Source organism: Chionomys nivalis, chromosome 5, assembly GCF_950005125.1.
Source record: "Chionomys nivalis chromosome 5, mChiNiv1.1, whole genome shotgun sequence".
Classification (NCBI taxonomy): domain Eukaryota; kingdom Metazoa; phylum Chordata; class Mammalia; order Rodentia; family Cricetidae; genus Chionomys; species Chionomys nivalis.
Genome location: NC_080090.1, coordinates 30,631,915 through 30,916,996, shown reverse-complemented (window position 1 = coordinate 30,916,996; position 285,082 = coordinate 30,631,915). Strand labels below are relative to the sequence as shown.

The 285,082-nt window shown below is 51.2% G+C and overlaps 2 protein-coding genes across 9 annotated transcripts; both read left to right on the top strand.

Annotated features, from left to right (window-relative positions):
• The first annotated feature begins 49,205 nt into the window (after positions 1 to 49,205).
• On the top strand, positions 49,206 to 249,139 carry Zmiz1 (zinc finger MIZ-type containing 1). Of its 8 annotated transcripts, none has more exons than XM_057769310.1 (24): positions 49,206 to 49,262; positions 92,815 to 92,934; positions 122,996 to 123,069; positions 152,821 to 152,929; positions 157,015 to 157,128; positions 162,156 to 162,261; positions 216,911 to 217,055; positions 226,203 to 226,317; positions 227,189 to 227,406; positions 228,198 to 228,396; positions 229,253 to 229,543; positions 232,086 to 232,268; positions 232,984 to 233,061; positions 233,691 to 233,865; positions 234,308 to 234,449; positions 235,727 to 235,937; positions 236,990 to 237,095; positions 237,550 to 237,710; positions 238,454 to 238,521; positions 238,692 to 238,760; positions 239,194 to 239,438; positions 240,586 to 240,752; positions 243,665 to 243,919; positions 245,345 to 249,139. In XM_057769310.1, the coding sequence occupies exons 4-24, from the start codon at positions 152,870 to 152,872 to the stop codon at positions 245,450 to 245,452; spliced, it is 3,216 nt and encodes a 1,071-aa protein (XP_057625293.1). In that variant the 5' UTR covers positions 49,206 to 49,262; positions 92,815 to 92,934; positions 122,996 to 123,069; positions 152,821 to 152,869; the 3' UTR covers positions 245,453 to 249,139. The 8 variants fall into 8 exon arrangements, with proteins under 8 accessions (XP_057625293.1, XP_057625292.1, XP_057625295.1 ...); XM_057769309.1 differs by lacking the exon at positions 49,206 to 49,262 and adding an exon at positions 50,264 to 50,793; XM_057769313.1 differs by lacking the exon at positions 49,206 to 49,262 and adding an exon at positions 50,266 to 50,793 and having other exon boundaries at positions 229,271 to 229,543.
• A 19,717-nt stretch (positions 249,140 to 268,856) lies between these two features.
• Ppif (peptidylprolyl isomerase F) lies at positions 268,857 to 276,256 on the top strand. Its single transcript, XM_057770124.1, has 6 exons — positions 268,857 to 269,113; positions 270,409 to 270,439; positions 271,148 to 271,236; positions 272,735 to 272,831; positions 273,466 to 273,541; positions 275,371 to 276,256. Exons 1-6 carry the CDS (start codon positions 268,922 to 268,924, stop codon positions 275,504 to 275,506), a joined length of 621 nt encoding a protein of 206 aa, XP_057626107.1. The 5' UTR covers positions 268,857 to 268,921; the 3' UTR covers positions 275,507 to 276,256.
• Positions 276,257 to 285,082: the final 8,826 nt, after the last annotated feature.

The following is a 285,082-nucleotide window of genomic DNA, read 5'->3' as shown; positions in this document are numbered from 1 at the left end:
CTGAAAGCCAGCCCCTCTCCAGACAAAGGCAACTCCCCCACTCACATTTATCAGTTTTATTCCCTTAATGATTCAAACTTGTGCTGCGATGTGCTGCTCAGAGCAGAGGGTTTCATGGATTTAACAGTTTTATTAATTTAGGAGGTTTCCACTGAGCACCAGAATGGCTCAGTGTGACAAAGAAGGTATCATAAATGAATTGATTTGTCACGTATCAGAATGTGATCCAGCAGCGATTTCATTATTGGAGTTATTTTCCTCCAATTATCTGCAAACTTAAAATGCTAAAGAGCCCCCCCTCCGCCCCCACCCCCAGCAGCAGCCGGCCTGGATCATTTGAGCAGGAAATAAATGGAAATCAATGGCCCAAATTTGCTGCCACATGCAAAGGCTGCCCTGCCTTCCTCCTCCCCTCTGTGCAGCCACTTGGGGAAAACAAAGCCAGGGCACAGAGGCCACAGAGGCCACCTGCAGCCTTGAGGCATGCTGTGTCCCTGGGACTGAGTCTAATCCCAGGGCCCTGGCCACAGATGACCGAAAACTGGCACTGGGCTGCAGCCTGCCTGGCAGCACTGACTCTTGGGCACGGGTGGGAGGACTGGAGTGAATGAGTCCTGAGCAGGGAGCCCGGATCATCCCAGACACTCAAAAACTGCCGTACCATCCCAAGTGGGTTTCACTTGGACTTCCAGGCTGTGATGCTGCTTGCCTCAGCCTGGGGCAGTGATTCTCAACCTGTGGGTCGCGACCCCTCTGTGGGTTGCATATCAGATATTTACAGTACAGTTCATAACAGTCACAAAATTACAGTTATGAAATAGCAATGAAATAATTTTATGGTGGGGGGCTTCACAACAACCTGAAGAACTGTATTAAAAGGTCACAGCATCAGGAAGGTTGAGAACCGCTGGCCTAGGATTCCACTCACCCCACCCAGCCCTCTTTTGTGCCCTCCATCACCCAGACTTCTCACTACAGTCCCAGTGAGACTGGTCCCTCCCTTGGGCCCGTGCTCCCTCCCTGTCCCGGGTTCCAACCCAGTCCTCCCTATTCCTGTTCCCTGAGTCTCCTGTCTACCCCACTCATCACCCTACCACCAAGAGGAACGTGGGAATAAACTCTAGGTTTCCTCTCAGGACACGAGTACAGCATGCCAGGGTCCCTCCCTGCCACTGAATTTGGGATTGTGCCAGGCACCCATGAAGGTCAGGCAGAAAGGTAGCTTCCACTTGCCTTCAGAGAACCAGCCTCTCCTCATGCCCTCACAGAAATCAACATGGTATTCAAAGGCAAACATGGCCTGAGACCTAAACAATAGGACTCAAGGTTGAGGGGACCAGCTAGCAGCAAGGGGGAGCCATCAGGTCAGGCCACCTACCCCCTGGCAAAGACCCAAAGCCTCTGGTCATCCACTCATTCTCCAGGGGAAGGCAGCAAGAGACACTGTGTGTGACACCATTGCTAGATGCTGGGACAGGCCCCGGCCCTTCTCATTTCTTCCTGATGAGATTTTTGCAAGTGAAAGGAGAAAGGGCCAGGAAGATGACAGGGACTCTAAAAGGTCACACTGCTTAACCTAGCCCAGGTCTCTGTGTCTGCAGAACCTTTACGAAGGTCAAAGGTATCCCTCTGCCCCTCCCTACCACATGGGCGTATGTCCCAGTTAGGGACAACTAACATCTGTGGGATGGAGAATTCAAAGGCAGAGAGGGACCACAGCAGGGTCAGTCCCCAGGTGAGGGGCAGGACGGGTTGTAGGCCAGATCCCACTTGCTCATGGAATATCTTTATCTGTCCAGAGAGCAGAGGCTGTGGCCAAGTCTCCTCAGTACTACTCAGTGGGTGAAGGAGAAAGCATGTGGGAGACTGGAAAGTTCCCTGTCAAAATGCCCTGTGTGTGTGTATGTGTGTGTGTGTGTGTGTGTGTGTGTGTGTGAGAGAGAGAGAGAGAGAGAGAGAGAGAGAGAGAGAGAGAGAGAGAGAGAGAGAGAGAGAGAGAGCGCTTGGGGCTACATGTGTTGTGCATTTGGGAAGTGTTCTTGATGCTCTTCCCCCTTGAGTTGGGCTCTGCATCTAGGCCCTTCCAAATCACTTGCACCCTCAGATGGTAGAGGGGATGCTCACCCACTTGTTTGTCAGAAAACTGTGTTCTCAGCCTCAGTGTAGTGTGAAAGAGCCAAGAGGAAATCCGAGTGGCAAGCAGTGGCAGTGAGGACCAAATGGAGGTCTTCCTAAAGCATTGGTACCTAAGCCAAAAGCCGTCAGAGGCCAAAATCACCTTCAAATGATTTCTCTGGGCACTGATAGGCCCAGGCTAGCCCCTGGGACCAAGTCCTGTCCTGTCTTACCATGGCATCTGGGGGTCACACAAAAGCACGGGAGCTGAGATGCAGAGGAGAAGGCAGATTTTCTGGGGCCACAGATAGAAGCCGAGTTTCCTGGATCCCAGTCCAGAAATCAAGGGTGCTCAATTCTGGAAGGCTGAGCATACTCGGCTCCCTTACACTATGCCTTCTGCTCACAGAAGCCCCTCCAAAGAGCCAGGGGCCAGGTCTCAGTGACGAACAGCACCCTGCTCACCATTCCACCTCCCCCCAGCTCACTATACAGCTCCTTACACATAGAAACCCACTGATTCCTTAAGTGTACGTATACATCGGGTGTTTGACCATTGAATGTGCACCATGGAGCCCTAGATGCTATGGTCTGGCACAGCCGCTTGTACACATTGGTCAGGTCCAGTATCCACCCAATCAGATCTCTCCTCCCCATCTCTTTCTTTCTGCTTGTCATCCCAGCTCCAGAAAGCCCAAGACTTCCAAGGTCATGGGCACCACCCGATAGACGATGGGCAGCCACAGAAATCTAGGGGGAAATGAACAGGCTCCAGGTGTAGCAGGATGGCTCCCTTTGGCCTCTAGGACTTCATCACCTTCCTGACCTCCAACAGCAAATAAAGGTGTTTAATTCATATGATACTAACAATGGCCTCCTAAGGGATTCCAAGGCTATCTCTGAACATTAGCTGTATGACACAGGATACAGGTCTTCACATCTGCTAATCTCTGGGTACAGAAATTCTCATTGTTCCGGAGTGGGCTAATGTTTCTAAAAGCCCACCTTCAATAGGGACATACTGGAAGATACTAGAACATGCTACTAGACCACCACAGACACAAACAACTGCCAACCAGCAGCTCGGAACAATAGCTTTGCCCCACCAGCCCCATGGGAATGTGTGCATCCCGTGCTGGAGACTCAGAAGCAGCTATTCTGTATTGCGCTAAGCCAAGGCTGGCCACTGTGTGCACAAGGGAAGTCTCTGATGTCTCCTTTGACGTCTCATTCTCAATTCTTCTTAAACCAAGGATCATAAAGGGTATCGAGGCAGACACAAAGAACAATGTCTACCCTCAGGCCTGGCAGATGGGTCGAGGGCTGGACAAAGCAGACAGGGGTGGGAACTCAAGGCCTGCATAAGCTAAAGGAGGTGAGGTATCCAGATGTATCCAGGAAAGGGCTCCCAAAAGTGATAACTTATTCCTGTCAGGAAGCATTCAGGAAAGCGACTTGTAGTAGATGGTACTTCATCATGCTTATTCCATTCCGTGTTTGCATAAACAATAGAGTACATTTATTTGGAGAGCTGTGCTATAGGATTGAATGGGAGGCTAGTGCTCTACCACTGAGCTACATCCCCAGCCCTAAAGAGGCTCACCTCCAGTGCCGACTTCGGGAATTCTTACGGTGCATCACTGAATTTTCCAGGCAGAGCCTGCCCCTCTCCACCATTCCTGAATACATTCACTGTCAAGTTCCAGCTCTCACCAGCATAGACCAGATTCCCCAGTGATGTGGGATGGTCATTTGTCAATCTGTTGTTTCATTGGTTAATCAAAAAAGAAAACTGCTTGGCCTGATAGGTCAGAACATAGGTAGGTGGGGAAGACAGAACAGAATGCTGGGAGGAAGAAGGCAGTGAGGCAGACGCCATGCTTCTCCTCTCAGGGCAGATGTGATGAAGCTCCAGCCCAAGACAGACGTACACTAGAATCCTTTCCGGTAAGCCACCACTTTGTGGTGCTACACAGATTATTAGAAATGGGTTAGTCAAGATGTGAGAGTTAGCCAAGAAGAGGCTGAAACTAATGGGCCAGTGTTTAAATGAATACAATTTGTGTGTTGTTATTTCAGGACATAAGCTAGCCAGGCGACCGGGAGCTGGGTGACAGGAACACAGCCCACAGCTCCATCTACACTCCAGGGCAACATTTGAAAGATATTGGGCCAGTTAGAGCCGTTCAGGAGAACTTCCATCTCCTCCATGACCCCAGCCCTCAACATCACCTGCTCCGTTCCTCCCACGGGTCTCCACTGAAGCTACCTCCACCAGGAAGTCCTCCATGATGCAGTATTTCTACTGTGCCCCACTTGATGCCTGAACTGTATGCCCGCCCCTGTCAGAGATCTTTCCATGTGGGGTTTCCTAGTCTTGTTATCTGGTTACCTTCCTACCAGACCATGAGCTTCATGAGGACTGACGTCACACCCGCACTCCCATCACTGTGGCCAGCACATAACTCCTCACACACCACATACTTACACTTGCATGACCTCATTTGACACTTCAAATGCCTTAAGAACCAGAAGGTTGTTGCTACGATTCCCATTGCACAGATAGGAAGACTGAGGACCCAAAAAAGATGAAGCAATGTTTCATGTCCAGTGTCAGTTGTAACATGCATCTAAAGGACTAGGCCTCTCATACCCTCAAAGTGGACTCTGAGTTTGACACATATAGCCCTGAAGGGAAGTTAGCTCGTCTTGTACCACAGACAGACCCATCTTGTTTTCTGAATAACTCAGTTTAGGAGACATGGCACATCCTCTGCCTTTGCCACTGAAAGGTGAGTCGTCTAAGTTCAGAAAGATGACTTGAAAGAAAGAATAGAGACCCTTTTCTGCCTTCCTCATGTGAGTTCCCTGCCAGAGTCTCTGCGTGTCCACTGAGGAGGACACAGTGACTTCCCTGCCCTGCCCCCTGCTATCGAGCTTCGAAGAACTGCCTTCAACCTCTTGTGACCAAGCTATTGGTGCTGGCATCTATCTGGGCCTTGGGTGTGACCTTGGGTGTGACCTTGGCTGTGGACCCAGGAGGCTGCAAGCTCAGTGAGGACTTCCTTTTTGAACGTTCCTGGAGGCATTTTATCTGGGTTCAACAAATCCTGTTGGTTGCACCCCCTTCCTGTGTGGCTGTACCCACCTTTTGCCATACTGTGATACTTCCTAAAATGTCTTGTGCAAAGCCGGAAGCAAGGCCCCACCACTCTGCTTCCTCCCAGAAATCCCAAAGGCTTAGAGGACAGTAGGGGTGAGGCCTCTCAGGAAGGGCCTTAGCTACTGTTGTCCCACAGTGCTTTTCCTGTGAGTGCCTAGCATTACTCTCAATTGTCCTTCAACCTAGTTGTCACTTCCTCCAGGAAGTCTTCTCTGATTACCTCTGCCACCACCCACGGGGCCAAGTAGCCTGCTAATTCAAAGACAAGCTCAGAGAGTGGGACTTGACCGGAGAGACTATGGAGAAACCTTAAGCAAGAAAAGAGGACTCTCCTGTGCCTAGAAAGACCCCGTGGTTTATAAGGCGAAGGCAGAGGAGAAGCAATGAGAACCGTGTCCACAGTCTCCAGCAGACAAGAGGTGGTGGTGACATGTGGCCAGACTGCTATTGGCAATAGTGGCTACCCCACAGGAGACTGACACAGCAGCAGACTCTCAGGGCACTGGAGAGCAGCAGAGGTAACCTTGTTCCTCTAGAGCAGTGGTTCTCAACCTTCCTAATGCTGTGACCCTTTATAACACAGTTCCTCATGCTGTGGTGACCCCTAACCATAAAATTATTTCGTTGCTACTTCATAACTGTAATTTTGTTACTGTTAGGAATCGTGATGAAAATATCTGATATGCTATCCCCCTTTGGGGGTCGTGACCCACAAGCTGAGAACCACTGCAGCCCAGCACGTCCTTGAGGAAGCAAGCCAGCTTCCTCCCTAGCCTCAAGGCCCCACTGTTGACAGACGACACTGCCTACTGCCCCCAGTGATCCTCCCCAAGTCTAAGGTGCCTCGCCTGCTCGCTCGGCTGCCTGTGATGATGAAGAATGACATGCCTTCGTTAGGGGCACACTGGAGCCCTTATCACAGCAGAGTAACGGCTGAGCATTGATCCTGCTTGCCAGCTCAGCGCTCTGCAGCAAGAGACTGAGGGTGATCTTGCTAGTCCCCCCCCCCAGTAGCTCAGCATGCCAACTGAAGCCAAACAGAAGCAGAACCCAGAGAAACTGGCCAGCTTCAAGTGGACAGACAGACTGCGGAGGACGGAATAAGGCGGAGAAAACTGGTGGCCTGTTCATCATAAAGAGCACTGATTCCCTGGGGACCCATAACGACCACCGAGGTTGATGAAGCAGGCTTATCAGGCTTAGCTTCCTGAAGGGTAGATACCTTCAACATTGCAGCTCAGAAAGGTTCAGTGGGCTGGTAAAGACTGGGTTGAGAGGTCTTCAGTTATGAGCAAAAGAGAGGACATGAAAGACACAGAAAGCCTAAACCTAGAGGTGAGGAAGGGACTAAATAAGAGTGTTCCTTGGCTTCAGATTAAAGTGGAATTGAATAGGAATGGCCGCCGCTTCTAATAAGTCATGTTCTGTCTGTAAGACCATTTCCCACATGCCAAGTGGGCGTGGCAAGCACTTACCTGCGCCAGCCACCTGGGACCAACCTCCAGGACATTAGCACGTCACCTCAGCTCTAAGTAGCCCACAAGACAGATGCTGTTATTTAACCAACATTTTACAGTCATTTTTACGAGGGCCCAGAACCTCAAATGTTCTCAGGTCCCATTGTAAGATGCATGATAGAATTCAAATGCATGCAGCCAGGTTGTAGCCACACCCTTTGCCAGTCCACTCTTCTGCCTCTCCTTGGGCCACCAACATTCTGAGTCTGTTCCTGGGGTTTCTCAAAGTGGGCCACAGTCACTCATACAGGAATGAGTACAGTCACGGTGTGTTAATAAAACTCATTCACACTGTAAATCTGTGCGGGCTGACGGTTGCAAAGTTCTGTTTAGAGAGGAGAGAGCAGAGACCTCTCCACCCGCCTGTGCCACCACACTTGCAAGCAGTGAAACCGGAAGCTGAACACGCACCATCGTACTCCAGAGCCAGCATTTGCTTCCTGAAAAGGACCTGACTAGGCCTGCATACAGTGTACAGCGGGGTTCTGTGAGGGGACAGCCTCAGCACTGGCCACCTGCATCTGTCCTTCTCTCCAGACAAAGTTGCATGCTGCAGAAACTGAGGTGGAATCCCACAGGTCACCTGCTTGGTGGACTCTGGGAGATCAGAGCTGGGTGGCCCTGCTCCAGCCTTCTCTGCTAGCCTGGCCAGGAGCTAAGAGAACTCAAAACATGCCTTGGTCCAGGGAAATTGAAAGTCTGGAAGAGGGAGATTCTTCCAGCGTACCGGAGAAAGAAGAAGGTTAAGAGGTGGGTAACATGGGTGAGGAGACATGCCTAGAGTAAGTGAGCATTTCTGCTGAATAAGAGCGACAGGCAGGCTGGCAAGATGGCTCACTGGGTAAAAGACTTGTCCACTGTCCGAGTTCAGTCTCTAGAAACGTGCTAAGAGAGAACTGACTCCCGAAAGCCGTCCTGCGACTGCCACACATGCGCCCTGGGCATTCACATGCCCTCCCTCACATACACACACACAATCATAACAATTAATAAGGCTTAGAAATGTTTAATGAAAGAGTGAACGGGGGAGAGGCCCTAACCGACAGGTGACTATGGCAGCCAACAGATGGAAGGACTCTCGGGACTTCCTGTCCTAAAACATCCCTCCATATTAGGTCAGGACAGAATGACAGGGAACAGCCAGTGGTGACAGCAAGGCTGTCTCTGGCACACAAGTTTAGGAGAGTGACAGGAGCTGCCAGCTCCTCCCAGTCCTCAGGACCCAGGCCGGCCCTAGCCCTGTCTTGGCAGAAAGTCTGGGCCTTGTGCTCAGCTCACAACAGCTTCCACCCACCTGAGGCCACACCCTCAAGTCAGATTGGGAAGTCAGGAGTTCCGAAGCTGACCCTCCTTTGAGGTTGCTTTTCTACATCACAGCACGGTGCTCTGATGGTAATTAACTAATACAGGAGTTTGATCCTCAAGCCATGCTGGTGTGAGTCTGAGTGGGAGTCTGTCCTGAAGACCAAGGGCAGTACCTCCTCCCTCCCAGGAGCGGAGATGGTGGCAGACCATGCCCGTCCTTGAAGCAGAGCAATGTCATCAGTAAAGACCCCGTCCAGGGATGTAACCCCCTTACCAGGGCTCCCAAACCACCTTCCCAACAGAACTGCTCCAAATGACTTCTGATGTCTGCCACATCTACCTCTGAATGTCCTGGACCTCTCTCCTAAATGTCTATCCTCGTTCCCTACCCAGCCTGTCCCTTCGTGGAGTCTCCCTGACCCTTCTAAGGACAGAAGTCAATCATTGGTCAGACTCAAGCCCTTCCTGGTCTGTGGACGTCTCAGCGTACACAGTGTTCTTTTAGCCAGCTGCTCCAAAGGGCACCTCTTTACCTACACAGCACCTTGTTTTAAGCCTCATGTGGGGATAGGTAGGTGTCCTTGCGATAGTAGGAGAGGGTGACGGTGATCCGAGAACCTTCTGCTAAAGCTTTAACAAACTTATGGTTCATACAAAACCAAGGACAGTACCAGCCCATAAAAAGAGTGGAGAAAGGTGAATTCTTAGCTGCTGACGATGTTTGAGGTGACAGAGGCAGGCCTTGACCTAAGAAGATATTATAGCCTAACAAGTATGATGTCACCTGGAGGAGGCCAGGCAGGAAACCAGGGCCAGAGGTTGTGACCTGGCCCTATTACATCTCTCTAGGTACCCCCCACATACTCTGCCTTCCTGGGTATCAGTGCTCAGTAAAGCATAAATCTGCTGAGACATGGCCAAGCTCCCAATGGAGCAGCCAGGCCCAATGCCCACCCCCAACTGAAACTAGAAAGGGCCAACAGGTTTGACAAAGCCCCAAGGAAACCTGTGAAGCATCCTCTACACACACTGCCTACTCGGTGGACCATCCACAGGCTGCCATTGCCCATGGCCTCTCAGCAAGGACATGAGACCCAGCTTGGTGCTCTAGATTCCTGGTACCCTGGCAAAGGCCTCCACCCACCCAGGGCTCCCCAGACTAAGCAGTCTTGCAGGACAGTAGCCAGTTTGATCTGTAAGTCTCATTCATAGATAGTTATCTACTCCACCTATCCCAAGTCTCAGTCATAGATGGCTGTCTACTCCAACTATCCCAAGTCTCAGTCATAGATGGCTGTCTACTCCAACTATCCCATTGCTCTCTCTCTCAGAACATTTTCTGCTGTCCTTGGAATCACTCAGACCCAGGAAGGAAGGTATCCTGTCTGACCCCAGACTCCTGGGACACCTCCCCAAGCCACATTGAGGGAATGAACAAGACCAGATGTGCACAGAATCAGGCCTGAAGTACCTATTCTCTCAAGGTCTTAGACTTGTCCTCCAAGAGCTGTCAGCCTCTCCTAGGAGGAGAGTATATGGATAACTGCTGGTCAGCTTTCTGTTGCCATCATCAATACCTGAGGCAATCAGTTTACAAGGTTGAACGGTTCATTTGAGCTCACAGTTTCAGACTCCAATCCATCCATGGTAGCTTGGTCTTGTTATAGTCATAAAATAGCACATGATGTGTGATGGGGGCAAACTGCTCATTTCGTGCTAACTAGAAAGCAAAGAGAGAAAAGAATTCAGGATTTCCCATAGCCTCTTCAAAAATACATTACTAATGGCCTAATTTCTTCCATGTTACCCCTCCCAATAGCTCTATGAACTGGTAGGGCCCAAACCTTTAACAGGGGCCTTTAGAGAACATTCCAGACCCAAGCTATAGCAGGAATGCCTCAAGAGCAAAAAGAACAGATCAGGGACAGATACAAGACAGAGTAAGAGATGGGCATGTTCTGTGTGTCAGGCACTGTCATTGGAGAACAATGTAAACTCATTCATTTGGTCCCCAGAATAAGGGTGTGACATCATTGCCCAGGAAGCAGACATCCACAGAGATTGTCTAATATGGCCAAGGTCACAGGGTCAGTGAAGCAGGACTTGCTAGGTCTTCATGTCTCTATGGCACACCTTGTATGCTGCTGGCTCAGACCTCTTTACAAGCTTCCCAGGGCAGCCCAGCAAGCTACAGGGATAGAAGTGGTGTCCAGCCTAGAAACCAGCTCTTGCCTCTCCTGGAGCCTGCCCAGTTGCAGGGTCCTTGTACCTAAGGTAGAAAAGAGCAGATCTCTCTCTCTCTCTCTGGGGGAAGGCTTCTGAGGGCCCTGAACTGCTCTGTCAACCACAACCCAGTTATGTGTGGTCACTGGGCCGGAGATTTGTTCTGTCTGCTGCTACCTCTGGATTCTTTAGGCCCTGGGGCCTCCCCTGAAGCGCTGGCTCCTAGGCAGCAAGCGCTCATTGTGCTGAAAGTTTGTCATCTCTTGACACTAATATTATTTAAGGCCTAAAGTCTAATGTAAGGCTTCCTTTTAGCGAGATTGTCTCATTTAATAAAACTCCCTGTCTCTGTCCCCCAAGGTAATCATGTTGATGGTAGTGCACTCCCCGAGCTGTGATTTGATCTGGGAATAGAATTATCAGGAAGCCCAGCTTCACTGTCACAGATGCGCTGTTTGCTGTTTTTCCCTTGAAGTAAACAGAAAGCATCCCAGAGGAATCGGCTGTTCAGCAGGGACTATGGCAGCTGGCCTCTTCACTGACCACTCTGCCCTCAGCAGCCACCTCTGTGCTCTGGGTTGCTGGTGGTGCAGGTGAGTTACCTGATCTGCCTCTCTCTCTCTCTCTCTCTCTCTCTCTCTCTCTCTCTTTCTCTCTCTCTTCTTTCTTGTTTGTTTGCTTGTTTATTTGTCTGTTTTGCCGAGCGTGTTTTTGTTCTTTAAGATAGGATCTTACGTGTTTTTGTTCTTTAAGATAGGATCTTATGTAGCCTGGGCTGGCCTCAAATTCACTTTGTAGTGAGGGTAGCCATAAACTTCTGATCCTCCTGCCTCCACCTTTCGAAATCCAACTTATAGGCATGTTCCATGTCCCACGGTTCATGCAGCACTGGCACATCATGCATGCTAGGCATGCACTCTACTAATTTAACTCTGTCCCCGGCTCTCATTTGTGGCGGGCGAAAAGGACGCAGGCAGCACAGGAGCAGAAGAGTCTAACACAGTCAGCTTCAATCCTGGCTCTGTGGCCTGGAGGAAGTTATGTCACTTCTGCTGCCCAGTGTCACCTAAGACATGACCTTCACCACAAGGATATCAAGAACAGAGGATAAGCAAGCAGGGATCCCGTAACACGAATTAAAGAGGTCCTCTTCTTCCAAGGCTCTCTGTAAATGACCCAAAGAGAGAGACCCTCCAAAATCTTGTATATACTTAGAAAGAAGATTAATTAAGATAATGTATGCCAAGGATTTGGTATGTGGTAAATATTCCAGCAACTGTTGTTGTTACCACCACCACCACCACCATCATCACCAAAGCCATCACCTTTGTCATCATCTCATCTTCACCATTGCCGCCACCACGGTCATCATAACCACTATGATGGCCACTGCCATCATTATCACCAATATCATTATCACTCACCATCAACACTACCACCACTCCCATTCTCTCCACCATCGCCAGTGCCATCACCACCATCAGCACCATTACTCTTCACTAAGTGAGTAGCAAAGCCCTTTAGAGCTTGAAAGGTCACTCTGGTATGCAGGGTAGATGTAGGCTGGAAACTCTCCTCTCACTTCTGTGGCCATGAGCTAGACCTTGGTGTCTTCCCCTCTCTCTGTACTGTTGTCCCCTCTCTGTCCATCTATGCTCAGCATTGTTGAACTTGGAGACCCAAAGTCATTATGAACATATGTGGTGGTATGCCACTCACCTCGCTGTGCTGGCTCTCCCCGGGCTAGAGGACCCAGGAAAGACCAAGGGCTTGCTGTACCGCTAGGAGTTCCCAACCTATAAATGACACATACAAAGTCACATGTGACCAGAAAAGGGCACCTAGCAGAGAGGGTATTTGAGTATTTGAAAGTTTTAGGGGAACCAGTCCCAGGGCTTGCTAGGTTCTACTGGGCTGATGACTACAAACTGAGCCATGCGCTGGGAAAGGACACAGGGCATGCAGCTGTGGCCAGGTTTGCACTTACTACATGGTAATCCTGTCAGAGGAATGTTCACTTAAGAGATCAACAAAAGAGTTAAAGTAAAGACAGGGTTAAATGACACCAGGTGGGCCACCCTGGGGGCTCTTAGCAGTCAGAGCCACTACATCTCAACAGCCAAACATCAAAAGGTAAGGGTCGTTTCTAAAGCCCCAGGGGCCAACAAGTTGGGTACCACTGATGACCATGGAATGCTGGCCGAGACAGGGTGTGGGCTGATGGCAGTAAACCTGGGAGCAGGTGGCTAAGCTGGTAAAGGGTTTGCCATACAAATACGAGGCCTGAATTTGGATCCTCAGAATCCATGTTAAATAATTTTTTTAAAGGCATGGCAGCATGCACCCATAACACAAACCCTGGCTGGAGGGAGAGAAGTGAGTCCCTGGGGTTCACTGGTCAACCAGTCTAGACAAATTGGTATGTTCCAGATTCAATAAGAGTCTCTGTCTAAAAATCAGGTGCCATATGATTGAGGAAGACACCTAATGTCATCCTCTGGCCTCCATACATGTATACACACATATACATACGTAGATAAACACTGTAGCAGGTCACATTTGTCAAGTGTCTGTTTCATGTTTCTGGGCCCACACACTCTACTTTCAATGGGACTTTACCCCTTCGTGAATCTGGGTACATCTCTGGTTGGAACAGAACAGAAGTGACATAAACTAAGTTTAGACAGTAATTCGTAAAAAAATGCATCTTCTAGAGGAGGCACCATGCTGGAAGGAAGCCCAAGTCACATGGACACATGACATCCAAGCACTCAAATGTTACCTCACCTGGGCTGTAGAGTCAGCATCACGGCACATGGAAAGGCTAGAGTTGGAGCAGCCTTCAGATGAGGGCATCCCAGCCATAGTTGCTAGGGTCTATGGAACAGAGGCAAGCCATCTCTGCGGTGTGCCTGACCCGGCTTCCAAAAGTACAAACTTGCTTTGGTGGTTTCTGCCTGCCAAAGTTCGGGAGGCCGTTTTAGGCCACCACGTAGAGAGTAATGCAGAAGTCATATCTCTAACAGGTCACACCAGCTATACCCACCCAGGAGCCAGGGAATGAGTGAATCCACAGGGGACGACAGCTGGGGAAGTGGGGAGCAGGGAGAGTGCAGGTCATAGAAGAGAATGTCCGTTTCATATGGGAAAACTCGGGGTGCGATTTTAGAAGCCAGGAACTCCAGGTGTTCCACATAGTCTGCCTGAATCTTGAGAGCCATTCTTAGGTGGAAAGGAGGCTTCACCCCGCCAGCCTCTACGTGTGTCCCAGCTGCCTAAGTAGCCCGTAACACATTCTCTCATCTACTCCATTCTCATTCAGCCCAGTTCTGACACACTGCCAGCTTTGCCACACACACCTTGTCTGGAAACCCCAACTTTTGAGTCTGAGCTGCTTCTCCAGAGCATAAACTCCTTGTGTGGTGGGGAGTTCTATAACATGAACAAAAGGTAAGAGTTGATTGTTGGTTTGGGGAAGAACTTGCCCCCACTTGTCCTTTTCCCATCAGGCACATGCTGGCCACTGCGCTCCTCTGGCTGAATTTTCTCGAAATCCTTCATATACCCTGCCTATCCTAACACAGACCCTCTGAAGAACCCTCTGCCATCAGATTCCTGCTCCTTCCCTGAACCCCATCCGCAGATGGCCATGTCTGAATAAGAGAGTGAGCAAATGTGTCTCCACTGAGTCCCAGCAAGGACTTCTCTCAATCCCCTCTGCACCTTCCTTTGGCAGTACTAAGTACTTGGCAGAACTCACAATTATGTCAGAAGCCATAACCAGCAATAGGAAGTGTCCCTGTCACCATGTGCCCCAGAATCCCACCCTGACTTCTTTCCTGACCCTGAGGATCACCACTGAGCATTTACTGAACTATGACTACCACAGGAGCAAGCCCGTGGCTTTCTATGGTTGCTAATAAAACAATAACCACACTTTGTATCTCAGCCACTGTGACTTAACTCATTATATTTTCTCATCAGAAACCCTACATCACATGGGACAGCTCAGGCCCGTGAAGGAGATGACCTGGCCAAGGACATCTAAGTGATGAGCTGCAGAGCCAGGGCAACGCCAGAACTCCCTACATGATGCCTTAGGGCCTCTCCCACTCCACTGCCGCACACTGAGCCTCCAAGCAAGGAACAGGCACTAAATAAATATTTAGAGAAAGGCACAAGACCATAGCTGATCCTCCTGGTGTGACAGCAAGCAGAAACCAGCCCTCTGCAGAAATTTCCAATTCAAACGCCATCACTGCATGAGTGAATCCGGATACACTGAAGCCTTTTGTTTTTTGGAGGGATTTGTGCTTTCAACAACGAGAGGTAGCACAAGGAGATACGCAGAGAACCCCTGGGAATCACTTCTGTGCTGGGATTTCAGATGGGAGATGGAAACCATTTTATAGCAAACAGATTCTGCTTATCACAGAGGGAGGGAGGGAGGCAAGAACTCAGATCCCATTACTTAACAGGTGATAAAGCTCACGCTGTCAGAGTCAGGGGACAGGTTGGAGGCCACTCAAGCAGGGATGGCCACCAGCTGCCTTTATTCCCAGGCTAGGGATGGGGCTCTTGCACATCCTGTTACCTTAAGTCCTAATTGACCTGCTCTAGTTGACTTTGTGGCAAGGACAGAGGGCACAGTCCTGAATGCAGGCAGAGGCCATAAGGAGGTCTATCCCAGAAAGGTTCATTGTACGCTAAAGTGAGCATTTTGTGTGTATACTTAATTAAGTCTTACTTTGCTCAGCAATTTAGGGCATACTTCAATCCCTAAAGGACTCATAAGGGAATATAAAGCAATGATATATAAATTAGAAATCAGTAGTAACTTAAGAATTGAAAATCTGACTGATAAAGAAGACAAAGACTCCAAGTCTTAAATGTTATTCAAAGTGTCAGTCTTTAGACCTGAGTGTCCTGGTAGCAAGTGCAACAGGGGATATCCAATGGTTACACAATGTTCATGACATATAACAAATAACTTCATGAAGTCCCATGCTTAGGAAAGTCATAACTGCTTCTGGTTGTAAAGCAGACACTTTTCCTGGCAGTCTTCATTATGGAATGTCACAGAAAAGGCAAAAGACACATTTGGGACAATAACATCATACCAACAAACTGTTCAACAAAAGTGATCCCATTTGAGTGGCGGTGGCGCACGCCTTTAATCCCAGCACTCAGGAGGCAGAGGCAGGCGGATCTCTGTGAGTTTGAGGCCAGCATGGTCTACAGAGTGAGTTCCAGGACTGGCTCCAAAACTACATAGAGAAACCCTGTCGCAAAAACAAAACAAACAAAAACTACAAAAAGACAAAATAATCCCATAGAACCAAAATACTATTATTTGGAATACGTCCTTCCCTGGCTCAGAGAGATCCGCCTGCCTCTGCCTCCCAGGTGCTGGAATTAAAGACATATGGCGCCACCTCCCGGCTTCTGAGACCATCTCTTTTCTTGAGGACAGGGTAAAGTGGCAGCGTTGAAACTTTGCTCAGCATAGGAAGAGCATTTATGAGCATGGGTGGTCAGATCCGACCAGCAGAGATTCTGACTCAGGTGTCTGGGCAGACCTGAAACTTTGTTTCTAGCCAGTGCCTTGGTGCTCCGCTAGCCACACTGGGAGTCATTCTTGGATCCACGGGAAGAGCTGGCTTCCACCAGCTGCCCCACAGTCAGGATTTGGTGCCCTGGCTTGGGAAAGGCCATCCAGAGAGTGAGAAACCACCCTTCTAGCCCTGGAATAAGGACATGGCACTGCCCCACTCCCACCTCGGCTACTCTGCTATGCACCTCCAGACATGCTCTTGACAAATAAAAAGCTGGAGCCACTTGGCTGCATGGCAGCAGAACTCCAGTCTGGAAGGTGCCATTTCCCTGCAAGAATTCCAGCTATGCAGTAACCCTAGTAAGTAGGACAAGGCAATTAGCCCATGAAAGGTCTTTCATCAAAAAGAAGCCCTGGGAAGAGACCCTGTCTTCCTGAAACATGTATACATGTACACATCTATAAGCACACAAAGAAGGGCCCAAAACCTCCCCCAGAACTTCAGTGGAGATAGCAGAGCCTCACTTCATGGTTCAGCTTGGTCACAACTTACCATGTGCCCTAAACCCATCTGTTCTCTCTGGGCCTTGGTTTCCCCACCTGTAAAATAAACTCCCCCTTGACCTGGAAGGGACTGATATCACCTAGGCTGTGACAGCTTCATATTTTTCATTCTTTCACCTAACTGATGTTTCTTGAGCAAGTCCTGTGAGCCCGGACTAATCCATGGCAGAGGATTAGAACAGGGAGATGAACTAAGTTTGGCTCTCATGGAGTTGGGTCCCTTTCCCTCCCCCAAATCTTGCCCTTTTCCCATTTTGCTGTCCCTACCTTCACACAGCCACAGGAGTGGATTTCGTACTCACCATCCTTGCATCACAGATGAGGAAACTGAGAAAGCTGGAGCCAGGCCTCAGCCCATGCTGAGCTGAGAGCTCCATCGAACAAGCCCTAGTCCTCCAGCTCTTTGTTAGGGGCTATACCTTCTAAAGAGCCCGCCCCAGTCTCCCAAACTCTATGTACCTCAAGATCTTGAAAAGACCCCAGGCCATGAAGAGGATTGTTTTCTCCTACCCCACCCACAGAGGGGATCTAGGCTGGACGGGGATTTCTACCACCTTTTCCCAAGGCAAGCTGCCCGAAGCCTCTCTCATAGTGAGTACCTGTATATCGTGGGTGTTACAGGAATGCTGGGAGGCCCTTCATAGACACCTCATCTCCACTTACCCTGTCCATCACTCCCTCCAGGTACCCACACATGACCCAAGAGACAGAAGTGGCCAGGCATCAAGAGAGGAGGCGAGTGTAGCCTCTGTGAACTGGGGCACAATTCTGCAATCCTGAACTCAGAGGAACACAATTTCAACTCCCAACATGTAAGAACAGTTTAGGTCAAAAACCCCATTTTTAGCTATGTGGGGTAAGAGCTTGCAAGATCAACTTCAGCTTTAGCTTTGGCTGGGAACTCCCCCTTCCCCTTTGAAAAGGTGCTGAGGAAATAGCTCCTCTCCTTTCTGCCTCCGCAACCATGCTCAAGGCATGCTCACCATAGCTGTTCCCAGGCGCAGTAGTTGTGTATTCTCCTACCTGCAGGCCCAGGCTGCCAAGCTCCAGAACCCAAGTTTTGTTTGGGCTTTTTGTAAGCTTCCTATGGCATGGGTCAGATTAAGAGTGCTATGGGATCTACAAGGTCCGGCAACCGCCTTGGGCACCGCTAAGACATTGGCTCTCTCTGGGATCTGTAAAGATAGAAGGCCAATATCTATCTCTTTTCCTTTGTGACCTACATTGGACCTTTAGAGCTTTGTGACAAGTGATGTCAGAAGCATGAACGCAGAAGCAGGAGTGAGAAGTCAGCAGTCTCGGCTTCAGGGAATCACACAAGAGAACAGCAACAGCAAAGCAGCTGCGCCCCTCTGCTGAAGTTGTTCCATTCCCCAGTGCACTGCACATGCATGTGTGCATGTGGATATGCAGATGTGCTCACACATGTATGTGGAGGCCAGACGCTGACATCAAGGTGTCTTTCTCGATCACATCTCCACCTCACTTCTTGAGACAGGATCTCTCACGGAATCTTGTTTTGGCTCTCCCGGCTGGCCAACAAGGCCTTGGGATCCTCTCATCTCTATCCCCAAGAGCTGAGGTCACAAGCCCATGCCACCAAGCCTGGCTTTTACAAATGTGCTGGGAATTCGAATTCGGGTCCTCAGGTTTGCACAGCAAACAGTTTGCCCACTGATCATTTCCACAGCCCCAGAAAATTGGTGTTTGTTTGTTTGTTTACAAAAATATCAGCCAGGGGCTGTGACACACACCTTTAATGCCATCACTTGGGTGGAGGCAGAAGAAGATAGATCGCTGAGTCAGAGGCCAGTCTTGTTTACAGAATAAGTTCCTGGACAGCCAGGGCTACACAGAGAAACCCTGTCTAATAATCAAAACAAACAAACAAAACAAAACAAAAATCTAACATGAACACAGAGTAGCAAATTGTTTGTGCTCTACAGGAAATAATATTGTATAATTTCTAATATGATAAGTATCAAGAATCAAGAGCCATAACCCCTTGCAGCAGAAGCTCTGGGGTTCTCAATGGCTCTAAGAAAGAAACACAATTCAGAGAGGCCAGGTTTGGAAACTGCTGTTTGGAGGAAGTACCCTGGCCTTGACCACTGATTGGATAAAGGGTGGAGCCTGACCAACAGGCTACTAATTTAGAGGCAGAGGGTGATCTGGGAGACCCTGAGGGGACATTATGTGACCCTAGGCCAAGGACCTGGAATTGATCAGGCAGGCTGGAAAGAGGGTCTGCAACAAGGCAGAAGTGAAGCCAAGCCAAGGGGGCTCTCAAGGCCAAAGAAATGTCCTCTGTGTGGCAAGCAGAGCCTGAGCTCCAGGCCTTGCCCACGGGGGTGGGTGGGGGGGGGGAGATGCAGGGCTCAGTGCACAGACAGATACAGTGAGGTAGGAGAGGTATGCTCCGTGGCACATAACCGCAGCTGCAGGGACTTGCTAATGAACCAGGCATACTCTGTCTGGCTCTAGGAAGCTCCACAGCACACCCCCAACTTTTCCGGCAACCCATTGGTTTTGTCTATTCCAGTTCTCACCGTGGTGGGCCCTTTGGTCCCTGAAGTCATCTATGCTCCTCTGTCCCTTGCCTTCTTTGAAGCACAAGCCAAACAGCTTTCCCTCTGTCCTGCCTCTCAGACTCAGGCTGAGCAACTGCACATCAGGTCTCTCACCATCGCCATGAAGCTGGTGAGCACTGTTCGGGGAACAGTGGAAGAGCCCTTCCGAGACTTAGCAGTGTTGCTTACAGAAGGGACTGGCCCGGGGCTTGGCCCAGACAGATGCAGCTAGTCTAGGAATTTTTGTATCTGCCTCAGCTGCCTGTTATTAGTAGTTAAAAGTATTAATGTCATAGCAGAAACATGGTCTTTCCAAGGTCAAGTCCCTGAGCTCAGTTTTCTTGAGAAATCCAGAAGAAGTGCTGGAGTCCGAGTCCACTCTCCTGTCCCCACCCCATGTCCAATACCCCAACAGGTCTCAGTGAGACTGGAACCTCCCTGAGAGCAGGGGACATCCAGCAACATCCATGCCCAGGTCCATCTACTGTTTCAGTGGTCAAGTCTTTGACTTCATCCCATAGACCAGAACTATGCCCATTGCTAGCTACACAACAGCAAGGCCTGGCCCCCAAACTAGTTTCAGGCGGTGTTTGTAGACTGATTCTTGGCCTTTCCCATCTGGTTGGACAATGAGGATGATGTCCAGGGATGAGTGTTGGGAAGACTCGCATGAGTCAGCACCTGACCACTAGTAACCAAAACACAGCTGTTATTCACAGCAGCTCTTGTGCCTTGCATTTGCTCTGTCTTCCTCTGGGGTGAGTAAGGCTCTATTTCCTTCAACACAAGAGGATAGGAGGCACAGAGAGGTGTGGTATCTGTCTGCAGACACACAGCAGACACGCAGCTAGAGCTAGGAGCTCAGGCATGATGGTGCAAGACCCAGATTCCAGAATGTGACCAGCTCAGGCAAATAGAGATGTGTCAGAATGTGCCCAGGAGTTGGGAATTTGAGATCAGTCTCAAGGGTTAGCATCTAGCAGAGCATGAGAGGGGAGTCTCTGACAGAACAGGCAATGCCAAAACCAAACCCCAGCAGTGGCTATCCCTACCAGCCACAGATGTTTCATGTTCATCTATAGGGCATCTGTACCAGACAAAGACTGCTGTCTGAGTAAGAACGAAGGAATAATCTCCGTGCTTGCAAAGCTATTGGTCCCTAGGGAAGGACATAAAGTCTCAGAGCTCAGGGACAGGGCTGGGGGATAGCAGGGTGGAGAATGGGGCACAGAAGCAGAGACCTCCTACAGAGAGATCAGTTAAAGGCTCCAGTCACAAGGAGGACTCTAGCTAGTGTGATATGGGGGCCTTCCAATATGTTTCCCTGAACCCCAGTCCTAGGGGAGGCTCAGCATATCTCCCAACCAGCAGACAAGTTGTCTGAAGGCAGACCCATGTGGTCAACCCATGGTCTGGACAGAAGAGCTCAGAAAGCCAGCTCCACATATAAGAGGGTCCTTGTCCCTAGGCAGCCACAGGCTCCCTGGTGTGTCTTGCTGTTGTGATCTAGTGGGAAACGGGGTGCAGAGGAGAGGGACTGGAATCCAGGTGACCTGACAGCTGGAGAATCAGTGAGATACAGGCCGGGGGTCAGGCCTCAACTGTGTTGGCAGCTACCCAGACAGCTGAGACAGTTTGCAGCCAGGGGCATGGAACACCCCATTAGTGAGTAGAGCTACAAGGCTGAGCCTGTGCTCAGCCACTGAGCTCAGCCACCGTCTGGCCACCCAGGGCCACTTGGCCACAGGGCCGTTTGGGGACTGATGCTCGCCCCTGGCCTCAGGATGGATCCCTACTGCTGGGACCTGAATATGTGTGGAAGCCATCTTGGCTGTACTGCTCAAGGACCCCATGCCCAAGGTCCAGCCTTGTCCAACTCCCTAGATGTCCTCAGACAAGTCAGTAGACACTTGCCTCTGACTTCAGCGCCAAAGGATGAAGTTCACAACAGGGTCTTTGCCTCTCCAGTGCCATGTTTGCATATGCACACACACGTGCAGGTTTACACACACCCACACTAGTATGGTACCCCATGTAGGAGGGTGCCCTGCCTCAGAAAGGCAGGCAAGACAGTGAGGCAGCAGGCCCGCAGCAGGGCCCCTAACAAAGGCGGGGAGTTGGCAGCCAGCAGAATAGGGGCGGGCTGAGATGGATGTGGCTTGGAGCCTAACAGGCCACCAGCAGCCGCAGCATCTGCTTTTTCTCACCTCTAAAGGGAATCGATTTGTCTCTGACTGATTTCCCTGACGTCTAGTTTTCTTCTCCGCCCGGCTGTCAGGCCAGCCACTGTGCAGAGGGCGGGGGAGGCCCTGGCCGTCAGCCTGCCTGCCTGCCTGCCTGCTCCTACCTCCCCACGCGCCCACATGCTCACGGCATGCTGATCTCATACTCACAGCCACAAAAAGCCCACATCCCACAGACAACCTACCCACCACAGACACAAACCCCACAAGATATGTGCATCCCACACTCCCACACGCAGACAACCTGCCCACAACATACACACCCCACATAATACACACCACACATACACACAGGAGATAACAGCCTACCCACAACACATTCACAGCCGCACACAGGCAATCGGCTCGCAACAGGCTCACAACACACATGCACCACATAATAATACCCATAGTCACACAACTCACGCATAACATACCCACAACATGCACACCCCACACAATACATACCCATATCCACACAACCCACCCATAACATGCACCCCACACATAATATATACACCCCACACATATCCATATACAAATACAACCTGCCCATAGCAAGCCCGTAGTTTGCACACCCCATACAAAATGCACACCTCACATCCACCTACAGACAACTTGCCCAGAGTACACACACATTCCACACTATATGTATATATATGTGTGTGTGTACACCAGAAGCAGCTATCCCTTACATACATTACCTTACCTCTCTGACACAAATACTCCTACACTAAACATGTTCACAAGCTAACCAAGATAATGTCCTTGTTTACACAGACATCTATGGGACACACACACATGTCAAACCTCCCCAGCGCTCCATCTCACTCCCGAAACTCACATTGCTCACACACACACACACACACACACATACACACACACACACACTCCCCCACCGTATGTGCTTTTCTTCCATTCCCACAAAGCTATGCCATGCAGGTCCCTTTCCCATGACTGAGTCTCCTCAGGTTCTCCTGAGCCTCTGTGTGTGGTGCTGTCCTCCCTTGGACTGTCCACCCTTCTACTTGTTATGAAACCTGTCAGAAGGAAAGTAAAAATATCAGAACCCTACCATGTTTCCCACGTACCAAGAGCCTGGGGCGGAGCTCCTGGGTGTTAACAGAAAAGGCAGCCATAATCAAGCTGGGTTGTTCTTGAGGGCACAGTGGGACTTCTGGGGTAGCTTGCCTGACCTGTGTGAAGGGTTAGATTCTGGCAGGGTTCAAGTGACATGGAGCATGAATGGGGAGTTTCAAATGTCCATTACCAAGGGATGGAGGTAGGACTTCCTGCCACAGGTACCTGGACAGGGCTTCCAGGTAATTCTCTGTCAAGTCAGTCAATAGCAAAAACGGCAGCAAACGGAACACCATACATACACTGACTCTCCATCCGCAAAGCATGACCCTGAGAGTTAGTATGGACTAGGGTCTGAGAATGCCTAAGCTTGGCAGATCTCTCATCTCAGGAATGAAGAAGTGGAGGTACCAACTACAGACAGGACTTGCCCAGGGCCCCGTATGTATGGCTGGTGAGTTTAGATTGTGACTAGAAATTAGTTCTACTAACATCATAGTCAAAAACTCAGATCAAAGCAACCAACACCAGTAGACAGTGTGACATCTGCCCTTGGAAGCCTCCTAAGACCATTCTTTCTGGGCCATGCCCACCTCAGTCTGGACCAGCATGGTGTTGACATGTGCATGCTGTGCATGCCTATACAAAGTGTGGCCTGACTGTTAAGGCGTAGGACAGGGTGCTGGGGTGGATGGGTGGAACATCTCCACCGGTATGTGGCCCTGTGTGAGGCTGTCAGCAGCCAGAGGCATTCAGGTGTGATTGTGGTTTGTATGCCTAAGAAGGTACAGGTAGGAGACTGTGCAAGACGGAAGTAGTGCATGTGCCCCCAAGACGTACTTACTGGGTGCACGTAGAGATGCACACCAATTATGAGGTGCAGTTCTAGATAAAAGAACAAGCTTCCCTTTTGAGCCCATGTCCTTTTCCCCTCCCCCCGGACTTTATCTGGCCAGGCAGCCCTGTTCTCAGCTCAGGCAGTAGATAATTGATTAATAGAACTGGTTCTTGGCTCTTCGAGGTCTGACTGTAGATAAGAGGAGACGGGAGCACCAGCAGAGATGGGATGCCCTGGATTCCAGGACTGAGCTCTGAAATCACAGGTCATAGGTGTCCCTATTCCAATCCTCACTCTCCTCCTGGTGCTGCGGTAACATGTACAAGGAAGATGCCCCAGTTAGACCCTGGACACAGCTGGTTTGAGGCTCACTACCTTCAAGTTCCCACAAAGACTTTACAGAGTCATGTTCATGAATGTGTGCTCTCAGGGGAGTATTCACACATGCATACGTGTCCTCACATGATATTTCCTCACTCTGCTACCTAGGTAAGCTGAGACGGGCTCCCAGAGCCTTGAAAGCCAATAGGCATAGATAGATCCTGCCTCTATGAACTCCAATGACCCCTCAAATCATCAAACAGATGGGCAGACCTCAACATCAAACCCAATGGCATAGCCTAAGAAAATAATGAAGATGTACAGACAGATCTGCAGCATTCTGGGGACCTGGATCCCAGATGATGTCTGCATGGGATGGGTATGGAAAAATGAAGACTCATGGTATGACCAGGAACAACCCTGCTTGAAAGGACCCTTCACTTATTTTCTGTTGTGTGCCTCAGAGTGACTATCACACTACCTATTCATATCCTTGTGGGCCATTCCTGACGCCACCCACTCTAGGTTCCACATCTTCCAGATGTGAAGGAACAAGGCAGGTGGGTGGGTAAGGTTTGATAAAGACTTTTGTCCCTGAGAGTAGAAGAAAAACACCAGATACACCAATAGATGTCATCCAGATATCCATAGCCTCCTTCCAGGACCAGACATTGGTTGGGGCTCCCAGGGCTGAGGCAGGAGGCTGAGCTGGAGAAGGTGGTGCCCATCCCTGTCTCAGATTGGAATAGAACACACACTGGCCTCTGCAGGTCAGGGCAGGAATGTGCACCGTGCTCCCAGAACACATATTCTGATGCCTCCAGGGATGTGTGCATCCCACAGTCCCATTCCACCGCTTGCAGAGTTCTGGTGACTGACCTCAAGGCAAGGGGCTGCCTCTACACCCACCAGGAAGCGTTCTGGACCCCGCCCACCACCCTAGCCTAACCTTAGCTTCAGCATGGCCCACTCCCAAATGGTAGAGCTACCAAAGTCAGGGCTTCTGAGCCCGTAAAGTTCCTTTTCAAGCGGAGAAGCTGAGGCAAGAGCACATGAGCTACCAGTAGGCTAAAAGTCACACACAGGTGACTAGTCAGTCACAGGGCTGAATGTAAGCTCAGGTCTCCCAGTGCTTGATCAGCTCCCACTAAAGCACACCACGTGACCTGTGACATTGCTCAGCTTTCCATCTTCCCCCGAGCCTCTTGCCCCTTCTAGGTCTGCTTCCCTTTCCTCTGTCTCTCTTCTGCTCCCAAGCCCTTCTCTTTCCTTTCCTGTTCCCTCCTCCTTGTTCATCTTCTTGCTTAAGGGTAGCAGTACAATGTCCTCTGGTTCTAGATAGTGGATTTCTCAGGCCTTGCTATTCATTTGTGCTAGACAAGCCATGTCCTCTCTGTGCAATGGAACAGAATCCCCTGAGTTCTGGGAAGGGCCGCAGGTCACAGTGTATCTTGTTTTCAGTTATTCTCCCCCCCACCTCTGTGTTTGTGTGTGTGTGTGTGTGTGTGTGTGTGTGCTTGTGCCCGCCAGAGGTTGACATCAGGTGTCTTCCTGCTTCACTTTCCATTGCATTTTTTGAAACAGGGTCTCTTTGCTGAACCTGGGGCTCACTGATTGGCTGGATTGGTAGTCAGTGAGCTCTTAGATTCTCCTCACCCTCTCAGCACTGGGATTACAGGCGCCATGGCTGACTTTCTATACGGGCGTTGGGGATCTGAACTCAGACTGAGCCATCTCCTCAGTCCTCACTTATTCTTTTGTGAGCCCATTCTCAAGCACCTGCCTTCTCTCCAGACTGCCTGTCATTGGAAGAAAAGAACAGAGAGAAGAATGGAGGGGAAGGGAGAAGGAGAAGGGAGAAGAAAGAGAAGGGAGACATTCATCCCTACAGAGACTGTATGCGATGTTTTACTATGTGCTCTGGCTTGGGCAGCACCTTAGTTAATGGTGTGTCAGACTATGGTAGAAATTTATAGCTGAAGGTTTACATCACAGACAGCTGCAATGAATGACAATAAATTAATTTAAAGTGCTACCAAAGTATATGCGCTTATGAGCTCGGGACTAATAATTTATAAATGCATGTCTTTTAGAATCCTAGTCTTAAGTCTTGAAAGCAGCTAGTTAAAAAGCAGTCACATGACATAAATTATTTTTATTCTTGTCACTGTGTATGGTGATATGGAATGGAGAGGATGGTGACCACCAGCCCATGGCTTTTGTAGCTAGCCATCTCTCTCCTTAGTCCCTGTTCCCTACTTCTAAGGAACTTAGACCTATAGTTCCTGCCTCCATCCTATCACTAGCCAAGCATGTGCCCCCACATCCTGACCTCCTTTCCTAGGGTTCAGTGAAATTCTCCTCCATTAGAAGGTCTCCCCTTTAAGCAAAGTATTATAGGGACATCTCCTTGCTCCTTGAAAAGAAAGGAGCAAACATTTTTTTTTTATGTGCAGACAGTCAGCACAGGCATTCTCACAGGAGGTTAGGGAGAGACTCCCTGATCCTGCATGGCTTCACCTATAGAGCAAACTTCATAACAGACAGCCCTCTTCATCAGGAGACCTGATGAAGGCCACACATAAGCCCTCAGTAAAGTGTGATTTCCACTACCTGTCCTAGGGAAGGCAGGGACAAGTTCAAAGCTCTTGATGCCACTGGAAATATTGTGGCTAGTCAAGCTGCTCAGATCTTCTTCATAAATGGGAGCTAGCCCTTCCCTTCTGGAATGTCCCACACCTGTCTCTCCCTAAACTCAAGCCTCATCCGTGTGCCCTGAGCTCCTACACCACGGGCCCTGCACCGGCTGCTGCCTTGTTGGGCCCATCTGTTCGTCTCACGCTAGCTCACTCTCTCCTGCATTACCTGAAAGATCTCCCTAACCCTTGGCAGTTCCTCAAGACAAAAGGCAGATTCAATTCTTGCATCCTTTGACTGCATTGGCTGTCAACTTGCTTTGATGTTAGACTAGCTCAGCAGGGATACCAGAGAACTTCCAAGATTAGATCTCAAGGTATCTTGCATCCCAGGGGTCCCCAGGTCTGCAGGCCTAGCTTGATTTCCTTTCCAGACCCAAATGCACAGCTGTTTCCTGGGCTTTCCTTTTGAAGGTCTTTTAGACACAGGACTCTCCTAGCCCCACCTCTGCTTATTGTCTCCACCCCCCACTCCGGCCTCCTTACTTCTTCTTCCTCCCAAGACTGGAACTGCCATCTGGTCTATTGCCAAGTGCCAAGTCCGGTGACCCATCTCTGTTCACTGTTTCCACCTCACATAAGGTCAGCCCCATGGGCTAGGAAGATGTCTCTCTTAGTGGGTAAAGTGCTTATCTTCCTGTGTGAGGACCTGAGTTTGAACCCCAGCACCCACATATAAATGCCAGACATGGGAACTGGAGAGATGGCTCCGTAGTTAAGAGCACTTACTGTTCTTTCAGAAGACATGTGTTCAGTTCCTAGCACATACATGGTGGCTCACAATTGCCCATAACTCTTGTTCTGGGGCATCTGACATCCTCTTCTGGACTCTGTGGTCACTCATGTGGTACACATGCATACATGGAAACAAAGCACTCATCTATGTAAAGTAAAAGAAAAAATTCTTTTTATTCTTTAATGCCTGGCATGGTGGCACATATTTGTAATCCCAGAACCAGAGAGGCAAAGACAGAAAAACCTGGGACTCATGAATCAGTTAGCCCAATTGGTGAGTTCCAGGTCAAAGAGAGACACTATCTCAAAGGAGATGGACAGCAGCATTCCTGAAAATGACATACAAGGTTGTCCTCTGACAGCCATAGGCACATATGTGCACACACAGAGACACAGACACACACACATGACAGAGAGAGACACGGGGTATGGGGAGATGGAGAGAGAGAACAGTTTAGTCCCAGGTCTTAGTATGGCAGCCTCTCAACTGGCTTTGTTTATCTAATTGAAACTATTCTCTCCAAATCTAGGCTGCTTGGACCTCTCTGCACCTCAGACTTCACTCATTTATCTAGTCCCTTCTCCACTTAGCACATCTTAATTACATTGCTTTGCAGCTTAAATACCTTCAATGGTCCCACTTGTCTTCCTAATAAAAGTCACACTTGATATAACTCATTGGCTTTCCACATCTGCACCAGGTCTTCCCCATCTCATCTCTGACTGCTCCTGATACTCAAGCTGGCCTTGCTCCTCCTACTTGTTGCATGTTCCACCCAGGAGCCCTCACGTGACTGCTCCTCCTGCAGGGACACCATTTCAACCCCAGAAGCCAATAGATAGCCCCATGGCAGACCTTGGCTTCTCTACGAAGTCTGTCTGAGCCTGTACCTCTTGCTGAGGGACTACCTTGCTGGTCGCCATACTGTACCCACACCTTTCTTCTGTGTCCCACGCACAGTCTTCCCTTCTCTTCCGTCCTGTCCCACTTATCTGCCTGAATAGTCTCTGGAAAGTAGTTTGTACCTCAGCAAAACAGGCAGCTCAGGGTGGGTGGGCAGGAACCACTTGTCCCAACCCAGCACAAGAGTGGGCACAAAATAAGAATACTCTGAATTAATTGATGACAAGTGCCATCATCTTGTCCCTTCTGATTCACATCAACACCTGGTTCTGGTCATTTATAAAGGAGTGTCTACCTTCGGTCATCATTTATCAACTCAGTCACTTAATATCCATCTACTGGTTCACCATGTGCCAGCCCTGAACAGACACACAAATGACAAATGAATGGATTAACAGAATTATCTAGATATGAAAAAGACCAAGCTACTAAGACACACAGAAACACGGAGACTCTCACCAGCAATACACTAAGGGAAAAAAGCCAGACACCAGGACTGTATGCTGGTGGGTTCCATTTCCTTGACATCTGAGAAAAGGCAATCCCAGTTCCTCAGGAGAGAGTCAGGCAGAAGTTGAGTAGTCTTGTGGCTCAATGCCTAAGTGTACTTGCTGTACCAACATGAGGACCTGATTTCAAATCCCTAACACCCATGTAAAAATATACCTGGCCATGTGCACACTTGTAACACCAGTGTTTAGGGGTAGAAATACTGGGACTTGCTAGCCACCAGCCTATCTATCGGTTCAATTAGACACCCTGTCTCAAGGCAATGAGGTAGAAGGTGATAGAACATAGCAGTCAACATTAACCCATGGCCTCCGAAGGCTCATTAGAATGGGACACAGTAGAGAAAAGAATCTCTGAGCTTGAGGACAAAACTATACAAACTTCCAAAACTGGACTGCAAAGAAGAAACGGACTAGAAGAAATAAAACAGGCTATCCAGACGGCAGGGCTCCAGGCCAGGTGCTGGGTGCGAAACAGGAAGGGGAAGAAGAAAGAGCTGAAGAATTAATGACTGAGAACGCCCCAGAATTAATAATTAATGTCAGACATTACATGTAGACCCAGGAGGCCAAAACAACAATGATTAGAATGAATATTCTCTCTCTCTCTCTCTCTCTCTCTCTCTCTCTCTCTCTCTCTCTCTCTCCCTCTCCTTTCAAACTGCAGAAAACCAAAGACGAAGAAAAATTCCTGAAAATGATTGAATCAAGCTTCCAGACACTATTTCTGCAATAACAACAAAAAAGGAGTAAGATGAAATATTTAAAGAATTGAAAGAAAAGTGTTGCCAACTACAGATTCTATTTCCTGCCAAGTTATCCTTCAAAAGTGAATGGAAAGACAAGACTTCCTCAGATAAACAAAAACTGGGGGAATCTGTCTACACTAGACCAGCCTTACAAGATTTCTAAAATGAAGTTCTTTAGAGCTGAGACAGCCCAAGGACCTGAGTTCAAATTCCCAGCACCCTCATTAACGTCTGGCCACGGCTGCACACACCTGTAAGTCAATTATAGGACACTGAAGACACAGAGCTCGCTAACCTGCCAGCCAACCTGACCAAATGACAAATTTAGTGAGAGACCTTGCTTCGAGGCAATAAAATGGAGATGGATAGAGAAAGACACTTGACATCCTGTTCTGGCCTCTGCATGCCAGGGCATGGTTGTGCACCTGCACACACATGCACATGCACCACACACATATGCAAAAAGCAAATTCTTTAGAGAGAAAGGAAATTATTCAGCTGAAGCCTCAGAGCTAAAGAAAGGGCAAGTAACAAAGAAAGAATAAGAAAAGGTAAAAGAAACTTTTTCTTATTCACAATTGATACATCAGACAATTTGTTCAAAATAATAGCAATGATGTATTCAAGGATAGAAAGATAAATATAATCTGTGCCTTATTCAGCCATCATCAGAGGGGCTTCCTCCTGCAGCAGATGGGAAAGAATACAGAGACCCACAGTCAGACAGCAGAGAGAGAGACTGGGGAAACCCACAACTCTAAATGGGATGTCTCCATCAAATGCCGTCGGAGCTGGGGGAACCCTTAGGAAGGGGAGGCTGAAGGAATGTGAGAGCCAGAGGGGATGGAGAACACCAGGATAACAAGGCCCTCTAAATCAACGGAGCAAAGTTTATATATATATATATATATATATATATATATATATATAATATATGCATATGTATATACATACATATATACATATATATATATATATATATATATATACATACGTACATATATATATGAACTCACAGTGACTGCATGGGCCTGCACAGGTCCTCTATGTATACGATACAGCTTTTAGTTTAATATTTCTATGGGGCTCCTGAGTGTGTGGACGAGTGGGTCTCAGATTCCTGTGCCTTCTCTTGGGTTCTTTTCCTCCTTTTGGTTTGCCTTGTCCAACTTTGATGTGATGGTTTTTCTTACATAATATTACATTTTATTTTTGTTTTGTTGTTATCTCTTAGAAGCCTCTTCTTTTCTAATGAGAGAAAAGGGGTGAATCTGGAGGGAAGAGGAGGTGGGGAGAAACTGAGAGGAGCAGAGAGAGCAGAGACTGCAATCAGGATGTATTTTATGGGATAAGAACTATTCTTTAAAAAAGGGAAAATGTTAAAAAGAAAGAAAAAGGAAAAAGAGAAGTTTTAATGTGAAGCCCTATTCTATAAGTTAAAACCTGTTTGGAAGATCTTAAATCAGTAAGCAGAAGAAAATATTCTACAAGTAAAAGCATGTGGACCCAAGACCTATCAAACTTCCATTGTGCTGATATAAGAAAAAAAAAAAAAAACAATGAAAAGGAAAGAGAAGAGAAAAAAGCAAAATAGCTACGTCTAAACAACTAACTCAGAGACCTTCCCCTTCGCTTGACGGGCTCTTTTTATCCTGTTAGGCTTCCGAGTGAATACTATTGCCCCATTTTATATATGAGGGAACTGAGGTTCAGAGAGTCACTTGGCAATAATATGGAACTCAAATCAGAGCAAAATGGTCTCAAACCAAATGTCACTGGGGCTTTTTAAAAAATACTTTTCTAATAAATGTGGGTGTTAAAGCCAAAAAGAAAAAAAAGGAAGAAAGAAAGAAAAAGAAGATAGGGAGATAGATAGATAGATAGATAGATAGATAGATAGATAGATAGATAGATAGATAGATAGATCCTAGTACTCAGGAGGCAGAGGCAGGCAGATCTTTGGGTTCGAGGACAGCCTGGTCTAAAGAGTGAATTCCAGGACAGCCAGGACTATACAGAGAAACCCTGTTTGGGAAAACAACAATGAAAAACTCACAAACAAAACAAAAAGCCTTTTCTTATTCACAATTGATACAATAGACGATTTGCTCAAAATAATAGCAACAACGCTAGCTTGCTAAATTAGCAAATCAAGGCTCAAGTGAGAGATCTTGCTCCAATTAATGTAAGGCAGAGAACAGTGGAGGAAGATACCAGCATCAACACCCGCCCTTTCCAGAGGCAGTCATGAAGACAAAACAGGGACAAGCAATTATTGAGTACCTACTGTATTCCATACCTTACACACTGGGAGATTTGGTTACAATGTCCTCTTAAATCCCAAACTCATACTTCCTAGATTCCACCCTTGACTGATGATTGGGTGATGGTGTCCAAATTCCACAATTTGCCTCAGTTTACTCCTGGGGGCCTTGTCAGAGGAAGTCAGTGAGGTAGTTAGTACTGGAAAGTTACTTGGCAAGCTACAAGCACTGTGGTTGCCATGGTTACAATTCTGAAAGCCCCCATACCTGTGCATCTGCATTCAGTCAGTCAGAAAGCTGGGCTATGTAACCCCCGTCTTCATGCGCTGACTGTGAGACCTGAAAAAGGCTATTTAGCCTCATTGTTCAGCCGTTCAGCGCTGCCAGCTCTTTTAAACAAGCTTCCTTACCAAGTGGGTGGGGAGTAAATGAGCTGACAATCCAGGAAATGTGTTTTGTTTGTTTTGAGATAGGCCTCTCTATGTATTCGAGACCATGTTGGAACTCACTCTGTAGACCAGGTTGGCCTCCAACTCACAAAAATCTATCTGCCTCTGCTTCTTAGGGGCTAAGATTAAGGGCGTGCACCACCATGCCTGTCTTGGCCTTGAATTTTTGATGTTCCTGCCTCAGTCCTTCAAGTACTGGGATTAGAGGGAGACACCATACCTGGCTTTAGAAAAGTTAATTATCCAAAGACTTTGTACAACTGATGAATTTTAGCAAAGAAAACTGAAGCCCAGTGACAATAATCATCATCACACAATAAGTCAGCCAGCACAAGGACCCCATGTCCCAGCTCAGGAGAACATATCCGACCAAAGCCCAGAGAGTGCTCCATTTCCTCTCTCCACATCATAGCAGGGCCTCCAAAGTCCCTCTTCAAACACTAGAAGTAGATTGGGAAAGGAAGGCCTTCCCTGCACCTCCTGCCCTCCCCCAAGGGTGCCACCGAAGTGTGAGGAGGTCAGGTCAGAGGCAGTCAGTGATCTAGGGTCACAGGATCCTGAATGTGCCCAAACTCACCTGTTCTCAGATGATGGACAAGTTTAGCCTGCTTGGTTCTAGGGCTGAAGATGAAGCAGGTTGACCCTGGGGAACTGTCCCAATCCCAGTTTCCATGTGACCCTGCTTCAGGTTTATCTGAAGAAATGAGACCTACTACTCACACACACACACACGCACACATACACATGCACACGCACACACACACAGGCACACATATACAAACCCCTACCTCAGGGGGAGAACTGATAGAGTTGGAGTTTCTAGGTGGGTCAGATTGGAGGCAAGACATCCCAGGCCAGTTAAGACCCTATCTAGACAGCAAGCATGAGGGCCTCTGAGCACCTCCCAAGGGAACAAGCCATTCCCACGCCTCCAAGGGCTCTGTGCCTTGCAACAGAGTCATCTGCCTGAGACCAGCCTCTTTGCCCCTCATTCTAACAAAACATTTACGTACCCACTCTCATGCCAAATTACTTAAGCAACACTCGGGAGCCAAGCAAGGAGGCAGGAGAAGCACACACAATAATTCAAGATGTTCTAAGCATTTGTACATGGTCCTGCTCCATGGAAGTTCTATGGCCAAGAGAAAGAAGCTGGTTCGTGCTGTGGGTGTGTGACTGTCCCTTGTAGGGGATACAGGCATTAATGACAGTTAAAATCAGAACACGTTGGAGAAGCATTTTTATTATGAGACTCAGGAACAGAAAAGACCAACTTCCTTTCTCCTGTGCAGACCAGAAACCATGAAGGAAGTCTGAGTTCCTGCCCTAGGCCCTGGTTTGCCTCTCTGGGAAATGGGTGCAATGGCTCCAGGGGACTATGAAAGACAAAGATGCCTTTATCTAAAGGAATTTGCTGAGTGGGACTTTGAGTTAGTTCAGTGTATAAAGATGCTTGCCACCAAACTTGATGATGACATTCAATCCCTGGGACTCACACCGTGAAGGGATTCCTGCAGCTTGTCCTGTGGATTCCACACTGGGCAGTGGCTCATGTTGCCTTTCCATAAATAAATAAATAAATAAATAAATAAATAAATAAATAAGGCAATAATTAAAAAAAAAACAAAGCTTGCTGAAGAAAATGTGATCCCAGTCACATACCCCCATCAGCCAAGATTGAAAACCAGGAGACATAGTGGTTTTATTTCTGTCTCCTCAGCAACTCTAATGGAAGAGTCATGTCCAGAGCGGCACCCAGGCCGCGGAGGTCCATTTATCTGCAAGAATACTGGAGATAACAACCCTGCCTAAGGTCCAGAAGCACTATGCCAGGCCCTGCTCCAGGAGAGGGGCTGCAGGAAACAGAACCTGGAGCTGGGGGTCTCAAAACATGATGAAAAGTAGATGCTCAGGACTTGGGCAGCTGCTGTGCCAACCCTCCCCAGGGATGCCAGGGATGCCCCAAGCTAGAGGAAAGGAGAGCTGCCATTTCTTACCTGTCTGCTGGAGGAGGCCAAAGACTGGGAATTATGTCCCAAGTGGGCAGCAGTGGATAGTCTAGCCTCTATGATTCTTGCTCTTGGTGAAGAGTGAGTCACCTAATTTTTCTGTGGAGTTGAAATCCCCTCGGTGGCCTTCTGCCTTCCTTTGTCCCTCTGCTTTCGGAACCATTCTAGAATAAGATCGTAGCACTCATTCACTCACCCACCTTCAAAGCGCCCAATCACCTCTGTCATTTGTCCCGACCGACCTGGCTGACCACTAAAGCTTCCCCAGGCTCTTGTTAGGCACACATGGTCCCTGGACTCTTGTATCCTAGCTCCAAGCTCTCCTGGCTGCTAGAGTCTCTTCACGTTTCTCATTTACTAGTGAAGGCTTGCGATACTCAGAGAGGCCTAGCCATTTGGTGTAAGGCCACACAGAAAATGGACTTGAATTCTAATTCAGCTCCTAAAATTCACTAGAGCCTAGGAGCTTGACACAGAGCTCTGGGAAGCTGCACTGCTTGGTTCTGTTGCAGGCCTTGTGCTGGGGGGGGGGGGAACAGGTAAAGAAGGTGGAGTTAGGGTGGGAAGGTTTGCCATACCAGGTTCAGCAGCTTGGCCCTCAGCTGCTTTCTGGTTCAGCTCCCTGCAGTGGAAATCAACTGTCAACTTCGGACCAACAAGCTTTCTTGGGTACATGCACGGATTGTTGGACTCAAGCACCTGGACCAGTACATGGGATCCACAGGTGACAAAGTTGTGGATACAGCCCACAGTAGCCCAAATTCCATGTGGCCCGGCTGTCTGCCTACAGGTCACCAACACACAGCGGGACTCAGTTAGTAGTCCACCCCACCACCAAAAGGAAGCATTTTGAAAGCAGCAAGGTGCAAACATCCCCTGTGCTGCATGCTGCACGTGGGGGCGGCAGGAAAAGGCACAACACTTCAGAGAGGAAAAGGCAGTGGGGTGGGGCAGGGGCCAGGCTGAGGCTGCCAAAGAGAGATCTGATAAAAAGAAGCTGCATGCTGAGCAAGCCTCGGGTATAGCCAGGAGGCCGAGGTGCAGCAGCAAGGCTTGGAGGCTGGGGGCACAGCGATAACTCAGTCTGCTGCCCTCTCAGCTTCTGGGATAACCTCAGGGGCAGGTGCTGCCCACCCTGTAGCAAATCTAAATCCCAGGCTCCAGGTTCTAAAGGATCCCTGCCCAGAACTGGTGTCTGGAGTGCCTCCCTGGCCTGGGCTTGGCCTCCAGTGTACAGAAGGGAAACTGAGGCTGGACAAGCCTCCCAATTTCAGTCAGGGTCATCATCTATAGGATCTGGGTTTGCTCCTGCTCCTAGCCTGGGCCACTCAGAGGAGAGATGGGAATGGGCATGGGAACAACCAGGGACTCTGAAGTGGCTAGTCTCTTTGTTCAGTTCCTCGGCTGACCTTTCATGGCCTTGGGGACTATTGCTGCCCCTCTGAGTTCACTATCCCCCCAGTTTAGCGGGGGGCGGGGAAGTTACTTGCTATGCAGTCCCCAGCACAGTGACTTAAGTCAAAACCAGCCCGGCTCAGAACTGAACATTCTACATCTGCGGACAAACCAGGCTGAGGCCCCCTATGACTGGTAGTGTCTTTCTCACACTCGGGCCTTGAAATTCCTTTTACTGAGACTCTAGAGGCCCTTCCCAGCCATTGCCTGACCCTCTCCATGAAAGGACAGAACTGCCCTCCTGGACAGACTACAACTTGATTGGAGAGACAGCAAACCTCTCCCGGGACTGTAAAGCACGTACTGGGTGGTATGCAGCCTGACCCACAGAAAACAATAGCAACAGCAACCCAGTGGCAGGCATGGTGCAGAGTGAGCCTCAGATACCACAACTGAGTGTTTAGCTGGGTGGTAAACACCAGAGACCCCAATAGCATAAATTCAAAATCCGCTCTCTTCATTCTCTGAATTCCCTAGCTGTATCCATTGCCAAATGACTTGCACCAAAATATACAGAAACAATGAAAACTCAGTAAGTTGAATTTTGTTGCATTTATTTCAAGTGAAAAGCTTTTCGCAGAAACGAATCCCCGCCCCCATCCTGCCCTGGCAAAGGAGCTCTGAAAGTGAGCGTCTGCCCTGGTGCTCCCTGGTTTTCTGCACAGCTTCCTCCAACAGGAGCAGGTAGCCACAGATGAGTGGAGGGAACCCAGCCACTTCTGGGAGGCAATGCCATGTGGTACCTACCAATCCACTCTGATGGGCACTCGTGGGAGTTCACACCATGGTGCTGGGTACCTGTTCAAATAGTTTTGTTACTATGCTAAGGAAAGTCTTCATGTTCCCATGAACTGCTCTATATGGCAGACATTGAACTGGATCACAGCAATGAGCTGCATACCACTAGATTCATCAGTAAACAGAGGCTGGAAAAGGCAAAGCAATCCCCCCCCCCCTTTTTTTTGTTTTTTCGAGACAGGGTATCTCTGTGTAACAGTCCTAGCTGTCCTGGAACTAGGTCTTGTAGACCAGGCTGGCCTCAAACTCAAAGATCCACCAGTCTCTGCTTCCTGAGTGCTGGGAGCTGTGTGTATGTGTGTGTGTGCGCGCACGTGTGTGTGTGCGTGCGTGCGTGCGTGCGTGCGCGCGCGCGCATACGCGTGCATGCGTGCAAGTTTGTGCATGTGGGTGTGCACTCAGGCGTGCGTGTGCATGTGTGTAAGGGGCCAGAGGTGGGTTCTGACTCCCCCAAGACAAAGGAGCCCCAAGTCACCGTGAAGTGCCCTCTTCGTGCCCCTTCCCCCTTGAGGCTCTTGCACCCATTGCTTTTTTTCCCACCACAGATTCCTGAGCAGGATTGATGAACAACGTAATAACGGGGGCAATCACATTATTCCTGAATGCATTTTAATAAAAATCAAATAAAAGCAATTATGTGAATTTCCAAGAGGATCACCTCTCCTCCTTTCCCCGAGGTAGGAAATGGAATGAATTCAGGAAATCATTAAAATCAGAAACCAAGCCGGCTGCCGCTGGGGCTCCAGCGGTTACACAGAGGCGGCAGGGAAGCCTGCCACTGGCACGTGGCAGCCAGCGGCGTGGGCGCCTTTCTTCAGCTGAGTGGAAATTCCACCTATAGGTGACAGAGGGTAATTAAGGGCCAGAGGAGCCACTTTGAAAGCAGGGGGCCTTTTGCCTCTCTAGTGTAGACTAGGAGTTTCAAAGGGACCTCGCCTCCTCTCAAAGGAGCATTACTATCACCAGCAGCCAGGGTCCTGGGGGGCTCAAAAGAGATTCTCAAACTACTCAGTGTTCCTCTGTGGGCACATGCAGAACTTAGCTTCTGGATGTCAGAAGACTGGGTGTCTTGTCTGAAGCACAATTAGTAAAAACTCAGAGACAGATATTGGGGTTCAACCTGAAGAACAGAAAAGCAAAGCAGCCAGTCACTGGCTCTTACCTCAATCTCCATCTGAAAATGGCGATCCTGCCTCCAGGAAACCTCAGAATGAGCCTGAGAGCTGTCTCCTCCCATTTTATAATCCTCTCTAGTTCTGGGATTAAGGGTGTGTACTACTACCGCCTGGTTTCTATGGCAAACTAGTGTGGCTACTGGGATTAAAGGTGTGTGTCATTGCTGCCTGGTCTATAAGACTGACCAGTGTGGCTGTTTTACTTCTCTGATCCTCAGGCAAGCTTCATTTATTACAATACAAATGAAATGCCACCATACCTGTTCTCAGTCATTCCTCAGAGGGGCATGGGCTTGTAACTTGCATGACCCCTCTGATGAGCCATCAGCTGCTCTTATCGAACACTTGAGTTAGTAAGATCAGAAGGTAGTTGTAGCCAGAGGGGGCCAGTGACATCCTCAGGGCTCTCAGCTAGTAAGGCAATGCCAAGTCTAGATTCTGGCTTCTCACAAAGGCAAGCACATGTCCTGTGGTGTTGGTGGCCTGAACCCAGGGGCTTCCACCAGGCACAGGGTTTGCAAGATTAACTGAGTGCCTCAATTGTGTCCTGAACTGGTGTGTCTCTCTTCGGGCACTATTAAGGAAGCTAGTAGTCACTCTGTTTGTACAGGTGTGGAATTGGTTTTTTTCAGGGAGGCAAGGAGCTTGTCCAGAGCCCCACAGATGGAAGTGAGAAGTCATGGGTTCTTCCAGGCTGCCAGAGTTCTCAGGTAGACACTCTGCCTGCTAAATCCTAGGGCCACTGAGGGAGGAAGATGTGCAGAAGGTAAGGCAAGAACCTGCCAGCCCAATAATCACGCTGACTAATAACCCATGCCACCATGTTACATGAAAAGGAAAGTCCGGAAGGCCCCAGAATGGACTCCCTGATTATGACAAAGTTTATCTCCCTCAAACACAGCTTGAAACTCAGTTGCAGTGGGAACTACACCTGAAGGTCCCCTTTGAGGACAGCCTGAGTAAAAAGACAGGGTGAGAAGTCTGGAATAACCTTTGCATGTGTGTCCCGAGTTCCTATGGCCTCTGTGGGAACACATGCACGCGTGTAAATCCGTGTGTGTTTGTTTCTGTGCATGTTGCTTGTGTGAATACACTGGGGCAGGAATGACCTGGTTCCTGGTTCAGACATTTGGTGGTGCTATTCCACCCTGTCCACACTCTACTCCAGGCTGTCTTCAGTCTCTGCTGTTGCTTACGGCTGTGCGCCCTCCTATAGGACATTTGTGGAAATGACACTGGGGAAAATCACAGTTTACATTCCAGGAAGCAAGAGAGAAAGGGGAGATTTTAGACCTTCCTGCTGCCAGCTTCCTTGTGGTTCGGGCAGACCCTGCACTGATGTCACTCAGCATGAGAAGCAAGCACTGGCCACCTGGTTGCTGGTCTCACAGTTCCGGCCTCACTGGTGACCTACATGCTAGGGACTCTATCTGAGACGCTGAGGTCATGGTACTGGAGGCTGTTAGGGCTGGTAGGCAGTCTAGTAAGAAGTGTGAATAGTTATTCAGTCCTCTTAAGGGCCAGATGCTTGTCCACTGCTCTGCTCACACCAGCCCCTGTGGTCTAGTGCATGGTAGGTTCTCCACATACATGCCCTGTGTGATGCTTAGAGACCAAACAGACTTGTTCACAAAGAGAAGAAAGTCCTGCGTCCATACACATGTGGTTTGGAATTATACATGTATGTGAGCGTGTTTGTGTGAGTGCGCTCACTGTTAACACCCACACCTACATGCAGGCATATATATTGGCTTTACTCATCCATCCAGAGAGTGCATAGCAGAGCACCCCAAGTCCTAGGAGCCTCCCTGAGACTTTCTCCCAGTTCACAGGCCAGACTAGCTCACAGAACATTGGAAGAAATCCATATCCATGAAGTTCCTATATCCAGAGATGTGCACCTGCTCACATACACTCTCTTACTCTGAGTTACTCTAGGAATGTCTGCATTGGAGCCAATGCTCAGCTCCCCTGGCATCTGGGTACTAGATACCTAACATTGCTATCCTGTGAGAGAGATGGGTGCCCAAAAGTCACTGGTGGGTACAGAGATCAGATCTCCCAAGAAAGGCCTCCCTACCATGAAACCCTGAGGCCGGAGCTGGAAGGAGCCAGGTATCCTGAGTGGAAAGGAAAGGGTCCTACAGACAGAGAACACTGCCTAGGCAAGCACACAGCACACCGTGCTCAAGGAATGCCCAGCTGCATGCGCTGCACTACCCTGCTGGCTGCACCAGGAACATACGTCCATCTCAGAGCATTTGTTGCAGGAGGGCAAATGAGGTTCCACGTGGCCCTAAATGGGGCCATAAGAGTAAGGCAGATCCTCAAAGGCCCCCCTTTCCCTTAAAGAGGTCATGCCCTCTGGGGTTGACGAATCTAACGCCATGTCTCAGTAGTGCAGTCAGGACAGTGGTTCTGCACGTACTTACTGCAATGATTTGTTTAAAAGAGGAAGGGAATTATGGCCACATTTAGGGTGCTGGTTCCTTCTGAGAAGTAGGAGGCCAAGAGCCAGATCTTCCCCAGTACCCAAAGAATCCAGTTCTTAAGCAGAGTGGCTATGAGCTTCCATTGGGATGTGTTCATAACTCACAAATAGTCTTTTATATGTAGGAAATATAATGTAATAAAATTTTAATTGTGTATAAGTCCAGGTTTACAGGGCTGTTGCGAGGCTGGGTTGGCTGAGAGGCCTCTATGATACCCTGAGGCTGGCATCCTTAAAGGTACCCTATCCAGCTCTGCAGCAGTGTGGAGGCCCGAGCTCTCTTCATAATCCCACAAAAGGCATAGAAGATCCCAGTCATGACTAGAACAAGGCTGGGCATCAATAGGAAGACAGGCATAGAAGGTCAGCAGCCCATTCTTTGTAAGAACTGCACATATCGGCCTGAGCCTTGTTGACTTCTGTACAGTGACAGACTCTGATAAGCCGTGGTCCTAGGTCTGATTAGACTGCACCACTTAGGTCATATTCCTTAGAACACTCTGCCTCCCTACTAGTAAGCCTATTACAGGGCCTGTGAGGACTGTAACATGCGTGTTCTGTTACACCCCTGGCATTTAGGATCCCTCCACCAATGTTGGTATAAAACAAAGAAACAACAGAAAGAAAAAAAAAACCTACCTGAACAAAGTCCCTTCATACAGACAGGGCAGGCCTGGAGTCTAGAATAACTGAGCTCGAGGCCTAACTCCACTGCTTTTTGGCCAGAGCCTCTGGTCCTTTCCCCAGGGCACACTGGGCTTTGGTATGACTTGGGACTACCAGAGCCCCTCTGGAGAGGAGAAGGTCAGCCCAGGAGTGAGACAGTGAGAGTGAGAAAGTTCTAGCAAAGCAGAGTACAATGCCTATGCCAGGCAAGTATCTTGGGCTCTGATCTCCTTCCCATGGTGAAAACCCTTTGGCTTCATTATGGATATGCTGGACCTCCCCTGAGGCAGTGCTAATCCCTGCTCTAGTGTAGTACTAAGGCTTCAGCTCAACTGCTGGGTTGGGGGAGGGTCCCTTTTCATTCTAGGGCCCTGGCCATAAACCTGAGACCCAGTACTTACCGAAAGTCTGGGTAAGGACAGCGGTTTGGGCATACTGGCAGGGGAAAGTGGGTCTCAGTGTCCTTGAAGCACAGGCCTGATGTTCTTCAAGGACTCATTAGTATACTCTCCAATGCCTGCCTACAGGAGCCATGGTTGGGCTGTCCTAAGCTGGAGGGAAGAACAGGGCTCAGCATGGATCTGCCCCTATAGATACCAACAGAGCTGGCAAGCCTTCGGCAACAGAAAACAGGAGAGAAAGACTGAGCAGATCTGGTAGCTGTCACCCCAATCCAGGCATGCTGAGCTCCTCTGGCCCTACCATCTCCTCTCTCTCCAAATACTGCCGTCCACCTCCTGTCTCACAAGGTTCCAGCTCCCATCTCATGCCATGTTTCATCCTTCAATGGACTCCAAGGTCCACGCTTCACGCCTATTCTGCAGAAGAAACGAAGACTCTGAGAATTAGAAAGATGGGCCCAGTAAGAGGTGAGTGAATTCCGAGCTGAGGAGCTTCCAGAGAATCAGAGTATCAAGCCGGCCCAGGTGAGCCCAGCTCTCTTTGCGCTATACCGTCTTTCAAAGCGCATGAGCACTGCGTGGCCTCTGCTCCCCTGCCCAACAGCGTGTGCAGATATGTGAGCCTTACACGGACGGGCCTCTGATGCTCTCCCACTAACACACTTGGCCTTTGCTCCTCTGTCTACTTTTGTGAAGACCCATCACAAATGCCTCTCTCTCAGTGAGTTTCCTTCCACTTTAGGATGCTTTATCCATCAGTGACCTCCCCGTCCCCTAGTCAAGGGCCTGGAGATGTTCTGTTCTTGGGTACTAACCACTTTACCTGCTGAGAGGCCCAAAGGGAAGATCAGTGGCTTCTCCGCATTATTTCACCTCTATCTCTAGGCTGGGGTAAGGATGTGCAAAGGTGGGGAACATTATGGATACCCCAATTCCCAGCCTTTACAATCCACTGGCACACTCCTAGCACTGCTGTACAGCATCAAGTGTCACAGCCGTGGCTGGGAAACAGACTGTCCCAGGCTCATATCTCAGCTCTTTCACCCAGGACCCATGTGACCTTGGGCTTATGTAACCTGGCTGTGCCTTAAATTATCTTTTTATTTGGTTGGTTAGTGGATTCTCCAGGCTAGCATCATATTCTTGATGTTCTTCCTGCCTCAGCCTCTCCAACGCCGTGATTATGGGTGTGTTCCACTGCACCCGGTACACTATTGATAGAAATAGATTAGTCCCAGTGTTCCAAGCTTTGGAGGATGAAGGGCATCCACATATGCAAACTCTTGGATTAAGACCCTGTATCTCACATTGTTATATATGTGACCGCTGTTACTAGTATTAGAGTCTAATAACTAGACTAAGAAGAAGCATTGGCACAAGGTCTATCCAGAAGAGGATAGAAGTCCAGACAGGAATGGGAAAAGGGGGCTCCATTTTAATCCCACTGAATTGCCAAAACCATCTTGGAAGTGGTTATCACCAGGCCTGCCTTGAAGATAAGGAAACTGAAGCTCCCAGAGGTGGTGTGAGCTCCAGAGAACGCATATCCCTAGTGACAGAGCTGGGATGGAAGGCCAGGTCACATGGCTCCAAAGTCCACACTTTCAACAGCCCGAGCTGCCTCTCTGTCTGGCAGGAAGATAAGCCGTGTACACAAATAGCTGTAATCCGAGGTAGAAAGTGATAAGTGCCAAAAGGGATGATAAAGGCTCTGGGAGGATTTGAGAGGGAGACAAGCCTACCCAAGGCAGGAAGAGAAAGGGAGGCGTCAACATAAGCTTGGGAGAGTGGGTGTCAGTCAGTCTGAGTTGGGTCTGGGAGGTGGACAGGCAGGGTAGGTGGAGCCAGGGAATCTAAGACAGTACCTAGCACCATGGCGTCGCCAGGGCCCAATAAATATTTGTGAAAGGAAGGGAAGAAAGGAGGTAGGGAGAAGGGCAGAAAGGAAAGTGGCTGTACCATTTCTGCTAAGGCCAGAATCTACCCGTCTCATGGAACTGAGATCCAGACGTGAAGGGCTGCCTGCCTGAGAACAGCGAGGTATTTTGCTCAAAGAACTTTCCAGCAAGTCAAGTTGGACCAGGCTTCTTTTCGGGGTAACTCTGTGCTGTAACCTGCTTGTACTGGCTTAGGAAAGGCAGCAGTTAAACTTTCACCAACTGTGTGAACTGCTAAGCATGCAGCACCAGGCCACCATGGTAGGACTATTTACTCTAAGGGAATCAACAGATACTACGAATCAGGTTTTCCCCAGTCTGGAGAGCCAGATGTTAAACATTTACTAGCACACACACACCACTGGGCAGAGGTCTGCTCTGTAAAGGAGCAAGCACTCTATCTCCTCCGGAAAGGTATGGGGGTGGGGAGAGACTGTTACTTCCTGGGAAGAATGAGGCTAAGGTGTTCTTGCTTAGTGAGGGGGCTCAAGTCAGATGACCTGAGAAGTTCCTCTCTGGCTTCAAGTGCCCATGAAAAGTTGGGTTTAAGAAAACACTGTACCAGGCTAGTTACTCACGCCAGGAAATCATTAACCACTTGACCTAGAAGGTGGGAGTGAGGCAAGGACCTAGAAACCATGGGAGAAGCTATGTGCTCACAGACGTCAAGAGAGCCTTTCTCAGTCCACAGAGCCAGAAGAGAGCCTATGTCTCTAGACCCTGGGTCCAGGGCTCCTCCTGGGGTACACGGCTGGACCTCTGCGAACAGAAGTCTCTGCACAGGGCCTGTTTGGCTTGTTTCCTCCATCAGAATGTCAGATGGGCGGCAGCATGGGTTACATTTGCCTCCGCTTTTTTGGATCCCTAGCACTTATCTCTGTGCTTGACACACTGCTTAGAGTCAATGGCATTTGTTGAATGAATCGGAGTGTCTGAGATCCTGTCTCCTGGCATTTCTGGGGAAAGGAGTGGCATCTTTTGAAACATCACTACCTGGGTTAGTGACATGGAATTGAGTTATCAGGACCCAAATCCTGGCAAGAACACCCCCCCCCCACACACACACACACCTATGTATACCCCGTATGATACTGGCCAAACCATCAAGTGATTTTCTTCTTCCACAAAGTGGGTTGTGCAATCTGCCTGCCTCCTGAGAGTGTTGTGGTACTTATGTGGGACAGAAAATGCTCTCTACAAATTCACAAGTGTTATTCCCCAAGGAAGGAGGTAGCTTGAGAAGTCAGCCCTAGTAGACCCTGGCCAGTGACCATTGGAGTAACCTGGGTCAGAATGGCCCATGGCCTGGGAAGGTCAGAGTTCAGGTGCAAGAGGGATCTCTCAAAAGGGGTGAGAACAAAAGGAGATAGTCACAAAGTCTTGTGGAGCCCTTTCCAAAGAGCAAATAGTAATTGTCTCAGAAGAGAATTGTTTGATGTGCCTTTAGGTTCCCTATCCTTTACCCCTGCAGATGGCATACCTTCCTGGGAGTGGATAGGAAAGCCTACCATGCTCACCCTGGATTCAAACCAAAAAGTGATGTTCTAGAAGAGAGACGTTTGCAAGACCCCCAGACATGTACCTTCAGTCCTTTCTTGGTAGGGAAGGGGTCCAGCTCACCCAAGGCTGCAGTGAATGAGGAAGGAAAGCATGGTGGTGGCAGTGTCCTCCAGCCCTCCCAAATGACATCTGATACTCACAGAAGGGGTGAAGCCAGGCCTCTGGACACTGACTCCTGATCCAACCTGTAGTATGAGGGCCAGGCTTGTTGGGGTTTCTGTCCTTCCTGGTTCCCACAGCTGGTAACCCCCAAAGAAAATCACACAGAGAGTCTATATTAATAATAAACTGATTGGCCCATTAGCTCAGGCTTCTTATTAGCTCTTGTAGCTTATATCAACCCATTGTTCTTATTTATGTTAGCCACATGGCTTGATACCTTTTTCAGCAGGGCAGATCACATCTTGCTTCTTCTGTGATTGGGGCAGGACTGGTTAGAAATGGGCTTCCTCCTTCCCAGAATTCTCCTGTTCTCATCACCCCACCTCTACTTCCTGTCTGGTTGACCCACCTATACTTCCTGTCTGGCCAATCAGCATTTATTTAAAACATGATTGACAGAATACAGACAATTCTCCCACACCACCATCCTATGTATCAGGATTCTGGTTCTGGTTGGTACCAGCTGCAGTTAAAACAATGCCTCGGTTTCTCTTCTTTCTCCTTTCTCATTCTGATTGAGGGGAGGACCACAACCACGCACTAAATGGCTCAGCATCATCAAGGTGTATGTCCTCCAAAAAGAGCACAGTTTCAGGAGCTCCAAGGCAAGTTGCAACACAATGGCTGTTACTTTGGTGGGCTTGATACTATCCCACCCTTGCTCTGGGATCCTGTGCAGATTCATGACTTACTCTGGTCCTTTTTTCTACTACCTCCATGAGAGCTTACCTTCTAAGCACCTGTTCAACATCAGTTATTTTTCTTTCCTAAACCAGAAGAATGGCATCTAGGCGAGTCCTTAATGGAAGACTGGTCTATCAACGTGTGTCCCCCTATCTCTGCTGTACTTGACTGCTTGTCAGTTCACTGGGTGATAGTATAAAATCATTCTACCTCTAGAGGTAGGGGGACTGGGTAGTTTTCCACCATGATGTGTTACCCTGGCAACTGAGATTTCCTGTGCCTCAGTTTTCTTATCAGTAAAATGGAGCCATTAGGACTAATTCTCAGTTCAGGCGAGGACCAGAATACAAGTGCATGAGCTACTGAGGACCTGGCCCATAGCAGGGACTGGATAGGCAGTCGCTATGGTCACACTGATATGAAGGCAGTATGGCAAAATTTGGAGATGGAGATGATGTAGATAACCTGGCTTGTGGTATCACCAGAGTAGGCTCCTGAGCAGGTGGCTGCAGATATGGACTGAAAGGCTGGGATGGGTGTGTCCTAGGAGACAAAAGGAGTGTGCACAAAAGCAGGCAAGGAGTGGTGTGCATGCAATGGTGGTACTCCTGGAAGTCACCAAACATGAAGGACATGAAGACAGGTTAGGGCAAGAGGCTGTGAAAAGCATGCATATGTGAGATGTCAGGCCTGAGCTCCTCTGCAGGGGGAAGGTGCAGCAGGATGGAGGCAGGAAGCATCTTACTCCACCCTTGGCATGCTGCATTTTTATCTCCCCAGCTGTCCTTCACACACCAACCAGTCCCAGCCTGTTCTTTGGTGGAGCTCTGGTGTAAGGAGAGGGTGCTGCAGGAAGCGGCCCACCTTTCATGCCTCCCCTGTACTTCCCAGTCCTGTGGCCCAGGGGAAAGCCACTGCCTCCCTCTGTGCCATCTTAGTCACCCACAGAAGTGCCATTGTGAGGATCAGAGGATGGCAAAGCAAGATGATACGTCCTAGCTGGGTGTGGTAGCTCATAGCTGTAATCCCAGCATTCAGCCAATACAGAACTGAGTTCAAAGGCCAGCCTGAGCTACATAGCATGACCTTGTCTCAAAGTGCTCCTCCACCATGAAGAAACCAATACAAATAAGTCCTAGACGGTCATATACTGGAAATCTTCCTCTGATACATCCGTTTTCTAGTGTTCAGAAAAGGGAGGAGAATCTAGCTGGAACACAGAGACTCTGTGCTTGAGGGTACAGGTTTTCTGTGTTGGACCAACTATCTACTCCTAAGAGGTATAGGTACAGAACTGGGCAGGATCCAAAGGCTCCTGCTCCAACCACAGGGGAAGACTAATTATGCTGTCATTACTCACTGTCCAGGAAGGGCTCAGACAGAGATCAGCTTCTAGCAGGAGCTTATACTTCCCCCGAAGCACTTCGAAAGTCACTTCAGCTGTACCATACTTGGTCATGAGATGAGCTCAGGGGTGCAGCCTGAGCTGGAACCCCAGCAACCAGTCTGTTCTCTTCCATCAGCCTGGAGACACAGGAGGAGAGGGAACTCCAAAGCACCCGGCCCATGGTTGAATTTTCGCCTACCTTTTGGCTCCAGAAGTAGAGAGGCAGGAACTGTATGCTTGTTCCTACCTCAACCCACGAATGGCAGCCTGGTCCAGAGGCCGCTATACCCTACCTGCACAGATTCGCTGCACACTCACGGTGCTCACACCTCTCATCAATGCTTTCCTCCTGGCCCTTGGCCTTCCTGTTTCCTGGGACCCAGGGACAGCCTACACTCTGGTGGGTACCAACTTGGCTTTCTGAGCCAGAGGGAATACAGGAACCTTTCCCCATCCAGGCCTACTGCAGCTGAGGCTGAAATTGGGAACTCAGGGCATAGACAACAGCAAGGCTTAATCTCATTGTCATGAGACCTAGTCTTTGGTTTATAGAAGGCCTAGAAAAACAGAACAACTTGCCTAGGGCCACACAGAATTTCTGGCTAAGAATACAGACCTCAGGTTGTTGGCTAACAGGAAACTGTTAATGAGGGCCGGAGCAGCTTGGGAACGGTATTTACAGTCCACTTTTCTTTGGAGGGGATAGTAACCTACCTAACTACAGGCAATAAGTAAATACCTATTATGCCCTCACTCAGCACACATTAGGTAGTGAGTAAGTCATACCTTCGAAGATTCCAGAGGGAGCCAACAGGCCTAGTAACCTCCTGGGCAGATGAATAGAGGTAAGGGCCTGGGGTCCCCAAAGCTTGAGGCCTGGGGCCCTCACAAGAAGTCTGGGTGTGATTTCTCAGGTTTACTGCCCCCAAGGTGTCATGCTTGGTGGACTGGGAAGACTGAAAACCACCTGACTCTGTCTTGCTAGGCTCCTCTGCCCTCGGCAGCCACTTTCAGGTTTCCAGATGAGCATGTTGGCTAGAAATAAGGGGTGGGAGAGCCAGCAGGATGCCTCATCACTGGGTAAAGGCTTTTGCTGCTGAATCTGAGGATCCATCCCCAGGACCTACACTGATGGACAGAGAGAGATGACTCCCAAAAGTTGTACTCTGATCTTCATGTGCATCCCTCTCCTCAACTAAATAAATACAATGTAATTTTTAAGAAGGAAAGTGGGTAGAGCCTTCCGGACAAGAGCTTTTGAACATGAATGTTCACCTAAGGTCACCATTTTCTCCACTTCTGGAGGTGGCCAGCTCTGATTACTAACAGAAGGAGTTGGAGAGAGGTTGAGAGGGCTGGATGCCGTGACTTGTGTTCCGTCATCAAGGCAACAGGAACTGGCCCAGAGATTGGTTGGGGTTCTTGCATCCCAAATCTGACAGGGACTATTATGCAGGGGATGGAGGTGGCCAATGCTGTGTACGTCTGAGGGTGGGAGGGCTCTGGCTCCATTCAGCAAACCGAATTCTTACCTTTCAAGTCAAGCTTTCCAGCGTTTCTCAGTCTACCCTTCCAACCTGGGCCACCCACAGGCTGGTGTGTGTGTGTGTGCTGTTGCTGTTAATCTTCTTGGGAATGTGCTGGGACCAGGTCATTCCAGTGTCCCTAGAGGTCTGGAAATGATTTCATGCCACCTACTTTCCCCAGGGAAATTCAGCTGCCACCTGTGGGTAGTGGGCAAGTTGCTAAGAGGTCATCCTGTGTGACAGGTCCGAGAACTGGGGCCAAGGAGCACCGCCCGCTCTCAACCCCCCCCCCCCATCGCTCCTCCCTCCCGCACACCCAATGGCAGCAGGAGGCAGAATTTATCTCAGGAAAAGTAGTTTTCCGCACCCAGACAACCCCTGTCCCATGTCCCTGTGGACCTGAGCCGCAGTCTGCCCTCAGGAATTTCAGGCTGAGTTCACAGCTGCCAGACCGTCATTGCTTTGAGAATGAATTCAAAGCTAGCAAACGCATTTTGCCTCCTTGTCTTGGTGGTGGAAGGAGTGATCTCTCTGGCCCTGAAGGGGTTCAAGCCGAGGTCAGAGCAGCCAGCCCTCTGAAGGATATTCTAAAACGGGGGTCTGCAGTGGGGGGGGGCTCTCCGGCCTGCTCCTCCTGTTGGCCCGCGGTGCGCTATGATCACCGCCCAAGAGGCTCAGGAACCCGCGAGTCTGCGTGGCACGTCTGCGCTCCCATGCGGACCTCGTCAATCAAACTGAGGCCCCAGCGAGGCCAAGACTTCTTCCGCCCGCCCAAGGCCCTGAGGAAGACCCCCGCCCGGGCTGCCTGCCCGAGCCCGCCCCCAGCGGTGTCATTGTTCTCTGACGTCACGCGGCGGCCCCGCCCCTCTCCCCCCACCTTTCCTCCCCACCTCCGGTTCTCCGGGCTGGTGGCCAAGCAGCCTCCAACGACCCGGCAGCGCAGGGCTCCCCCCGCCGCCCGGCCGGGGCTGCGCCCCCTTGCGCTCTTCCCAACTTGCCTTTGTTATTCCAGCTCCCTTCCTCGCCTCGCCTCCGACACCGCGGCTGCCTGCAAAACGCGGAGCACGGAATACTAGCCACACCTGGATTGCCTAGCGGGCTCCGGCCCAAGCCTCCCCCGCCTGCCCTGGAGGGGAGTGCGTGCGTGCGAGCGTGTCCAACCCAGACGCTTGTTATCCTCAAGACTGGAGTACCTCGAATCAGGAGGGGGATTTGAGGAAAGGATGTGGAAGAGTAAGAGGAACATGTGTTTGTATGTGTACGTGAGCGTGAGATGAAGTGCACGGGGGAATGCTTTTTTTTTTTTTAAGTGTACCGGAGGTAGTGTACAGCGATGTTAATGTGTACAGTAGGAGTCAGAGTGCACGGGCATATTTAGGATGGAAAGTGTGTGTGCAAGTGTGTTGGGGTGCAGTGTGCGTGCTTTGCTGAGGGTAGGCGCAAACGTGTGTGCCGTTTGTGTAGGAGTTTCTGTGTGAGTGGCAACAGACTTGAGCCAAAGGTAGTGCGCACTTGGATACTTTCGGGGGCGGGTCTGCAAGGGAAACCCCCGCGAGTGGGCGCACCTAACTGTGCTTCGTGAGTGCCCTCCGCCCCCACAGTAGTGGTGCTCAGCCCTGGGCTAGAAGCTGGGCTGGGTTCTTTCCACTTTTGCAGCGCGAGAGCGCTCGGTTCGTGGAGCCCAGGAGCTCCTTGCATGGCACCTGGGCGTTCTTGCGTCTTTGAACTTCGAGTGGGGTGGAGACATACAGTTCGCTCTGCAACCGTCGCTCTTCCTCAGAGGTCAAGGGAGGAGCGCTTCAACCTCCCCTACGTCACTAGTGGTGGTGAAGGTTAAGGTCCTCTCACCCTCTCTCTACCATCCGGTTTTAGGAATAATCTAAAAGTCTCCGGGGAAGCTTTGCACATCTCTCGTTAGCAAGTCGGTCGCCCCAGTTGGAATAGCTGACAGCATCTGCGGTCCCAGTGTACTCCGGCAGGGGACCAGCATGAAGCGGGGGTACGCCTCCGGGCAGTAATCTTGTGTCTACCAATGCGGTCCCTTTCTAGGCACATCAGTCTCCCCACTCCAAATATAAGGGATTGAGAGGGTGATGAAGATCAGCGAAGGGAGGTGAGAGGAGGGATGTGAGTGAACCAGCGGCATAGGGGTGTGGAGGTAACGCGGAGCCTACCAGGGTCTGGAAGAGAAAAGCTTAGAACAGAGACCTGGAAACAGGAAGAAAGGGAGGGAAAGGAGAGATAGAGAGGCAGAAATGAAAGGGAAAAGGAGAGCGCAGCGAGCGCGCAGATGGAGAGCGAACCAAGGCAAGCGAAGCTGAGCGCTGGAGGCGCGGCGCTCCGCTCCTGCATTAACTCCGTGCCGGCTTTTGCGGGAGGCCGGCGGCGCGGGGCCCTTTGGAAATAGAATAGCCAATGTAATCTGACACTTCAACTTGCTCGGCTCCGGGCGAGTTGATTCACTTACTCACCCCCTAACGCCGAGTTCCTTTTCACTGTCTGTGGACATTAAAAAAGCAAGCGGCGGCGGCGGGCGCCCGGAGAGCGAGCGGCCGGGCGGGCGAGCAGCGATCGGGCCGCCGAGCAAGGGAGCAGCGCCGGCGCAGCGCGGTGACCCCAGCCCCGGCCAGCTGGAAGCCGGAGCCGGAGTCGGAGCCGAGCAGATCTCCGCGCTCTCCCTGCGCTCCTCCCGGCTCCAGCCGGCCCTACCCGGCGGTGGCGGCGGCGCGTCCTCCAGCGGTGGCAGCGGCGCTCGCAGCGCCCGGTAAGTTTGGGGACAGAGCCAGGCGCCCGTTAGTACCGAGGCTTCCTCTCGCTCCCCGCGGATCGTCGGGGTGCAAGTGCGGGGTACTGTACTAGGACTTTCCGCTTAAAGCCTTAGCTCCGGCCGGGCGAAAGGGGCCAGCCGTACGGGCTCGGTGCGCTGCTTTCGCCGTCGGGGGCGGAGGCCCTGGCCACCCGCGAGCGCCGAACTGGGTAGAGCTGCTCGGGATGAGCGTGGGGACCGGGGAATCGTAGGGTGTGCGGGGCGCCGGTGCGGTTTGTGTGCGCGCGGACTCGGTGCCCGCCTTCTGCCGGCGCGCCTCCAGCAGTCGCGCTGAACACTCGGGGGCCGGCCGGGATACTGATTCGGAGGAGGGAGGGAAGGATTCGGGAAGGCTTGGCTGAGTCTCCCTCGCCTCATTTGGAAAGATGTGAAGTTGTGCTCCTGTGTGCGTAGGAGAACCTCTGGGAAGGCACTGGATTCCAGGGTGTTCAGGGTTGGTGGTGTTAAGTGTGCTTTCTATGGAGAACACACTTTCGTACATGGGAGATGGGGGCGCGGTTAAGTTGTTCTGGGGGGGGGGGAGAATGGCCCAGGAAAACGCGGCGCGTGGCTGGAGCAGGGCACGCCGAGGGGAGTGAGTGTGTCAAGGCTTCCCGTTCGGGCTTCAGAAGCTGAAGGGGCTTTCAGGCCAACGCCTGGCTGGGGCTGCCCCATCCAGGAGGCGAGCCCAAGGGGAAGATGTGTCTGTGTAAGTGCGCGCGCGCGTTGCAAATACGAAAGTAATTTCCCCGTGTTCTTTCTTCCTCTATGTCTCCGGCGGCGGTGGCCCCGGGGGAGTGGTAGGCCGGCCCGGGCGGAGGTTGAGGGGCCGGACTGGAGCTGAAGCTGGGGTACGGATGGTGGGGGCAAGCTCTGAAAGCTTGTTTCACATTCCTGGTGTCAGGGCCGGGGAGAAAACAGTGGGGAGCATGGCCTCGATGTCGCGGTGCAGGCTGCGGGAGCGCGTCGCCCTCTGGCCGGGGACATCTGTCCAGGAAGCTGGCCAGCCAGGGAGAGGGCGCGGTGCAGAGGGCAGGCTCCCCGCCCTGGAGTGGTGGGGGCGCGGGCAAGGGGCAGCCGCCTCTCCCGGCCATTGTGCGCCAGCAGATTTTCACGGGAGACTGCCCCGAAGCCGCCGGAGAAGGCCAGGAGCCGGCCACAGCCCCGGGTTTAAAAGACACTCCAGGAATGTAAACAACTCGGGCGGGAGGGCTAGCGAACGGGAGCGCGCTCCTGGGCCCCCCACCCTCTCCCGGGGACAGCCGATAGACACGACCACTCTGCCCTTCCCTCTACCTGCTGCAAACTTTTCCCTCCTCTGCTTTACAGTTCCACCTTGTGCCTCCAGCCCAGAGCAGGGCGAGGGCCTCTCTCACCACCCGGGCTCAGGGATCCTAGCATCCCGCACCCGATCCGGAGACCCGGTGGCCAGATCTCTGTTTCAATGCCGGGAGCCCGAGAGACGTCTGCCTCGGGAGCTGCAGCTCCTTGGGCTGGCAGTGTTAAGAGTAACTGGGTCTAGGAGCCTGCCTCCCTGGATTGCTTGCTTGCTCTCTCCCGCCCTCCTTCCCGCGGCTCCCCCCCCCTTCTCCCCCTTCCCCTTTCCCCTGACTGCTTTTCCAATGCCCTGACATGAGGGAGGAAGATTTAACTTGGCAGCCCAAACAAATGTTCTCTCTGAGATCTCCAAGAAGCTGGCTGGCGGCTGGGTTGGCGGGGTGAGTGCACCGCTCGGCCAGCCTTCCCCTTCTCTCTGCACTGCCAGGGACATTTGGAGCCCCGTGGGTGGACAGCCCAGGGCATGAAGAGTGGGGACCAACCTCCGGGATTTGAAAGGGCAATCAGTGGGCTGCGCCTGTGGAAGCCCCTGCCTTGGCGTTTGTTACATAGAGAACCATTCGCTCCAGCAGCCTCCTGGTGCCAATGGTTTTCTGAAGGGTGTTCTTGAGCAACAGTTTGCCTCTGCTGCAACCTGGGACCTGGGCCTGGTAGACCAGAGGGTTAACTAGTTCGGTCTCCTCCCTCCCTCGTGGGTGTGAGGACAGGCTGGTTACACAGGGCAGGGCAGGAGGCCAGAGGCTGTTCCCAGAGGTGCCTGGTTTTGCTTATTGTTTTTTTTAAGGTACAGATAAAGAGATGGTGACTGGGGCTGGAGAAGCCGGCGACTTGGCTGCTGGTGAATTCCGACCTGCACTCCCTGTGCTTGCATGGTGACTAGAGTGTGGAAGGCCTGTGACCTATTTGGGAAGTTTGGATGAGGGAGCAAACCCATGGCCTTTCTTATCCGGGCTGGTTTTTGAGGAGGTCCAAAGCAGGGGGAATTCCTGGCACCTTGCTTGGGACCTCTGGCCGCCCAGTGGAGGCAGAGGGTTTATGAACACCCCCGGGAGCCTTGTGCTGACCTTTCCCTCTTCAAGAAGAGGATGTGGAAACACCAGCATCAAACAAAAGGCACATTGAAAGCCCTATCTGCCTAGGAGCGCCTGCGGCTTTGGGGCCAGGAGCGCCTTCAGAGGGAGATGGTGTTTTCCTCTGGCTTTTAGGATTTTGGTTGTTTTGTTTTTCCCCCCAAAGACAGAAGGTTCACTGGCCCCCAAGTCACACGGTTAGGAGACCTAGTTTTCTCCTATGAATCAGAAGTTGGGACTTGGGAACTTGGTGATTGAGGCTGGGGGCGGAGCTATAGACTTTCCAGGACTTGAGCTGTGGTTGTAAGACTTTCTGAGTACTGCTCACAAGCTCACAGAGGGACTGGACTAATGAAAAAACTTTGAATAAATAGCCTTGTCTGTGCAGAAACGGCTGCTGGCTTCTTTGTGGGGACAAAATGTTCTTTTTTTACTCCTGAGGAAAAGCCTGTGTGTGTGTGTGTGTGTGTGTTGGGGGGGGCTCCAGGGGCATATAAAGACCTAGAAGGTAGATTTTGGCTCCACCCCCCATTTGTGTGTGTGTGTGTGTGTGTGTGTGTGTGTGTGTGTACACATGTAACACTTAACCAGTTACATCAACCCCACATATTCATCCCTGGCCCCTTTTTAGATGTTGTCCACTCCTGCCAGCAAATGGAAGAGTCACACGCACGCACACACACACCACCTCTCGCTGGTGAGGGTGAATAAGAAGGAAGGCACTTTGAAGCCTGTATATGTCCTCCGAGTCTGGGTCCAAGAGGACCTGCGCCGGAAACTTGGATGCCCAGCTCCAGCCCAAGGTCCATGGTTTTTTGTTTTGTTTTGTTTTACCCAAAGTCTTGGGCTCAAATGTTGTAAGAAATGTGCAGCAACACATTTTGGGAATTGTCCGTGGACATGGTGGCATGAGAGCAGGCTGTAGAGCCTGCTGGATAGTGACTGGGTCCCATCCATTTTCCTTCATAACTGCTCCCGTGGGTCCTTGTCAGGCCCCAGCTTCTGTTGCATCTTTATGGGATTCCTTGGGTTTTGTGTAGACAACAAAGGACACTGCCCTAATTACCCCTGACCCTGACCCTGTGGCTGCAGTTTCTCCTGGTGATTGCTGGATCCTCTCAGCAGGACACAGTGGCCACCACCCAGGCCCTCTCTGGGGGCTATCTTTGTCCTGAGGAGACCTTGAGGCTGGGGTTGTGGCTGTCTGCCTGGGTGTATGGAGCCTGGCCTGGAAGTGCCAGTCATGAGTCTGACGTTAGGCTCTTCCTCAAGGGAGGCTACACACAAAAGTCCTACCACAGACACTAGACAGAGGGAGAGAAGAAGGTATCTTGTGGACCAGGAGGTTGACTCTGTCTCAGTCTCCTGACATGTAAAATGAGTTCAAGCACAGAACTGTCATCCGACATGGTTGCTGGGAGGATGAGGTAGGTCCAGACATTTGAGTCTTCAGCCTAAAGGCTAGGCAACTCTGATGTAGGAAAAAGGGCTGGATTGAGGTGACGGGATGCTGGAAATATTTTCCAGAAGTTGCTCCATTATCCTTCCTTACCTCCCTGACAGCTGACTGGTTAGCCTCAGCTTGTATGCCTCCTGGGACAAGGTACTCCCCACCTCTGGGCAGCAAGCCTCTGTACGCACTGGGCAGCTGTGAGTTACATGGATGGCCTCCTGGAAAGCCACACTGGCTGATCGATCCCCATTTCAGGCTTAAGGTGCTGGGGCCTCTCCCAACCACAGACTCATTTTCCTTAATGATCGTGAGGGCTAAATCTTATATCCAGGCTCTAGTGATATGGCTGCATGGGGCTGGGGAACTTCCTTTCAGTGGTTGTTTTCAAGATAGGGCACAAGCTCAGGGAAGAGTCTGCCCAAGGGGTGCTCTTCCATTGGCTTGCCTCTCGATACTTTCCTTGAATCGGGTATGACTTGGGATGGGTTGCATAAAGAGGGTAGGGTCAGGTCAGGGACCCAGGATTGACTCTTGATGTGTTTAATGATAGTCTACAGAGTGAAGACAGTGGCTAGTGAGTCCCAGAGCTGTTCAAGACACTCTTAGGCACTTTTGTCCAGCAAGGGCAGAAAGACCAGTCCCAATAAATAATTATCCACCCTCCTCTGGCTGCTTGCCATATGCACATGAGAGAGGGCGCGGCTATAGCCCTTTCCTTTGCCTGGCGTGGTCTATCTAGAATCACTTTTCAGATTTGTTTGATCCCATTAACAACAGTGTCAGCTGCTGTATGGAATTACTTCCATTTAACAGAGAAGAAAAGTAAAGCGCAGAGAGAGGCCAAGAGGCTGTGACTAAGCCAGGACTCAACTCCAGGCCTTACAGACCCCCACATCACAGTGCGTTGAGCAATAGCCCCAACTATGCTGGCATGTGGCACGGAAGCCTGTGTGGATCCCAGGAGTGGAGCAGTTGTTTCCAGGAAGGGTCACAGGTGGCCCTCCCTGCATCTGGCAATGCACGCCCCCAGCAGCTGTCCCTTCCTCCCTCCCTCTCTCCCTCCCTTTTCTCTCCCCCCTTCTTTTTTTTTTACCCTACCCCCCATATCCATCTAGAGCTTGCACTGAACCTAAGATGCTGCCTGCCTAGGCGGATGTATGCAGAAGCTTCAGCTCTGCCCGGCCCTGGAGGAGGAAGCAAGATTGTCCCTGAGCTGTTATGGTTTCTATGCATACAGAGGATGACTCAAACCGCCCCTCCTCTGGCTGAGTCAGTCCGCTACACTGTCGGGTGGCCGCCCTGTGGAGCCCCTGGGTTCTTTCCCCCATGGTCACCACTCTGGCACCTCATCGTCTGGAGCCTAGTTGAATGCCACCCTTTGACAAGACTTTGGCTGGTGGGGTGGTGGGCAGTGGGTAACTGGGCAGGCGGAGATGGCATCTCTCCAGAAGTCTGACCTGGCCTGGCCAGGCACACCTGTGCAGGTAATGACTCTAGCCCTGAGGGCCCAGAGCCTGCCCCTCCCATTAGACCCAGCTGCCAGGGTTACTACAGGATTGTGCTGGGGGAGGCCGGGGTGCCTGAGCTAATTAGATTTCTTAGATTTCAACGCTCCCCTAATCCTGTTAGCCTGGCTGTAATTGTAACCACTTCAAGGTTTTTGGCGGTGGCAGGCTGTTGAGGACAGACGGTGTGGAGACTCTGCTCTGCCCAGCCCTAACCCTAGACAGCCGGTTGGGGATAGGGACAGCTTTTCCAGGTCTCTTGGGTCGTGGTGGTGGGGGTGGGGGTGTTTTTTTGTATAACATGTCTGTATCCCAAACTGTCAGAAGTGGTATGTCCCTTTGAGGTCTCCTAACTTGAATCCTTGTCAGAACCTGTGGAGAAACTGAGGCTGAAAAATGACAGAAAATGGCAGATGGTTTCACTACCTAGGGTGGCTTGTTCCTGGAAACAACAGGGCAGGTTTGGAATTTCCACGGGCTGTGAACCTTCCTGAGACACCTGTTCCCAGAAACAGGATTTGGGAGGCCTTGTTCTTCTATTGATGGTTACCCACACTCTTCTCCTCTCCCCTCAAGCACAAATGCAGACACACACACATGCAGACGCACATACATGCTCATCTCTGCCTGTCTCCCTCCTTGCCCTTTGATTCTTCCTGTCCATAGTCTTTCCCACATTCTTGTCCAGTCCTGTGTTCACCAGGACATGGCCAGGCCTCTGATGGGGAAACAGTGTCAGTATGTAACTCTTTTGTGCTTTTAATGACTCCTTGTCCAAAAGTCTTCTTTTGGTGTCTGACTGGAGTGGAAACAGCTCCAAGAAAGGATTCCCCTGGGACCTGCAGAGCTCTTCCCTGCCGGGAGGCTCCCTTTAGGCCCCAGAAGGCTCACCCTGAATTCCATATCTGGACCATAGGAAGAAATGCCTGGAAGCCCCCTTTTACCTCAGAACTCACTTCTCTGGGCTTTAATATCCTAAGCCTATAGAATTGGGGTGGGGGTGTGCCTGTCTTTTTCTAGCCCATGAAACAGAACCTTAGAAAGCAGTGATTAGCCCACTCAAGGTTAGCAGTACACGGAGCGCACTCGGACCAGAACCTGGGCTCTGCCAGTTCATGAGTTTGTTACACATTTACTGAGCATCTACAGTTGGCCAGGCCCAGCTCCTTTTAGCTGGTCATTAGTTTGCCTAAAGAAAGGCTGTTTGTAACCTAGCTCAGGAGCCTCTTGCAGTACACAATCTGGAGTATATGCGTGCGTGTGTGATGTTCGCAGGTAGCGTGCAATACTGCTGCGAGAGAAGCCAAGCCCAGTTCCTCCTAAGGTCCAAGGTCTCACCTGCCAAGGCTTCCTCTTCCTTCCTCCCAAACACCCCTCCCGATCCGTTTCATGCTGACTTTGAGCTTGTATGGCGGATGGCTTGCTTACCTCCTGTCGTTTCCTCTGTAGACAAGGAAGCAGAGTTGGAACCTGCTTGCTCCACCCTGAGTCACCTATATCAGGTCCAGGTGACAGCTGCCGGAGGAAAAAGGGACCAGGCTCAGGACCGGGTCTGGACCTTGCCCTATCCCCAAGGCTCCTTCCTGCCCAGGCTCCCACCCTGTTCCCTGGGTGGACCTTGGTCCTGAACTGGGACAATTGAGAGGCTCAGAACACCATTCCAACAGCCAGCAAGCAGAAGAGCCAAGCAGCAGGCAGACCCGGGAGATCTTCGGAGTCTCGACTTTTTTCTTCTGGTGTTTAGAAGTACAAGGAGTCCTTCTGGGGTCTCTGTTTGCCATCTGGATGGCAGATGGGGAAAACCCAAGCCCAGAGTGGTTCGGGGACAGGTCCCAGGTCAAATAAGATGGCTTTCCTTCAGCGGGGCGTCACAGCAAGGAAACGGGAAGGGTTGGTCCAGGTGGAGAGGATCAGTGTATCTCTGAGGTTGCTACTGTTTACACACGAGAAATCATTTGCTGAAGGCCCCCCAGTCTGCTGCCACCCCCTTCTGTGTGTTTGTGTGTCTGTGTATCTGCATTTATGTGTATCTGTGTTTGTGTGCGTGTATGTGTGTCTATATTGTCTGTATGCATATCTGTCTCTGTCTGTGTGTGTATGTATGTGTGTCTGAGTCTGTGTGTATATGTGTCTGTATGTATGTATGGTCTGTGCCTGTGTGTGTGTGTGTGTGTGTGTGAAGCCAACCTTAGGCATTAATCCTCATCTTGTATTTTGAGACAGACAGGGTTTCTCACTGTGATTTTAGCTGATAAAGCTAAACTTGCTGATCAGTGAGTCTCAGGGACCTTCTTGTCTCTGCCACCACGCCCTGGGACTATAAGAGTACACCACTACACTTGACTTTTGACATGGGTACTGGAGACTGAACTAGGTCTTCTTCATAGTTGTATAGCAAGAGCTTCAGTGTTTGAGATGTTTACCTCCCTAGCCCAGTTTCAGGATTTTCTCTGGCTGCCTAGAGTCAGCTCTCAACTCCACCTTTTCTATGTGACACCTCTGACCTTGGCCTCCACATCTGTAAAAGAGTTATTCATGCTCTAACAATCACTAACACACTGCCCTCCCAATAGGTGAAGAAGCCAGAAGAGCACTCAGCGCCTGGCATGTGGCAAGTGTTTAAGGAATGGTAGTCTTAGTCACTGTCAAGAGTGTCCTCCCAAAGCCTTACCTCCAGTGTACTGCTTGCTCAAGGTCAAATTGACTGACCATCCAAAGCTTTCTGATTCATTGTCTGTAGGGTCTTCTGAAGCATGAGATGGGTGCCTGGCCACTCCTAGAGGTCATAATCCAAGGGCATTTTAACTCAACCCACCAGGGAGGTTTGTTTGTGCCTCCCCCCTCCCCCCAAGGAATGTTCTAAGTCATCTGGCTTTCTGTCTGAGATCTTTCCCTTCTGCAAACTGAGGCGGGAGATACCAAAAACTTCTTTTGGCCTCTGTCCATCTGATAAAACTCAGGGTGGACCAGGCCTCGATACCTGCTCGGCTCCATAGAAGGCAGCTATGAAGGACAGAGAACGGGACCTTTGAGTAGTCACAGACCACCACCCCCTGCCCCCGCCCCTCCTGGGAAACCCTCAGCCTAATTTACTAGGAACTTTTACAATAAAGAACACTTGGCCCCATTCTGGTATCCCCCATCTTCTAGAGAGACACTTCACAGTTTGCTTCAGTGTGGATAACTGGAAGCAGTGTCAGAGGTTGTCCTTGCCTACAAGGCTGGTGTCCCAGGCAATGAGAGGAATACCTGGATGTGTCTTGAAGCTCCTCCTGTCCATATTCCAACTCAGTGTATGACCTCTCCCTGCAGAGGACATTGTCTTTTGAAGCCTGCCTCTCATCGTAGTTTGATATTTTATTGGTGAGAAGACAGAGGTTGAAGGAAGAGAAGGGACTTGACTAAGGTCCCTAAAGTAGAAGTCTCCTGAGGCATATTACCTGTCCCAGGGGTTGGGTGGTCTCAGGGGGATGGTCCAATGGGTATGACCTTGTGGGGAAGGCTAATGTCCCTGGAAGCAGTCCTATTTCCGGCTGCAAAGGATTCAGCCCTAGGTCTTTCAGGAGATTATTTGGAGAAAGCTGCCCACCCCATCTTCTAGGAAGGTGGCAGACCAGGTCAGACCTGATGTGGGTCACCTCTTCCTTGCGCTTGGGAGCCCTGACACTACTGAGAAAGACACACAGCCCTAAGAAGAGCTGGCTGCCTTGATACTGTGAGGTGACATTTTCTGGGGGGCATGCTTTGCATGCAAGGAGGCAGTTTGGGTAGGGCCTTGAGAAGGCTTATGACCCCCACCTGCCACTGTAGGTAACACATCATTTCCCTGGCTCATGGTCTTTCTGCGACTTTCCTGGCTTTGGGAAATGTACTGTGGCTGGCAGGGAGAGGAGGAGGGTGTTGATTGGCCATCAGCCTCCCTCCTCATTGTTCATGGGCATGGGCTACTGGGGCCCCAGCGCCTCGTAGTACCTCAGCTCCTGGGGGAAGATCTGAAAGTTCGGGGGCAGATTTTAGTTTTGTTTGATGATGGGCTTGGAACTATGAGCTCAGCCGCTGCTGACCCCTTGCTGAAGGGGGGGGGGGGCACTTCAGTGCCCTGCAACCCTCCTGAGCTGACTTCAATTTTCTGCAGGTCCTTGTCATTCTAGCTGGTCCTTTTATGGAGGAGGAATGGGCCTGCTTGGAGGGTGGGGATCCTTTCAGCCCTCAGAATTCTCAGGGTTTCTGCCTTGAGTAGTCCCTACAGGTGCCTAGGCAGCATGACCTATGCCACCTATAAGTTCTATTTTCAGTATTCCTGGGACTTTGGGATCCCACATCATCAAGCTACTTTGGCAGCAGCATCCTCTGATGCCTGCCATCCAGATTTACACCCCATGTGTGACATGGCCACAACGTCATGTGTGCCTTTGTGCTCCCTACTCCCCAGTACTTCCTTCTGTCTGGAAAGTCCCATGTTCCGTGGAGCTTAGAAGGGATCCTGAGGTCCAGTTATCATCCCAGAACCGTGAAAAATCCAGGGCTCACCCCACCCCCCTTTCGCATAGCAGGCTAAGTCTAAAGCAGGGGAAAGCTGAGTGGACTCCCTAAGGATATGGCTTTCTTTCGGCTCCAAGTTTCTTAGTTAGGGTTTCTATTGCTGTGACAAAACACTGGGTAGTGGTGGCACACACCTTTAATCCCAACTTTCAGAGGCAGGTAGATTTATGAATTTGAGGCCAGCCTGGCCTATAGAGTGAGTTCCAGGACAGCCAGGGCTACATAGAGTAACCCTGTGCCAGAAAAATAAAACAAACAAACAACAACCAAATCCACCATGGCCGAAGCAACTTGGAGAAGAAGGGGTTTATTTCATTTTAGGGGTTGTCATCTACCATCCAGGAAAATCAGGGCAAGAGCTCAGTGCAGCAACTTGGAGGCAGGAGCTGATGGAGGAACGCCGTGTGCTGTTGGCTTGCTCTTTGTGACTTGCTTGCTTGACTTGTACTGCCCACAGTGGACTGGGCCCCTCTCATATCAGTCATTAACTAAGAAAATACACTACCGGACTTACCTACAAGTTAATCTTATGGAGCCATTTTCTCAATGGAGAGTCCCTCTTCCCAAATGGCTCTAGCTTGTACCAGGCTAAAATAAAACTAGCCAGTGCCCTGGGCCTTCTTATTTTCTTTGCATCTGTGCAGCTTGAAGACATCAGGCTGGATGGGGAAGTAATGCACTCAGGTTGTGGAATGTGGAAGTGGCTGGGGAGGCAGCAACGGCAGATTGCTGGCACACGGCAGGAAGAAAGTGGCTGGCATTTGTTGATCACGCAGGATTCTATGCTGGGTGGCTTGTCTTTGGGGCCCTTCCTGTCATATTCATTCACCACTAGAGGTGGAGCCTGTCCAGGGAGGTGTTGGAAGCATGGGTGTGAGAAGAGGTTCCTCTCTAGCCCACCTCCCACTGGCACTTGGTTGACCCCAGCTTATCTCCCACCTCCACAGCCATCTGTCCAAGTGTACCGTACCCAAGAACTCCCAGGCTCCAAAGCCCAGGGCTCTCTGCAAGAAGTCCTAGGTTTGGAATCCGAATTTTTGGCATTGTTTCCAGCTGTGGCATCTCTTGTGGCTGTTGGGAACATTAGATGGGAGGCCCTATCCTTGTCAGGTGTGGTGTATAGTGTCACTGTATCAGACAGCATAGAGTATTATTACCACATACATCAATAATAACAGCCCAGACCAGGCCAACCCCTTACTTAGCCACTGAGTCTAAACCCAGAAGGACAGGTCTCTAGTTGAACTGGGTTGGGAACTCAGGTATCTATCCCTACCATGTAGCATGTTGTTGGTCCTTTGACTGTTCCCACAAAAGTCATCCACTGGAGTGAATGAGGCCTAGGGACAGGGCCTTCTATGGCTTTTAAAGGTGGTGGTTGGGACTTCTGCCTTGTCTCCCAGAGGCAAGGTCCTATGCTTGCCTCTGCTCTGGAGCTACAGAGCCTGGGCCAAGTATCTAGGTTTTTATTCACTTTGTGGCCTCTGGAGGACTGTTGGTCTCTTGATCATGGCCTGTACATGGCCACCACCCTGTGACAAGATACTTCTCAGTGCATAAAGGGCTGTCTTATTTTGCCAGCTGTCACTTTGAGTAGAGTAGGCCCCAGAAACTGTTGTCCTGTGAGACTCCTTGCCCGCATGTCTGGCCTGTCTGGCCACAAAGTGTCGCTTTGTCCTAGACCACAGTTTGGATGTGTTGCTGCGACCCATCCCAGAACTCACAGATCCAAAGATGGCTAGAGAGTAGCTTTAGAAAGGAGTGAGGGAGCCTGTCCATCTCACCCTCCTTGTCCCCACTTTCCAGTTAGGGAATGGAGTCCCAGGGAGGAGAAGCAAAGCTAGCAGGATTCTGAGAGTTCCTGCCCTACCCAGCAGTCTGGCCTCCCTGTGCCTCCATCCTCTACTCTGAGACTGGCCTCATTCTTGCTGGACCATGTGTATGTATGATGAGGGACCACAGGCATAATAGCAGCCTCTGAGTGCTTCTTAAGGTGGCCAACCCTGCTTCCTGGTGAGGGTTAGGGAGCCATTTAAGGTTGTGGCTCTCACTAACCTGAGAACCAGGTCTTGGCCTGTGTCTAGTCCCTAGTACTCTTTCCCGGGAAGAGTAGTATCTGGAACCCTTCAGGGTTGTCACCTCGCCTATTACAATGCCTGCTCTGTCACTATGCCCCTTAAACACTTGGGAGTGGGATGTGTCATAGACACTGGTCTACAGTTTGCATGTGGTCTCTGTCTTCCTTTTTAGCCAGTGTTCAACCCTCCATCCCCTTTGTGTTCTGTACTGAGTACCAGTTACTCCCTAGGCCATTCTCCCATCCTTCTTTCCCTTTTTCCTTCCTAGTACTAAGGATTAAACCCAGGGCCTCACCCATGCTAGGCAAGCACTCTACCACGGAAGCCCCCTCTCTGACTTTTTGAGACTGATTTCTGGCCTGGAACGCACTATGTGTGTAGCTGAGTTATGATCTTGAATTCTTGATCCTTCAGCTGCTACTTTCCAAGTGTTGAGTCTGTAGGCATGGACTGCCACATGTGGATGCTCCAGGTGAGGTCAAACCCGTAGTATTGTGTATTAAGCTGCATCTCAACCCCTGCTATTCTCTTATTTGGAGACAGGATCTTACTAAGTTGCCCAAGCTGACTGTGAACTTACTCTACAGTGCAGGTGGGCCCAGAACTTACCATCCTCCTGCCTCAGCCTCCAAGCAGCTTAGCCCCCAGGCTTACACAGCACACCACAGTTTTCTAATGTGCAGTTACCTCTAGCCTCATCATTCAGCCTGGTGAACTCCTATTCATCCCTAAGAAGCCAATTCCAGAGGTGCCCCCCTGCCCCCTGAAATGCTGTCTCACGACATGTCCCCTGTCAGATGCTGGGGAGCTCTCTTCTGAGGATTCTCCTCCACTCTCTGGGTTGCTTGCCATCATGCTAGGCTAGGGCTGGGATTGTACCTCCCCCTACACCCCCTCTTTCCGTCCATGTCTTCACAGGCTGGCCCAGGGCCAGCACAGGCACAGAGGAGGTAACAAAAACATTTCAGTGTATTCCTGGAGCAGTAGCTGGTTACTATGGAAACAAGGAAGTGTTGCAACTTCCTGAACTTGAGGTTGAGGTCAGAGAAGACAGCTCTGTCTTGGTTCCATGAGATGAAGCCAGGATGACTGTCCTGGGCTTCTTCCTAACTCCAAGTTGTCTATGGCAGGAACTTTCCTGTCTCTAAGCCTCGGTTTACCCTTCAGGAAGATAGAGACATTGGGATGCTTGGCTCACTGCCTCATCTTAACAAATCTACTTTCCCGTGTGACAAACAGTCCCTTTGCCCTCTTCAGGCCTCAGTTTTCTCACTTTGCTCATCTATTTCCCTGACAAGGTACTCCATCGAGCGCCTAGACCCAAGTCTCCATAGCCTGACTGCCCTTGACTGCAGCCAGGTTGCTGTGACTGCAGAGGCACAAAGAGGGAAGTCCCCAGGGCTTGGGTGGCAGAGGGTAGAGCATGAGGTGGGTGGAGGGGCTGTGTGCAAACCAGGCCAGCTGACTCTGGTCTGAACTAGCACAGGTCCTAGGTCACTTTGCCTTACCCTGAGGGTGGCCTAAGCCAGTGTGGGTCAGGGTGGCCCTTGATTGTGCTGGACACTGCCAGCTTTGCCTTCTGGTGTCAAACTAGGGGGAGCCTGCCCTGCCCTTTGAGACCTAACATGTCTCAAATAGCCTCAGAGGATGTTCCCTGCCCACAGCAGCAGGTGGGCAGCGTGCTCTGTCTGTTTCCTCTCTCTCTGCCTCATTGCTTGGAGCCTCAAGTCAGCCAAGCTCCAGCTGCAGCCTGGCTGCTGCCTCCCCCGCAGCTCTGCAGCATAGGCAGGTGCTTCTGGGCTCAACCCTGTCCACACATGACAAAGAAGCCAGGCCGAGAGTCAGGCAACCTCACCCAGGTCCCATGGCCACGCATACTTACTGCCCACTTAGTAGGTAGCGGACTTTGACGACCCACACCCACTCTGCCTCCTTTAGGCCTCTAGAGGGAGACCAGCTCTCCCCAAGCCTCGTACCAGTAGGGCCTGGAGGAAAAGGTTTCACATCCTCTCCAGCTAAGATTGCTAATCTGTAAAGTAGGTGGGGAGCGAGGCTGAGTAGGCTGAGGCAAGCTGCCTGGGTTCTCTGGAGCCTAATCACAATCAGTCAGTGGCAGGCAGTCACAGGCTGTGCCAGTCATAGCCTGGAGGTTGCCAGGAATTTGGGGGGAAATCTAAGCTCAGGTGATGTGGTGTATGTAGCTCAATAGTAGAATGCTTACCCAGCACACCTGAGGCTCAGAGCTCCATTCCAGCACAGATGGAAGGGGAAAGGGAGTGAGGGAGAGAGGGAGATGGATGGATGAAGGAAGGAAGGAGCAAACAATCCTGAATTTTGTTTAATTTATTTGTTTTTTCCAGACAAGATTTCTCTGTGTAGCTCTGACTGTACTGGAACTTGCTCTGTAGACCAGGCTGACCGCAAACTCAGAGAACTGCCTGCCTCTGCCTCCCCAGTGCTGGGATTAAATACTTCTTCCTTGGTTTCTGATTTAGGGGATCATCAGACATCCAAACAGATCTTTTCTCCCTGATGTTACCAGCTGTGTTTTTAACCCCTGGGGCAATACTGGAGCCTAGAAGCAACTCTGGCCAGAGTCTACTGACCAGTTGTCCCCTCCTGCTACCTCTCAGCTTCCTGATCTGGAACAAGCCCTGTGATCTTCCTGCACTGTGGGACACTGAGTCCATGCCTGCATCTAGGATGCTTCTGGAAACTTGTTTGAGCCTTTTGTTTGCCCAGTAGGCAGAGTCTTCACACTAGACCCCCACTACCCTCAGGTTCCATATTGGGTCTAACTTCTAGGAGAGTCTTACTTTATAGGTGAATGTGGACCTGTGCATTTACACGTAGGAGGCCAGAAAACCCCACAGATACTGCTCACCTTTTTTCCCCAATTATTTATTATTAGTGAGTACATACATGTGTGTCTGCTGAGTGCTTGTGTAGTGGCCAGAGGGTCCAAGGACAGCTTTATGGAGTCTGGATCCTGGAATTGAACTCAGGTCCATAGGCTTGTATATCAAGAGCCTTTACCTGCTGAGCCGTCTTGCCAGACCCATCATTCTTTGAGTCACGGTCTCTTACTGGCCTAGACTGGCTGACCAGTGAGCCAGAGGTCTACCTGTCTGTCTGCCCAGCACTGGCATGAAGCAATCTAGCCTTTCTTTTCTTCCTTTTTTGCATGGGTTCTGGGGACTCAGACTCCAGTCCTAAGCTCTGAACCCACTGAGCTCTCAGTTTTGTGCACAGCCGCAGAAGCCCCGAAGCCTACTCTTCACAGTTTGGCAGCGAGAGATGAATCTCCTACTTCTCTGTTTACTGAGGTCCCTTCAGGTCCACCAGTGTTTTGCCTTCTTCCTGATTTGAGCTATGTCCCCAGACAGTGCCTGGAGCAGAGAAGCCCTGAGTCAAGCTGGGTGTAGCTGCGAGTCATCGGAAGAAGGCTGCCCACCATCGTCCAGATGACTCTGCTGCATGGAAAATTCAGATTCTCGGGTTTACCCACTATCACCCTGACCTGTTTACCCACTACCATTCTGCTTCTGAGGGTTTAAAAGAAAGTTTTGTTTTGTTTGTTTGTTTCTGAGGCCCCGAGACTAGCCCCATCCTGATTTCTTTGCCTGTGACTAGTATCTAGCTGTCAAACCGGTGCTTTCTGTTTCCTGCTTGAGCATTTCCTTTATTAGCCTTGTTTGAGCAGCTACTTCTCTTCTCTTTTGGATCCCACATAATAATAAATAGACATCCCATTTTATTTAGATTTCTCATGCCAAAAAAGCAGAGAGGGTTAATAAACGCTGCCTTGGTTGTTCCTCGCTTTGGTAAGAGGTTTGTTGTCATTGTTTGTTTTCGGTTTTTTACCTCCATGTCTAGGATTTTATCTGCTGTTTGTCTCCATGAGCTCCGGTCCTCCAAGCCTTCCCATTGTCTGCTTACCGGCAGTGTGTCTCCTAGGAGGCCTCTGTGCTGTAGCACGTGTTGCTCGCTGCAGATTGTATATTTATTAAATAGCATTCTGGGAAGCGGTGGTCAAGTGTTTTGGGGGAGGGAAGTCTTGATTCTGATTTACATAAAGTCACTGTAGGGAAGACTAGGGTCATCACCTTCTCAGTGTTCCAGCTGTGATCTGGAAGTCATCTTGATGTCACCCTAGGACTGCAACCATGAGAAGATGGGGTTTCTGTTCTAGGAGCTTTTCTTGTGGAAGAACACAGGGAGCTCTGGACTCAACCTTCAGATTTCCAGAGCCCTCTCTGGTTACCTCCATATAACCTCTGCCTGTCCTCTCTCTACTGGGCCACCTGGGTGGGTCTAAATAAAAGTTCCCTCGGCCATCGGCACCTGCCCCCTCTGCTTACCTTTCCTCTGTATCTTAACGCACCACAGCCTGGCCTCCGAGGCTGCCTGTTATCTGTCCCCAGCCATACTTTCCCCTGTATGTCCTTTCTTTTCCCTCTACTCTATCTGCCTGAGGAACTCCTAGGCATCCTGCAAAGTCTGCTCAGGCCTCAGACTGACCTAGTGCACCAACCAGACCGAGTGTGCAGCCTGCCCTTGCCCTAATTCCTCAGGCACTGCTCGATGACTTCTGTTGCAGCCTTTGTTGTCAGGATGGCTGCCGCTTTCAGCTCCGACTTGCCAACACCCTGCACCATGTCTGGCATCTCGCGAGCGTTCCAGAATGCTCTCTGCACAGTGGATAATAAGTGACGCCACCTTTGACACAGTGCTGGTGGGTTTTGTGGTTTGGAATACACATCTTCGCATTCAGGAGGAATGATCACCTCAGTGCCGGGACCACAGCTGGGCCCATGAGCCTGGCCCAGCCCCTCTGTGCTTCCTTAACCTTTACCCTCCCAGTTGGAGCAGACGGTCAACCCTGCCTCTCAGAGTACCTCTAGGACAAGGCTGTTTTGTGCAAAGCGGCCAGGTCTGTAGGCCCCTGTACTTCAGTCGCCCATGTTGCTGTCTGCCCTGGTTTTGCTGACTTAGAGAACTGTCTCCATTTTAGTGGCCTGGCCAAGCTGAAGGCCTCTTGGGCAAGATCCTGGGCAGATCTGGGGCCCAGGCCTCATAGGCAGCCTACACACCAGGCAAATCTATGGCAAATGGCCCTGGCTTGCCAGCCCTGGGGAGGGCAGAGGGAGGGCCACCTTCTGTCTGGTAAACATGGTGTCTAGGCCTGCCTGGGCATGTTCCTGGATCTGTCGGTTAAAGACACAGGACTACATTTTATTTCACCAAACCTGGAGTTACTGGGTGGCAATGAGAAGTGACAGGTAGGGACACGAGGTGATCTGTAGTCCTTGCTGGACTCAGCACTGCCGGTTCTTACTGTTGGAGTGGGGGTGGGGGGCATGGCCAGGCTCTGCCTGCAGCCCCTCCCATCACTGCTGCCTTTTCTCTGCTCACTGCTCTGGGCCCTAGGGGTAGTGGTGGGAGGGGGTGGGGGGCGGGATTTGAGCTGCTTGAGGGTTAAGCCAGGCTTGACACCAGAGCCACCTTTGCATCCCACTGCAGATGCGCTCAGGCCCACCCTTACCCAAGGTGGCTCTTTGTTCCCAAAGTCTGCTGGGCTTGTTCCTGGTGTGGCAGCCTCTGCAGTGGAGATCTCATCCACTTGCCTGACTTAGAAGTGGAGCTCAGCACCATGTTTCTGCATCTTTCTCCTGACAGCAGGCCTTCTGCTGAGTGTGTGTGTGTGTGTGTGTGTGTGTGTGTGCGCGCACATACGCAGGTACACACATACCACAACTTGTGTGTTGTGTGTAGAGGTCAGAGGACAACATTTAGGAGTCTCAGTTCTTTTCTTCTGCTAGACTCAGTGGCGTGTCTGTACCTGCTGAGCCATCTCTCTGGCCTGACTCTTTGTTTTGATCTGTCTGTTGGTGTGCCTGAGTAACATTCTGGGCATAGTGACCAGAGTGCCCACATGGAGAGCCCTAAGCGTTGCCTGGGCTGTTTGCCCTGGAGACTTGGAAGGGTGGCTGCCTCTTGGGAGAGCTTCTGTGGTCCATGACACAGGCAGAACTATTCCAGGCATTCTGTTCTCATCTACTAGAGCTGAGAGATCCTGCTCTATAGCCCTTGTCCCTTTCGTGAACAGATTCTAAGACACCTGTGCAGACAGAGAGCCAGGGCTGGCACTCCGGCACACTTGCCGTCTCTTCTTCTGCTGTGTAGGGCTTACGTGGCATCCTTGGCTTATGGCAGTGCAAGCGGTTGACCCTCCTGAAGGTCCTTCACTCCGTTAGACCCCATAGGAGGCAGGTAGAAATTGGAAGTCCTGGGTCCTGAAGGACACAGAAGTTTTGTGCTCTGTGTGCCAACGACACTCAGTTATGTCAGTCAGCATGACGCCTTACATCATAGATGTTGACTCGGAAGGCTAGAAGCTCACAATCCAGAGGGCAGGCACCCCACTCTGACCCCCTGCTGCACCTGGGACTTAGAACCAGTCCCTAAGTGTCTTTCTGTCCCACTACCCACTCGCAGGCCACCACTCTTTCCTCTCATGTCCCCTTCCTGATGTGGCCCCAAAGCTCTTGGCTTTCTAAAGGGAGGGGACAGGTTGCAAAAATCCGGGAAGAGCTGGAGTGTAATTTTATTTCTGTGGTTTTCCTTTCAAGCTGTCACGGTAAATCTATTTTACTTGTCACTTTGTAAGTCATTATGCAGAATTAAACCTTTTACTAGCTTTTAAGGCTTCTGCAGCCATGGACGGCCCACTTGGCCCCTGTGCTGCCTTCTTTTTTCTCCTGATTGCCTGAGGAACTTTGAAAGCTCCGGGCAAGTCCTACTGCTGTGTTCTTCAGGGACGGTCAGTTAGACTGCATATGGGATCCTGGGTACAGTGTGCCATCCCTCAGTTAGCTACATCATCTCACAACTGGGGAGACATGCTGGGAATTAGGGGCTCACATCCAGTTCCTTGAAGAGCCATTGTTCCCAATGCCCCTGACATGGTGGGGCAGCAGAGACTCTGAGAGCCAGGAGGTATGGGATGTTGAGATGGAGAGGCTGTCTCCAGCACCCAGGCAGATCAGGGTCTCTCCTGGGGCTGTGGCATGAGTACTCCAGACCTATGGGTAGTCTGTTTTAGAATGGGGGGCGGGATGTGCTAGGAGCAAGAGACGGCCCTTCTGTGCTCTCCAGGCGCAGGGGTAGGCAGGGGTAGGCAAGTGTTGTACAGCAGGCCTGGGAAGTACACTGGAGCACAGCTGAAGGGAGCAGCACGGTCAGAGAAGCTGCTCTGGCCTATAAGACCCCATTGATTTATTCCTCCAGAAGTCTGTGCCCGGCTCCACAGGAGTTCTTCAACATGAGCACAATGGAACCATTGGTGGAGCTACTGAGAGCTGCACAGACGGCCCGGCTGCTAGGCTGCCAGCCAGCAGAGTGCATCTCTCACAGCCAGTCCATCTGGGGAGCCCCACAGGAGAACAGGAGGCAAAAGGCCCCCAGTCCCATAGGCTGCCACTGTGATGGACGTGTATGAGGCTTCTGGGTACTACCTGGGTCAGGGACCCTGGTATCAGCCCTAGCCAGCCATCCAGCCTTCTGCTCTGCCTCCATGGGGATAGATGGTCTTGCTGGAGGCCATCCATGACTTATGATATCTCTGCCAGTCTGCTCAAACTGTCCCCCACCTTGGGGGACCAGCATATGCCCAGCTTTTTTGTCTTGAGTCCTGACAGAGTGTCAGTCCACTGGGAGTCCATGGGAAAACTCTTACTGACTCCCCCATTCCTGCGTTCCTCTCACTGCCATCGGCTTCTAGAATCGTCTTCCTTAGCACAAAACCATCAGGGCATAGCTGGAGTGATGTGCCTTCAGTGGAGGATGGGCAAATGAATCCCGAGACTTGTCCTTCAGTTCTGTAGTTTAATGGGATGGTGAACCTTGGCTACTGGGCAGAACCGAGAAGATAAATACTCAGAGCTCCCGAGGTGACAGTGAAGAGCTTCAAAGGAATGAGGAGAATGTGGGCGAGAGTGGTCAGGGAGGGCTACCCGGAGGAAGGGACATTTAAGGGAAACTTTAAAAATGGAGTGGCTGTGGCTAGAGCAAGGCAGGGTGCGTGGGAGGGCGTGAAGGAGGGGTCTTCAGGCAGTTCAGCCAGTGCCTATGGACTTTAAGGGAGTGAGTGGTCCTGCTTCATAGGTCTGCCCCAGACGGCATTGGGAAGGCCTCTTCCTCTTTCTAAACGGGAGTGTGAGGACTTTCTGTATTTAGGAGATAAAGAGCATTTTCTGGATGATTTTTATCAGTTCAAGCAGCCTGTTTGACTTACAGGAAGAAGGCCGTTCAGTTTGCATTTGGAGAGAGAAAGGCAGCGGTGAGCACTGGGTAGATTTATAAATAAACAGTCTGCCGAGGGCATTGTCTGTCCCCAGCTGGACAATGCTGGACTCATATTGACACCACAGCCTGTTCTGCACGTCAGAGCTGCCCTTTGGACAGAAAGACCTGCTTGAGTAAGAGCGCCACCAAAATGCCAAGGAACCCTTTCTCCGACTGGCTTCCCCAGACCTGCTGGGCGAGTCCAGCTGTGACGGGGCCTGTTTCGTGAGGCTGTAGCTTGGTGCCTTAGGTGTACAAGGAGCCAGCCTGTGCTGGTACTAACCTGGGTTGCGAGGGTTGGAATTAGGCGGCTTCTGCCCTTTTTGCAGCCTCAAGGGAGCACCTGAACTGGGGTCCCAGGACTCTGAAGTCCCAAGTTGCTCCAGAGGAGGCAGGCAGAACCAACTCTCCGCCACTACTCTCAGGCTCTTCTCTTTTGGGTGACTCCTGTCCTTGGCTGTGAAGCTATGTTGACTCCCTATTTCCCAGATTCTTTTGAAAATGGAAGCCCACAGTCGCTGCATCAGGTGGCCTTGCCCTGCCACCTGAGTGGGTGATTTGGTAAAAGTTTAGCACCTTCCTGGGCTTCCGTGTCCTCTTTAAGAAAGTGCCTGGGCTGGGAAATCATTCAGTTGGTGAAGCTTGTTGCACAGATGTGAGCACCTGAACCTAAATACAAAGCCGGGTATGGTGGCATGCAGAGGCAGAGATGGGAGGACCCCTGGAGTTTGATGACCAGCCAGTTTAATCTAATGGTTGAGCCTCAGGTTACACACACACATTCTCTCTCTCTCTCTCTCTCTCTCTCTCTCTCTCTCTCTCTCTCTCTCTCTCACACACACACACACACACACACACACACACACAGTGGTGGACTGGGCAGTTCACTCAGTGGGTGAAAGAACTTGCCGTTCGAGCCTGGCAACCTGGGTTTCAGCCCTGAAACCCACATAAAGTTAGAAAGATAGAATCCACTCCCAAAAGCTACCGTCTGACCTCCACACATGTGCTATGGCATGTGTCCTGTCTTAATAATAGTAATAATAATAATTCATAATAATCTTTAAAAAATCAGGGCTACTGGAGAATGACACCCAAGTTTAACTTCTGGTCACCAAAAGTGTGCTCACAGACATACGCTTACACATGCACCCATTCCTAGCTGCCCATATGCATAGACCGACAGACAGAAAAGTAGATCATGCTTGCTTAATGCTGGTGAGAGGCCTGGGGACCCGCATACATGTGCACCAACACCCGTTAACACACGTGCACTTGCTCATGCAGAAAGCAGCTAGGTTGGATGCTGGTGAGAGGTGTAGGGCCCTCGGGGCACAAGGCTCAGGGCCCTGCACCACTCTGGATTCACAGTGCACTTCTCAGCTGCAGGATCTTGGGCAGTCGGTGTGCTCATTTCATGGGGACCATGGAGTTGTTAGTGGGATGAAATACAATAGTGTATGCTTAGCGTTCAATGTTGAGCCAGTCCCATGGTGAATGCTCATACATAAATTATGTCAGTAATATTTATTTCAGGGGAAAACTCTATTTTCAAGTCAGAACACTATCTATTAAGCCAAATGTTTCCCTGATTTAATTCCAGAAAGCACTAAATAACAATAATAACCATAGTACTCCTAGTTTGGAGACTGTTCAAAGAAGTCCATGGCTGTGCTTCTGAGCTTGCTTCCTGATCAGGGCCCTTATGCAGAGACAACCTTGAGCATCTGCCTGGCCTATCCTTGCTGCCTGGGTACCTGGGCCTTCCTGCTGCCCAGCTGGTCTACAGGGTAGCTTCTGTCTGTCTGTCTGACATGTGCCGAGTGCAGGCTTCTGCCCTGAATCTCACTGTCTCTGAATCTTCATTTCTCTTACCGACGTAACTATGGCCATGAAGAGGACACCCCAATTATGTCTTCATCCAGAAATGCTGTGGGCTTCTATGCCTCTGAAGTGCAGTGAGTATTCCTTTCCCAGAAACCCCTTCTCATGGGCCCCAGCCATTCCGGGGCCTCTTCCTAGGTCCCCAGATCTCACCTTTCTTGGTTAGCTTGAAGCATCTATAGATGATAGTACCAAAGCTGCCATAAGTATGCACTGCTTGTGATAAGCTAGGGACTCATCATTCCTCTTGGGGAACCTGAAAGTCCCCAGAGATGACTGATCGTAGGCATAACATAATACGGTATTTGCTTCGCTTAATTGATGGTACCAGAATTTGAAATTAGCTCCTGAACTCAAGTCCTCACCTGCCTCCTGGCCCTGCTGTCCAGATTATTCCTGAAGGAAGCTGAGTGTAGAGAATGGTCAGGAGGGAAGGGAGGGACAGGTCCCCACAGTGAGCCAGATATGAAAATGTATGATGTAGCTTCTGGCCACTGGAAGGGGCAGTTCAGCTCTGAAGCAACTGATGTTTTTGCCAAATTTTTTAAAAATTGTTTTTTATTGAGCTATTTATTTTTCTCCATTCCCTTCCCTTCCTTGCTGAATTTTTTTTTTAATCCTAAATCACCACATTCAGGAATGGGGGTCTATTGAGGCTGAGACTCCGCTAGGCACTAAGGACAAGATGGTGACCCTAGAGTTGAGATTCCTGTCTGTGGAGAGCCAGAGAGAAAGAACAGGTTAAACAAGCCCAATTGTCTACATCTCTAGTAATCACAGTGAGTGCCGAGCAAGAAACAAGTGCGGGGTGGGAATTCTGGGAGGTGGGTTGCAGAGGCCTGGTCCAGCTTTGTGGGAATAAGGGTGGGGAGAAACACGGGAAAAGCCTGGGTAGCTGAAGGGGACCTGTGTGTCTGGGGACGGCGACCAAAGGACAGCGCAACTGCGGACAAAATAAACACCTTGCACATCTTCTGTCCTCCCATTTGTCTCCGGAGAGCCAGCAGCGTCTGGCTCAACCTATCACAGACTTGGGTCCAGTGGAGCTTGAGGCCCACCGATGGTGATGGGTTCTCCGTGGGACCAGCTTCCTGCCCCAGGCAAGGGGCGCATTAAGATGACATCCCTGTCTGTTGATGCTTCCTGAAGGTCACCTCCATCTTTGAAGCAGTATGGGAGGACTAACCTTGGCCCTCGATCCATTGTCCTGCTGAATACCACCTGCTGTACCTGAGCACCTTCAGCCATCACAGGGGCATGGGGAGGCCTAGTGTTCATTCTGTGTATAAGTTTGGGTTCTCGTGCCTGGGGTCACTTGGTTCTGCACCTTTGTTTCAGACTGGGGTAGGGAGCTGCATCAAATCAAATGTGGAGAACTGGGGATGATAATGAAATCAAACTGGACTGTTTCCCCGGTAATTCTAGAGACTGATGCATCATTAATGTTGGTAATACAGTGCCTGTCAGCTCACAAACTTCTCAATAAATGTGCAGCTGGCAAGCTCTGATAGAAATTGGAGGCAAGCAGAGAATGAGATTTGGGGCCTTTGATATATGGGGTGTCAGTGGCACTGTGAAGTTTTTATCAATTTCTGTCACTTTGGGCTTTTGTGCATGCTACATATGTGGTCTGTTTGGCCCCTCTCATGGGCTGCTTGAATGCTGACCGTGCCCCCACTTCAGTGTGAGGAAGAGGAGTTTTGCTGCAGGGGGGCCACCACATCCTCCTGAGACTTTCCCCGGGGAACTGTTATTCAGACCGATACAGACAGGCAGCACCAGAAGCCTCTGGACTGGTCTCATAGATCACTCAACCACTATGTCAGTTTTGAGTGAGACTCTGCTTAAAGTAGTAATCCTTGACCTGTGGGTCATGACCCCTTTGAATGAGGGGGTCAAATAACCCTTTCACAGGGGTTTCCCAAGACCATCGGAAAACACAGATTTACATTAAATTCATAACAGTAGCAAAATTACGGTTATGAAGTAGCAACAAAATGATTTTATGGTTGGGGGTTACCACATCTGTATTACAGGGTTGCAGCTTTATGAAGGTTGAAAACCACTGGTCTGAGAACTTAGGTTCTCAGATGGAATTCTGGGTTTGAGCTTTGAGGTGTGTGGACTTGAGCTAGAATGGAAGTGTATGGGTGGACTATTAGGGCACGTTAGATAGGAGAAGCTGTGTGGATCCAGGCTCGGACCTGCAGATAAACCCTGAGGTTTATGGGAGTGAGGAAATGGACCAGGCTGACCTGGATGCATGAGTAAGGGACTGTAGACTTTCAGATGCAGCGTAATGTGATGGTTGGGGTGTGCATTCTGGAGCCAGCTCTTGTGTTTGCCACCTGGGCAACCTTGTTCAGGTACTTCCGCCTTGGTGCCTTGGTTTCTTCCTTTTTTTAATCAGGGATAGGAATGGAAATGCCACATACCTCGTGTGACTGGACATGGATGGATATCTATAGGACATCCAAGTCCTACATCGGTCAGATACAGAGCTGAGATATGAGCTCAAGTAGCCGTCAAAGCCTGAAGGCTTCAGGATGCTGCAGAGGCTGAGCTTGGGGTTGCAGTAGGGTGGGGGAACTATGAGGACACCACACTCATGCATGCACATGCACAAACACACACAGAAATGTGGTCTCAACCCCCTTCAGAGCTCTGACCTCCGAGGTCAATGTCACCAACAAGGAGGTTAGTTATGAAAAGAGAGCATAAGGGGGTTCAGACTCTCAAGGAAGCTGGAGAAAAGACCAAGGACCAGAGTGTGATCGTATAAGAAACTTGCTGGGACCTCTGGGGTTTAGATGGAAATGGTGGTAGTGCCAGACAGATGAGCCAGAAGCCAAATAGAGCAGGGCAGGGCCTTGGATCTTTTTGACGTAGCCTATGCAGGAATTGGAAGAAGGCCCCCAGAGGCCAAGTGTCCCAAAAGCAGAGTGTAAGCACTCTTGAGCTGTAGGGAGGACTGGGCAGGAGGTCCCTTTGCCGCAACCATAGCACCTTCCCATTGGATGGGCAGTAGCTGAGACCCGACATGGGGGCATAGGCATTCACTGTGCTGGTGCTGGGAGGCCAGTGCTCCTGGGGGTCTTCTGGAAGAGGGACCTTTTGCCACACTGAGCAAGGTGCTCTTGGGCCTCCCTTAGGCTGCCTGTGAGGTGCTTCTCTCTCCCCAGTGTCTGAGAACCCCAAGAAATGTCTCTGGATGCTCAACCTGTGTCTGTTCTTCCAGGAGGGCAGCATGCGAGGCCTTGGGAATCTCAGGAAGAAGGGTCATGAGAGGGTCATGGAAGACAGAGGCCCTCCAACTGTACTTTAGCAGGGAACCTCTGTGCCCAGTCTGGAACCCTCGTTTGTTCCCATTTCACAATTCTGGGGAGATTCTTCTCCAAGGCCCTTGCAGCCTTAGCTTAAGGAAGTATCCCTTCACCTCAAAACCCCTGCTTCTGTGCTGTGGAAGGGGAGGTGGCTATAGGCGCATTGTAGGGGTCAGCTGACTTCCTCTTACTCTCAAGGGGCCAGTCATGGGAACAGCTGGAATAGCCCACCGATTTGATCCTACTACATTTGTCCCCAACTGCTGCCTTGACAACAGGTATCAGGTCGTGAAGGAGTGACCCAGCTCAGGAGCTCAGAGACTCATTGGGAACAAGACGGGTCAGGAACTTTCCACAACATGGGTGTCTAATGAACAAGGAAGGGAGCCGCCTGCAAGCCAGCCTGTTAGGGAAGGGCAATCAGGGAGGGCTTCCCAGAGAAGGAGGCCTCTATGCTACATCCCGAAGGATGACCTGTTTCTAGCAGAAAGAGGCTACAGAGGACACCAGCTTCGCATCTGCAGAACTAGCTAGGCCCTAAGTTCACATCATGGCGGCCTTGAACAGCAACCGTGCCTCAGAGGACTCGGGTAAAGAGCCATGCCCCCAGATCCTATCCGCAGAGCAGTTGTGGCAGTGGCTCCCAGAGGGCTATTCTTCCGGGCTCCAGAGCACTGCGGTGGTCCAGGAGGTATAGAGTGTAAGACCCATCACTCTGATCCTGGGACTTATTGACCAGACGATGAGCCACTCTCTGTATAGCCCGGCAGGTGCGTTGGGAGCTGGGCAGAAATCTGCAGGTCTGAGGAGCACAGAGTCTCTGCCTCCAGAGCATTCCAAGAAGATGGGAGTCGCTGGAGGGAAGAAGCTGACTTCATTATAGAAGGCTCTTGAGTGGGCCTTGAAGGGGGCTGCCGGGGGTACACTTGGCTGGGGCAGAGAGAAAAGAGAAGCTAGCTCTTCCCCTTCAGGGTGGTCCGGCACACACCTGCACACATCTTCCTGTATTTGTATCGAGGAGCGAAAGGACTCCGGCCAAGGGAGCTACTGTCCATCTAATGGGGACAGGTATGCAGTGCAGGCAGAGAGCTGAGCTCACTCTGATGGGAAAACGGGGAATAAGCGTTCTCCTGGGCCAAAACATGAGGGAAGGGACATGGGAGGCACCAGGAAGAGCAAACTAAGGGACAGACACAAGGGGAGGTGTCGAATGAGCCGTACACCCGCAATACCTTCAAGCAGGGGTCAGCCAGACCCTATCTGTGTTGTTGTCATGTTTTACATGGTGTAGCCAGCTTCGTGGAACTGTAGGTCAGAGACTAGGCCACCTGTGCATGGAGGGAGGGTTTCTAGACAGGGTCCACCACCTGCCCTTTGGATATTAAAGTCCAGGGTAAACCAGGTCAGGGAGGGAGGCACAGGGTCAGGTGACAGCTGTCCTGGCAGGTGTGTCATCATCTGGCATGAAGATGGCTGTGGGGCCCAGGGGTGGCCTCGTTTCTCATTCCTTAGCTCCCCGCTGCCAACTTGTACGTGGTACTATGGGTTCTCCCATCCATACTGAGCATGCCTCGTAAGGAACAGGTGTCCATCCTCCACTGGCAGTTGGCATAATGAATGAGATAACTGAGGACCAGAGACCTGCCCCAGCGACACAGCAAATAAGCCTTCCATCTGCCTCCCAGAGTACCATGCCACTGTGATCCTGGAGGCTTTGGCATAAACTGGTTGGACCAGGATCTGGCCAATTCCTCTGTCCCTCAAAACACACATGCAGGGCCATGTGCCTACTCAGCGTGCCTCTACCCCACCTTAAAAACAGAGGCAGTAACCAACCCAGAAGGCCTGGCCAAAGTTTGACTTTGGACCAGGCCTCCTGGGATGGCAGTAAAGCCCCTGAGCTTGCTGACTGAGAGGCAGAGTCCCAGCTCTGCAAGCATAAACATGGCTATTTTTAGCCCGCACAGGGCTGTGAGTGCAGCAATGTGACCTGAATTTGGCTCGGCCCCCTCATCCTGCCCCACCCCAGGACAACAGGCCTCCCCTGCCTCTGACTCTCCCCATCAGCTCAAGGCAGCTCTGGGAGTTACTGGACATGCTGAGGAAGGGAACTGGGATGGCCTAGACAGGGGTTCTTGAAATGATGGCTAGGAGCCAGCCAGGCACATGTGGAGACTAGCTTGGCTCCAAAGACAGGATGTGGTAGGCAGAGAGGTGGTATTTGAGTCTCAAAGGAGATGTGGAAGCCATCTATGTCCTGTTTTTTTTCTGTGGTGCTGGGTACCTCTCTGGTCTGGCTGGACCTCAGGAAGCCTAGGTTCTGCCTCTGCCTCTTCCTCACAGACTCCCAGGCAGTCATGGCTGTTCTCAGTTCTCAGCATCCTCATCCAGGGAGTAGGGGAGCTTGTGGATGGATGTTCACTCATTTTTCCTTTCAGCAAACTCTGGGCTGCCATTTTGAGCCAGCCGTTGGACATGAGCCCAGAGATTAGCCTGACTAGGTGTCTACCCTCCTGAGCTATTGTTATTGGGCAGAGACGGATGGGACCGTGGAGGGCAGATTAAATACATACATATGGAATCCGCTTTGGGGGCATACAGTATAGGAATGGCATTGGGTTGTTACAGGACGCCATGTGTTTTAGATGAGGTACCCACGGAAGGACCTCCTTGGGACACTCTAGAGCTGTGTGGGCAGGGAATTTGAGAGGGAAAGACAAGTGCAAAGGCCCTAGGGCAGGAGTTCATTTGGTGCATCTGAAGGTACTTATGGAGCAGACAGCAGTAGAGAGGAGTTTATAAAATGAGGTGAGCAGGCACCAGAAGCACACAGGGTGGAGACAGCAAACATGACAAGTTCTACCAGTGCAGGGAAGAGAGTTGGTTGAGCGAGGGAGCCAGTGAAGAGATGTTGTCCTCCTGCCAGCAAAGGAAATTGGGGGGGCACATAATATGGCAGGCTACTAGGGAGCTTGACTGAAAGCAACATCAGAGTCGAGGTTATTGCTTGGTTTCTGGGCTCAGCTTATGGGTGTTGGGCCCTGGGCTCTGTGGAGTGGGCATCAGTTGATCCAGAAGGAGCCGTGAAGGAGGAGGGGAACTGACTGAAGGAAAGCAGACAGTGGAAGGGTAGTGTCATGGTGGATGCACTGGTTTTCTGGGTCTGTTGACATCTCAGAGAGTGGCTTCATAGAGCCAGTCAAACCCAATGCTAGCAGGCCCCACTGCCTGGGGCACTGTGCCAGCCTCCTCAGGCAGTGTGGGTGGAACTGTCTTGGGCTTTGTTTCAGTGCTTCTGGGACCATGGCTCTCTGAAGCTTGGCTTGTAGGTTGCCTGGGCTCAGTGGAGCTGTGTGCAGGGGGTGGAGCCTGCAGCCTGGGTACAGAGGTTTAGAAACCCCACCTAGAAGAATAGACCTGGCATTGCTCAGAAGGTGCGTGCCTTGGGCATGGAACACTGTTTACTTTCTCCTGGACCTGGGCCCTGGGTGGCACTGCTGCTCCGTGTGCTCAGCTGGGAGATGCTGATTGTGACATAGCAACTGCCTCTGGTGTGTCCACTGGGATTCGAAGCCAGAAGGGGCAACTACAGACTCAGTTTCCCTGTGCTGTGTGCTGGCCACCATGAAGAACCTAGACATGTTCCTCTTCTTCTTGGGTCTTGGCTTTTCTACCTGAGACTCCAGAATGCAGTGGACGAGCCTCAGGGCTTTAGGACTGGAAAGGTCATTTTGTGAGTCATCCAGGGCCAGTAGGCTGAGTCTGACTGGAGCCCAAGGGAACTAGTTAGTATGGGATAGAGCAGGGAGGGCTGTGACAGTCTCCTACTGCAAGACCCCTGTGCAGGCTTTTGCCTCATTGACATTGACACCTTACTGTGGCTATGGGCATTGTGGAGGTCAATAAACTTCTGCAGGCCATCAGCAAGTGCCTGGTTAGTCCTGCTCCATCTGCCTTTCCCCAGTCCTGTACTGCAACTAGAATCTTTAATTTGGAGGGAGGGATCCTCCACTGTTGAAGTTCCCACAGGGCCATAATTCTAGCCTGTGACTCCTTCCAAACCTAACAAGGAGGCTGTGAGCCTCACTGGCCCTCGTGGTAGCTTTCAAACTGTCTGTGTCTGTGTGTATCCCAGGCAGCATGTGCGTGTTTGCTGCTCTGGGTTTGCACTGTGGTGGAAAGAGAGGCAAAGAGCAGACGTTGCTTCCAGTTGTCACCAAACTGTCTTGAAGTGCTGTAAATATTTTCTAAAAGATGAACTTCCAGGCCGATGCATTAGTACCTGCTCAGAAGCTGGCTCCTGAAAATTAAGACAAACAACCTCTTAAATCATAGCTGTTAACCTCGGGTGTAAAAGCTATTAGCACAGCCGTGGGTCAGGGTGACTCCACTCTGCCTCAGTGACTGTGTAGCATTGACATGGCAGTGCAGCAGCCAGTGAGGAACCTTTGCTTACTCAGAAGGCTTCAATAGCCAGTCTCAGCCACTCACTGCTGTGCGACCTCAAGTCAGTGAGTCCGTGTCTCCGACCCTCCCCTTTTGTCAAGATCCCGTATACCTTGCTGAGATGACCTCATGCTCCTAAAAGGTTGACAGAGATGACCAAGGAATCCTGTCTATTCCCAGACCACGCCGCCTCTCAGCCTGTGTCAAGGACAGCTTCCAATGGCCAAAACACTTACTTGGTGTTGTTTTCTTCTAACAGAGTGGTGCTGCTGGGGGCTCCAGTTTGTGGTGGGCGATAGCTCATAGTACCATCTCATTCATGAGTCTCCTCTCATCTTTAACTTGCGTTCATGGTGGTTAAAGCTAATTCCATATTAAGGAAGTGCTGTGAATTTTAAATGTATTTAAACATTTTTTAGAAGTGTATTTAAACCAAAGTTGTGAGTTGACTTCAAGTAGAACATTCTGAGGACTTTTATTGGGAGGGCCGGAGCAATGACAGTGAGCAGGAGGAGAATTGGAATGTTATTTGGGTTGCCCTTTCTCTGAGGGCTCATGGAGTTCTGTTTTAGGACTGTGGCTACAGAGAGCTACTGGAAGGACAGATTCTGGTGGCCTGTCACTGCCCTGTCAAACCGACAGAGAAATCCCAGACCCATTGTCCAGTCAGAGCGAAGCTGCTGGGCTCCTACTGGGTTTGTGCCAAGAGTCTGGAAGGGTCCAGCAACAAAACCATCTCCTGCCTTCACGCTCACTGGATGTTTCTCCTGAAGATCTCAGACTGGGGTCCCAAGCTTGCATCTGCCATCTGATATCTCCCAGGCCAGAACCAAGACTAGGCCTCACTTACGTTGGCTGTGATTTATCCCAGTGGAGTGTGACTGCCAGGGATGTCAAATACTTTGTGTTATGCCCTGTCTAGGAATGACAGCCCAGGGCACCATGTAGTGATAATTCAAAGGCCACAAGAGAGCACAGGGATTGATTAGTAATGCCTACCATAGGTGTGGGCAAGGACCTTGGGGGTACTTGTGCTGTCATTAGTCACCCCAGGATCTTGTCGTTGGATTTCATTGCTTCTCTAGAGCTAAACACGGGGGTTAGCTAGCCAGTATAGAACCTAGAAGCTCCTGATATGACTTGGGGCTGGCCTGTGACTGGATTCAGTGTGGGTGACCAGAGTCTAGAAGGATCACCACATTCGGGAAAGTTACAGAGGCTTGCATGGGGAGCACTGCAGAGAGGTCATCCACTTTGCACGCTCACGAGGCTCCACACACAACACACACACACACACACACACACACACACACACCGTGCTTTTCCAGGCCATACCTGGCTTCAGATTCCTGAACCGTGTTCTTTAGTGGCTTCACCAGCATTTGAACTGTGGTTTGGGGAACCCAGCTGCCTTTCAGTCATTTCCAGAGCGTTTGACTCTGCCATTACCTTCATGCCTGCAGTGGGAGAGCAACCCCATTCATCCCATTTAACAGCTGACAAAACAAGGCCCAGACTTGGCAAAGGACTTGCTTGAGATCACACAAAAGGTGAACGCAGAAACCTGGCCTGAAGCTATAGCCCTCATCTCCTGACCACTTCACCGTCTACTCACACTGATAGCTCAGAAGGTGGTGGTTCAGTCCCCAGTACCCTTTTCCAGCCCACAAATGGTGTTTAATCTGGACTGGCTTGTCGTTTCTTAAAGTCTCTGTGGCCTGGGAAGTGAGTTTCTTGATCTATTAGATGGGTCACCAATAGCACACAAGCCGTTGTGCTAGCCCGCAGTTCATAGTGTGTATCCATTTAGGGTCGGGTTTGGAGGCCCCTGTGCCATCCATTTGCCTACAGTCAGAGTGACAGGGTGCTCAGCAGGACAGCTCGTGGTCTGACCAATGGGAAGCCGTATGAGCATCTAGAGTGCATTCTTGTTCACAGCAAGGCCAGAGGGCCTAAACCCCTAGGACAGAGGGATGGCGGCTGCACCCACTGTCCGACTATAGGGGAGGGAGGTGTGTCAGAAAGGCTTGTACTGTGCAGGGAGATAACTTGGTTCAGGGCTGGGGGTGGGGAACCAAGGAGGACACCAGACAGAGGTGTAAGATGATGTGGCCAGAATCTGTCACCGTGCTTACCCCGTCTTGCAGCCCACAGCTTATGAGGCGTCTTCAGTTGAAGCTCAGGGCTCTAGGCAACAACAGGGCAAAGCTGAGAAGAGCTAGCGCCTAGCAAGCTTTTCTCCCTAGGGGCAGGCGCAGAGAATCCTTCCCTGAGGCTTGGCCTCAGGGACTGTCTGGTGTTCACTGTCTGATGAACAGGTCCCCATCGTCTGTCTGTCTGCCTGCCTGTCTGCCTTCCTGGCTGTCTCTGCTCTCCTCATCTGTCTGAGCAGCACAAACAGCTCCTCCCCAGTGCTCCATCACCATGCATCCACTCTCAGGCTGGTGGTGACACCAGTGGCCCATTCAGAGACCTATTTATTCTGCCGCCGGGGCACAGGGCCCGGTTTTAATCATATGTGCTGTACCACGAGCTACAGATGGCTGTATTATTAATAGTCATAATTAATCAGCATCCACGAGATCTTTTCCCCAGCAGCAGATCCTCAGCTTGAGCAGCTCTGGAGGCCCTGAGCCCATCCCCACTTTACAGACGGGAAGTGATGTGGGCCAAGGGAGGGAACTCCTGGGTGGAACTGACAGTAGATTCATGCTTAAATGTCTGGTCTGGTGACATCCCACAGTGTTCCTTTTGAGGAATAGACTGTCTACCTCTCCTCCCCCACCCCCATGTACCCATAGGATACTAGTCACTGGCAGAAGCTGTCAGTGCTAGGCCTGGAGGCCAGTGCCCAATCTGTGAATGTGCTCTGAGGCTTGGCTGAACAAGGTGGAGGAAAGGTTAAAGCAAGAAGGGCCTAGTAGCCAGCAGGGCAAGGGGGTCTAGCTCGGTGCAGTTGGGGAGGCAGTCCTGGGTGAGGGATGCAAAATGCCAACATCTTTCTTCTTTTCTCCTCCCAGCTGCTGGCGTTTCGTCCTGAGCACCAAGTCCAGCAGCAGTGATTTAAGCAGCTGCAGCAAGTGGCTTCCTGATTTATGGTGCTGCTCTGAGCAGTCACAGCCAAGCAGCACAGCAGCAGTCAGGGTTCTTCAGCTGGTCCTGTAGATGGCTGCCTGCCACCTGCTCTCTTTGCTCGTCTCCCTGTCCTGGCCTCCGGAACTACTGTGCACGAGTGTGTGCACATGTGTCTTGAGCCTTATCTGGGGCCACACGCGCATGCACCAGAGGCTGTTCACATCCTTGCTCTTGATTCAAGTGCAAATGGACATGGTGTGCCATACGGGTGCACCTGCCAGCACTCAGGGCAGTACTCGGTCTTGTGGGTTGGATGTCTGCTTATTAACTAGTGTACATGCTTGCGTTTGACATGCATGATCATCAGGAACGTAATGGGGGTATGTCTATATATACACACATGTGCATACAACCTCTGACTTACCTTGTATGCATGCGTATACAGACATGGGGTATATAAGGAGGCTGTTTCTGCATGCATGTGTATGTGTGTAAACACACAAAATAGTGTGTTTCAGGCATTTGGCCTGATTATAGGTTCATGAATAAGACTTTCTGCCCTTATCATCAGGAAAGAGTGGCCATGCCAGGAACCCTGCAGGCAGTATGGAGATAGCCTTATCTCCTCAGAACCTTTTGCCTACCTTTCTGACCCCCACCCCCAGATCCCTATACAGTCTCTGTTTCTCCCCCACTATGTCCACCAGCTGCGAACCAGACCATAGGAAGAAGACTGTGTCACAGAAACCCATTCCCAAAGCACAACCCGGGTTCTGTCAAGAACACATGGCTGTGGGCAGTTCCTTCTACCTCTCCGTCCTGTCTTTTCCTTTTTGCTAATGGCTTCAAGGATAGCTATTTTGGAGTTAGGTTCAGATGGATCGTGCTAGCTAGAATAATGGGTAATTCAGGCTTTTTCCCAGTCAGGCTTGGGGTTCTCTGTGTGTCACGTGGTAATAATGACCTTCACCTGCTGCCTCGAGGAGTCATTCACTGTGTCCTGTTTGTAGTGCTAGAGATGGAACCCAGGGCCTCATCATGCAAAGCAGGCACTCTACCTTGAAACAGAATCTTAATAATGTACCAAGACTGACATCAGATTTGAAATCCTCCTGCCCCAGCCTCCTGAGTGCTAAATTTACAGTCCTGAGCCAGCATACCTAACTTCACAGGGCCATTTTGAGGACCAGATGAACAAAGGCTCTGAGAGGAAGGCAGGATGATGGCTGAGATAATGCCCACAGCACTTGTCAAAGCTCTGAGCTTGGGCAGGAGGGACTGTGAGGGCATTAGTGACTGATAGAAGCTGGGATCTCAGACAATGACTTCAGCACCGTCCAGCTCCCTGTGGAACCTGGAGTCTACCTTTCATGCTGCTGTCGCAGTCTTTATCCCTCTCCATGTGGTGGAGGAAGGATAAGGGTGCGGCATGGTCGCATATACTGGACATGGTCGCATATACAAGGCGGCAGCACCCGTCACTCTGCTTAGTGGTCTGTTACTGTATGGGTGGCCCTGAATCTGGAAAGCCAGGCGACTTCATGGTGAATGGCATTGCACCAGGGTAGGATGCATATTTGTGAGGTTCTGTCTGTGCTTCTGGACTTCTGTCTGCTATATTCGGCTGTGTGGCAGCGAGGCCTCTGTAGGGTGGCACACTGAGGAATGAGGCTGTTGTTTCTGGTCTCTGCTGGCTACAAGGGAACTGGCATTTGGCACCACCCAACTCCCCTACTCTAGACTTGAGGTCACCTTGATCCACTACCTTTGGTTCACCAGGCCCTGAAAAGAAGCCTGAGGATTCCTTCCTACCTGAACCCAGTGAGAGCTGCAGGCCTGTACCAACCCAACAAGCCACAGTCCTGGATTTAGAGCTGTGGGGTTCAGACAGAGCCTTGTGTCCGCTGGGGTGCAGAAGAGTAGACAGAGTCCCTAGTAGAAATGAGTCCCAGGTGCTCAGGCCAGTTCAGACAGACCTCACAGAGACGTGTGCATGGCTGAGAGGACTTGGGGGTCATGGGGCTTAGATAGAAGGCAGACAGGAATGCATCCAGATCTCGAAGGACAGAAAGGATTTGGCCAGCTTGAGACAGGGCAGTGTGATGGGAGGGCGTGGATATTGAGGACAGAGGTTTGAAGTGGCTCTTGGGGGAAAGGCAAATCCGCTCCCATCAGACATCAGGGCTTCTCCAGCTCAAATGGTCTTGCTTCTTGGTGAACAGAGGCCACGGGGTAAAGCAGGTGGCCGGTGGGGGCGGGGACAGGGGTGGGGGTGCCCTCAGGCCTGAGCCAGGCGAAGCCAAGTGGCCCACATAGGCCAGAGTCAAAGACCTTGGCACAAGCACTTGAGCTCTCAACTTGAAAGTTAATGATTCATTTGTGGCCAATTTCTGTTGGCATTTGCCTGGAAATTCCCAAGCCTACCCCTTCCTTTGGCTTAGGAACTCCTAGAGTACGTACGGTCTCATTACATCTGGCTATGAGCAGCTCACCCTTCCTCTGGAGAATGGTTTCTCACACTGCCATCAGACCTGTACAGGTTATCCACTAGGAAGCACTGGTTATGGGTGTAGACCGAGAGCTGGGGTGGGTAGTTTTGAGTGCAGTCAAGCTAGAGGCTCCCTCTTACCCTTTGTGCCAAGGGCTGAAGAAAGGAACCCTGTTTGTATTCATGATGTCCCCTATTTAGCTCAGAACAGATGTGACCAGAATTCAGTCTAGGGTAATGTATAAAGTGTGCAGCGGTTGCAGATGGAGAGAGCAGAATTTGACTGGATAGAGAAAGCACCGGCATAGGCAAAGGCCCTGGGGCATGGCAGTCAGGGTGGTGGAGTACCTGTGGTATGACTTCGGTGAATGCCAGCGAGGGAAAAACTGGAAGACTGGAGATTTGACAGCGACACGGGCTAGTAAGACGAAGTCAGCTGGAGCCAGGTGTGTTGGTTTTGGATTATGGAGTCATTTGCCCATTTGGGTCTTGCTTTTGCTGGCCAGCAGAACTTTCTAGATAGCCTGCTCCCAAGCTCCTCCCAGGGCCCTGCACCTTTCTGAAACCTGTACTAGAGAGAAGTGGATATGTAACAGCCCAGCTAAGTGATAACAAGAAGATGCAGGGGCCCTGAGACAACGCTGTTAGTACCACAAATGAGGGAGGGACCAAAGCATGATGTCACTCTGAATCTGAGGGTCAACAGTGCAGTGTTGGTTGGGGTCAGCATCTGGAATTCCATGTTTCTGGCAGGCTGCAGCCAGCTACTCAGGAGGCTAATGGGAGCCGTGTAGCTTTTCTGTCTCGATTGTGTCTTTGTCACTGTGTGTACAGGCAGAGCCCAGGAGGGGACAGTTATGGCAGAGCAAGGACTGGATTCAGGTCCTACCTCTGCATTAGCTTTATGTATTCCTACTCCCTAGGCCCCTTCAGCCCAAAGGATGTTTCCTGAATCCCAGGCCACTTTTCCCAAGCAGCTGAGAAAGGGACCCTTTGACTTTGCAGACTGAAATTCTCCTGGTGAAGCCTTGTCAGTCCCTGGTGTGACGGTAAACATCTCTTCTCTATAAAACATCTCCCTGAGACAGCAGCTTGCTCTGATGAGGGTGTGAGCCACACTTGGCAGGGCCTCTGCCACAACTGACAGCTCGGAAAAACATTCAGAAAGACCAATATGTGCTGGGCATGGCTGGAGGAGCTAGGCAGGGTCAGGCGAAGCAACACAGCTGGGCTTGGGATCCTCACATGGCCTCTGACTGTGGCTGGTCCCTGTGCTGTGAGGTGGGGCAGTATCAGGTGTCTGCTGGCTCCCATAGCCCTGGTATCTGGGTCCTTGGCACAGGTAGGCAGCAGTGGGGATCCTGTCTCCTGAGGGTAGCATTGCCAGGCCTGTCTGTGGCTGAACGCAGCAGGACCTTGAACCTACAGCCTCGGGGCCTGCGTCATACTGGCTTAGGTGTCCTGAATCAGAGCCAGGAAATGGATCTGCCATACCAGTGTGGTGGGGATACTGGCCTGGCAGCTGGAGTGAACCTCAAGCTTCTGCCTGTGTACACTGAGACTGCTAGCCTCCTACCTGTTAAGCCTTCTGGTCCCTGTGCCCAAATTCCCATCCCACGTATCCAGAACCTGCCACTCAAGCAGTCCTGGCAGTGTTCGGCCTTTCCCTGGGCTACTTATCCCCTTTGTGCCACTCCCTGCTTCCCCTCAGGACAATTTTCTGTTCCCATCTAAGAACGTCCCTGGGAATTACTTCAGTGAATCCTTTCTTGGCAGCCTCTTGCAGCCACATCTGACCCCTCTTCTCTGCATCACCTCCGCATGGACTTCTAGTGTTGGCTCCATTATTGTGCAGCACAGTTACACTTTCTTGCACTGGGCTCTCTGCCACCACCTTTACCCCCCCCCCTCCCCGAGGGCCTTGGGGCTTGTTTATTTGTGCATCCTGCAGGTCTGATATATAGTAGTTGCCCAATAAAAGCAGGCTGGATTTAATTACGAGCCTCCTGAAGGCGGTGCTGGAGTCTCCCTTTGTTGATAAAGTCAGGAAGAGCAGAGGATGGCACATTAGCAAGCGCGAAGCCTCACCTCCCTGCCCCCACATACCCCTATCCAAGGTGACTGTTGGGGCTGGGGCCAGCCTCCTGCTGGCCTCTCTCCAGCCACTGCCTTCCTTGCTGGCAGAAGCCAGCTCCCCGGGCTGCCCGAGTGATCGCTCCAGAAAACACCCCAGTGGAAACTGCATGAATGATTGATAAGGGCTGAGAGCTGTTTAATATTTTCCTCCTGTTTAATGGCTATCAATAATTTAATACGCTCTCTGTATGTTTTTAAGAAATAGCACCCATTTTGCCGTCTCCGGTTTAGCGGGCTAAATGATTTAAGTGTTGGAAGTGTGCTCGAAGGATGGAGGTAGTGCAAGTCAGAAATCTGGAGTCTGGAGGGGGTGGTAATGAGGCCTACCACAGCATCTTGGCCTGGGTGAGTGTGTGTGTGTGTGTGTGTGTGTGTGTGTATTGGGGGGGCGTGGTTAAAGGACCAGTGCTTTTCTGCTAAGAGCAAGATAATTGCTTTTTTCGGGAGCCTCACTGGGCAGCAGCTGTTGCTCCCCCAACCCTGCCCCATGCTAAGCTTGCGTCTCTGGGGGCTGAGGGGCTAGGAAGGAGCTGGGCTAGTACCACCACTGTGGGACGAATTGCCCCAATCTTACCTCTCTCCCCTCCTAAAGCTTTTAAATTGTTATTATTCATGATGTGTTCAGGTCACTGCCCGGGAGGGCTGGCATCTCTAGAAGGGTTTGGGGAAATGGAGAGGGATATTCAAAGCTGATAATCTCTAGGCCCAAGAAAGACCTGGAAGGTCACCTGTCAGTGTTCTCCATCTTTCGAGATGTCGAGGATCACCTGGGAGATCTGGTTAACTATTTAAATTTCTGGGCTGTCTTCCAGATCCACATTCTGTCCAGGGAGAGGACAAGACGCTGTAGGCGTAGCAGTCATCTGAGTGATTTGGTCCTCAGGGGAGTCTGAGAAGTCGAAGTCCAGCTTGTTTCTGATGTACCTGTGACACGGGGCCCTCCCTCTGCTTGCACACCTTTAGGGATGGCGTCCTCACCCATCCTACACCCACTTCTACGTGTACAAGCAACTGCCTCTACAACTGCTCTTGTATGGCTGTCTTCTCCCATAGGGTGGACCTGGTGACCTTCCCTCACCCAGCCTGTGAGTTTTGGCTCAGCTATGCCCTCCTCTGCTCAGTAGGGCCTTCCTTTCTTAGCAAAGGGGGTCTGCGGCTAGAAGTAGGTGCTGTGGCCTGTGTGGAGTGGGGTGGCTGCATCAGACTGCTGCAACAGGAATTGGTGCTGGCACTGTGGGGACAGAAAAAGACCCGAGACCCATAATGACCTTGTCTTGTTGAGGCTCAGACCTTCCACTGAAGAGGGAACAGGGTCCCATCAGAGATGGTTGAATTAGCCTGTCTTTCAGATGGGTGGTGGGCTAAACGGTAGTGGTCACACATTAGAACAGAACTGGAATTGGAAGGACGAAGATAAGAGACCCACACAGAGGGTTTATGTGCGTAGACCCTAGCAGTGGGGGTCAACTGAGACCCTGCCTGTCCTATTTACCCATGGCAAGGTGGGGAGGCTGCTGTGCAAGCTGGGTCTGCAGGGCCACACTGCAGTAGTACAGAGGAGTCAGTGTCCTTGTCTGGCCCCATGCCTCTTCCTTTGCTCCTTAGGGTTCTTGTGGTCTTACTTTAATAGGTAATTATGGGGGAATGGTATACATTTATGGTGTCATCTACAACAGAGAACCCGTTAAGCCTTCCGACTGGGGAACCCTCTTTGCACCCCCAAGTTCAGCTTCACCTTCAGTCCTTACTGGAGATGAAGATGGTGGTAAAGGACTGATGCGTGGTTTGATGCTGGCCTCTGAAAGGTGTTGCCAGGAGACTGATCGCCACAGGATCATTGTCGGGGGTCTCTTCCCTCAGGATGACCGGCCTCTGCTTGAAGAGCCTTCAGATTCAGAAGAAAAAGACACAATCCTGCCTGAGATAGGCTTTGTCCCTTCCCATCCAGAACCGTGCACATGCGGGCCTAGGAAAGGGTGGGAGGGAGAGAAGGCTTCCTGGAGGAAGCACCCTCTGGTATGGTGGAGAGGGATGGGGCATCTCAGTTGCAGAGGTGAGGCAGCTAAGGGGTATGAAGAGTAGGAAGGTTGGGCAGCAGGGCAGTCCAAGGAGGGGCTGGACCTGTCACTTAGGCCAGGGCCTCAGGATTTGTTTGGGTTCAGCTGCTATTGAGGTGCTACAACTACTTAGAAAAGTCTGCTACCCTGCTCATGTATCTGGATAGATTGTCTCAGCGAGAACATGCTTTTGTCACCACTGAGCCACCCAGAAACACATCATCCCAGACCCCCTAGAAGGGCTGGGGTTCCTCTCAGACACTACTCCCTTCATGCAAAGGACCCTGACTTTTGACGCCTGCTCTCAGCTGTCTGTTGCACCTTAAAAGGCATGGTCTGCAAGGGCCCCCCTCCCACTTGTCTGGGGAGTCCCTTGGGCCCATGTGACCCCTCCAATCACCTGAGACCTCTTCCCCACCTGGTAGTGGGCTGAACTACTGGCTGTCCCTCACTTCTCCACTGCCCAGTGAAGTAGAATGCTTTCTTCTGTAGTCCTAAGGCTTTCTGAGAGTCAAGGTCAGAAGCAGAGCCTCCTGTAGCCATGTCTCTCCACCCCAGGAAATGCCACTTGCACTGAATCCTGTTCCTCAAAGCAAGTATGAAGGCTCACACAGGATCACAGGTGAAGAACAGACTTCCAGAGCGCATGCCGTGGTTATGCTACAGCCCCGAGTCCCCTTGTCTCTTCTTGACCTTGGTCTGAGTGATCTCCAAGGGTACACTCACCCAAGTTTGGCTTCCAGGTCCGTGCTCTGTTGGTAGGATTTTTGTGTTGTTGCTGTGGGGTTCACCTCCTCTCAATGAGGGAGTGTGTGCGATGCTGCGGTTTGTCCGTTCTGTGCTGGTGTTTAATCTGGGGCTGCCATGCCTGACACTGAGAAACCACTGATGAACAGTGTGCATTGCTGTAGAAATGGACTTGCTAGGTGACGGGATAGCCCACCGGACTGCTGTTTCCACGCCCTACTCCAAGATGGCAATACTAGTGTATGCTGCGCCAGCAGTGTTTAGGGTCCAGAAGGGAGTTTTAGAAAGGCCTATTCACTGTGGATAGGCTTGCGGGGGGGGGGGGGGGGGGAGAGGGGGGGAGTTTCCTTATTGGCAGCTGTGGAGATGCTGCAAGAGGTTGGTTCCCTGTGCTGCCTTCCCTGAACTCTGGCCTCAGGGCTCCAGGCTGGAGGAAGAAGGGCTAGCGGGCTGGGCAGTTTGTCCTGAGAAAGCCTTCTTCCCCGTGGCACTTTTTCCAGCCCTAGGGACTTCCTGTCTTCCATATCTCATCCCCCCCCCTCCACCCCCACAGTCAGGTGTCTGGAGACATAGCTGAGAGGAGCCTGTCGCCTATCAAAGCAGGCTTCATACCTGAGTCTGCCGGCAGTGGGCAAAGTGAGGAGACATGGTATACTTCAGGCCTTGCCCCCTCACTCACTAAGGAATTCTGGGAAGAGTGTGCCCCTATAAGGGCCCCAGTTTCCTCAGTTGTAGGACAGCAGAGAAAATCTCTCTCTCTCTCTCTCTCTCTCTCTCTCTCTCTCTCTCTCTCTCTCTCTCTCTCTCTCACACACACACACACACACACACACACACACACCCCTTCCATTGCCACCACATGTTTGGAACTAGACAGCAGGAAACCTTTAGGGAGCTCTGGAGGCCTCCTAACTGAAGGCACATGGAAGCTGACCCACAGGTTCGGCCTGTCTAGTGCACCTCACTGCACCCAGACTGTGCTGTCCTTGTTACTTTCTCCCTCCCTCTCTTCTCTGTCCAACACCAAATGAAACCTGTGTCCCTTGATAACAATATCAGATGACATACATTAGACCGACTTTCTGATAAGGCATGGAAATCTGGGAGAGACTTGGTCAATCTGTTTCAAATCTACAGAAAAAGGGGGCGTGGTCAGAGAGGGCCTCCCAGAGGACCCGAATATGGGCTCCAAGGTCACTCTGGCTTGGGGCTTGGAATGATAAGGACAGGCCTGTTAGTGGGGTATTGTGATGGTATGCGTGGGGGTGTAGCTGCTCCTGGCTGTTTTCAGGCTATTGAACTCACTGAGGCTTAGTGTAGGGTCGCAGGTATGACTCTGAGTAGCCTGTGTCTCTTCCAAGAGGAACTACAGCACCCAGGAGGTGGTTTGAGGGACCCAGGCATGCTAGATCTAGAGGACAGCTGGAAAACTCAGGGGTTGCTTGCTGGCCCGAAGCTAGAACTCATCGTCCCCTCTGCTCTTCCTTGCAGAACTTGTGGCCACTGTGCTTGGACCGCATAGAACCCACTCAGCACCTCTTTCACGGCAGCCTCCCTTCCCCAACATTGCCACAGCCTGGAGTTGTGATCGACTGGCAGAAGCCTTAGCAGGTGAGTTGATGAGCCAGCTATATTGGTACTGGGAATCTGCTACTGAGGGCTGGTAAGTGTGTGTGGCTACCTGGAGAAGGCGATGTCAGGAGCTTGAGGAGCTTGGGCGGGGACGTGGCTCGTTTCCCAGTTTCCCCTTTGTTCCTGGGCTTCTAAACCAGAGCAGAGAGGGCTTGGGCCTAGCCTGGGCATTGGACACGTGGTTTTATTCTGTTGTCAGTGTCCTGTGTAGGCTTGGTAGCTCTCACCCTCCTGCTAAGGGATTTTTGTCTTCTAATCTAGATCGTGGAGATAATAGCAGTTGTCATAGTAATGTCCTCTGCTCCTGTGGGCATTTAACTGTACCTTGTCAAGATTTTTCCCTCCATAATTGTCCTTGAGGGAGTGGTTGTCACCAATCCTGTTGTGCAGGTGAGGAAACTGATCCTTGGTTAGGAAGACCTTGCCCAGTGCCACATACCTAATCAGACCTGGGTTCAAGTTCATATCTGTACATCCTTGAACCCTGTCCTGGTCCTCCTCATCCTGTAGCCCCTTCTTGGGGGTGGGTCTGAGTGTCCTCAGAAGAACCAACTCAAGACAAAAGGAGAGGCCTTGTACGAAGTGACAGTGGCTGATGGTTGCTATGATCAAGCTTCCTCGGATCCTCCAGGAATGGGCTATTTCACACTGGATGGGGTAACTGAGGCCTAGAGAAAGGTGAGTTGCAGGGCAGGAAATGACAGGGCCAGAATTGGTATTGCTTAACCACACTGCACCCAAGCCCTCCTTTCTACTAACCTGCCTCCCTGACATGGGGCAGCATCTACATCAGGGTAGAAAGCCAAGGAATGAACCCTCTCTGGGAAGAGGCCATTGGGCTGACTTGGGGAAGGTGAGAAGTTACCATGCTCATAGAGAGGGGAAAAGAAGAGAAGCAGAGGGCCTAGCTCCTGCGGAGTCTCAGGGAAGCAAAAGTTAACTCCCAGCCTGCACCTGAGGGCCCATGTAGTCTGTGCACTTCTAGGGTTAAGAACAGTGTGGGCTGCCTGAAAGACCATGGGTGCCAAGGCCAGCACGCAGAGAATTGGCTGGGCCTAGCCTGAGGTCCTGCAGACTGGACTTCGAGGGCCTCCTGTGGCATGCCTGTCAGTCTTCAGTCCAGCTGAGAATGCACGCCCCAGCCCCTGCCTGGAATTTGTGGCCTCCGGGCTACCCCTCCACCAGCAGCCTCTACAGCCTGCCCTGCGCCCCCCCCCCCCTTCTGCTACTTCAGTCGGGAGCTGGAAATACTCTACTGCTTGCTACCTTAGTCCTGCCCCTGTGGTTTGGCAGGGTGGGGCTGCTTTACCAATAGACCTGCTGTGTGATCTTGGATAAGTCCCTGCCCTTCTCTGCTGCTGTTCCTTAGTCTCAATGACCGGAGGAAGGTGAAGCTTTTAAAGGCATTAACAACCCAGAGAAACTTGTCCTATTATACAGATGAAGAAACTCAAAACACAGAGACTAGGAAACCTACCTAGAGTCAACACAGTTCTTGGCGGAACTGGGATCAAGCCCAGTTTCCTCTGGAACCATATGTTCCCCGTGCTGTCAGACTGGCTCTCACCAACACTGGCGCCATGCTGGGCCCTCCTGCTAAATGCAAATGGTGGTTGAACAGCTGGGTGAGCATGGGTTCAAGGCAGCAGACACAGAACTGCGCTGCACAGGCATGGAAGTGTCCACTCAGTGGGGGCGAAGACCAAGGAGGCAGCCAAGCAGTCTGCCTGGAGGAGGGAGAAGCGGTGCGGGGTGCTTCACAGTTCACAGCCGGCCAGGAAGATGGATTCAGCAGCAGATGCAAGCAGGTGCCTCAGCAGCTTCAGGGAGCCCCTAGGCCCATACCCAGTTTGTCCTGGCTTCTTTACTCTATAGTGGGAGTAAGGGCAGCTCTCTGGTGATGTCGGATCCCGTCTCAGCCTCCACACTAAAGTCAGAACCTTGGCTCCCAGGCTGGGGGAAACGGGGATGGAGTGGCTTCTTCCTGTAGCTGGACAGTTGGGCCCCACCAGGTCTTGAAGCTCCCAGTACCTACTCTGGGAGGGAAAAGCCCACCTACCCAAAGGCAGGAAGAGGTTCATCTAAAAGGGGAGCCAAGTGCCACTCTCTTCTGCCATCCTCTGCACATCGGTTGGTCCAACACTCTTCAATAGCCTGAACTCAGCTCAGGAACTTGGGGTGGACATTGCTGAGGGACAGAGGATTACAGAAGCCCTGAAACTAGCCTGGGGACACACAGCTTCATTATGGTAGATACAAGAGGCTATGACTTAAGTAGGTGGCATCCTTCCCAAGGTGGGCAAGGCTGGGTTGCTCTCCAACTCTACTACCTACCTAGTTATGTAGGAATGAGGGCCCATAAAGAGCTCTGTGAACGTCATATGGGCAATTCTTCCTCCCACTGAGGTTTGTTCACCCAGCGCCTGCCTGGAGTTCATCTTGTTCTTGTCCATGAGACACATACCCAGGCCCCAGTTGTCGGGATGAACAGTGTCTGTTTCCAAAGCCCCCACATACCTCACAGCAAAGGAGAAGACCCTGAGCTGGCTGCTGTCTGGAATCATCAAAATGTCACACACTGTCCCAGAGAAGGCGTGCACTTCAGGAATCACCTGGCCAGGTTCCCAATGCCACAAGGAGACCCGAGGCCCAGCAGTAGAAATATACCAGTAACCGCATGGCACGCTAGCCTTACGGCCATGCACACTGCCCTCTGAAACTACACTGGCTGTATGGAAGGCGGTGACACAGACAATGGGGACCAGCAATAGCGACAACAAAGTCAGCTGAGGAGCTGTGGGTGCAGAGAGCAGTACCAGGGAAGCTCAGTTGTTTGTGGGAACTCACGTGAAACCCATCACTGCCTTCTGCCACGGCCCTCTCATAGTGAAATCTCCTCTACCCTGACCCATGTAGTTGGTGTCAAAATGCTGTGGATGAAGACATAAAGTAGACTGGTGACCGGGAGCTGCCCATAGTCCTCATCGGCTCCGTTTGCAGAGGGATGCCGAGTGCTTAGCTACCCTGCAGTCTGGGAGGCTATGACATTCCCTTTCCTGGAGTAGAGGTCTGCAGCCAGTCCTGGAGAGCGAACCCGAAATGGACCTGCCAGCATCCAAGCCACAGGAAAAGCTGGGCAGAGAGGCTGCTCCAAGGTCTGTGTCGAGGGCCAAGGAGGTGATAAAGGAAAGAGGGGCGAGGTGGGTACCCTTGAGTTCAGATGCCAGAAAATGGAGTGGGTACTTTTCTTCTAACTCCCCAATGTCCCACTTCTGTGCCTCAGTTTTCCTTGGATCTTCTCTGGGCTTCAGGCATCAAGGAGTGTACCTTCAGGCTTCAGAGCAACCTCCAGGCTTTGGTGGGATCACCTGCCTTTGGTCAGCACAAGTTGTGCTTGGGTTTTTGCTGAGGGAGGGACAGAACTGTCAAGATCCTTGGTGGGCAACTGGCTGAGGAAACAGCAACGGGACTCTCCCTAGCTGATGAAGACCAGTTTAAGGCTCCCAGAATTCCAGAGAAGGCAGGGGCTGGCCTTGTGTAATTCTACCTGTAGACTAAGAATCTAGTTCTCACAGAAGGTTTGGGAGAATGTTCTGATTTGGGCATCCCCATCTTTCCTATAGCCAACTGCCTCCTGGGAGAGGCTGGCAGCAGGGAGAGGGTCGTTCTCCCAAGGCCGTGCCAGATGAGCCAGGCTGTGTGGCAGGAGACCTCCCTGGCTGCTACCAGTCTCCAGTCTGTAGCAATGCTGGGACCCTGTGGGCTCCTCTCTGATCACGTCACACTGTGTGTGTCGAGCAGCGCTGACCACAGTGGTCTTGTTTTCACCTCTTTCCTGTCACTAGCTACAGTCACGGGCCCATTGGACTCCAGGTCCTGGACTTGCATAAACCTCCTGCACGAATAATGTGCACAGCTTCCAGCTCTAGCTCCGTCAACCTAGGGATGGCCCAGGAACCTGTTTAGGAAGCCCACAGTTCTTTCTGGAATGCTGCAACAGTTATCCTACAGCATGGAGTGGCAAAATTCTTTGAACTCAAAGCCTCTCCATGACCCCTGACTCATGTTATTCTCACATATAAACTGGGTAGGAGCCTGACTCCAATGGGGGAAAACTAGAGTCAGGGAGGGCAGGACATTTGGCCAAGGTCACACAGCCAATCCAAAATCAAGCTGAGGATCCGGGGCCCTGCTTATACTCCTCTGGGGACCAAGCAAATGTTGCTTGTTTGTTAGGGGAAGGCACTGGCTAGAGATGCTGGAGGCCCACAGGAGGCAAAACCTTGCTCTCTTCCCTCCTGGACTTCGCCTGCTCTAATTGGCCACAAGTGCTGTTGCTGCTGACATTTACCTGGTAGGGAGAAGGACCTCTCCCTCTTACATCAAGATACTAAAAATAGCTACGGCCAGCTTCCTTCAGCCCCTGCCCAGCCACGCTTGCTCCCCGCCTCAGTGACCTTTTTCCTGGGGTGGCACAGCCCTAGGCTCTGCCTTGCAGTCTCTGTCAGGTCCCCATGTCCTTAGGCTGTCAGGAGTGGCCCTGCAGAAAAACACCTCCCTTTTCTTGCCTCCCTGTGGGCACTCCTTGTCTCCAGTGACCACCTCATTCCTGCGCTCCAGCAGGGGGCTTGCTCCATCCCCCAGTGATCTGATGCTCAATTCTCACCCTCCTCTTTGCTGAACCCAGACATTCTGTGGCCTTTATCCCAGGACTTTTCTATCCTTGCCACTCCAGCAGTGAAGACAAACAAGCCAGGCTTTGGCATGGATATTGTGAAGCTGCGTACATCCCGATCTCTGAAATGGGCAGGAGCATGGGGGCGCAACTATAGAATATTGCAAGTATGTACTAAGGCAATGTACAGGAAAGAGTGAGTCAGTAGCCGAGCCCCTCTTGGGGGTTTTCTCATGCAGCTACTCTGGGTTCCTAATAAATGAGATTGATATGCTGGAACAGGAAAAGAACGTTCCAGAACAGGCTCAGGACTGGCAACTTGACTTCCTCCAGATCAGGGCCTTTTGCCCATTCCTCATGCACTTCCAGTTTGGCCTGCCATGCCTGCCTAGCCAGTGTTTGTCTGGTTCGTGTCCTGGGTCAGTATGACCAGAAGTTGTGTGGACACTGGCCTTTATCCAGTAGCTGGCTGGCTTTGGACTCAGCCCAGTGGAAACAGGAGTGGTTTTCCAGGTCTGGACTTGGGCCTGGCACATGGGCTATTCCAGTGTGGCTCGGTTTCCTCAGCTGAAAAAGTATGATAATGCTCTAACTTACCCCATGCTATATGGGGGCTCAGTCGTCAGCACATGTGTACACAGAAGAGTGCATGGCTGGATCATCATGCTGGCCGCCTCAGCTGGGCCTCCCGCAAGTGAGGCTAGTCGCACAGTTGGTGGTAATGCCAGTGACCACCTGCTGTGTTGAGTGACTGGTGTCAGCTGCTGAGCACAGCACATGAGATGCTGAATTCAGTCTCCAGACCCCTCACACAAGGTCCTATTATACACTGCATTCCAGATGAGGAGACTGAGGCACACAGAGGCCACCCACAGAATCCAGAATCAGCCCGGCTAGAGTGATCATCAGCTATGCAGGCCTAGGACTGTCCCAGTGTTAGAAATGCAAGTTCCAAATCTTGGAGATTCGCCTCTCTTCTGAGGGACGCAGTGTGTGTGACAGGGCTGTCTCTGGCTGGACACAGTGCCTCCCCCTGCTCCCTGCTGGTTGCTGGTCACCACCGTTTCCACTCCTAGGGCTGTGTCCTCACCCACGGGTCTTCTCCACCCTGTTCTCAGGAGGCTTCCAGAACATACCAGTCAAGTCTTAGACCAGGTTGCACCAGTAGCTGGCTGATGGATCATGGGCTGTTGCCTGTCAGACCTCAGTTTTCCCGTTTGCACAAAGGGCTTGTGCAGCTCTCCTTCCATCCTTCCAAAGATTTCTGGAACCTCTCTTTTATTGTTATCATGTGTGTGATGTGTGCACGTGGTGCTTAAGGGCCATGGTCACATGTAGAGGTCTTTAACCCCTGAAGGGGCTCAAGGGGTTGCCTTCCTTCCAGAGGCAGGTTCTCATGCTTGCCCTTGTGTACACTAGGCTTGGGGCTTCCGGGGATTCTCCTTCCATCTAGGAGCACTGGGTACCGATGTACACTACTGCCTCACTCTGCATGGGCTTCGGATCCTTACCGTTGTACAGTAAATGCTTTACCTGCTGAGTCGTTCTTCTCCTCAGCCCTGGAATGTCTTAAGAGGGGAGGCAGAAGGAATCCCCGAAGGAGTAGGGACAGAGACAGCAAAGGCGCAGAGCAGGGACAGAGACAGCTACTGGCCTATGTTGCCCCTCCGTGGCCCAGGACTTCGTGGGTGAGAAGCCAGTGCTCCTTAGGGTCCTGGGTCGTTCTTACTGATGTAGAAGGTAGTGCATGTTGAGGCCAGGTCTCTCACAGAAGCAGCCTGGGTATCATTGACACTCCCTCTCCCTCATCCCTGGTACTTCTTTCTCTTCCCTGAGTCTGTTTCTCTCACTGTCTTGCTCCTGCCAGCAGTCAGGCCTTACCATGTTCCTGCCTCCACATTATCCTCTCCAGCCCTCTCTGTCTCTCCAGCCCATTACAAAATGGCATCAAGGCCGTCTTCTGGGCTCAGTGAGGTCTGAGAGCTGTCTGTACCTCTCGGCCCACCCGAGCCTTCCACGTCTTCTGTCTTTAGTGGTATGGGGTGTAGTACTTTTGTACAAGCCCGACTTTGTGCCCAATCTCTAGTCTCGTGGATTCAGTGTGCTCGGGACCAGAACAACACTCTTCTCAGACACTACCTAGAACTACTGCCCCCAGCTACCCAGTGTGGCTCAGACCCAGATTCCTGATGTAGGAGCTACCTGTCTCCTGCCATGGGTGTTCAGTCCCAGTGAGGACAAAGTGTGCCATAGGGAGTGAGCAGGCTTGCGTGGTAAATACAGGCGTGTGCTCCCAGCTCCACAGCTATGTGACTTAGGGCAGCCTAGATAAGCCTTGGTAGTATAACCTATGACACGTGCTTAACGAATGCCTTCATCACCGGCTGCTGGAATTAAATGAAGTGCCACAGAATTAGAGTGTAAAGGGTCGTAGGATATTGTAAAGATGATAGGCACACTGCTTATCCATTTTTTGTCACATCAGGGAAGTATTTAAACCTTGAGTCGTCAGCCACCTTCCAGAGGTTCTTACTCATTCTTTGATGTAACTTTCATCTCTGCCCACCCCCACCTTTGTTCTACCCTAGCGCTCCTTCCCAGGGCTCCTGACACCCCAAGATTACCAACCAGTGCTTGCTGGCCTATGTTGTCATTTTATCACCCTATCTCCACTGAGCCCCTTCTGATCTGACCCCCCACAGGTGTCTGGACCCCAAGGTTGGAGGCTAATAAAACTGTTTTGGGTGAACCCGTGTTCAAGCCAAATCATCTCCAAGAGCAACATAGGTGTGGCCAGCCAGGATTCTAGGTCCACCCACAGGCTGCTTGAGGACATATCTGGGCCACCTGCAGTCAGGGACAACACCCATTCCTAGCTTCATGGGCTAGGCACCATGGAAGTTGATCTGCAGCTGGCTTCCCCGGAGTCCAGAGCCTCTCTCTTAGCTATGTGTCTGTGTTTTGTTTGCTGAGGTCCCGCCCCACCCCCACAGTCTTCTGTTAAATTGTGTTATTATATTTAAACAAATCAATTCCATTGCAGAGTTTTCCCGTCCTAATGATGAGTTTGCAGTGCAGATGCCATTGATTTCTCACAGTCCTGAAAACCAGCTGATGAATGGCGCCCGGTGCTTCTTCGGAGAGGCACTTAGGCAGCCTGCGTTTGCCTCAAGCTTCCCAGGGACACTGCCCCACCCTGCCCTCAGCTGCTGCCTGCAGTTGGGACTGAGCTCATGGGCCAGAGGAGACCCCAAGTCGTTGCCCCCTCCCACCCTCACCCCCATCCCCATCATGGAAGAAATGTCATGGCAGGGCCTTGGCCCGCTCTGGTGACACAGGGTGAAGAATTTTATTGATTTTAGCCCCAGGCAGGACTTACAGAGGGGAGAAGCCTTGAGGTGTGATCTTGATCTTCTAGAAATGCAAAGCGCCTTCCTAGGAGTTGGCATCTCGTCCTTAAATCTGGTGGGGTTGCCGGTAAAAGCCACTTGAACGCTTTTGGGAAGAGAGGTAAGGGAGGGTCAAGAGCTGCCCCTGCTGGAGAGGTGAAAGGGCTTCCCTTTGGGAAATCCGTCAGAACCCAGTGTTCAAAGGCACAGGTTAGCACCACCCAGGGCTTTGACTCTCGGATACCTGTTTTTCCTGTTCCTCCTAGTTCCTCTGAGCAGGAACTACTACTGTTCCCAGTGTAGAGGGACCTCCAGGAAGGGAGGGAAGGGACAGAGTGGATTCTGAGAGCCAATCCTGATTATGCTTCTGTGAGTGTCACAGTGGCAGGGACGCTGCCCTCACTGCCAGGCTTTCTCTTAATCCACCCGGGGTTTCTGTCTGTGTGAGCCCAGACCCCCTGCAGGTTTGAGGCTTGGCTGCCCACATCAGCACTCCCAGGAGCTTGTCACCTGGACTGGAGGGCAGACAAGAGGAAGTGACAGGGTCTGCAGTGGACCTCAGAGGGCGTGCCTGGCCTCAGTTCCTCCGAACGCTAATAATGGCAGCACCACACTCTCAGGGGTAGGAGCAGAGGCCAATTGGCTGCCCTCTCCCCTGCTAGTTCACTCTTTTTTTGGGGGGGGGGGGCAGAGTAGGACGCTGTTCTTCAGGGTTACAACCAGCACCTCTTAGGCTGTGGTGGCGTTGGAGTTGGGGTAGGGGCTTGTGCATGGCTGTCTTGTGTTTCCCAGGCGTCTTGAGACCACCCCTCACTGAGGACCCCGGGCTGGCCCAGCGTGCATCTTCCTGTGCATTCCCAGTGGCCACAGCAGCCAGCCACCCCTCTTCCTACAGACTGACAGCTCCTATAATCAGGTTAGCCTCCCTCTGCTCAGTGCTTGCTCTGCTGAGCCAGACCAGCTGCCTCTGATGGTCAGTCCACCTGGCCCTCTCTGTGGCGCTGGGATGGGGGAGGAGAACTGAGGAAGAACTGACAAGGGGGAGGCTTAGCCTCCCTCCATGTAGACCTCTTCAGGAATCCAAATCCTTATTCTGGCATCAGGACCCTGTTCCCTTCTCCCACCTCCATGCCCCTGGGGTCCTCATGAGTGTAGCGACTGCTCCTCTTCACATGTGGGTCCCTTTGTTACACTTCTTAGAAAACTATGCACCCTTGGAAACCCAATTCGCGTCTTTTCCTCTGGACTACTTCCCTGGCTCCCACCTGCACTGGGCACTCCTCTGACCTGGAACTTATCAGTGCCAATGTATTGAGAGCCTTATTCCTGGATGTAGTCCAGGAAGAAGAAAAAATATTCCCTTTCTTCATATTGGAGGTGGCAGCTTGAGAAATATCCAGTAAATGGCCTGAGCTAGCCAAGGGAAAATAAGCAACCACAGCAGAGAAAAAAACAGACAGGAGGGCCAAGATGACCGCTTCCATCCCCTCACACACTGCAGCCCACTTCCTGCTGAGGAGCTTCATTCCCAGCTTCTCATGACACACGTCAGGCCTGAAATAGACCCATGGAACCCTGGTAGTATCTTTACTACTTCTCCTCCCCCCTGCTGGGCACATTGGCCTCTCCCCTTCTGGGCCCTGCTCAGTGCCAGGACCCTTGCCAGCCAGCAGAGCCAGGCCATGTTCTCCGTCCCTGTTACTTTGTTTTTATAAATGCAGTGTGTAAGATGGGGGTTGGAGAAGTAAGGATTGTGGCATACACCTTTAATCCCAGCGCTTAGGAAGCAGAGGCAGGCGGATCTCAGTGACTTTGAGGCCAGCATGGTCTACAGAGTTCAAGACTAGCCAGAACTGTTACACAGAGAAACCCTGTCTCGAGAAACGTATAAATAAATAAATACAGTGTGTAAATAGGGCCTGCTGCTTCCCAGGAGCGACGTGTTTAAGGACTAGGGCACTGCCGCAGGCGTGATTGTGCTACCAAACCCACAGGCTGCCTAATCACCATTCAGTTTGCATGTATTTCCGCTAATTCAAAAGAGAGGTACTCCTAACGACTTTTACATAAATACTATATTTGTTCCATGTAAAGACGGGATTCAAATGTGCTGGGACTCAGATTAGCTGATTGTCCAGTCCTGTGTCTGTCACACATGAAGTGTTGGGAGACTGTGGTCAGAGGGCCATTCTGGGGACCAAGAGGTCACCCGGAATATCAGAGATCACGAGTGCTTGGGCTGCAGTCTGACTAATGGAACTGGGGGGGGGGGGGCTGATTCATGCCTTTAAACATATGGGGAATTTGAAACCCACATCCCCTAGCAAGAGGCAGAGAGTGGACTCTTATTCCAGTACCCATCCGGTGTGCTGTGCATTCTGTGGGCAGTGGACTTAAGAACTTGGGGCCCAGACTGTCCCACCGACGGGAGAAAAGGGCCTGGCCAAACCTTTGTGCTCCTGTAGAGATCTCTGCCTCCTCTCGCTTCCCATTTGTGTTCTAAGCTCCCCAGCAGCCCTTATGCTTTTGGGAGCACTCTCCTCACCTGGATGGAGGCACCCCCTCCCCATGACAAGCCTGCACCCTCCCAGGCCTTGCAGACTGATGTGTCAGGAAACAGGTGTGGGGTTGATTTCACAGTTTTAATATGATGTATTTATTTTCATGCGGATCAGAAAATATGTATAATTAGTATATAAGACCCATGATTTGGCAGATGATAGCACTTTAGATGAGGCTAAGTAAAAAGGTGATTGGTTTAAAATGATTAAAATAATGATACATAGATTATTAAGGTGGAACACAGATGGGCTTGTGGAACCAGATGATGGGGGAAGGGACACGCTAAAAGAGCCCTGGTGTTGGGGGGGTCCAGAGACATGAGTCCTGCACACTATTCCCTGGCCTATAGATACCCTGCCTCATCCTGGGGACAGATGGCACTCCTGAATCACTCCAGAGTTTCCCTAACTATTGACCATAAGCAGGAACCCCCAAAGAGGAAGGACCTGTATGTAAAGTGGCTTCCTGCCCAGGGTCACTTGACACAGGGCACAGACCCATGTTCTGGCCTCCTGGTATCGTAGGTTGTAGATAGGAGGCCAGTGTGGCTCTGGACGGCTCGCTACTATCTAGCTGTCTTCCAGGCCAGTCTCAAGTCACTAGGACTGGACAGCTCTAAGGCTCCGGTGGTGTCTAGCCAAGGTTTCCATCCTGTCTGCTGATCTCCTCTGTTCAGTAGGAGATGGGGGCTGAGACGTTTGAGAACCATGAGCAGAGTGCTCCTTGAATAGTGCTCGGCTCAGTTGTAGTATACAGTGGGAGGGGACCACAGTGCTGCCCGATATTCTCAGCTCATCAACCCTTTGGTGTTCTGCAAGTCTTAGGGGCAAATGGGCAATAGAGGGGAGAACAAAGGCCTACCTAGCCTGAGTGGCAGAAGACACCTGCCACTGTCTCCTCCTTTGCCTCCCCCACCAGCTACCAGCTAGCCTGTTCCACCGTCATTTGGCCTCATGACACCAGACTTCCAATAACTCTCCCTGCCCTCCAAAAGACTAGCTGCAAACTTCTCAGGAGGTCACGGCTACTGTAGGCTGGCCCCCATGGACACTACTCTCCAGCCGCCTCCTCTTCTCTGGAATATGGGGCAGTCTGATAGCATGCTGGATGACCTTGAGCAGTCCCCTCCTGCACCCTACTAAGATCTTTATGGCGCCAGCCCGGTCCATCTCTAAGGCTTCTCTCTGTCTACCTGCCAAACCCTGTCTACCTGCCCTGGCAAATGAAGGCAGTGTCCATGTCTGTCTAGGCAGGAGACCCAGCATGGTGAGGCGAGCAGGGAGCCTGTTCACTTGCTGAGGTGTTGGTGCCAGGTGGGATGAGTAAGTGATTTCATTCATGAATGAATGCATAAATAAGTGGGTATGCTTGACATCCACCCTTGGTTGCTGCTGCTGCTGCTGCTGTTGGAGTCTCTCCAGCTTCTCAGAGCAGTGGCCGAGAGGACTGGCCAGAGACAGGCTACGGCACAGTGCCAGCCTGTCTGGGTTCATATCCCGGCTGTGACCTTGAACTGTTTTTCTTCTTCTCTTTCTTATGTTTCCTCATCTTTTAAAATGAGTACAGTATGTACTTCCTAGGGTGCCATGAGACTAAACCAATCAATCAGTTGGCAAAAAGTGCTTAGACGGGTGCAGCTAAAGGCCCTTTAAAGAAGTTAGCCGTTGTGAACAGTCTCATTACCACTACGATGATTAGCAAAGAATGGGGAGATGCTGGATGAAGTCTTGGAGTCTCTAGGAGCTTTGGAATGTAATAGGTAGAGAAGTGTGCAGCAAGTTGTAATTGGGAGCTTTCATTATAAGCATTTCTGATAAATTGTTTTTAAGAAGCTTCATCAGAAACAGGAGTTGGATGGATGCCTTAGGACCCAGGAGTTTGTTATGGTTTTCCTAACTCTATAGACTTTACAATTCAACGTATTTTTCACAAGGGCCTCCAAGATTGCATAAATGTAAGCCTCTATAGATCCGATTTTTATCAGTGTGCCTGTTCCTATGCTCCCCCTTCTGTGGTCCCAGCAGGAGATGGCACTGTCCACGTTTAGAAGCACCTAACTTCTTAGCCTTAGACACCATGTTGTATGCAAGCTGGCCTCTTACATGCAGTTTCCAAACCTGAGAATGGCCTGAAGGATTCTGGGCAGTTCCCAGAGAGAAAGGACTGTCTTTCTCTTCCCTTCCAGAATATCCCTGGCAAAGGGCCTGCTTCACACAAAGGTCTTGGTGCTGGGCCCTGTTGCTTCTGTGCTTCTGAGCTGAGGGCTTTTGCGTGCAGGATAAGATCCGCCTACTCTCTCCTCCCCTGTGTATGCCCTGCTGTGTGGGCACTAGAAGGCAGTTAGGCTGTGGGAAGCAGGTTGCTGAATTGTACGGTTGTCACTGGACTGTTTGGCTGTGTGCCAAGTCAAAGATTTAGTGCCAGGGTAGGGTCCAGGACTGGCCTTGCCCTCACAGATCTCTTTGGTCACCAAAACCACAGGATTCTCACCTGAAGGGTGAGGAGCAGACAGGCAAAGATGGGGTCACCCCTCTTATCAGTAATCTCGGAGTAAGTAGTACAGAGAGCCCATAGCTCATGAGAGCCCAACAGGTGCAGCTAGCTCCAGAGGACAGACCGTTAGCTGGGGACGACCCCTGGGTGGCCACTGTGGACACTTGCTGCCTCCACTGGCAGCAGGGCCTCTAGACCCTGCTCTGAGAGGAACATTTATAACTCACAGCTGTGCGGTCCTGAGCCCAACTGACTGTGGTAAACCGATCTGGCTTCAGGAAGTCCCAACCCAAGGCCACTCCCAACTCGACCCCACATTCTCCTCACCTCCTGACACCCACATCCTGTTCTCAACAGGAGGGCAGGCCGTGGGGCCCAGCCAGGGTCTCCAGCTGCAAAGCGCCAGGATGGCTCTAGAACTGTGAGGACACCAGCATCACCGGGACCTGTCTCAAAGACAAATATATAGGAACACTAAGGTCATCAGAGGGTTAGTAACTGTCCAGAGTCCACAGGATCAAGGATCAGGAGTGCTGATTGGAGGATCAGGAACATGCTTGGAGCTCCCAACATGATCCAAAGAGGGGTTGATGCTTCTAGCCCCCACCCACCACTGTAGCACAGGGAAGCCCGTTGAAAGAGAAGAGAGCTCCAGGGAATGCTGGGGAAAGACACACCATCTTGGATCCCAGGTTTCTGCATTGCCACCTTCATTTTGTTGCTTCATTCTCTGGAAGCCCCGTACCACCCCCCTGAGATTGTGTGGGACTAGGCGTGGGCTGGGAAAAAGAGGGAGGATGCTGTTGCAAGCTTCCAGCCCTCTGTGGCCTTGGCTCTGCCACCTGTCTTGGCCCCAATGCTTGGACCAAGCACTCACTTCTCTGCTGTGTTTTCCCTGCAAACAGAACTAATTCCCTATAGTGAGTTTGCAGGATCTTGGCCCAGGAAACTCTAGAAGTTTGTGACAATATTCTAAACTCAGAACCAGAAAGAACATGTATTTTTGTTTTATTGGTTACATATTTATTAAAGTATATTAGAAATGCCAACCTATGTATACTCTTGACTTTGTGGCTCTCCTCTGCTTTAAACTGGTTCTGGAGGGTAGGGAGTCTAGCTGAGCTGGTGGGTTCCAGGTTCAGTAAGAGACCCTGTCTCAAAGACACAATGTGAAACACCAGGTATAGTAGCACACACCTTTACTCCCACCCCTAGAGATACAGAAACAGGCTGATCTTAGTGAATTTAAGCTAGCCTGGTCTTCATCGTAAGTTCCAGGCCAGACAGAGCCTCATGGTAAGACCATGTCTCAAAAACAAACAAAAAAGATGGAGCATGGATATAGAAGGTACTCAGTGTTGGCCTTTAGCTTCTCCTTGTGTGACAATGTACACATATAAAAATTAAACAGATGTGGGCTATAGAAATGGCTCAGTGACTAGAGCATATACTGCTAGTCCAGAGGACTGGACTTTGCTTTCCAGCACCCACAGCAGATGGCTCACAACTACCTATCGTACTAGCTCAATTACTCTGGCCTCCAACCTCCATGGGCACTTGGACTCATGTGCACGTGTCCACACAGAGACATACACGGTGGCTTACGGAAGAGCAGCTCTGCACAGCGTGCATTAACAGCATCTGGATCTCAGAGCCATTCTAAGGTTATCGTCAAGGCTCTGTGCAGTGGCTGGACTAGGAGGTAAGGAGGGCTGGGCAGTAGTTCTGTGGGCTGATACACTAGAGATGGGGACAGCGTAAATGGGAGTAAAACTGTCTAGCTGTCCCTTGGTGAGAATTCTGTTCTCGAGGAGTCAGGGACAGTGAGTGTCTTAAGACATGAGGATACCATGCGGTGGGTGATAGTGTTTTGTTTTAGCATTTATTAGTTTGTTTGTTTGAAATTAGGGAGCATTTTCTCATCATGCGTGTGGACTGAACTCAGGTAGTCACAGCAGGCACCTTTACACTCTAAGCTTGAGACTGAGTTCTAAGAAGTGAAATGCAGGCAGAAAAGAGAACCCAGGCAACATGGCGCGGGGGCTCTGATGGACAGTTAAGGGAGGCTTCTCGAGGAGGGTGGTCTCAACTGGGGATAACAGAGGAGCACGGAATTGTTGACGGCCTGTTGCCAGGAGCTAAGAGAGCTCTGGTAGCTTGGGACCGGGGGTACTGGGGAAGAGATGAGTTGAAACCCTGCATCAGGCTTGCTGCGGACTCAGATGGGGGATCCTATGTGGATCAAGGGTGGTCAGGAGAGACTGGCAGGTTTGGAGCAGATTCAGAGGAGATTGTCATTTTCTCTGTCCTTGGACTGCTGGGAGTACAGAGTGGGACCCCAGAAGGCAGTCTGCTCTGGATGGTTGGAGGTGCTGCACCTCTGAGCCACAAAGGACGAGCCAGGAAGCTGCTAGACCGGAGTCTGGAAAGAGGCTGTGACTGGAGATGCATGGTCGGGAATTGTTTGTGGCCGGTGTTGCAAGCTAGGCAGCCAGTGAGGTCACCCTGAGAGAGAGCTTGTTGAGAGTGTGCAGGCCAGGAGTCTGGGTCTGAGTCACAGCCATCTGGCCTGGCCCTGGGGAGGGGACAGGAATGGATGTCAGGAGGGCGCAACCAGAGAGAGAGAGAAAGAGAGAGGAGAGCAGAGCCAGCTCTAAGTGGGCAGAAGATGTCATCAGGGAACTTGGGAAGGGCAGTGCAGTGCAGAGGGAACAGAGGGAACATACACAAAGGCTCAGAGGCCTTAATAAGGAGGCCGTATCCAGAGAGGGCTGATAGAGACTAGAGGCTTTCTTCTGCCACACAAGTGGAGAGGACCCTAGGTGTCCCATTGGGCTGCTAGTGAACCCATGTCCTGGTCTTTTGTTCATCTGGCAAAGCCCCAGCAGCCCTCTAACCCTAAGGTCTGTCTGTTTCTCTTTGAGAAGTCCTGTTGGGCCCATGATTGTGCCCCTTCCAGAGTACAGGGCTCAAAGAGGCAGTTCAAGGGGAAGACAAGAGCAGCCCCCTATTGCATTCCTGGGCAGGAATGGGTCTCTGTTCTTAAAGAGAGAACCACCGTCCAGGGCTGCCGGAGGATTGGACTGCTGACCACTCTGCCACAGGCAGGGGACTGTGATTCTATCCTGTGATTATTTTCTCTCCTTACCTAAGCTGTCTGTCTCAGTGTGTCCCCCCCAAAAAAAGAGCATTTGTATCCTCCTGGGTCCTCTCTCAGCTCCTGGGCACTCCCTTTTGGTGTTCAGGACTGGGGTTGGGGGTTCCCACCTTGCTACCGTGCAGGGCTTTGGAACTGCACCTGCTCCATACTGGACCCAGCACCCTGAGAGTCCTTGAGCCATCTCTTTTCTTTCTAAGGACCCTGACCCTGAAGCTCCCTCACGTGCCTCGGAGCAGGTGGGCAGAGGGAATAACAGTGGGTTCCCATTTCCCAAGAGCTTTCGGAAGTGCAGTTGAGGCTGTGGGGTTGAGGGAAAAACCTGTAACATGCTATGCGGCCCGAGCAATGTGGAACTCCTTAGAGAGAAGCCCAGCCCTGCCTGGGGGCTCAGCAGGACAGCGGCTTTGGACATTAGACACGCGGCCACTGGAGCAAGGCCAGCCCTCTGCAGGCGCTGACACTGGCAGGGGTGGTAGGACACTTGCTGGCTTCTGACATTTCTCAGTCTGAGAATTGCATGGAACCTAGGTGAGGACTTGGGAAAGCGTGAGAGGAGGGGCCCCATGATTCTGCATTAGGATTAGGGGAGCCAGCCAAGGCTGCTTTGATGCTATGGGGCTCTGTGTCATCTCAGTGGCAGGAGACTGTGGGTAATCTAATTAATGTGCTCTGCGGATGGCCAAGTAATCCCAGGGCCTTTAGACTCACTTTCTTTAAGCCTCCCTCCACCTGTCCCTGCCTTAATCCCCTCCTGCCTCAGTGATCTCTGGCAGGGCTGGACTTATCGCCATTGAACAGATTGGTAAGCCAGGGCTCGGGAGGACAAAGTGTGTAGGATGTCACAGCTAATTTGTCAGGGGGCCCTTTGAACCTGAGCCATCTGAATCCAAAGTCTAGGAGCTTAAAACAAACTCTACCATCTCCCACGTTCTTATAGAATATCCGGGCATAAACCACCTTTCGGCGCTCACTTTGTGGAGGGAAGGGAATAGAGGCCCAGAGAAAGCGAGGCAGTTGCAAAGAGCCACACAGCAGCAGCCAGTCAGGTCTAGCATCAGAAGCACATCTGCTATCCTGCTCCCCAGAAGGCACAGAGGTGCCCCGTGGACCCTGCCCTCCACTGCCCGCAACACATGCTGCATTAAACTCTCTGGCAATCCTCGCCTTTTGAAGGCACCTGGTTCTGAACCCCAAAGCTTTCCAGTGCCCATTGTTTAAATATAGATTACTAATGAAATGCTTTTTCTTCCCCTTCCCAGTGAATAGTTGTGTAAAGTTAATTTGCAGTGTTATGTAAATTCTGTTTAACTTCAATCAAGTTTCTAATTATGTTTTTACCGCAGTAATTCCCATTTGATTTGTCGTCTCCTGTTAGGTATTTAATGTTCTGTGGGCAGGCTTGCTTTCTCCCGTCTCTCCATCTTCCAGCACCCACTCCCTGCTGACCTCCTGCCTTCCTGTCCATCACCTCTTCATTCACTAGTTTCCCTTTCTCTTGCTTACTCTTTCAATCATCCCCTCCCTATCTTCTGTCCCCCCGCCCTCCCGCCCTCCCGCCCAGCTCTTGTTTCTCACTCTTCCAGGTCTTCCTCACTTTGTGTGTCCTAAGTCCTCTGACCTCTCAGGTCTCGCTCTGTTGCCCCTATGTAGTCTCCATCCTTCTTTGTGACCCAGTGAGTGTTTACTCTTCTTCGAGTCTTCTCTCTGTCTCTCACTCCCTTTCTCCTTTCCCCTGTGACCTTTAGCCATTATAAAACATGTCGGGACTGCTTCCTAGGGTCTCCAACACTGAAGAAGAAGTAGAATTCCTGGGCTTGGATCCTGAGCGTCTCCTCAGAAATCAGGGTTTGGCCTTGGAAACTGGGTCAGGAACTCATAGGTAAACTGTTCCCAGGGTTGCAGAGTGGGGCATGGGTGAGAAACATGGACCCTGGCTCTGATAGGCAGCCTTCTTATTAGTGTTGTTTCTGTGGCTACACCCTCACCCCACCACTATCTGTAAAGCCGAGTGACAGGAACCCTGGTACTCAGCCGCTGAGAGAATAGATGAGGTGGCTTCCTTGAAGAACTTTCTGGGGCCAGATGGATAGGGCTTTTATCTGGGAACCCTCAGCCACACCCCTCACTTTTCTCTGGCTTTCCAGGGTTGCTTTTATAGGCAGCTTCTGGGCTGCTGGGCCCTGGTATCCAGGCCAGGCTGAGCCAGGGTAGGTGGAAATTAGCTGCAGGCGCTCACACAGCCACCAGCAAGGCAGAGACAGAATGTAGTCTTGGGCCTGTCTCTGGGGTGTCAGAGGCAGAGGTGGAGCTGCTAGGTAGCAACGTTTTCCCTTCCCTTGACCTCTAACGCGCCCCAGAGTCTGTTATGGAGACCATGCTGTGGAGTCCTGCTATGGCGCTTACATTGTGTCGCCAAGTCCCTGAGGCTGCCTTTCTGGGCCTTGAGTCTGAGGTCCATCCTGTTATTTGAGAGTTGCTAGCAGCCACAGAGGGCCCGCCTGTCGTGTGTCTGCCCTTCGGGAGCAGAGGCAGGAAGGAAAATAGCAGACAGAGGCCTGGATGGGCATGTGTCCCTCTTCGTCCCGACATTCTTGTCCCCCACAGTGGTGGCTTCTCATCCAATATGGCCAGGGACAGAAAACAAATGTTTGCCAAGAGCATCTCCCTTAAGTGAGGAAAGGCCACTGGTCACATGTCCTTCAGAAACCTGAGCTGGTCCAGCCTGCCCCACTGGGCCTTGTGGCCATCTCACCCAGTGAGTAAGGTTGTGTGTGTGTACATACATGCGAGACCAAGGAAACCTTGACCGTCACATGACTGCTCTTGCCCTGTTTGTCTAAGTAAGCAGTTCAGGCCAGCTGAAGCAAGGAGGCTGTGGCAGCAGCGAAGGACAGAGGACAGGCACTGTAGTGCAGTGGGGGGCCTGAGCCAGGTGTTGGAGTTCCTGGGCCACTGCGCTACCCTCTCCACAAGGGTCTCTTGCTCCATCTGACCGCAGAAGCCCTTCCAGCCCCAGCACAGAGAGGCTGGTTTCTCTGGCAAGGCAGCATCCCAGCCAGAAACGGGGGTGGTGTATGAAAGCTGCCTCCAGCTACTGTGGCCCCAGACCTGTGCCACAGAGTCCTGACCCTCTGCTTTCCCCCAGGTATCCAGAAAGTCACTGAATGTATGTTAAGCGCCTGCTGTGAGGCAGGCCCTGGTTCATGTGGAGGTAAGGAGGTTCTCCAGAGCCTTTGGGGAACCCCATGTCTGACGTGTTTCCGTCCTGTTGGAGGATTGAAATCAATTCCCTCCCATAGTGAGAACCCTATGACCTTGTCATGAGATGACCTGTCCCACCTACCACTGTTCAGGAGGCTGAAGCGCAGTGTTGGGTCAGAGCTTACTGGGTGGGGGTGGGGTGGGGACTTTCATTCCCCGAGAACTGAGGACTGACAGGTGTTCCTGACTGAGGAGGGGCCCTTTCTCCAGGGATGTCAAGCCAGAGCAGCTGCATGCAGCTGGCAGATATGCAGGCCAAGATGACCTCTGGACATCTGGGGCCTTCTATGAACCCTGCAGGCAGGGAAAGACAGCCCTGAAATCACTCCAAATGGGCCATCCTTGCATTTTACTGCCTTCAGTCTTTCCAGGAACGGTGCGCCCTCCCAGGCCTGGAAGGGGGTAGGGGAGGCATATTTGATGAGTTGCCTGTGTTCATGTCTTCATCCCCTTCTTGGCTGACTCTTCCCAATCTCCTTTCTTTAACAAGTGCTTCTTGGCATGTTTCCTTGCTGGCCCTGTGTTCCGGTAAAACCACATCCCCAGTCCTAGAGGTACTAATGCCAAATCAGTGGTGGCCTCCCAGGTGGGCCAAAGGGATCAAGAAGGTGAGACCTGTTAGAAGAGGCACCTGTGGCTAGGAATTGGGGTATGACTACCCGGGCTCTGGGAGGGAAAGGCACACTTCGTACTGGGTGTCGAGATGAGGAGGTACCAGGAGCCATCTCGACATAACAGGTTTCCCTAAGCTTTGCTGTGATAACATTTAGGCGTATAGTATTCAATGTGAAGAAGAGAAATGGGGAACCTCTGTGCAGAGGAAAGCTAGAGGGGTGTACCCAGTGGCTGCCATTTTACCACTTACATGTGGGTGCTGGGCAGGGTGGCTTCAGAGTGACGAGGCCAGAGTCCACAGTGCCATCTGGGCCTTCGTCCCAACCCTAGCTTGCACACGACAGCCCCAGGGTTGGCCTTCCACTGCCCACGGTCATCTGGTAGTTCTAGTGTGCTGGCCACCTGCCAGGCTGAAGGCTGACCCCTGCCCTTCACCCCACTTGTGTGAGGGCCACAGGTCATTGGCCTTCAGCATCTCTGAGCCCCTCCCGGGCTTCCTGCCCCAGGATTCCCAGGGGTCGAAACCAGACCTCTTGTCTAGAACTGGTGGCCAGGGTGTGGCTCATGTCGGTTCTGCCAATGCTCAGCAGATGCAGCTTCCCTCCTGTCAGGATTTCCAGGGCCAGGAGGCCTGCTGGGCTATGCCTTGGTGGGGCGTTGCTTGGGCTGCCGTGTGTAGGCAAGAGAGTTAGGTTCCAGAGGCAGCTGGTCTCTCCCATTCTCAATAAACAGCCTATGTTGAGGTGGGCCTGGGGGCCACCTGGGAGGTCTTTCTCACTCTGATGTCTTGCAGCCTGATGGAGACCCAATGTAACTGCCTTCCATTGGCTGGGGAGGTATGAGGGAGGGGCCACAGAGGAACTACAAGCCGCTTCTATGTCTACACCCCTCCCACCATGGGGCAGGGCACCAACTTCCTTTTTTACTGTACCCTCAGCCTGGGTGGGCATATCTCCCATTCCTGAGCCATAGAGAATGAGCTGGGGTCACCTACACTGCTGGAATCAAAGTGTGCATGGGTGATTCCATGGGCTTTTCCCTGCTTACTACGTGGGTGGTCTGCCACGTCAGCACTAGGTCAGACTAATTCCCACGGGGTCCTGCTCAGCCGCGTCCAAGGTTATATGCTCAGGGGTGAAAACCGGTTGTACTTTTTTTTTTTTTTTTTTGAGACCAGGTTTCTCAGTAGCTTTGAAGTTTGTCCTGGAACTGCTCTTATAGACCAGGCTGACCCCAAACTCGCAGAGATCTGTCTGTCTCTGCCTTCGAGTGCTGGGAGTCACCACCACCCAGTTCCCAGCTGGTACTTTTGTCATGGCTTTATTCTGTAAAATAAATGACCAGAGTCCCAGAGGTCAGAGGCCATAGTGGCCAAGCCTGCCAGGCTTCCTAGTCCGTCCTGCCTCCAGAAAGCAGCAGCCCTTATAGAGAGACCTCTGAGGTCCTCCCTCTCCCTTGTCCCTGGTGGAGTTGACGGGACAGGAAGCCAGGGCAAGCGGGAGGATGGGTCTGGCCCAGAGATGAAGTACAATGAAGCCTGTCCTGTCCCCAGGGCTGCAGACACACGGGTCACCCCCTACAGGAAGCCCTACCCAAGCACTAACTACCTTGGCCCACCCAAGCTTCCCGACTGAAGTGTCTCCTATTCCCGTGGGAGCTACCACCAAGAATCCTACCCTCTTGAGAAAGGAAGAACTGCCCTGCCCCTGACCTGTTCTGACTCCTCCCAGGCTGTCCCATTGGTAGAGCTCTCAGCTTGCACAAGCCCACACCCTGCATGTGGATGACTGGGCTCCTTCGGACAATCACTGACCTTCAGGCTCATGGGAGAAACCTCAGAGCCGGCCTGCAAGCCAGACACCCGGATTCTTTCTCCCGAATCTGCCACTGGTTGTTTTGGTGATCCGCTTGGGCAAGTCCCTTGCCCACTCTGGACCTCATCTATAAAAAGCCAGGGAGAGGTGGATGCTTTGCCCAGCATAAGCGGTCAGGAAAATGAAACCCTTGGCAGAGGATGAACTTAGGATTGGTGAGGACAGCCAGACTTGGGTGACCACTCACAGGTCTCTCCCACATACCTGAGGATAAGGATGGGCCCCTTTCTGCCTCCCAGCCCAGCAAGTAGACCATGTCTGAGCTCTGCCTCACTTAGGCAGCTGTGTGGATCTGTAGGTGGAAGTCTGGGAGTGGGGATGGCGGCTCTGAGCAGGTATTCTAGCCCATTCTTCTGGCCCCTGGAGGTATCCACACACCTGGGACACCTCCTCAAGCCGGGTGGCCACCAACCCAGTACAATTCAGTATGTCCATGGATGTCTGGTACCAAGGGGACCAAGGAGGGGGTCAGGACTCCAAAGAAAGTGGGTTCAGGTCACTGTGGCCTGGAAGGGTGAGAAAAGGTAGGTGGGAAACCCCTCACGCTTGTGTGGGACCCTTCCATGTCAGGATCCACTCTGTCCTCTAGCCTTACAGAGCCTTTGTCACTTGGTGCTGTGGAGTGATCTCTGAACATTAGTCAGAGGTACCAGAGGAAGGAAGAGACAGTGCCCCCGAAGTGCTTAGACTGAGGGGTCGTGGGTTCTTGGCGAGAGAAATCGGCAGTGAGAAGCCTGAATGTGCATCCAGCATGGGGTCCCTGAGTCATGAGGAGACAAAAAGACCTGAGTGTATGCCAGCACCTGGGACCCAGGCCAGCCTCCCATGGCTTCCTCTGGGTGTCTCCCTGTCCCACCTAGTCCTAGGTGGATCCCATTGTTCCTTCCGCCCTCTGTGGCTCTCTGTTCCCTGTGGGAGGGGCTCTCATACAGTCCAGAAGCTCTGGCAGTGGGTGGAGTCATGGGCTGGATGGTTATGAGTCACTGTTGCTGAGCTTGTGTGTCATCAGATTGCACACTGGGCTGTTTCCCCTGCTGGCTGCCTCTTCTCTCCCACCCACATATGGGGGCTGCTCCTCTGGAGGGGACAATGCTGTGTCCACACGCTCAAAACAACCCAGGACAGAGAATCTGGGGGGGCTAAGCTCCAGACCTCAGGATCCCTGAACCTGGAATGGTGCCCTCCATCCCCAAGCTCCATTTCCAGTGCAATGGAGTGAGTGAACCTGGGTGAGCCAGCGCTCTCAGCCCAGGCCGCAGGGGAAACTCAGACAGTCTTGGATAATAAACTGTCTCAGACCAGTGAAGTTGGGTCCTTGGGTGTAGCCTGCAGCAGACTGAGATGCTCTGGTTTGGGTAGCCTTTGGTGGTCAGCTTCTCTACTCAAGAGCCCCTGGGAAGACAGTCCTGTTGACTCTGTTCACAGATCCTAGAGCTAGCTGGTACCGAGGTCAGCTCTGTCACTTTCTGACCTTCACCATGTGGCCTCCAGTACCTGAGTCTCATTTTCCTCATTGTGCAATGAGGATGCCATTGCCCATCTCATAGAATTGCTGTGAAGTGTACAAGTGTGCTCATAGTGGGCTCATATGTATAAACCGTGTATTAAGACTAGACCTGGGGCAGAGGCAGTACGCACCATGTGAGTGTCACTGTCTGCCTCTTTAATCCAAGCAGAGCCCACAACACTGTGACCACACTTACCTCTCCTTGTGTAACACTCCAGCTAAGTGTTTCCCTTGCTCTGTTTCTGTTGCTGTAACAAACTACTTGAGACTGGATAGTTTAGAAAGAATAGAAGTTTATTTGGCCTGCAGTTCTGGAGTGTGGGGAGTCCAAGTGTCTAGTGTTAGTATCTGCTTGGGGCTTCCCAACACAGCAGAGGGGGTGTGTGGCAAGACTGAACTCTTCTGTGAAGCCACTAATACCACCATGAGGGCCCCACCCTTACACCCTCACTCAATCCTACATACCTTCTAAAGGCTCCACCTCCAAACCATTAACACATATACTTTGGGGACACATTGAGACTGTAATATTGGGGTGCCCAAAGCCTAGGATTAGACTCTAGAGCAACCTGAAGAGACTGCTCACCTTGGGCCTTCCAGGTCTGTCAGTCTTCAAGATGAGTGGCTGGTGAGGGTGTCACTCCTCACCCTGACAGTCCAATCAAATAACTGGGATGCAAGCCCCTCCTTCTGAAAGAACAAGGGTATTCCCAGTTGCTATGGAGAAGGGCACCTTATGTCTGCAAGAAGACTTGGCTGGCATGTTCCTGGGGCGCATCAGCACCTCCAGGGCAGAGAGGCAACTGGCTCTGGGTGTGCCCTGGCTCAGGGATGGGTGATCTGACATCACACCCATAATTGGTGTTGGGAGATGCAGAGGCTGAAACATACTGGCACCATTCAGGGCTGGGCTCTGGGCACCCAGGAAGGCAAAACTAGCTTGTCTCTGGCCATGCACAGTAAAGCAGGTCGGGGATGCCCTTCTCTGCCTGCCTCCTCCCAGTGTTCATTGAGCCACATAAGCCTCACCCCTCTTCTCTAGCAGCTGGCCCAGGTGAGGAGGAGGTGAAAGGCAAAAGCTCTACACAGAGTGCAGCTCTGATGGACAAGGTGCTGGTAGGGAGGGTGAATTGGTAAAGTACCTGGGGACATACTGTGGAGTGAGGTCCTTCGGCTGCCTCCTGCAGACTCACGGGCCACCTATGGAGGGAAGGCTGGATCACCCTGTAACATCTCTTGTCACACCACTGAGGAAACAGGCTCAGGGCCGTGGAGACTGAAGCCACAGGAGAAAGGATTCTAGGTAGGCCTGGGTGATGATAGAGCCACAGGGCTTTCCTTAGTCTGGAATTTATAAATCTGGGCTCCACTACTTTCCAAGCACATGTGGCCAGAGTCCCAGGGGATGCCTGCTAGGGAGTGTGATTGCCTGGGGATGGGGGTTGAGGTCATAGGGAATACACAATACCCAGTGCCCAAACTTCTTGAATTTCCTGTACCAGTTAATGGCTATGAAGCCAACTCATCCAGGCCTTTAGTCATGATGGCCCCAGATGGAGAAACTAAGGTCTGGAAAGATGGGCTGCTTATTTGTGAGCCAAGACTGGCTCCCCTGGTTTCTTAGTTCCCCCCTCATCCACACCCCCCCCCACACACACACGACTACCTGTTCCCATGCTCCAAGATACCTTGGGACTGTCCATCCACCTGCCTTCCCACCTCAGCTCAAAATGGGAACACACGGCCAGGCAGAGAAGCCACCAGGGGCCCACTTCCCAGCTCCACCTTACTGTCCTTTGCTTCTGTTCGGCTCCTCTTGCATGTGGTCGCCAGGGTCATTTGTTAAAGGAAAGAAAGAAGTTACTGATGGAGTAAATGAGTGAAGGACAGTGCCTAGAGGTCTGTTGACAGCTCCTATTTTAAAAATGAGAACCTAGTCTCAGTGACCCTCGTCCATCACCGTGTCAAAGACTCTAGATGACTCTAGAGTGTGAACCGAGTTTCACACACTCTCTCTCCTGTGGGTGGTTTCTGCCAATGTTCTCTTCTCCAAGAGAAGCCTGGAACATCCCCTGATGCTCAGGGGTATCTATGAGGGCCCAGGAGACAGATAACCCCCCTGGTTTGTAGTTGTCACCTGCCCAGCAGTTCAGCCCACTGCTCCTGCCCCATCCCTGGCTCCCTGGTCAGAGAACCTGGTGTCCCTGGCCTGGTTGAGTCTGTAAGCAGTTCTTAGACCATAGACCTCCTAATGGTTATTCCCAGGCATCCCTGCCCATGCATTCGCAACCTGAGCCACCAGCTTGTCACCTGGAGACCAGTGAGGTGCAGCAGCATCAGAGATGCTGAGTCCCCCAACTCCCAGGTTCCAGTTCCACCCTGCCAGGAATGAGGACAGCTAAGTCCTCCCTTGTGGCCTTCATGACTCAAAATATAGATAACTGCCTAGTTCTAACTATGCAAGAAGAAGGAAACACCGGATGTTATGAACGCTCTGGAGAGATCTTGGGCTGGGAGGGACACCTCTATGAAGGCAGCTTTATTCGGGTGATTCTTCAGGCACTGAAGGTGACCAGGGTCCACAGGGCAATTGATGCTCGGAGTGCAGTGTGAGATGGGTCCTCAAAATTCTGTTCCTTTTGGCCAGAGGCTTCTACCTTCAGATGTGTAGTTTCAGGTCTGCTTAATTGGACCTTCTCATTCGGGGACCCAGGACCATGCTAAGGACTGAGAGAGAGCCAATAGAGTTGTTGTAGAAGGACCAGCAGGTGGGACAATCCTTGTGGTTGCAGACTGGGCCGCATACTCCCGTATGTGTCCGTGTGAGTACACTGATGTCACTTCCTTGCCAGTGTCACTAACCCTGGATAATAGGCGCCAGTGCTATCAACACAGATCTCATCCCATGCCCCTCTCCGGGCGAAGCTAGCCCCTGGTCAGAAGTCTGTGGTAGGCCTGTGGGTGCTCCCTGCCAATGTGCACTTCTCCAAGACCATCCTGGAACATCTCTTTTGGGTGCACAATAGAGGGAAGTTTTGAACCGACTCTGGCAGACCTTGGCTCCCCCTAGCCCTGGAGCCTGAGTCAGGCTAACCCACAGCTCAGCTAGTGAGGGTGAGGTCAGGGAACATGTATTCCAAGAATGCAGGAGGCAGAGCTTCAGATAAGGTTTGGATAACCATCTGGGGTAAATATTTGCCTTGTTTCTGCAGCCAGCCCGGGCCTGGGCCTGGGCTCAGGGTCACCTCAGGGGATGTGTGTCTATGTAAATCTCTCAGGTGAGGGAATCTCTATCCCCATGAAGAGTTTGGGTGGACCCAAGAGGGGACCCTTTCCCTACCCCAGACTGGCATATCAGCTCTGCAAAGCAGGGATAGCACAACTGCTCCATCTAGGTCAGGCATCAAGGGTTGGGAGATGGGGAACCATTCAGGTCTTTGTACCAGGTCAGCTGGGCATGGGCATGCCCACATGATGGAGGTTCTGTGCCCACTTTGCCACTTGTGACTAGAGCAGTTCTGTACTCCCCAAAGCTGCTTTGTTACCATTCTATGGTCTTTTCCTCCATACCTTGTGGGCACTTCGTGTCTGGCTCAGCCTTCAGGATTGCGGGCTCATCATTTAACCCACACACTGTAAAGTCTATCTAGCTACCCTTGGTCTGGGTATGCTTGTGCTCGGCCAAGGTCCACACCAACTGGAGCCTTCCTTGTGGGCGAGTAACTGGAGGTGAAGTTACCCCTTACTTAGAAAGGAGATAGGGTCTCAGATAGGCTGAGTGACTTGCTTAAGGTGACCCAGCAATAGCAAAGCAGGGTCTTAAGCCCAACCCTACCCATCCCTGCCCTCTGATCTAACGGAAGAGGCAAAGCCAGAGTTCCAATTCAGATCATGGTCTCCATCATCACAACCCCCACTTCTTCCTAGGAATCCCTGGTGGAGGTGGGATAGTAAATTGGCAATGATTGGGGCAATCTGTCTTGACCCTGGGACAGTCCCAGCCCCCAAGTGATCTCTGCCTTACGCCAGATCAACCAGGGTCTGCTCACTTTGGAGCCGTGATGGAGCCTCCAACTACATTCCCCTCTGGAGTTTTGGAATCATGCCCAAGATGGGTGTGGCCCTGTGTAGCCTTCTCTGTGTAACTGATGGAAGCTGCCTTGTGGTTGGAATCTCACCCCCCACCCTGCGAGGGTCCCCATCTACAGGAAACCAGGGTGAGCTCCTACTGCCCACAACCCTCCAGGATACCAAAGGCCTTTGAGGAAGAAAACAGTGCTTCTCAGACCTGCTATTTACCCTGCGGTTTGCACTGTCTGGGAACAGCCAAGGACAAGTCACCTCTTGCCTCTGTCCTTGGCCTTACTGGCTGTCCAAGCTCCCGTAGGCTGAGAGCCATAATAGAGGACACTAGCAGGGCTGTGTGGTTCGAGGACTGAATCCTTTCTGTTTCCACAGCCTCACCCAGGCCCCTGGTACCTGAGCCTCCTTCTTTAGGAGGGCCTCGGGTCCACTTGCTCTGAACAGGGCTACTGAATAACTTCCAGGGCCAGACGGTGATGTTTATTAACTCTGCAGTAGCTGTGTGACCTTAGGCAATTAGAGAACTTCTCTGGGCCTTGCAGATAAATTAAAGAACATTTCCTCAGGCTAATTCCAGCCATCACGACCCTGCAGCTTGGATTCAGCGTCAGCCCTCTGCTCCCTTGTCTTCAGCTATAATGCAGACTTACACCTCTGACCCAATCCAGAGCTCAAATTCCAGTGGCCCCCACTTGTCACCCTCTCTGGCCTGTTTACCCCTTTGCATCAGGTTAGCACTGAGGTAGTAGGGTCTGCAGGAGATGGGGACATGTGTCTGTGCTGAACCAGACGCCGGAGTGAAAGCCTCGCACCCTGAGTGGCAGGCCTGGCATTGGTCCTTAAGGTCTGGATGACACCCAACAAGTGAGCAAGGCCTTTCAGGCTCTGACTTCTGTCCCCACTGCCAAAATAATCATTTTCTCTGTGTCAGTGGCTCTGCTGGCCAACTAAACTTTGGGAAACGCCTGGACTGTGAGTGGCTGGAGGCAGGAGACTCATTCACCTTCCACACCAGTCCAATTGCTGCTGTGTTTGAGACCCTGGTCCTCAGTTTCCCCCACTGTAAAATGGAACATTATAGCTACAGAACCCAGGGACTGTTTATATTCTCAAAGTGACGCATTGACTTGCCTGGTGGGCTCTGTGTGTTGTATGGAACACTGCACTGGCCTCTGTGGGGTGATTCATGTCCCCACTAGCGGATAAGGGTCCACACCCTATACACACTGTGTCTCAAAGTGGGGGCCTATCTCCCTACAATTGAGTCAGGGAGGTGTGTGCCAGGCGCACATATTTAGAGAGAAGGTGAAATGGGGGTTTGAACCAGGTTCTTCCGACTAGAGACTGCACCCTCAACTCCAGGGCTCAGGATTCTCTGACATCAGTGCTGGGCAGTGAGAGAGCCTGGGTCTGACTGAGTATAAGCCAGGCTGCATGACTGGCACCACCCGCCCAGCCGTCAGCCAGGCCTCCCTACTCTGAGAGGCATCCCGCCCTGACTCAGATGCTAGGGTGCTGGCCCAAGGAAACACAATGCTTGCTTCCAGCCACAGAATTGCTTTCATAGAGACAGACCTGAAATTGGAGTCTGCATCTCTCACCCGACCAGAGAGCCTCCTGGGTACTACGAGCTCCCTGGGCCGTGTGGAGTGACCAGAGTCACCCAGTGAGAATAACTTGGCCCCATTTCTTGCCACCAGCAGAGCTTCTCTACATTCTGTCCTCTTAGACCTGGTGCGACCCCCAACTAGTCACCCCACCACCTTCTTTCCTTCCAAGCTCTTCTTCCTCAGCAGCCATGGGAACTCTTCCCAACCTCGAATCAGGGTCACTCCCCTTCCCTGGCTGCTTCTGCCCACCGCTACTCTCCCCTGCACTCCCGAGCCTCCGGTTGTCAGGTCCTCTAAACTACACGTCCTTCCCTGCCGCTTAGGTAATGCTTATACTTTTCCTTCTGCCCAGACTCTGTTCCCTGAATCTCGGTCTGCCTTTCAGATTGGTTCTTTAACTTCACCCTCCTAAAGAGGCCACTCCACACTTTGAGTCTCTGTGGGGCAGCCCCTGAAGCAGCAATCGCTATCACAGCTTGGGTGTTTTGTTCATGCCATGTTTATTGTGTGAATGAGTGAGTGTTACCACTTTCTCTTGGATCCTCCAGGAGAGAGAGAGAGAGAGAGAGAGAGAGAGAGAGAGAGAGAGAGAGAGAGAGAGAGAGAGCGCCATTGGCCAGGGAAGCTAAAGTCTACAAAAATGGGGTGTCTGGTCCTGCCTACATCATCCCAGACACCCCTTGGTGCTCCCCTGTGCCGGTTTGTTCTGCCTGTTAAGCTTTCCCTTTGGTAGCAGTTGTGGCAGTGTGGTCAGCATTGCAGGCCCTGCAGGAGCTAAGCTGGACACACTAACCATTCCCTCTCATTGCAGGAGGATGGACCTTGAGTGAAGTGGAGGGCCTGTGAGCTACTGACCAGTGCAGGGACACTAGGGACTACACGGAGGTAGGTACACCTTTCTGCTTAGAGCTCCCAGAAGCGGATGAGCAGGAGGGCTGGGGGTGCTATGTTAGTCTTAGCCACACTGGGGCTTCTCGGCCCTCATAGTGGGGCCCAGCACCACCACCTTTGCTGGATGTCATTGTATCCTGACAAGTGCTCCCTACAGATCATGTTCCATGGCCTCTGCCTTGATGCTTCTCAAGTAGCCATGGGGACAATGTTGAGAGTCCTGGGATGCGGGCCTGGCATTCCCAGCCTCAGCATAGTGACTCTTAGAAGCACACTGGTGACCCTGAACCCCAGTGGGACACAGGACCCACCAGGAGGTGGCCTGGATGGCAGAGAGACATGCTCACTGCCATGAGTCACCAGCCAGCCATGGCCATCACTGCCAGCTTTAGGGCCCCATTCTGGCACTTGTTCACTGGAACCTTGAACAGTTGCTCTGTACCTTGCTTTAGCTGTCTGTTAAATGGGAGTGTCATGAAAAAGGATGCGCGCAGCATACTGCCTGTTTCCTCAGAGATGCTGGGACTCCATCCCCACATCCCCTACTAGCCCCTTCCTCTGAGGACCTGCCAGTACCAGGATGGGCATAGACAGATCACCTGGCCTGATGGAGAACTTAGGCCCTCCCAGGGAGCTCAAGAATGATGGGGACCAAACCTTAGGATAGAGCTGGCCTGGACACCAGTGTGTCTCATGCCAGGATGGCATTTCAGGGTTGGTCACTCTTGACTCTACACCAAAGGGCAGCTGCATAATCTCTATTTACTCTTTGGCTCTCGACCCAGAGGGTTTAGAAGCCATGTTCAGATGCTCATTGGCCCAGAGCCCTTTGTCTCAGGGCACCATGACCCCGGGCTACTTTAGGAGAGTAGAGATTCCTGCCTAGCTACCTGAAGGTTTGCTGTGGAATGCGATGTTCCAGGAGTCCCAGGGCAGGGCTGGCAAGCAGTAGGACAACTGGGGACCTGGGCTATGGCCCCGTCTGCTGCAGGAACTCCAGATTTCTACTTCTCGGTTGTATGACTCTAGGTAGGTCAAATTCCTATAGCAAGAGTGCATATTCTTATCCCCAAGTGAACATGAGCGTCACCATCATGGCGGACAGGCCTACTAGGATGCTTAGAGGCCTCTGGTGGTATTAAACTTGGGCTCTTCTGTTAACCCGGGTTGTGCTCTTGGGACACACACTTTCCGCCATGAGACCTCCTAGAGGCAGTTTGTATAATGCCTTGTTTCCCAGAGGCTCTGTCATTAAGAAACCCATTGAGTTGTAAGTGGTGGAGTGAGATTTGAACTGAGGTCTGTAGAAATTAAGCAACTGTAATATCAGAGGACAGAGACGAGGAAGGGTCTACATAGATGCAGGGAAAGCCACCTCCACCTCTGCTTCTTCAGCCTCCCAGTACTGCTCTCTGGAGCCAGGGGCTTTGTCCCACTCCCCGGCAGGCTGCACATGCCTTTCTCTGATAGGGCCAGCCACATCACTCCCCTCTCCGATGGCTCCAGCAGTCCGGTTCGACTAGAGGAATCCGTGCTAACTGCCAGGTAACTTTTTTGACTCTCCTTCATGGTGGGTTCTCTTTTCGGATGTTGTTCAGTGTAATTCATTCTCTTTCCAGAATTTGCCAGTGGCAGGGCATTAGGCAGCTGGTAATTAATCATGGGAATGGCTTCAAGTTTATTCTTTAAAAAAAAAAAAAAGTGAGGAACGGAAAGGCTTGCTGGAAAAAGAAAAGAAATCTTTTCTAAGGTAGGGCTGGTAATCAATACCCCCGTGTCCTAGAAACAGCTAGTGGAGGTGGCAGCCAGGAGCTGTGGTCAGCACCTGCAGCATGGAGAAGTCTCATTCTTGGCCATCACCCAGGTGACCCTGGGAAGTCACTGCCTCCCTCTGAACGCGGGTTCACCACTGTAAAGTAGGTTAAGGGTAGATGCTGACGAGACAAGTGTGTGTCCATGGCTGCGACCCAATGCCTAGCACACTGTGGCTGCCGCAGAGGTGCTTTACTGAGTGACTAGACCAGCTGACATCAGTCAAGGTGGTGGCACAGACTGTATAGTTCTTCTACAGTATGGAGTGACGGCAGGGTTATGTGCCTCTTTGGTGACTTTCTAATTGACAGAAGCACAGTTTGGCTCAGTGGATTTGGGGCAGGAGGGCCAGAGTCCCTTGGCATATTCAACCTCAACCTCCTAGGAGTCTGAGCTATCAAGAGAGCATGATAGTTGGAGTTTGGGGTGTTCAGGACTTTCAGGCTGGGGTCTGGGGCCCTAGCACACCCCCATGTCTAAGTGGGAACACGATGCTCTCCACCGTGGATCCTGAAGAAGGGCCGCAGGAAGAGCACCCTGGCAGAATGCAACACCACATTGTCTGTGGCCTGGGTACCAGAACTGAGGGAGGGAAAGGCCTAAGCCCCTGAGGCTGGGCTGGGGTGGACAGGCTATGCGCTGTGTATTTATGGAATAGCATCTGCATCTTGGAGGCAGAGTCTCAGACCTAGGCCCCACCTACTGGTCGGATCTGGTGTAACTTGACACTATCTCTGTCTCCACCCCCAGCCTCCCCACCCCACCCCACCCCATCCCTGTGACTGCATTGTCTCCATGTTCTCCTTGGCTCTCCTTTGCCCAGAGAGCACACATGACCTTCTCCTCCCTAGCATGGCCACTCTCCCCACGCTGCCCAGAGTTGCCGGCTGAGCCCAGTTCCTCCTCACCTCTGCTCTCCTTGATCATCAGAGCTGCTCTTTGCCAAGCACCCATCAGTGCCTCTGCTCTGTCCTTCTCACCCAGTCTCAGAGATCGGATACCTCCTGGGTTCCTGAACTGCCAGTCTGGACCTGGCTTATCGGGTTCTGTTGCTTACTTGAAGCAGGTATTTGAAGAAGCTGATATGCAGAACCAGGAATGAGGTACTTCTGGCCAAGGGCCATAGCGCAAGGCGCATCATGGGTCCGTAGGGCAACTTTGCCATTCACAGAGTCTAGGAGGTGGCATTGCTTGTGTGGCTGGGGTGAGACTGCACTCTCTCCTTGGGTCTTGAACCTGCTATGCTGGCCACTTGAAATGGAGGAGGATCTCCTAGCCCAGAGATGAAGACAAGGGGCCCATACCCACTAGCAGGGTCTTTGGAAACATGACATTTCCCTGCCGCATAATTGAAATTTTTGCTATAATTAGAAGTGAGGTGTACAGGCACCGGCTGCCTGGTGGGAGTGTGTGTGTGCTCATGAATAAATAAATTGCCCTCTCCCAAGGGAAAGGGGGCCGGAAGGTGAGCTCTCAGAGATCTGCAGGCCTAGGAGCATCAGTGAGCTGGTCGCCCTCGGGAGAGTCTCTTGCTGGTATCTTCTTGAAAGTGGCCTACTGTGCGCCTGCCTTAGTCAGCCTGCCATGGTAGCTGCTACCCTCTGGCCAGTGCCTCCTTTCATGGCCACATCATAGATCAACCTCAACCAGTGCCCTGGGGTAGAGCAAGCAACCTTGCCTCTCACTATGCCTTCCCATGATGCACCTTGCCCTGTGGTTCTTACCCTTCCTGATTTGCACACTGGCCTCTCAGATACCTGCATTAGTCTATGCTTCCTCTGTCTCTGAGGGAGCCTGAGCACTAGTTCCATCTTCGGAAGTCCAGGCCCTTCCTCTCCTGTGCTCTCACCGCATCCTCATGGGACCTGCTACGCTGTATCACGTTGGCATTGATCGTGTATCAGAATGATAACCTATGGGAATCACAGGGCAGATGTCTTACATCTGTTTTTCATATTGAGTCTTCTCAACCTGACGTGTACTGGCTTAGTCTATACAGCTCTCCCTGTTCAGGCACCACTGTGGCTCCTGAGGACACAGCAGCCAGTGTAGGCTTGGAGGGTCTGGCTTCCTCATTTTAGGGTAAGAACTAAGACCTGGGGGTAGGGGAGCAGGCAAATCATGAGTCTGAAACCACAAAAGTGGAGGAGGCCAGCAGGATTAAGGCTGAAATGCTTGGGATAGTAACACACTGTACCTAGAGGGGAAACCTTGTGTGGATTCTGTCCCATCTCCCACAGTGAGCTCAGGTAAGTGGGGACTGCCCTCCTAGCCCCCAAACAACCATTACAGGCATGGGTCCATGCCATTGGTCTTGCTTTTCATCCCTTTCAGCTTCTAAATAGGGACCTTAAAGAGTCGAGACTTGACCTCCCATGAAAGGAGCACGTCTGACCTCCATGCCTCCCAACTCAAACAAGCGTTCTAAACTGCAGAGATGTTCCAAGGGTGTGCCCTCTTCTCAGCCTCCTGGGAGGGTGGAGGATGCTGGTGTCATGGAAGACTTCATGAGCCAAAAGGGAAAAAGGAAACTCACTCCTTGGGATCAGCCACAGCTCCTGCTGGCCTGAGGGTGGGGCTCTCCAGAGAGGCAGAGTATTTCCCAGGTCAGGCTGGCAGCAGAGCCCATTTTCTTTTTAGATGTCATCAATCCCCTCCTGCTGCACTCGGGCTGCATGCTCCATTTCTGCTCAGCTCTCCGTGTGGGGAGCCATGGAAGGTTTAGGCACCGGCTCACTCCCCTCCAAAGGGCTTTTTCTGGGCTTGCCTCTTTGCACAGTTCAGTGTATGCTGAGCTGAAAACCCCTCCCTTTCCCTCCCTGCCCACTGAGATTTACAGACCCTGCTTCTAAAGTCCTTGAACCCCAATCCCTTGGTTTTTCCTTGCTTCTGTTCCCTTAAGCCAGCGCCTTCGGTCTTCCCCTTTGAGGTACTGGTGATGTAGTCCAGGGCCTTGTACATGCTAGGTAAGCGGCCTTTCGTGGTCTACCACGGCGCTATGCTCCAAGCCCTTTACTTTGTTCTTTTTATGTAAATTTTCTTCCTGCTCTGCCAGGAAGGCCTCAGACTTTGCTGTATAGTGCAGACAAGCCTTGAATTTGTCATCTTCTAACCTTGTGGAATTTAAAGACTGTTTCTGCTCTAAGCCACACTTCCAGCACGCTTCACTGCTGAAGGGTCTCAGGAAACCCATGTGTCCTCAGTTTCCCAAGAACAGCAGTAAAGCTTCATCTGTTAAACTCCTTCAGTGCTTGGAGGACTGGGTTAAGAAGGGTTCTGAGGCTGGGTGTTGGCTCTGTAGGAAACAGTAATGGTAGTTCAAGGCACACATCTTCCTGTCCAGATCCTCCTTCTTAGGGTTGGATCACTCAGTGGGTTTCTCAGTTCTGGCCGATGGCAATGCAAAGAGAAGGGAGGGGCAGTGGCCTCTATGTGGCCCCAGTGACATCTCTTCACTCTGACTGCCAGGTGACGCTGCCCTCAGAGAGTGTGCTGCTTTATAGAGAGCAGGGCCTTGGATCTTCCCAAGCCTGTGTCTCCTGTCCATCATGTCTCATCCTCTGTAGTTTGTTTGGAAGGAGCATATCTTTCCTCTCAGATGTCAGGGACTCTCTGCCATGTCTGCAAGGCATCTTTGGAAACTTTATTCAGAGCTTGGGGGACTATTCCGGTTTGCTAATCTCCTTCACTACCCCTCCATCGGGCCACTCTAGTCTACTCTGTAGGACAGCCTAGTCAAAATGATCCTCTGAGAGGCCCTGTCCCCTTCAGACTTCCCCTTGAAGCCCCTCCATCCAGCCTTTCTCTCTAGTGAGGGCCAGCATTCTGTACTCTACTGTCTCCCAGTCACCACACACAGCTTTGGGATGGCAAGGAGTGACCCTGAAAGACTCTGTTGAGCCAGAACCTAAAGATGATGTAGGTTAGTTTTCTCTTTGTGGATGATCCTCGCATCCTTAGGCTATGTAGCTTGTCCCATCTAGCTTCAAAAGGGGCTAATATGGATCACCCTGGACCTCCAGTGGCTACCTGGTCACTGGAAAACTCAATGACAATTTTACCCCTGTAGTTGGGAGTGATAAAGGAAGTCATGTGACAACTGGTTAAAGTGTGTGATATAGGGACAAACCTGCCAGGTTCAAGTCCCTGCTTTGACACTTAGAAGCCAGGTCAGACCCAAAATAATCACACGGAAACTGTATTAATTAAATCACTGCTAGGTCCACTAGCTCTAGCTTCTTATTGGCTAACTCTTACATATTAATTTAACCCATCTCCATTAATCTGTGTATCGCCACATGGCTGTGGTTTACCAGGTAAAGTTCTGGCGTCTGTCTCTTTCTGAGTTACATGGCTTCTCCCTCACTCTGCCCTTCTTTCTCCCAGCATTCAGTTTAGTTTTCCCCTGCCTACCACTATTCCCTGCTCAGGCCCAAGACAGTTTCTTTATTCATTAACCAATAAAAGCAACACACAGACAGAAGGACCTCCCACATCCTTACGCTTATATTTGCACAGCAGCCAGCCATTGCAACAGCTCCAGCTCTGGGTTTTAACACGTGGCTTCATATGAAACCTGTGATCTTTCCAGAAGGGAGCTGGCCTAGAAACTACATGCCTCCACTGGGAAATTGTGGGCAAGACCTGTTCCTACCTGTGGCTCCAATTTTGTACTAATAAACCAACATTTTTTTTGTGATCTTTAAAGACTGTTCTGCTCAAAAAGCTTCATGACAATCAGGTGTCCCCACCAGGATCCCAGAGGCACACTAGTTTTAAGTCCCATTGCCTTTGGCCACAGAACATTGGGTTCAGTGGCTGTCTGCCAACCCCAGAGGCAGAGCCTGCCGCCGGCACATCAACAACTCCTAAGCCCTGTCCCTAAACCCAGCCAGGGCAGCTGTCGTGGAGGCTCACCAAGAGTCCTCATGAAAGAGGATGATGACCAAATGGTTCTCATTCTTCTAACCCCTGTAGTGGCTCCAGAGAGTTCATAGGTCAATGTGGGAAGGCTGGACCTGTTCTAATTAGGTGGCTAGACCCCTGCAAGTGACAGAGAAGGAATTTTTCAGTACTAAGGCCTGCATGTGTCATTCCACCTAGGATGACGTCAAGCCCTGGGTGGCACCATTAGCTCAGAAGAGTAGGCAAAGCTCCTCTGCCCACTGGCACCCCACTTGCAGAGCCAGCCTTAGGTGTGGGGCCTTGTGGATGACTATGGTTCATTCCTGGGCAGAAGGAGCCCCAGGCTAGTACTCGGTGTGAGACTACCACCCGACCTCTGCATAGCCCGCCCTCCCCACTGCACTCGCCATCAGCAGTGTTCCATGGAATCAATTGTTATATGGGTTGTTCTTAGCATGTTATATGTGGTGGGAAAGAACAGCATACAGTAGACATGGCATAAATGCTGGTGGAATCACGGGTACAAATCATACTGGGGTATCTGTGGGGAAGCTGAAAAGCCAGACTAGAGAGCAGCAGAGCTACAAGATATGAACCCCGGCCTAGGTGGCAAGGGCAGAACCAAGGGCAGCTCAGCATAGTTCATTAGAGCGGAGGGTAGGCAGTGCCTGCTGGAGCCATCCTCCTAGGCGACAGCATCACTTTCCTCTAGGCTCAGCATCCTCCGCCTGAGCAAATGCATCGTCTCCTAAAGAGTGTAGGCATAGGGAGTCCACCAAGCTTTGCAAGGGCAGAGAGTTCTGCCAGCCTTCAAGATGTCAGGGGAGTGGCTTGGAGGTCTGTGGCAGTGTTGTTTGTAGAGGGCCTGGACTCTTCCTTATTCTCAGATCATAGGGAGAGGGAGAATGATACCTTCTCATCCAGTGGGCCCAGACTCGACCAGGAATGGCAGAATGACCACCATATCCCATGCTACCAGCTATGGCACAACCACCCAGTTGGGAGCCTTCTCAGCATCTTCTGGGATAGCTAATGTTCCCGGTTTTCTATAGATGAAACAAAGTGAGTCTGTAGGGCTGGCTGCCTGGGACCCACAACTCCTATGACGGGGACCGAGAAAGACCATCTGAACTGGGTAAAACATGCATTATCGGGAGGAAAGCCAAAGCTAGCCCCATAGCTGAGCACTCGGGTGTAACTCAGAGGGGCCCATAGGAGGTATGTCATAGGACAAGACCCCCTGGACGCACCTTTGTCTAATGGGCAGTGGGGAGCTGGTGAAAGTTTGGTTAATTAAAAGAACATGAGGCCCATTCTCCCTGTGTTCCCACAGGAGGAGATTAATGTTGGAGATCCCTTCTATAGAGCAGAGTTGCCCTTTCGCAAGCCTGGCTTTTAAAATGCAGGTCCAGTGAGGGTGGGCATTAGCATGTTCAAATTGTTCGTCGGAAATGGAATGCCAGGATGGTACAGAGGCCATTGAGCAAGTCAAATGTAGAAGTCTGGAGATAGCAAGGGCCAGGGGCTCTGAGGATGCAGTCATCCCGTGTCTTCACCATCCTACGTCTTCTGCATTAGGGGAAACCAAGGTCTAGGGCTGAGAAGGGTTTGTCTGGAAAAACCCAAGAGTCCTTGCAATAAATGCATAGCTCCAGTCTGCACCTGCTCTCCTGAGGGAGGTCTTTTTCTGTGTGTGTCTGATCTCTAACCAAAGGGAGAACATGATGTGTGAGACCTGGAACGGCTCACCAGGACCAGAACAAGAGCATCCAGCAAGAGACCATGGGACCCTTCTCTTCTTCCTAGACATTGAGGCTGCTGTGTCTGACCTGTTGCAAGTATGCAGTGGTCAGCTGGCATTGCTGTCATCATGGGGCTAGAACAGTTCCACTTGCTTGGGAATCTACCAGTTTGGGCTGCAGCCTGTGGAGTAGTCATGAGCGCATGTAGTGTGTTGGGTACCCATGACTGAAGCTAGTCGGGAAGTAATGTCCCCTGAGCCCATGTGCAGCCCAACCTGCACACACTGCCTAGCAGGACCTGTGAAATGAAAACATGCTGTTTCCTGCTGGAGGCTAATGCAGGGCTGGGCTCCATGTGGCCTTGGCAAGCTGGCCCCGCTCTCAGGAAGCCCTGCCCCCCACAGCAGTGCCACAAAAACAGTGGAAAAGTGAGCCTGCTCCAAGGCTCTTTCCACTGTAAACAGTGGCTCTTCAGCTGTCCCCAGCCTCCTGAGTCAGGGCCAGAATCTTCCACCCTGCCTGGGAAGGACCTCAGCCGCCCTCTATCCCAACAGCGGCCCACTTATAGAAGAAGCTCTCAGGGCCTTACTTATAGTTTGGATACAACTTGTCAGAAACTCTCAGTCGTCTCATGCAGCCCGTGAAGTGAAAAAGTGGGGGCCAGGGAGCACAGCGGTGCACACAGAAGTACAGAGCATGCCCAGTGTCACACAGCAAAGACAAGACTGACCCGGTCTTCTGTCTTCCTAGAAGCACCTGTCCAAGCCTGAGGGTATCAGTGGAAGATTCTGTGTGCCATTCACTGCCTGATACAACTTGAGTTTCCTCGACTTTATCCCATGAATGCAGGAAGTCAGCAGCATGGGAGCAACTCCTTCATTTTCAATATTACAGGAGACCTGTTTTCCTTAGTAATACATGTTGCTGGTAGCCAGCCTGGAAGTCACAGAAGGGACAGGTGAAAAACATAATTGCCCAGCCCTGCCGGAGGAAGTCTTCTTGTTCTGCTGTCTCTCTCTGGTTGCTTTCTAAGGTCCTTTTGGTCTTATGTCATGAGCAAATTTTTTTGGGGGGGGTCACTTACTGTTTCTAGAAATCAGGAGTCTACAGCCCATGGAGGAGCTGAGGGCAGACCAGGGCACTCACTGCTTACTTGATAGAGGGTTTACCCTTGCCCAGACTGACTAGGAAGGAAGCTACCAGAGATTCCATGAGGAGATATCCCACCCTGCAGAGAAGCTTCTTACAGAGAGTAGATTTATTTGGGCCCAGGTGCTAGGCACCAAGAGGCTCTACTTTGCAGTTTGACACTAGGTCGTCCGTGCAGTGAGCACTGGGTTCCTGTGGGTCCCCTGGTGCCTACTGGCATGTGTCCAGGCCCTGTCTGTCAGCTGACCACAACACATGTCCATGCCATCCTTCGCTCACTTGGTCCAGGAGCCAATGCTGGGCGCCTACTATATGCAGATGTTAGAAAAGCCAAAGAAAGAACTCAGACCCCTACCTCCCTCCACCTCCGCTACCCATTCTACCCTAGAAGCCCAGACAGCCCCCTCTTTTGAGATTCTCACCAAGCCAGATCTGCAGGCCAGCTGGGCTGTGGGGGCAGCAGAGGTCCCAGGAGGAGCTATCTCCGGTCCCCTCCACCCTCCAACGTCCTTGGTGGCCGTAAGACAGCTTTATGGAGGACAGATTGAGGCTGTCTCCCTCCTGGCAGGTTTATTTCTTCATTTTTCAAACCCTGCTCTGATTTTTCCACCTTGGCCTCCCTACCCCCACTGGCTCCCTGGCAAGTTTCCTCTCCCTCCCCCTCAGCTGTCAGTCTGGCTAGGCAGAGGGCCACTGGCCTCCCAGGTGATTGAGTTATGGGGGAGACAGCCTAGGCTCTGCAGAAGTACTTTTGGCTTCTTGCCTTGCAGAGACTGGGGAGGCTGGAAGGGTGGCAAATGTGGACCACGGATCCCTGATATGGCTCCATTCCTTCAATACAGCCCCATCTGCTGACTAGGCCAGCACTGCTTGTGCCTCGTTTGCCCTTCTTGAGGAATGGGCAGGCCCCAAAACAAAGGAGGGCAAGTGTCAGAGCGGACGGATTCATTATGGGGCACTTCCTAAACATTGCAGTCGCTGAGCAGGGGATCAGAGGTACGTGGAGGAGAGGAGAAGGAAAGTACATATTTATAAAGAGGCTGCTGGGTGCAGGCCCTTCCCCAGCAGCAGCCTAAAGAGATAGTTACTGGTAGCAGTAGGTCAGAATTATTTTTGACAGATTGGTGAGTTTCGTTTGTTTATTTGTTGATAGGTTGGTTTTTTTTTTTTTTTAAATAGTCTTGTTATGTAACCCAAGCTGGACTCAGATAGCCCCCAAACTCTTAGCGGTCCTATTGTCTTATGCAACCCAAACTGGACCCAGTCAGCGTATAGCCCAGGATAGCCCCCAAACTCTTAGTGGTCCTACTGTCTTAACTTCTGAATATTTGGATTACAGGCTGTGCTTGGAAGCCTTAGCTCGAAGTTTCTAGAAGACAGGAATTTTGAATCTCTGGGAACTATAGGAGGTTAGGCAATCAGGTGAGACCCAAAAAGGGCTTGGGGGACTTGATTGTACCAAAGAGAGACCAGAGAAATGAACAAAGCAATCTGAGGTCCCACAGCTAAAAGTAGAGGCCTGTTCTGCCTGGCTCCTACACCCTATTTAATCTTTGTGGCGTCAGGCCACCTCTCATCTGACTGTTGGCAAGAAGGACTTACCATTCCAGCTGGCATTGCCCAATCCGTGCCTGCCTTGGTGGACTGAAAGCTTGGTGGCTTCAAGGTTTGTCCCTTTCTCACAAACGAGTGTCTGACCCTCGGCTAGTCAGGCCCCACCTGCTGTCTCTTCCCAGGGAAGGAGGAGTGGGAGGGGAAACCCCCTCACCCCTGCCACGCTGCTTCTGCTCTCTAGCTCATGGGAATGAAAAACACATTGGCTTCATTATCCTCGGATTGAATGAGCAGGGTTGCTATGGCAACAGCCATCTCAGGCCAGCAAGGGGGCAGGGAAGGGGCTGGTGAGACCGAAGCAAGTGGGGACCGGGCAGCGGGTGAGCAGGCACATCGGGTGGGCAGGCCACGGGAACAATTGTCGTTTATGCCACCCGCCCTCTTTTGAGGTCCCTGGCTTCCAGTCAACAATCTCACATGGGGAGAGGCAGGGGGATTGAGAAAGCAGCAGCATCCTTCCCTAACTTGCCCCTCTTTCCTATCCCTTTCATGGAAGGGTGCCAGGATGGTGGCAGACCTGTCTCCAGAGCCATCCAGTGGACCTACTTCCCAGCAGTAGGGACCCCACTAGCCTCCTGGGCTCATGGTTAGAGGAAGTACCTGAATACAGTACACCTGAGCATCAGTGGTAGCTTATGCAAGCTCAGAAGGTCTCCAATGTAACTGTTCTGGGGGGCTGGCTCTCCGGATAGGAACAGGACAGGGCGACAGGTGATGGTGGCCGTGAGGTGGCTTCTCAGGTCCAGTCCTTATCTAGTCCATCCCGTGACCCTGACACTTTCAGTCTAGTCTCCTGGTACGCATAAGGGCCCTTCCCTGCTTGGAGCCTGGATGCACAAATAGTCATACCCAGATAAGCCTTGTCCTGCCGTTCTGTGCTCAGCCTAGCTGGGCTACCGGCTGTAGCCCTTTCTCCTCTGAAGAACTCCAGCTGTTCATATGGAGAAACTCCAAGCGGTCAGTGACATTTCATCTTATCAGGACGCCTCAGATGTCCCTTCCATGTGATCTAGACACTGGGAGCACCACCAAAACCTTGTTTCCAGGGACTGTGCCCACAGGGTAGTGACATCAGACAGAACCACTCAGAACCTTGGTGCTGACCTCATTCAGATGCAACACCCTGGCCAGTCCCCCTTCCACAAACACTGCTGCTCTCACAGCCCAGCTTCTGCGCCAGCCTTTCCTTCCATAGAGTAAATCCCAGCCCCCACCTCGGTGTCCTGCTTCTTACTATGTTAACTTTAATGAGAGACCAAAGCCTGGAAGGGAAATGGTTTGTCCAGGGCCATTCGTGTGTGAGTGTGGGGGGGGGGGGCGGGGGGGATGCAGACGGGAGATCAGAGCAGCGCAACCTGATATGGAACATCACTTTTCTAAGCCAAGCACTTAATGTCTGTTGTGATGAGCCAAGAGACCCCATGGTCTTCGATCCAAAGCCAACCATCTCTAGGGCTGGTGAGAACTTCCCTACCAGGACTGGCTGCAGGAGATAGTTCTGACAGGACCAGGTTTGAGAGTTCATTGGTGGCCATTGTGGGGAGGAACCATTGTGGGTGATCCAGGCCTGAATTCTTTTCTCTGAGCACTAGAAAAAGGGGTAACAAGGGGGGCAGTCCTATGGCCCCACCCACAAATGAGCATATTCCTTCTAAGGATACAGGCAGTGGTGTGTGTGTGTGTGTGTGTGTGTGTGCCAGAATCAGAGTGAGTGGATGGCCTGAAGATTCCCCACCATTCTGCCAAGTCGGGTATATAGGAAGAAAAGACTGTCGAGAGGCCACTCAGGGTTCCAAAGCAAGTTATACACCCATCTGTCCCAGAGGCTGGTCTCAAATGTCTCAAATGTTCCATCTAGAAACACCTAGGTCCAGACCAGAAATCAGTACACTTGACTGTCTTGAGCTTTCGTAGCTGAGCTCCTTCCCCTAGCCTCAGTGACCCTCCCTGGGCCTCGTCCATTATCTTCCCTCTGCCCACAATCCCCCATGACATCTTCCTCTGCTGTTGACCTCCCATGACTCTATGACTGTTTATCCTGGGCCCTCCTCCTAGTCACCACCGAGGCTACAACCTGGCTCCCCACCCACAGACCTTTGGAGGGCAGTTGTTGGGCAAGCCTGTCATTTTCCCAGCTGGGGATTATAGGTTTGGGCTTAGGGCATCTTGGAGAGGAGGAGCTAGGACACTGGTGTGATGCCAGAGAGATACACCTCACAGGAAGAAGGGTGGGGAGTGGTGCTGTTTGGGCCTGGCTGGGGATTCCTGCAACCTGACTGAGATTCTCTCTGTCTCTCTATCTCAGTCTCGTGTGTGTGTGTGTGTGTGTGTGTGTGTGTGTGTGTGTGTGTGTGTGTGTTCACACCTCTCCTGAAGGTCAGGGCCTCTCTTTACTCTCATTATTTAATCCTCTCAGTGAGCCTGAGGGCGAACCTAGCTTCAGATTTTCCAGATTCAAAAAAGACAGGACTCTGGCTGGAAAGTGACTCCATCAGTAAAGCCCTTGCCATGAAAGCCTGAGGACCTGAATTCAGATCCCAGGAACCCAAATAAAAAGCTGGACGCAGTGGTACAAACTGTAATCCCAGGTGTGATGAGATGAGAAGCCGAGACAGGCAGATCTCTGGAGCTCACTAACCACTAGGCTAGCCTGCCTGGCAAAGGTCCAGGGCAGTGGGGACCCTCACTAACACAGAAGGTAGGAGGTGCCTGAGGAATGACACCCAAGGTTGTCCTCTGACCTGCACACATAACGCACACACATCTACACATCTATTCAACACACACATGCATACACACCTACACATTTGTGTACACACACACACACACAAAGACAAAACTTAGGAAGGGCATCAAACTGATCAGACTGGCCTGGTATACAGCAGGTTAGGGTAGAGTCAAGACTGGGCCACTGGTGCCCAATAGGCAGCCTCCTGCCCTACCACTCAGCATCCCAAGATGCTGGGAAAGTTGTACCTGAATGGTTTACCTCACCTGAATTGTGTTTCTTCTTCCATTCCCTGGTCTCAGGGACAGAGGTCAAGCATGGAGGAGACAAGGTGAACTGCACTCAGTGAGATTAGAAAAATCTCCTGGTGGTCCATCATATACCAACTAGTGTGGGGCTGCACACCTGTGAGGTTCCCATCCCTCTAAAGAGTTCAGGTAAAATATATATGCCAGTGTTAGTGGCTAAGGGTCCCTAAGGGGCTTGAGGACTTGAAGAACCCAGTACTCAAGAAACATGGTAGGATGGTTCTGAACTCTGGATCTCTTGAGTCAGACAGACCTCTGTGCTCAAATCTGAGACCTAAGTCCTGTAAGAGACTCTTGGAGCCTCAACCATGGGTCATGTGGTTTGTGTTAGAAGAGTTGATGGAGGCACTACTGGCCCCTTGGTGCTGACTGACTGTGATGCTTGTTCAGAGGATCTTTTCTCTTTTGTCTGTTGGTACTTGAGGCCCTGTTCACCATCTGAACAGCAAGGGCTGGAGCAGAGCAGCCAGCATGCTTCAAGCAGCCAGGAGGGGCCCTTGGCACTCTCCCAGACTACACCACTAGGGAGCCAGCATTTCTGATGGACTGCCACTTCCTGTGTGAACTGGCCTTCTGCTGGCAGCCAGAGGGACCTCATGGAGCCAACCCATGACTCCCTATAGGCACAGGGGAGCAGGGAGCTAGAGGGAACCAAGCTAGGGGGAGGCCTGCCTGTTCTTGGGAATTCATGGTGTCTGCTTGTTGCAAGCGTCTCGATAAGGAAGATTTGTGGATGAGATTTGCAATTCTGTTTTCTCAGTAGCATCCACCTTTCATGCAGCATAAGCTGGAGGCTCACAAGCACACACAGAAGCATGCACACGAAAACACACGAGTGCTATCTATGTGATGTTCTCTGGAGCACAACAAAAACTTCTTAAGGGAGTGGGCACTGTAGAGGGAAAACCCGGAGTTCCCGACTGTCACCTAGCCTAATAGGATAGAACCAGAGATACAAGACTGGGATGACAGGATTGCTCTTGTGCGAACTTTCATTCAACTCTTGGCTCTACAACGTACTAGCTCTGTGCTCTTGGCTCTACAACGTACTAGCTCTGTGCTCTTGGCTCTACAACGTACTAGCTCTGTGCTCTTGGCTGTGTGGCTATTAAAGCTTCTGACCTCAGTTTTCCCATTTCTGAAATGAGGCTACTTACGCTATTACTTCACAGCATAGTTGAAAGAATAAAATAAAATGTGATGTACAAAATGCTTGAAACAGCACAGAATTTGATTGGCTCTGTCTGAGCCCCCAGCCCTTCCACTATGTGTTACTCTCTGATCGCTGGACTGTGACCACGAAAGATGCAATCAGAGGCCCTTTGGATGTGGTGACCATTGCTATGTCTGTTGGAAGTGGACTCGGGGATTGGGGCCTTGCTCTGGAGCCTCCAGGTGTCTCTGCTCTGTGGCCTGTCCTCCTGTGGGCGGACAGTGTGCGGAATGTTTAAAGGAGCAGGGAAGGCTCTGGGAAGGGAAGCCAAGGGGAAAGTCTAGGAACATCTGTCTCCCTTTCACCATGAGGGAAGAAACCACTAGCCACATTGTCTCTTCTGTCCCAGTTCTCCTTCCTTTTCCTGTGAGAATGGGCCTCGGAGAGGGGCAAGTGTGAATCATGGCTGTGCCATGCACTTACTGGGTGGCCTTGGGCAGGTCATATAATCCCTCCACTCCCTCCAGAGAGGGTAATTGTTCCTGCCTTGCCGGGCAGCTGGAGAGCATGTTAAATGAGATACCACATGTCAAGCACTTAGCCCAGCGCCCAGTGGTGGCCTCAGGATAAGTGCTCTGCAAATATCATCAGGAGCTCCTCTCCTTCCTCCAGCACCTGATGCACGGATGGCATCCTCTCAGGTCGGACCTTGGAATATTTCTTTCTGAAAAAAAAAATGAGCTTTAAATCTGGGACCTCTAGGTACAACTGTAGGCAAGCATGGGGAGAGAAAGTGAGACCCGCCCTGCTCCCATGCAGGTCTTCTGTGTCAGAGCCTAGCTCTGAATGGCCCACTGCTGCCCCCACTCCTGCACCTTTACTGCCTCCTGGGGTTCACAGGTGCTGTCAACGTGGGCTTCCTTCCAAGCTGCTTCTGGCATTTTTACCTGCTCAGCCATAAAGCCCTGGAAAGCGATGAATCTAGGGATGAGTAGCTGCTTGCACCAGCACCGGGGTGGGGGAGAGATGGAGAGCAGTGGCTATATTTTTGCAGAGCTGGCACTTTTACACCTCGCTCTCTCCCAGATCACTGCTGGGGCAAACAGGACAGTGAAGCCTTGGCCTCAGATAATTGTCAGGAGCATCCCAGGCAAAGCTTAGTCTCCCTGTCAGAACTTTGGAGGCCGGACTTTTCTGTTACCAGGGAAACCAGTCTTCCCTAGAAAGGAAATCAACACGGGTGCTTTGACTGTTAAGATGCATCCCCTCCCTATGCTCCCCCCAAATGAGTTCCAGCCAAAACTGATTGCCCCTGAAAGCACCCAGGCAGCAGCAGCCTGCCTCCTCCCTGAGCTCACTGAGATGCCAGAAAATGAGATCTGCCCCTGACCTTGCATTTTCCACCTCTCTCTAAAACATTCCATTGTAGTGCAAGGACATGTTTTGTTTTTTCTTATTTATCTTCCTCTCCTTCAGCTGGGGTTCTGAGTCTTTCTCTGCTCCTGTCGACTAGAGCCAGAAGGGAAAGGCCTTCCACCTCTTTCTCCCCTTCAGCTGTCAGAAAAAATAAACAAGCAGCTTTATATTTGGAAAACAGAGGGTCTTGGCCACCAGATCGCTATGTCCGGGGCAGGTCACAGCCTTGGTTGTCCCCCTCCTGCAACAGGGATTTGAAATCTGACCTGAAGATTTGCAGAGCTGGAGGGGGAGGGCAGGCCTGTCTTTACTCACATAGACTTTTAAAAGTCATTGGAGGGTCACTCTGATTCTTTAGTGGCCAGCAGCACTGGGCCTTGGGAAAGCAGGTTATGAAAAAGAATAGCCAGAAACAATTCCAGAGCTGGCAAGCTGTGAGCAGGGGTGCCTCATTCCTGTCTACCCTATCCTCTACCCGCCCGGGTCACAGATGGATAATTCTGTGGATAAAATTCCAAAGGAACATTACCAGATCCTTTCAGGAGGTTTTTTGGGGGGAGGGGTGTGAGACAGGATGTCTCTGTGTAACAACCTTGGCTATCCTGGAACTCGCTTTGTGGACCAGGCTGGCCTCGAACTCAGAGACCTCGTCTGCCTGCTTCCCCAGTGCTGGGATTAAAGGCGTGTGCAGGATCCATTGTCTTCCTTGCTGAACAGAGACTAAACAAAGAAGGGAAGCAAAGAGAGAAAAAGAGAACCAGACTAGCTAGAGGGTTGGTAGAGGCTTTTGGAGTCCAGGAGAAGAGGGTGAATATTTGAAGAGCCCTTGGTCCAAACAGGAATCAGACTTTTCCCCCTTAGAGCCTGGGTTTCCCCAACCCAACCTCTGCCGGGACTTGATGTTCCGTCCTTAGCCTGTCCTTGTGACCAAAGCGGACTTCCATGACCGCTTTGCTTTGGTGATCCGAGGAGTTATTTTGTCACCTGCAAGTGACTCCCTGTTCCATAAGTAATTTTAAATAAATCCTTTCCTGTCCCAGAACTTCCACGGGAAGCAAACACGCCCCTGCTGGGTTTTCCTCCTTCAGACTGTCAGAGAGCGTGTGTGCCAGGAAGTGTGCCCATCAGTCGGCTAGCAAGGGCCCCAAGCTCTATCCACACAAAGCATTGAACCAGGCACAGACCCACAGCAGGACAGCCCAAGGAAGTGTCTTCGGGTCTCCAGGCCTTCACATCCTAAGTCTAGGTTTGCATAGATCTTCCGAAGCCCTGTCAGCCCTTGCTATTAGCACGAGGCTCTCAGAATGTAGAGTAAACTAATGAATTACAGCATGATTACACAGCCCATAATTAACTTTGTAATTAATATGCAACTGCCACTTAAGCTAAAAACACTGCTTATAGAGACGTAAGGCAATGGGAAATCACAGGTCAGAAATGGGCTTCGGGATTTTTAGAAGCCTGAGCGGAAGCGGGGGATCATGCAAGGCCACAGGGCATGTTAATTAAAAGATGGTGAATAGTGAGAACCCAGAATGTTTTCACTCTGCACCTTGTCCTTCAACAAAGACCCCGTAGCACTTGCCAGGTTGATCAGCCAGCATCAGCTGAAACAAGCCCTGAGCTTTGTATTTTCGTATGTAGGGCAGGCCTTACCTTTCTGCCCACAATGTCTTGACCGTTGGGGGCCTGGCTGTATCCCTTCCTCCTCCAGAAAGCCTGTGGGTTGCCCTCCTTCCAGCCTCGTGCTGGGCATAGCCAGTGGTGTCTGGGCAGCTCCCCTGACCCATCTGCATTTTAGGCTTCTAGAAAACAGGGGTTCCATGTTCATTTTTATTTGATCTTATCATCATTCTCTAGCCTATCCCAAAAATTTAAATCTAGAGGAGTCCTTAGAAATCATCCCACCCAGAGCCCTCCTCCCACCAAGGCCAAAGTCAAGGGGCTAAGCACCTCAGTTACCTGGTAATATGGCCATGAACTGAGCAGGAAGCCACCAAAGAGGCCCACTGTGCTGTAGGCTGCTACCAGACAAGGAGCCATTGCGACTGTGGGATTAAGCCAGAGCCCTTGAAGTAAGTCATTCACACAAAGTAAGTCAGTCTTACACACACACACACACACACACACACACACATCAGCTGTGTTCCTTTGGGAAGGTTGTGTAAATTCTCTGGGCCTTGCTTACGATAAGATATAGGCGGTGAGACCCACCCCAGTGGACTAGAGTAAGAACTAGGTGGGAAGATGTACCTGAAGGAGCTTGTTGGAATGCACACTATATGTAGAGTCATCTAAGGTTTCTGCAACTAAGGAAACAGCTCCAAAGAGGTCAAGTGCATGTCCATAGTGCTGCACATAGACGCTGGTGTGCTAGGAAACACCCCCCCCTCCACTGCAAAAAAAAAAAAAAAAAACCCTGAGTACCCAACGATAGACCCCTGGGTGGGGGAAGGAGGGGTATTAGCCACAGCAGGCCTAGTCTTCTCCTTAGCTAGCCCCCATGATCTTTGCCCATCCAGGAAGTGGCTGGGCCTCTGCTCCCTGCCTAAGGCAGCCTTGCTACAGAGGAAGCTGTCTGGATTTCCAGGAGAGGCAGACATTCATGAAGCTTCTCGAAGTCTTGGATCCAGGACCCAGGGTTCAGTTCTCCCTGGGACTTCTTCTACAGATGCTTTGGAGTCAAGTCTTCATGTGAAACTGAGAGTCTCTCCTTGCACACACCCTGGTGGCTCTGCCATGTCTGATTGCTGCCAGCTTCTCTGTGTCCCCTCTGTCTCCCTCTTTCCTTTGTATCCCATTGGCATGCCTTGTAGGTTAGCATTTCTCAAGGTGAGTTCTGGGGACTTTCATGCTTATGGAATTTTGAAATGTGTTCAGGGGAAGGTGTGTGTGTGTGTTATGGTCCAATACCTGTGGAAATGTCAAGTGTTCAAAGTCCCGTGGGAACATGCAGAGACCATCTGTCCAGGAGAGCAGAACACACAGCATCTGTCTCATCTGACCAGGGCCTCAGTTCTTCAGGTGAGCCCAGGGACAGGTTACAGCCACTCGCCTAATTGACCCTTCAGTGGACTTCTCTGGCCTCTTGTCTCCACTGCCTGCCTGGACAGGCTCCATGTGGGTACCCAGGCCCTGCCTGGAGACCTCACAAGTCTCAGAGCCCTATTCCTTATCCACACTTTTTTAGACCCGGCCTTTCCCAATCCCTGCCTCTGCCTGGCGTTACAGCTGGAGGGTTTGGCTTTGCCCCACTTTTAATCCCAGTTGCTCATGTCCTCCAAGCCCCTGTGGAGACTCTCTAAAGAGGAATGTTGGAAGGGGGGTGGGAAACTGGAGAGATGGCTCAGTGGTTAAGAGCACACACTGCTCTTCCTGAGGAGCTGAGTTCGATTCCCAGCACCCAGTGTCAGGCACCTTACAGCTAACTGTCTGTGGTCCCAGCTCCGGAGGACTCTGACATTCTGACCTCTGTGGGCGCTTGCATTCATGTGCTTATACCCCCCCATACATAGACACAACTGAAGTAATAAACATAAATCTTAAAAAAAAAAAAAGAGGGGTGCTGAGGGTTAGTGCCTCAGTCCGCCCTCCATCCCCTCAGTTTACAAGCTGAGCCTCTTTTTAAGGCACTACTGCAAAATTTAGTAAACAGGCTTAAAAACTAGGCTTTTGGGTTTTTTCACATTGAAAATTTTTAACATTCATAGTCATAGCATGTAAGTCTTCACTAACAGGCGCCAGGCTTCTGTTGCTTCCTCCTTCCACAGATATTGTCCAGAAGGGCCAGGGCCCTGTACAGAACTAGTAGTTGGGGCTGGATGCAGATTCACGTTCAGTCACTCCCTGACTGAGTGAGCGCAGCAGTCGGGGTGGCTGCTGTCATCACTACCTCATGCTGGTGGAAGAGCCCAGGTCTCAGGGGCCAGCATATAATAGGGGCAGGATTTGAACCCAGTGGCCTAGTGCCTTTCCCACTAAGTCACTCGCCTATTTAAGACTGTGTGATGACAAGGTCAGGACACCCAAATGTTCTGCGAACCACAGAGTGCATGTAGTGCGGCTTCATGTCACAATCGCCAGGCAGGAAGTAAGGACCCACTTATCCCTGGAGGGCCTCTGATCTGAGACAGCAGTGACTTGGTCCCCTAACACCCTCATACCCAGAAACTCCCTGAGCTCAGACAAGATGCTAGACAGCATGATGGGGGCAGGAGCCAGCTGGAGAGAAGGGGGACTTCTGCCCAGAACCCTGAGTCACAGCTCTGCAGGGAAAACATGGTTATTTCGCAGCGGGCACAGAGCTTTTGTTCCTGTCACCATTGGCATGGGCACACAGCTCCCAACACCCCACTGTGGTAGCTGTGGACAAACTGTGGCCTCGTCTAGACTGGTATCTGCAAGGGCCAGGTGGGACCGGGAGAGGCTCAGGGCACCTGGGGCTCCCAGGCCTAGGCAGGACCTCCATGGGCTTTCGAGGCTCTCCTCTGCCCACACCCACCCTCCCAGGTTCATTTCTACAGGGGTGTCTGGAGGTAAATGTTAGGAAGCGGGTCTCCCTGCTCCCCCAGGTCCCTTTCAGGTCTAAGCCGTAAGAATTGCTGCTTGTTGTTTCCCGTCTGCACTTTTAGCCCTAATCTGTCTCCTTCTGTTAATTTTCCTTTAAAAAAATATATAGTTTTTGAGAAATTTTGAAAAATTTGATAAGCAGAAGCAGACAAAAGCTGCTTAAGGGGCTAGAGAGGGCTCTGGTTAAAAGCTCACATGGTTTTCCCAGCATCCACCTCTGAAAGCTCACAGTCACTTGTAACTAAGACTCCAGGGTCCAGGGGATGGGGGGGTCTGACCCTCTCTCCTGGCCTCCACAGGCACTGCGCTCATGTGTTTGCGTCTGTGTGCACGTGCACACACTTGTGTGGGTGTTCATGTACAATCAAAAATAAATTAAGAAGCTGGCCCATTGGACAGCCATACGCCTCTGTCAGACTGAGAGACAATGCACACTCACGCAGAGCCTCTGTTTTCCCATCTGCAAAATATAATAATAGAGTTAGCTATGCAACTGGGCTAGGAGGCGGCTTGGAGTGTGGCTGCGTGGCTATGGTCCTGCCATGCATGCGGGCTCCAGGGAACCCTGCTCACACTCTGGGTTTCAGAAAAGGACACCACATCAGGGATCTGGAAGTAGGTGTGCGGTCTACTTGATAGCCTCCTGCTGCTCGCTGTCTGTTTAGAGGTGAGTCAGTCAAGGCCGGACACAAGCATCCAAGCTCAGTTCCCTAGAACCTACATAAAAGCCATATAGTAGTGCAAACCTATTTCAGCATTGAAGTGCTTGGCAGCAAGGGAGATAGGCCGAGCCCGGAAGCTCATTGTCCACATAGCCTAGCAGAATCAACAAACTTCAGCTTCACTGTGAGATTCTGCTTTAAAAAAAAAAAAAAACAAGGATGGAAAGAAGCTGCAGAAAGACATCTTGTGTCAACTATGGGCCTACACTCGCACACGTACACTGCCACCAACATGCCCACACCACACACAGACACACATGTACACAAGGTTAACTCACCTGAATGTCTTCATTTCCCAGGTTAGCAAAGAGTGGGTGGGTAGACAGTCATCTGTCAACGTCCGGACTAAGCAAGAAGAGTGTTGTGATTGATTAGCCATGTCTGTCCCGGGTGCAGGAGTTGGGGGTGGTTCTGCTCTCATCCTTGCTCTCAGCCCAACTGTCCCTGCACTGTGTGGCTCTTTATGGACCTGTTGAGCTCTCGGGGGCTCCCTCTGGGAAATACTGTTGCTTCTTCTGCCCCGTCATGTTCCCCAGAATACCAAGTCAGTAGATTTTGAAGGTGTGGGGAGCCGAGGTAGGAAACAGTCAGAACACCTTTTGTGCCCAGAGCTGTAACTATAGGAACGTCTGCCTGAATTCACTGCTTTCTGGAAGACTCCGGTTTTCCTCCTTCCCCGTCCCCAGAGCTCTTGAGTAACCAATGGCCTCCCTAACCCCTCCCCATTTCCTGGTATCTGAGACTCTGGAATAGCCACAGGAGCTCCAGGCAAAGCCAGGTCAGGGCCTCTGTGTGAGCACTGCTGTCCTGGGAGACACAGTGGCCTGGACTGTGTCAGTCATCTCAGCCCTGCACGGCCCTGATGGTCACTTCCTTGCTCTGGGCAGTGGGGCTGGAAAGGAAGTGTCCAGCTGATGACGATCTGCCCTGCTCCTGTGCAGAATGGGCTGTGCAACAGAGACGCTTGTGGTCAGAGCAGGGACAGAATTCCGGCGCCACTGCTCAGCACTATGGCCCCAAGCAAGTCACTGGGCCTTTCAGAGCCTCGGTTTCCTCTCTGTGGCCAGACCATGATAAGTGGAACATAAGTCACCACAGAGCTGACACTAAGTGAGGTGATGCAGAGAACCTAGTGGGGAGACTGGCTTTGGGAAGAAGAAGAGCCCCAAAGGCCTTGCCCAAGGCTGAACCAGCCATTCCTTGCCTAGTGTGTGTGTGTGTGTGTGTGTGTGTGTAGGGCGTGGTGGTGTTAGGAACCTAAACTGGCCAGAGGGAACAGGAGGGCTTGACTTGGGGGTACCGCAGGTTGCTAAGGCATCCTGTGCCCAAAGGACAAAGAGCCCCATGCAGCTGCAGTCCAGAGCCTAGTGTGGGTGAGGACAGTGACCGACCTTTCTCAGGGCCACGTTCCAATGTGTGTGACAGTGACTTCTCTATACAGTCCAGGGCAGAATGTCAGGCTGCAGGTGGGCTGCCCTTTGGGACTCTGTAAGGCTGGATACAGAGTTTTTCTTTAACCAACATCAACAGAGGATACTCCTGTGAATGGAGGGGATGCTGGAAGATGGAGCCACTGAGAAAAAAGGGTCCACCCTTCCAGAAACCTCCAACATGGTGTCAAAGTATCTGGAGCCACTGGCCAGATGTTGTGGGCCTCGTGGAGCCGGTCACAGGGTGCTTGCTGTTTGGGTAGAGGAAGCAGGTGTGGGCCATTCAGAATCCTCTCTCCTAAGTGTCTTTGCTTGCTCTGCTCGTTAGCCCAGCAGAGAGGGGAGGAGATTTCCTGTCCTTCCATAGAAGACACAGGCTCAGGAGGTGAAAGAGCCTTCCCAAAGCCTACAGCCAGAAAGGCCTGGGTTCCCAACCCAGCACCCGCTGGAACTCTGCCCTGTACAGGCCTCCTGCCTGCCCAGAGCTTCCTCACTCCTGTCTCCTGCTGCCTGCCCTTCTTCCTGGAGTAAAACACCAAAGACAGAGTCTTGCCCTCCTCCTTTGCTTCCATCTTCGACTTCCCCTTCAGATGAGGGGAGTGGAGGTCTCCATCAGAGCTTCCCTTACCTCAGTCCCATCTACCCTTCCCCACACCACTCTTAACTAAAACTACATTCAAAATGATTTTGAACTCACTTAGATCAACCCATGAACTCGCTCTTGATCATTTTCCTAGACTCAAGATTTCACTATGAAAATGGGAAAGATTTGCCCATCGTTACCCAGAAATCATCCTTTTTGTCCGTGGTTACCAGAAATTATCCTTTTCACTCATGGGACACCAGTCACTTCTTAAGAACACTGCCCTAGATAGATGGCCAATACCTCCCAGCCCCAAGATCCCCTGGTTACAGCTAAGATTTCAGTTCTTGGTACCTGAGTGAGCACATTCTGGGTAAGGACTTCAAGACACAGAGTGCCACACATCCCAGCTGAAGGAGAGACAGGTGTCTGACAAGGACGCTGAGGACATAGGAACAGAGTGAGTAGTGCCACTGGGGGGCAGGGGTTGCAGTTTGGTGAACTTTGAGTGAAAGGGGCAGACATTCTGACCCCAGGGCAGACCAAGTCAGACTAGGAATCAGCCAGCTGTCCAAGGAAGGGACTTGGGATGTGGGTTAATAGTGGTGGGAGGTGGGGCGCCAGACCAGGGAAGGCCATGGGTGATGTTGCTTCATGTGTCCCTCTCAAAATCTAAAATTGCTATAGGGAAAGGTTGGGATGGTACCCTAGAGCCTGGCTTTTTTTTTTTTTTTTTTTTTTTTTTTGTTTTTTGTTCTGTTTTTCTGCCTAGCGAGACTGTTCCCAGCTGGCCAGCCCTGGTTCTGTTTCAACACAGTCTCTACTCAGGCTGCAGGTAGAGCCTCCCAGCCCTGCTGCTGGCCCCACTCTCCACCCCCACCCCCACTCAAACTGCAGATGTGCATGGTGATTGAATCATTTCTGCACACCGTTGCTCACACAGCTCCCCAGAGATGTGCTACTTGCCTGTGCAAGCTGTCAGGAGATGTGTGTGCTCGAGTGCATCTGGGCCAGCAGCCCATGTGTGCACATACCAGCAGCCCATGTGTGCACATCCCTTCTCTGGAGATTGCAGAGGGGCCCGTAAGTGAATAGCAATGCAAAAACACCTCTGCCCGGAGCTTCTAAGGTTTGCTAGCTAGGACTCAAAAGTAAGAAAACAGTTTATGGAATGATTGTGAGGTGTTTGTATGACACTAGGGAGCTACATAAAGGGCTCCGGGTGCCCACAGTACCAAAGGGGAAAAAATGTCCTGTCCCTGCGTCCAAGGCAGAACCCAAGGCAGGGCCCTATGTGTAAGAGAGCCAGAGGTTTTTGCTTGTTTGAGGCGTCTGTCTGTTCTGTCTTCTCCATTCTGCCACTGGCATCTTTGAAGAGGTTGACTTCTTAGTCCCTTCAGTTCTCCACAATTCATTCTCAGAGAGGCTTTAAGTGCACAGGGCAAACTTGACCTGAGCTTTGCTAGGAGATGATAGGTGTAAACAGAAGCTTCTCCCAGCACAACCACCCCTGGACATTGGGAAAACTCAGCCTGACGACCACATCCTCACACAAAACCATCCATACGTACAATGAACCCTGGCCAGTCATAGCTTCAAAAGAGGCAGTGTCTGGGGCATTGGGCCGTGTTGGGGGTGGGGCTGTCATGGAATTTTTCAGGCAGCAGGCTCCCCAGCTTGGGAAGAACCTTTGAATTTTGAAGTTGAGTACTTTTTTTCTACTGAGGTGCAGTTTCCAGGAAGCCAGACCCTCAGATGCTGGAGTTTGGCAGGCTGCCAGAGGATGACCAGCCCAGCCCTTTATTTTACAGATGGGGAAACTGAGACCCAGCTTTGCCCTGTTCACACAGTGGGGAGGGTTGCAGAACCCCAGACTAACTAGGAAGGCTTTGTATGGACACAGGTAGCAGGATAGTCAAGGTCCCTGATTGAACCCACACCTACTCAGAGGGCAACAGAGTGGAAGAGGCTACCAAGGCATTGCTTTGGGTTGGCACAGAGCCCCAACCTTCTTGGGTGCTAGAGCTGCAGCCACTAAGGGTTTGTAAGGAGTTATAAAGGTACCTGGAGGCAAACATAGCTGAGTGGTGCTTCCGTGGCAACGGGGCGACCTCTGCTGGCTGCCAAGCGATCACTACTTCCCGACTGCAGGGTGCAATGCTCAGGTTCTGGGGTGGCCTTGGAAACAACTGGCTTTGGGTGGGTTGGCTGGAACAAGGACACCCTTGGAGGCCCAGTCATGGCTTGAGGTAGCAACATAAAGGAGAATGAGGCAAGGGAAGAACAGCGTGTTAATGGTTATAAAGGCAAAGGTTCCCATCCTAGCCCAGCCATGCCCTAGTACTGAACTGCCAGCAAAAACAGAAGGTACAGAAGCCAGATTGTCCCCCTCCATATCTCGTTTCTTCTGACTAATGCTAAACTCTTCTCAGGCCCTGAACCCTTAACTTTCAAGTCCTTTCCCCTTGCAGAATTCAGACTTAATCATTTCCAGTCATTACTGGTGTTAATAACCCCATTCTCCACCATTGAGACCAGCTGGTTTTTGTTTGTTTGTTTTTATTGTTGTTTGGTTTGATTTTTCAAAACAGGGTTTTCTGTAGCTTTGGATCCTATCCTGGAACTAGCTCTTGTAGACTAGGCTGGCCTCAAACTCAGAGATCCACCTGCTTCTGCCTCCCGAGTGCCAAGATTAAAGGTGTGTGCCACCACCACCTGGCAATACCAGCAGTTTTCAAACGACACCTCAGCTAAATATAATGACTCAAGAAGCTGAAACAGGACCATCATGAATTCAAGGACAGCCTGGACTACATAGAAAGACCCTGTCTGGGGGAAAAATTGAAAGAATTGTATTGCATATCACCTTACCCATGTGATATGTACCTTTCTTCAGCCAGATACTATATTTTGTAAGTAAAAACATGATAGCTAGGCATCTGTAATCCCAGCAATGGAGAGGCTGAAACAAAATGATTGCCTGTGAGTTTGAGACTAATCTGAGCTACAGTGAGACTGTGTATTGGGGGGACCCTACTGTTGTCCCTGTGATCTGTAGTGTCTCCTGGCAGCTTTCTATCCAATGTCCTATGAATCTCACAGGTTCTGGACGCCCAGCTGGTCACATCTTGATTTGGTAGGATGGAGCCTAGCCTGGACTCCATGCCTGGGGAGATATAAATCATGTCATCTTGGACAAAACCAAAACAAAATCAGCTGAACTGGCAGGTTGGGAACAACTTTCTCCACTGATGCCCTGTGAATATTTGATTATAGAAACCCTGGGAAGACTAGCCTGATCTAGAATGGTCATGTCTGTCACTGTCTTGTCTCCTGAAGTGAGACCTGGGATCGTAGGAAAAGCAGCCTTGGGGCCCGATGGTTCCTGACCAGGGAAGTGCGAGCTCCTCATACTTGCTAGAAGCTTCCTTGGATGGGCTCTTAGGCTACAGACCTCCCTGTGTTCCTGGTACTAAATGGCATGGCCATCCTGGAAGAGCATCTTTGGAGGCAGAACTTGATGGGACCTCCAGATCCTCTCCCTGCCCCCATACTCTTGTCTCCTCATCATGGGGAAAGCAGAGCTTCAAAGCCAAAGTACTGAACAGAGCACTCCGGGCAAAGGGCACCTGTGTGCTTTTGGAGTGACTAGAAGGGAAAGGTGCCCAGAGGACTTGGAAGTCTCCACAGCCTCAGTTTCTTGCCCTCAGGGTGCTGCAGTTTGTCTGCAGTGCCCCCTGCTGGGATCCTAGGAAAAGCAGCCTTGGGGCCCCATGAGGAAAAGGCCATGAGGTCTTTTCTTGGTTGGACGTAGCCTATGAATTGGAGTGCAGATTATTCTAGACCTGGGGTTTCTTTGTGCTTCCTTTCCGACTCCCCAGCCAGCCAATGAAATGACCTGGCCTTGATTTTCTGGGTTGCTTTGACTCAGTATCCTTGTCTTCAGAAGCCACACTTTCCCCCCTGTATGTGTATGAATGTTTGCCTGAATATGTAAATATATGTACCACGTGCATGCATGGTACCCGAGGAAGCCAGAAGAGGGTATCAGACCCCATGAAACTAGAATTACAGATGATGAGAGCCATCACACGGGTGTTGGGATCCCAGGACCTCTGCAAGAACAGCAAATGCTCCTAACCATTGAGCCATCATTCCAGCTCCAGAAATCACACACTTCACAGGGACCCTGGCTGGAATTTTTTGCCCATGTTTAGAGTGGAGTGATCATTCACAGATCCTCAAATAGTGCCAAGAACCAAGATGACCTGGCAGATTGTGTACTATCGACCTTCTTCTGCTCTGGGCCTTCTTTTGTTCCTTTCTGCCCTGAGCTTTGTCCCTGGCCCAAGAACCTTCTTTTGTAACATGAATGCTGCCTGAGGTTCTATGAAAGTGTACTCAGGAGGAGACAGTCTGTTTGATGGACCCCTGCAGGTACCAAGGTGTTCTGTACCCCTACCAGCCTCCAACAAGGACCCACAGGCACTCCCCAGAACCTGTTTCATAGGTTGGAATTCGACTCCTACTGAGTCACAGTTTCCTCATCTACAATGTGGGACTATTGCAGTGTCTGTCAGTGCCCAGGTCCTGGAACAGCCCGTGACCATTAGCAGAAGAAGCTCAACCAGTTGTCACCTAGTAGATGACCTAATGTAAATGCAGACTTTTTTTCCCCTTTGAGACAGTCTCAGCAAAACTGGTGATCCTTCTGCCTCAGCCTTGCAAATGCTTCAACCATGCATACAAGTGCCGAGAGATCCGTGAACACTAGAAGATCTTGTCGTTTTCATGGGCCTAGCACTAGCCCCAGCACTGGAGATCTTACAGTGTTCCCGGGAAAGTAGAAGCACAGGGCTGAGCAGATGGGCGTAAGGATGTGTGGATGGTTGGATCAGTTGTCCTAGTTGGGTTATTATTACCGTGATGAAACACCATGACCAAAAGCAGCTTGTGAAGGAAAGGTTTACTTAGCTTACAGACACTTCTCCAGCCCACTGGAGAAGCCAAGGCAGGAAGTCTAATGCACAGCATGGGGGAGGAGGGCTGGAGACACCAGAGCTGATGCAGAGGCCATGGAGAAGTGCTGCTTACTGGCTTGCTCCCCATGGCTTGCTCAGCTTGCTGCTATATAGAGCCCAGGGCCACCAGCCCAGGGATGGCACCACCCACAATGGACTGAGCTCTTCCCCATCAATCACTAATTAAGAAAATGCCCCATAGGCTTTTCTGGCCATAGCCTGATCTTACAGAGGCAATTTTTTTTCAACTGAAGCTCCTTCCTCTCGAGTGACTTTAGCTTGTGTCAAGTTGACATAAAACTACCCAGGACATCAACAAACAGTCATTGAAATGATAAAGAAATGATGGGCAAGGAGTTGGGTGTCAGGGAGTATAAGTATTTGGCAGGTACCAGGACAATGAAAGGAGGGTCAAGATGAGGATGGGAGAAATAAATACAAACACAACCCCCACTTTTCCCTTCTTGCTGGAAAACCCCAGGATAAAGCTGGGTGCCCAGGACCCCTCTAGGGCCAGCGTTGAAGTGGAAGGGTAGCTGGAAGGCTGTGCAAGGTTGTCAGGTGTAGTGACACCCTCTCTCCTCTCTCCTCAGACTGGACCACGTTCATGGCTCTCGGGTAGAACCCAGCGAAACGGCCAGAATGAATTCTATGGACAGGCACATCCAGCAGACCAATGACCGTCTGCAGTGCATCAAGCAGGTGAGTGTGGCTGCCTAAGAGGTGGGGATGGGGGTGGGGGAGGGGCAGGGAGTAGGTCTGTGCTGCAGCAGGATGGCCCCTAAGTGCCAATCTAACACTAGATTCACACACACACACAAGAACGCCAGCACCGCCTCACCCCGACCTGGCTGTGTGACTTTGGACCAGTACCCTGCCTTCTCTGGGCTTTGCTTCCATGCTTTAAACTGAGGTGAGCATTCAGTGAGGTGTCCAACGCTGTTGTACCCCTTCTGCCATCTCCCTTCCCAGACTTCTGCTCCCGCTACTTGAAAAGGCCTGGTATGGCAAGACCCTCTGTGGCCCCAAGCACTAGGTCGATGGAAGCAGGAAGATCAGGTCTTTAGCTACATAGCAAGTTTGCAGCCAGGATAGGCTCCATGAGATCCTATGCCCAAAAGTTACAAGAAAAGGCTCTGGAAAACTAAATCATTTTACAGCAAAGGAAACTGAGGCATAGAAAGAAAAGAATACTCCAGTGGTGTTAGCTTATCCACACACCAGCTGAACTCCAGTGGCTGTTCACCTTCCATCTTTGCCCTGGGTTTTTGGTAAGCAGGGAACCCCTCACTAGACACCCCCCAAGAGATGGCTGGAAATAATGTTCTACCCTTGGGCCCAACCTCCACCCGAGGACTGTGGAGTCTCAGGCGTCACAACTTAATCAGAATAGAAAGGCAGATGTTTGCGGGCATGGATGACAGATCTGTCTGCTGGGTGTACCCTGGCCGGTGCAGGCTATGGCTTCCACCCTGGGCTTTACAACCGTGGACTCCCACACCAAGCCCTTCCAGCACAGCCACACCCCCAGCCTCCAGCAGTCCCTGGCATGGAGCACCCCAGCACTGTGTAGCCCTTCTCTGCAGCCCTCTTGGTTGGCTGCTCCTCTTCTTTAGCCTGAACCAAAGCTTCACAAGGTGTGCTTCTCAGGGCTCTTGGTCATCATAACCCTGAACTGTGAATCAGTTCATGGTGCCCAGCAATCTCGCCAGGCCCTAGGCAGCCTTCGGAGCATCTGCACACCCTGTGCCTGGGTTCGCGGGCTTCTTGGTCACCCAGTAACCTCACCTATCCTGCTCCCCTCCTGAGCTGAGGCAAGATGATCTCAAAGTCCACAGTGCCCAATGGTGCTCAGTCCATCCAGGGTGGGGCTGTAGTATTTCAAATGGGTATGGAGGAGGTTGGACCAATAGATGGTTCCGTAAGAGGATGGTGGGTGAGTGGGTAGATGGACATATGGCCGGGAAGTTAGATGCGTGGGTAGGTATAGATGATAGATGGATAGAAGGATGAATGGGTGGCTGGCTGGATAAATTGGCTTCTGGATGAAAGGACAGATGAATGAGTGGATGGGTAAGGAACAGATAAAGTGATTAATGGATGAATGGGTGGGTGGGCAGGTCGGTATCGAGATGGATTTGTTCTGGATGGATGGACAGACACATGGATGGATTGTATGACTCACAGAGGGACTGATGAGCAGCTGGGAGCCAGCCCTGGTTGGAGCATTGGTGTGCCCAGTTGCTGCCCAGACACTCAGAAATCATGGTATAGTTCCAGTCCCCTGAGGAACTGTAGAGATGGACAAGCTTTCTGATGGAAACAGGACATTGAAAACCGGGACCATTCACTTCTTAGAGTCTCTGCCAGGGATTCAAAATGCGTCCCTACTCCAGGCTCTCCACCCTCACCTGCTCCCTTTCCATCTCTGGACCACTGGGGTTCTTTGTCAAGTGGCCAGGTGGCCAACCTCAGTAGAGAAGCTGTCTTTAGGATAGTTGGACACCCACCCATCACTCCTTTCAGACTTATCTTGTGCCAGGACAAGGAGTGCCTAGAAGTTGCTCCTATCCTCTAGAGTCTAGTGTCTAGAGTCATAAGAGAAGCAAGGCCCCTGCTTGAGAAGCACCAGTTGCCTCTGGCCATCCCTGACCCCACTCTGTAACATGCTTATCCCACACTTCTATACTTGGCCACAGCCCCGCAAGCTGCCACCACCGCTACCCCCACCTTTCATAGATGAGGACTCTGAGGTTCAGTGATGGCTGCGTGACTCCATGACTGGGGTGGATTTGGGCCAGGTGTACACTTTGTGTGTCATCAAGACACAGTCTCTGAATATACTTAAGCCATAATGAGGCTACAGCCGGCAGCTCAAACAGAGAGAAGGGCCTCAGCTGAGGCCACCAAGCTCTAGGCAACAGCCAGGCAAGGCAACAGCCAGCCAAGGGGTGCTACTGTTTACCTCATCTGTGAGATGCATCCCATAATGAGCCAGCTGTGAATGGAGAGGAGGCAACACAGGCTGGCAAGACACAGAAGGCTGGTGCTCAAATAGGGCCTGAACAGGAACAGGCTTGGGGATCGGCCTTAGAGGCCATCCAGGAGCTCAGATCTCTAAAGGGCATTGCTATGGCCACCAGAGAGTGGCGTGCGGAGGTTGCTGGCACTGCTGGTTGGTTGTGACATCACATAAATAAACGAAGCACCTGACTGTCAGGTGGCGTGCAAGCCAGAAGGAGCCGCTGGGCTGCAACGCTCCATCAGAGCCCCGATGTTTAGAAGTGAACACAGAAACTAGCAAAGACAGCCACCCTCCCACAGGGTATGGTTGTCTAAGCAGAGGTCCCTCCTGTCTTGGCAATCTTGTATAAGGAGCAGCAACTTCAGAGAGTCAAGCCTGGGAGCCCCCACACAGCTGAGCTCCCACAAGGGAGGCAGGGAACCTTGGGGAGACTGAGATGGAGCCAAGAGTCACCCCATGTGGAGCCGTGCCCACCTGCCAGGCACTCTGCCTGAACTACATAAGCCCAGTCTTGTTTAATCCTCACTCAGCCTCGACACGGGCTGTTACTGCTCACTTGCCCTTTCTCTCCCCTCTGTTTTTTTCCTTTCCTCTTTCTCCATGGAGAGGGATGTTCTTATTGAGTCACTTATCTCTCACTATAAGCGTTTCTTTGCTTGAACCATGCTATGGCAAGCACAAGGAACCAAAACTCCCATGACCACATGGCAGTCTGTCATTCTCATCTTACAGATGGACGACCGAAGCTGAGAGAGGCGAAGGGTCCATCCGAGATTAATAAGGGCCTAGGCAAAGGGAACCCAGAGCCCTGACCCCAGAGGGGCTCCTATATAGCCCTATTTGGGGATGCCAGCTCCAAAGCCCACCCTGCCTTGCCTGTGAATTGACTCATACCACTGGCGGGTTTCCTGGTCCATCTAGGCCAGTGTAATCCTGCTGTCCCTACCAGCACCAAGGGCCCTGGAGCTGCTAGCACCCTGTACATGGACACCTGGTTTCTACGAGGACCTTAGCGATACCCTATGGGACCACACCAGCAGTAGGCCAGGTGCCAGCTGTAAATCACAGCTGTGACTCTAACCTGCCCTGTGGCCCTGGTCTTCTAGCTCCTGGTCTCAATGCAGGTGACAAGGACCCAGGGAGCCATGGGTCAGTGTTAAGGATGAAGTTAGATCTTTGCAGCTTCTCTGTGCTGACAGCCTGATAGCCTGAAGTAACACTGAAGGCATCAGGATTCTGACTTCCTGTATGTAAGACAGGAGGAAGAGACTCCAAAAGAGTCCAGAAAATCTGGATCTGGGGAGCAGGAGTATTTGGAGCTAGGGGCATTAAGCCACATACACCAGACTATAGGCAGCATTGTGTGCTAACTGCTCTTACCCCTCCATACATAATAGAGAGGACCTGGGCTGAGCAGAGGGTGGGAGGTGATGGGTGGATAAGAAGGCACCTGCGGGATCAGCTGCTTTCAAGTATGGAGACTGGGTACCACCTTCCAAAACCCCTCTGGGGCTCCTCCCCAGCACTTGCATCTACAGAGCACTTGGATGTCTAATGCCACTGGCTTTTACCAACTCTGGTTCTAGTCTTTGAAGTGAGTTGCTGGCCTCATCCTGCTGCAGCGGGCCAGGCCATGAATAGAGGGGTGGTTGAGAGAGCTGAAGAATGCGGCCTCCCTTCTGCCCTCTCTGTCCGTGTCCTCTTTGGTCAGGCCTGGGTGGCCTCCTCTTGCAACCTCAAGCCTTTTCTTTTTTCTCCACAGCACTTACAGAACCCCGCCAACTTCCACAATGCTGCTACCGAGCTGCTGGATTGGTGTGGAGATCCTCGAGCCTTCCAGCGGCCCTTTGAGCAGAGCCTCATGGGCTGCCTGACGGTGAGTCTCCATTCCCCTCACCCAGCACACTGGGAAACACGGATGTGAGACCAGAAGTCTGTGGGCCAGGGGCACCGCTGCCCATGCTGCAAGCTGGCCCTGCAGATCCTCCCCCACCCTGGGTCTCATATGGAGATGGTCTCCATGGGTTGTGTGGCTTCCTCACACTTAGTGAAAAGTACACTGTGGGGACCATGCTCCATCAAAAGTGGGACAGCTTGACTTCTAAGACTCTGCCTTCCTTTTTCCATAGCCATTTGTTTATCCCTTCATTTGCTGAACACTTATTGAGCTCCCCTACGGCCATCTCTCCATCCACTCAAGAACATGTATTGAGTCCCTGTTACATTCATCCATCTGGACAAATAAACATTGATTGATCCCTCATTTATCATGTGTTGTCCCCTCTGCCAAGTCCTGGGAACCCCAAGATAAATAAAACTTTCTTCAATTTGATTTCTTAGTAAGGGGCAGTAGTGTGGAGAAATGCCAGAGAAAACGGTGCTAGACCAGGTCCCACAAGGCAGCACGTGCAAAGGCCCTTGGTGTCCAGAAACTCGGTAGGGCTCTAGGATCCAGACGGGGCAGGATCTTAAACTCGGGACTGCAGAGAAGCACCTGGAGGGCTTCCGTAGTTTTCAAGTGTCCCCCAACCATGCGGCCGGCATAAGTGTGTAGCTGTCATGGCAGTCCCTCAGAAGGTCTGCGTTGAACTTGCGAGGGAGTGTGGGTGACACCGTGGCAGCCAGCACGTCCTGGGTGTGGAATGGAGGCATGGCCAGGCAGGAATGGCCGCTCTTGAGGAGCTCCAGATGGGAAGGAAGCAAAGAGCCTAGTTTAGCTCTGCCGTAAAAGAGGAAACGCGGTGACCGCTTTGGGATCCTTGTTCTGAGAAAGACTGAGCTGCCTGTAACACATGCCACCTCCCAGAACCGACCTGTTCTTCCAGCTGGCCCATTTTATAGAGGAGGACACTAAGACTCAGAACTGACTGCTTGTGGCGCCTAGACTTAAAAACAGCTTGGCCTCTAGCTAAGGCCTGCCTGAACCTAGAGGGGATGTTCCCGTCTGTCTGCAACATGACCCAGACCCTCCAAGGGCTCTTCTGTCGGAAGCTGGCCCCGTCTGTCTCACTGAGCCACCTGCATGGCCGTCTTCCTCGCCCTTCAGCCCCCAAGCACCCCTGTCCTCCCAACTGCCTAATCCTCATTGTGGGATCTGGGTCCAGCCTAAGCCCCATAGAGAGGACCAGATGTTGCCTAGGCCACAGTGTAAGAGAGGGTGGGGGCCATGCACAGTATATCACCAAACAAATGAATATGCTTCCCCAACATACTGCCCTGAGTTTGGCCTTATTGGAGATACTGGCCCTAGCCACCCTGGACAGACCATGAACTGGCCCTGCCTTGCCCTTGTCATTCAGCAGACATTTGCCAAGTCTCTGCTATGGTCACCACAGTAGCTCCGAAACACAGGCGGAACCCACAGGCCAGGAGAACAGAGCCTAGGTCTCAGCTGGACAGGACAGGTTCTGGTGGCACAGAAGCGGAGATTGAGAGCTGTGCTCGAGTAAGGACAGTAGTAGCTCTGGGAGTGAGCGACAGTGCAGGGCTTCCTGGGGGAGGGATCACCCCAGAAGACCCTTGAGATCTGCCAGGACAGAGATGTGTCTTTCCAGATAGAGGACACTGTGGACTCGGTGTCAGTTCCCTGAGCCTCATACCTCATCCCCATGATAAAGCATGTGCCTGTCCCTGCCCTCCAGTCTGCCTCCCAACCCCTCTGCCACCCTCCCCCTCCACACATGGCCCCAGCTGCACAGGCCTGTGAGCTCAGGAGAGCCTGCTGCAGGAGGGAATAGGAGAGAGGACAATCACAGACGTTGACCTTGACACCCAGTCTCTTTTCCGGGGCTCCTCCTTCATGGTATCTAAAGAAGAATCTGCCAGTTAGACAGGGAAGGGGTCACCTGGGTCACCATCCTTACCCCAGGCTGCTCGCAAGGAGAAGTGAATTCAGGGCAAGGAGGCTAAGCCCTCTCCAATACACACAGATACACACACACACACACACACACACACACACACGACTGCAGGCTTGGGTCCCTCCCTAGCTAGGGGACAGCTAAGCCTGCAGGTTGACACAGTTCCCTAGGTGACCTCTGAGAGCTGGCTCCAAATTCCTCGAGTTCTGGCTTACTTTGAGGATATAAATTAGAAACCACTCAGCTTCAGGCAGCAAATGGGCATGGAAGGGTTGTTGTTGTTGTTTGGATTTTTGTTTTGTTTTGCTTTTTTTTCTTTCCCACCAACTTCTAAGCTGCTCAGACTCAATTTAAGTGTGATGCTCTGGGCCACAGGCCCCCTGAACCGAGCCCTGGAAGCTTGTCTGGACTCATTCCAATCTACCGTCTTTATGAGATTTGTACCCATCTCACAGGTGAAGTATAACTGAGGTCCAGGAAATAGGTATTCACTTGGGTAAAGTGGGATTTGACTGACAGGGGCACATGCAGACCCCAGATTCTGAGCATCAGCTCCTTGGGCAAGTCCCCTTCCTATCTTGTCTCTGGGACAATATTTTCACCCTTTGAAGTATTGACACTAAACACCTATGCCAGGTGCCCCTCCCAAGGTCTAGGTACATGGCAGCCTGCCCACTAGCTGGTTTTTAGCATGTATCTAGTCTAGGGCAACCACTTGTCTTCATGCCTGGGGACTCACACTGAGCAGGCCTCGCTGAGATACTAGCTGCCCAGACAGACACATGAGTCTTTCTAGTGTCACAGGCACCGGCTTGCTTGCTGCTACACCTGTGTTATGTGATCTTGAGTAAAATCCTTTCCGTGTCTCAGTTTCTTCTACAACAAAAAACGGCTTGAGCCCAAAGTCCCTTCTGTATGCCAGACTTGACAATGGCAGACCCGTCAGCTCTCTGTCCTGAAGTCCTTCTAGCCTGATCATGACCCCAGGCCACTCTTGCTCAACTCAGCTAGAAGAATTTTTCTAAACCAGAGCAGCAAGACTGGCCGGTATCGTCCAGGCACAAAACCTTTGCCTTGCTTCCCTGACCCAGGGCCTAGGGGCCTCCCTGGAGGTGGAGAGCTGTGGCTCTGACCTTTCATTGGCCAGACTACCTGGACCACACACACACAGGACCTCTCGTTTCCTGGAGGCCAAATTCTCAGGATACTACTAATGGTGTCAAGAATCCCCCAGCATCGACCTTGGTACTGCACCAGTCCAAACACAGTGACACCACACCTGATCTCCCTGATATTTGCCTTGTGCCAGAAGGCATTCGGGGGAATGGGGAAGGGTCTGTACTTTCTGAACTGCAACATCTAAGCTGCAGTTCAGAAAGTCCAGAACCTTCCCCACTTCCGAGTACCTGCTTACAAACTTAAAACCTCCACAGGCTGTGTTAAGGATCCATGCTGACACAGACAGTGTGGGGGCTCCACCCTCGGTGGCTAGAGACTCAGGGTCAAACAGAGGGCCAGAGAGCCTGTGGGATTGAGACTGGGGAGCAAGAAAGGATTCTCTTTGCATCACTAGTTAAGCAAACATCCCAAAGTGAAATTAGCTGCCTCCCCGCATCCTGGCTGACATTGACCTGGCAGGGGGGTCCCAGGAGAAGGGACAGAGGGTTCAGAGTTCTGATCTGGCAGGTACTGGTGGTCCTGGGAAAGGGGGGCTGTTACCTCCTCCCTGATTCTGTGGCACCCCATCTGCCCTTCTCTGTCCCTTCAGTTTAAATGAGGAGATAGAGTCCGGCGTGGGGATGCATCTGCAGTCTCAGCACTCAGAAGCATCACAGTTTGGAAGCCAGACTGGGCTACACAGTGATACCCTTCAAAGAAAGAAAGAACAGGATGGGGCAGAAAGGGAAAGGAGCGCTGGCCTCGCAGGCATGGTTGAAAGGTTCCTCCCTTTCAGCTATAGAACCCTTGCGGCAAGCCCCCAAAGTGGGCAAGAAAAAAACAGCTTGCTATTGTGATGGCTCTGGATGTCAGGCTAAACCCACTGCAGCCTGAGGCCCCACGACAGCATTTAAATAGGTAGCCCCAGAGACTTGAGGACTGAGCCTCCCTTCCTCAGCAGTAGGGGTTACTGCCTCTGGGAAGACTCCTCCGCACTCAGTTATGGCCTCCCCAACTGCTCTCCTGCATGACTTCATTCTCTAAGCTTCTTCCTTCCTAACAAGGAAGCATCATCCTGCCACTATTAGTGAGGTGGGAGTGCGGACCTAAAAGCAGCGGGTCACCCAGGGATGTGTCTTCTTGGGACAGACAGACAGACAGCCTCCAGGGCCTCTCCTTGGACCCTGGGGCAACCCAGTTCCACACAGCACTCCCTAAGGCGCCTGTCTCTCCATGTGGGTAAGATTCTGGGCCTACTCTAAGGGCTTGGTGCTGTGTCAGACTCCAGGCTGAGCTCTACAATATAGGAGTCAGTTTCTAGACTGAGGTGTGATGATAGCCAACTAGATCATCTGGACTGCCTGGTCCAGGAGCCCTTGACATATGCCAGGCAACTCTACCTATAAACTATGGAAAGAGCAGTAGATCCCAAGTCCCTGCTTCTCAGGGCGTGGCTGTTGATTGGGGGATGGAGGACATCTCCAGGAAACCCCCGGGATGAGCTGATGCCTGGGAACAGCAGAGACAGTGAGCATCTACAGAGGTCGGGGCAGAAGCTCAGGCATGGTGGGGGAGGGCTGAAGGGAAAGAAGCACCCTGGGCCTGAAACCCACAAGATTAAGTTGAGGAGCCCTGGGGTGATGCAGAGAACCTTGCTGGGGCCAGTCTAGCAAAGGTGGTGTCCAGCCAGTGGCTAGCTAGAAGGTGGTCACCCAAGCCGTTGACAGAGACCCCACTAGAATCCTAGCTTCCCCTGGCCTTGGGCCCCTGCCATAGCCTGACTGCTTCACCTGCTTTCTTGTGTAGTAGGCAAGTATCCCTACCTCGGCTCAGAGCTCTGATGAACTGGCAACTCACCCTGGATTGTTTTCTTTCCTGCCGTCAGGTTGTCAGCCGCGTGGCTGCCCAACAGGGGTTTGACCTGGACCTGGGCTACAGACTTTTGGCCGTGTGTGCTGCAAATCGAGACAAGTTCACCCCCAAGTCTGCTGGTAAGTACCTATCTGGGGCTCCGCAGGTGGGACCCTAGGTGGAGAGAGCCTCAGCTAGTCTAACGGCGGTCTAGGATGAATGGCTGAACCATCAGCTCTAGGGCCTACAGCTGGGGCTCAGCTCTCTGTGTCTCCCAGCACAGGGGCAACCCAGAGCTCCCAGAGGCTCCCAGATATCCTACACCCCAACATAGGCACTGTGTTGAAGGTCAGCCAGGCATCTTCTCATTCAGTTGCTGCAATGAGTGCTTGGCATAGATCTTATGTTATCTGTCCAATTGCACCAGGGAGGAAACTGAGGCTCGGAGAAGCAGAAGTTTTCCTGCTCACAGAACTATATACAGCCAGGTCTATACTGCAGAGTAAACATGCATCGTGATCCTTACACACCATTCATACTCACTCACTCACTCGTTCATTCAAAACCCTGTAAAGCAAACAAAAATAAACCTGTCAATCTAGCTTTTCTAAAAACCCTTTGTGAAAAACATTGCCTATTGAGACTTGGTCACAGCGCACAGATTCTCAGCCCTTCGTTTACAGAGGCCAGGGAAGGGGCTGACATTTGTTCTATCTTGGGGGAACACATCATGGTTACTGGAATTTGGGGACAACTTAAACAACAACAACAAAAAGATGAGCCCTGTCTCAATTTTTTTTTTTCTCTAAGATCCATTTTGCATCTGCTGCCAGCCTCGTGAATGTGCTTAGAGCAGGTACATTCGGATTCTAAACAACACAGACAACTGACTATCTGGTCTGCCCTTGCTGAGTATATGATCTCTAGACCTAAGTTTGATCTCTTGGGAGGGCAGGAATGATATTGAAACTTGTATTACAGGGGTCATGGTAAGTTCTAGAGACACGTAAAGCACCTAGTATAGTGTCAGAATGATGTAACCTTCTTTATTGATTCATAATGAGTGGCTAGATGACTATAATGTGGGGGGATGCACACACATTAGAGCATCTGTAGGTTCAAGCTGTGCTAAGGACTATGGAGGAGATTGGGAACTGCAGACTATGCTGGGTCAAGGAAAGCTTCCCCAAGTTGAGAAAGAGTTGAATATGTGACAAAACAAGGAACAAACACTTTCACGGGTGAAAGGGGCATTCTGTGCCAAGGTCCTTGAGTGGCAGGGGAACAGGACTTTGTGTCAGGATTAAAACAAGGGTGTTGGTTCTCAGAGAGAGGCTGGTGGAGTCAGTGCAACTGAATCATGTAGGCCCAGTCTTAAAAGTTGTGTTCTCTATCCTGAGAGTAATGGGAACATGGCTAGAATCTCAAGTCTGTGACAGCCTTTTCAGCTAGCACAGGGAACAAATTGCATTGGGCAGGGATCAGTGTGGACACAGGGGCCAGCAACAGATCTCTGGGGAGACCACTGTGGCATGACATAGTTGTAGAGTGCTTGCCTGGTGTCATGGCTTTCTCTTGTTCTGATAAATCACCGTGATCAAAAACCACTTGGAGAGTAAAGGGTTTATTTCTACTTCCAGATAGCCCTCTCCCATCTGGAAGGAAAATTGGGGCTAGAACTCAAGGCAGGAACCTGGAAACAGGACCTGAGGCAAAGGCCGAGGAGTGATGCTGCTCATTGGCTTGCTCCTCATGACTTGCTCAGTTTGTTTGTTTTTTTGTACAGTCCAGGACCACCAGCCTGGGGATGGCGCCTCCTCCAGTAAGCTGGACCTTCCTCATAAAACATTAGTTAAGAAAATGTCCTACAGACTTTGTCTGTATGCCAGTCTGATGGAGACATTTTCCCAAGTGAGGTTCTCTCTTCCCAGATGACCCCAGCTGTGTCAAGTTGACAGAAAACTCACCAGCACACTTTATCATGCATGAGACCCTGGGTTCCATCTCACTCGTGAAAATAAATAAATAAATAAAATCAGGCAAAATCAAGAAAGAGGGAAAAGGGAAAAGGTCAGGGAAGAATGGGCTGCTCTGGAAGCCAGAGCTACTCCTTAGTGTAGGGAGAGGCCTCAGGCCTTGTAAACCTGTCCTGTGGATTGCTTAAACCCTTCTCCTGATAGCTCATGCAGTCGTCTGTGGAGTGCTGTAAACCTTAGCTCCATGAGACATAATATTATCTGCATTTGTGGGCGAGGACACTGTTCAGAGAGGTCATATGGCTTGTCAGCTGTCACACAGCTCACAAATGGTCTGTTGGCACCAGGACTCCAGCCTCCTCTAAGGGCTTTGCCTACTCTATCACAGCTGACCAGGAGGCCTTTGTTCTCATCTAGGGTCCAAGCACTTTTTCACTTGGCACAGGTCTCTCCAGCAGGATGCTGTACTTTTTGAGTGTTATGTCATCACTTCTGAGCAGGGATTTGTTCTCTCCATCTGCATACCAGCAGTACAAGGTCACAGTTCACAGTGCCCCTTCCCATGCTGGGCCTAAGGCAAGGGGTCCGTGTACTCCTTTGGCAGCTGGTAATGCAGCAATCTGTGGCTTGGCAGAAGTGGAGTCTCTTGTTGGGATACAGGCTTGTCAGAACCAAAAGCCCTAACTCACTATCTTTCCAAGGTGTGCCCCCAAGAAGGAAGGGCATTCCCTGCTTGGGAGGGTAGAGGCCAGTCTTAGGAGGCCTCAACAACTGGTTGCTTTCAAGGGATGAAGTACTTCCTGGGCACAGGCTAGGTCTCTCAGCCACCTTGCCTGCATCAGAACGGTGGTCAGAGGTTTGCCTACCTGCTTCATAACAGCCTCTGGGAACTCAAAAGGCTCCTTCAGTAAAGACTAAGAAAGAGACCCAGTTGGTACCCAAAATCATAGACATCAGTAGATGCAGCATCCTTCTCCATGTGTCTGTCCCCAGTGCATCTCCTGACCTCTTCCTTCTGCCTCAAAGGCACCCCTTTCCTGATACTATTATCGAATGTTACCTTCCCTTCAGGTGCTTATAGCTCTCCAAGCCTCCCTAGAGGTCTTGGTCATGGCACTCCGTGCTCAGTCTATGGCACCCCGTGCTCAGTCTATGGCACCCCAACTACTCCTCCCTCCACTGTCTTCCCTATTTGCCTGATCTCCAATCTGTCTCTCTAGCCTGTACAGTGTCTCTGTCCTTCGTCCCCAAAGGCCTATGCCATCTGTCTCTTCCTTACAGTTCTTGACCATACCTAGCCTCCTTGACTTTCTGTGCCTTTCTGGTTTCTTTGCATCTCAGACTTTGTCCCCACACTTGGTACATGTGGCTGTACATGTGTGTGGCTGCACTTGCATGTGTGTCTTTATGTTATGTTTGGTGTGTGACTGTGTATCATGCATGTATACATTCTGCATGTGTGTGTGGTGCTGCGAGTGTGTTCAAGGCCATCTCCCTGTGTATTCATGCCTGGTATTTCTCGATGTGTGGGTGTGTACATGGTATGCATCTCTTTCTCTGGTTCTGTATGTCATGCATGTGTACATTGTGTGTGGGGGGGTCTGTGTGTTTGCATTACCATCTGCTTGTATGCTCATGCCTAGGTTGTCTGGAGTGTGTTCACATGTATGTATCTGATGAGTCTTTCCATTTATAGTGTATGTGTGGAGGGGTCTCAGCGCATGTAGACCTATGGGTGCGCACAGCTGCGTGTGGGCTCTGGGGGTGGTGCATGGCTGTGACTGTGTGACTGAATAGCTGAGCAGTGTGTGTGCGCGCGCGCGGCTGGCTGCATCTGTGGGCGCCTCTCCCACCCCTCTGCCGTCTGTCTCTCCTGTCAGGAGGCCAGGCTGGGGCCCGAGAAGGCCATGGAATGAGATCATGCTGCAAGGAGAGATGCTTTGTCAAGAGTGCTGGGCTGTGCTCATGGTTGTGGCTGTGAGCAGGGTGGTAGCTGTGAGCAGGCTCGGGCCTGGGGGCAGCACTGTATGGCACGAGCGAGAGAGAGACAGAGATGGAATGCAGAGCGTGAGCAGAGCCCAGACACTACAGCAAGCCGCCCAGGCAGCCGCCTCCACGTGGGGCCCTGATGCCCAGCCCCCAGCTCTTTGTTCTGCTGCAGCCTTTAGCCTCTGCGCACACCGGAGCAGGAGCACGCGTGCGCACATGCACTCGGCATCCTCATCTTGAGGCTCCTGAGGAGCCAGCTGCACCCCCCACCCCTACCCTTTCCTAGCATAGAAGGTCACCTGCCCAGCACCTGACACCCCCAGACTCCCCTCCAAACCTGTAGCAATGCCCACCAACCCCCTCCACCACTACGTGTCAGCCTCTTCTGCACTGAGTGGTTCAGCCTTCTGGCTACATTGGTACGAGTATCAGGCAGTTGCCATGTTCAAGGTCCCCAAGAGTCCTCTGCATACTTCTGCTAGTGTTCGTGCTTGACTAGTTCTATGTAGCCTCAGCTGACCCTCTGAGCAGCCAGCACATGTTGGAATAACAGACTAGAGAATGTCAGAGTCCAGAAGGTAAGGACCCAAGGAAAGAAGGATACACAGTAGGGCTGGGACAGGGGGTAGGGGTGCCTGCTGCTTTTCTTGCCATGCTTCTCTTTCCCTGACATAGTCAAGGCTGTGAGTTCTTCTGGGTGATAGCAAAATGGAAGTGTGGGAGCCTAGCTAGTGTGGTAGGCATCAAGGAAACCCAGGGCTACTCTGGCAGGTACCAGCAGACTTTTGGAGAAAGGGACCATAGAGGTAGAAGAGTGATTGGAGTAGAAAGAGATAACCTTTCCTAGGGACAGGCAGAGGGTGTTTGTCAATCAGAAAACACAGCCAGGCTGCCCACGGCTGGCTGTGACACAGAACTACTGGGTGGCTTTAGGAAAAGCCTGTTAGCTGCCTGCATTTGTGGGGTAGCACCATCACACAGATGTCTTGCTTCCTTTGGATGGGAACAGTAGGTCTGCATTCCCAAGATGGATATGTTCTAATGAGATTCCCCCTTGGGGACAAGTGCTGTGCCCAACCTCCTGCCTACAGTCTTACCTCCAAGCCTGGCACTGTGGGCATGCCTATGTCTGACCTCCGTTTTAAGCACATTCTCATACCTTCCAGCGCAGCTGCCCAAGCACAAAACAGGAATGGAAACCATGTAGTTTGCTGACTTTAAGTTCCCAAATATATGTCTGCTCTGTTTCCCTCGTGTGTGACATGCCCATGACTTCCAAAGGAGGTGTCAGCTAGTCATAGTAGAGGCATTGAGACATGCCTTGCCTCTCTCTGCCTGTGATCTGTGAAGGAGAGTCTTAGGAGAGCTCTCTATCCAGGGAGGGGGAGAGGCTGAAACGGGGCCTTCTATAGCAGCTTATGTGGCAGCCCTGTAGTTCATTTGTCATGGGACTGGGATGGACCAGAGGTGTCCAAAGCCAATCAGGGCTTCTACCACCAGGGAAGGCAGGTCACAACCAGTGTCCTCCCGTCTTGAAAGATAAGCATTGCCTCCATTTGACTGTATGGTGGCTCTGTGACACCTCCATGGTGGGCAGCGTGCCTGGTTTCTCATAGTGTCATGGCTTCTGTCTTTACCTTCACCTTCCCCCATAGCCTTTCTCCACCCTCTCTGCCTCTGCCCCCCCCCCACTCCCAACAGAGCATTCAGCCGCCTTCCCTTTAGCATGGAGGACAAATGGCCTCATTCAGGGACACCCGCCAGAGCTGTCTCTCTAAGACAAAGCTGTGTGCAGCTCCGCGTGAAAAACGGCTTGCGGCCGCCCAGTGAGCAAGCAGGATTGGTGGGTGCAAATTGCAGGGGATTTGTTAACAGCTGCCAGCTCCCCCAGAGATAGCAGGAAGACAAGGCCTTGTCCTTGAAACACCAGCCGCCTGGCAGCGTAGGGCACCTTCTCAAGGCCAGGGACAGACTTCCTTATGAACACCATCCCCACGTGGACTCTTCTGCACAGAGATGGGGTGTGGGGGAGGACTTGGCTTCCTTCCTCCTGCAGGACCTTCTGCCTGTCCCAGGACAGGTTCCCTTGGAAATGACTCTGGATTGTATTGCCAGCCTGTGGGAACTGACTAACCATTAGATATGTATAGTAGCCAAAACCTATGTGCTCAGTGCAATGGGAGAGGTCAGTGGGGCACACCCATTTACAGAGGAGGAAACTGAGACTGAGCAGACCAGACAGACTCCAGCCCCATAGTTTCCAGTGATAATGACAGAATTTACTTGTAGGAGGGTCACATTTGGGCTCCAGGGAGCTATCCCTCCTTCTGAATGACCATGAGTGACCCAGGAAGACAGGTTGTCCTGGGACAATGGCCCTGGTTCCCCCCACTCCCAGCTCCCTGGGGGATGTGGCCTGGGATCTGGTGACCTTGTTCTGCTCTTCAGAAAAGAGGGACAGTGGGAGGAACCAGCATTCCCAGGCTGAGGAATTGGGGGGAGGGCAGGAGGATGGTCCCCAGGGTATTAAATAAAGCTCACACTGGAGAAGGGTCAGAGTCTCGTCAGAAAGCAGGCAGATGTGGGAAGAGCATCCCACTCAGGGAAAAGGCTGAGGTCCTCCATGACCACAGTGGTCACTAAAAACAAGGGCTGTGTGGGAATGCCTAGGACATCATCAGGTCTGAAGAACAACAACCAGCTTCACCGAGGAAGAGCACACCAACTGGTTGTCTAATACTAAATGGTCAGTCCTAAAAACACATGTACATGTAGCATTATATGGACTGAGCAGATTGTATTTGTTTGTTAAGAAACACACACACATAACCTGCCAGGTACACAAGTTGCCTATGCGTACATTAGGCCCACAAAATAAGCACTGTCCCAAAATATAGACTTACAAAAAACATCTACTCCAAAAGAGGCGGGTGTGTGACCCTTCCCCTTATTTCTCATGGTTCTCATGAGCTTCCTCGGAGCTCATTGGAGTTGTTAGGGGTGGTGGTAAGAACATGACCAGCTTCTGGATGGCTCAGCTGTTTCCCTCTACAGACAACCCGCATGGGTGCCCCAAGAGCCCTAGGGGACAGGTCTCTTCTTGTCAGTAGGCCATTCTTTCTGCCTCTCTGAAGAATTAGCTCATTGCCTCCCCGCCCTGCAACAGAGACTTGTGCAAGGCCAAGGCTGCCTGAGGCTCAGCCAGGTGTCTACTTTCCAGACCCATCCAAACTGAGAGGCCAAAGGGGCTAGGGAAGAGAGGCGGGCATCCACCCACAGTAGGAGGTGTCTGGCGACTGTAATCCTACCAAGAGATGCAAAGCTCTTTCAGCTAGGAGTCCAAGCACTGGGGTCTGTGAGTCTAGGAGTAGGGATCCAGGATGCATGTGGTAGGGGAGGCCAGGCTTCTAAAGGCTTCTTGCTGAGAGAGCTGCTTGACATGGGTTCCCCAAAACGCAGATCTTGCAATGATAAGTTCACTGTACTTCTCCTCTTCAGAAGGGTCCCAGAAAGCATGATGGAGAAATAGGAGCACAGGTAGGAAGAGAGACCTCATGAAGTATTTCTGTTAAACATGGTAACTGCTTTGCACTCCTGGTCTTCAGCCTGGCTGGAATTCTGTTAGGCAGGAGAACTCGCCCCTCACCCTCACCTGCTAGGAGCCACAGGGGAAGAAGGACTTATCCATTGTTCCCCCCTGTCCCGTCCCCCCCCCCCCCTGCTGTCATTAGTGGAAAGCTCTCTGGGGTTGAGGGATAGGGTGGGTCAACTTCCAACAGGCAGGTAGCTCTGCCTGGGGGCAAAACCACTTGCCAGGTCACTGTGTGCAGTCTAGCAGGGAGCAAATAAGGCCTTCTCAGTGCCTACCATGAAAGCTTTCCATGCAGAAGTCCACTGTACCCCCCTCTCACCACCTGGACAGATGCCAGTCTAGTCAGATTATGATTGTCTTGCTGAGTTTTGCCCTATTCTTTGACTCTTACATGAGGAGTGTAAAAAATAACTATATTTACTACCTAAAAACTCTATCACTACCTACAGTGGACTAGTCACCCTTGCCACACTCAGAAACTGGGAAAACAGCGAAAGCCACTCCTGAGTCTTGGTTGAACCCTAGATCTCTCATGGGAACTTGGAACCATATAAGACATCCTGTGGGTCATGTCCTGTGGATGATGGCATTTTACTGGACGTTGATTCCACCCAGCCTCGAGTTCTCCTGCATTCTAACACATCTGCACCATGAAATGGTTGCAAAAGGAAGAAAGAGGTAGTGGATGCTGCGTGATTTTCAGCACACATGCACACAAAAATATCAAACAGGAAAAGAATGATGGGGCTCTGGTGCCAGTCCACTCTAAGCACGGGCTGCAGGGAGAGAGAGAGAGAGAGAGAGAGAGAGAACGAAGGCATGGACAGAGAGCCAGCCCAAGCGCTGGCAGTCTGAAATAAATGAAAGCTCCTGTTCTGTGGATGAGAGGTGACAGGAGTGCCGCACCCTCCACAGATTTTTCACCAGTCTTCAGGTCCCGTTCTCGGAATCCCAAACCGAGGTTCTGCAAGTAGCAGGGAGAGAAGTGGGGCCAAAGCTCTAGCCCGGCCATCTTTGCTTCTCAGTAAGCTGCAAGGGAACTGAGTAGCTAGAAAACCACTTTGGAGATGAAGGACCAAAAGCACTGTCACCATTTAGGTGACTCCTTTCTATGCCAGCATTCAGCTTCCTAACACAAAGGTGCCCTCAGCACAGAGGTCCTGCCAAAGGAACAGTTCTAACTGATGCCCCAGGGTAGCTCAAGGAGGCATGGTATAGTAAAGCCATCCACAGCCATTAAAAGAAAAAGAGCAAGTAAGGGGGTCCTTAAGATGGGCTTAGCATTCTCACCAAGAGGGGGATTTCTTAGAGATTGCAGGACAGGAAGGTGAAGTAGATCCAGGACTTGGCAGGAAGTGGGCAAGTTGGTTTGGAAACTTTCTTAGCAAGTGTTGCAAGTCCACAGCCTTGTAAATACCTTCTGGGAGAAACAGACACGAATCAGCAGTCATTATCTCTCTTGCCTGTTTAGATTTACAACCAGGGCAGGTTAGGAAAGGGCGTGTGGATTAGGAGAAAATCTGCTTTATATCCCCTTTCAGTCATAATTCAGCAAGCCTTAGATCAGGGGGGCAGCCGTCACTCATCCCCTGCCATGATCCCAGCCTCACACGTCCGTTGCCTGGTGTAGGGGAACAGGCTGAAGTTTAGAAAGGTCAACTATTGTGAGTCAGAGTTGTGATTCAAGCGAGAATATCTGCTGGGTGTGGCTGTGCATTCCTGTTATTCCAGCTCTGGGAGAAGCAGGAGGGTCAGGCCTTCAAGGCCAGCCTGAGTTTCAGGAGACCCTGTCTCAAACACTAGGGAGATGGGAGTGGGTCAAGCCTTGCTAGGAAAGCACTGAGAAACTGAGTCCTAATCTAATTCCTAGAACCACATACAGATGAGTGTAGTAACATCTGTCTATAATCTCAGTGTTCCTGTAGTAAGATGGGAGGCCAAGATGAGAGAATCCCTGGAAACTTGTGGGATTCCAGTTCTCCAACCGGATGAAAGGCAAAGATTGACACTCAAGGTTGATCTCCACGTGCATACTGTAGCATGCATGCTCACTCACATATGAACATGTACATACAGATATGTACCCTTATCATATACAGAAACCACATCCACATTGAAGTTTAAAAAAACTAAGCAAACGAATAAAACAGCCTGCCTGTCTTATTGGCGCACACCTTTAATCCCAGCACACAGAGGGCAGAGGCAGGAGGTTCTCTATGAGTTCGAGGCAACCTGGTCTACAGAGTAAATTCCAGTACAGCCAGAACTACATGATGAGACCCTGTCTCAAAGAAACAAAACAAACTGCAATCCAGTACTCAGGAGGCAAAAGCAGGTAAATCTCTGAGTTTGATACCAGCTTGATCTACATAGAGAGTTTCAATGTATTATTGGGGTTAAATAGTGAGGCCCAGGAGAGACAGACAGACACACACACACACATGGCAGGAGGGGGAGAAGGAGAGGGAACAAACAGGTGGTATGACAAGATGGCTGAACAGGTAAAGGTGCTTGTCACTAAGCCTGACGACCTGAGTTCTGTACCTGGTAGATGGGAAAAAAAATTGCTGCAAGATGTCCTCTGACCTCAACATTCATGTCGTGGCGTGTATGCACATAGCCTTACATATACACATAAAAATACAATACATGTCAAAAACAAAGAGTACAGGCCAACTGGGGGATACCAAGTTCAAGACCAGCCTAGGCTACACAAAATAAATGAATAATAAAAATGTTAGTGACTCGAGCTATCCAGATGGCCTTAGTTTCTTGCATATGGCAGTATTAGATAAGTGATAGGGATTTGTCTCTGCTATAGGTTAAACACCTCTCCATCTTTTGAGTCTATCAGTACTCATGGTGAGGGGCAGAGAGCCTGGACTGGCCCCAACTGACATCAAGAACTCTTTCCAGCAACCATTGATAGTTCCCAGAGAAGAGCAGCAGTTAAATATGCAGGCTCAGAAGCAGCCTGCCTGGCCTTCAATGCCACCTAGCCCCCTACTTGCCAGCTGTGTAATCTTGGCAAAGTGACCAACCTTTTTGTGTATCTGAGAGGAGGGACTCTCAACAGTGCCAACAATTCAAACTTAAAACAGAACTTAAAACAGAGCCTGGTGCCTGGTGATGCCTGTGTGTTGGCAATTTTACCCAACACACTGACACCCAGTCTCCTGGGATACCTAGTATCCCTAGGGGAAGCCAAAAACTGGGGTCTGAAGAGCAAGGGATTTGTTTGCATCAGTTGCAAGCAAGGAACATGCTAGCTGAACCCATTTGGGCAGGGACAGGGGCAGGCCAAACTAGGCACAGGAGTAGGGACATCTGTGACTCCCAAGTCCAGAAGCCTGGTCTGTTGTCTCCATGGAGTTAGTATGTATCTCCTCCCCTCATGAAGAAAGGCTGAGCCCAACTTGGGAGGGAGGAAGTTTCGGAGTAGAGAGCTGACAGATGAAGGCAGGATGGGGCCAGCAGTGCCCGGTCTGTGCTCTAAGCAAGAACTCTGTCTCAACAGGTGTTCCCAGCAGCGTTCTGAGAACTCAGGATTGGAAAGAGGGAGAAGAACATTTATTGAGAAGTCTGGTGCTAAGCTGGGTGTTTTATCAACCTTGGGGCTGCTCCTCGCAATCACCCAGCCTACTGCAGGGACTCAGGAAGCTGACACGCTGATAACAAGGCAGGGGATGGTGGAAGGACTGGGGCTAGGGCTCAGCACAGAGGGCCCCTTTTAGTGAAAGAGCAAAAGGAAGAAGCCAGCGAGGAAGAGGGTGTGGCCTTGGCCTGCTGACTCCAGGCACAGTGTTATCTCTTCTGTTCCTGGCTCCACCTCTTCGCCCTCCCTCCCTGGGATCAGTCACTGCCAAGGAGGAAGTGCACTTGGTCTTCTAGCCCAGTTGAACTGCCCAAGTCCGAGTGCACAGAGTGTGGCTCAAAGGCTAGGTACTGGAACCTGGATGCTGGTTTGGGGGCCCTAGCCTTTCTTTGGTCACTTTCCAGTGACCTTCCTTGGGTCCCTGACTTCTGGGCCAGGAATGCTCATCAAATAGTTGCAACTCGGGATGAGAAAGCGAAGTGGGGACAACCTAGGGTAGAGGTCAGGCTAGCCCTGACACCTGATCCTGGCCTCATTCTGCAGTCCTATGCTTTAGGGACAAAGGATGCCACAGAAGGTGGCATCTCCCAACACACTGGACACCAGAATGCTGACCGTTTATAAAGTTTTGCTCTGTAGTCCAGGTTGGAAACCTCTTGGCGTAGCCTTATGGAAATCACTTCAATTCTCTCAGCTTGGGGTCCAGTAGTGCATCTAGAATCCAGGTCTCTCAGCTAGAGCAGCAGCAGTTCTGTTTCCGTGGCAACCCTGCTATCTCTCGAGGGACCATCTGGATCCTGTCACCCTGGCAAGGTGCTGCCCAGGCAACCAGGTGTTTGTGTTTTTGCAGTGGAAGCTCTGCATAGTGATAATTCCCTCTCTGGGGACAGGGTGGTAGCCAGGCAGGTGGCTGGGAGGAAGCAGGCCCACCTTGGCTATGTCATTTGCCTTTGCTGTAAGAACCAGAGAGCTCTGGCCAATGGCTTATCATTAGCAGATGCCTCATTACCTTCCTTGGAACATGGAGGCTTGTTGAGGCTGGCCAGCTGGGGAACACTGCCCAGGGGCTGGACTCCTTGCAGGGAATTCTGGAGGACCCAGTCTCTCCTGTTTGGAATGAAGAGACACTATTGTCTCTGGCAGGAAACAGGAATTACTAGGAGCCTGCCTTTCGAACTGCCTCGTAATTATAGTCAGCAGAAACTCGCTGCCTATTGAAAATAAGCTGAATTCACCCCTGCAACATAAGCACCTGTGTGCCCCGAGATTGTCTGCACCTTCAAAGAGCTCACACGCTGGGACTAGGCAGAGACATGCTTAGCAGGATTACAATGTCAGGAGAGTCACATGGCTCAGATAGGATAGCGTAGGGGGCATGTCAAAGCTCCTGCTGGCCGTCCAGCAAGAAGCTGACTGTACGAGGTTGGAGCCGGAGGACGAGACAGTGTGGGGGTGGGGAAGCACAGCCCTCTGCTGCACTACCCTAGCAGCTCTTGATGGAATACTTTCCTTTGCTGGATGAGGAAGCGGAGGCTCAGGTCAAGGCATTGAACTAGACAACTGCATTCTGAGACTGTGCTGCTCTGATGTTGGGGCTGCCAGGGAAGCTCCATTTCCTGGGGCTCTGCGGCTTCTTCCTGAGCGTTCTCCGCCTCTCCCTTCCCTCCCTCTCTCCCTCCTTTCCATGCCCCTTCCTCTTTTATTCTCTATTGCCTTTTTTGCCTCTGTCCCTCCCCGCTCCCCCGCTCCTGCCTTCCTCATCTTCTTTGTCTTTTCCTGACCCCAGGGATATCAGCTCTCTGCAGCCCTAGCCTTGCTGGCTCAGCTATGTTCCACCGTGGAGTCACCATGGCATCTTGTTCTTCTGTCTAAGGCACAACCCTAGGATGCCCGCTGCCATTTAGCTCTGCCCATTCCTGAGTGCCTCAACCACAGAAGTAACGTAGCTAGCATATAGTAGTCCTGTTCCCTCGAGTTTCTTCATGGTCCCGATCTCCCTTTCAGATGTACCCCAGATGTCTCCCTCCCTCCCAGAGGCCAGGATGCATATCTGTGCAGACAGGTTTGGGAGAGAGGGCAGACAACCTACCTTCCCTGAAGAGGCAGGAGACTGGTACAGTTCTAGTCAAGGGGAAGACGATGAGCAGCTGTGGAATTTGGTGAGGATGTCCAGGCACCACTTATGTACCCTTGTGCGAACAGAGGCAACTTGGCGATCCCCAGAAAAAGAGTCAGATACCCCACTTCTGAGACTGGACCTTGTGTCTGACTTTTGTATCCAAATGGAGGAAAAAAAAAGAGCAGAGAGGCTCCCCCTTTGAATATGGAAATAGCCCCAGGGCACTGGAGCCCAGATTGGACCACGGTTTGATTTTAAGCTTATGGTCCCAGGCTCTGGCCTTGGTTGAGAAGGGCTCTGTTAGCTCTATGTAGGACTCCTATACCTACCTAAGCAGGTCCAGAAGTGGGCTGGGGACCAGAACACCAGCCCCTGCAGTGGGCATCCTTGTGCAGTGAGCAGCAGCGTGCCATGCACACGGCCCTCCTAGAACTCCTACACAGAAGTGAATATTTCTCTTGCGATCAGCCATCTGTTATCTAATGCCATGTCCTGACCAGTCCAGCGTGGTTGACTTTCAGTGACCAGTGTGCAGGCATTGGGCTTAAATGATTTGAGTCACAAGGGTGGGACAAGGACTGTCCATCTGGAGATGGCAACGGCTGCTGCCTTAGGTTTGCCATCTGCTTGCCTGCTTTTGAGTTGTGGTTTTGTTTCCTGGTGCTGAAGTTCAAATCTAGGCCCTCCATCATACTAAGCATTCACTCTACCTTGGCACACAGCCTCAGCCTTGCTGCTGTGTGACTTTAGAAAACCAATATGACCACTCTGTGCCTCCTCTGGTATATCAAGAAATGCCGCTATGATCCCTCCCTCCTGGGTGGTTTGTTTGTTTGTTTGTTTGTTTGGTGGTTTTGTTTTGTTTTGTTTTTTGGAAGAGAGAACAGGTTGTCGTAGGAATAAGAGGTGTTTTGTTTGCCACTGACTGAGACAGAGCAGATACAGGACGCTGTCCTCCACCCACTAAAAAGAATCCCTTGTGAGAGAGGAAGTCCTGGGTGATAAGTAGGTCAGGCCTCCAGCAGTGAGTTGCTGGAGATGACATAATGAGCGAGTGTAAGTGTTGGCTCTCGGCTTCCTGCTCCTGTTACTCTCGGACATGAGTGTCTGAGTGCAGAGGGTTCGTGAGATCATTGGCTCAACGCCTATCTGATCTGAGAAGAAGAGACCAACACAGAGTGGAACATGGTCTTCCCAGCATCCCTGACCCTCATAGGGCCCGACGGATACCGTACAATGTCTGTCACTATGGCACCCCCTGCCACCGCTAACAGTCTCAAGTGTTTTGAGGGGGTTGTTTGTTTTTGAAGTTTTTTGAGGCCAGATCTCACATAGCCCAGGCTAGTCTTGAACTCTTCATGGTACCACCTTCTAGGTCTTGGAATTGCAGGTCAGCACCACCATGCCTGACTGTTGAATACTTGTAGGTGGAAAATTCCACGCCCGATCCCATGAGACAGGTCACAATCAACAGTGCAGGGCTGGGGATGTGGCTTGGTTGGTGGAGTACTGACATGCCCAAAGCCCTGGCTTTGGATAAAATAAGTCTCGGTGGCACACATCTGCCATCCAGCACTCAACAATAGAGGTGGGAAAAGAAGAAATTCAGAGCCGTCCTCAACGATATCCTGAAGTTAGCCTTGTCTATATAAGCCTGTCTTTTAACAATAAGTGCACCGAGTGGTTAAAATTTTCCTTCAGACTATCTGTATAAGGTGCTGTTATTTGGAAATTCATTTAGTGGTACACTTGGCTCCCCTTCCCAGAATATGTTTATACACTTATTTTACTCCACTCTAAACCCAGAAATCTGAGATGATTCTGGTGCCAGGCACTTCAGATAGGGGCTGCTCTGCTTATGCACTGACGAATCAGTTTAAGGAGACGGATTTTATTGACTCGTCACCATGCTGCAGATGCCGGGCAAACATGACACACTCATCCTCTCCTTTGCTCATTACAAAAATCTTAATCTGGGACTCAAGGAGCTGAGTGACTTGCAGGACACCCCCTCCCCACACACTAGCAAATGGCAGGACTAGAATTCAGATCCAGGTACACCTGAGTCCCTGAAGGAGGAAGGAGGGTGCCTGGAAGTCTGGGGATAGCCGGAGAGGTTGAGGTGAATGGGAATGCCACCTCCTGACTAGGCCAGTGGGCTGCTGACTCAGTCCCATCAGACCTGAACTTCTGTACACCAGTTGCTTTTGGATGCTTTGCTAGCCTGTTCTTCCACTTAACTACAGCAGTGTGTGTGTGGGGGGGGGGGGGGGGGGGGCGGACACTGAAGCTCAAGCCACAAAGTTCTTTCTTTGCAAATGTGGGACCCTGAACCTGGTCCTAGCTTCTTCCTCACTTCAAGCTGAGGGCTCATATCTGAAGCCCCTGGCTCTTGGCTTGTGTGCCTGACTCTGTGCTGGACACAGTGAACAGTGTATGTGAGGTGAGCACCGGTTTCACCCTACCGCAAGCTCTCTAGTGATGCTTCTACAAAGGACAGTGAAAACACCTCATGACTCAGAACTTAGAAAGGTAGACCAAGGCAGGCTCCAAAGAGCAAAGCTGCCCTGAGAGAAGGGTGAGGAAGGGCATTCTGGGCAGGCAGAAGAGCTGCGTCTCTTAGAGCCTGGGTCTTCTTTTGTATGACAGGAGCAGTGCCTAGCTCTGGAGCTCCTAGCTTCTGGGGAGTTAAGGGTTCTGAGGGTGTGGGAGTTTGCAGGATCTGGTATTTTCTTCTGGCTCCTGACGTCTAGTCACCCCTGACACTCAGGGCTCTGTCAGTAATGGTTGTTCCTCAGCTCAATGAGTTAATTAGGCCAAATTCAATTACACACCATGCTCCCAGGTCTGTCTGAAACCCAAGGTGGGTGTGGGCTCTCTATGCTCCAGCACACAACACAGAGACTGGGAAGTCCAAGATCTAAACAACAGCAGCTAGGGGCCTGGGGATGGCCTTTGTTATCTGCTGGCACCTACTTCCTGCATCCTTCCCTGGCAGGAAGAGTAACAGAGCTCCCTCAAGCCTCTTCATCAGGGAAATCATCTTCCTGAGGGTGCAACCATCATGACCTCCTTGCCTCCCAAAGGTCCCACCTCTTCATAATCTCGTTGGATAGCAGATGTCAACACATAACATTCTAAAGGGATACCACTCATATCATAGTGCCCCCATACCACAGTGGCCCAGAGATGGAGCTTCTTTGACAGTCAAAGCTACTGACAGGGACTCCTGGCTCCTCCACCCTTGGAACATCCCAGAACTTGGTGGACAGGGGCTGAGGCTCCCCTGTCCTGCCACTCCTGCATGGCCAATTCTTCCCAACTCCATGTTGGCACCTAGCTGCTGCCCAGCATGTTGACTGGTATGTAAGAAGACCAGTAACACCAGTAATGTAGGGAAACCAGGGTCCATACACACAAACACTATAGCAAGCACCAGACAAAAGCCATCCAAGCCAAGGACATCATTTGAGGCTATGAACGCCAGTCTCAGAAGCTGGACCTTAGACTTAGTCCTGGCAGCTGTAGGAAGCCAGGGCACTGTTTAGAAAAGATGAGTGACACAGTCAGCTTAGTCAGCTTTGCCTTTTAGGGTCTTACCATGGAGCTGCTGCCAGAGGCAGAAAACACAGTTTAGAGACCAGAACAGGAGTCTGGCTGGGGTGGAAGCGAGCTATGTCAGGAGGGATAGAGAGTAAACCTCCATCATGTCCAGTGGACACACCTCACTCTTGGGTCACCTAACTGTAGTAGGTCACCAATATGCCAGGCCTCTGACAGTCAGTCAGTGATAAAAGGTTGTTTCATACTTTATCCCGAGTTACTGGTTGTGAATATGGTATATAACACTTTTTGCAGGGGAGAGGGCTGGGAGTTTTACTTCGGATTTTAACTAATTCTAAAGTAAAAGTTGATTGTCTTTTAAGCCTAAAATAATATATAATATATAATCATTTATAGGACAATTGTGGGATATAGACAATAAAAGGTAATGCTGAAATAGTACCACTAACTAATAAGTTAGTGGTTCTCCATTCGTCATCCGATAAACAGTTGTCAAGCACCTTTTGTGGTCCAGGCACAAACCATCAGGGATGTGCCAGTGAACAAAGCAGATACAGCTCCTGCCTGTATAGAGTACCTAGTCTAACAGAATTAGATCTTCATAAATAAGCTTCAAGAAATGGAGAGGCAAAGAAGATTGTATGTCTCTTACAATAGAGGAGGGTTCAATGATGTGACTGGGTCTCTTGCCGGGCCCAGTGCCACCTTCCTAGGAGTTGAACAAGGTCACCCCAATGGGCTTGCTGCCTCTTAGGGCTTGCACCCAGCCATACTTAGAGAAAGAGAGGTACAGAATCCACACTAGCTGTCTTCCCTGCTAGTGAAAGGAAACCAGGACCCAGAGAAAGATGGTGACCTGCCCTTGGTCTCCCAGCAGGCAACAGAGCTTTCTCCCTGGAAGGCATGTACTACTCAACTGAGTGCAGCTCCAAGGATCCTGATTTCAACACTGGGCCTCCCACACCTTGCCCTGCCCTGGCGGCCAGCTTCAGAGTTTCCCCAGACAGACATTCCTGCGTGGCCTGTTTGCTCATGTCCAAAGCCCCTGGAGGTGGGGGACAGGTGGGACCACACTTGGGAGAAGAAGACACTGCTGGCTCACTTGACCCACTGTGGGAATAAACAAAACAAAACAGGCAGCCAGGACAGAGGGAGGAGAGTGAGAGCCGCACCAGGGGATAGATTCCTGGCAAACCTCATGGGCCTGCCGAGTTCTGAAACTTCTGCTCAGAACACTGAGGTGTCAGGGCATGCTCCCCCAGTGCACAACCCCTGCTCTCCCCTTCTCTAGTACCCCAAGAAGCAAGGCCTTCAGAAACTAAACCTACCAGAACAGGAGCTCCTGTGTCATTCCCTCCCAACCCCCTCAACTTACACATCTGAGTGGCAGCCAATCACCGCCATGCCCGGGAAGTCCCCATTCTTCACAAGGCTAGGGCTGAAGAAGTCCCCTGGCTTCCGATTTGCTGTGTGATGGAAAGCAGCCGCTGCACCTCTCTGAACCTCACAGACACACAGACTGCTCTGACAGGAAAGGAAATTGCTTTTCCAGCTCCAGTGATCTTGCATGGGTCCAGGCCTGGAGCCATCTGGAAACCTCCATCAGAGCTGTGTCTTGGGAGACGTAATAAAACCCCTAGGATTGCCAAGGCATGAACATGTGAACTGCCTCTGTGCCCCCTCCCTTCAGAAGCAACTCTAGAAATCAATGGGAAAAGATTCATTAGAGGCCTGGTTCATGTGGTATGCACCCACCACTTCCCCGTCCCTTTGTTAGCCAGCCTAAGCTTCCTGTCCAAACAGATTTCCTCCCTGGGAAATAAGCTTGTGTTCTGCCAGAGAGTCGGCTGGCTACCTAGTCCTTGGATAGGCAGACACAGGTTGCCGGGACATGTAGATCTCTGGAGCCTAGGATTAGTGGCTGTACATCATTCATTTCTTCACTCCCTCATTAATTCAGGCAGCTGTTCTCGGTCTCCTATATATAGAGAATATTTATTAAGGATTTGTAGGGCATATTTTAGAAACTGTCAATACAGTTTCTACCAGACAGCAGTCCCAGTTGACAAAACTTGCCCTTCAGCTAGAGAGACAGCATTAAAACCCTCAGGATGAGGCAGGAAGGGTTGTAGTGTGGGACAGCAAGCTAAGGAAGGCCCTCCTGTGAAGGGAGAACCTGCAAGAGGTGGCAGCGTCCTGATGGTAAACTTCGGTGCCTGAAACAGGAAGAGGGTCTGGAGGCTGCCACAGGGTCAACAGAGGCAGTAGGAGGAAGTGGGTCCGGAGCAATGACTGGCCAGCCACAGGAGCTGAGCCCCTACCATGAGCCATAATTGGGACTGACTTAGCCGAAGCCTCTGGAGACTTAGATTTCAAAAGACTCACCTTATGTTCATGGGCTGCCACTAATAAAGGCCCCAAAGCAGGTACCATTATGGTGTGCATTAATTGTCTAATTTCTGGGGACCAGAAGACCCAAGACCAACGTGTGGGCCTTGCCAGGTGCCATTCCCTGGGCAGCCCTGGTCTCCCTCCAAGCTGCTAGAAGAGCCTCAGATAGGACTTTAAAGCTGCTGCAGTCTCCAAAGCCTGCCTACTCCTCCCTGAAGAAGGGACGCACATCTGACTACTGTATCTAAATGTCCTGTTTTCTCAAGGACACCAGTCATGCTGGACTAGGGCCCACACTCATGACCTCATCTTAACTTGATCTTCAGCAAAGACTCTGTTTCTTATATTTTTGGTCGTGAGCCTAGCCTTTAACGGCTGAGCCATCCCACCAGCCCAAGACTGTTCTTTATTTTTTGTTTTTGTTTTTCGAGACGGGGTTTCTCTTTAGCTTTGGAGCCTGACCTGGAACTCACTCTGTAGGCCAGACTGGTCTTGAACTCACAGAGATCCACCTGTCTCTGCCTCCTGAGTCCTGGGATTAAAGGCGTGCGCCACCACCTCCCAGCCCCAGGCTGTTTCTAAATAGGGTTTCCTTCATATGTTCTGGGGCTAATCAACATTTGGGGAGTCATACAATTCACCAACACACCATGACTTCTCAATTTATATAGTCTTCACTAAGACCTGCTTTTGGGTGTTCTCACCCATTTGTCCAGTAGATTCTGAAAGCCAAGCCGTCTTGTTCAGTGCTTGGTTCTTAAACCTCTGCCTCCTGAGTTCAGGAAGACAGCGACTCTTCCAGCTTCCACTCCAGCCCTGGGGGCAGCTCCCACCCTGGCTTATCAGGCTCTCTCCGTTGGCATCAATCCTGCTGAGGGGTCCTCACAAGTATAGAGCCTGACTTTAGTTCCCCTTACCAGCTGAGCAGGTCAGGAAGAGGCAGTTCCCAAAGACTACAAGGGCCATTCTGAGCCGGCTCATGAGTCCCCAGCTTACTCCCCCACCACTGCCAGCCATGCAGGCATCTTTCCTGGATTTCCAATAACCTGGAAATTGTAGGGTTTCTCGTACATGCTGAGTGGAGGTAAGGGGCAGGGGCTGGTGTTGTTTTCAAAATGAAATGATTATAGGATTTGGGCAGAAGCCAAATGCAGGGTTCTGAGAAAAGCTGCCTGGGGCTGGGATGAGGAACCATGCTGGGGGCGATTCCAGGAAGGGCAGGGGACACTATGATGGGAGGAGGAGGTAATGAGGTCTCCTTCCCATCCTATCTTTGATGGAGATGACCCTGCCAACAGCAAGTGGGTGAAATATACAGATGCTGGATTTCAAAAGAAACAAAGCATTAAGTTTGTTTCTTCGTGTGTCATGTGGTGTTCTAGGAGCGATACAGGAGTTCTGCTCACGACCGGCAATGCTGAGTCTAGGCGTCCCGTGTCGGACAGGATAACGTGTAGCATGTAGAGGATGTGTTAAGGCTTAGGTACTTTCCAGACTTTGCCTGGCCTCTCTTTCCCTATTTTGCCTTCTGTGTGGCACATAACCCCTGACCAAAAGGGACAGTAAGGATGCTGTGTGTTAATGCTCAGAAAGTGCTAGAACCTTCACAGCAACCAACAAGCATTCAATGGCCAGGTGTTAGTGGGGATAAAGGGGGAACCCAGCCTTGTGACCCTGCATTGTGTCCCTGGTGTAGGCAAACATCTAGGCTCCTGTAGCAACACCTGTACTGGCCACAAGCCAAACCTTACCTGTGCCTTCCATCTCCAAGATTAGGAAGGACTTACCAGGACTGAGGGAGAATGGCAGAGGAAACAGTATCACGCAAGGATGTGTCCTTTGTGTCCTGACCATGCGAAAGGAGACAGAAGCCCCAGAAGTGGTGGTTTCTAGAGGCAGGGCCCAGAAGATGACTCACACCAAATGCTGTCGGTTGATCCTCAGGCAACTTAGCTGCCTGTGTGGCTGGTGTCCTGTGACTCATTCCCTGCATGGGGACTTCAGAGCAGCACTCCTTTCTGCCCCTCCCCCTTTGATCTTCTCCATGCTTCTCAAGGACCAGGTATACATACCTGGGGCTCGCATGTTCGCCATGTCTTCCCACTGAGTGTCCGAGCCCACTAAAGTGACATTTCTCTGTCATCAGGAATCAGCAAACTGCCTGAGTTAGAGATCTGCTCCATCTCTGGGGCTCAGAACCCAGTGCCCAGAATCTGGGCCACATCATGGCAACATAGTTCTGCCTCCCCTGGTCTTGGGTGCTTGGCTTGTTCGTGCCAGACCTTTGTGCCTGACTTCCTTCCTGCCTGCCTTCTTAACTCCCTAGTGGCCTTTGGGTCTCTAGGCCTCCCACTAGAAAAAAAAAAAAAAAAAAGCTGTATATGGGGGTGGGGGGTGACCCAGCTTGGCACCACTTTTAATCCCGGAGTGGCCTGCATCCCAGGTGTCTAGTTACTGGAACTGATGCCAGGAGGCCCACCCCTCATCGATGAGCTGGGTCAGTGGTATCCTGACTTCATTACCTCCCGTCCCACCCCTCCTCTCTACTGGGTCCTTTAGAGGTGGGCTTCTGCCTGACAGGCACGCAGAGGATGAAGCATCCCCTCTCCGGAGCCAGCCAGCCAGCCATGCCCCAGCACTGTGTTTATAGGCGGCTCCTCTTCACTAAGGCCCACGGCAGGAGTTCAGACACCCGGGAGAAAAGCCATCCGCTATTGATCCAGTGTCAGGCCTCCAGAGCCTGGCGGCCATTCATCAAGGAGCCACAGCATGGGGCTACAGTTCGCCCTTTCTTTCTTTATTTCTTTCTTCTTCCTCCCAAGTCATTCCCCCCGGGGCGTGGGGGGGGGAGGGGAAGGGGCGACTTGCCGAGGTCACTCCGAGAGCTGCTGAGCGCCAGTGAGTAGAGTGGCGGGATGCCTTTGTCTGCGGCCTCTTTGCTATAGATCCTTATCAAGGCAAGCCGTGGGTGGAGCAGCGGCTGTGGGCCCCAGGCTTTTGAGCAAATCTTTGGAAGTTAGAGATGTGGAGCTGGCTGGAACTTGGAGCAGTTGGGGAAGGCCTTTCTAAAGAATTTAGTGTGTGGAGTGCCGGCATTTTTGTAGACTCTAAGCGGCAATCCTAAAAAGAGCTAACTAAGAGGGCCGAGAGGGACTTGATTCGGGAGCCGAGAGCCTAGAAATTAGCAAGTGAAAAGGGCCAGTTTGGACTGATGAATGGGTGCTTGAAAACAATTTGTTTTCTTAATTATGTAAATGTACTAGTGAAGAGTATTTACTTTTTGGGTTACCTTGGAAAACCCTGAGTCTTGCAATATTAATTGTTTTCTCTGGGCCCCACTCTGGTGCTTTTGAAGTGGTTCCCTAGGAGATCTAGAAGATAGGACCTTAGCGGCAAAACAATGGCGGACTGTGTCATTACAGTTTCTAGAGGATTGCCACCACCACATCCCTGTCTCTAAGGTGTAAATTTTGCTCAGTTCCGAATCCTCACTCAACCTACAGAAATGACCTTTCTTTAAAATATTATGTTCATTTATATATGTATGTATTACGTATGAGTGGTTTTGCCTGTCCGTCTGTTCCGCTTGTGTGCCTGGTGCCCTCGGAGGCCACAAGAGGGCTCCGATGCTCCTAAAACTGGACTTAGAGATGCTTATGGACTGCCACATGGGTGCTGAGAACAGAACGCAGGTCTCTGCAAGAGTTGTAAAGCTTTTAACCTCTGAGCCATCTCTCCTGTCCTGAGGTTATCTGTCTAAAGTTAGTGCATTCTGCTGCCATATGTGTGTGCCCTTGGCAGCGGAAAAGGCCCTAAGAATCTACTGAGAATTGTAAACTGACCTTGTACAAAACTTTAGGAGGATGGGGGGGGAGGGGTCTGGTTATTTAGGAGCTTTAGTATTTGGATTCTGGTTAATTAAGACTAAGTCAGCCTAACACTGGAAAGGAAGTAAATCTTAGGGATGTGTGTCTCCATGCTTGCTTCTGCAATGTGGGCCAAAGTGGGCCCTACCTGCTGGCTATGCTGAGTAGTGGGAAGAATGGGAGGGAGAGTCTTTGAGCCCCAAATCTCTGTGGGGCTTTGTGGAGGGGGGAGTCTCAGTAAATATCTCAGTGAGTAAATGAATATCCCCAAAGAAACCATTTCAACACAGGAGGAGATGAGAGTGAGCCCCACCTGAAATATGTGCACAACAGAGAGAAGTCCATTCCCTCACTGCCCTGAGGATGGCCCTTCCAGTAAGGAGATGCCAATTAATCTCACTTGCAGAAGCTGGTCCTTGTGCAAAAAGAAAGCCAGTTATGAAGTAGGAATTAATCTATTTAACTAGCTCCTGGGAGAGAAAGCCTATGACAACTGCATTTCCAAATGCCATCCTGAAAGTGATATTTCAAGTGGCAGTGGGTGGGATTAGAGCCTGCTAACGACTTGTGTCAAACAAGGAGCAAGAGCATAATATCTAGATAAGTGATTTGTCTTGCCACTTCCGTGGCAGGCAGCAAGTCAAGCAGAAATGCTTAGGGGCAAGTCGAGAGCTCATACTGAAGGGACTTGTGCCATACGAACGACCCTCAAAGGCAAAGGGCGTCAATTCCCCATGCCGGTGTCCAGATGCATAAAATTTAAAAGACGCTTTTGGCTGCCTTTCTTGGGGGTGAGTGACCGGCCTTTCCTACTTTCCTAATTGGGGCAGTTAGGAGCTCATTCAAACAACTTTCACTGGCAAGTGGGAGGGACCAAGGGGGGCTATAAAACAGTTTCTCCCTAGCGAGTGATCTAGGTGGTTAGAGCCCTCGAAGGAGGGAGGGGATCTTATCTTTTTAGGCGGTGCAGCTAATGGGTTTCGAGGGGTGCCTAAGGGGTAGAGGAGTGGGAAGGGCAAGCTGATGCGGAAAGCCAGAAACCCTTGCTACTGACTGGCTGGAAGAGGCCGCGGCCACCACAGGATGCAGTGTCAGGAAGGCGGCTGCTTCGGGAGCGGGGGCGGGGCTGTGCACAGCAGCCGCCCCCGGCTTCCCTACAGCTGCCCGGCACAGGAACTCCCCGAAGTCGGGGACCAGAGCTTACATGCGCCAGTTCACCCTACCTTGGGCCCCGCGTTCGGGAAATCCCAGGGGCGATAGGGACCCCTGTGCCGGGGGAGTAAGTTGCCAAGCTACCAGACCTTCTCCGCCCCCACTAACCTGTTCAGAAAACCTTTTAAACCCAGGTTGCAACTGGACGTCCCCAGCCTGCCCCGCCCCTTCCCCCACCCGGGCCTCGCCGCGTACCCTCATTAGCATGACCACTTGGGAAGATTCGCCGGCGGGGGCGAGAGGCACCCGAAGTCACCCACCGCCAGCGCCTTCCCGGAGGCCCCCTCGGGCGACAGCGCTCCAGAAGCCCCACTCGTACAAGTGTTGCTTCCAATTAATTGCGTAGGCGGGGGAGGGAGAGGGGCCCGGTCGCCGCCCCCGCCCGGAGGCTGGAGCGCCACTCGTCGGGTCGTGCGTTCTCTCAGGCGGCGGCGTGCACCAGCACCACCCCTGCCAAGTTTGAAATGTGAGCTGCCTCGGATCCCCAGTCACTAGCGTTCCCTCGCAGTGAAGTGGCTGGGCCGGTGGGCTGCGCACGCGAGTGAGTGCGGGCTGCGGGGCGGGGGTGCGGGCTCGAGGCTCGCGGGGCGGGGAGGGCTCCCCCGAGACGCCAAGGCAAGGCCGCTCGCCTTTCATCGTCCTCCCGCGCTCCTCCTCCCTCCCCTCCTCCCCCCACCCCGCGCCGCCGCGGCGCGCCCGGCTTCCTCCGAGCCCCCGGCCCCACGCGGCGGCACGCAGGCTGGGTGGTCACGCCTGCGGGATCCAGGAGCGCGGCGCAGCGCGGCGGGCCGTGGGAAGTTTCTCCTGCGCGCCCGGTGCGTCCCCGCCCCCCCGCGCGCCCCCGGTCCCCATCCCCGTCCCCGGAGGGCTGTCGCTTGCGCCCGGGCGCGCGGCTGGCTGCTTCCTCGGCGGCGGCGGCCCCATTAACGGAGCCTCCGCCTGTGATTGGCTTCGCCCGGGAAGCTGGAGACGGGCGATGAATAATTGATGTGTGCGGTGCGGTAGCCGGACAGCAGCGGCGGTGGCGGGCGGCAGCAAGCGGGAGCGCGGGAGTCGGAGCGCCCTCGGAGCGGGCAGCGCGGAGCGAGCGGGCGCCGTTGCTGCCCGGGGCCCCCGCGCCGCCGCCGCCGCTGCCGCCCCGGCGCGGAGCGGGGATGCAGGCGGCGCCCGCTGCCTGCTCGCAGCCTTTGTTCGGCGCCGGCTGATCCCTGCCCGGAGTAGCACACTGCGGCCGCCGCGGGCTGGATTCCAGCCTCTCGGCGCGCCAGGGCGGGACCGCGGGCTGTACAACTTCTAGGTGAGTGTGGGGCTGGAGGGGTCGGCGCGGGGCGCCCGCGGGCCGGGCCCTGGCTCCCTCTGGGCGCGGGGGTGAGTGTGCGTGCATGTGTGTGACAGAGGAGAGCCGGTGCATTGTGGGTAGCACCGTGTGCTGCATGGTGTCAGCCTGAGGCTTGGCCATGAGAGTGGCTTTAGCGTGCACAAGGCCCATTTTGTGCACCCACAGAGGAGACCTTGCTTCCTCCTCTGGAGGAGACGATAGGTGGGGGGCCAAAAAGAGTGCTCCCCACGCCTCTTTCCTAAAGGTGAAGTGTTGGTTCTCCAGCAGACATTTTACAAGGTTCCATCCCTGGTAGGTTCCCTTTTCAAAAATAAGAATTAGTCCAGAAGCCTTTGGTGGAGGCAGTGGCCAAGGGTTTTAACTTAAAAGCTACTCGTTTATCAGAATGAATCCTTAATGCTGAAGACAGCTAGGGGTTCCCATCGCTACAGGCCTCCCTTCCCAGAGGTGATGGGTGCACAGCAGACTTCTGACAAGTGTTTGCTGGAAAAGCTGCCCCTGCTGCAGCAAGTGGTGGTGGTAGGTAGAGGCGGCGAAGGAGAATCTGTCTTGCACGAGAAGGGCCTTTCTGTGGTGGGTAGGGGTGGCTGGCATCCGACTGAAGCTCTTCTACAAGACCTTGCAGAGAGGTTTCTCGGAACACTGCAGGAGCTGAGAAGCAGCTGCCAGAGGTCCCCAGGATATGGCTTTAGTGTTGATGCCCAGGACACAGGTAAGTCCCAGTTCCTGGCTCACCTGGAAGCCAGCTGCACTAAGACGAGGAAGGCAGACAGTATTCCTTAGATGGGCTTCAGATCCGCATCGGGGATTACAGTGGGGGTCGCCATCAGGCTTAACCGCCAATGGGCCTGGACATAGCAGGTGGTTCTTCTGAGGGAGGTTTTGTGAGGCAACTGCCAAAGTGTTGGTCCCAGTGTTTCTCAATAGCCCATCGTTGAGAATAGGCCAGGAATTGGGCCAAGGAGTGAGTGGACATAGCCTTGTCACCGGGAAATCTGAATGGTGTGAGAGTCTTCTCCATTTCAGAGGCTCTGGATTCAAAGCTCATCTCCCGCTGCAGAAGTATATTGAGATTTAAGGTCTATATGGCTTATAGTAAGTCTGTTCCTCCTTTTTAAATGTCTTAACCAGGCAGTGACTACTCTGTAAGTAGCTGGAATAGAGTCCCTTCAGGGCTATTTTTACCCTAGACTTCCTTAGTGAGAAACCACCAAACGGCGAAGCTTTGGTGAGAATCTGAGACTGTACCGGAAGCAACCGCCTGCACAGAGTTTGAGGCCTGCTTCCTAGTGCTGCTTGTTCTTGCTCTCCCCTGCACAGCCTCCCTCAGCCATAAGCACTTCCCCTCATAGCCCCGTGCACTCCAGAAAGAAGACCCATGTCAGCTGTGGGGGGAATAATGTGCCCAGCCCAGTAGGGTGTAGGAGAAACCCAGCATAACTCCTACTGGAGTAATACCTTGAATTCATGATGAAGCTTCTTAAAGACAAGAACCATGGGTTCCTTACACTCCACTGCCCATCACTGTGCTTGACAGTGAGTAGATGGATACTCGGTAACTGCTGAGCGAGTGTATGAACGTGCAGAGCCCACAGCCGGATTGGAAGAGTACTTCCACACCTGTCCGCATGGGCTGAGCACCTACTGAACACCCAGCCGTATTCAGATCCTAGGAGGTCTAAGATGAGTCCCTAGGCTGAGGTTGGGTGCTCAGACTAAGACCCATCTTCCTGAGTGGCCTTTGCTGGGTCACCCCCATGAGGGATGGCTGCTGAGCTCAGTGGAAAACTACCATCCAGTATGGTGGCCACGCTAACCACACATAGGGCTGCTTTTAAGGTTAAACTGATTGAAGAATAAAAGTAATATTTGTTTAGTTCTTCTGTTTTCCTCTTGGGTGTTCTATAGGCATGTGTCACCAGGCCCAGTTTGATTTGTCACCAGTCCTTAACCCAGTGTTTTGTCCACACCAGGCAAGCATTGTATACTGAGCTAGCTCAGGTCATTTTCTTGCTGGCAGTAGCTTCGCTTCAGATGTTCAGTAGGCACTCAGAGCTAGTGGCCACTTTACTGGGTAGCTTGGATTATAAAAACAGCTTTCTAGTGGCGGAAAGTTCCAGTGGAAGTGCTGGGTGGGGGCTTAGCAAACGAGATGAGCCCACCCTTGACAGTGTCAGTGCGTTGGATAGACCTTTCTGTGTTCTTAACGTTTTGAGTCATGGTGGCCCCTGTGTGGGGCAGGCAGAGACTAGCCAGTGCTCCCAGTTAACACCAGGGTTAAATTTTGCTGAAGGGTGTGAGTCCCTGGTCACCTACACTCTGCTGTATAACAGAGGTCAGCCAGGGGGCACCGATGGGCAGCCGTCCCAGGAGCAGCCTCAGACCTCCCTGAGGACTGTCAATGTTGCCGGCAAGGCGTCAGGCTCTGTGAAGTCATCTATCAATCAGGCTGTTCTTGTAACAGGCAGTTTGGAGCTGGCAGGGCTGGAAGGGGAGGGAAAGGTACTCTGGGCCCAGGAGGTGTTTACCTTGCTGGATGTGGCTTTGGTTCCCCCGGGAGAGGCCAACTTCTCCACAAGAGAAGGGACTCATCACTGGGCAGGTAGCCTGACTGCTTGGAGCCACAACAGAGAGAGAAGAGCCTGCAGAGCCCCCTGGAGGGAGGGGGGGACACCTGGCAAATGGGCCAGCATGCCCCTTGCTGTCCTTCACCAGGGCCTGCTACTCCTGGTATCACAGCATACCCACTGGGCTATGCTGGCCCTGGCACTCCCCAGAAGCCTCAGCTGCCTGGGAAACTCTCCAGGGCCTTCAAGCAGCAGCCACCTCTCAGGGGACCATGCTCAGGGAAAAACAAGGCCTTCACCCTCCAAGCACATCCAGCTTCCCAAGTAACTCCTGAGCGGTAACTACCTCTAGGCCGGAAAGGGCAGACAGGAGCCACTGCCCAGGGATAAGGGACCAAGGTCATAGCAGGGCAGGCCTGGAATAGAGTGAGGGTCCTCCATTACCTGGTCTTCGTGGGTTCCTCACTGAGAGCTGGAAGCTAACAATTGGACCAAGCCCTGCTGCTTTCTTTCTTGCTTCAGTCAGACAAAGTACCCTGGGTGGCCTGCGGCCTTGTCCCTGTGTCCTGAGCCCCCCATCTCCCAGCGGTAGGTGTCTCTATATCCTCAGGCCCTGGACTAGCTGAAGGGGTGCTTTTCTGCACACCTGAAAGGGGGTTTTCCGGACCCATCCAGGGGAGTAGGAAAGATGGCAAGGGCTTTGTTTGCACACTCTCAGGTTGCAGCCCTGTTAACAAGACCCCTACTTGTCCTACATCTCACTGGATGTGGGCCGCTCCAGGGGATTCATGGAGCCCTGCCCCATCAGCAGTATGCAAGGATCTGGGGACTAGGCTTGTCTGTCAATGGTCATCCAGGCAGTTCAAGGGGTTCAGTTTATTTTCTTCTCACAGTAGCCCAACTGTGTCCCTGACTTCTGCCAGAAACCACTCTGGGCTTCTCTCGAGGCATCTATGAGCCTGTGGGTTTTCTATAGCCTTGTGGCAGAGGGGAGGACCTAGCCTAGATCAACAACCAGTGCTGCCTCCTGTATTTGGTCCATACCAAATAGAACTGGGGGCTGCGGGGGGCGGGGGTGTCCAGGACAGCCCTGCCGCTGATCCTGGGGCCCCTCCACAATTGCTTTTAGCTGGAATGAGCTCCCCACATACTTCAGACACTGCTCAGGATAACAAAATTCCTCAGGCCCAGCCTTCCAATAATAGTATCTGTAGCGCGGGTATCTACGTTAGTGTGTGACCTTTGGCAAGTCACCTTGGGGTGGGGCGGGGCTGGGGGTTCTGAGAGCACTTCTCTGTCCGGTCTGTGCGCTGGCGCTGTGGCAGGGAGGAGGAACTGGTGACTTTGGGACTGGATCGCTCTTAAGTTTCCCAGAAATGAGTGAGCGGGAGACTAAATGTCACGTGGCTGGTTGTGTCTTGAGGTGTGGTGCTGGAGTAGAAGGGGCAGTAGGTGGACCAGAAGCTGCAGCTGAAGCAGGCTGAGTGGTTCATTGTTGAAGCTGTCACCCAGAGCGCGTTTGAGTCCCCCTGGAACTACGGTTGCCAGAAGCAAGGGTGCTGCTGAGCTGCAGGTGTGAATCTGCTTGGAAGAGGGGAGGTTCGCATCCTGCAGTGGGGATGTCTTCGCTTCTGCTGACAAAGTCAAAACCGTCCCTGTTTTTGCAGTTGTCACGGTGTGGGTCAAAAGCAGCGCTCTGCAGCCCCCAGAGCTTTGGAAACTTGCTGGAACTTGTCCAGATCTACCCAGGCAGCTCTGTGCACTCTCCTGGAGAGCGGACAGGAGTGGGGGGGGGGGGTACGGGGAGAGTAAGAATATAGGTCCTGTTTGTAGACACGCAGCCCCTGTACCTTCCAGGCAGGTCTGTGAAATTCTAATGCAATGAGGGCATTTCCTGGAGACTGGGGCTGCAGGGGACAGGTGAAAGAGAATACTTCAAGGCTTTTCACACCCTTTGTGGCCCAGGATATAATCCCTGTCCCTAGGGTCAGAGCCGAAGGCACCTCATGACTTATAGGACCTTGTCTGTCTCCCGAGAGTTTATCATCCGATTAGTGGAACCACGGCGTACAGAGAACATTCTGTAACATGGGCTTCATCTTTACTTATTCATTTGAAAAATGGGGGGGGGCTTTTTCAAAGAGGAAAGAGCAGCCCCCAAGGCCTGCCTGCTTTTCCTTCTCCCTCCCTTTTGTCCTCCCTCCCTCTACCTCTCTTCCTTCCTCTCTCCCTCCCTTTCCTTTCAACTTTAATCTCTTCCTTATTCCTCTCCTTCCTTCCTCCTTCCCTCCCACCCCTCCCCCTTCCTTCACAATGCTGGAAGCTGAGTCCACGACCTCCGCTCACGAGCTAAGTGCTGCACTTGGTCTTCTGTGTATTGGTGATTGACACACAGTAAGCAGAGGACCAGATCCATGGATGCTGAGCGACACTTGACACCTTCTGCTATGCGAGGATCAGACCAGAGCTGGGACCTTCTTTCGTCTCCTCTCAGTTCTGCTGGGTCGAGGTGGATCAAATGCCACCACCCAGGAAGCTCCCTCTGGTCCCCAGCACATGTAGTTGAATGCGGCACAAAACCGTACTTAAAGCCTCCAGAAACATTCTTGTTTGTGTGTGTGTGTGTGTGTGTGTGTGTGAGAGAGAGAGAGAGAGAGAGAGAGAGAGAGAGAGAGAGAGAGATTTGATTATCTGGTTTTCAGGTGAAAACTTTCTAACGACAGGGTTGTGTCACAATGCCAAAAGGTTAGACATGTCAGCCTGTGATCACACACCCACAGGGCGTCCCCTTGTTTGATGGTGAGGGGAGACAAAAGTTATGCAGGAGGGTTGTCTGTGCCTGGTGCCTCATAGATGCGCTACGTGATCAGCCTAGGAACCCAGGGCACAGGCTGGTGATGACAGAGGTGGTCATGCAGGGAATAAATGAGAGGCCTGAAATCCTGCAGTGGCAAGAGGACTGCCGTGACTCTGATGCTGGTCTAGGTTAACAGGGACCTTGTCTAAAAACAAAACAAACCAAAAAAAAAAAAAGAAGAAGAAGAAGAAGTTATTGGACTCACTATATGGAGAATGTATGATGTATGTATATACATCTGGGTTCTTGAGCTAAGGTCAGGGTGCCAAGATACCAATGTGGTATACATTGTCAGGAGTCTTTTGCTTTTTGGGGTCCTCGCCTTCCAAGATTTATTACACATATCCCATGTAATATCAGTAGCTGCCTGTGCCTATTAGTTGTGTTTTGTGTAGTTGTGTTTTGTTTTTTAATTCAGGGATTACTTTTCTGAGGCAATGCTTTACTCTCTAGCCCAGGCTGGCCTCAGGCATGAGCCACCATACCCAGCACGTGTACTTATTTAAATGTATTAGTTAAAATTAGATAATTTCGGATTTTCAGTTCCTCAGTCTTTGAAGTTCTTGAAGCTCTTGGTGGGTACCATACTGCATGGTGTAGGAACAACAGCTCAGAAAGGCAGGGAATTCTGCTGGGCACTGTGATGCTGAAAGTCACTGAGAGCTCTTGAAGAGGTCTTTGAGGTCTGCAGGAGGTAGGATCTGCCTCAGATGGACTCACAAGATAGAACCTGTCTGCCCTGCCCCCACCCCACCTCTACTCCCACCGCCGCCACCAACCTGCTGCACACAGGTCTTTTAAAACAGGGTCACCCAGGGTTTTCCCAAGCCATGTTAAGAAGTAATTATGAAACCCACATCTGTAGTTTCCTGGGTGACTTTTGGTAAGTCACTTAACATCAGGCTTTTTTGTCTTCTGATCAATAAAACAGCTGTGCAGCCTGGCTGGCGGGTTGCAGTGGGCCATGGGGCTGTGGAGCACTTAGCTCTGTGTCTGGAATAGAGTAGCTGCCCAGTAAATGACAGCTTGACTCAAATCTCTTCTATAGTTCCGAAAGTGGCTGTTCCCACGCCTGGGAGATAGTGTTCTTTCTCCACCTGCCTTGCCCACAGCCTTCTCTGGGCCTTGTTTTCCTGTTCTGTACTGCAGGCAGCATCTTGTCTGTGTCCTGTAGAAATGCCATCCCTTCCTTCTGAACGGCCACCATAACTGGACAGGCTGAGATGGTGTGGGGAAGAGTGACAGTATGCTTTGGCCTAATATCCTGGTATAAAGCCACAGGGCTGACACTGTTGACTGGCTAGTGGGAAGCCCCAGATCACGTCCCAGCTGTAGAGGAAGTACGCAAGTGCTGGCAGCCACTTTCATTTCCTTCCTGAGGTCTGAGCTAGGAGTCTACATCTTGGGCTCCTAAGGCCTCTGACACGTTGCACAGAAGCATCCTTTTGAGATCTGTTTGTGGCTCACCAAGGTCTGGAAGCCCCTGGATATCTAGGCAGAGAGTCTGTAAGCCAAGCTGTGTGGTGGTAACCCAGCTTGTTACCCTGTACCACTGAAGAGGGTGGGCTTTTGAGTGGGAAGTGGGTCAGTCCAGAGGACCCATTAGCAGTCCTTCTAAGTCTGTAACAAGTTTCTTTACTGGTACAGGGCCTGCTCCTCTGGGGGTGCATCATCCTGCTCCCCACAGGAGGCCTCTTAGTCATGCACCACTCAATGCCTAGTCATACACTCTCTTTTCTCCCCCTCTGAGATGGTTGGTTTGCGTAGCACCGCCATGAACAACGTGTGAATTACCACACAGCATTCCCACCTTCCGTGTAACCTGAGAAACCTGGGTGCCTTGCTTGCCCAGCGATCCCCCAGGCCTTCACTGTGAACTCAAGGCTTCCTTGGTGTTTGCAGGGAAAAGTTTTCTCTGCAGGAGTTGAGGCTACTTTGGGCATGGGCTTTTTATTTACCAGCTCCAGCCCTCCAGTGTTCTCGGATGGTCCCAGGGAATTCCCTGCAGAAGTCAGCACCCAACACATAAAATCCCTGCCCAACCCACTAGACTGTACACAGCCGTGACCACTGGGTTTCTAGTGGTTTGGGAGGTAACTGGGGGCCAAAGAGGCTTCCAGAAGTCGTAAGGATGTGGGAAGGAACAAGGGCCCTTCCACTTGCCTCCCTTTTAGGCATAGCATAGGATCTATCGCCTTCCTGGTTCTGCTAACACCCTGAGGCCCAACGGGAAGCAGGCAGACTGCTTGGGGTACACAAGAAATACCGCTGCCACGTCCCTCCTGCCTACCCCCACCTGACCTAGAATCAAGACTCACCAGGCAGGACCAAGCTGATGAGGGGCTGGTAATCCTCTCAGCTTTTTATGCTGGGCTCTCTCCAGAAAGGTCTTTAATGACCTAGGTAAAAGTCTCTTCTCCAGTGGCAACCCCTGGGGTTTCTTCCCAGTTTGTGGGGATCTCCCACCTACAGGAGTGCCCCCATGAACTCTTACCTAGTCGGAATCCATCCCCTATGGAGGCCTGCTCAGGCTAGCTTCCCTCAACACCTCCGTGATCCTGGGTCCTGTTATCTGAAATTGTGATGTCCCCTGTTCCAATGACTTGGAACTTGAGAACTGTGGGCAGCATGTTATGCCTCCCCAGTAAAGTGTAACCCACCCAGTGTGTCTCCCACGTTCTTCTGGGGACCCTAGATGCATCTCTTTTCTGCCATGTTTATCTTATGCAGACCTGTGACTCGCACCAGGCCCTCTGCCTATTACTAACATTCAGTACCCCCCGGGTTTGTGCAGGAACCATGAACTTCAAGTTTGTAGCTGTAACTCCTTCACATTTGTGTGTTCAGCATCTGGGTGGGTAAAATGTAAGCGAGTATGGTTTTGAAGGCGTGAATGAACAAAGAGCAGGTTCTGGGTGGGGCCTCTGCCCCCTTGGGAGTTTGAAGTCCCTCGGTGGGACTGGAAGGCTCGTGGTGTGCAGAGGAGCACACACATCTGGGGTGAAGTGGCTAGGTCTGTTGCGGGGGCATGTGCTCAAGAAGAGATGTAGAAGATGGGTCGTTGGCAAGTGTTTGTGTGTCTGACTGTGTGTGTTTATATAGACGAGTAAAGGACCATTTCCGTGTTGAATGTGTGCTAAAGGAGGCTATGGGGTAGTGTTCTTGTGGGTCGTACACACTTGTATGTGACTAGCCAGTGCGCTTGGCACAAAGGATGCAGTGTGGAAATGTTGGTGGATCCTGTGGGTGTTGGGCTAAGGGGATGAGTCCCAGCTGTCCCCCTCACATGTGCTAGTGAGCCCTGCATCTCATCCACAGGAAGGCAGGCCTGCCACTCCAGTAAATTATTTCTAAGGGCTCTGCTCCCTGAAGGTAGCTCTCAGGACAGGATAAGGGATCCTAGGAAGCTAGCATGACTCCAGGCATAGAGGGGCTGGGGTAACTCACCTCATTCTTGGAATCTGACTGTGCTTTGATCTTCTCAGGCTCAGGTAAGAGTATCCTGTGGCTTCCCCAACTGTGGCAGCACTCACAGTTTCCTCTCCTGTCTCCAGCAGCAGGAAGGTTCTGTGGGCTTCATCATAGATAACTGTGCAGGGATATTTAGCCGGAGCATCTGGGTATGCAACAGAAGATACTCACCTCTCAGGGCCTCTGTTTTCCCCATCTGAAAAATGGATCGGTCAGTTCCTCTTCCTGCTTAGCACCAGAATGAAAGGACACTAGGATGGCTGGCTGTTCTCTGAGCCCTCAAAGTGAAGTCCCTCTGGTTGTGGCCACCTGGATAGGCCTTAAGGTGGCGGGCGGGGGAGGGGGGAGTCTCCACAATAATTCAGCCTCCTATTTTGAGTCCTCTTACCACGGGACACAACACCCATGTGGCCTTATTGTTGACCCTGCTTAACTCCAGATTGCAGGTCTGACAGAGGTCATCAGTTACCTCCAAACCTTCAGTTGCCACAGCAGATGTTTCTAGAACTCTTCAGAGTTCAAAGGGACTTTCTTGTCCGCGTTGCCCTCTCCCACCAGCAAAGGAGGTATTTTAATGAACTATTGGGGCACGTGGAACCAGGAATGTGGAATGTCAGGTAGGGTTGAGGCAAGCAAGCTCTCTAGCTTTCTCCTTTCGCAGACTGAGTCTTCTGCACTGTCAGCAGACTCTTGCAAGTTCGTCTCCTCTTCACTGGAAGTGCCTCAAATAACTGGAAATCCAGACAACAGAACTTTCACTGGGCTCTGGGACTTAGTTAGGAACCCTTGTACTCAAAGGAGGGTGACACCATGACCCCCAAAAGAAGGACTCATGGCATTGTATTCAACATGGCCTATGTGCATACATGTACACGCATGCCAAGCACATGCTACTTTCACACACAAATGCACCCTAACCTCCAATGAAAACAAAAACAGAAGATACACTGCTTCTCCCCTTGGGTTTTGCCTCTCCATTTAAGAAACACAGTTGTAGCTTCAATTTTTGTTTTCAAACTGATTTTGTTTTGAATGTTAAGTAGCTACAACTTGGTTTGACATAGTTCAGAAAATCAAGTCTCTGGGGAAGAAGTAGCCTGTTTTCTTAAGATGGTTCTTAGAAGTTCACTGAAGAACGTTCATTCTACTAGGATTTTGTGGAATGCTCTGCCATGCCCCGGTGTGCCCTGAAAGGCAACCAGAAACACACAGAAACATACACAAATGCACATACACATACACGCACGCACACACACACAGGCTCAGATTGGTACAGGATCGGTGGGGTGGCTGGGGTGAGGACTAAGTGTGAGCAAATTCAGAATCTGAGCCCCAAGAGAGTCTGAAGGGCTCTGGGGATGGCCCTCTCCATTCAAGAGTGGACTGAAATAGTTGCTTGCAATAAATTTAAGTAAAAGTTAATGAGAGCTGGGATATAGCTCACTGGTAGAGCATTCATGCCCAGCATCCCCAATATTACACATACACAAATCAGATTTATCGCCCATCTCAGGGCCCCGGCTGCCTTTGTTGTGACTGTGCAGGACACAAGTAGAGCCTAGCGCTCAGGCTGAGAGGAAAGCCACAGACCGAGGCTGGGATGGCCTTGAGCCAGGCTGTCACTGATAAATCTGGTGAAAGCGCTTCTTTCCAGCTAGGAAGTTACTGAGATTCGCTGCTGAGCCAAGAGGAAGCAGCCTACCACTCTTACCCAAAGTTAAACTGAACCAGGGCCACACCTAGAGCCAGGTCTAGGGGTATTTAGAATGATGACACAGTGCCCTGAGGTCCAGTAGGTAAGAAAGGCCTCAGAGGAGGCTGGGTAGTTTTGGAACCTAGTGTGCCTTCCTGTCCCAATTTTCAGCCCAGGGTCCCACGGTCTCATCTGTTCTTGCTTGGGAAGAAGGGTGTGCATTTATAAAAACCAAATGCTGTGCAGCCCAGCTTAGCCTGAAACATCCAGGTTTGCCTTAGCTGTCCATGACAGCTGGTGCCTGCTCATGCCCTGCAGGGTTGTTGGCCTCCAGCCTAGCTTGGTTCCATCCTTCTGTGCCTCAAGATGTCTACCAGGGCCTTAGAAGGTATTGCCCCCTACCCCCTCCCCATCCAGCTCAGATCTATTCTCTGTGGCCTCTGGGAGGTTCAGGTTTCTACCCACCAGGTGGGCAGCTCCCTTTGTGCCCCCAAACAGCAGCTCAGCTCACAACACTGCCCTGTTCCTGACACCTGGACCCCCAGGTGCCATCTGCCACCTTGTTTCAGACAGCAGGTAGGCGATCTCAGGGCAAGGGCAAGAAGAAAGCATGTAGGCCTTGGATAGAGAAGGTATAAGCTCCAAACTGAGGACAGCCAGTTGCCCACCTGCTGCCTGGCATCTGCCTTGTCCTCAGCCTCTCTGTAGGACTCATACATACAGGTTTGGGGATGGGTGTAACAAAGAACCTTCCAGTGGATCCCTGTCTTCACCTTTTACTGTATGACTATGGAGTCCTTCTGGACGTCTCTGTTTGGCTCTGAGTCTCAGACCAGTTCTAAAACTGCCCGAGAGGGACACCTTGTGTCAGCTCATTCCTCCGTGCGGTCTGCCTCTCTCTGCCTGTGCTTCTGAGGCAAGGGTGTCTTTGAACCACCTTCCCCCACACTGGGCTGCCCCACTTAATTTCATCTTCCCCAGGCTCCACCTCAGAAGTAAACCCCCCTCCCCACCTCTGCACTTCTTAGATTTAACAAGCCTGCTGGAAAACAATAGTGATTTCCGCATCGATCATAAACAGAAGTGATTACCATACAATTACGGCCTGAACCATCAGCCTGGATGCAATCACAGAGCTGTGTTGTAAATCGGAAGACAATTGTCTGCAGAATTACCCTCAAATTGGTTTAAGTGGCAACAATGGAGTGTTGGCATTTTGGGGAGGGGTGAGAGAATTCTGGTGGTCCTGGTAGTAGAGGGTCTCCACTGGGGTGCTCCCACTGGGGTGCTCCCTAGTGGCTTCTTGGAAACTAAGTAGAAGGAGAGCTACCCGTCATTTTTTTTTCCACACCCAATTTTCCTCCTTCAACTACTGCTCCTTGCCCGTGTTAGCACAATTAGTTGTAAAATTATTTATGCTAATGTGTGAGTGGCTAAGTATTCCTTGAAACTGGAACAGTATAAAGAAGTGAGCTTTGTGTGTGTGTGGGGGGGGGTATTCTGGGACCCTTCTCAGCAAGAACTCTTCCTCCCGGCACTCTTTCCACCTGTGGCTTGTCCAGGTCAGCTCCTCTCTCTCTTTGAACCTACCCCTTCTTCATATCCTTCCCTCTCTTTCTCCCAGCCCAGTGGTGGACTCTATCCAGGCCCCTCCCATATCCCATCTAGGGCAGCCATCCTGAGGTGTGGTTTGCAGGCTGCCCCTCAGTAGTTAAAGCCTGTTCCTTTTCTGTCTGTGGTTTGTAGGAAATCTCTGACTATGAGATGCCTTTAGGTCTAAGTCTGGACTGTTAATCTTCAGGTGTGTGTGGGTGTGTGTCGATGTGTGTTTTAGCATGTACTGTTAATCTCCAGCTCTCTGTGTCTGTGTGTGTGCTGTTAATATCCATGTGTGTTTGTGTGTGTATTGTTAATCTTCAGCTATGTGTCTGTGTGTGTTGTTCATCTCCAACTGTGTTTGTGTATGTGTCTGTGCGTAAGCACACACACACCCTTTGTCTAGGTATCAGACTGCATTGAAGCTCCCAGGACCCAAGAACAACCTGCCTGTGATTAGTAGACCCAGGCTCTGCCGGGTTCAGTCAAGTCTACCCAGGCAGTGACTGCTTGGCACATCTTGTCTGATCTTCACAGGAGGGTTTAAGCATACTTGTGACTGTGCCCTGGTTTAGGGTTCTAAAAGCTCCTGGATGAGGTGGGTTGGTCCAGGCTATACAGTTCTTCTAAGTGAGGAGTGGGGTCATCAGGCTGACATTCTTTATAGCTTGCATTCTTTATAGTTGCCATCCCTCTAGGCCTGCTGAGGGCAGGCAGTGGTTCCTGACCTGCCCATGACCTCAGACAGTTCTCAATAGCGAATATATACTTGCTCTTTCATGCCAGTTCTGTCACCCCTGTTCATGAAAGAATAGTGACTTTCCCCAGGTGCAGACTGAGGTCAGAATCTGGCCCAGACTTCCTAGCATCCCTCTGGATGCTACGCTGCCTTGAGAGCCCCACCCTCTCTGCCAGATGTCAGAGCTGGACTCACCGGTACATGAGAAACCAGAGACAGCCTGTTCTCCGTGAGTTCTTGCAAAATCTCAGGATGGTGTCCCATTGGGACTTTGCGCTACCAAACGTGGTGGTGGCTTCTCCATCTGTGTCCAGAACTGTAAAGCCTTGGCCTGAGGGGCTAGAGCAGGCTGGAGGCGAAGAGGGGCAGCCACCACCTGCTTTGTTCTGGCATTGAAAGTTTAGCCGGTTGTGGTGGCGCACGCCAGTAGGATTTGCTGAAGGAGGCAGAGGCAGGAGGATCATGAGTTCGAGGCCAGCCTGGGCTACACATTTGGGCTGGAGAGATGGCTCAGAGGTTAAGAGCATTGCCTGCTCTTCCAAAGGTCCTGAGTTCAACTCCCAGCAACCACATGATGGCTCACAACCATCTGTAATGGGGTCTGGTGCCCTCTGCTGGCCTGCAGGCACACATGCGGACAGAATATTGTATACATAATAAATAAATAAGAAAGAAAGAAAGAAAGAAAGAAAGAAAGAAAGAAAGAAAGAAAGAAAGAAAGAAAGAAAAGAAAGAAAGTTTGGCTGTGTGGCCTCTATGCACAGTGCACCTCGCCTCTAGTCCTGCGGACTGTCTCGAGGGCCAGGCGTCAGTGGGAAGTTGGGGCTCAAAGACACAGATCTGTACTTAAAATGGAGTGCCACCTCCACCATGGTTAGGCTTGTACCCCTCTGAACTACAGCTTACAATTCTTTAAGTAGGGAAGCCTCCCACCATGCTGGATTATATGACCTAGGAGTGAGTGTGCCTGTTCTAGGCTCTTCAGATAACGAATCTTTGGCCTGAGATCCCATCCCAAAGGGAGGAAGGTATCCATGCTTTGTGAGCATTTGTCCTGGGACATGTTCTGCACTGGGCATGCTCAGGACTGAGTTTGCTCTTCACAGTAGCTGCTAGGTCTATGCTAAGCAACTGGAGGTAGGGACCCCAGGTGGCCATTGACACTTGTATTTGTTGAATTAAACTTAAATGAGACTGAGCTCAACATTTTCTCCATAGTGGGGCCACGGGTGAGGTATTCCACAGCCACTTATGGCTCTGCCTCTTGGTTATAGGCAAGATCTTGGTTGTATAGATAGATCTAGAACATTTCCACCATTGGGGAAATTTCATGGCAGTGCTGTGCTATGTTATTCCCCAAGGATGTCATTGAAGACAAGGTGGTGGCATGCCATAGGCAGTCTCAGCTAGAGGCAGGCTGGGCCACAGGCAGGTCTGCTGGCTGCACTCTGCCTTTTTGATCAGCATAGATCCTTCTCCTGCCATGAAGCTTTAGTGGGCTCACTGAAGGCAAAGCCTGCATTTTCTTCCTGGGGAATTTGAGGCAAGTAGGTTTTGAACCCATGTCGAACGAATGACTGAGCAAACATCACCTGATGCAGTTTTGGTACAAACTTGACTCCCCTTCTGACGGAATTAACGTAGGGTGGGTAGAGCCGGCCGCTGAGGAGTGATGGATGTCCCCTTTCTCAAGATAAATGTGGCAGTCAAGGTAATCGGATTGTGTGTGACGGTTTAATTTGTAGGCAAGGGTAGGAAGCGCCCAGCCATGCCTCGCCCCAGCCGCCCATATTAGTTTAATCAAATGCCCGGTATCTAAATGGCTGGGCCCAAGTGATGGATGATGTGAGCTTTGTTAAATGCTGTTGCCCCGTCAAGCCAAATTTCCCAAAACCCCACTGGGCTCCTGAGCCCGTTTCTTCTTTTTGGTTATCTGCATGGAGCAGGGAAGTGGGGCCTGGGCTCTTTCTGTCTTTGAGGTGGTTGAAGAGGAGGCTACTTTTTCTTTTTCTTTTTTTTTTTTTTTTTTTTTTTTGGTTTTTCGAGACAGGGTTTCTCTGTGGTTTTGGAGCCTGTCCTGGAACTAGCTCTTGTAGACCATGCTGGTCTCGAACTCACAGAGATACGCCTGCCTCTGCCTCCCGAGTGCTGGGATTAAAGGCCTGCGCCACCACCGCCCGGCAAGGCTACTTTTTCTTAGAAGCCATTCTGAGTTATTGCAGTCTTGGGGAGCCATACCCTTCAACCTGGGCTCCAACCGTATGTCTCAAGACTCATCTCTTTGCTGACCTTCTGTCTGTCTGTGCCTCCCTCCCTCCCTCCCCCACCTCTCGATTCTTTTATAGCACTCACTCTCCTGGAACTCACCATATAGACCAGGCTGTCTTAGAACTCATGAGGTCCATTTGCCCCTCCCTCCTGAGTCCTGGAATAAAAAGCGTATGTCACCACACTCAGCTTCCTTCTTACTTCTTAATGGGGTATTTCAGTGATAGTTTTTCTCCATGCAGTCTGACAATTGCTCCGTTTTCCATTAGTGCAAGGAACCTTCCCTGAGAGTCTTCTCTGACCCTCGGATCATGGAGTCTTCCTGTCTCACCATCTGGACAATGTATTGTTTACACACACACACACACACCATACATACTGTGGTGTGTGGCAGGGATTACAGTAGAGTCCCAAGGCTGGGTCCTTGACAGAGACAAAGTAGAGAGCATAGAAGACAATGCCCTGCCCTGTGTGAATTGATAGTGTATTTGCTCTGAAATCCCCATTGAAAGGGGATTCATACAGCTTACAGTAGTGTTTGTCACCCAGTCACTCCAAGGGTGGTGGAAGCCACAAAGAGAAACCTTGGTGTTATTCCAAGTGGGGACTGCAGAGCCAGCTAAGAAGATTTTTTTTTAAAGTAGCAAAACCAGAGCTCAGCGGAGCAGTGAAACTAGGAGCGCCCCAAAATGAAAGTCTGAATGATGTTAAAAGGTTTCACTGTGAGTCTATGATAGAAAAGCCCTGCAAGGGAAAAAAAAACCCAAAAGCCTCCAGGAGCAGTGGTCCCCTGATGAGAGGAAATGGGGGGGTGGTTTCAGATGACAACTGTGTCCACTGCTCTAATTGTCTGCTGCATAGCCTCTTCAGAAAGAGAACAGGGAGGTGAATAAGGTATTGGGAGAACTGTGGGGTCTGCAGCCTGCTCCCTCTTGCTGCCTTTACAAATGTCTGCTCTGTAAGGAACATGTATTCGTGGACTTTGTAAATAAAAGGTCGTTTTTCTCCTTCAAAGAGAATAGATTCCCCTGTCATTTGCTCTTGCTAGTTGTCCTTTGGCAAGTCCCTCAGTGTCTCTGGGGGCCAGGAGAATAGACATAGTGCTCACTGGTTCCCAGGACTGTCAGGACAAAGGAGAGAAGGATGTGCTGACTTCTGTCTAGCATATGCTGCTAGCCTTCTGAGGACACTTGCCTGTGTGACCTGGCTCTTTTAAGATCAGAGAAAGAAACTATTCTCATCCTCAGGATCTCCCTGGGTTCAGGATCCCAGGATAGTCCAAACTGGGAACTCTGACTCCCTAACGGTAGCTGGACTTGCATCAACCTGCTGACCACCATCCATGACCCCGTGGCTTTGCTGGTCATACCGACCCCTCAGGCCTTAAGCTTGGCCTGCTGGTGCTGCTCAGCTTGGCCAGCTGGCCGTGCAGCCCCAGCCTCTCCTGCCACCGTGTTTTCATCTCTCTTTCGCCTCAAGCTCTGTTAATTTTTCATGGCGTCCATCAGAGGCAGAAGGCAAACCCTGTTTCCTGCAGGGAAAGAGCAGGAGCTGGAGAGGTTGCGGGAGTGTTGTGTGGTGATTAAACACTGCAGAAGCCTAAACAAATGACGGTTGCCTCCTCCAGAGGTTCTGGAAGAGAAACCAGGAGCTGGGACTGAACAGCAGATGGCCCAGGCTGTTTTCTGTCTTGTGCCTGCCCTCCCCCATCAAGTGCTACCTTACCTGGGGTTTACCTGAGATCCCGCAGCTGACTCAACCCTTATGGCTACCCTGGGATGCTAGCCACAAGATACAGAGCACTCGGTGTCACTCAAACAAGCCACCAGCTGGTGACGGTGGCACTGAGAGCTGCTGGGTGCAGACCCAAGGTTTCCAGATAGAGAAGCTTCAATCGGACCACTCAGGCAGGGTCACTAGAATAGGACCTGACCTGAGTCTGTGTAGACAGAAAGATCACCCACAGGTGAGGCAGGTGCATACCCCACTGGGCCTTGCTCCAAACTCTCATAAAACCAGGACTCCACCCACTCCTGTCCCCAGCCTAGGATTCTTTTTCTGAGAGTCCAAGGTCAAACCTCTGCAGTCCAGGATACAAAGGTAAGAGGAGGTTAGCAGCAATACAAGAGAGCATTTGCTAAGCTCACAGTGCTGGCCCTGAGAGCTCCTAAACGTTCTTCAGTGAAAGGGAGAAAGATGGGCCTCTCAAATCCATTCCTGAAGCCTTTAGGGGAACATTTCACAGCACCGGGCTCTGAGCTCGGCCACGCCTTTGGCCGGGCAGTGCTTCTCAAAGGGACCAGACAACATCAGCATCACCATCACCTGGTAAAACAACACATTTTTCAGCTCTGTCCCACTGGATCAGAGACCCCACCAGGCGTGAAGTCTAGCACTTATAACCAGCCTTCGATATGATTCTAAGGATTAGAAAAAAAGGATGTCTGGCCTGGAGATCCAGATGGTTCAGCCCTGCTTTGGACTTCTGTCCAGGACATACTGGTGTATTACATGCTGAGTGATGGGAGTAGCCAGGAAGCCCTGGGCGTCAATAGAATTACTTCCACTACAACAAGATGAGTGGACATTTAAAGAAGCCCACACAGAATTGTATCAGGTTTTAACAAAAAAAAAAAAAAAAGTCTGCCCGCCCTACCCTCCAGTGTGTGATACAAAGAGTATCTTTTAGGTTTGCTTTAGATAGCATCTGTCTGAAACCCTGTGTGTCTATGACTAAGCAGGTAGTTGGCATTCTGAAACATGTTGTGGAATGTTTCTCTAGGATGCAAAAGGGACCCCTAAGGTTTAGAAGAAAGAGCCAGTGGCATAAAGAGATCAATGTGGTATTTTCCTGCAGCAGACCTACCAAACTTTGATGGGCACCTGGAGAGAAGGCCGTCACAGACAGGCGCGGGTTATTCTCCAGTCCCATCTAGCATTACGTCAGGCTTTCTCAGAAATGGCGTAGAATAGGCAGTCAGGGAGGGGTTTCAGTTGGTGAGTAGGAAGACAGCTCCAGCCGCCGAGTTCTGAGTGGAGAACTCACTTGAAGACTGGGCAGGAAGAAGCCTCTAACCACCCCTGCTTGCCATTTTTAGAGCCCCTGGACTATGAGGCATCCGGGGAAAAAAATGGCACCTGTGCTGTCCCAGAAATGATTCCTTAGCCCAAAGTTGGAGGGAGGAGGCCCCATCTGTGTTTATCGCCAAAATCCTTAAAATCTAGAACTTCACCAGTCAGGCAGCTGGGGAAGCAGGGAATGGGTGGAAGGCAAGGGGTCTGAGGCCTAAAGGCGGATGGTGGTACAGGTTCTGGTTATCAGATGTTAGGGTGTGGGTCAGCCTGGGAATTGATGCCAAACCTTGTCTCGCCTGCACCTGGCCCCACGCCCCCTGAGTTTGGGGAACTGCCTGGATTGCTTCTTTGTAGAAACGCGCTTTCTGTGAGGTGATAACTCCCCAGGGCTTGGTCGCCCCGGATGCCCTCTATGGTGGTGTCGTGAGCTTTACCACGGTGAGGTCACGGACTGCTGGCTTCCCTAGGATTTGACACGGTGCACAGCCAGGCTGCTCAGCACACACGTGTGACCTCCCGCCATCCAGCTACCGGTATGTGAGAACTGAGGTCCTGTGCTATCTAAGGAAGAATTGGGACACACTCCAGCCTGTTACCTAGAGGAGCCAGCCCGCGAGTCTCCCTGAGATGTCTCAGAGATTAGAGGAAAATAAGACTCCCATAGCATTTCCTTCGCAGGTCCCTCAGCCCTCTCCCCCCACCCCCAGTTCCCTGAGGCTGAGGTTGAGGAAGTGCTGGTTAGCCTGCAGGAGAAAGGGAAAGGAAATGGATCTTGAGGCTGGGACCTGCTGCAGTGAGGCCCACCTGCAGCTCCAGGCACAGGAAAATGGGACTCCTTTCTCACTTTATAGACCCCGCCCAGCCAGTGTGAGGAGAGCCTCCTAGTCTCCCAAGCCAACTAACTTTATCCCCTTAGCCCCTGGGCTTCCTTTGACTCATTCAGGCACTCCTTAGGGGGATTCCTTGATAGCCATTCAGGATCTGCCCTGGTGGAACCCACATCCATCCTCCCAGGATGTAGAGAGCAGGCACAATGCACCCTGGCCTGTCTGTAATGGCCAGAGGCCCAAGGCTCTGAAGGAAAGACCTCATCAGGTCCCCTCCTCTCTGCTGCACACTTACTATGTCTGTCCATTTGTTTGTGATACTAAGGATTGAGCCCAGCACTCCAGGCATGTTAGGCAAGGATTCTACTGCTGATGTGCTTATCCCCAGCCTTTGAGTTGCTATTGTTGTTCTTGCTTTTTGAGATAAAGTCTCCCTGTATAGCCCGGGCTGCCCTGAAATTTGCTATGTAGACCAGGCTGGCCTTGAACTTAGAGAAATTGGCCTGCTTCTGCCAGTGCCTCCTGAGTGTTAGGACTAAAGGCATGGCCTGTTATCTTTTTTGTTTGACCATTTGCATTTCTGTGTTTGTGTGTGAAGATCAAAGAACAACTCGTGGGAACCATTTCTCTCCTTCCACCACTTGGGTCCTGGGAGTCAAACTCAAGTAGTTCGGCTTGGCACCAAGCGCCCTTACCCCACTAAACCTTCTCCTTGGTCTTGCTTTATCAGTGCTCTTTCATTTCCACTGTAGTGGTCTGCAACCCCTAACCACCAAATGTCCATTCCTACAGCCTAAGATGACAAAAGTCACAGCCTGCCACACACTAAGCAGTGGCCTGAGTCAGTCTTCTGACTTCTGAATGGGAGCTGCAGCTGTCCACCCACAGGAGGATCTGTGGGAGGACCGAAGTCTCTAGAGGTGGACCCCTGCCAGCTGTTCTCGGCCAACATCCCAGCCCAAGCCCATCCTGGGGTCCACAATACTTTGCAGAGGTGGGGGACCAACTTCAGGGTAGGACTCTCTCTTCCTGATGAAAACACACTCTTGACTTTGCGCTCAAGGGCCAGCATCTGAGTCCGAATTACACCGACTAGTCCTGTGGTAGCAAGCGGTGGGCGGGGCACTTTTCTCACTAGGCTTTTTCTGAGGCCCGGCTCATCTAGAATCTCCTTGGGTCCCCTCTTCCTCAGCCAGTTCAGCCTCCACATGGCAAGGAACAGCCAAACCGGTTTGGGAATCAGCCTTGCGGGCTCCAAGGTCTCCCAGAGTTCAGTTCCCAGGGTGTGTTCACATGCCTTAGGACTCTAGCTTCTGCCAACCATAGAGCCCTTGGGAAGAGGGGGTGGGAGTGAGCAGGAGTGTTCTGGAGGCAGGGGTGGGGACGGGGGAGTGGCCTGAAGGTACTCTAACTCTAGGCTTGGCCAGACCACGGGATCATTTAAATTCACACCTTCCCAGCCTGAGGAGCTGGGGGAGGGGGGGACCTATGTGTACGTCCCAGGCAGGCTGCACACGAGACCTAGCCAGTCCTTGTCTGTGAGACCCAAACTCCTATAAGGAGGGGGGTCAAATGGAAGTGTTCCCAGCCAATGTGCTAACAGGCAGCCTCCCTCTGGTTTCACCCTTCTAACCACACAGTGATGGGGCTGGCAGAGCAGGGAACAGAAGGTGAGAATGATCTGGGAAAACCAGAAGCTGTTGAAGCTCAGGCCAACACCCTTCTGAGAAGGGCGGGGCAACGGTGTGGCAATACCTCAGGAGAGCTTCCTCTACAGAAAGTCGGGGACTGTTGTCCGCCCCCTGTGGCCGTGGAAAAGTCCTGACCCTTTTGCTACAGATGCAGAGCCCTTCCCACCCACCCACATGCCTTCCTGGACTCTTCAGCGGAGCTTAGACAGAGCAGAGGCTCAAGGCCACACAGGAAGTTAGTACCAAACTGAGCTCAGATGAGAAACTGGGATCATAGTGTCTCCTGGTGACACATCTGCTCTCAGATCTGCTGTCACACAGCCCAGAGACATAAAAGGGAAGTCCTGTGCACCAATGCCAGAACCACTGTCCTGTGGTTCTGTGTCCTGTTTGAATTCACCAACTCCCCATTCTCTTCCCCCAGTACAGTATTTCTTGGGCAGCCCTTGAGGCATGGAATATGAGGGTGAAGCTAAGGGTGCCCAGTAGCTAGGAAGGGGGACGTTGACTCTGTGCCCTCGTGTCCCTGGGCAGATCTTCACCATCCACAGCAGGGTGAGCAAGGTCAGATGGCCACTTGTCTTATAGACAGATGTACCTGTAGAGCCCTATGGCTGATTACCGTGTCAGTGACTCAGAGCAACCTGCCCCAGTCTGAGACTAGGATTTCCTCTCATGGTCACATGTTTCCTGTGTGGATTCCTCCTAGGGCAGGGGATGGGGCCATTTTTCCATTTCGGGGGCACCCAGCAGAGGAGGACTCCAGAAGCCAGCAGGAAACAGCTCATCAGTCCCGTGGCAAGTAGGCAGAGTGACAATTCCAAGGACATTTCTGTTGTTCTCCTAATACAAGTCCAGTTGCTTGGCTCCACTGGGAGCAGAGACCTGGCTCCTGTCACTCTCCCGCCTCCTCCAGGGCACAGTTGCATGACGCTGAGGACCTTCCCAAGCTGGCTTGTATGGAGAGGGTGGCTGTAGTCTGCTGTAGCCCCTGTGCTCAATACCTCTGCAGAGGGTGGACTTTGACAGCCTGGCCCCCTGGCACTTGGACACAGGAGCTGAGGCAGGAGTAGGTCAGTGTCGAGGTGGGCTTGCAGAGAAACACTGGATGTGGACACTGTTGAGTGCCAGAGATGGCACTGCCCACCCTAGAGCACATCAAGTAAAAAAGGTGCCAGGTGGAAAAATGTTAGGATTTAGGTACATTTGTATGATTCTCCTAGAGTTTGGGAAAGACAGACCCACAAGGGACCAGGTCGTTCTCCATTCGCCAGGTGTCTCGGCACTGGAAGCCTGCAGAGGAGGGCAGCAGCAGGGGAAATCCTTCAAACAGTTTAGCCTGCAGCATGCTCTGACTACCAGCATGGTATCTACATTTGTGTGTGACCTTGTTTAATTCCCGTCTCAGGAAGGAGGAGACTTGGTACGTGAGCGTCCAAAGATAAGTCTGATCTATTTGTCTTGGGGCTCCTCAGACCAGGCCAGGGAAAAAGAGGAATTCTTTTTTATTTTTTTTAAAGATGAATAGACTCATATATATATATATATATATATATATATATATATATATATAATGTTCGCTGGTGTTTTGCCTGCATGTCTGTGTGAGGGTGTCAAATCCCCTGGACTGGAGTTTCAAACAGTTGTGAGCGGCCATGTAGGTGCTGGGAATTAAACCTGAGTCCTCTGGAAGAGCAGCAGTGTTCTTAACCTCGGAGTCATCCCAAGCCCTAAATTCTTACTGCCTTCTATTTTACAATAATAATATATTACTAATATATTGTTATTTATTATTGTTAATAATAAATAAATGAATGAAAGGGATGCGCCCAGGCCTGTGTATCCCTGGTGAGTCATGGGACCAGGACCTTGTGCTTGGGAGATGAAGGAGGAGGATGTGAGAGTGTGGCCTGGCCCTGTCTGGAGGGATAGGAGGTTGTCTTTCTTCTCATGGTTCCCTCACGGGAGATGTACGGACACCGTGAGCACTAGTACCAGCTCCATGAGCAGATGACACGAGAGTGGCACTTGTCCCCAAGTCACCTACACTGTTGTTTCTGTAAGCTGCCCACATTTAGTCTCATTACCCTGTACCCTGTAGCTACGCGTGTCATAAAATATGTCGGTGGACTCTACAGTAGGTTTTATATGGTTGACAGTGTCATTTAGATCGGATTGCAGCTAGGGGCCTTGCAATTGCCTGTGTCTCGGATGGAGTGCGTGATCACTGACCGTCTCCCATACTCTCATATCCTGAGCTCTTTCTCTCTGTGACTCACTGCAACCCGTTAGTCATGTGTTAGCTGTGTCGTTCTTACTAAATGCTATACCGAATGCCAGGACTGTGGAGGTGAGCCCCTCTAATCCCATGTCTAGCATGTAGACATGGTCCCATCTGCTTCCATTGGAGCAGGGTAGGTTGGTGACAGGCAAGTTGGGAGACAACAGGTGGGTGATCCTGTTATAATTCATTCCTGGGCTTGGACTAGGCAAGGTGCAAAGAGAACAGGCTGCTGAGACAGTCGGCTGCACCTTGCAGTGGTACGTATTCCTGAGGTGCTCCTGGTACTGGAGTGGACGTGTTGGTGGGAGATCTCCTGCCTCTGACTCAATAGGAAGTGCCCTAGCTCATCCTGCTGTTGTGTCATGGTCCCCTGAGCATTTAAAGTACATGACTAAGGTATTTATTGGAGTAATAACCCTTCCTAGGGTATGATGTGTGGAGAAGGAGTCTCCGGTGTCTTACAGGCCTCTTCCTGGCCATTTCCGAGTCCTTTCTGGGTGTCCTAGGTCCTAGAAGCCATCCCTTCTACCCCTGCTGGCCCCATGCACACAAACACAGCCCTCTTCTTCCCAGCTGCCTTCTAGCTATGGAGCTGCTTCCTGCTCCTCAGAGTGCCCTTGTTTCACCCCGCGTTCTCTGGTGGTGTTGGATATTGGCTAAGGCTTCTGTTTGAATCTTACCTCTAGGTCTCTGACTGCCTCCAGCCTGCCTCTCAGGCCCAGCACCTCTCTACATCTGGTCTTTTCCAGTTCTTAGATGTCATAGGCACTGAGCATCCCAGGCCTGTGTTTATACCTCCCTGCTTGGCTGCCCAGGGATCTGTTTCCCTGGGACCATCCTGGATGCCTCTGGTTTCTTGCTCCATGTAAAGTTCAAGCCCAGCCCCAATCTAGTGAGGGGCACTCTCTTAGATGCTGGAACCCAGCCTCTGCTCCTTTCTACCCCAACAGCATCCCATCGTCGGCCCCTAAGGCCTGGTCTCTAAAGCTCCACCCCATACCAGGTGTCCAAGCAGCTCCCAAATTAGAGCCTTGCTCCTTCTGCCGCCACCCTGATCTCTGCTGGGAGGTGCAGATACAGAAGCAAATAGGAGCCTGCCCCTATCTCCAGGAACTCAGTGACCTCAGCGTCTACAGTTCAGCCTGCCTTGCCTCCACACTGCTTTCGCTTTTCTTTGCCCTGAAGGACATTATGGTGGTACCTGCTTGCGAGAATTGTTGCAAGAAATATCTTGAAGGGGCAGATGTGGAGAACCTGGCTCTTCCATACTCTCTCAGACCTGCTTCCTAGAACCCACTTGGCAACCCCTATATTTTTTCTCAGTATTCTTTCAATCCTGCTAGTCAGTGGGCACGCCACCTTGTTGTACTCCCCAGTACCACTGGCATAGAGAAACTTAGCTCTGTCCTCAGAGACACTGGGGAAGCAGAAATGCCTTTTTCTTCTGGGGCCAGAGGTGTCTGTGTCAGCTGAAGAGGCGCAGCTGCACCTGAGTAGAAAACTGCCCGTCACTTCCTGTCTCACAGCAGGACACCGGCTGTCCTCCCTCTACCCCTTGGCAGCTCAGGGCCACATGCGGAGCCTGTGTTGAGTGTGCAGATGGCTTCATCATCTGCCCTGAGGCCTCTGTCTACCCACACATGTCTCATGTGAGTGTCTGGAGCTCATACCCACCCAGGACGTTGTGTCTGCACTCTGCCCTGGGATCAGACGTGGACAGGCACACCAAGGCTCCAGAGCCTTCCTTGCTGTCACTCTGTCAGCTGTGGGGGCTGATGCTAATCATCGTCTGGTGAGTAACCGGTCACCAGCCATGCGCCTGCAGTCTTCCTGTATTTCAGAATGTTGACTCAGGCCACCCTCACAGCTGCCTGTGACCTTGTCCAGGTGTCACACAGTGGCGGTCTGGTTCCTCAGTGTGTGTCTCCCACTGGTTACACGGTGAGCGTTAAGTTGTTAGGGCTGCTTTTCCGGAGTTGACATGCATTGTGGAATCTTTGGTCCTCCGAGCCTGTTCCCATCACCACCGCTTTTCTGGCTTCTACTTGCACTCTCCTGAGGACGTGGTATATCAGAGCTGCTGTGTGGAGCAGGCAGGCCATCTTAGAGACTGGAAATTAGCTCTAAACTGAGGGCTCACACACAGCCCACGTGGTATCCTGTAGCTGGAAAACAGCAGGACACACGACTCCAGCGCCAGTATTCTCAGCTCTGCTCCCCGCTGGTGCCCACTGGGGACTGCAGGAGCACTTTTGGAAGGGACTAGAGGTCTTCCTAAAGGAAGCACCATCAGAGAAACACTGTGTTGCAAGGGGGGACAAAAAAATATTTTCTAGGCAGAAGCCAAAAGACCTGAATGTAATCGTGTCTTGGAGACTAAAATATAGAAAGGGGACCGGGAACCTTTGGGCAAAATAGGCTCCAGAATGTGAAAACGAGAGACCATCTTCCATTTCCAAGGCTGTCTCCTACCTTCACTGAGCAGGGTGTGTTTGCAGGTGCCCCAGGGACTCCCTAGTAACCACTCACAAAGCCACACAGACCCCCCTCTACCTACCAGCTACTGTTTTAAACACCTTATCCATGTCACTGTCATTGAAACACGATCCTGAAGAGCAGGCCTTAGTGTTAGACTCGTTGACAGTAAAAGAGAGCCGGTGATTGTTTAGCTCAAGGTCACAGAGGTGTCAGGTGGAACTGTTTTGGTCCCAGTTTGTTTAAGCCCCTGGCCTTGAATCTTAGCTGGACGGCTGACCCCTAAGGCCATGGCAGGTGTGCATAGAGGTGCTGTCTAGCTTGATGACTTACACAGACTACCTTACCTAGTGCAGGAAGCCCCATACTCAGTAGGTGTTTGGCAGCCATTTGTCAAATTAATTTAAGTGAGTGATCAGATGCTTTGGCACCTTAAGGTGACAATGGATTGGAATGGAGCCTGTCAATAAAATGCTAGTTAGTATTTGTTGGGAGCCATAGTGGTGGCCTGCATCTCTAATTCCAGCACTTGGGAAGCAGAGGCAGACAGAGCTTGAATTCAAGGCCAGCCAGGTCTACATAGTGAATACTGGGTCTGCCAGAGCTACATGGTGACACCTTATTCCCAAAGGTCCCGTGGACTTTCAGAAATTTTTTATTAATATTTATTTGTGTGTGTGTGTGTGAGAGAGAGAGAGAGAGAGAGAGAGAGAGAGAGAGAGAGAGAGAGAGAGAGACAGACATGGGGAGGTCAGAAGACAATACGCAGGAGCTCTCCTTCCAACATGTGGGTCTCAGGGATGGAACTAAAGTTGTTGGCCCTTGAGCCATCTCCCCAGCTCTCTTTTGATCATCTTAGATATATTGGATTATGTGTGTTTGTATAATATGTTAAGAAGTTTGGAAATGGTTTGAAATCTGGATTGAGTCCAAAGCAGTCCCCACTGCTCCATGGGGCGGTCAGCCGGGAAGGACACCTGGTGTAGTGTTCTGATGAGCTAGAGAGGGAACTGACTGATTCCTAGGGCTACCGACCTCAGTGCCTGGTTGTTGTGCAAGGCCTGAACCAGGTGGACATCAAAGAAGGGACCTGTAGGGACTGTTGCAGCTTGTTCTACCGTCAAAAAGGCCAGACCCTGCCGTGGGTGCATCTGGAGCAGAGAAAGCAGTGAGTGCCACTGTTACCATGTCTCTGAGTGCCAGGTCTTAGGTCACAGGCCTGTGGACCCTACTCCTAGTTAGAGTCGACCTCTGCTCCTCTGGTTCCCAGTTTCTGCTGAGCCAAAGGTTCTCTCCACGTGGCTAGCCCAAACTGAAGGAGCTCAGGAAGGCTGCAGAGATGCTCAAACACCTTTTCACGTTCTTCTGCAGCCCCCCAAACGCTCAACTCTCTGGGAGGGTGGCCTTGGATCTAAGTGACATCTGTAGCCAGTGGACCAACGGCTGCTGTGAGACCGAGCGAGTTGTCCTTGTAAAAGGGTGAGGAGGGATTTAGGTTTCCTTGCTGATGTTTGCGGATAGAGGAGACTTGCTAACCTGGGAGTGGCACTCACCACAGAGAAGGGGTACAAGTTATGACCTTAACTGTCTCTGCTGCTGCCCATCCTGAGACTGTATGCTTCACCAGCTAGTACACTTAGGGAAGCAGGTAGCCTTCCCAGAGTGTGCTTAGCCCCACCTGGCTGAGTCCCTCAGTCCCGTGGGCTTTTCTGCCTGGCCTGCCTCTAAATGGACCCATATTCACTTCTTTGTCTGCAAATTTCCATGTGGTGTTGGTCTCAAATAGCTTCCGTTGATCTGCACCCTCAAAAACATCTCTGTTGCTCCTGTGCATCGCGAGGGAACTGCTTTCAGCATCTGTTCTCACCAGGCTCTCAGCCAGGGTAGGGTGAGTGGGATCCTCTTTCCCTCTTGGACACAGGATTGTGGTCTTCCAGGCATGTGACAACGTGGCTAACACATGTCCCACCTGCTGCCGTCTAGTTCCCAGGGCCAAATCTATACCTTCATTATCTTTCCAGAAACCTCCCTACTTGGGACAGGGGGCAGGTAGACAAGGCTACCCTTCACCTGTCGGGCAGCCTATAGTAACCAACGAAAGCCTTGAATCCCACCCGCAGTGGCCTGGCTAGTCCCAGAGGAACAGGCTTGGATCGTGAGTCAGGTTGTAGGCAGCACCATCTCCATCCATCCTTTGTGCTGGCAGCAGGCCTTCTAGAGCTGCAGCCCTCTCTGGCCTCGTGCGTGGCATGCAAATGAGCTTCCAGATGCCTGGTACCCTGTGCAAGAAGCAGAACCAGGGCCTGAAGAAGAATGGAGCAGTCTGAAAACACACTTGTGTTTGACCTAGCCTTTCTGCAATGGCAGCTTTCCCTCCAGCCGTGACAGGGAGGGGACCACAGAGCAGGGTACATCAGCGTGTCTACTGCCTCTAGGGGAGAAACCCTCCTTGGTCAGGCACTTTAATGCAAAACAAGCTGAACAAGTACCTGGCAGCTTCAATGAGACCCGTTGGAGCTGTGGACTAAGGGAGGACCTGGACAGGGCCTTCTGGTCATTATGTATTTGGGCATATTCCTCCAGTGCTGGCAGTGAACAACTTCAGGTTTCTTATTAAAGTGGGAGGATCCAGGAGAAAAAGACCAGCTGGGGTTTGGCCTGCGGAAAGGTATTCTGCCTTCTATAGGGTTCCTTCCAGAGCAGGGATACATCTATCTCACCACTCTCTGGTGATTGCTGTGAATGACTTTGCATGCCTGAGCCCAGGACAAGAATCAACACCCCCCTCCTCATCACCAAGCAATCTGAAGCTTGGGGGTTGGGGTGAGATCCTTAGGGTCATGCAGAGAGGTGGTGATAGACCCTGCCTTACTGTGTTCCCTCCATAAACTTGGCTGTATCCTGGAAGGACCTAAGGAGACTTTTAGTCCCGAGTGGGTCCATTGGGAACATGAGAGGAAACCTCTTTCCTCCACCATTGGTTCAGTCTGGTAGCAGAGACTCTTGTATGTGCTGTCTGGACCATCTCAAGCATGCGCACGTACACACAAACACTGCCACCCTCTGCTATGGAAACCTTTCATCCTTCTGAGCATTTGAGGTCAACAGAGAGAGTGTGTGAGTGTGTGCGTGTGTGCATGTGTGTAACAGGCTGATGTCTGCTCAGTAGGCACGTTCTGGCTGGGAGTTTCAGAGAGCCCAGTGAATACTCCTGGGCCCTCATCTCCAAAAAAACCCTAAATTGTGTCTGCACCGTACAGTTTTTAATGTGTCCGTGAGAAGCCAGGTAGCACTAAGTGTTGAGAAGTCACACCCTCATTCAAGGCCTTTTTCCCTAGACTCACCTTTAGTTCCGTCTCTACCTTCTTCTTTGTTATCTGGACTCTTTGTTGGTGCCTCTTAACCTGGAGGCCATCCCAACTGGCCCCTTTAGTAGACACTTGGCACAGATGCTTTTGCTCTTTCTTAGAGAACCTTAGCCCATTTCGTGGTTTAAAACACTGAGGCCATCTCCCAGGAACAAAACCAGCATCATAAACCCCTGTCTGGGAAGGATGCTGTGGGACTCGAGTGTGCCCGCTGACCGTCTGTCCGTCTTTGCAGCCCTGCTGTCCTCCTGGTGTGAAGAACTTGGCCGTCTGCTGTTGCTCCGACATCAGAAGAGCCGCCAGAACGACCCCCCTGGGAAACTCCCCATGCAGCCCCCCCTCAACTCCATGAGCTCCATGAAACCCACTCTGTCGCACAGGTAAGCGTGCAAGTTCCTTCAGGAGTGGGGTGCCTGAGGTCTACTTGGAAACCTCCTGTGGTGCAAGCCCTGGGAGTGAGGCCTCTAAGAGGCCATTTGGCCTTTAAATCTGCCTAAATGATGTGACTTCTTCCTCATCAGACAGGGAGGGCTGATTTTTTTCCCCACTTTGTCCTTGAGATCCCTGGCTTCTAGTAGAACATTAGGAATCATGAGATCAGAACCGCCCCTCTATCCAGAGCAGATACATGGGCACTCTCAGGGAATCCAGGGGCAAGTAGGGTCTCAGGGTGCCCCAGGCCTAGTGGTCACACCCCAATGTGGGGCAGAATCAGGCCACACCCATCATGCCAGAGCAGGTAAAACTGGGCTGGGGCTGCCAGAACCCTGGATCCTAGGCAGGAACAGGCTTGCTAGGGGCTGCCAAACACCTAGGAACTGGCCAGGCTGCCCCGCACCAACCTTGGAAAGGCACGTGGGGAGACTGGCAATTCCCTGTTAATTATCTCGCAGGCGCCTTGCTGAGCTGATGCTCTGAGTATTCTGTGGGCTGACCCTGCAACAACAGGGCCCGTCATGCTGTCTGCATCCCCCTTTGTGGGTCCTTGCTAATGATGGGGGCCTCTGCAATCAGCTCAGCTCTCATTATCCTGCCTGACTGAGAGACGCACAGCCCAGAACATGCTGTAGTCTTCCTGGACCTCATGGGCCAGGCACTGCCAGCACTCAGGGTCAGCCTTGTCTTCTAAATCGAATTAACTGTCGGGACCAGAGGAGCTGCTCATCAAAGCGAGTGCCCCGCCTGACCAGGAAGGCCCAGCTGTGTTTACCCGCCATCTCAGAGCACAGCAGCCCCTTTCATCCAGGACACTGCCTCACCAGCCTCTTCCTCCTGTACCAGTGTTTAGAGATTCATCCTTGGCCTGGGTAGCTGTGTGCAGTGGTGGTGGTGGTGGTGGTGGTGTGTGTGTGTGTGTGTGTGTGTGTGTGTGTGGCGGGGGGGGGGTCTTATAAGGTGTTTGGCATCAATCATGGGCCCTGTCCACCGTGCTTTTCTGTCCCCAAGCATTGCAGCCGTAAGATCACCCAACACATTCGGAGAGTGGGGATGTCACCTTAGTTGAGAACTGTTGCTCTAGAGAGGCAAACTGCTTCCTTCTGCCTTCCACTCCTTATCCCTGGTCAAGCTGTCAGTGAGCAGTACTTTGGCAATTGATCTGTTATTTTAGCTTGACCATTTCACTTGGCGTTTGGAGACAGAGTCCGGGCTGATCTCTAACTCCTGATCCTCCTGATTCAGACTTCTAGTGCTAGGATTACAGGGGTGTGTGTGTGTGTGTGCACGCATGTGCATGCATGTGTATGATAGTTGTGTCTTGCTAATTCTAGGGGTGTGTGTGTGTGTGTGTATGTGTGTGTGATACTCAGTTTGTGTCTTGCTAATTCTGGCCTGTCCCTCAACTCTTCAGAGCTTTTTCACTCCCATCACCCCATTAACATGCCTCTCTCAACTCCTCTAAGCCGTTTCATCACCTTCGTTTCACTGGAGGTGATGGTGATGGGTCAAAGTACTGAGGCTTCCCGCTAGAATCCTGCTTGACTGTGGCTATTCTAGCCCTAGCGTGTGACAGGTTTTCGCCACTGCCAGTCCTTTGCTAGGTCTTCCTCAAGTTTAGTTCATATGGATTATTTGTCTTTAAACAAAGGCGAGGAGTCTGTTTTCTCAGAAGCTGAATCTACCAACAGAGGAGGGAGGTTCACGGGGCAAAATTAGGGGCTGGCAGATAAAGGAGGGCAGAAAGGAAGCCTGGGTCCTAGGAGGAGCAGGCAGGGCTTATTGTTGGAGGCTGTCTGAAGGTTAGGTATCGTGACCAGGGAAGATCCAGGCTGAGGAAAGGGTACCTGCATTCTGTGACCTCAAACTGTCTATACCTAAAAGTACTGTGTATGAAAAGCCGCTGGCCAGCACCCTGAGTCCTGCTAACTCTGCCAGCATGACAGGTTCAGGGCCTTAAAGGACCTGTGGGATAACAGACAATAACCAGAGGCCACAGAATACATGTTACCTAGGTCTTTAAGCTTGGCTTAGGTAGCGCATATTCTGTGGCCTCGGGAGGCCTTTCAGAGACAGGCTGGAGAGCTGGAGACTTGCTGGGTATTGATTGGGGTTGAGCCTGATCTGTTGAACTGAATGAAGGTTCCCCTTGGGAGCATAGCAAGGTTACAGAACTTAGAAGGCAGCTAAAACCTGGCTGAGAGTAGGAAAATGAGATGCCCAAGAACACACAGCTGATAGAGGTGAACAGGACACAGAGTAGCATGTTCAGGGGTAGTGAGGGAGTAGTTATTTGCTGGGTTCGAGGGTTCTGGAACAGTCTATGCCCTACTCTGATCCATGGCTTACTCTAGGTAATTACCACTGTGCTCCCGCATTATAGTGAGGCAGCTGTTGAAGAGTGGTCAGTCCCTGACCCTTCTCCAAGCCCACAGCTGTGGTGAGGATTCTCAGCAACCAGGAGCTGCCAAGTCTTCCCGTGTACCTTTATGCATATTCCTGTGAGATGAATCTCTCATTTCCAAGGGAACTGTGAAGGGCCCCAGCACCTGTTAAACCTCTGGTGTAAATTCCTAAACATGAAGCTTAGTGGAAGAGAGAGCCTTTGCAGTTGAGACACCGACTCTGACGTCTTCAAAGGGTGGAACACAGTATGTTCACTAGGAAGTCTGGGGTGTGGTACCCAGAGGATCCAGGGGTTCAGAGACTCTAGGTCCTCAACTAAAAGGCTCTAAAACAAGCAGAAGGGAGGAACCAGGGACCTGGAAACCCTACCTGAACCCAGAGGTCTGGGGGGGGAGGGGGGGCCTGAGGACCAAAGTAGTTCTGTGACTGAAGTCACTGTCATATCCACTGCAAACCATGAAGATGTGGTGGCCCCACAGCGTAAGGCTTTCCTCTTGGGCTGTGCTGTGCCTCCAACCAAAGCTCTTGATCTCTCTGAGCCCCTGAAGTCCCAAAGAGACATGGTACTGCCATGCAAGCGATACAGGGAGGAACCAGGCTACTCCCAAGACACTCTGTGAGAGTAACTGTGACCTTCTGAAGAATGTGAACTAACTATAGCTTGTAAAAGCCCTCAGATCCCGTTTTAGCTTCGCCATTGGTCATATCAAGGTCATCTTGCACTTAGCAAAGAGACTCGAAGCATATTACGTGCCTTCCCCATCCTCGTAACTCCAAGATGGAAGCTGAAAGGTGCCCGGAGGATCTAGCCATTGTTGGGGCAGACGGGCACCTTTGGCATCCCTGAGGTTATCTTGACTTTATCCCAACAACTTCTTGCTGCCTCATCTAGGTTTTTAATGAGTGGTTTAAAAAGCCATTTGTGATTAGCACATTGTCTGTATGCAAATGGGTGTTGCAAAGCTAATTAAGAGTCTAATAAATCTTGTTTATCTATTAATTTGATTACAATCAAAGCTGCTGGAGCCTCTGAGATCAAGGGTAATCTTGCTCCTCCTCCAGGGGTAGGGGTTTGCTGCGTCCCAGAGAGGCCCTGGTTGCTGAGTAGGGCATGACCTGGAGCCAGGCTGCTGTCTTATAGCTGTGAGTTTAAGCAGTTCTCAGGCTCTCTGACCCTCAGTTTCCTCATCTATATGAAGAATCACAGGACCAAGTCTCGTATATGGGGATCCCCAGGAACTTGTGTGTCCCCCAAACCTTAGTCCAATATTCTCTTGACAGGCCCTTTATTGCCAGCTAATAGATGAGTGAAAATAGCCCCTTTAGAGCAGTGGGGGTGGATCAGTGGTAGAGTGCTTGTTTTGCATACCCAGGGCCTTGGGTTCAATTGCCAGCCCTACAGAAAGTAAACCTAAAGGTACTAGGACATACACCAGTAGTCCCAGCACAGGAGAGCCTGGCGCGGGAGGGACACAAATCCAAGGCCGGCCTGGGCTACATAGTTAGACCCTGTCTCAAAACAAAAGGAAAAAGAAGTTAGTCAATTCTTATGTGTAGTTCCTTAGCCCACTTGTACCAGCCTGTGTTGGTAGTAGGCTCTTCTTGTCATCAAGAAAACCCAGTGGACAAAGCTCCCTGCTGCCCTCAAGCTTGACAGTTAGAGTTTGCTCTCCTGGAACCGACATGGTGGAAGGAGAGAACCAGCTCTACAAGTTGTCCTCACCTCTACATGTATGTACATACATGTATGTATGTTTGTTTGTTTGTTTGTTTGTTTTTAAGATAGTGTCTCCTTGTGTATCCCTGGCTGTCCTACCTAGAACTCACTATGTAGACCAGACTGGCCTTGAACTTACAGAAATCTACTTGCCTCTGCCTCCTGGAGTGCTGGGATTAAAGCTATGCACCACTACACCCAGCTATTTGTTTTTTTTAATTATTTAAGAAAAACCCAGAGGAGAAAGCTGAGGATTCCCTGAGATTCCATTGTGGCTCCCTGCTGGGCAATGCACACACCCTGTCTCACACAGTGAGCTGGGGGAGGTGGAGTCTAAGAACTGTAGTGATGGAGAGGCTTGTAATGGTCTCCCCAAATTAAAAAGACCAGAGCGTTAGCTCCCTGACTGGCAACACAGCCTTGCACAGAGCTGGTACCAGTACAGCCAGATCAGGGAAGTTAATTAAGAATATACCCTAATAGTCACTTTCTCCCAAAGCGGCTGCCACAGCTCAGGAAAGAAAGAATGCAGCTTGCTTTCCCCCTGGCTTGCCTGAATACCTGTGTGACTTGCACAAGGAGATCCAGGTGCCCTCATCCAGACCCAGATCATTTTCTCCTACCTCACAAGCCTCCACCAATGCCTGCCGAACTGGTACACAGGCATAGAAAGCCTCTGTTGGGACTTGATGTGAAGGGCTCTATGCAGGAAGCAAGGGGGACATAAAGGAAAATGCCGTTGGTTTAATAACAGAAAGGCATGAAAGGCAAGATGCAGACTAGGCTTTGAGGTATGGGTAGGAGTTCACTAGCTAGAAAAGGCAGGGAAAAGAACAACCTTTTACTTGACAGATAGGAATGCCCACTCCTAACTTCAGAATATCAAATAAATGTAGGTACCTACCTTGTAGCCAGGTTGGAGGACTAGAGACATCGGACAGTTGGATGGGGTCTGTCTGCCTGACACTAGGAATGCTTACAGGTGAGGAAGAGGAGACTGACTTCTTGTTAAGATCAAGATCACAGAAATTGCCCAGGGCCATTGGCAGTGGCTTTGCAAACAGTTTGGAATTTGTTCCAAGCATCCCCTGGGCTGTGACCTCTTCCCACTCCCTTTGCCTTTGATGCACCCAAGCATCCTGCATCCTGGGTGTGTGTGGACCTCACCCCATGCACCAGGGAGTCAAAGCCCAAGGCAGGAAGTCTCTCACATCCCCAGTGCTACAGGGGTGAGTAGAGCACCTTCCTGGGAGGGTGCAGGGAACATAGAACTGATCAAAGTAGAGCCAGGGTGACAGAGCTGTCCCGGCCTGAGATGCAAATGCAGCACCTAAGACAGGAGGCATTTGGCAGGCGCACTAGATGCCCTTCTACAGCCCAGCCCCTCTCGAGAGGGACAAGATTTCATTTCGGAGCAGGTTTGCAAGGGCAGGAGTAGGTCTGGGGCAGTTTGTGACATAATTGGAACTCCTATAGAGGAGTTATCAGGTCCTTGGGGGCTCTGACTACCCCTCTTTAGGACAGTTGTGTGGGCCAAGGGAGGAGCTTCTTACAGATCACCCCAAACTGCCAGGTACCCATCTGGACTCTCCATGCTATAGATTAATATACAGTGCTGGTCAGAGAAGGAGGCCTTGAGACACCCTTCCCAGGGCCCCCACCCCCAGGCCTTTTTGTAACTTAGTCTCCTCTTATCCCAGCTAGCCCCTCTTCCCTGCTAGCACAAGAGCTTGGGTTGTCCTTGATCTTGGACACAAAGAAAGGTAGAAGTGAGAGTCCAGACAGAGGTGACACATTATAGGCTTAATGCTGTGGGTGCCTGTGGAGTTGAGAGCCTTTGCAAGGCGATGAGTCACACAGAGTGCTGGTGGATGCCATTTCTGTCGTGAGGTCCAATGCCACCCGCCTCTGCGCCTGTCGCTTGCTTCTCCAGTATGCATTCAGCAACCCATAGCCTCTGTGCATGCTAAGTTTATGGCCTCCTTTGCTCTGGGACAGTGAACCTGCTCGCCAGGCAGTGGAGTGCCCACTTTAGGAATGTTGGCTAGCTTTGTCTTTGCTGGTTGTGGGTAGGATGGACCAGGAAGAAGCTGATTTCTGCCCAGCCATGGTGCCGGGGGTAGTAGGGACCTTTAGATGCAGTACCATGTATTGAGAGACAGGGCCCCCCTAAACCTGTCTAGCTTCCATGTTAGAACCTGAATCCAACTCTGGCCTGGAAGATGGTGAGGAGCTTATGAAGCCGTTCTGAGGGACGGAGTGTGGTGGGAGAAAGACAGACTTCTGCTTTATTTAGTCACTGGAGAACTTGTGTCTGTCCCACACACCCCAAATGGGAGTCTAGCAGGACAACGGTTGGCCAGGAGTCTCCTCTTTCTTTGGTGAAAACATGGCCTGTAGGGTCTCCCAGCCAGGACAATGGGTGGCCAGAAGTCTCCTCTTTATTTTGTGAAAACATGGCCTGCAGGGTCTCCCAGCCAGGCCCCTTTTGCCAGCTTGTGACTTGCCCTTCCCTGGAAGAGCCAAGATGCCCATTCTGGCTGGCCTTAGGCTCACTCTCACGGGCTACACTTAGTCCCCAGTCAGCCCCCTCTGCGCCTGGGCCCTGTTCCGCCTAGTCAGCCATACCGTTTCTCTCCTCGTTCTAGCCCGGCTCTTTGCCCTTGAAACAAGGGGACGCAGAATAATGAGCCTGAGATACTTTAAGGACACCTCTTTATCCTCTTGGAGTGTGTCCTGCTCTGCCCCCAAGGCCTGTGCTCACACTGATGTACTTGACCGAGTCTCTTGGTACTGATTCTTGGTCTATAGTGGCAGGTGCGTCAAGAGAACAGTATTCATCCTCATTGTAGGCTACTGTGTTTTCTGTTCTTTAGTTTGGGTTTAGGATTTGGTTGGTTTTTTTGTTTGGCTTTTGCTTTTTTTTTTATTTTTTTGTTTTGTTTTGTTTTTGAGGCAGGGTCTCATACAGCCCAGGATAGACTTAAACTTTCCAGGTAGCCAAGGATGACCTGGAACTTCTGATTCTCCTGTCTCCCACTCTTGAGATCATAGACTTATTGTCAGTGTTTCTCTCCAGGCTGTTTGTGCTAATCGAGTGCTCTCCCATCTGAGCTCCACCCCAATTTGTCACTGTGGTCTGCTCCATAATCCTGACTGGGTGTCAGGACCCACTCCTGTGTTTGGGGAATGCATAAGGACATGCTCTTGGTCTCACAAATCAGAGTGCAGGAACCTGCTTCAAGGGAGCCCTGTGGGCTGAGCTAGTGAGGGGCATGTCCAGGACTGCTTTTCAGGTCAGACAGCAGGGTCCAGAACAGTTTGAGGGGTGATTACTCTAGCCATCTTGAAGGGTAAAGAGAGGCCCCAGAACTCACCCAATGTGGCCTAGAAAATACAGATTTTGCTCAGTACTGCTTCCCCCATGTTCAGGACTAGTTCAAGGCCTGGCCCCTGTCCAGCTTGTTTGGCCATTGGCCTTTAATCCACTCTGTCCTACAAAACTGCTGGATTCGGTTTACTCTAGATGCTGGAGTAGAGGCTGGGAAGATAATGATCAAACGTGATACCAGAGTGATGAGGTGCTGTAAAAAATACAGAAAAGACAGCGTGGGCTGCTTCTTGAGATAGGTGACTTTGCAGAGAAACAGGAAGGACGTGAGCACAGACCAGTGGGGGCTGATCCGGGGAAAGGGTGTCACAGACGAGGGTGTTCTGCTGTTCTAGGGCACAGGTATGACATCTTATGGCTCTCACTGAGGAAGGGCAGTTGAACTGCACTGACCTGGCTAATCTTAATGCTAGAACACAATTCGGGCCCCTCTCACTCCTCCCACATCACCTTGGCTAGCTGGAAGGCCTCACCGAATGCTCACTGTAAACCTGAGACTGGATTGGAGAAAGTGGATTCCTTAGCTGCTGATTGTTGGAGGAAGCCTCTTGTTGGTTCCCGGCTGCTCAGACCCAAAATAATCACACAGAAACTGTGTTATTTAAATCACTGCTTGGTCCATTAGCTCCAGCTTCTTATTGGCTAACTCTTACACACTAAATTAACCCATCTCCATTAATCTGTGTATTGCCACATGGCTTGGCTTAGCAGGTAAAGTTCCGGCGTCTGTCTCTGCTATAGGCTCAAAGCAGTCCTTTATTAACCAGTGATATTCCCAGCATACAGAGGGAAATCCCACATCAGCTGATGTGTATGGGCCCCTTAGAAGGAGCGCCCTGAATAGGTGGCCAGTACAGGACTGAGTGAGGAGGTGAGTGCAGGCTTGGGGATGAGCTGGTGGGATAGATCATTCTGGGGTGCATTTGAACTTTGCCCATTCAACACTGGAAGCTGATGGTGCTGACTTGTAAGCAAGGGAAGGTCTTAGCCAGTCAGGAATGTGCACAGGTCTGGGGGTGGGGGTGTGGGCTAGGGTACCTAGGCAGGCTTTGCTTGCTTGGTCCTGGGCCCAGAGGAAGGGTGACAGGGTGACCTAAGCCTGAATTCTAAGGACCAGGTCAGTAGGACTGAGCAGCTAGTTTGTCACGAGGTGCTGAGAGCAAGGAGAAGAGCAAGATTCAGCTGTGGCCTCTATAAAGTGGGCCCAGGCTGTCCCTGGAAGAGGCAGTGCCTACGTCCTGACTGTTTCTGGAGGGTCATGGGCAATAAGCATGCTTGAAGAAAGAGCTTAGAGTGAGCTTTAGGTCGCTCTGGTTTCTGCACTGCATAGCTATATATGCTGGACTGTGGGCCCCGTTAAAGCAGTCACCACGGGTATGGCCCCTGCAGTGATGGGGAAGGGTCACTGCTACCTGGCCTGTTCCCATGGAAGGGGCATCTTTTCCGCATCAAGTGCTGTCATAATCTGAGGTCCCAGGGCTCACTGGGGCAAGGGTGAGCTAGGATGGTGAGGTGAAGACACTGTCCACTGTCACCTGAGCCCTGCCCCAGCTCTAAAGACCTCTTCTCTCTCTGCAGTGATGGGTCATTTCCTTATGACTCGGTCCCTTGGCAGCAGAACACCAATCAGCCTCCCGGCTCCCTGTCCGTGGTCACCACGGTGTGGGGAGTGACCAACACATCCCAGAGTCAGGTAAGAACTGTCCCACTCCCTGCCATGGCTCCTAGGCACAAATGTCCCTTATCTCCTTCCCTACTAGCGGGGAGGTTTTCCAGGGCACCATGCCATGACAGCCCTCCTCACGGTCTGAAGCCAGTTTTAGGACATACCCAGCTGCAGACCGTTGTCACTTCAGGAAGGGTACACATTGCCTCAGGAGGGCCACAACTAGGTCTCTATGACCATCCCCATTGCAAGGCCTTCTGGGAGAAAGGAATTCTCTTCTGAGGCCATGTTTACTCCAGTAGTGTAAACAAACCCCCTGTGTGTCACTGACCTCAGACTTCTAAGCTGGGAACCCTTGACCCTGAAAGGTCTGGATTAGGTTTTACCAAGATGTTACCTTTCAGTGAAGTGTGCCTGGACCTTACAAACCCCAGTTGCCTTCCTAATCAAGCCTACTTTCATTCTTATTTCTTCCTCTTTTCTCTCTCCTCCTTGTCTCTGTCCTAACAGAAGGTCTCCTACTGCTGGACTTGGGCTGGGCTATCCTAGAGGGGACAGTCATACTTCCCTGCACATCCACAGACAACCTCTAGACACCCAGGCCCTATGGGCAGAGCTAGTGCGTGCCAAGGGCCTCACACCCCTCTCTGGAGTCTGGGGACCACTTGAGCTGACTTTGTGAGCCTGGGCTATCCCTTTGCTTCACTCCATCCTGATCAAAATTCTCAGCCCTCTCCTTTGGATCCATTTTGATTCTGGGGACTGTTCAAGATACTCCGTGCTTCTCTCTGTTGTGCCCGCCCTGTGATGGTTTGCTCTTTTTCCTTCCTCCCCTCATCTCTTTGTCCACACTACCTCAGGTACTGACCTCAGTGACAGCCACTCTCTCTGTTTGCAGGTCCTCGGGAACCCTATGGCCAATGCCAACAACCCTATGAATCCAGGTGGCAACCCCATGGCATCAGGCATGAGCACCAGCAACCCTGGCCTCAACTCCCCACAATTCGCAGGGCAGCAGCAACAGTTCTCCACCAAAGCTGGCCCTGCACAACCCTATATCCAACCCAACATGTATGGCCGACCCGGCTACCCCGGCAGTGGGGGCTTCGGAGCCAGGTGAGTGACCAGTCTGGGTGGTGTCCTTCTGATGTTAGCCCTTCCTTCCTGCCTACATCAAGAAAGGACTCTGGTTTGAATTCCAGCTCCACATTGCCTGGTCCAGGATATGAGGACAGTGTTGCCATCTGTTTTATCAGGCTGGCATCAGCCCAGCAGGGGTAGAAAGGCTACATTCTCGCTTCCTTGTAAGTCAGTAAGGTGAACTGGCAGACCTGAAGAACAGCGACAGCGGGCTTCACTTGTTCAGAGTTCCTTAAGTCTTACTGCCCTGTAGAGGAAAGACGAAATAGAGACCAGAGCCCCCAACTTCAGACTGCGTCCAGGAAGGGGCAGAAGCAGGCAAGCTACCCTTCCCTGTCTAAGCACCTTGACCTCAGTCCACCTAGCTGTAAGGATAAAGTTCCTGGGTTTCTGGCCTTGTAGTTCAAAACAGGAGTCTTACACTCCTGAACCCACATCCACACCTCTGCCACACAGCACCATACAATTCTCAGGTCAGCATCCACTAGAAGATAAGTTGTGGTGGCCAAGGGAAAGCAGAGAGGCTATTGGAAACCTTCAGCACCAGGTAACTAAAATTCGAGGAACAAGTGACGTAGTTATCACTAGTAGCAAGAATAGCTGCCAACCTCAGGAGCCCCAGATCCCCTACAAGGCCTCATATCCACACGCTGGATGCACAGAATGCGTGGATAGAACCCTGTAGTGCTCCTCCCAGCTCTAAGCATGTCCCAAGCTCAGCTTTAGATTTGATTACTCTCTGACTCCTCCCTGCTTCTCCTTCACAGTTACCCTGGGGGTCCTAGTGCCCCTGCCGGCATGGGCATCCCTCCACACACCCGGCCTCCTGCTGATTTCACCCAACCAGCTGCTGCTGCTGCTGCAGCTGCAGTAGCAGCAGCCGCTGCCACAGCCACTGCCACAGCCACAGCTACAGTGGCAGCCTTGCAAGAGACTCAGAACAAGGATATAAACCAGTATGGACCGGTAAGGGTTCCTGCCTCCTGGTCTGGCCTCACCCAGACTGGGGAAATCTTGAGTCTAGGTGACATGCATCTCCTTGGAAGCCCCTAAAAGGGTGTATGTTAGGGTGTGGGTGTGGTGGCATGGTTGGGTGTGGCAGGGGTTTTTTGGTGTGCTGTGTTCTGCGTGGGATGGTAGCTCATGTGTGCATATGGGGAAGAGGTCCCCTGATGGTCTCTGACTTCCTGGTTACCCAACAGTAGGCTCTGTGCCTAAAATCACTTTGTTACTAGCCTGTCCCCAATCACCTCTGAGGCCCCTATTGTCCTATTAACCTACTTGGTGGATTTTGCCCAGGCCTTATAGATCCTCTGACCTTCAGAAGAATAGGGTGGGGTGTGGAAAGGGGAACCCCACAACCATGCAGGGTAGAAACATGGAGGAAGGATACAGGGTGGGCAGGAGGAAGTGGGCTGTGTTAGTCACACTCGGTGTATAGAGGGTGTGTATCCATTGGCCACTGACAAAGGGCAAGGCCACGGCTTTCAGGAAAGGGCTTCAGCCTCCATCCTCATCTGCCTCCTCTTCCTGTGTCCTCCCTGTCCCCCTCCCATCCCTGCCCACTTACCTGTCCCCTGCCTGCCTCCCTGGGAATGCTGCCTGTGCATTGGAGTGACTGCTCCTTGTCCTACCCAAACCCTAGCTGCATTTTCCCAAGAGACCTGCAGAGGGCAACAGTGAGCCCTGGAGACATCCCAGTTCCTTGCTGCAGCCACTTGGGAAAGTGTCCCTTCCCCTTTAGCTCCCTAACCTTCCCTCCCTGCACTTTCAATGCATGTGGCATTTTATTCTTTTTTTTTTTCTTCTTCTCCCGTTGAAGGTGTGTTCCTCTTTCCAGATGGGTCCCACCCAGGCGTATAACAGCCAATTCATGAACCAACCCGGGCCTCGGGGGCCTGCCTCCATGGGGGGCAGCATGAACCCTGCCAGCATGGCAGCTGGCATGACACCCTCGGGGATGAGCGGCCCTCCCATGGGCATGAACCAGCCCCGACCACCTGGCATCAGCCCCTTTGGCACACATGGGCAAAGGATGCCCCAACAGACCTACCCAGGCCCCCGGCCCCAGTCCCTTCCTATTCAGAGCATAAAGAGGCCCTACCCAGGAGAGGTAAGTGTGACAGCAGATGGGAGATGGGAGAGGAAGGGGCCCTGACATGAGGACCATAGGCAGGGCCTTAGAAGCAGCATAGTTTGGCTGCCAAAGAACTTGAACTAAAGATTAGGCGTTGGAGCCTCGGCTCCTAACTAATGGCATTTCTATTGTGGAAGACCCCCAGCAAGTCACAGGTATTATTATTATTATTATTATTATTATTATTATTATTATTATTATTATTAAACAATGATATTGACAGTCCACCATGGCCTCTAGGCTGCCTGGTGGGCAAAAGGCAGTGACATTGTGAAATGCCCTCCCTGGAGCCAACAGGTGTGGAAGCAGAAACCATGATGATTGCTCGCTCCTGTCCAGGCTCAGATACTGACTGGATGACTTTGGGTGAGGACCTTCGTGCACGGAGCTGCCTAGGGAGCAAGGGCTAGCACCAGACCCTGTAGGACAAGCTGTCTGTGTCAGGGAGGCCCCAGATAGCAGGCAGTGTGTCCCTGGGGCTTAATTCCATGATAGTTGCGCTACTGGGAGTAGTGCCTACTCTGATGTCACCCAGCAGAGGCGCTGGTAGAAACAGTCTCAGCAGACTGTCCCAAACTCCCTGTGAGGTGCGCGCGGGGGGGGGGGGGGGGGTGTCACCAGGCCTCAGTGATACTCAGAAAACCACTGGCCAACACAGAGATGAGGATCCTGGCCCAGTAGATGCCCCCTGCCCACCCTAGTGAAGTTTGTCATTGGCACACCCCATGAAGCCCCTTCCTGAACATGGCGCCCCAGCTCTCCATCCCCTCTCAGATCACATCCTTCTTGCTGGTCAAGACCGTGGCCTGAAGTGGATTTCTATCCCAAAGAGCCTAAGTTCTCTGTGTCCCCACAGGTCCCTTCCGCAGTCACTCTCATAGAGAAGGGATGGTGTGGTAACTGGTGTAGATGTCCTAAGCCTGAGGCTCAGGAGTAGGGGCTAGGTGCTTCCTGTACATCCAGGAGGCTAGCCAAGCCCCGAGCCTCAACCTAGTGGGCACCAGTTCAGGAAGAGAAATTCAAAGGTCCATGGGTCACCTCTCAGCCCTGGTTGTCCTTGGGTGGGGGCCTTAAGTTGATGGCTTCACTCCCAGAGCACAGTTGTTTTCCTTAACAGGCTAACCTCAACCTCCTGATATACCAGTGGCTACACTGGCCATGCATATTCTGAGCTCCAGGCTGCTGCCCTAAGGCCAAAGACTTGCTTATTAAGAATCCTGATTGAGGCCAAGCCCTCTGCTCTTACTAAGGGCTTCTTCCACAAAGCCTTGCTGCTTCCCAGACGGTCCGGGTTATAATGGGGGATGGTCCCTGTCTGGGAGCTCTGACTTCCGCCTCATGGCAGCATGCTCATCCTGTGTTGGAAGTGTCACAGCCCCGCTGCAGGCTGGAGTCGTGTTGTTTGATCCCCTACAGTACTCATGTAGCCTCATGAACATGCTTGTAGCGACCACTTCACACCAGAGTGAGAGCTCACTGTGGACCAGAGCAGCCGATGGGTCCCACAGTAAGGCGTGGGAAGTTCCTAAGTACTGCCCACTCTGACATATGCTTCCAGGCTCTGGAACATTGTCGCCAACTGGATTGGAGCCTGTAGAATGAAAAATTCTTAGACAGGGAATATTCTTGAATAGACAGGAAAGGAACCATTGACTCCAGGATGATGGTTCTAGGTACCTACGTCACAGGTGCCGTGGATCATCCACTGTTCCAGATAGGGAAGGTGACAGAAAGTGGCACTGTCTCCTTTCTAAATCACCTCTCCAGAAGGGGCTATCTTGCCTCTTCATTGACTAGTTCTCCCACAACTGTATAGAGAGTGGGTTGAAACTGATCAGAATGGAACACTGGGTAGATGTTTTGCTCAGTATGAGACGTAAGGACAGTGATACCCAGATCAGCCTCTCTGCAAGGGTTGCCACCTCTTAGAAGTACATTCTGTGACCTACATCTCCCTGATACAATGGGGAACACAGCCTGAGGAGGCACAACGATTGGGGGAATCGAAGGAATGCTTTAGGATTGAACCCCTCAAAGACACAGCTGAGAAGCTCTGAGCATCCGTGGAGTTCCAAGGGCACAGGCTTCCAAAAGAATAGTTTCATGGAGAGGTGGCCATGATTTGGACGGGCAGAATGGCCTGTCCCTGGACATCAGAGCAAGCAGAGGCTTCCAGTACTGGCTCATTCTCTCCCTGTGATGGGAGTTGGGGGCAAGGCTGAAGAGATAGTTCCGTGGTTAAGAGTACTGATTGCTCTTGCAGAGGAGCCAGGATCAGCTACCAGAACCCATATGATGGCTCATACCCATCCATAACTCTAGTTCCAGGGGTGCTGATACCTTCTGACTTTCACAGGTACCAGGCATACACATGGTGCACATACATATTTGTGGGAAATATGCATATAAATATTTTTTAGAGAAAAAAAAAAAACTAGACCCAGACCTGGCGTTTGGGTAAGTAAACACAGTGACACATCACTGCTGACCTACCCCTGACCTTTCTCCATTCCTACAGCCTAACTATGGAAACCAGCAATATGGACCAAACAGCCAGTTCCCCACCCAGCCAGGCCAGTACCCCACCCCCAACCCCCCAAGGCCACTTACTTCTCCCAACTACCCTGGACAAAGGATGCCGAGCCAACCCAGCACTGGGCAGTACCCACCCCCCACGGTCAACATGGGGCAGTATTACAAGGTGAGTCCCCCCTTACCCTAGGCACTCAACATCTCTAATCCCAGTCTTCAACAGCATTCTGACCCTGTGTGTATTCCTGAAGGAATCAAGAGGCAGGGGGATATCCTTCTGTTCTCTGGGTGCTTAGTTGTCTATGAGGAGGACCCTAGTCTCATGAGTTCAGATGGTCGCCGTCTTTTCCCTTCTTCACAGTGCATGCGGTAGTGATGGCAGAGGGGGCACAGTTCTGAAGGACAAAACAAAACTACCCCTGTAATCTTGAGCCTGCCCCCCCATCGTTGTGTTTGCTTATTACTTATTTTACAGAGTATCTCTGTTCTTGATCACACCCTACCTCACTTCTTTCTCAGTGTTCGCTTCTCATTTTTCACTTTTACGGTGCTGCTGTGATAAAGATCTGTGAGCATTTAGCCTTTCCGTTGCCATCATTGCAAAATGCGTTCTTAGAAGGGAAAACCCCTCCATAGTTTACAGTACGCCAGCTTATGTATATTTGCCATCTTGGCTCCCACTTCGGCACCCTACCTGTTGCTGATTTGGAGTCTTACTAAAGTTGCATCTGTGGAAAAAAAGGGGCAGAGCTCGGGGCCTTCTGCTTCCCACCCTGGTCCCGAAGACCCTTCTAAGTTCCTCTTCCCCAGGGCACTCCTGTCTCCAAGGGGGTCAGACCATGGGGCTCTTGTGCCCTCCACTCATTCCTGTTTTATTCCAACAGCCAGAGCAGTTCAATGGGCAGAATAACACCTTCTCTGGAAGCAGCTACAGCAGTTACAGCCAAGGGAGCGTCAACAGGGTGAGTGCCATTTTAGTCATAGAAAGTCAAGCTCTCAGCAGGTATCAGCAGGTGCCTTGAACACTTTCCCTTCCTGCCCCAGCATCTCTGCATGTTTGGAGGGGTACACAGATGGAGGATATACTTCTTGGTCATCTGCTGAGACATAGATACGCTCAGGACCTAGAGTTCACTGCTCTGCTTAGGTCACCAAGGACAAGCATGGGCCCTACAGAAAATCAGACAGAGAAAGGATCCCGGGGACTGGGACTCCTCCCTGCCCCCAGCAGCTCAGGAGATGTAGACTAGAATCACAGTGTTGGGAGGCCAGATGCCCTTTCTTTCTGCTGTATGTTAGACAAGTCGTTAGAACATAGCCTATGTGTCCCCTTTGACACCTGGCTGTGGGAACCTGACCTGAGGGGATCAGCAGAGGGTTTTGAAAAGGGATGGGGTCCTTCCCAGTCCCTCCTGTCCTCCAAAAGGAGAAGGATCCTGCAGGTGGGAGTGTCCTCTGGTGACTCCCCTCCGTTGGGATGAGGAGCAGCCCTGGGGTTGGATTTTGATGCACACAGTAGAGTATATGTCCACAGTCTCAACCAGTTGTCTTCCTGTGAGTCTATAACCTATTTCTGATATCTTTTTCCCAGCCTCCCAGGCCGGTTCCTGTGGCAAATTACCCCCACTCACCTGTTCCAGGGAACCCCACACCCCCCATGACTCCTGGGAGCAGCATACCTCCCTACCTGTCCCCCAGCCAAGATGTCAAGCCACCCTTCCCACCTGACATCAAGCCAAATATGAACGCTCTGCCACCACCCCCAGGTGAGGATCCTATACTCTCCATTCCGCTTCAGTTAGCTCCATCTGGAGCCCCCTGTGAGCAGGGTCAGAGGGCTCAGAAGCTGGACTACCTGGGGTAGGAGTTAGGCAGAAAGGACAGAGGGACTGAGAGCAAGGATTCCTCTCTCCCTGGAACATTTGGTGTGGGGGCTGGACTGTCCATAGTCGTCCTCTCTCTTGGCCTGGGGCTTCCAGGACAGAGAGGCCAGTGAGAGAAATGGGACTGCATGGTGGGGTGAGCCAGCTGAGCTAAAGGAAGCCACAGACTCTCAGTCATGTGCTTAAGTATACCAGTACTTTCTGTGGCTCTTGGCCTGCATTCATGTTCTTTGAGCATGCTTCCCAAGGCGATGTCACATGGGTGAGTGAGTCCCACTCTAGCCCCGGGGTGCTTGCCACTGACATGGTCCTTGTCTTTTCCCAGCCAACCACAATGATGAGCTACGACTCACATTCCCTGTACGGGATGGCGTGGTTCTGGAGCCCTTCCGCCTGGAGCACAACCTGGCTGTCAGCAACCATGTGTTCCACCTGCGGCCCACGGTTCATCAGACGCTGATGTGGAGGTGAGGTGACCTGCATGGCGGCTGCTTTGCACAGGTGCTGACAGCAGCTTCCTGCCACTCACCTCTTCGGCATCATTGATAGGGCTGTGCACTATGCCAAGCCCCGGGGATGTCACAAGGAACCCACAGGAGAGGGACTAAGCCTCAACAACTAGGAACAGCTCTTACCCTAGTTCTAAGTGTTGACAGGATTTTCTGGAGGGTAAGGAGGCTAACAGAGCCCTAAAGGCTGGGAAGAGGGTATCTCGTCAAGGTGATGAATTAGCAAAAGGAAACACCATCAGCCTGAACATGGTTTGTGGCCAAAGCTGCCAGTGTGACGAGAGGAGGCTGTTGAGAACAGCAGAACTGGGCTAGGTAGGCTCCCCAAGCTCTGTCGATTGCCAGGAGGTGACCACTGTCTGGTACTGCTCACCCTTAGGGTTGTGCTCAAGTCAATCAAACAAGTCAAGTCAGACAGGCTGGAGGAATATCTTAAAGAATGTGAGTTCTCAACACACAAAGTAAAGCTAAGACTTGAATTGGGGCTTATAGATTCCAAAAGCCCTCCTGATCTTTGGTCACCCAGAGACTGACATAGAGCCCCCTCCTATCCCAGCTGCTTAGTTGAGCATCCTAAGGGCTGGAAGTTTGAAATCCCAGTGTGTTTGAAATCATACAGCTTTGGACAACCAGTGGCTGTCACAGGCAAAACAGAATGGGCATTCAGGACACAGTAGCTGAGCTGCTACGGTGGTAGTCCCGAGGCTTCAGAATACACAAACAAAATGGGCCAGAGATGCTGTTCCTGCCACCACCTGGAGATGGCCCCAAAGCCACAATCAGCATTACCGCTGGTCTGGTCAAACATCTTTCCTTTTGTCCTTCTGATTCTCTTAGGGAAAAAGAGTCACTTGAAGGCAGACAGGGTAGCCAGGGCTATGGGAGTGGCTTACATGGAAGTGTAAGGGCTTGGGATGTTAGGATGAATTTGGATTAGTAGGGAAAATAGAATCTTTAGGGCAATGGTTCTCAGCCTGTGGGTCCCAACCCTACTGAGGATCATACATCAACTATTTGTATTATAATTCATAACAGTAGCAGAATAACAGCTATGAAGTAGCAACAAAATAATTTTATGGTCAGAGGTCACCACAGCATGAGTAACTGCATTAAAGGGTTGCAGCATTAGGAAGGTTGAGAACCGGTGCTCTCGGGTGAGGGAAGGGAAGGCTGTGGCCACGGGGGAGGGTCCCTAGGAACTCCGGATGATTGTGCCCATCCCGTGCTCTCCTCAGGTCAGACCTGGAGCTGCAGTTCAAGTGCTACCATCATGAGGATCGACAGATGAACACCAACTGGCCAGCCTCGGTGCAGGTCAGCGTCAACGCCACACCCCTCACAATCGAGCGAGGCGACAACAAGACCTCCCACAAGCCCCTGCACCTCAAGCATGTATGCCAGCCGGGCCGTAACACCATCCAGATCACTGTCACCGCCTGCTGCTGTGTGAGTAGGGTGGGCAGACAGGACTGGGAGCATCGCCTTGGTCTCCCTTGAGTCCTGGGGCATACCCTGGGACATGGTTCTCCATCTCCAAAGTGATCTAAGCTGCTGTGCTCTGGCCATTTCTGTTATACTTAGTCATTTTTCCTTTGCACTCTGCCTCCATTGGGATTCCACACACCTCCCCTTTTTTCCTTGGTGCCACCCCAGGCACGAGCACCTCATCCCAATGGCAGGCCAAAGCTGTGATCTATTCTTACCTCATTTGAAAAATTCATATTCTTGCCACCTCCCCCCCCCACCTCTGCTAAATGTGGAGGTAAATCAATTCGTGTTGTCTTAGAGGGGCTGTGGAAAGGATATATATGCATGCACTCCCTCGTGCACGCATGTGCACACAGGCACAGGGCATATCCCTCCAATGTCTGTGATTTGAGACTGTCGCAGAACTTTCTCCCATCCCTAGAAATCAGAGGCTGGGACGCAGGGCTTCCCTGGGATACTTAACAGGGAAGTAAATTGCCTACCTTATTCTGTTGGTGTCTCAGAAAGATCCAAAAGGAAACACTCAGTCATGTCTGACTATGCAAAGGGGCTGAGGCCAAAGAAATCGAACCTATAGATGGAGGTGCTTCCTGAGTCTGCACAGCCATAGCATGAGAGCTAGAATACATGATCCTAGCTAGAGGCTTCCTAGGGGGAGGTTGGCAGGGACAAGCCCACAAGAAGGATGAGAAGTTAGGAGAGCAGGAATATACTGGAGCCTAGTCCTGGTGCCGTGTGTGCTGAAATCTCAACCAGGAGCCTCTTCAGTGTAAAATCTACCATGTTAGCCTCGAACATAGGCAGTCATTTCAAAACCCAGCCTCTTAGTCCTGGGTCTCATTCTGCTTTCTGAGCCCCTCTTTCTCCCTCGTCCTGTGGTACCCTCTCCTAAAGAGGCATCATTGAAGTCCTGTAAACCCTTGGGCATGGGGCAGCTTGGGTCACATATGCTGCAGACAGGGCAGGTATGGGAACTGTGGGTCACACCGAGCTTCCTGCTCTCTCCACAGTCCCACCTCTTCGTGCTGCAGCTGGTACACAGGCCGTCCGTGCGCTCCGTGCTGCAGGGCCTCCTCAAGAAGCGCCTACTACCTGCCGAGCACTGCATCACAAAAAGTGAGTCAGGTGGGAGGGGCTGGGCCCGGGAGACGGTAATGCCCAGGATACCAAGCCCTAGAGCACCTCTTGTGGGATGTACTGCCCCTCCTATCTATAGTTCTGTTCCTTAGTGTTCCCCCTCGAGCCCTTGAACACCACCGTGTAGTCTGGCTTCTATTCCTACACTCGGAGAACTAAGTGCAGAAGTGCCTGAGGGCTTTTTGCTGACCCAGTTAAATCAGAGGAGCACCAAACTGGGTTTCTGCGAGCTTTGCAGAAAGTTCCTGTTCCTAGCAAGGGTGGAGTCTGTTCTTCAGAAAAGGGGCTCTCCTCAGTCCTGTCTCCCTCATGCATCACATGTGGAAGGCGGGGTGGGGCGTGGGGCAGGGATACGCAGAACATGTTCAGGAACTTGCTTAGACCCAACCTCGGCAGAACACCCAGCCCTCACCCTGTGCCTCCTCCCCCACAGTCAAGCGGAATTTCAGCAGTGTGGCCGCCTCCTCGGGCAACACAACTCTCAACGGGGAGGATGGTGTGGAGCAGACAGCCATCAAGGTGTCTCTGAAGTGCCCCATCACATTCCGGCGCATACAGCTGCCTGCTCGAGGCCACGATTGCAAGCATGTTCAGGTGAGCAGTCCCAGCAAGTGCACCTCTGAGGCGGGCTGCACAGAACTGGCAGGGTGACAAGGGGCCAGCTGAGAGGTCAACAGGGCCTATTGCTGACCCTGAAGAACATGATGGCCATTGGCAGCCATGCTCTCCGGCGTCTTTTTTCCTTTCAAGTCCATCTCTGGGGTCCCGGTGGTGGTAGTACCGAAATACAGTTAGACAATCAGCTATTGAAGGCCAGCAGAAAGTTATGTCTAGACACCACAGGCCTGATTAGGGACCTGCCCTGAGCAGGTTTTCAGGAAGGAGACAACCCAGGCCAGCAAAGAGGGGATGCCCAGGGTATGTGTCCTAGAACAGGGGTGCAAGGGTCACAGGGCCCAGGTATACTATCTTCTACAGCACGGTCCATCCTGAAAGCTGAGTGGCAGACAGGCTTCCCTCCGCGTGCGTAGGTGTTGACAGGCGATGTGATCGCTTTATCTGATCCAGACTGCTGAACTTGATCAGATTCGTCCTGGGTCCCTGAGCTGTACTAAGGGACTGCCAGGGGCTACACTGCTCCTAGCCTCAGTAAGAGACAAAGGCAGACTTGGATGGGGTACAGGGTCCAGAAGAGCTTTAAGGACAGGGAAACGGTAGGTGAGGGCTGCCGCACAGGAGCAGTAGACACAGCAGGCCATTCCTCCTGTGGGTCCAGAGCCACAGCAAGGCGTCTCCTGACAGTGCTGATCTTACCTATCTGTCTCCTGCTTCCACAGTGCTTTGACCTGGAGTCGTATCTCCAGCTGAATTGTGAGCGAGGGACCTGGAGGTGTCCTGTGTGCAAGTAAGTGGTGCTCACTTTGCCTGTTCTTGGGGCTCTAAGCTGCTCTGTTTACCCCTCAGGTGAAACAGGCCCCTGCAGAGGCACGGGTCTCACAGTGGCAGGATGGTGGTGATGGGTGGGCTGTGCCCTGCCTCCAGGAGCAAAGACCAAGCCTTGTTCTTCTTTTTCAGTAAAACTGCTCTGCTTGAGGGTCTAGAGGTGGATCAGTATATGTGGGGGATCCTGAATGCCATCCAACAGTAAGTGAAGTCCCCACTAGAGGGGTTCAGCCTGGCTTGGAGGAGAGGGAAAAGCTGGAGGCGGGGGGCGGGGGGTATAGACAGTCCTGAGTACTTCTTAGGCAGCCGCCAATCTGCAGCCTGACCTTGGGAATTCCTGGACCTGGAGGCCAATGTGTTCTAGAAGGGACAGACTCAGCCAGTGCAGAAACTTCTCTCTCTCTCTTTTTTTTTTTTTTTTTTTGAGGGGGGTAAAGGATGGGGGGAAAAGTTCTTGGGTTCAGCAACCCCAGGCTCTGTTTTTCTAAGAATCAGTGTCCCCATTTCACCAAAGATGTGAACCCCACTAGGCCTCTGCCCTATGCGCAGCTCTGACATAGAGGGTAGACTTAATTTTGTCCCCAAAGCTAGGGACTCTAAGCCTCAGTTTTGCCCCCTTTGCTCTCCCCGCCAGCTCCGAGTTTGAAGAGGTCACCATTGACCCCACATGCAGCTGGCGGCCAGTGCCCATCAAGTCAGACCTCCACATCAAGGATGACCCCGATGGCATCCCCTCAAAGCGGTTTAAAACTATGAGCCCCAGCCAGATGATCATGCCCAATGTCATGGAGATGATCGCTGCTCTGGGCCCTGGCCCATCTCCCTACCCCCTCCCACCTCCTCCTGGGGGCACCAGTTCCAACGACTACAGCAACCAAGGTAAGTAATGTGATACTGGATAGGGAGAGAAGAGGCGAGTCTGGGTCCACTAGGGACTTGGGATTTCTATGTAGCAAATTGATGGTATCAGGTACAGAATGAGAGAAGAAAGGCAGAGTGGGGCCGGATAAATGGTTCAATGTTAAAAACCACTTGTATTTGCAGAGGGCCTGGGTTCGATTCCCAGAACCCACATGACTCACAACCAACCATAACTGCGGTTTAAAGGGATCCAATGCTCTCTTCTGAACTCCACCTGCACTTACATGCAGGCAAAACATTCCACTCATACACATAAAAAAATAAGTCTTAAAAATACAAGGGGGTGGGGCAGAGGGAACATACCCTCGGAAAATGGTCCTCAGGTCTCCAGACTTGGGGGAATAATGGTCCAAGCCCAAAGATTTCGCAGCCTGCTCTGCCAGGTTACCAGCCCTGCTCTTCTGCGTCTCCCAGCCTCTCAGAGAGAGCCTAGGCACTGGAGCCCTATCTTTGCTTACCCAGGCCACTGTCACTCAGTCTCATTCTCATCAATTCCAGACTTTCGACACCACCCCTGCTGTCTTCCACTCAGTTCCGAGAAAATATCTGTCTGAGGATGGTGACCCTGTCACTCAGATCTGTCATCTTAGCTCTTCAAGGTGTCCAGGTCATTAGTGGACCAAAGTCATTAGTTTACTGACTTAAGTCCACAGCCTCAGGACCCTGACATCCCAGCATTCTGACTGTGTCTCACCATCACCATGGATACAGTGGCTGGAGAGGCTGGTTTATCATCTGAAGCCTGGTGCTCTTGGACACGGTGGAATAGCCCCTGGGTTTGGGGTTGGTAGGAAATATGGCCCCAGTAGACAGCAGCCCAGCAACTCCTGTTCTCATCTCAGACTGAGCCTTTTCCAATGTCTCTGGCCTTTCTGCCCTTCTCTAACAGAGGAGCAGCCCATTCACCTGGGGTGAGGGTGTTGCATTTGCGCATACCTGGGGTACCCCAGCCCATCCAAAAGCATGACTGCTTCATTATATAGCCTAAAGCAGGAGCCTTACCTGCTTCGAGGGATGGCATGAACTTGGCTTTTTTACTGTCAGCTGAGGGTGACCACCTTCCCTCTAGATGACCTCCCTCCACCCCATCTTAATTCCATTCCAGGAAACAACTACCAGAGCCATGGCAATTTTGACTTCCCCCATGGGAATCCCGGAGGGACATCTATGAACGACTTCATGCATGGTCCCCCCCAGCTCTCTCACCCACCGGACATGCCCAACAACATGGCTGCCCTCGAGAAACCCCTCAGCCACCCCATGCAGGAAACTGTGAGTACCTTTAGCTTGTGTCTCAGCCTTTCCATTTGCCTGTGTTCCATTCCCAGCCTCATCTGGGACTGACTGAGGCAGGGGTGCTCTCCCTTGGGATATTGTGATGTAAGTACCCTGGTTCCTTCCTCAACAAAAAGAAAAATTAAGAATTAAATCTGAGGGCTCTGAAAAAAGGGAGAAGCTGGTGTGGTTGGTCCTTATGACTGGTTTAGTGAGAACTTTGGATTCTCTTGAAATTAAGCAAGCTACAGGCTTCCCCCTGCGTCCCCATGGACCACCTCCAAGCTCCACTTACATACACTCTTCTAACTCTCCTCTGATTCCAGCCCCCGGGAAATAGGTTCCATGCTTAGACACTTAGTCTCCAGGGATCTGAATCTTTTCATTTGGGGTCTCACCATCACCTGCCAACAGAAGGTTCCAGGACATCTGACCTCACTGAGGTCTTGCCCTCCTTGTCTTGTCTCCTACTTATTGACATGTTCCACATGCCTGGGAACACCTCCTTGGAGCAAGAGGCACAGAGCTAACCACAAGCCATCCCTTCCTGTGGCTCTAGCAACCGTGGCAGGAGAGCTGGCCATTCTCGAGCCCTCCTCGGTTTGACTGCTAAACTGTTGTGCACTAGGTAGCAAATGCTCCTGGGTCAGGATTAATAAGACACACTGAGCCTGTGCTCACTAAACATACCTTCTTAAGGAGCTGGGGTAGAGGGAGAGCAGTGGGGGTTTGGGAGTGACTTCTGTAGGGCCTCATCATGTTAGGATCTCATCTGAGCTGTAAGGACCACAGATAGGAATGCCAGCCAGAGAGGGTCCAGAGTTTTCCACAGTGCTTGGTAGTGGGGTTGGAGGACCTCTGTTGGAAGACTGACAGGGGTCTTCTCGTCTTCTCTCACATGGCCTGGAAGAAAGGTGTCACGCATTCGCGGTTCTCAGTAAGAATGAGTATTATGGCTGCTGATATAGCTCCATCAGAGGAGCGCTTCCCCGGCACTGCATTGACAGGACATGATACAGACTTGCAATCTCAAAACTCAGAGATAGAGGCAGGGGCATGAAAAGGTCAGAGTCATCCTTGGCTGCATAGCAGGTTTGAGGTCAGCCTAGGATACTTGAGAGCCTGCCTCAAAAAAAAAAACAGAAAAAGAAAAATGCATATTGACTCTGCCTGTGAAGGTTTGGACCATGGACCGTATGTCTTCTTACAAGCCAAGCTTTTTTGCTTCTTGGTTCATCCTACCACCGAAACTGTATGTAGAGGCCTCTGTATCAGAATCAACCTAAGAGCTCCTCCAGAATTCTCCCAAGGTGCGCCTGGTCCTTTCTCAGCTCTGTCATCTCCCCTGAAAACAACCAGACCCAGCACTGCGTTTTTACCACATGGGGGAAGACAATCCCAGGCCAACCCTTAGTGCGTCTGCTGTCTAGAAGCAGCCTAGCCCTGTCTGAGCAGGAGGTCAGAGCGCTCTCATGCAGTCCAGGATAGGCTAGTTGGTTCTAGCCAAGCCACCGATTTATGCAAGAATTCTCCCACACCCAGCAGCAGACTGGCAGATACAGCAGCTGGATCGAGGCATTCTGGCTCTTGGCAAGGTCAAGGGGACAGAGGATCAGAGATTTTGTAGGATCAGAGGGTATCATGGGATCCAAGATTTCAGCCTTGAGCTGAGCTGAGCTGTTCATGGGGGTCTGGAGTCCCTCTCTGCTTCCTCAGGATGGGTGCCGGGAAACTCTGCTGCAGTGAGCTAAGCGAGAACTCCAAGCTGGCTCCTCACCACACTGTGGCCTTTTCTTCCAGCCCCTTCATACATGCCACATGTGGGTCGCCTAGGGACCTGGACTGTGGAGCACTGTGATACTAGTGTTACATTGGAGTGGAGTCCTGTACCCAACAAAGAAAGGATACACCAGGACTTTTGGTAGAGACCAGATCATGGCAGACCTAGGGAGCAGCTTTTTGCAGAAATGGGAAGAGGAACTGGGGTCTGGGCGACCAAGGGTGGCATAATTGCCACTAGCTAACCCAGCAAGGAAGAACCTAGAAATAGAGATGGGGCAGGGATGAGAGTCATCTGAGACCAGCAGGCATTGGGTCACCAGGCTGATGTGTCCTTAGCAGTGTGTAAGTGGGACTGTTGGCCCTGTTTGAATGCATAGAGCAGGCAGAAGCCTTTACCAGAGAGCAGCTTCAGGCCTTCTGCTTTGAAGGGTCTCCTTGAAACAGCAAGAAGCATTCAGCAGGCACGCGTATACATAAAAACCCTTATACTCACAGCCAACTGATTTTCAATGCTATTTGTCAATTAGAAGGGATGAATTCCCTAGTTAACTTGTTGGGGTCACACTGCCCTGTTCCTCAGCAGCCCCAGCGTTGAGGGGTGCTGATCAAGGTGATTTGGCCTTTAGGCTGTACCCTAAAATGCCCCTAGCGAGCCAGGTTCTCTCCCTGATCTGCCGTTTTATCATCAGATGAGTTCCATCCTGGGTGGGAGGCAGGCAAAGCACCTGTCTTTTTGCCAGCCGGGGGCCCACTTGGCGGGTCACACTCCCAGTCCTGAGCTGCACGCCTGCCCGTGCCATGTCCACGCCTGCTCTGCACTGCCCTAGCCCTGGGGAGCCTGCACCACGCTGCCAACAGCTACCCGCTTCCCAGAAACACGTCCATTTGCTTGTCCATCCTGCCCTCGCTGTTGTTCGTTGTGACAGTGTGGGGGTGGGGAGCCCTCTGGTCTATGCCTTCCCCATGTGTCCCTTTACAGCCTTCCTGGTTGTCAGTTTCTTCGTGAGGGGCTCCCTTGTTTGAGGTCCGTTACTTCCTGGTTTGTTCGGGGTTCATTTTCTCCAGGCATCCGTCGTTGTGCCTCGTCACCTCACCTCTCTTTTCTCCTGCTCTCTCCTCCTCCACAGATGCCCCACGCTGGCAGTTCTGACCAGCCCCATCCCTCCATACAACAAGGTTTGCACGTACCACACCCCAGCAGCCAGGCAGGGCCTCCATTACATCACAGTGGGGCTCCTCCTCCTTCCCAGCCTCCCCGGCAGCCACCACAGGCCGCTCCCAGCAACCATCCACACAGCGACCTGACCTTTAACCCCTCCTCAGCCTTAGAGGGTCAGGCCGGAGCACAGGGAGCATCCGACATGCCGGAACCTTCACTGGATGTAAGTTGGGGTCACCACACACCTCGGTCTGGGGCCAGGCATGGCACCGGGACCTTCCCAAGAGAAGGGGGGTACTTAAGGGCTCAAGGCCTCGGGTGGAAAAGTGGGTGGGTGGTGGGTGGGCCCCAGCCAATCTCCTCTGATTCTAGCACTAGGATGCCCCATATGGAGATGTGTCATGTGAGGCCCACCCCCACCCATCAACCCCTTGGCCCAATAGTCCTGTTCCCCAGTCCTACCCCTTTTCTACCTAGGTTCTTGCAGGGTCCCTCCAGTCAGGGCCTTGGAGATAGTACAAGAGGGTCCTTGCCCTTCTTCCCACAGCCTCCCTCACACCCCCATGTCGAGCTTGCTATTTCTGTATCTACCTTCTGGCCTGGGCAGGGGAAGGGCTAAGAATGGTGTCCCACCATTGTCTTGCTGGTCTTGTCTGCCTGCGGTTTCCTTGTCCTTGTGTTTCCATTCCCTGCTTCCGCTTGCTCCATTGCTCACCCCAAGAAGCCTCTCCGTGGAATGACAGAAGACGGTTGGGAGGAAGACAGGGTCAACGTGGGCCGCTGAGACTCCAGGATCTCCCATCCTGGGGCCTCAGTGGTCTAGAAGGAGGGAGTCACAGAAAGATTGTTACTGGACACTTGCTCCTCCTACCCCCTCAGAAGCTAGGAGCTGTAGCCAGTCCCAACCAACCCCTAGGTACTGGACTCCTGGCCCTGCAGTCAGCATCCACCCCACTGGCATCAGAGAGCGCTTGACAGGGAGAACTATGTCGTTATCTTTGGTTTGCAGACACCTTGGTTTCTCACCAGCTCTCCCCCTCTATTCAGACCAGTGGGATGCTTCTAGATTCAGGAGCTCCTCTGCCCCAATAGGACATACCTACTCCAAGGGTATCACATAGGGAGCAGAGACAGTGGACCACAGGGACAGGACACCCAGCCAGCCACAGACTCAGTAAGACTCTGGGAGAAGTCTAGGGCAGCAAGCACTGTGAGGACCAGCTGTCTTCCCACAGCCTCCTTGTGCTTATGGGTGAAGCCGGATGGCTTATGCTAGCAAGCTGCTCGTGGCAGGTTCTAAGAGGACAGAGGAACAGTCAAAAGAAAGCCCAGCCCTTGATCTGTAATGGGGCTGACATCAGTGCCTGAGAGGAGAGATCAGCCCAGTGAGTCTCTGCTGGTAGGCTAAGGGTCCCACTGCCCTTGGCATTTGTTGAGTGTGGGCATGCCTACCCCAGGTGAGGTGTAATGGTCTGGATTGGTCTTGAGGACAGCCAGCAGGCCCATACTCAACACCACTAGTTTTCCATCTCTGAGGTAGAACTCCAGGAGGCGAGCAGAAGGAAGTGAGCAGCCAGAGAGACCCCTCACTCCTCCTCCTCCTCCCGGACCACCCTCAGCCACCTCAACTGGGCTTTTTCTCTTCTAGCTACTGCCGGAACTCACAAACCCTGACGAGCTCCTCTCCTACCTGGACCCCCCCGACCTTCCAAGCAATAGCAACGATGACCTCCTGTCTCTCTTTGAGAACAACTGAAGGCCACCTTCCATTAGGCCATCCCTACCCACTATGCCTCCTGCCCCATCTGTCCCACATACTTTTCCTCACAGGAGCCCATGTTCAGGCCTCCTGCACCAGGACCTCAGATTGGGGGCTGAGCAGAGCACACTAGGCAGGGAAGGCCATGTGGATCTGCAGACCTATTTTCCTGAATGCTCCAGGGCCTGTACCCAGAGTGAGCCTGAAGAAGGCCCCTGGAAGATGAACCCCAGCTGAGGGGATCCAGTCCCAGCAAGAGACATGCCAGTGGCGACTATAGGTCCCTCCATATGTGCTGACTCCAGACGACCGACCTTCCAGTGCCCCAAAGTTCTTCCATGTTTTTAAACCATATCCCTGCCTCCTGGCCCAGAGCCTCCTTCAAGTGACTGGAACCTGAGAGAAGCCTGCACTCCCACCCCCAGGCCAGGGAAGTGGACAACCTTGGAGGAGTGGTGACAGTTTACAGCAGTGAGGAAGGCCACCCCCATACACACACACACACACACACACACACAACACCCACAGAAAAGCACAAACCTCTGGGAAGGAGAACATCCCTCAGGGCCAAGGGTCGTGGCTTTGGCCTATGACTCCTAAGACAAGATGCCCTAGAAACACACTCTCAGCAGAACAAGGACAGAGTGCTGTGTCTGAGAAGGCTTGCCGCTCCTGTTTGGGGGCTGGTGGGACACAGGTCAGGGCCTTCCATGGAGCCAGGACAATGCATAGGAGGGCTCCTCAACTAAAACCAGGGCCAAAGCTTGCAGTGAGCAGAGAGCATGTGCACAAGTGTGCAGCCCACCAAAATGTGCCCTCTGTTGGGGCTTTTGGGAAGATGCCAGCTAGAGCCCAACAGGAGCAGCCAAAGCCTTGCAGCCCCAAGCTACTCCCTGCTTTTAATGACCACAGTGGAAAGCTCTGAAGTCACCTAAGGAAAGGATCATTGCATCTGGACAGCAAGCAAACCATTTCCCTCCATGTTCTCTTTCCTTCCTCCTGCCCATACATACCCTCCGTCTCTAAGACTATTCCGTGGGACCCACTTTCCCCTGGGTTCTAGGTCTCCTTTCCCTAGCCAGCTGTAGGGGCACATGGTAGAGAGGCTGGGCAGCACAAGGCAACTTGGGCAGGAACTGGGCTTCACAGCAAGAGCCCAGGGAATCCATGTCTCTCCAAGCTGCCAACCTGGTCCAGCAGGTTCTCCACTCATGGCTGCCTCTGTCTCCAGCCCAGGCCATTGCTGTGTGCACCGGGATATCTTGGCAGGCAGCTTGTGGCATCTACAAAAGCTGCCTGCCATTCTCTGTATCCTTCCTCCACCCAGAGCTCGCGCTACACTCCTGCTCACCCAGCAAGTGCAGCCTCTGGTCCTGCTGTTCACTCCATCCAGCTTAGAGTCCCCTGTTGGCGTGTCATTACTGTCACCTGCTTCGTTCCAGGCTGGTCTGTGTCCCCTGAGCCTCATGGCCTGTGGTGATGCCAGGTTGTCCGATCACATGAGTCCCATCTATAAATTCTTTGCTCCCTTCTCCAGTGCTACCACCCAGGGCCCTCTCCTGCCTCCTGTCCGCTGTCAGCATCCTCATTCATCATCAGTCATCGGTTTCCCTCTGTGCTCCCTGGCACTTTGACATAGATTGTACCAGAAAGGTGACCCTAACTGTTGACTTACTGTCACCCTAAAAAACGGCACAAGGAAAGCTGCCATCACCCCACTCCTCTTCTTCCTTTGTCCTGTTGTTGAGGTTTTTTCAGACAATGTGTTCAGTATGCAAATCAATTATTTTAAGAATCGCTTTTGTAAATATCTTTGTGAATATTTTAGTATCGTCTTTGATAATATTCGACATTTTCATGACCTGGTTATAGCCTTTGCTGGTGTTTTTAAAATATCTTGACTCAATGAGAAAAAACAAGTTCTTTTTTTAAAAAAACAAACAAACAACAAAAACAAAAAACAACCAGGGCTATTTGTACAGATGAGGGAGGAGCAGAAGGGGTAGCCATGCCCTAGTTGAGCGACCAGGCCACCCACTATTGAGAGCCACTCTCGGTCACCAGTAGGGACAACACTGCACCAGGTACTATGTGGCTGTCCCTGCCCAGTGCCTGTGTCCTGGCATACGGCCATGCTCTGTGGCGGACCGTGTGGATTGTTCAGCTTCAGACTGACAAATGCCTTTCTCAGAAGTTCCTGCTTCTTGCCGTGATACTGTGCCCCAGAACAGCCTGGGGTCCCTGCTGGTTCTTGTCAAGCTGTGCCCAGGTTCTCTACAGGTTTCCACTGCAAAAGGCCTAGACACTCCCTGTCGCCTCTCCTGCCATCGCTCAGTTGGCACCCCTGAGGCTGATTTTCTAGGCCCTCTCCCAGGCAAGTACGCGCCAACAAGTCCACCACAGAGCCTGAAACCCGTGCTCTGGGCATATCCCTTCCTGAGAAATGTTGGAGCTCATCCAGGGTGTGGGAGAGAGGTATAAAGACATCTGGGGCTGCAGCCGTGCCTTGGTAGTGACAGATGCAGGTAAAGGTGACATCCGTAAGCAGAGGCAGGCACAGGCTCTGGAAAGATCCTTCCTCGGTCCTGTCTGATAACAACTTGGAGCCATAGTAACCTCAGAAATGAGGCCTCAGCCAGCCACTTTACCACAATGAGCAACCCACCCATAGGCATGTACCGGCCACCACTCAACAGAATGAGCTGGGAGTCCACGGGCAGATAAGAAGGGCTCCCCGCACAGGCGATCACCCCCATCTTCTTGGTTTGAAGCTTTATTCATGTCTCATGTTCCCTGTAGCCATTTTATTTTTTAAAAGATTCCTAATACTTTCTCCCTAACGGAAGCCCTAACCCCCAGAGAGCTACAGGTCTGCTCCCAATGGGCCCTTGGGCCTGACCCATCCAGACGAGGCAGTGTGAGCGGCGGCGACTCAAGGGACGTGTGTACATATGTAAATGAGAAATAGACATGTCAACAAGATGCATTCATTTCTCTCGGAATGTGTATTGTTTTTATTTTGCGAAACAAAACAAACAACAAAAGGCTTGGAACTCCATATTATGTGGAATACTAGACCCCGTTTGTTAGCATTTGTGACTCCACCTTTGTCTCATGTAATATACTCTGCCCCTGTGTGAAAAGGCATTTTCGTTCTGTTCTGTTTTTATTTTACCTACATGTACTATTTACCTTCAGTGTCCTAGCCCTGCCACCTGTGTATTTTTAGGGTGCTATGGAAACAATGAAGAGAAATGGGGATTTCAGAAGAAAATTGTAACCAAATTCATACTTTGTATAAGTTTTTGATATCATGATCACAGGTGATTCACACGTACACACATCCACACCCACACGTGCAGCCTGAAGTGACGTCTATGGAAACCGCCATTGTCTTTGTACATCGTATGTACACTGCAATCATTTCATACTTTTGACTGGTCAGAAAACTAATTGTGATTTCTAGTCTTGCAAAGCTGTATGTAGTTAGATGATGTGACCTCTAATATTTATCTAATAAATATGTATTCAGATGAAACCTGTATATTAGGTGTTCATGTGGTTATTTTGTATTTAAAGATCAAATTATTTGATTATTGCTAGACATTTCTATACTCTGTTGTAACACTGAGGTATCTCATTTGCTCATGTTAATTTTTTTCTAAATAAATTGACAAAAACGAAGGTTCTGGTGAGTTAGCTGTTTTGTGGTTGTGAAGGACTGGTCTGAGGGAGCTGGCTTCGGTCTTCACACTTCCACCCTACCCTGTCGGTCTGTGCAGAGGTTGGAGCGTTGGCTTGGAAGAGTCTTGCTCCTCTGTGAGGAGGTCCTGAAACCCTTGTGAATATAAAGAGCCTCTGGCATTGGTCTCTGCTGGTGAGAACCTGTCTCCAGCTAGCCCTGCTGAGGGCTTGTGAACAGTTTGTGAAGGCTAGTTAAATACCATTCCATGGACAGGGCCTGTCCTGGAGGGGCGCTGGGGCTTTAGGCCATCTGTGACTCAAGACTGTCTAGTAGTCCATGCTGAGTCCGACAGACTAGGAACAGTCTGTCCATGTCAAGTCACAGGTCCTGTCCACAGCATCTAGTCACAGCCAGGCTTCACAAGTGCCTTGACAGCCGCGGCTCCTGCAGGCTCCAGAGTCTGTCTCCAGCCACCTGACCTCTCCCCCACTGCTTCCCTGCTCTGCTCCGAGCGAAACTTGAGTTTACTAGATGGCTGCATTTTACATGGGTTCTCCCTCTTCGGCCGCAGTTCTAACACCCAGCACAGACTGTACTTCTGTGTATCCAGTTTAAGGTCTAAGGAAGTGGACCAGATTGGCAGGGCCAGCAGCCAGCATGGCCTTTCCTCCTGCCCTCCTCAGCCTAACCACTGAGCAATAGACAGACGTGGCCACCTTAGCCCTCCCTCAGTAAGGGCTAGAAGTGACAGTTGAGCAGGCTCCCAAAAATATCCACTAGTGTGAATAAGGTGTGTGAAAAAGGTGGAGAGACAGATGGGACACACCTGGAGTGGGCTGAGTGGGTGTTTACAAGAGCCAGCTGAAGGACTGCCTGTGGGGGCCTGGGCACTGAGAAGTGCCACCCGCAAGGCTACCTGAGATTAAGGTAGCCAGGGTTTCTTGTTTGAATGGGAGATGAAGGTGAGAAGAGAAGGAGTCACGTAAAACATGGAGTCCTGGCCACTGCTAAACTGCCAGCGGCTGGCAGTCTTGTCCCCAGCAGCCTGAAATGTCAGGAGAGCTTTTCACAGAGCACCCCCACTCCCCGTTGCCTTAGACCAGTGACTTCACAATGAACTGGGAAGTAAACATGTTGGGGCACGAGCAGACCCTTTAAATGAAACACAAACAAGCTGCAAAGCACCAGCAAGGTCCCCTATAGGGGAAGGAACGGGTGTCCGGAGACTGTCGAGGTGGGGATAGGAGTGTGTGCGCGTGTGCATGCTGCGTGTGGGTAGTTCTGTGGGCTGTGGTTAAAAACAACTGAGCACCATTGCCTTCAAGACAGGAAGTGAGCAGAGGAGTCGGAGACTGACTTCACTATACAGACAGGACTTGCCATTTTCAGCTTGACTCCCTGACACAGGCCTGTGGCTTCCCCAAGCCCTCATGGCAGCCTTGGCCCCGCTCATGCCTGCTGAGACAGGCGACCTTCTTCTGGAATGGAGGGTGTAACTGTGAGATGAAAAAGTCTTCCAAGCCAAAGCAAGACTGAACTCCAGTCCCAATACCCACATAATTAAAAATAATAAATCTGCAAGGGGTGAGTAGAAGCCCAAAAACCCCCTCTCCAGGAAGCTGGGGTTCAACATTCATTCTCCTTGTTGCCCTCCTCCACATACCTGGTCCTAAAGAGAAACTTTGCTTTTACCCCTGGGACAGCCCCTCCCTATGTAGGCCTGGCTGGCCTGGAACTCTTTGTAGCTCAGGCTAGCATCAGGCTCACAGAGGTCTGCCTGCCTCTGCCTCTTGAGTGTGGGAATTAAGGGCTTTGGCCACCACACTCAGCCTGGTGAGACTTAAAAAAATTATTTTATGTGTCTGTATGTTTTGCTTTCATACACATATATGTACCATGTGTGTACCTGTTACTCTTGAAAGCCAGAAGACCTTGGATCCCCTGAAGCTGGAGTTACAGACAGTTGTAAGCGGCCGTGTGAGTACAAGAATTGAACCTAGGTCCTCTGGGTCCTCAGCAAGAACAGCAAGCACTCCCAAACACTGAGCCAGCCCACGGTGTGACCTTTTTTACTGTGACCACCCATCCTTCACTGTTGGGAGCCCACGGGGTCACCATATAGTACAGTCACCCTCAGCAGACAGGAAGTGTATGGAAGCTTGCTTCCTCCCGTCCCCCACCCCTGCCCTGTAGCCAGATCCAGCAACTGACTGCCAAAAGGAACCACAAGATGACCCCTCCCTCAGCAGGGTAAGCTCAGTCTGTACCACCACCACCACCACGACCTTCCTGAGGCTCACCAGGTCACCAGGTCAGAGCTTCACCAGAGGCCTGTGCCTGCTCCCCTCTCCTTTGCTTTCCTCCAAGCTCTCTCCCAAGTTTCAGTCCCCATAGAAATGCAGGGAATGAGTGACGTTCTGAGTGAACGTGTGTTGTTCTACATGAGACAGCCGCGTGGAGGACCAAGGAGACGGACCTACGGGAACTCACTAGCCAAACCTTTCCCTTAGGTCAAATTTGGAAAGGCAAAGACTTCTGTCCTTGTGTTGATATCACTAACCATTGACCAGTGTATATGAAAACCAGCAACTGTAGTCTCCTCCTCCTGTTTAGAGCCTGAAACTGCTCACTATAGAGACCTCTGAGACCAGCTCACACCGCTCCCTGTGCTGTACACAATAAATGGCAGGTGCCTCGTGGTTGCAATACTTGGTGCCACTCCGTCAGAGCGCATACAGCTCACCTGATCCTAGCTTTTCTGTGTCCGTGTGTCTCTCTTTACTGTCTGTCAGTTCTTCATACTCCAGTCAGGTTTCCAGACCTAAGCTTCTCTAGGTCTCAGCAGATACCTGTATCCCTGATGCCTCCACACTGTCAGAAAAGGGGTGACAGTTGTGTGGGGTGGAGAAATTAAGTGTACACTTTCAGCCCTCATGTTTAAGTTCAAGGGCCTGAAGCGGTCACGTGGAAAGACCCCAAATAAAGAGAACGGTATCGTGGAGCTGGAAGTTCATTTGCTAGCCCTGTGTGTGAGAGGATCATCTATGACTGGATCATCTCCATGTAGCTGAGCTTGTATAAAACCTCAAGGGAGAACCACATAGCTGAGGCCAATCAGTTTCCAGTCCCCAGGGGGCACCGCCAGCAGCAGTTACTGCTTGAAACTGTGACTACAGACCAAGAAGCCCTTCCTTGGAGGGAGTCCATTTTTGCCATGCAGGACATGGTAGAGTTGTGTAATCCCAAAGGAACACAGTTCAAAGAAGAGGGGAGCACGTCCTCCTGTCCTCCCCAGGTACAGTCCAAGTGGGATGTCTGAGCCCAAAGGCAAAACGAGTCCCCAGAAGTGCACTGGGTTTTGATATGCTTTTGAAGAAAGAGTGAATGCCGCAGAAGGTAGGGTATGAGGGGGCTGGGAGGAGGAGATGAAGAAGGCAGCAGGAAGTGGCTGGGGAGACTTTCCGAGGCCTCTGAAAACATCTGGGTACTTTCCTCTGGCCCCGTGTCTGTTTCCCTTTCCCGTCTGCTTCCTTTCAACATCTCTGAAATTGAACTGGCTCCCACCCTCTCCAGCTCTGCCCTGGGGTCTACGGGGTCTGCACTCAAAGGAAGGTGGGGGAGAGTCTGGAGCTCTAGGCTAGGAGAGCTGTCTCCTGTCCCCCAATGCACCAAGCATCTGTCCCTGTCTGGGATGACAAATGTACTGTCTAGATTTATGTCAACTTAACACAAACTGCCATCATCTGAGAGGAAGAAATCGCAATTGAGAAAAACCTCCACAAGATTGGGTTGTGGGTCAGCCTGTAGAACATTTTCTTAATTGGTGATGGATGCAGGAGGTCCAGCCCATTGTGGGTGAGACCACCCTTGGGCTGGTGGTCCTGGGTTCTATAAGAAAGCAGGCTGAGCAAGCCATGGAGAGCAAACCAGTAAGCAGCACCCTTCATGGCCTCTGTATCCTGCCTCCGGTCTCTCTGCCTTGCTTGAGTTCCTATCCTATCCTAGCTTCCTATGATGTAGGGGCGTAAACCAAATAAACCCTTTCCTCCCCAACTTGCTTTTTGGTCACGGTGTTTCCTAGCAGCAATAGGAACTCTAAGACAACAGGCTTTACTCACGAGCAGCTGTGTACATAGAGACGGGAGTTCAAGTTTCAGATCTGCTGTATGGGGTAGGGAACTCCAGTCCTCAGCCTCCACAGGCAACCAGACTACAGAGAACTGCTCGTGGCAGGCAATGAGGTGTCAGCCTCCTGTCTCAGCTCTCTAGTCCTGTGGCCTCCTGGAATCTAGCCATTCTCTTGTCAAGGCCTCGTGAACCCATGTAAACAACTGTCATCCTGCATTCTCAGCTCCTCTCCACAGCTCCTGTCCACAGCTCCCCACTTGCTGAGCTGGGAGCTATACAGACAGGTGCAGTCAAAGCCACTGGAGGACTCTGGAACTGTGGAGAGTGCCGTCACCCCTGCTCTCGTGCCCTGATCTGAGCCTGTATTCTTCCTCGTGGAGTCCTCAGCCTTGGCAAGGAAACCCGCTGCTAACGTGCGCATATCCAGAGGATCTAGAGTAGAAATAAACACACACAGCCATGTGAGAGAACAGACCAGGGACTAGGGTACCAGACACATTTCTTAGAACGTAGTCACTGCTGAGCACATCAGTCTCATGAGGCATTTAGTCTGTTTTATGTGCTGTTTCCCTGGAGCCTAAAACAGAACCCAGTGTGTGGCAGGTGCCTAATAATTGCATGTTATCCAAATGAAGGGTGAAGAGAAGGCCGTCAGGGAAGTTGGAGCATTAAGAGTGAGTCACAAATGAGATGAACAGCATTCCTGGAGAAGGAACAGTATGGCGAGTGCTCAGAGGCGTGAAGGTCCGTAGCGTAGCGAGATGGCGGAAGGCCTGCTCTGCTCGTGGAGAGGGCGCTGGTGGAGAGGAATCTGGCTTTGGGGCTCTTGATCCTTAGCTTGAAGACACTGGAGCAGAACACACAGGCGATAATTGCTAACTAGTGGCCCTGGGTGCGGTGGGGTTTTAAATTTTTATTTATTTATTTATTTTTGTTTTATGTCTATGAGTGTTTACCTACATGTGTATATGTGCAAACCATGCATGAAATCCCTGTGGAGGCCAGAGGAGGGTGTTGTGAGCTGCCGTGTGGTTGCTGAAAACTAAACCAGAGTCCTCTGCAAGAGTAGCAAGAGTTTTCAATAGCTGAGCCGTCTCTCCAGACCCTAGGTTTGATCTTTGATTATTGAAACATAATTCCAAGACTACTTAGTGTTTTGTTTGGGCTGGGGACATCATGGGACAGGAAAGATCTAGCGTGCTCGGTGCCTTGAGCTTAATCTTACATTAGTAGAAACCCGCTGAATTCAGTGAATACAGATCGATTTAAGAAAGTTTCATTGCCTTAAAATGAATGTCAAGCCCCATTAGCATACTTCTACCTCGAAGCCCTGGGTAAGCTTTGCTGGTTTAGGACATTTTACATAAATTCAGTCAGACCATGTGATCTTCGGGAGTCCACTCCTTTAAGCATGCTCTCAAAGTTGCCCACACAATAGCATAAATCTGCATTCCATTTATTTTTGTTGTTAAATAATATTCCGTTATATAGATTTATCACATTCTATTTTCTCATCTGTCAGCTAGTGGACATTGGGATGTTTAGATGCTCTGGGCTCAGCAAGACAGCTGAGAGGGTAAAGGTGCTTGCAGTCAAGACTGATGACCTGGGTTCAGTTCCTGAACCCACATAGTGGAAGGAGGCAACTGACTCTCCCTAAGTTGTTCTCCAACTTCCATTCTCTTGTACACACACACACACACACACACTAAATAAATAAATAAATAAATAAATAAATAAATAAATGTAATTATTTTTTTAAAGACCAATGTGAACAATGGACATTTTCAGGTATTACCAGTAGGAGTCATGGTAGAATCATCTGAAAGTTTGGACGTTTCTTAAAAAGTTAGACAGACCTATTGTTCTCCCAGCAGTCCAACAACAGGTGCTTCCTAAGAGAAACCCACCTGCGTCCACACGAATGCTGTAGGCAAAAGGCAGCATTATCTACAAACGCCCTGAACCTCTGAGCAACCCTGCGGCTCACCACCAAGAGAACAGATGAACAGAGTGAGAAATGAAGCAAAGCTTAGAAGACAGAAACCTCTCGATAGTGAAAGTCACAGAGGCTGTACAAGGCAAATAAACAATGTGTGTGTGAAAGAAAAGGGTGTTTATAAACGTAGTGTGTGTAATGTTGTTGCCACAAGTGCCCAGTTTTCGGTAGTACTTACACACAAGCAAAACTCATTGGTGGAGGGGAAGTCAACACAGAGGTTGTTGAGGGTACAGGGTGCAAGCTTAAAAGAGGGCACAGGGCCCCTTCTTCGGTGACAGAAGCAGTGCTGGCTTGGACTGAATGGTCAGGAGTATGCATTCGTTAAAAGCTTGATTTTTAGGCTGTTTGCATTTCTTGACCACCAGTTATCCCCTGCACAAAGGAAGGGATGGATCGTATGGAAGCACTGAGCAGCTAGAAGTGGGGACAGTGAGGCACCTCCGGCAGTCCCAGTGTGCAGGAGTTCAGTTCGGACTGTTCAATGGCTATGGAGAGGAAAGATGCTGTGAAGGATTGGGGACGGTGTAGGCTCAGAAGAGAGGTGAGGGTCACTCAAGCCTTCCCTCTTGACACCCATGAAAACCCCTCAGTCTAGTCCCTTACCATCATTGGCATCCTGCCGAAGGAAACCAGGCCCTTGCTGCTCTTTTAACAGGGAAGGTTTACAGGTTGCCACTTGGGTCAGCATCCCATGACACAACCTGATTCACAAGAAGAGCAGCCCAGGTGACCTCCATGACATCATCAGAGGGAGGCCTCAAGTTTCCAGATGTGCTTCCTTCTGGGAGGAACAGCATAGACTTGCTAGGGCCCTGAGTTATCTGATGGTTGGGGTACCTAGAACCTGTAAACGGAGCCACTTGGCAGCCTAGAGACAGGCTGTGACAGGGGAGGGACACCTGACTCCTTTCCCCACCAGCTGGCACAGTAGCCAACATAGACCCAAGAGTCCTGGAAGAGAAGTGGGAAGCTCATGAGTTCTCTGGGGCATATCAAGGTGGGGCAGGAGGTGTTGAAGTCCCAGTTCTACCTGCACGCCTCCCCAAGTGAGGTGTGCATCCCTGGGGCACAGCTTCAGGAAAGTCCCATCTGTGATGATCTTTCCCATCTCACAGGCTTCCTCACAGACCTCAGTAATTTGTCTCCAGCAAAACTCAAGTCTCTTTTCATACAGTTCCTTGTCTCGAGATGCCCGGGGTTCGGCCCTGAGAAGCACAGTCTTTGAAGGGTAAGATTGTGCTCTCTCGAGCACCATCGTCTTTCCCCTTTGCACACCACACACTCAATTCTCCGAAGATAAAGGAAGTGTTTGAAATCTAATATGAAAATATTGAGAGGACATAGATCTTCAGGGCTGAGTCTGATACACAGACACACATACACACAAAACACAGCACACACACACACACTCCCCCAAGTTGGAGGCATTCTCGGACTCCAGAAGACTCCCCTGTGGCCTTGCCCAGTGACCCCCCCCCCATTATCCTGACTGTTGTTACCACAGGTTAGTTTTAGCTGTTCTTACACTTCTCAGGATGGACACACGGCTTACACACAGGCTGTATTCTCTAGATAGTGGTTATGGGTGTCATCCGTGCTTCTGTGTGTCTCAGTAGCACGTCCTTTGTCCTTGCCGTGCAGTATTCCACTGTGTGGGAGTGATAGCATTATACTGTTCATGGACATTTGGGTTGATTCCAATTTGGGGTTCTTGTTAACTTTATGTAGAACATTTTGTGTGGGATGCACAGACCCTTCTCTTGGATGTGTGCCTGGGAATGAACTTTCTGGGCCATTCATGATCATATTTTCTGACTTTACTAGATAGCTGCTAAGGGTTTCCTATAGTGACTGTACCTATGCATGCCCACACTTGTAATGTAGGAAAGTTCCAGCAGCACTGTTCATTCTGGCTGCTGTGCAGGTGTTTACAGTGACCTCAGTGGGCCTTTGCTTGTCTGATGACTAAGGAAACGGTGTGCCTTCCTCTCACGTGCTTAGGAATCACCTGGGTGTTTTGTGAGCCATCATAAAAGACTGCTCAAGCCTTTCCTCTGCTGTCTGCGGGGCTCTTTACCTTTCTTGTTGATTTACAGGAATTCTTTATTTATACTAGATAGTCCACTGGTCAGGTGGATGAATGGATCTTGAATGTCTCCTCCCTTGTGGTGTCATTTCTTTCTTTTTATTGTTGTTGTTTGTTTTTTCGAGACAGGGTTTCTCTGTGTGTATTGCCGGCTGTCCTGGAGTTCTCTCTGTAGACATGGCTGGCCTCAACTTTCTTTTTATTTTTTATTCTTCCCCTTCTCCTTCACCCCTCCTCACTTCTAACAGGGTCTCATATAACCCAAGTTGGCCTCAAACTTTTATGTGGCCAAAAATGACCTTGAACTGGGTGGTGGTGGCAGCACAAGCCTTTAATCCCAGCACTCGGGAGGCAGAGGCAGGTGGATCTCTGTGAGTTTGAGGCCAACCTAGTCTACAAGAGCTAGTTCCAGGTCAGGCTCCAAAGCTATAGTGAAACCCTGTCTTGAACAACAAAAAACAAAACAAAACAAAAAATGACCTTGAACTTCCGAGTCTCTTGGTTCCACCTCCCAAGTGCTAAGATGGAGAACAGCTGCAGGGCTTTGTGTGCGCTAGGTAAGCGCTCTGCCGACTGAGTTATATCCTTAGCCCCTAACATCATTTTCTGCATGAGTCTTTTGATGGTAGATGTTATTGGTGTCAATAGTCTAAACCGTTCATCTTGCCTCCTTTCGTGCTTTTTGTCCTTTACAGATAATCTTTGAAAAGCCCAGGCTTGGCACTGGCCAGCAGGTTCACTCCAACTTCCATCTGTCCTTCCTCCAATCATCCAGGCTGACCCATGCATCTGTCCTTCCATCAGTTTACCTGCCCGCTCAGCCATCCACCCACCCGGGTATCCAGTCCCTACCATTCACCACCTCTACTGTCGTCCCTTCGTCTGTCTGTTTATCTGTCTCTGTAATATTTAACTGCCACCCTCCAGGTGGCCAGCTGTAAGCTTTGAAGGGTGGAGGAGTTAGTAAGACAAACAAGGCTTCAAGGATCTTATGACCTATTGGGGAAAATACAACATATACAAAATCCTGAACAGATTTTGATCCCTGTCATGTTGTCCTGAAGTCTGTGGCTATCAAATCATTACTCCCTGAAAGTTCCATTTGCTTGTCCTTGATTTGTGACATTCCTTTCAATATTTGTAGAGTCCAGTTACCACAGGTCTGAGCTTCGCATAGAAACGCTGCCTCTTACCTTCATCATTTTAAATGCTTAGTCGTTATTGATAGGACCTGAAATTGTGGATGGCACCGCCCAAGCATTGAGCTAAATCTTGCTGTGACCCGGTTGTATTTAGAGAAGTATTTCCCAGGGGGCACAGTGACGGATCATTGCGAGCATTAGAAGGCTGATCCTGTGGGGCTCATTTTAGCAGTGGAGATGGCCCTGGATATGCCCAGGAGTTTCAGACAAGTCAACAGAGAAGGATGAGAAGGAAAAAGGGAGGGAGGGGAGTGGAAAAGAAACGGGGGATCATTTGCCATGAGAATGAAAGTTCTCCTTCCTGGCTGGAAAATGGGATGTCTTTCTCAACTGTTTGTTTCTGGTCTCGGGTAGATCAGGTCACAGAAAGAGGAAGGGCCTTGGGCCAGTGGTGATCCTTCTCGGAGACCCTGGACTCTGGACACCAGCTTCTCAGATACACCTCAACTGCCCTGCCATGGCCTCTGCCCCCACATTCTGACCTCTTCCCAGAAAGAGAGGTTTAAAGTAAAAACAAACCCACAAAGAATGCCCTGATCTCATCTTTTACCCACCGCATTGCCACTCTGAATCTAATCATCCAAAGCTCCCTGGAAGGCCTTGCTCCCTTTCTCCCTGGGAGGCACCTGCCCTGAGGACACAGGCCCTTTGTTGGAGAGAAGGTTTATGGGAGCAGTTCTGGGCAGCTGCTGGACCCCGTGGCCAGGCTGGCACCAGGCTGGATGAGAGCCTCTACAAACAAGGTTCCTACAGAGTGACCAGTTCTCTGTCTCTGTCCTTCCCCCAAGCGACTCTCCCCTTCCTCCCTCCCTTCTCCCCCACCCCCATGCTCCCAGTTTTGTCAGAAGATCATGTCTGTTACAGTAGATACATTCCTCCTGCTTTCACTGAAAACATCCTGGGAGCAAGGACCAGGCCCTTCTTGCCATGTGTGTGAACCTGGCACACACACAAAAAAAAAACCATTTGTTAAAGACAGTAAATGCATTGGAGTGAGTTGGATGAGGACTGGTCAGGAAGAGGGGGAAGAGCCAAAGGCCACACCCAGTTTGAAGCTGGACTTGCCTATGGCAGTGCCTTATCTGACTGTCTATAGACAACCAGTGGGCCACAAGCAGAGCAGGAAGGAGCTGCTTCGCTAAAACTAAGTGAGGCTTTGAGGCCCTGCTGGGGGGGGGGGGCGTCCTGTGCCCCCCGAAGTTCTAACCCTAAATTCAACCTCAGACTTAGTGAAAATAAGGTTTTGTACATATTTAAAATGCTGTTATTATTGGGATCTTTAACCCAATTGAATCTGTGTCCTAGAGAGAGAGAGAGAGAGAGAGAGACAGACAGACACACACACACACACACACACAGAGAGAGAGAGAGAGAGAGAGAGAGAGAGAGAGAGATATTTAGCTGTCTGTGCACACTTGTGATCTTAGGATTTGAGATCTTGAGTTTGAGACCAGCCCCAGCCAGACAGTAAGACCCTGTTTCAAGAAAATATTAAAACTAGAAAATAAAAACAAATTAAGAAGGGGAAATTTCGACCTCAGACAGGTTGTCATGCAGGCAGGGATGTGAAGAGATACTGGGAGAGAGGAGAAGCTGGGGCAGGGTCCTCGCTCCTAGCCCCCCCGCACTGGAGAACAATATGGTTCTGTGTTTTAAGCCTCCCACAGTTATGGAATTACAGTAACTCCAGCAAGACAATCCATTATCTCCAAAGACTGACAGGGAATCTCCCCAGGCCTGTGGGGGCACCCAACAGAGCAGAACCAGCCGTTTGTAGTGTGCACAAGACAGGAAGGCTGGCACTTCTCCGGTCAGTAGATAGAGCAGAACCTGTGATGTTTTTCATGTCACAAAGCTACTCAGAAGCCACCTTGGTGAGGTCCACGGAGGAGTGGCATGTTGCAGCAGGCAGAGCCCATTAGGCAGGAAGCTGGGTGAGGAACAGTCAGGGTGGGGTGGCAGCCAGCCTTCTCCAGGATTAACCTGAGAGTAATTCCCATGAGGGAAAGAGATGGAGGCGGGAGCAGGAGACTGAGAGAGAGGCCAGTTTGTGAGTCATGGGTGATACTGAGTGACAGGAATGGGAAGAGAGGGACAGGGTAGGAGGGAAGAAGAAGAAAGAGAGGGAGTAAGGGGTTTGGCTGGGTGTGGAGCTGATCCTAACCTTCAAAGACAGTCCAGAATGTCATAACCTTAGAAACTGAAAGGCTTCAAATAAGAATTTCTAAATCCTAAAAAAAAATCACAATTCTGAAAGATTAAAGTCTGGAATGTTGAGATCCCAAAAGTTCACATCCTGACAACCACAATTCCTGCAGAGAAGAACAAAGGAATGATGTAAAAGAGCAAAAAGCTGGGTTTTGGGGATGGGGTCAGTTGTGCCACAAGGCAACCATGGAAACTTCAGCCTAAAAATGCATCCCTTGGGGGCTGGAGAGATGGCTCAGCAATTAGGAGAGCTTGGTGCTCTTGAAGAGGATCTGTTTCACTCCCAACACCCACATCAGGACGCTCACAGTCACTAGGAACTCAAGGTCTAGGGAAACTGATATCTTCTGGCCTCCATGGACACCCAACACTCACATATACAAACCTACACACAAACACACACACACACACACACACACACGTATAATTTTATTGTTCTTTAAAACCAATGTTTGGAGACAGCATGGTGGCTCTCACTTGTAATCCCAGTTCAGGCTGGTTGAGATCCAGGCTACACAGATAGACTTTCTCAAGCGCTCTACCCCGTCCCTGTCCTACAGTCTTTTAGTCTTTTGTCAGCTCTGGTGTTCCTTCCAGCAGATGGAATTATAAAAGCTGCTGACGGGTTGAAACACAGCCGTGTGCACAGGCGATGATGACACATGGGCTGTGTCCTCCCTCTCTGCCTCAGAAGCACCATCTCTACCACCTGTGTGGTCTGCGTGTAAGAGCCAGAGGATGGAAAATGGGAAAGTCTCCCAGAGAATGCTTCCCAAGCGGCATGTGCACCATCGCACCTGATCAGTTGGTGGTATTGTTTGGGGGAAGTTTAGGAAGCAAAGGCTTGGAAAAGTATGTCTCTAGAGATGGGCTTTGAGAGTTTAAAGCCTTGTACCACTTCCAGCTCACTCTCTTGGCTTTGTGCTTCTGTTTGAAGATGGGAATTCTCAGCTTCCTGCTCCTGCAGCTTTGTCCTCCACTTGCTGTTATGCCTCCCCAACATGGTGGTCACTTTTTTCTCTGAAACCCTAAGCCCAAATAAATAAACCCATCCTTCCATAAACGGTTTCTGGTCATGCTGTTTTACCACAGCAACCGAACAGTAATTAATACACGGAGGGAAGTGTTGGGAGTCTACCTGCCCAGACACACAAGGGACAGACACTCTGGACTCTTCATGTACTTGGGATCTACTCAGTAACAAGGCTAGAGTTCTGTTTGTCTGAGGTTTTCTCTCTCTCTCTCTCTCTCTCTCTCTCTCTCTCTCTCTCTCTCTCTCTCTCTCTCATTCTTTCCCTAATTCACTCATTCACTCTCTTCTCTTCCACTCCCTTCTTTCTTCCACCTGAGAGTCTTTGGCAAGTCTAACGTGGATAAAGATACAAGCTGGCTAGGAAGGCTGACTGAGCAAATATGAATCATCTGTACCCTAAAGTTTTGTTCAATTATCCAAGCTAAACACTGACATCGCTGACATTACTTCTGAAGCGTGTTTACTCAAAATGTGGATGGATAGGAAAACAAGAAAGACAGAAACACAGGTTGTGCCTATGGCACCTTTTGCATCACAGAAGGGTTTTTAAAGGTATGCCGCTGTTAAGGTTGGTCTGAATGTCTGCTACAGCCTGATGTGTTTGAACACTCGGCTAACAGGTGGTAGCCATGTTTGGGGGAGTTCTGCATTAATTATAAACTGATTGGCCCAGTATCTCAGGCTCTTCTTATTGAACTAATTTTTATAACTTAGCCCATATTTCTTGTCTATGTTAGCCACGTGGTTTTGTACCTTTTTCGGCGAGGTAGTCTCATCTTATTTCTTCTGAGGCGGGGTTACGACTACAGACTGAAACTTCTCTCTTCCCAGAATTCTCGTTGCTCTGCCTCTACTTCCTGCCTGGCTACTGGCCAATCAGTGTTTTATTAAAAATAATACAAGCGACAGGATAAAAAGCCATTGTCCCACAGCACTGTAGGACCTTGGCTGGTGGGTCACTGAAGGTGGCCCTGCTTCCAGTCCTATTCTGTTTCCTGACCAACCAAGACATAAGACTTGCCACTGTGTGCTCCTTCTGCATTGGCCACAGGTATCCCTGCTGCCATGGCTTCCTTGGTACAATGGACTGTACCCAGAACAAGCTGCCTTTCCCTTAGTTGTTTCTGTTAAATATTTTCCCATAGTAATGAGAACTGCAAAGAACAGTGTCTCCAAACACTTCCAGGCCTTTCCTTACCCTTCATGCTTAGAAGACACAGACTATTTTGAAACCAGCAACTATATCAACATTTCCTCCTGGCTTTTGTGGTTTCATATTGCACTTTGTTGGGCAGTCTGTCAATAGACAGCTTTGACCTTGCATTTAGAGGAGGCCTTGTTCTGCACTTGATGCTTCTCTAACAGCATCCATTGAAAGGGTCTGAGTCACAGTTTGAGAACTGGAAAGAGCCTCCTAGGTCACTGTGGGTCACCACACATGCTGTAAGTGTGTCATGGGGAGTTTATTACTTCAAAACACTGCAATATTGCCAATTGATGGAAAGTTCTTTCAGCTAAATTAGTGCAAACTTGGCTCTGGTCAGGCCTGTGGTGGAGCATTGTGACCATGTCTCTATGTAGCACTTGCCTCTCTAGAAGTGGCAACATGCCCTACTCCCCTCTTCAGCAAACAGATAAATACAATCTATTCCACACCCTGATTCACAGGGTCCCTGTTTCCTTCCTCTAGAGCCAATTCTGCTGAATTATTAGACAGTCCCCATAGAGCTAAGGCCTCTATGTGGTCTCCCACATAGAGGACGAGCCCAGGACCTGTGATATATACACTCTGTCTTAGGAATCAGCCGGGGAAAGCTAAATATCAGAGATGCCTATCACAGAGATTGAGAGTTCTCTCATCCTGACCCACTGAACTTTTTACTAAAATTCAACAACAACAGTATTAGCAGGAGGAGTCAAGTTCAGGTCCTAGGCAGAGCTGGCCCAGAAATCAGACTGTTGGCCGCATGCTTAGTCCTAGATAAAGCCAGTTAGCTCTGACTGACTCATGTCCCTCCCGTATGTTTTAGAGGCCACACTCATAAAGAGTGGTGTCACACTAGAATGTGTCCTCCAGGGCCAGGCAAGGGTAGAGACACAGTTTAAGTGCTTGCAGTGACCACCTGTCATTATTTTTACCCAGACCTCAGCCTTATTCTAATAGGAAGAAAAGACAGAAACTGGTGACCAGTGGTGGGTAACAGTGGTGATTGATTAGCATATAAACATCATGGCGAGAGGAAGGAAAGACCTCCAACATTATTATAAGCAAGACTGAGAGGACCCGGTCAGTAGACTGAAGAAAACCGCATGTGCCAACAGACTATAAGAAGGGAGGGAGGCTGCAGAACTGCAAGCTCTTGATTTCTGTGGTGGGCAGAGCTCAGGCAAGATCAAGCAGCGCTGGCAAAAGCCCAAGCACCATGCGTAGGCAACCTGGCAGTGGGCCCCTTGCTTTGGGATACCAGAGCATTGAAAATGCCACTGTAAAGGATAAAAAGTATGTGAGGTGGAGAAGTTGCCTGCACAAAGAGTAAATCTGGGCTGGCTCCTGTTGCTCTGGGTGTGAACTGTGAACATGAGTGTATTCGGGGCAGCAGGCTTATATGGTACTCAGCTATTGGAGGCTATGTGGCTGGGGACTGGTGGTATAGGTTCTCTAGGCCAAGAAGGTCTGAACACGGGAGGAGAGTACATCCTGTGCACTGAACTGGGCCTGGGTTCAAGGCTCCTGGGAGCCTTCTTTACAGAATTATCAAGACTAGCTGAAGCTGGGCAGTGGTGGCACATGCCTTTAATTCCAGCACCTGGGAGGCAGATACAGGAGGATCTCAGTGAGTTCAAGACCAGCCTGGCCTACAAAGTAAGTTCCAGGACAACCAGGGCTGTGGCACAGAGAAACCCTATTCTAAACAAACAGACAAACAAAGACTAGCTGGGCTGGGTGTGGTGGTACACAACTCTAATTCCAGCACTGGGTAGACAGAGGCATGTGCGTCTCTGTGAGTTCAAGATCAACCTGCTCTACATAGTAAGTTCCAAGACAGCCAGTGGTGAATAGAGAGACCCTGTCTCTGAAAAACTAGACTATCTGGGGTCATGAATCTATGTGACTAAGCAATGCCAGGCTAGCTGAACAAAGGCTATGTGGAGCAATGGCATCTGTGACCATTCTACCTCAGAGGCGTCACATAGACCCACTAGATACTGCAGAAAAATACACAATTAAGATAAGAGGGCAGGAAGTCTACTCTCTACTTCATTCTAGTGAGACCCTGGATGAAGAGTTAACCCTCTCTGGGTCTCCATTCTTTCACTTGTAAGACAGGGATAGTAATCTCCAGGGCTGTTCTGAGGCTAGGGGTGATGTCTTGATGCAAAGCCTATATGGTGTCAATAAGTTAGCGGCTATCCCTAAGCAGCTCAGCTTAGCCTCCCTATACCTTCCTCCAGCACCCCTTTCCCCTTCTCCCAATCTCCTATTCGTTTCCTTTAGAGAAACAGTATAAATTGGCTTTGTGCGGAGCAAGAGACAAACAAGTCTTGTTTTGCTAAGCCCATTCTCCCTGCCTGTGCCTATGTGGTCTCAGCCAAGGGCAGCTGGTGACACAAACTTGCTGAGATGGCAGGTCAGTAACTGTTAAGTATGGGGCAGTGGATCCTCTAAGGGTTGTGCCTGACGTGGGATGCTTTCGGGATTAGCTACCTAGAGCTGCAGGTTTCAAATGACGAATATACATTGTTCCAGTTTTTGTAGCTCAGGCGTCCTGCCATGGGCCACCTGGCAGGAGGCTGCAGGCCAGAGTGAGCTGGAGGAAGAGTTACCCCAAGGCACTTCTGGAGGTGAGGGCCAGCTTTCAAACACATGGTGATTGGAAGACTACAGAAGACACATGTCCAAGATTTTGCATGTAGCTTCTGACAGTTTGGCTCCTCTCCACAGGAGCCCCTGATAGGCTGTTTGTGTCTCTCCGTAATATGACAGATAGTGGTGTGTGTGTGTGTGTGTGTGTGTGTGTGTGTGTGTGTGTGTGTAAGAGAAAGACACATTCAGAGGAGAGAGAATGAATGAGAGGGGCTGAAGGAACAAAACACAAGCTCAGAGAAGAAATCACAGATTCACAAAGATCTTGGGTGCCCCTTCTCCACTGGCTGTGCTTTGGTCATTATGAACATTTGGTTAGATCAAACCCACCCTCACAGAACTGTGTGAGTCTCCCAGGGATCACCTGAAGCAGTGTACAGACTGCCTGCCTCCACAGGGGTGGGGTGGGAAGAATAACTTTTTGAGTCTAACTGTTTTCTATACCGTGAAAAGAGCTCTGCTAAGCTTCTCTGCAGCCTCCCCTGCCATGACTTAGAGCCCCTGTATCCTCCCTGAAATAAAGACGCAGCCCAGGCTGACTGGCCTCACTGGCTGCGTGTGGATGACTAAAGGCTAAAGTCTACACTTCCATATGTAGAGCCCTCAAATTCGATGTGCCAGGTGGGCAAGGATGGGACTGGGATTCCCCTAGGGGAGTCCTGGATGAGAAGGGCAAAACTCAATCATAAAACTGAAAAAAAAAAAAAAAAAAAAAAAAAAAACCCAAGTAAGGTCCCAACACCATGCTTTCAAATTCACCCTTCTATCGGGACATGGTGAGACACCCTATGACTACAGTGCTCAAGAGACAGGAGGATCATAAGTCTGAAGCTGGTGTGGGTTACATAGTGGAAGGAGACTGCCTCAAAACCCAAGAAACCACTGCCAGTAAGGCCTGGATAGGAAGGCATTCGTTCATTCATTCACTCATTCATTCATTCCTTAATTTCTCACTCACCCGTTCATATGTTCAAGTCCTATCCGATTTAACAGGAACACTTCTTTGAGATATGAATTACTCACTCCTCTGTGCAGATGAGGAGACTGAGGCTCAAAGAAGCAAAAGCAGATGAAATGCCTCTAGGAACCTACACAGCCTTCAGGACGGAACCACATCCTGTGCCCACAGAGGGCACCTGCTGTCACCTTAGCACTTCCTGCACAGTCTCTCTAGACAATCCCAATTTATGTGATGGCCGCAACATTGGCCCCTGCCGCACACACCTGCGTGAGCCATCACGCTGCACCTGCCTTGTCCAGGTGTTGGATATGTTTTTCATGGCTCATTTCATGCTTAATTTTATTTTAAAATGAATTCCCAGGCTGAGCAAGGTGGCACCCCCCCCCCAAGTCCCTGTGCTTGGGAGGCACAGACATGAGAATTTATGTAAGTTCAAGACCAGCCTGATCTACTTAGTGAGCTATAGGCTATTCAGGTCTATACAGCAAGACCCTGTCTCAAACAACCAAAGAAAATCTGCCTGCCTCAGTGGTGGACAACTGGGGTGGGGTGGGGTGGGTGAGTGGGTGGGGCTTTCTCTTAAAGGGACAGGACAGACATACATGCTTGCAAAACACCCATGTCCATAAAATAAAAATTATGAGGAAGCAGTCTGTGAGGTTGGGTGAGGTCCACCCCTAGACTCGGGGCCTTGGAAACAACCCGCCATGCTAGTAGCACAAAGCATTGGGCTGACAAAGCATTGGGCTGTGAACCTTCATAAGAGGGGGCCAACTGGGCTGGAGAGATGGCTCAGTGGTTAAGAGCATTGCCTGCTCTTCCAAAGGTCCTGAGTTCAATTCCCAGCAACCACATGGTGGCTCACAACCATCTGTAATGAGGTCTGGTGCCCTCTTCTGGCCTGCAGACATACACACAGACAGAATATTGTATACATTATATATATTATATATATATATATATATAATATATATATATATATATATATATATATATATATATATATATATATATATATATAAGAGGGGTCCAACTGGTATGTGTGTGTAACGCAGGGAGCATGCCCTGACTTCATGGATTTGCTTGGACCAGCCTGCCTGCTGGATGCCTTCCCACAAGCTGATTCTTAGATGGGGCATGCCAGGCTCCCCTACTCCCAAGGCTCAACTCCTCTCCTTCTCTTGTCTCTTAGGCTACTGAGATCTTGAAGTAGAAATCCCTCTACTCACCCAGACCCAAACTACTCTGATGTCATACCCACATCGGTTAGTCTAGGCTAGACCCATCACTGTTGTCCACAGCACAGCGTTCAACAGTAAACAAGTGCTTCTCTCGTTTATTTCTACCTAGGACGGGTGTGAATAAAGAGCAGGGTAAATTTCCCAGTGCCCCCTTGCAGAACTGCTGGTGCAAGCCAGCAGTAGGGAACCAGGGGTCTCTAGCGCTAGCCGAAACTTTTTCTCTCTGAGTCTTAGTTTCCCAACTGTAGACCAAATATGTTGGCTGGCTCTTGTGCCCTCATTTCCTGGCATTCCTTTGCTTCCCGGGCTGCTGTTATGCACAATTAAGAAGGGCTTGGATCCTTGGCTCTGGCTCTCCTGCAGCGCCTTTCCTTTTGCCAACTTCCTGGCATCCCTTAAGATTGGTTGCTTAAGTTACCTGTAGGTGCAGTACAGTTGCCAAAGAGGTGTATTCCAGGTGAGTGCTAGTGGGTGTAGACCTAATCCAGCACCTTCCCGGCCTGGCTGCAGGTGGTGGAGACAAGGGCTGTCAGTGCGAGCTGAGGAAGAGGATCATCCTGAGACTGAAGCCTGGCGGATGCACCATTGAGCAAGCTGCATTTTCAGTCCTGCTGGTGGAGGGTCGGATCTCTAGCAGCAAAGGATCTGGAGGCCTGGGGTCACTTGTGTATGTTTTAGACGGTATCCTTGCTTGTCGGTTCTTTTTTATTATCTCTCCCTTTCTAATCCACCTCAGAACATCTTTCTGACTCTCAGGGTCAGCATCTCTCTCTGTCTAGAGGCGCTTTCAAAGGACTTCCCGCTCTGTGTGCGCCGATTGGTGGCTGGGGCACGACATACGAACTGATTGTGTTGCCCAATGAAGCCAGCAGGAGTCGCTATCGAACAGGCTCTGAGGGGGCGTGGTGGAGGCGTAAGTGGAGGGGCGTGGTCCCGAAGCCAGCCGACCAATAAAAGCGGCGGGCGTGTGGCCTAGGTTCGCTTCCTGGGTCGTGTGACCTTGGTTGTGGTTGCTGTGCCTTCTTCCTAGCGCGTTCTCCCGATCCACTACCACGATGCTGGCGCTGCGCTGCGGCCCCCGCCTGGTCGGCCTGCTCTCTGGCCAGCGCTCCGCAACGCTGCTCCTCTCCGCGACCCGCGCCTGCAGCGACAGCGGAGCACGCGACCCGAACTCCTCCTCCCGGAACCCTCTCGTGTACTTAGACGTGGGCGCCGATGGGCAGCCTCTCGGCCGCGTGGTGCTGGAGGTGAGGACCCTGGACCCGATCGGCTTGGGCGTAGGGCAAACTTTACTTCTTGGTCACCGTTCTGTGCCTAGCACGCCGGGTGACCTTGGGCCTCTCACTTCCAAACCCTGGACCTCAATTTCCCCGTCTCAGAGAGGCGACTTCAGTTAGGTTTGTTCCAGGGCGCTTCCACACACTGAGGAGTGTGGAGGCGGGGGGGGGGGGGGGGGGTGTGGAAGAAAAGGTCAAGGTCAGAGCGCGCTGAGTGTCAGACTCCTGGCGCGCCAGGGCCGAGGTTGGGCTTCTGAGACCCTCTGCGTCCGAGGTTGGACCCAGAGCTCTGAGGTGGGTGTCTCAGGTCCAGGTGTTGCTGGGTGCTCACGTAGTGGCCAGAGTTTAACACCCCACGCACTCCGGATCCGCCCCCAACTCCTGGCTACTTAGGAGTAGGCCTGGGGAATGCTAATGGGAAGGTGGTTCGACCGGGAGCCCAATCCAGCACACTCTCTGAAGTCCGTACTCAGCAATAGCTCCTGTTCCACCCTTACTTAAAAAGAAAAGTAGGAAATAGTCTCTAAGGTGGGTCTGAGGCCCTAGCTGCCTTCAGGCTGTTCCACTTTAAACAAAGGAACCGGTTAGTGTTGACTGACCGATTTATTGGGATGGGGAAGGGGGTGGTATTTATTGTTAAGCCTCCGTTTCCCCATCCCTAACTCCCTTTGTTGAAGAAGGATTTTCGATGTTATTTTGTAATTTTTTTTTCGAGACATGGTTTCTCTGTGTAGCCCTAGCTGTCCTGGAAGCTCACACTGTAATCCAGGCTGGCCTTGAACTCCGAGATGCCACCTGCCTCTGCCTCCAGATGGCTGGGAATAAAAACGTGCACCAGCACCAAGGGATTCTTAAGAGAAGCTGAGAGGCAAGAAGCAAGCGTGAGGCTACGGTCTTTCCTTAACTGTCCCCTCCTTCCCTCAGTTTCTCTCTGCACTGAGGAATGGCAGCTGGTTTTAACTATGATACTCTTGGTTCAGGGACTCATGCTGAGGGCCACCAGCTGCCTATTCTGTCCCAGAAAGTGGCCCTGGATGACACTGGTCTCTTCTGATAGATAAGAAATCGAGGCTGCCTCCAGCAAGCCATGGGTTCAGGAAGCAGCTGCCAGAAACGATAGCTGCTTTGGCTGTTCTAGAAGGGCTGGAGGTCATAGGAAAAGAATGGTCCTGTGCCTTGACCGCTGGGTGTGAATGGTGAGGGGGTTCTTTCCTACACCTGCTTCTGGACTAACCATTCTTTTTTGTTCCTTTTCCTTCCCGTAGCTAAAGGCAGATGTTGTGCCAAAGACAGCAGGTAAGGCAGAGGTGGAAAGTGAGTCAGGCAAGGCTGATGGGCTTAGAGGAGGGGATAAGGGCTAAGGGCTCAGACTATGATAAAATGAGAGGGTTTTTTTTTTTTGTTTTGTTTTGTTTTTTTTGGTTTTTGGTTTTTCGAGACAGGGTTTCTCTGTGGCTTTGGAGCCTGTCCTGGAACCAGCTCTTGTAGACCAGGCTGGTCTTGAACTCACAGAGATTCACCTGCCTCTGCCTCCCAAGTGCTGGAAAATGAGAGTTTCAACATATGCCCAGCCGCTGGGTTCCCTGAGGCAGCCTTTTGTCCCTCTCTGAACCTTGCTGTCAGCTCTGCTAACCAGTCCAAGGGTAGCTAGACATCGCAGAACCAGGGGACAGCCTGTGAAAGCTCCCAGACATAGCTTCCAACCAGTTCCAGCATGATGGCGCAGGTCAGGGTTAGGTACATAGTCTGTGGGCTGCTTGCCCTGGTACCCTGGCTGGCACAGGTCAGGGTTAGGTACATAGTCTGTGGGCTGCTTGCCCTGGTACCCTGGCTGGCCTTGTTTTCTAGTCACAGTGTTTGCCACTGGGTCAAGGCAGGGAAGGGGGTGATCAGGAATGAACTCACAAGGAGAGGCAGGGTCCTTCCACACACACAGCTCATGGGGGGGGAGGATTGGCAGGGAGGAGTAACCTGCCCTTAACCTGCCTCTCCCTCTTTCTTCAGAGAACTTCAGAGCCCTGTGCACTGGTGAGAAGGGCTTCGGCTACAAAGGCTCCACCTTCCACAGGGTGATTCCATCCTTCATGTGCCAGGTAACAGTTACACGGCCTCCGCTGTGAACAGAGCTGGCAGTGGTGATGCCCAGGATCACTAATAAGCAAGCAGGGAAGGGACACAGCAGAAGGCCGCCGATGGGGGTGGATTTTAAGGCTTTGAAGGGGCACCGGAGTAGAACAGTCTCTAACCTTAGCATTCTGTGTGCCCTTGAGCACTGGGCATGGGAGAAGAGAGCGAATGGGAGGAAGGCGGCTAAATTGGGATTACACACGTTTGGACTTGGAGTTGCCTTCCTAGTGAAGGGTTTTCCCAGTTAAACGAATGTGTTCTTTAGTCACGTGTTCTTCCTGTTTTGCATACATGTAAGCATTGCTGTGTCAGGTTTGGGATAGGTGTTTGCAACAAAAACTTGTTGGGCAAACTCAAGGTCAGGGGTTAATGAGACCAGGAGAGCTAGAGATGGGCGTAGATGTCCTGGCCTCTCTGAAGTTTCATCTGCCTATTCTTCCCACTGTAACCAAGTAAACAGGGGGTTGGGACTGTACCTGCTGACACTCTGTTTATACATTGCGTATGAAGGTGAGGTGGACAGGGCTCTAGCTGAACCCAGCCAAGTTCTGTGACCTTTCTGCTGCAGAGGTTCCCAGCTCCCCCTGGGGTTGGTAGGTGAGGTAGGCACTAAGGCGGTAGCTGGAGTTCAGGAAGGGGCTTGAAGTTTGGGAGAACTCTTTATGGCTTAGAGTAGTGGCCTCTGGAGGCACAGGCAAGATGACTGGGGATGGCTTATTGGTATCTGTGGATGCTTTAGCTGGACAGAGCAGCTCACACCTCTCACTGAAGGGTCCTGTCTCAGAGAAACCACGGTGTGGTCATGACTACCAACTGGGCACAGAACTGCTGCTGTGGCCGGGCGGTGGTGGCGCACGCCTTTAATCCCAGCACTCGGGAGGCAGAGGTAGGCGGATCTCTGTGAGTTCGAGACCAGCCTGGTCTACAAGAGCTAGTTCCAGGACAGGCTCCAAAGCCACAGAGAAACCCTATCTCGAAAAACCAAAACCAAAAAAAAAAAAAAAAAAAAAAAAAAAGGAACTGCTGCTGTACTCTTTTTCTGTTCAGGCTCTCCGAGGAAGATTCCCAGCTCCCCTGTGTCATGTGTCTGCAAAACCTTTGGGCTTGACCTTGGGGAGAGTGATGCTGGGGCAAAAGAGGGGACAGCCTAGGGAACTGGTCTTCCCCTCCAGCCCAACTCTGAGACCAGGACCCCTGGTCACCTGCTTGTAACTCTGAGGAATTGTAGGTTGAAAATCAGAACCTCAGGCATGTGGTTACTGAAAAACTAGCTCAGACAAGAAAGCAGACTTGTTTTGGTGTGGCTCCAGAGGCTTGATTTTAGCTTTGCCTGTTTTATCTCAGGCACTGGATGGTTGTTGGCCCCTTTGCCTGAGGGTGGGCCTTGGGTGGGTTGGGCTGCCTTTTCAGGGGACCCACACTGCCAGTTGTGTGGTAACCAGTTACAAGGTATTCTCTGTGCAGGCTGGTGACTTTACCAACCACAATGGCACGGGAGGGAAGTCCATCTACGGAAGCCGCTTTCCTGACGAGAACTTCACACTGAAGCATGTGGGGCCAGGTATGTGGGACTGTGAGCCCCTCTCTAGTGCTCTGTGCTGTTCCGTGCCGTCTGGATGCTGCCACACCTGGCCACCCAGGGAAGCTGTAGTCCACAGCTGCCTGACATCTTGTCATGCTCCTTCTGTTAGCATCCAGGCAGTTCAGCCTTTCCAGCTCATTTGGGTTTCCCTAGGACTTTCTCACTTTTAACTCTGTAAAAGCCAGCCTTTCTGCTGTAATTCCAGTACTTGGGAGGCTGAAACTGGAGACCCTAAAGGTTGAGGCCATCTTGGGCTACATTTTGAGACTTGTTTCAACAAACAAAAACCAAATTTCCCAATGGAAACTTGGTTGGGGAGTCTTTAAGCAGAATCCAAGGCAGAGTGTGGGAAAGTGTAGAGACCCTATCTTGGGATCCACTGAACACTCGCACTGAGATCCCTGCGGCCCTTCCACCCCAGCGCCCCTCTCCATAGAAGACCAGTTGGCAGCCAAGGCACACAGCTCCCGGGTCTGGATGTTAGCACTGCTTCCCTCTGGTTCCTGCGTCTGCAAGTTCACACCTCCTTGATGAATGTGAACCATCTGTTCTGAGCAGCGGCTCAGAGGCAGTTCCTCCTCATCTGACACAGCCCTCTCTGTTTGTCTCATAGGTGTCCTGTCCATGGCGAATGCAGGCCCCAACACCAATGGCTCTCAGTTCTTTATCTGCACAATAAAGACAGACTGGTGAGTAGTTCACACTGTAGGGCCTCGGAGAATGAAGCCCGAGGAGGTCTGTGCATAGTCGGAAGGGCAGTGTGCAGCTGGGCCATCTGCTCTGGTCCAGCCACTTGCTCTTCACTGTATGTCTGTCTGAGAGACAGGGAAAATATTAAGGGACAGTTTGGGCTGTTCTCTGACTATGTCGCACCCATGCTTCCCAGTGGTGCTGTTGACTAGAATTTGATTTGTGTTGTACCTGCACCCCCCCACACACAAAAGGGTTCCTCTACCTCCCACACACAAAAGGGTTCCTCTACCCCACACACACAAAAGGGTTCCTCTACCCCCCACACACACAAAAGGGTTCCTCTACCCCACACACACAAAAGGGTTCCTCTACCCCCCCACACACAAAAGGGTTCCTCTACCCCTCCCCCACACACAAAAGGGTTCCTCTACCCCTCCCCCACACACAAAAGGGTTCCTCTAGCCCCTCCCCCCCACACAAAAGGGTTCCTCTAGCCCCAACACACACAAAAGGGTTCCTCTACCCCTCCCCCCCACACAAAAGGGTTCCTCTACCCCCCACACACACAAAAGGGTTCCTCTACCCCCCCCACACACAAAAGGGTTCCTCTACCCCACACACACAAAAGGGTTCCTCTACCCCCCCACACACAAAAGGGTTCCTCTACCCCCCCACACACACAAAAGGGTTCCTCTAGCCTAGCCCCAACACACACAAAAGGGTTCCTCTACCCCCCCACACACAAAAGGGTTCCTCTACCCCCCCACACACAAAAGGGTTCCTCTACCCCCCCCACACACAAAAGGGTTCCTCTACCCCTCCCCCCCACACAAAAGGGTTCCTCTACCCCTCCCCCACACACAAAAGGGTTCCTCTAGCCCCAACACACACAAAAGGGTTCCTCTACCCCCCCACACACAAAAGGGTTCCTCTACCCCCCACACACAAAAGGGTTCCTCTACCCCACATTTGGGAAGGTGCATCAGTATCACTGTTTGAGTAGAAGCCATTTTGCCTGGCTTAACCTGATGCTTTCTTGGCTTGCTTTCACCACAGAACATGCTTGTAGACTCCTAGCTATTGAGGCAAGTTTCCTTCGAACACCGTTAGCACAGCTGCACACAGCTCCCCACCTTTCAGCCCCCTGCTGTCTAGAAATGCCTTTTTCCTGGTAGAACCTCCACTAAACAACAGTCCTCGGTGTTCTAGCCCTCAGGTCCCCGGACTTGAGAGGCAGCAGCTGAGAACTTTAGAAAGCCCGCTTGCACGACTTGAAAGAAACCTAAGTGGCAGGATGGCGTTTGCTAGCCTCTGTCATCCAAGCCATGCAGGGCTGCCAGGCAGGACTGGGCATGTTGTTGGTGGCTCCACACTCTTCGCTCCTGTCATGGAAGCCTTAATGGGCCTTGCAGTTCTGCCCAAGTCCCCTTTGTGCTCCTGGAACTCAAAATCAGGAACTGCTCAGCACCTCCAGGCTTCTCCTGCTTGGCCTGACTCTCAGTTTGCCTGCTGAAGTAGTCTGTTGGGACAATGTCTTACCTCACTGTTTGAGCAGCTTTGTGCCCATCATTTTCCTGGGCAAAATAAGTAAAGCTCACTTCTCATAGGTAAGGTCACCAAGATTCAGATCAAGGTACCAGGTCAAAGCCCAGGGTGACAGAACATGCCCAGCGTCCCCTGGAGTGCGGCTGGGAAGCTCACAAAGCTCGATTAAGCTTTGGTGTGTGTGTGTGTTCCTTTGAGAATTAGTACCTTTGGCAAATAATTCTATACAGGGTAGCCAGGGTGCTGGGCGTTTTCTCACTTAGTTCAACCCTCCTCACAGGCTGGATGGCAAGCATGTTGTGTTCGGCCATGTCAAAGAGGGCATGGATGTCGTGAAGAAAATAGAATCTTACGGCTCGAAAAGTGGGAGGACGTCTAAGAAGGTGGTCATCACAGACTGTGGCCAGTTGAGCTAACTGTCATCACAGACTGTGGCCAGTTGAGCTGACTCCCAGCCAAGGCGCTAGGACAGTAGCAGCCGGCCGTGTGTTCATTCACCCCGGTGCTCCAAGCACAGGTGACCCAAAGGACTGTTTGTGGCCACATCCCCTACTGAGTATGAAGAAGGCTACTCAGCCACACAGTCTTCCACAGGACCAGGCTGCTCTCAACTGACCATCCTTCCTCAGATCCTGTTTCTGGGCCATGCAAGCGTTCCCTTGATTGCCATTCATGTGTGCCTTGGACATTGACCTGCTGACTAGTTAGCATCCAGGGAAGGATCCTGACTTTTTCCTTGACCAGTAGGGGACAGCAGTTGCTTTTAATGTTGTCTTCCTCATAGAAGCGAAACTGACACTGACTGCACTGTACTGTGTGTGACCTGAGCCTGGCTTCTGATACATAACTCAGGGCTCTTGTGAAAGTTTCGAGATCAATGCCTTTCCTCCTAGTTACTGTGAATCCTGCTGGTTGGCTGCTGGGACTTTTGAAGGGAGCCCGTGGGATAGAAGCAGCTGAACCTGGGGGCAGACCTGTGAGCTGGGGCTGTCTGTTCAATGTGAATTCCTGTGTTGAAACCTGCCCATGCGCATACTGACCTGAGGAGGAACGTGTGTCCTGGCAGGCTTTGCTTTTCCTATATGTTAAAGAAAGCCAATTTGTCAATGATAATATATGTAAAAGATTTCTGGAACAGTCCTTGTGTTCACCTCAAATGTGATAATAAATCCTATTTTCTAAAAAACCGTTGTCTCTGGGTTTAGAAAGAAATCTGAAAGTTAAGTGTTTGGGTCTTATTTGTTTTGAGACAAGGTCTTGCTGTGTGGGCTAGAGTTTTATGGTGCTAGGGCCTTTGTACATCAAGGCCTACCCTCAGCCCTGTGCTGAGGAATTCTGTGGAGAACATCCCAGTTACTAGCTCAAGAGACCTGTGAGTACATCCTTGTTGCCATCTGTGCTGTGGAGATGGTCCAGAGGATCACAGTCCCCACATCCCCCATCACGAGCACTACCTCCAAGCAGAGTCCCAGCTCTGCTCAGTGACCAAGCTTCAGCTTCCCTCAGCTGCATAATGTGTGTGTGACACCTAGATCTCACGGGTGTGATCCATGTCAGGTGCATGGCCTTGGGCCTGATGTCATAGCAAGCTCTGGGTAATGACAAGAGGATGACATTTCCCATGTATCAGATCCTTAGGAAAGGGGTCTTGCTAAGCAAGGAGCTGAGGTCACCGAATGTTAGGGGTGTGTTTCCCTGTTCATGCTGGGCTGAAACTTGGAATTCTTCCTATTGCTGAATTATCAGGGAGAGCAGGATTTGGGTGAGCAGATGACTAAGAGTCCCCTTAGGTGGGCAGGGACACTCCAAGAGGAGGGGTTTGGGCTCTGGCTGGGGTGAGTAATGCATTCATTCAGTATAGTATTCCTGAGTCACGTGTTGTGAGGTTATGGGTGGCCTGGTCACTATGAGGTCATGGTGGCCAGACTGAGTCTTTCAGCATCAAGGAGTTTCCATGGAGTCAGAACTCAGCTCCACAGGTTGGGAGCTTGATTGGAGTGGTAGTTTCAAAGCGGTTCTGAGAGCATCCAGGTGCGATGGCATGGACCCTGAGGGCCTATGTCTACAAGTTACTCTCCAGTTCTTTCTTCAGTGCGACTGCCGAGGGAGTTCACTTGAGAAGCAGATCTCAGCTGAATGATTGATAATCGCACTTGCAGGTGAGTGAACAGGCCACGGGCTGGATTGTGATCATCTGGAGAAGGCAGTCAAGGCAGCTGGCAAAGGGCAGAACCCTGAGTTCTTGTGTGCGCAGAAGGTACACACGAAGGGATTCTTAGAGAGTCACACAGGTACTTTACCACTAGCCCTGGCCCCCAGCACTTCGACCTTTTTATTTTCCATATTGGCTTTGAAGTTGCTGTATAGCCCTGGCCAACTTTGAACTTGTAATTCTTCTGCCTCAGCCTCTTGAGTAGCTGCGATTAAAGGCCTGTACCCATCCCCCACCTGCTTTAAGCAATTTATTTTGAAAATAAAGTGTTTTGAAAGCATTTATTTATAAATCTATATATTTATTCATTTTACAGTTTATTTATTTATCTTTTTCTGGTGCTACATGGTGAAGTCCAGGCCTTACCGATGCTGGGTAGATGACCTTCCAGAGCACAGGTCAGAGGTGTGCGGCTGATGCCTCTGCAGTTGCCTGCTGACCTGGGGTGCTCCAGGTGCCAGTGACGAGTTAAAACGAAAGCCAGCCTCCTTGGACCGTGACCTACCTGCTGTCAGTGTCTGAGGGGGTCTCAGAGTTAGAAGGTGGGAGGACTTCTGGTTCCTTCTCACCAAGGATATGTGTGCTGTGTCTCCATCCAGCGGAATCTAGGGGTACAGCAGGCATGCAAGAATTTTCTAGAAACCACTTCCCAAAGGCAAAGACAAGGCCATCAACCTCTGCTGTTCTCTCAGCACTGCAGAGGCCTAACAAGGTTTGGGGGTTTTGTTTGTTTGTGCAGCACCATTTTAAGTAACACCGAAAACCCTGGCTTGTTGCTGGCCATAGCCCTCAGTACCCAATGCATACATCAGTATCTCTGAGTACACAATGCATACGTCAGTATCCCTGAGTACCCAATGCATACATCAGTATCTCTGAGTACCCAATGCATACATCAGTGTCCCTTAGTACCCTCAGTGTCTAAAGCACACATCAGTAGTCCTCAATACCTAATTCATACATAAGTGGTGAACCTACATGTGATTCCTAGATGCCATCATATAGACACCTTATGTTTTCAAAAACCCAAAACAGCCGGGCGATGGTGGCGCACGCCTTTAATCCCAGCACTCGGGAGGCAGAGGCAGGCGGATCTCTGTGAGTTCGAGACCAGCCTGGTCTACAGAGCTAGTTCCAGGACAGGCTCCAAAGCCACAGAGAAACCCTGTCTCGAAAAACCAAAAAAAAAAAAAAAACCCAAAACATTAGTTTTCTGAGATACACAATAGCTTTCCAGAATGACTTCACTGAGGTAAAATTTGCATACAGTAAAATTCACTCATTTTAATTGTACCATCAATGATTTTTGAAAATCACATCTGATTAATGGCCATCAGTTAAGACAAAACCTCACTGTCTTTACTGCATCTTCCCTATATCTCTTTCTAGGGCAGCCACTGAGTTCCATCACCATACAATGAACTTTGTCTGTCCTACGACTTTGTGTGGAAATGGTGTGAAACAGGAGTCACTGTTTTGTTCCTGGCATCACTAGCACAGTGCATGAGAGACTCTAACACAGTGGTTCTCAACCCGTGTGCTGCAACCCCTTTGGGGTCGATGGACACTTCCTCAGGGGTCATACATCAAATATTTACATTATGGTTCATAACAGTGGCAAGGTTATAGTTACGAAGTACACGAAGTACAAAGAAATTACTTTTGTGGTTGGGGGGTCACCACCTGAGGAACTGTATTAAAGGGTCATAGCGTTAGGAAGGTTGAGAACCACTACTCTAACATTTCTCTGGGTTCTGCAGGCTTTGCTTCATGAAAAGCAGTTTCTGTAAATATTCCCTAGGTGCAATAAGGCACGCTACTCACAAACCCCATTTAAGTGCAGGACCTCGCAAAAGAATCAGAGCTATTTGTGCTGCCAGCATGAACCAGGAAGCCAGCTTTAAAGAAACCATGCAGTTTTTTTGCTGCTAATGCTGAGTCAGGAAGCCTTCTTTTTGATTCTGCTCACCGCCAGTAAAGAGAACCTATCTGAAAAAAAAAAAATGCAGCTACCAAGAAGCTGCAATTGACTCCCATTTTTGTGGGTCTAGAAACCCTTTTTTAAATTTAAGTTTTCTTAGGCCTTATGTGGAAATTCTTGCTCCACATTGGACACCATTTTGTAAATAGAGACCATTCATTCATTTCCTGGATGCCCAGACCCAAATAATCACACAGAATCTATATTAATCGCAACACTGTTTGTCCAGTGACTCAGGTGTATCTCTAGCTATCTCTTATTTCTTAATTAACCCATTTCTATTAATCTGTGTATCATTATGAGTCTGTGGCCTATTGGTAAGAGTCCGGCATCTTTGTCCTTCGGCAGCTACAAGACATCTCTCTGATTTTGCCTACTCTCTCTCTCTCTCTCTCTCTCTCTCTCTATATATATATATATATATATATATATATATATATATATATATGTATGTATATTTCCTGCCTGGCTTTACTCTACTAAGAAATTGGCTGAAACAGTTTTATTCATCAACCAATAAAAGCATCACATATATAGAAGAACATCCCATAACTATTGACATTCCATTATAGAAGGAGGGAACAGAGAGGATCATGGGAACAGGGAGAATCATGGGACCCCTCTCCTGAGTATTCAGCCACTTTCCCAATTGGTTGTTTGTAGCTCTGCCCTAATTGACATGGCCTTGGGGGGGTCTCAGGAAAAGACTTGGGTATAAGCTGGGGAACTCCATCTGTGAAGCCACAGGGAAGTCATCAACCTATATTATGTACAGACCTTCCACTGTGGCCAGTGGGTCATCCATACTCCTGACCATACTTTTTCTCCCATGCTCTGTAAGCAATCTTAATACTCATTGTTTCCCCCCAGTTGGATCTTTGGTGGAATCAAATTCTGGTTTGTCATTGGGATTATAAGTGAGGGAGGCATTACTTAGTTATTCTCAAGGCAAAAGTTAACAGCATATGGGTATGTAAGTATCTTTGGAGACCAAAAGAGGGGGTGTCAGATCCTCAGAAGTTAGAGTTGCATGTGGTCATGAGCCATCAGACATGGGTGTTGGAGACTGAACTCAGGTCATCTGCAAGACCAGCAAGCATTCTTAACTGCTGAGGCATCTCTCCAGTCCTTGCTATGAGCTTTCTTTATACAATGTTGAAAATGTTCAAGAATTGGCTCTGGGCATGGTCACATATGGCTGTGACCGTATTAAAAACCATTCAATGTGTGAATTGAAAGGAATGTGAATTGTTTCTTACTCAGTCTTCTTAGGAAGATGTCTTAGCAGTGTCTTCTAATCCTCTTGGTATGCAAGATGCTTCCTCTGGAATCCTTCTGTTCTTCTGAAAGATGCTAATGTTTGACCTACATATGAGTTCTCTGGAGGGTCTTCAGTGTCATCTTTCAAAGTGTATTTCATGGTATTTTTAAAAACAGTTTATGTGATGGCACATCAGGGCTATGTGTATGAAGGTACCTGCAGAAGCCAGAAGAGAGTGTCGGGTCCCCTGGAACAAGAGTTATAAAAAGTTGTAAGCTGCCTGATGGGTGCTGGGAACTGAACCTGGGTCCTCTATAAGGGCTCTTAACTACCGAGTCCTCTCTCCAGACCCAGTTATGATATTTTTACACAAAGCAGTCAATTCTCCTCAGATACAAGTGGGTAAGGGGCAGACAGGTATTTAAAAGTTCAAGCTGTTGGTTTTCTTTGAATCCATCCACGTCCCCATTCCAAATCTTAGGATCCCATTCTTTCTGCTCTCTCACACGAAAATCTTGATGGGGCCGTGAATTCAAAAGATCTTGAGGGTTCAGCAGCCCACACAATTAAGGTTTTGTTTCATGTTTAGTGAAATCAGCCCAGTGTATGCAAAGGAGTCTCTTCCCATTAGAAAAGACTTTGGGTCCTCAGTCTATAATTTTTGCTGAGAACTGTTTTGTATTCTCTTGGTAATCAATCAAGCATCCTCAAAAGAACTCACCCATCACAGTCCTTGTGTTCATCTTTACTGTCATATGGTCAAGCGCCACAGACAGCTGGCCTTTCAATATACATTCTTGTTGCTTAACCATAGGTGATACCATGATTAATTGTGATGTCACTGCCTGCCATGGATTTCTAGCATGTTATTTCCCACTGGCAGGTAGTCCAGCTGTCCCTTCAAAGGCATAGCCACATTCCCAGATCCAGTCTCTGTGGGGCTTTCCTGGTGTTGAGTCTACAAGTTGGGACCCAATCACGAGATGTAAACAGCACAGTTATTTGGATAAGGAAGTCAGTATCTAAGGGAAACGGGGAACGCTGAAGATCCTCTCCCCTGGGGCCTTCTGCTGATAGACAAAGGAACACGCCAGCACTTGAATAAGTGAGGTCAGGCTCTGTGCTGCGGACAGGTGCTGACGATAATGAAGTAACAAAAGAGCCACTCAAGGACAACCTGGTAGCACGTGCGTGTGCACAAGCGTCTGTAAGCCAGAGAAGGAAATCTCCTTTTGTCTTTCACAGATTCAGTTTTGTTGCCAGCAGGAAATTGTACCTCTCAGATTCAGCCACCAGAGGACAGCAAAGGACCAGCTAATTTGTACAAATGGGCAACCCTCCCCCCCCCCCACACACACATCCTCAATCTCCAAAGCAGAAGAAGAAACTCTTTTTTTGTTTGTTTCTTTTTTGGTTTTTTGTTTTTGTTTTTTGTTTTTTTGAGACAGAGTCTCTCTGTAGCTTTGGTGCCTGTCCTGGAGCTAGCTCTTGTAGACCAGGCTGGCCTCACAGAGATCCGCCTGCCTCTGCCTCCCGAGTGCTGGGATTTAAAGGTGTGAGCCACCACCACCCGGCAAGAAGGAATTCTTGACTGGCCTGTGAGTGGTGAAAGGACAAAGAGCACAGTTTGAATGTCTTTCATGACACTGGGCAAGGTTTTTTTTTTTTTTTCCTCCAAAACTCAACAAGGAAACAGGCAGCAGGGTGTGTGCCTGGCGAAGGGAGAGTAACAGCCTATGAGCCAAGGAGAGCTGACAGGTCCAAGGCTCTGTCTTCCCTGAGCAATGCAGGAAGCCAGCCTGCCAGTGGACAGGGTGCTCGAGGGAGCAATGCGGTCAGGACAGAGTGCGGGGGGCTGGGGAAAATCCAGGGCCATGTCAGAAGGAGGCTGCAGGAAGCAGAGCTCAGCCCTCAGGTCTGCTGTTCCCTGGAAGCAGAGGTGGAGAAACAACTCTGCGAGGTTTTTCAAGTCTCTCAACCTTTCCGAACCTTGGCTTTCCCACTGTAGGCTTCAACTTACTCTTACCCCCAACTCAGTTACTACCAGGAGCAAAAGTGATGCTGTGTATGAACTGGGTAGCCCAGGATCTGGCACACCCACCAAGTGCCCCTCTGCCCCCTTGCACCCATTCTTCCTGGCTTGACTTGAAGTTTACCTCTGACCCAGGTGTGGCAAGAGCGATGGAGAGACAGCGCGACCAACCTGTTACCAGACCTGCTCAGAGTCTCCTTCCTACGTTCCCTACCTCCGCACTCTGGATTGTTTGAAAGCAAGCCCAGACATTGTCTCATGTAAGCCAGGACACTCCAGTATCCAGTAAATGTGACCCCAATGACATCACAGCTCCCAAAACAGAATTCCTTCAGCTGTGGGTGAGACTTCTCACTATGCTGGGCTCAGGGCCCAGGCCTGGCTTTTGTCCCTATCTCCTATCTCCCACTCCTGATGAGGCACTTACAGCCTGTGGGAACCGTGGTAGCTGCTTCCACAGGAAGTTCATTTCCCTTATGCTCTGAAGTTTCCTCACTTTTGAGAGAAAACACTAGTTAAGAGGAGAATGAGAGGGCTTTCCTGGGCATACAGGCTGGTAGTCTCCACCTTCAGGAGAGGCTTGTCATCAGGGAAACAACCCCCACCTCCCAAAGGGCTCTCTGCTGCAGACAGCTAGCTGGCCTGCTGTGTGTTTGTGTGTGCTTGCTCATACAAGTGGGGGAGGGGTGGGACTGAGAGTAGGGCAGGGGAACCAAGACCTCTAACATCTCCCCTGGGACTCTGGCATCAGGATAGATGAGGGAGGAAGTTTTGGGGGAATCTGAGCCCAGGACAGGCTGTTCCTAGCTGTGGCCAGCACTCTGAGGGAAGAGCCGACTCCCGAGAGGCAAGTCCACTCCACTCCTCCCTCTCGGCCTCTTCTCTCCCTGCCAGGGCAGCAGGCTCAGGCACCCTGGCCTGGTAGCTGTTGGGATGTCCAGTCTTTGTACTTGCTAGGCATAGGGAACTGGGGTCAGGACACCAAGATACAGTGGGGTCTGCTTGCTAATCTTACAGAAGATCCAACCCAATTCTAGGGTACTTGGCCTGGTTCAAAAGAAGCTGTTGATAATTTGAGACCCCACCGCACTTGTAGGCATCAGGACCCTCCAGTCCCAGTTTCTTCGCTTACCCCATTGGCATAGTCCACTCTACTCTGCCCCCCCCCAAGACTATTTGAAAGGTATACGAGACTAGAAAGCCCAGACAGCTGTCAGAGCCTGGGAGGAAGGGGGCAATTAGCCCAGTGGGTGACATCAGGAAAGGCTTTCATTTGGGGGCACCCTAGCTTATTCCTAGAGCTGGGCTGGTTTCTCACATCCTTCCAAGATCCCTTCTTTGGTGATTGCTGCTCTCCTGGGCCCCTTAGTGGCTGCTGCTTCTGGATGTGAGCATTATGTCCAACCGGAAATCCTTCCTGTCTAGGGGAATTATTGATTTCCACAGTTTCGGGAAGTGTCGAAATCCATCCTGTGTTTGCTTTGGGTTTGTTTTCTTTCCATGGAGCCCAAAGTGCACATATGATGCACGTGCATGCACACACACACACAGACACACACACACTGGAGGTGGGGGGGGCAAGTGACAGGAGGCTAAGCCAGAAAACTGAAAGCCAACCTGGAAGCTTCAGGCTGGGCAGATAGCACAGGGATCCTGGGTTCAAGGCTCACTCCCCTTCCCATTCACTCATGTAGTGTGAACTAAGTGTTGCTGGCTAAGCAGCAGACAGTGGGACCAAGAGGTCACCTCCCCTGGGCCTGCCTTATCTGTATAGTATACAGAGGGAGTAGGGCCTCAGAGGGATGGGTGATGGGGGAGGACAGGGTGCTCTCTGCTTGGCATCCTTCTAGGTGCTAGTTGAGGTCCCACCAGTTGGCATGTGACTAGCTCCGGAGTTGTACACAGACACATGCCTTTAATCCCAGCACTTGGGAGGCAGAGTCAGGCAGGTTTTTGTGAGTTCAAGGCCAGCCTGGTCTATAGCACTAGTTCCAGGACAGCTAGGGCTACACATAGAAACCCTGTCTTGAAAGAAAAAAACAAAACAAGATTCATTCTGTCCTTTGTCCACACTGCGGTGTGGGGTCCCCTCCACTCACCTGCTTGGCTGGACTGATACTGTTTCCACACAGACACAAGCCTGCCTGGTATTTACACACCTAAGAATAAGCAGGAATTCTCTTTGTTACTCTGAAGAAAAAGACTTGGTGACTTCTAGGGCTCACCCTACAGCACAAATCAGACAAGGCTCTTGCTTCTGGAGTTAGTTGTCTCTGTTGTTGCTGGTCCCATCCCTCCCCTTTAGTTTTCTCAGTCCCATCTGGAGGCCAGGGTCTGGAGGCAGGAGCTTGCCCACACACATGCACTTTGACTTTATTTAAATTTAGTAACCTGGAAACTTAAAACTCAAAACTGGTATTTCCAGTTTTACTCCCCATCCCCTGCCCACCAGGCAGCAGTAGTCTTAGATAGTAAGCTGGCTCCAGACAGGAACTGGAGGTCCCTC

What these genes read in the sequence shown, in the direction of transcription:
- Zmiz1 (XM_057769310.1), top strand. Translation starts at nt 152,870, where the DNA reads ATGAATTCTATGGACAGGCACATCCAGCAGACCAATGACCGTCTGCAG. An exon ending in AAACCCACTCTGTCGCACAG is followed by an intron (nt 217,056 to 226,202) that starts GTAAGCGTGCAA and finishes CTCTCTCTGCAG; the next exon opens with TGATGGGTCATTTCCTTATG. An exon ending in ACGATTGCAAGCATGTTCAG is followed by an intron (nt 237,711 to 238,453) that starts GTGAGCAGTCCC and finishes CTGCTTCCACAG; the next exon opens with TGCTTTGACCTGGAGTCGTA.
- Ppif (XM_057770124.1), top strand. Translation starts at nt 268,922, where the DNA reads ATGCTGGCGCTGCGCTGCGGCCCCCGCCTGGTCGGCCTGCTCTCTGGC. An exon ending in TTCCATCCTTCATGTGCCAG is followed by an intron (nt 271,237 to 272,734) that starts GTAACAGTTACA and finishes TTCTCTGTGCAG; the next exon opens with GCTGGTGACTTTACCAACCA. An exon ending in TGCACAATAAAGACAGACTG is followed by an intron (nt 273,542 to 275,370) that starts GTGAGTAGTTCA and finishes CCCTCCTCACAG; the next exon opens with GCTGGATGGCAAGCATGTTG.